The 288,358-nt window shown below is 31.7% G+C and overlaps 9 protein-coding genes and 1 long non-coding RNA gene across 17 annotated transcripts; 4 read left to right on the top strand and 6 right to left on the bottom strand.

The window, feature by feature from the left end:
- Window positions 1–10,474: 10,474 nt before the first annotated feature.
- On the bottom strand, window positions 10,475–11,817 carry LOC148232885 (uncharacterized). The gene is made up of 3 exons (XM_088190691.1): window positions 11,363–11,817; window positions 10,679–10,834; window positions 10,475–10,481 (listed from the first exon to the last, which is right to left on the bottom strand). The coding sequence occupies exons 1-3, from the start codon at window positions 11,815–11,817 to the stop codon at window positions 10,475–10,477; spliced, it is 618 nt and encodes a 205-aa protein (XP_088046817.1).
- A 2,878-nt stretch (window positions 11,818–14,695) lies between these two features.
- LOC148232884 (glutamate receptor ionotropic, delta-2-like) lies at window positions 14,696–16,564 on the bottom strand. Its single transcript, XM_088190690.1, has one exon. It carries the CDS (start codon window positions 16,562–16,564, stop codon window positions 14,696–14,698), a length of 1,869 nt encoding a protein of 622 aa, XP_088046816.1.
- Window positions 16,565–34,381: 17,817 nt separating this feature from the next.
- Window positions 34,382–35,643, bottom strand: Dhrs4 (Dehydrogenase/reductase 4). Its single transcript, XM_088189179.1, has 6 exons — window positions 35,477–35,643; window positions 35,244–35,421; window positions 35,102–35,179; window positions 34,897–35,043; window positions 34,695–34,829; window positions 34,382–34,636 (listed from the first exon to the last, which is right to left on the bottom strand). Exons 1-6 carry the CDS (start codon window positions 35,542–35,544, stop codon window positions 34,466–34,468), a joined length of 777 nt encoding a protein of 258 aa, XP_088045305.1. The 5' UTR covers window positions 35,545–35,643; the 3' UTR covers window positions 34,382–34,465.
- A 2,524-nt stretch (window positions 35,644–38,167) lies between these two features.
- Window positions 38,168–39,545, top strand: LOC148232882 (uncharacterized). Its single transcript, XM_088189178.1, has 4 exons — window positions 38,168–38,393; window positions 38,467–38,665; window positions 38,746–38,887; window positions 38,946–39,545. The coding sequence occupies exons 1-4, from the start codon at window positions 38,224–38,226 to the stop codon at window positions 39,389–39,391; spliced, it is 957 nt and encodes a 318-aa protein (XP_088045304.1). The 5' UTR covers window positions 38,168–38,223; the 3' UTR covers window positions 39,392–39,545.
- A 9,915-nt stretch (window positions 39,546–49,460) lies between these two features.
- Window positions 49,461–50,910, top strand: CkIIalpha (casein kinase II subunit alpha). The gene is made up of 3 exons (XM_088189205.1): window positions 49,461–50,425; window positions 50,485–50,633; window positions 50,705–50,910. Exons 1-3 carry the CDS (start codon window positions 49,614–49,616, stop codon window positions 50,782–50,784), a joined length of 1,041 nt encoding a protein of 346 aa, XP_088045331.1. The 5' UTR covers window positions 49,461–49,613; the 3' UTR covers window positions 50,785–50,910.
- Ctu2 (Cytosolic thiouridylase subunit 2) lies at window positions 50,898–57,111 on the bottom strand. Its single transcript, XM_088189202.1, has 4 exons — window positions 56,760–57,111; window positions 56,379–56,692; window positions 56,036–56,311; window positions 50,898–51,183 (listed from the first exon to the last, which is right to left on the bottom strand). The coding sequence occupies exons 1-4, from the start codon at window positions 57,097–57,099 to the stop codon at window positions 50,941–50,943; spliced, it is 1,173 nt and encodes a 390-aa protein (XP_088045328.1). The 5' UTR covers window positions 57,100–57,111; the 3' UTR covers window positions 50,898–50,940.
- Window positions 57,112–57,321: 210 nt separating this feature from the next.
- Window positions 57,322–62,231, top strand: LOC148232879 (putative elongation factor 1-delta). 2 transcript variants are annotated; one of them, XM_088189203.1, is made up of 7 exons: window positions 57,322–57,480; window positions 57,830–58,072; window positions 58,318–58,392; window positions 58,464–58,634; window positions 58,707–58,911; window positions 61,729–61,970; window positions 62,039–62,231. In XM_088189203.1, the coding sequence occupies exons 1-7, from the start codon at window positions 57,397–57,399 to the stop codon at window positions 62,075–62,077; spliced, it is 1,059 nt and encodes a 352-aa protein (XP_088045329.1). In that variant the 5' UTR covers window positions 57,322–57,396; the 3' UTR covers window positions 62,078–62,231. The 2 variants fall into 2 exon arrangements, with proteins under 2 accessions (XP_088045329.1, XP_088045330.1); XM_088189204.1 differs by lacking the exon at window positions 57,830–58,072.
- fs(1)N (female sterile (1) Nasrat) lies at window positions 62,157–72,101 on the bottom strand. 2 transcript variants are annotated; one of them, XM_088189200.1, is made up of 14 exons: window positions 72,045–72,101; window positions 71,465–71,693; window positions 71,229–71,403; window positions 70,989–71,144; window positions 69,402–69,521; window positions 69,195–69,329; window positions 68,953–69,125; window positions 68,710–68,897; window positions 66,894–67,312; window positions 65,910–66,823; window positions 65,575–65,832; window positions 64,536–65,509; window positions 62,914–64,477; window positions 62,157–62,556 (listed from the first exon to the last, which is right to left on the bottom strand). In XM_088189200.1, the coding sequence occupies exons 2-14, from the start codon at window positions 71,510–71,512 to the stop codon at window positions 62,263–62,265; spliced, it is 5,418 nt and encodes a 1,805-aa protein (XP_088045326.1). In that variant the 5' UTR covers window positions 71,513–71,693; window positions 72,045–72,101; the 3' UTR covers window positions 62,157–62,262. The 2 variants fall into 2 exon arrangements, with proteins under 2 accessions (XP_088045326.1, XP_088045327.1); XM_088189201.1 differs by lacking the exons at window positions 68,710–68,897; window positions 69,195–69,329; window positions 69,402–69,521; ... (2 more) ...; window positions 71,465–71,693; window positions 72,045–72,101 and having other exon boundaries at window positions 68,953–69,119.
- Window positions 72,102–98,779: 26,678 nt separating this feature from the next.
- Window positions 98,780–100,850, bottom strand: LOC148232877 (uncharacterized). The gene is made up of 2 exons (XR_015810534.1): window positions 100,080–100,850; window positions 98,780–99,819 (listed from the first exon to the last, which is right to left on the bottom strand). It is a non-coding gene; the product is annotated as an uncharacterized LOC148232877 (long non-coding RNA).
- Window positions 100,371–285,598, top strand: grh (grainy head). 6 transcript variants are annotated; one of them, XM_088190922.1, is made up of 14 exons: window positions 100,371–100,861; window positions 199,365–199,580; window positions 202,179–202,374; window positions 202,512–202,838; window positions 202,965–203,146; window positions 204,181–204,343; window positions 243,717–243,828; window positions 274,268–274,362; window positions 281,594–281,650; window positions 282,485–282,583; window positions 282,662–282,999; window positions 284,370–284,553; window positions 284,938–285,002; window positions 285,134–285,598. In XM_088190922.1, the coding sequence occupies exons 1-14, from the start codon at window positions 100,431–100,433 to the stop codon at window positions 285,267–285,269; spliced, it is 2,601 nt and encodes an 866-aa protein (XP_088047048.1). In that variant the 5' UTR covers window positions 100,371–100,430; the 3' UTR covers window positions 285,270–285,598. The 6 variants fall into 6 exon arrangements, with proteins under 6 accessions (XP_088047048.1, XP_088047050.1, XP_088047049.1 ...); XM_088190924.1 differs by lacking the exon at window positions 202,512–202,838; XM_088190923.1 differs by lacking the exon at window positions 284,938–285,002.
- Window positions 285,599–288,358: the final 2,760 nt, after the last annotated feature.

The following is a 288,358-nucleotide window of genomic DNA, read 5'->3' as shown; positions in this document are numbered from 1 at the left end:
TTCTGTTCTTGAGACCAAGTCCTATCCGCCCCCGAGTAAAATATTAATGAAGAAATTCCGAAAACTTTATTACATTTTCTGCAAGAAGTTATTATAAAGAACAGAAAAGGAAAGACGGGGCGTTTTAAAACGAAGTACACAGCTATAAGACTTCCATACGAAAACGGTCCTTTTCTTCGCAGTTATTAATAGGCCTATCTGTATTTCTTCATAGAAGAAATACAGATAGGCCAAACATCCATAAAGACTTTTGGATGTTTTGTCAAGTTTAGGTTTTTTCGCTTCATATAGTGATACTGTAAAATGTTAAATTTCAGCTGTTTATTACCCACAGCCTCGTAATCAACCATCAGAGTCAAGTGCCTTAGTACAGTATGCAGCGGATAATGCAGAAAAATATTTATACTCTTGATGGCTATAATACTGTTCATATAATGGGAATGATAAAAATAATAACTTCAAAATCTGAAGTTATATCCGATGACCGCATAAAGAAATTTACAACAAAACCAAGTGCAAAGGAGTTAGCAGCACTATCACATATACCCCTTCTAGTGTATGAAAATCATGTCGTACCCGGATTGAGCAAGAGATTCAAGCTCGAAATTTTAATGATGTAGAAGAACTAACCGAACAAATATTTAATGTAGTTGATTTTTTGTGGATGTACGGAAAGTGGAAAAATATCTCACCGTTGCCAGGGTGGAATGGATTTATTGAACAACTTACAAAAACAATGAGAACTTTGTATCTTCTCGGATTCTGTTTCTTACTTTTATTCATCATCCTGCGAGTAATATGGACACAATTTACAACACATTACAGTGTACTACAAACATTGCCAAGAAACATGAACAAAGAACATGCTTAATAACTTTTGATCAGCCGTTGTACATAATAGCACGTGAAATCGTAGCAGCTTCAGATGCTAACTCAGACTTGTCCAGAGTAGTTGTGAAACTAGGAGGCTTTCATATGCTTATGTCTTTTATTGGATGCATAGGGTATATAATGAATGGAAGCTGAATCAAGGAAGCTCTCAGTACAATTTATGCTTCGAATTCTGTCGACAAAATGTTGGATGGTCACGCTTTTGCAAGAAGTATCAGAGGCCATACGCTATTAATTTTTGCATTATCGATGATGATTTTTGAAGATATGGAGATTGAAAGTTATAATGCTTTAGATGGGTTCATTCAGCAGATAACAATTTGCGATGTTTCCTATGAAACTGTGGAAAAATGTGCAGGTAGCTCTGGCTCCGTATTTCACATAGCGTTATCCTATAAACGGATGCGCGCTTCCCACTCCCCGCGCTATATCTCGAAAACCATTAACCATACGAAGAAATAATTTATGACAAACTTGTAGAAAATTTTATTTTCTATAAGTTTTGTATAACATCTAATGACATGCAACGCAAAGGAGGCGAGATATTTGCAAAAAAACGATTTTTATGACCTTTGACCTTTAATATCTTGATTAGCAGACACGATATCTTATGAGACTTTTCACACTATCTTTAGAACGCCAAAAGAAAGGTCTTTGAAAAATTTCAGCTTGTTATCTTTCATTCCGAGGTTAAACCCTTATTTGACTGTACTAATAATGCAGCGCTCTTTTGACGCACGCTCTTTTGACCGGCTGCCTTATTTTACACATTAAAAGCACAATAAATTCCTTACATTACACATTATCATTTTTGTACAATAAAATTGTTGGTGAAAAACTTCGAATCAAACTTAAATATTTGTACAAAATAAGTAATTATTTTTTGCATTAGAATATTTCGTTTTCTTTCTCATTAGAAAGCTAGATGACTCAAGTACTAGCGTCCTAGACAAACGGAATTTCTAGGGCACTCGACGCTTTAGCAATTAGGAATTATTTCATAGAGCAGAAACTGATCGAGAAAGTCGAGAAGACGACTATTGCAACTCAATGCTCCTAAATAAATGACGCTAGGATGCTTTTCTCTTGAGGAACCAAGAATTTCTTGCCTCGCTGAAATTTCAAATGACGTAGCTGGATTCTAGGAAGCTACAAACTAGTGATAGACACAAAACGTGTATCGCCGATACAGTGATACACGGTGCATGTGTATAACGAAACCAAACTTCATCCACGCTTTACTTATTTAAGTACTAAATATTTATCTTTTTGTGAAAATCACTTGGCGGAAGTATTTCTGGTTAAGATGCTCCATCCTAAACTATATTAGTATAAATATACTAAAATGATTTATTGAGTGAGCTTTCAACGGTCATAATCCGGCCGCAAATACTAGTGCCTATACATATAATCGCATAGGCAGTCTTGTACCATGTCCGCGATACATACACTACGTACAGCACTCGCTAAAACCATGTGCATTATTCAGCCAGCAGGTGAGTGCTAAATTCATATCAGCCAATAACACGAACAAACGAGGCCATGACTCCCAATTCGCGTCCGATTCCGTATAGCCCCCTGTTCATTCCCTATCGCAATATTTATAAATTTGCCACTCAGCAAACAGATGCACACTATGCACTGGACTCGAGCAACAATGCAATAATGCTATCGGATATCTGACTCTCAGGGGATTTAGTGTCGCACGTCACGTGACGCTGATCACCTGATCTTTATTTCAAGCGGCACACTAAAAGCTTCCGTGTCCCAAAGATATATTATGTATCTAATACACGATTTATTATGATGACCGTATGCATATGCTGCGTCAATTTCACAAAAATATTATTGTAATAAAACAGTAAATAAAATCTAAACTCCGTGACTTATGAATTACGCCACTCATTTATATTTATTTTTATTGAATACAAAGAGAACGTCAAAAAAACGAGAAATTATATAAATATATTTTGCTGCGAATATGGAATAAGATAGTTTGATTATATATGCAGTGGTTTTATTTAAAAAAATATTTATCATTGAACTAGTGAAGTTCGCCATTAAAACATTGTGTCCACTCAACACCTATTTCGCTGCCAGTTCAATATCACTTGATTCCACTGCGTATATTTACAGAAAAAGTTTTCATTGCCTTTTATATATAAGTATAAGCGTATTATTGAATTTGTATAAATAATTGAGAATTCTAAAATAACCAAATACTAATATAAGAGCATTGGATTACGACTCTCTGAGTTCTCACTGAAAGTTATAGGTTGCTAAGAATATGTACAAAAAATACTGAAATGTATTTCTATGACAATCGCTATCTAGCTTTTATGATTTTTTCTTTTCTTCTTCTTATTTACAGTGTATTAATTTTGCTCACCGTGGCGCATTGGTGTCTTGTCAATTTCATGACTTAGACTACAATGCAAATAATTAGCAAGTATCAGCGATAGTTAATTTATCAAATCAAAACAATACAATTGTTAGAGCAAGTTTCAAAGCATTTAATTTTTGAGAATGAGAAATAAACAGGTCTTTTATATCAAATTTAAATTTAAATAATCGTAAAATTTAAGCACCAACGTGAGATTTAAATATTACGCTATTAAGTCATAAACATCAGCAGTTTAATTGTATCTTCTGTCATACCGACCGATAGAGCTTATAATAAAAGTAACAAGTGCATGATAAGTCATGATCTTTATCCTGCGGCATGAGCATGATTCGGTCATAAGTTTTAAGAGGATTTGCATCGCAATTTTTCAATTTGAACTACTGCTAAACAACACAAATGGTGATTCACAAACGCACAGTCAAACCCAAATTAGTAATTGCTCGTGGTAGTTTACGAGTGCGAGCCCTAAATGTTTCTCTGTATGGGCCATTTATATAAAATATTGGTACACAACGCTCAAATATAACTTCAACCGAGTTCTATAGCTAAGTTGTACAAACTCGAATTTAAGAGGATAATGACGAACTTTACCTATAATTAACATATGCAAATTAAACGTGACGATATCATTTGTTGCACAAAAATCAAATAATAATAAACAACGTTGTTTTAAAACAAAAAATAAAAAAACTTGACACGTCAAGTCAAGTCTTCTTTATTTGTCTTGGCAAATCAAGACAAATAAATAAGTGCTGCTCGATAACGGTACGCATCATAAGACTCCCTATCAATCTCGACGGTTTACCGTTACATTCTAATTAGAATCCACTGCTATTTGCCTCTCAGCCATACACCGTGGGGGTGTTACCCTGCGCTTCTAAAGAAATATTCACTATTTTATTTTTATTATATAATATAATAATGCTCTTTTCTCATAATAAATACAATATTTTATTACTTTTGGAAACAACAATAGTAGGAACACATTTAATAATGACTATAATGATTATATTTATTTAGAAGATCTTTGAAATTCTGCGCAAAATTAAAAAAATCAGAAACATAAGTAGCAAAATTATGGAATGAAGTTAGTGGTATTGTTAGGTAATCAAATTGATTCATTTATCAATTCAGAACTGATGCCGATCCCCTAGAAATAAAAGTATGAGGGGTGTCACACGCAACGAAGAAAAAGATAAAGCATGCTATTTCGTGTAACGGTACTTCGTCCAGTCGACATGAGAATCTTATGAAGCTAACAGTATACTCATAAAGAGGCGCCGCCATTCTGTAGCAGTTTATCTTAAGTATTTTGAATCTTGCTTAGCCAAAACGTATGCTTTAAACGACTCACTTTTATGTTTCAAAGTAAAATTTCGTATTAAGTTAAGACGAATATGGACACTTATTTATACTGAACGAGCAAGAATAAATAAAAATGAATAGAAAACTGGTATCTAATTTGTCTTTTGTTCCCTTTCTAGGCAGTTGTATTTTTTCAGCTTTGCAAATTTATCAGTTACAGGTAATTTAAAAATTATTTGTTAATATATTTACAAATAAATATTGACAGTCGATTTTCTAAACAATTATTTACCGAAGCAAACACGCCTGTCGATTTGCATACATTTGACTCGGGTGCCTAAATGATCGACATTGCGCCCGCGTGCCAACTTTGCTAACATCTGTCGACGCGTTGACCATACCCCGCTGAAACTGAATATTATGCAGATTAGACGTATAAATGCAATTTGAAAGTATAATTCGGCGAAAGAGCGCGAGAAAGTTCGCACGCACCGCGCTCGAAAATTGATAAAAATATTTTCCGTGTACGTGTTCAGAGTTTCAAGGCTGCTTCAATGTAAATATTTGCAGAGTTTCTTGATTTGCCAAATGACCTTAAGGCAATTAAATAGCCGTTTTACATAAAAACAAACAGCAGACGTAAGAGAGATTCTGTAGTAAATGGGTAATGCCGAAAGTCTTTAAATAATAAAAATAAAAAAAAACCGTCTTTCGATAACTGAAAATATAAAATCGAGCTTTTTTAAATGTATTATTTGTCATGTTTGAAAACAGAAGACGTACAGATTAAAGAGACGTCGAGTGACATAAACGTTCACGTGACACAAAGTTTGACCTGAAGGAATAACCTAATCTACGTGAAGTAGCTTTCGAAAGTCAAGGCTTTTATCTTTTCCACTCCCCGGGGATTTGGTCTCGTGAAAGAGTCCGGTAAATGGGGATGGCTTATTATATGTCAAGACAGACCGAATATGAACTTTTAAAAGCCAGTTTATAGACTACGTGCACTACATTTTTTTTCGCACACAATAAAAATATCTTATTTTGTCACGCGTAACTAACCATAAACGTGCGTTATAAAACGCTCGGTGGCGCGGCGCAGTGAGTGACAGACAGATAATAATAATAAATATTTTTCGATACATATAACTATGTTAATAACTGTATAAACAGTTTTACTATTGTTTCATAAAATAAGCTTAAATATGCATACAGTATATTATAATGCCATTCCATAAATATAATAATAATATTTTCCTATATAATTCTCGGCAATAAACTCTTTTAATATTTATTTCACAAAATAATAATATCAAAAATACATAATTTATTATTACCAATTATATTTACTTACCTTGAGATATAGATTCACTGATAATTTAATGGTTGCTTTTAAAGTACGCATGATTAATTATATGTAAAATATGTAGTAAAATTATTTTTCTCAATAATGCGCTTTTTCTGTTAAATATTGGTTTAAGTGCCGCAATAAAGGCAAGTCTTATATAGCTCATTTCTACCATTTTTTAGAAAATTTAAGCTTTAGTCGAGATATATATTTAAGTATTTGCTACTTTCCTTCCATTCAATGCTGTTTAAAGGATTGTTTGCGTGTTGTAAAAAATATTGGTTTATTTTACTCTTTTATTTTATAAAATTATTTAGTAAGTTTTGTACATACGTATTTTTTCTGTTTAGTTGTAGTTGGTTTAATACAGTTAGAACAAATTATGACGGCTCGTTAAGTCAGTATTTAAAAAAAATATCATGAATCTATAGAATTGATAGAAACGGGCCGAGAAAATTACCCTGCGAGACTCCAACTGAAACATAAAAAAGTTTTAGCAATAATAATCCTGTAATATTTTTATGTTTACTTATCATGATAGCCGGTTAAGATATTTGGCCGTTAAATGCATTTTGCAAAAATAAAATGATTTGTATATAATTTTTCTATCGAGAGATTATTTTAGCCGCTATAGTGCATTTTTTCTGTATATTTATCTAAGCTAATGAGACCGTAATTGATTCTCAATATTTTTTGCATAAATTTTGAAATTTTTTAGATTGAGAAAAATACTTAAATAATATTGACAGACTCAATATTTTAGATAAGAAGTGAAAGCCATTAAAAGAGGAAAGTTTTTCTATAAGATGGTATCTATTGTAATTTGTTAAGCTTTTTACACAATTAAGAATGTTTTGCAAGTTACTGTATTAATAGTCTAATTTTCAATCACTACATTGGCAATTTAACGAATCACGTGCGCCTTTTTTATGCGTTTGCGAGTGGGCTATAATTTTGTATTAGCGTTTAAGATATCGTAAAAGCACTATCTAGTATCTCAACCTTTTTCAAATTAGTATTCTATATGTTGTTTATGGTTTATAGCGGCGCTATATCAGACGTTTTATTATTAAAAAAAATTTTTACATATCATTTTTTATATCTAAACATTTTTTTTAAAAATCATGAAAATTGTATTTGCCATGATTAGCAATATAAGTGTTTTTTTATTCTTTTTTATGTTTAAATAAAATAAACATTTATCTGTGTCAAAAATCTTGTAAGATTTTTACATTTTCCCGTCGCAAATTGATTTTTTAATAAGCATTAACATACATATTCAAAGTCTAGGGACACGGCACACGCGTGTCTGCGTCCCGCAAGCGGTACCTGCAGACCTAACAGCTGTTAAGAAGTACGCCCGCATTTTTACGATCACCTTCCGGGCTTCCTCATATGATGGTGTATAACACCGGACTAAACACACTCGACTCCACTACGCTTCGATGTTTGGACTAAAACTTTACTTCAAATACTACTTTGCTCTATATACTTCTCCAACCACTTACGACACACCTCATATTTGAGCATCACCTCCAGAATATGCGCTAGAGAATAAATACCGATATCTTCTATCGAATATCTACTATCGAAGCTACTACTTTATTGACATAAATAATAGAGCTACAATATTAATTGAAAAATAAAATTAAATGATGTTTTATACTTTTTATTAAAAATAACTAGAGCTTAACTTTATCAGCAATAGAAAACCACTGTACATTCATATATAATAATACTATAGTTGCTGGTGAAGATTTTCAGCTTATAAATCATTACAGCGTAAATGGCCGTTAATCTGCAACCCTCGACCATCACAACAAACAAATCCGCTTAAGCAGGGCATTAAAATGCGTGGTTCGCGATCCAAATAGGATATAAAACCCATCAATAATAGCGATCGGATATTATTTATTTTTTACATAGAATATACCATTATAATAGTAATATTTTATTTTTAACCTCTCAAAAATAAGATACATATGGATGAGCATATATTGGATGTTTTGATAAGAACGATGAATTGTAGAAATTTTCAATAAATTTATAAATGAAATATATTTATAAAAAATTCGATACTCCCAATTAAAAAACCAAAATTATCTTAAGGTTTAATTAACGAAAATATAAATTGTATTAGTATAAACTACATTTTCTTGCTATGCAACATAAAATTTTATTAGATTTATAAATAGTAATTATTACTGAGAAACACATTATATATTATATCAGCACATTGAATTTTAGCATATTGAAACAGGCAGCTGATGAGAAAATCGGAAAATTTTCCTTCATACCATTATATTGTAATGTTTATTGTTAGTTCAGCAATTCTTAAGAAAAAGTATTTTTCTAATGGCATTTATCAAATAGACTGAAATCTTAATTTTTGCTTTTGCAGATCATTGCTGCTTAATATACCTACATGCATGCATTTTTTTATATTTAATATTTATATTAGCAAAACTTTAACTAATGCAAGTTAATGTCGTCTAGTCAAGTGCCTTTTATATTGTTTATATTAGTATAAATAATAATGGTTTATCTTGCATAATAATAACTAAAATATAACGAATAATAAATAAATACTAGCATTTATATTAAAAAATGTAATAGTATTATAAATTAAAGTTGTTTTATTTATGTATTCCTTGTATTACTGAAATATAAAACTATCAAAGCAATTATTCTGAATCAGTGAAACGTTTACTCTTAAAGTATATTACTGTTGTTTTTTAATACACAAATATATATATTTATTTTCCCAGAATTTGTAATAACGTCGAAGTTAATGGTCGGACTGCGCGCTGTCTGTATAATTATTTTAGATACACTGGTTTTTATTTTCGATATACATATAAGCGTGTATTTTAATATGGACACAGAGTGTACATAAAACAATATAAAGCAAAGCTTTTTTACTTTTTTTTTGCCCTTTCGCGTTCAGTTCGTTATTTTTCGTTTCATCGGCGCCCCATTGTATTGCGTCGGTCGTTGCGAACAAATAAAATGTGCGCGCATTGTAACGATATTGAAAACGGTTTGATTTCAATATGCATTGCCGTGTTATTCTACCGAATCCAAGCTCATTACGTATTCATTGGTTTTGAAGAGTAGACAAAGACAACGAACGTGTATCGGCCAATATACACGTCGAATTTCTAAAATATACGGAAAAAAGACTACTACAAATTTATTTTTCACGTAAAAAAAGCGTAGGAAACAAATAATATATAGGTTATAAAATAAAAAAATTAAAGTAGATATCTTATAGAATACTTTTCTCTCATGTTTTGGCCGCAGCTTATCTCAAGCCGCTAGTCTGGAACTTTGCTCTAAAAGACTTGCCGCTACTGCGACTCTTAGACCGATATTTAATAAAAAGAGCGCGTTAATAACGAAAGTATTTATGCAAATGTAAACCTAAAATTGCTATTTTATAGCTTCTGAAACAGCTATGTTTTAAGCTAAATTTACACAGAAAAAAATCGTGTATCGTTCACTTTTATTTCAGATATATTATATCTACACCCCTAAAATAATAATAATACAAATAAAATAAAACAACACTCTTATTATATAATATATAAAAAATATATGTTGAATTTACAACATTTTTTTATTATTGATTTCATGATTAAAAAAGCAATGTGGTGCTGTGACAACTTTACTGAAGCCGCAGGGGCGCAAAATGCACAAATCGATGAGTTCGCCAAATAAAAATGGCCGCCGATGGATTTATGGTGACGTTACGACAGATAAAACCGCAGCCGATTGATGTCGGTCGACCGGAAGTCGATCGGACGCCGGAAAACAGTTTTGTCCCAAACGAAACGCTTTAGCGGCCAGTAGGCCGATTACTGATTCCTAGGACTCTCAAATATTTATATATTATATAAAGTAATTTTCATTTAAATTAATTTCGACAATAGAAAAGTAATATATTTATTATTTATTTAGTGGTAGGAATAAAGTTTAAATTCAATAATAATAATATTTTCAAGCATTACTGATGACGACGATAGACGGCACGAGTATACCTTAACATGGAAAATAGTATCTATTGTGTTATGTGTAAATATAAAAATTTCTTTACATGAAGAAAACATATTTATTAATTTTAATAATTACATATACATATTATAATATTTAATTTATATATTAATATGTAAAATACAGCATATCACAAAATATTAATTTATAATTTTCAAAATGTAAGAGCAATTTACCTTTTAAATCGCTTAGTTAATATTTCTCCGATAAATACGAAGAACGATACAGTTAGTAGAAAACCAAGCAAATGAAACACTCCCACTATTTTGCTAAGTTTCATAGCTTCCGGAAGATGCGATTGCTTTATCGTATATCTTGGTATAATATCCGATGACCATTTGTAAACAAGCCCACTCTCAAAAATCCTCTTTAATATTGTCTGAAATCTAACCTCGAATGGAAAGTGACTCCAAATCATCAGCGTGGGCGAATAAACTTTAGCTGAATCATCACGAATGCAATATATGCTGGATCTATCTTCTGTTCTGTGTATGTGTTCATAATATCTCATATATCTATATGGAACAATAATAGCGAAATCTTGATCTTTTTTCATCCTCTCGATACATGCAGTAACTGGTGCACATTCTACATATTTATACTTGAACAACACATCCATTTTTTGTGATGATTGATCTATTCCTAACAAATGCACCTTATGGCCACCAAAACTGTACGTTTTGGATATATCTTTGAATGTTTTAATTTGCTTCTCAGATTTAGGATGAATGAGCGAACTTTGCGTTGAGCTTTGAAAGGTTACATTCAAAGAAATCGATACCATAAACCAGCAACTCAATAACAACATTACATAGCCGGCTTTAGGTTTGAATCTAGTCACAGATCCCAGTAGCATCGAAGCAACTATGAATAGATTCAGTAGGATGTTTATTTTTGAGAATCTCCTCTCGTTTATCTCGTAATAGTCTACAACAATACTTATAAAAATCGTAAATATAAATATGGTAATCCAGGCGTTTAATCTGTATACGTATACGAAGCTTTGCAAAAATCCCAAACGACCGGCTGTAGGCACACACCAAACCATAGATTCTTGGTAATCGTAGCTTAGCATATCAGCGTCATACTCATCATCTGTGAATAATTCCGGAACAATGTTTCCAGTGACGACGTCCACTTCTTCATGATTTAACATAAACTTTATACGAGTATAGTAAACCCCTTCTGAGTAATCGCCGAATATGTGTATCTTTAGAGTTGTATTCGTAACTTCTGCTATCAATTCCAGTAAGTTGATCTCAATGCCCTCTGATATTTTTCCACGCACAGGCTTTAGAACATAAGGCTCAGAAATTATTACTCCTGCTCTTATAGGACATCCCGTCAAATAATCTGTGTACCTCTTGCGATAAAACACTACTTCTTCAACCAAGCTTTTCTTGCAAGTGTCAACCAAATTTAAACTTTTTACGAGTGCACCGCAACTGTTGTTGGCGTAAGGAAACCAAGTATAAGAATAAATATCTTCTTTATCGATCGCGATTATGTAAACCTTAAATACTTTAATCTTACGCAAAATCTTCTGTATATTAATTAGCTCGTTCATTGGCTTCTTGTTCAAAATTATAAAAAATCTTGCTTCAGGATTCCATCCAGGGATCTGCTTCATATTATTGAGATCTTGATATAAATCCACAGTTTCTTCCAAAATCAATATATAAGCATGAGCTTTATCCGACTGTATTGGAATTGCTTCATCTTCTTCCTGAATTTCTATCGCATCTCGTGTCACAATTCTAACTCTCTTCGAATCGTTTAAATACTTCAGCAACATTTGCTGGAGCAAAGGCAGCATAGTAGAGATTTTAACAAAAACCGTATTATCAAACGAATTCTTCCTAATAGTAAAATATTTCAAGATTAACTTTATAATGCAATCTGCCACACTTCTTTGAGTTTCTTCAGCGTCTTCTTGTAATATTAATTCGTAATCCATTGCCCCAATAATTGCAATAAAGCAAATTATGACCAAAATGAACAACGACTTTCTCATTGTATTTGTTTCACAATCTGAATTATGTTTTTTCAGCCTTCAGTTTATATACAAAACCCTGCATTTTATTAATATTTAATAAAGCACACTTCAACTGATTGTAATCAGTCATTAAGTTTTAGTAAAATGGATAATGGTTAAAAAAATGCTAAAAAATATAACAATACATTTATTATTAAAATCGACATAAAAGCACTACGATACAAAATATTTTACTATGTAATAACCGTTATAAAATATTACACTATGAATCGATTAACATAGAAACATATCTATAAATCAGTACTATTATAAAATGTCAACTTCGATAGTCATCTAAAACAAATATAGGTTTATGGGGCCGTTTTAGTTTGTTTTTTAGCTAGTTCAAATAAAATTTATGCAACTTAACATACTTTGTCAGCTCTTAAACATCCTTTATTTAAAATAAATTGACTCCAATCTTATTTATAATATATTTTTATCGATTATACTAATGTATTTTTCATACTGTTAATAGCACGAAAATATTTCACATTTCAGTATTTTTTTAAAAATCAGAGATGTAAAACTTTTTCTACCACAGATCACATAAGCTATTTGCTATGCAGATGGTTACAGAAATTAAAATATTGCATCAAAAGTTTCACATGAAATTATTAATTAAAAAAATATATTTTATTTGAAAATAAAAAAAATTATCAGCGCAGTGAGAAAACTTAACCCTTTAAACGCCAGAGTCTTTATGATAAGTCACTTGACGTGTCAGTGTATTTTTCTAAAATAAATATAAAATACCTGGTTTATTATAAATGAAGCTAGTACAATAAGCTTTGATAATTAAAAAAACAACGTAAATAATTAGCTTACTTGTAAAAAAAATAATCAACAAGTGACTCACCGGCGAATCACTGGAGTTTAAGTGATATTTTTTAAAACACGATATTTTTAATATAAGAAGACGTGTTTTTTGACTGCGCAGCGAAATTTTAATAAATAGTTTTATTTAATAAATTAAGATTTATTGTATGAAAATTAGTTACACAAGATATATTAAAAGAAAAATGTAAAAAAAAATGGATTACTATTATACCTCAAATTGATTATTGTAGTTTTTGTCAGCGCAATAAACAACATATTCATACCACGTGTTTATACTTGAAAACAAAGGGTAAAACCCTTTGTTTTCAAGTATATTTTTTAAAACCTTACTAAATTACATATTCATCAGTTCATGTCACACAATAATAAAATGAAATACATAAAAAAATGTTTTATATAAAACAAAATTTCAAGAATATATAATATCAACAAATATTGTCGTTAGTGTTTATTAACTGTTAATATAAACAACGACATATAAATAAGTAATATCCAGGGGCTTAATTGCCGAGGCAACTTGCACTAAAACCGTTGGATCTTACTTTAACAAAAAAGTCTGTACCAAATCGTACATAACAGAAAATACTTGTTGGTAAATGAACACTATTTTGAATCTAACTAGCAAAAAGTCTAAAAATAAATGTGTTATACAAAAAGTCTGGTTCTACCCCAAATCATCTGCATTGGCAAATGAACTGAAAATCACATTGCATATTTCAGCTATTCTTTAGTGATATATAAGCTGATATAACTGTACTTAATCACTTCTGTATGGACTTTCACGAGAACTCTAGTCACGCTTTCCCACACATAATTTAAATACAAAAAAAGTGGAGAAAAAATGAATGGCTTATTTAGCTGCAATTCAAAACATTTGGTTTCCAAAAAATATTTTTTTAGTTCATGTATTAAAAAAATGCTAATTATTAATTTTATTAAAATTTTTAAAATCTTAATTCAGCAAATTATTACTAATATGTTGTCTGCCCTTATTACTAACATTTAGTAACACTACTACCACTACTTTTTGAAATAAACCTATATATAATTGCAGTCTTATTGGCTTTAGAGTGATACTAATATCATTTAAAATCTACACGACAAAACAATTTATTATTTTTATAAAAAACTTTATAAAATAAACATTAAATAATATAAAGTGCAAATGGTCCTAATTAATTGTGTTAGTTAATTTTAGTACAAGTAGGCGCAGGCCACGAGAAATATAAATTTAGGATCTGGCGGGGGTACTGTTAGTCAAAGAACTCGAAGTAGAAATTGTTTACTTTCGACATGATATTAAAAATGAAACTTGCTAAAAAAAACTTTTTGATTAAAGAGTGAAAAGCACTGGTAAAACGAATTCACAAACAACTGTTCGGACACACGCACCAGAATTCTCTTACAACATTTTATTACATCTAGACGCTATTATAAATGTGAAATAAATTAAAAAATGAGTATCACATGAACTTCTCTGAAAGGCAAAAAGAAGAAAGTTTTGAAGTATGTTCTGTGTTATTTTTCTTTTAAAGAATCATTTTCTCAAAGAACCAGCGATGATGAATGGATTTCCTATAAAAATCAGGACATTGGTTAGTCAAGAAAGGAGCTCCAAAGCCGAGTTTGCACCCGAAAAAATTATGGAGCAGTATGATCGTTTTTTTAAGCCAGGCGAGACTTAATACCATATTGTAGGAAAATTGAAACATGCCTATAAAAATAACCATTAATCATTTGATGTTGCTAAACCAACATGGAAAAATTTTGCTACAAATTAGGTGAATAATAATCGTAAATTTAACTTCATCATAAATAATTAATTCAAATATCCAAACTTATCAAACTTCTTCTTGTAAGTCTCGTTTACTTTATAAATTGTTAGCTCCATTAGTAGCACACAAAAGCACATTAAGTAACCCATCGATAAAAACAAGAAAGCACCTAGCATGTGCCCCATTCCGAGCGGAACCATGTCTTTACCGTCTGCGACTACACTGCTATGCAAAAAAACTTCGTTGTTCCACTTCCAAATCAATCCATTCTCCGTGACACTTCTAATGATGCCGTTGAATCTATTCAACATCGGAAACCACTTCCTTGCGAGAATCACGACTCCGTATTTATAAAGAATGTTCCCCTCCTGAAAGCAATACGTTCCCAGATTACCCTTGTTTAAGCTTAAATCTTGGTAGATGATCTGTCTCTTTGAAGCAGCTAATGCAAAGTTTTTATCAACACTCACACGCTTTACGCATTTTTTGAAAGATGTACACGGCTCAAATTTATCTCGTACGTACTGATTGACAAAATCACTTCCAGAAAAATATTTTTTCAAAGATGCCTTACCACCTACACCGAATTTAGCATTCACAATCTCAGAATCAGAATCAATTTGCTTTTCATACTTAGGATGGATCAAGAAACTTCTCAAGAAGCTTTGATATGACGTATTGATGTTGATACTGAACAACAACCAACTAAGGAGCAGTATCCTAAAAGCTGTTCCTTTAGGTTGAAACATACCACCCCATCCCAAAATTATTCCAAAAGTCATTAGAATTGATATAGTAGGCCATCTGGTCTGGTGCTTCCTCTCCTTAAGCATGAACCAATGCAAAAATATAGACATCAATATAATAGAAGCAAACGTCACTATCCAAGTAGACAATTTAAATATAGTAACAATATTGAACCAAGTAGCTGCTTTTTTAGCTTTAGGCACGCACCACGTAATTTCATCTTGCATATAAGTAGAAGAAGGATCGAACCACTTCCTTATCACTTTATCCACCCCCAAATTTCCAATAATGATATCAGCGTCTCCATTTCTCAATCTTTCGAATAAACCCGTGGCATTTCCATCTTCTTCAATATATCCCCAATCTTCAGACACATTCGACATCCTAACCACAAAGCTAATATTAGTCCTTCTTGATATTACTTTTAATATATTAATCTCAGTGCCAAGCAAGAATTCGTATCGATCATTATATTTAGAATCTTGAATCTTTTTTGTGGGTGGTAAAACATATGGTTCACTAATCACAGTATAAACAACCAAAGGACACAAATTCATGTTATTAGGTAAAAGTTCATCTGCTGCATGTTTTTGAACTAACTTATTATTTTGGCATATGTCCAATATATAAATAGAATCGCAAGGCCCTGCACAGTTTGTTTTACTATATGGTTTCCAGGTATAAGCGACTACTTCTTTGGTATCCGGAAAGTTAACTAGCACTATGGTCTTTAATAGTTTATAGTTTCTAAGTTCATTTATAATGCCTTTAACGAGATCTTCTAATTCATATTCAGGTTTGAGTTCTATGTAAATTACCGATTTTGCATGAGGATTCCACGTTGGTAATTTGTTAAGTTGCAAGATGTTTCGAAGAAGTTCTTCTTTATTCTCCAAGATCATCATGTAGTTTTTAGCCTTTTCGGGAAAGTGTGAAGCGTTCTTGTGTTTATAAAATGAGTCTTTCACCATCACGGAATATTTTTTACCACTATGAATCGTTTCTAGGAGTGTCTTCTGTGTTTCTGATAGGTAAGAATTTATGTTGATGATGACTATGCTTCCACTCATTGCTTTTTTATCAACAAAGTACTTTGCAGATAAATCTAACACGCATTGTGCTGTATTCTTATTATCATCTTCAGAATCAAGCAGACGAGAATACATGGTTTCGTTTTCGAATTGACATCGGTTTAATTGCACCATTGTCATAACTCCAACTATTGTTAAAAATATGATATTCATATTTTGCTGATCCAAATTCGACTGTACTAAGACCTGTCCAAAAGCTTTCTGTCCAGTAAATAAGTGTTAAGCATGCTTGATCACTGTCCATTACGGAGCTGAAAGGTAATGCATGTTTTATGAACAATTTTCTATCATAAAATCACAGTGGTGACACGTGATGTGATCATAAACTGATCTAAATATATTTAAGCACATTCAATACTTACTATATAAAAATGTAATAGTACTTCCTTTAACATCCGGATATATATATACTACTTTTATATTACAAAGATTTTTTTTATTAATTTTATGTATCACAAAAAAAAATATCTTCAGTACAAAACATAACTTGAATGAATTACAAATTGTAAAAAATAAGCAATGCATAAATTGAATTAATATAGCATGTTTTCATGAGCCGCCTTTGTGCATTGCGTCAAATGTAAATGCCTTCTTGCATTACGGATGAGATTTGATTCAAAGGTAATCTGTCATTGAAAGGTTACTAGAGCAAATGCATATTTTGCCAAGGTAGTTCTTCACATTTTCGTATGATTGGTTATAAAAAACAGATTATAGTGAAACCGTTATAAATTTGTATAAGCGTACGTGTTGTAATAAATCTAAATGTATACTAATATATTTTTTCACTTAATCCCTTAAGTGCAAGCACCAAACGAAGGTCGACGCGATGTGATTGAAAATGGTGCTCGAATCATTTTTTTACAGAATTTTATCTATTTATTAAAAAAACTTTAGTCTAAGATATTACTTAGATTCTTAAATTATTGCACTTTTTTTTCAGTAATTATTTAAATAAAAAATACGCTATGATTTAACCCTTTCCGCCCGTATGGTGCGTGAGACGCACCAGTACTTGGGTCTATATTACTCGTCAGGCGCGTCAGACGCACCATTTCAATTAATGAAATATAACGTCGATTTTTGGGTATTTCCTGTGCATGTTTTGAATGGCGTTTTTGCAGTGTTGTAGACAAGAGTTTCAAGAGTCATACCTTATCAAAAAAATATGATTTTTACCTGAATCAAGCCGGGGAGAGCTTATTTATCGGGATAAGTCGGGGTTTTTTTGATGACTAAATTTAACGGCAGATTTGCCGTAGCTTCTCCCAAAGGCAACAGTTGGCGATCGCCTTTCGGTTGACACGCGTCGGTGACGTTTTTATTACCTATTCTGTTTTCGACAGCGGCTCGGTTGTCCGTAATTTGTGTCTAAGTGAAACTATATATAGTGACTGATAATTTTGTTTAATTACTTATTTTGTTAATTTTTAAATATTATTGTGAAAAAATAGTGCTATGGCTAAATATAGTGATTGTGAAGATATGTTTTGTAATGATAGTGTATAATCGTATATTGGGCGACAGTCAAATGGGCGATTCAAAATGGGCGACAGACAAACGGGCGATGGTCTTTTGGGCGATACAATAATAATGCATTACAAATAAATGTGATGCAAATCATGATCTTATAATTAATTAAATAATTAACGTAATTAAATACATACGAAAATATAAGTAATATTTTGTAGAAAAGAATTAAAAGATGAAAACATTATTCAGTCTAAACAAAATAAATTATACCTACATAAGATATATGTATATGTATATTTACTTATCATTTGTGCATATTTAATCATAAAATTAATCACTTAAACACTTTGATTTTTTTATTCAAGAATTTAAGAAAGTTACTCGATATCATAAAACACTTAGGCTAAAGTCGGTAATTTTATTATAAATACCTACCAAAAAAATGTTTATAGTGGGACCTTACGCAAATTTTTTTTATGTTTTGAGCCTTGGAAACTACTGTGAGAACAAACTTTTGGAATTCCCAAAAATCGCATATTTTACAGTTATCTATTTTAAATTAGATAGGATTGTTATATATAAATATAATAACACAGAACTAGCGTTGATAAGTGTTTATCGTGGATTTCGCCCTTTACGCGATTTTTTTATATTTTGAGACTTTTAAATTACTGTGAGAACAATCTTTTGGAATTTCCAAAAATCGCATACTTTATCGTTATCTATTTTAAACTGGATAGGGTAGTTATATATAAATATAATAACCCAGAACTAGCGCTGATAAGTGCTTATCGCAGATTTTACCCTTTACGCGTTTTTTTTATATTTTGAGAATTATAAATTACTGTGAAAACAAACTTTTGGAATTTCCAATATAATTTTTCGTTTTAACCCATTATAGGACACATATTTTTGTTTTATTTACATTTTTTAAAAATGAATTAATATCTTATTTGTCGTTTTAGGCTGCAATATTCTAAATTAAGTCAACTTTATATTGAATGGTAAACTGACCTACCAATGTACGTTATCACGGGTGCTCTTGTAACATTAGGTTCATTATTAAAAAAAAAACATAGGAAAAATAAACCTTAATTTTGGTGGTATATACATGTACCACTTTGTTCAAAGTGTCCTATAAATAGTTAATGTATATTTTATTAATATTTACAATAAAGCAAAGCGTGCAAGTTTTTTTTAATTTCTGCCGCGCAATAAACCATCGCCCAATTGACCGTCGTCGTCGTATAAAATTACAAACAAATACATATTTACCATACAGCTATTCATTAATAAAAGTTTTGTCTATTTTTAATTAAGAAATATATAAAATAATATGACACTAACTGCAACGTTCCATTTGCCCTTCGATGGGGCGATGAGACTTTAGTTTATATAAATATAGATATCTTGTGGGTTTCTTTAATTATGGAAAAAACGTACAATTTGTAATTCTGCGAGCGATGTAAGCTGGCTTCGTTCGCAGGTAGATATATCTAAACCTAAAACCGAGCGGCATATTGTTATTTGTGTATATTTATGGTTTAAACATTTTTCGGTCCCATAAATATTTTAAAAAGGGTCGTCACCCTATTGTGTTAATTTATTGTTATGGATTGCCAACCAATGGTACTTGAGAGAGCAAAAAAAAATTAAAATGTAATTTAGAGAAATGCAAGTATTTGTTCTGATTTCTTCGTTTTTGATATTAGTTTATTCATAGTTATGCTCTACATATATAATTTTAATTTTTAAAAAGAATTTAACATTTTTCATTTTTCCCGAGCTGGCGACATACCTAGTACGAAAACGATTACGAGTGCAAAGGGTTAATTCATGACTTTTTAATCTAAATTCAATTAGTCATTTTCAAGGTTAATAACACAATTTATGTGTTAGTTATAACGGGATAATATTAAAGTAGCTATTTGAAAAAATGTAAGATACTTAAGTAAAATAAATTTTATGTTTAGAAAAGATACAATTAGTTTTGTGAATGTACCTGATCGTCTAATATCTTGAGATCAACTCCTGACCGTTTGCTGGTAAGTGTGTGACTCTTCACCTAATTCAAAGGCTAAAGTGAAATTAAATTGTAGTTTTTATTTATATCATACATATAATTTCATAGCCGTTTGGGAGAGATAAAAAGTTTCTGCGCTTGTCTTGGGAGTAAATTACATTTAAAGTAAAATTCCATTTATACACTTTGCTTACTAATGACTAACGGACAATACATTCACGTGCTAGAGTTGAGTCACAAAAATGAAGTCGTGTACGTCGCACGAAAATACGATTGTGTGTTGTTTTTGTTTCTACCTGAGCTGCAATAACGGTTATTATCGGGAAACTGCAGCGTATTATTTTAAAAAAATGCAAATAAAGGCATTGCAAAAATTAATAAAATATTTTTATTATATAGTGATACAAATTACATACATATAATAGGTATAAATTTACATACACAGAGAAAATATACATATTTAAAATACAATTAATTACATTTAAAAAATAAAAATTCAAAATAAAATCACGGTTAAGTTGGATATAAAAATACTAATCTTTTAAGTCATATATTTATGAAAATCTACACAAAAATATTAAACAAACAATTATAGCGTTTTTTTCAATTCGAGCACAAGACATTCATATATCTCAACGCAAATGAATTATGATTTAAACACATATTCCATATAATCCACACACGTGAGCAACGCTTTATAATCATTTGTTGTCACGCCAAAGTAAATATTATATATAGATCGCATTCAGTTGCCATTTGTTGACTCGAGTTTTAGAATTAAAACCTCAACCGAACACAGCTGTTAATATTTAATGCCACATTTAGAGAGACCCAAAAAATAACATTATGATAAAGTGCATCGATAAGAGTGTGAACAAAATTTCCGTGAACCAAATCTAAAATTGGATTGCAAAGATCCTGAGCTTAAATCCGTAATTTCCGCCTTTTAATAAAAGAAACACTGCCGAGATAAGCCTCGGAGGGAGCACCGGCTTTTCACGGGATTTACGAACCTCGGCATCAAGGGATTTACTTTATTTCAACGTATCGTTGGAAAAAAATACCAACTAAAAATCAGTATTGATTGCCTCGCGCGTAATCGGTGAGTGTGTTAGATTTATTAGAATATATGGTAATTTGCGAATTTTCAACAATGTGCTACCATAACATTCAAAAACCTAACATAAATGTTAAAATTTTAAGTAAACACTTAACCTCTAAAAAATTAAATAATCTACAATAAATTGTCCAATTGTATAGTAATTATAAATTAAAAGCTACAGTTAACTTTAAAAAACAGCAATGTCTTTTTTCACATATCATAACTGCGGAAATGGTAGTAAATTATACCGAACTTGCAATAATGTGCTAAAATAACTTCGACAACCTAACATAACTGCTATAAAATTAAATTTAAGCGAATTATAAACTAGCAGGTAACATAACCCCGTTAAATATACAAAACAACAATAAATTGTCACAGTTATATAATTTCAGAATAAATAAAAAAATCAATAATTTTAGTCATAAATTTAGAGTTGAAACTTTTATAAAACAATCAATGTATTTTTTAACATTTAAATTAGTCCACGTGAGCAATGTTACTGTGACCAGTTGTTCATTCACCATTTATATTGTATCTTTCATCGTATGAAAGTTTTACTACTTTTAATACCCTTCCTACGACCCTGCCTGTTTGTTTACAATTCATTTGACTCGACTTCAACAACAGTTAGGTGTTAAAGTAGTGCTAAAACATTGAAAAATCGATTTATTTATTATTTTGATGGCAATAATACTATGTTAAAAAACTTTTAATACTAAAAAAAAATATTTTTCTATTTAAATTTAATTAAATGAAATTTAATTAAAAAAATATTTAATTTATGATTGAAATGAAACCATTTATTTTTATTTTAGTTGTGTTTATATCTTTAAAATACTGTGAAAAAATAAAATAATCTGCAAATCGAGATTATTAATAATTTTTTTAATAAAAAAAATAAGTTCATTATCAAAATTAGATAAATTAATTCAGGTTTCACAAAATGTATGTTTCGTTAATCACTCAATTTTAAGAACTTCGTACATAGCATTGAACTTAAATTATATCTTAGGAAAATACATTCAAAACGTCGAATATTTTTTTCTCATTTTAACAAAAATACAGATCAAAGCAACTTATTAATCCTTATTTGACAGATGCTTACTTCAAACGGACGAAATTTACTTTGTTCCCCGGACGAGTCCGTCCTTGTTTGTGTTTCTTGACGTCTTTCATCCATTCCATCATCGTTCCGCGCCTTACCTGTTGGCGGATCATATCCAGTAAGCTGAAAGAAGTCTAAAACTAAGGAAATGAAACAAATTAATCAAAGAAACGCGTGTCGAAGTAATTGCTTCCGGTTTCCTTTCAATTCATAAAGTTTCACGGGTGATTTGAAATTTGATATTCGCTTGAAAGAAGATACAAATATTTTAATCTCGCTTACAAAACACCCACTGGTAAACAGTTTAATTTCTAGAGCTCGCTTACTAAAAAATCCTATCACATATTCTTATGTTTTTGATAGTTTTTACAATAGGTGTATTTAGATTGGTTTAGGATACCTTAGCTTACTCACTAAATATTTTCACAATTCATATATTTAAATTTAATTAAATTATGACCATCGTGCCCTTAAAAGTTACCCTTATGTGTCACGATGGTAAGATTACAATACAAAGTATAAATATAATACACAAAAAAACATAATTTAAGTATGATAAAAAAATGTACATAGCATAAAAAAACCATGACATATTTTAGTTAAATTATACAAAACGGACCAGCTCTTCGTAGCTGACATTAAGCACAAGTTTAATGCCAGCGTATTAAGGGGCCGGATGGTTACAGCCATAGGCGAGTCGGTTAGCATGGACGTCTTGGCTTAAAAGAAGACGCGATCGTGATTCTCGAAGACGTTTCGGAATTTCTTAAGAATAGTTTGATTATCGACAGAACCCTTCAGTAGTTTAAAAACATATTTAGTGACTTCCAAATTTCTATTAAAAATCAACGAATCGTATCCTAACGCTCCTAAAGAAAGGCGCTGGGAAACAAGAACGGATAATAATTCAATATCCTCTTATAAAGATAACTCAAGAACATTTTATTAGGGAGTATTTGGCTATTTAGCGATTTGAAATTATAAATCATAATTTAAGACTGCTGCGAAAGAATGAGTCAATAATATTCTCACAATAAAAACGAACCATTCGCGATCCTCACTACATTGGCATCCAGAATATTTCGTCTATCTTAACCATCGGCACAGCTTATTCGAACATTTCCATACATGGCCACTGTTCCGTAAATGCAGGAGTTCACTTTGGAGTCTTATTAAAATTCATCCCGGGCGAATACAGCAACAAACCTACGTCTAAGCTCCGTAGTTGCAGACTCAGTCTCCTGGCCAAGAGTCCCGAACCCGACTATTAATTTCATAATGAAGCTTACATAGCTTTTATTGCAGCGATTAAGTTTACGACGTCTCCACAGGAGCTTCCTAAAACCGTGACAAAGTTTATCCATCAAGTACGTGCCTAGTTAAGCGTGGAAGCTTTGAATACTTGGTTGTGTTTCCAAATTGCCGATAATATAATACCACTCTCTCTCCCTCTCTCTACATACAAACTAACATTAGTGATGTTAAGACAGCTAACTTTTGGTGCTCGTCTTGTTAGCATTGAGAATCGCTATCAGATGTAATTACGTCGTGTTTGATTAGAATAAATGATTTCAATCTGATATTTACTAATTTTAATAAAATTAATAAAAAATATAAAATAAAATAATACATGATTATTTTGAATCAACTTAACCTTTTATAAAACAAAGTTTTAGTAAACAAAGATTTTTAGAAAATTACAATCTAGTTTTTACATAGCTAATAAAAATATTTTGGTAACTTAAATTAATTATTTAAAATAAATGGCTCAGGTAAATGTGTATCACATGTCTTGTCTGCTCTGTCATTTGGCTTAAAAAAATTACGATTGTATCAATTTGTGTGATTTGGTTCTTCCGTTAGATCTCCCACATTAAGGAGATGAATGACTTCAGCATTCCATTCCATTCCTTTTTTCCATTCTCCTGCAGATCAAGAGAATTCAAAATCAACTGCACTCTCTTAAAGAGTTTCAAGTCATTCGCATATAATAAAAAAATTAAACAATTCATTGCTGTTTGTAAGTCATTAATGAATAATAGAAACCGCAATGAACCTAACATGGATCCTTGCGGTACTCTAGTTGAAGACTTACATCCATTAATAAATAAAAAAATTGGCTAAATTTATCTTTTTCGGAATTTAGCTTAGAATCAACTTTGCCATAAACGCAGAAATAAGTGTTTGTTTTGATTAAATATATGCAATTCCTTCGAATTTTTTTATTAAAATAATTATTCAAGTCTGTCAAATAGGCAAAGTCATTTTTAAAATCAATCAAGTTGTCTCATTATGCATCATCCTATTTTTTTAAGAACTTTAACAACGATCCAAGTAGATACATTTCTTTTGCTAACGAATATATGTATGAAACAACAAGCGATTAAATTCATCTTTGTCAATACAATTTTATCCAAATACTCTCGCATATAACAAATTGCTTTTAACCCTATGAACGGTATCGCCGTACATGTACGGCGGTTAATCTTTCACTGTTTTGGGGTACCGTAGAAGGTTATATACATACATATATCTGAATAAATAATGAATAAAAATAATATAATTATAAAATATTTTTTTTAATTTGATTTAATGTAAATGATTTTTATAGAAAATAATACCAATACATTAAAGAGAGACGTTAATGAACATATCAAAAGATATATTATATTAATTTTATAAAATAAAATACCCTCTGAATTGATATAAAAAAATTGCACAAAAACCGAAAAATATGTAACGAAATTTAATATTAGAAAAGTGTTAAAATAAATTATTATTACACACTAATACAAGTAATTAGTAAAATAAATTAAATCAATTAAACGTTTAGAAACACTGTTTTTTTGCTATAATTTACTATAAATGCAATATAAATAATAATAAATAAATAACAACAAGAAGAATTAGGAAAAAATACGTAAAATTAACTCGCCCATAAATTAACAAATGTGCTTAAATTAATTCGCTGCTCAAAGGGTTATTTGGTTGGTTTCTTGAATTATGTATATAATGTATTAACGACTTTTGGCAACTAAATGTTGATGAATGACACTGTGTACAGCTAATACATTCAGTATTCTGTAGCATGTTATCATCACTGGAGCATAAGTGGTTAATAGCAACTGATTATTTTTCTTGTTAAAAAAACTCATAATTCATTTAATATTAATTATTCTTTAGTATTAGTTTTATATTTTTAGCAAAAATTAACTTATGACATTTTTTACGTCTTATATAAATCACGCATATGCTTAAAGTAAGGCTTTATTAACTCAAGAAGTTGACTCATCAAGCTGTATAGAAATCTGAGATGTTTGTAAATACTCACACAATGAGTCATACATTTCTTGAGACATTTGCCGATGCAAGCCTGAATTTTTGATACACTCGCATACCAATATATGCAGGGAAAAATTTGTCGATGGAATGGACCGCTGATCGATTACACCTTGCAGTTTTGAGTTCATCTGAGAAAAAAAAATCACTGCAACTTTAATTTTATATTGCATAACAATAAATCAAGTATTAAAAGTTTTTGAATTTTTTTATCATCTCTATTTTCTTTTTAGCACTAGATCGTTTCAAAGTCCACAATTGCATCCAAACCTTCTACCGCCCCTCTGGACTACTCCACCGGTAATGAGGCTAAAAGGTAAATATATAGATCGTTGTAATTATTTAATTAAAATATTAAAACTTTTGATATAACTTATGTACTATTGTTTTATTTTTCTCTCTTTACAAGGCACTTTTGAAACTTGTTATTTTTACCATCCCTTAGTCAGCTACACGGCGATGCGATGGCTCGTTTGTTTTGTAACACCGTACTGCGCCATGCAAACCCTTACAATTCACGCCGCGGGACTGAGATATGAGATTCCATAATACCTTTCGTATGACCTAAGGGAAATGTTTTGAATAAATATTATCGCAAAAAGGAAATTTTTCATTTTCCGCCGCCTGGCAGTTATGTTTTTCGCTCTCACTCTACCTCCTCTTTGGTATAAATTTCTCCTCTGTGACTTTGGCCGCCCTTTTCTATCCGGCTCTTCCCCGTTTTCTCGAATTTTTATTCATTTCATCAATTTATGGTGCAGGTATAATATTTCAAGAATTTTTACCATGCGCCTAAGACAAATGTGAGTTTTTTCTTTGATCACCAGCAATAGCTACTTGATAGCAATATATACATAGAGGTGATCCATTTAGAATTTATACATTTTAAAAATTAACAATTAAATTTTTAACCAAAACACACGGACTCAAACATATGGTAGGAGTTGATAACCAGATACTGTGATATTACATATACAATATTTTTTATTTATTTTGTGTGAAATGGGCCGAAATATTTATTTTTATAGCCGGATGTGATACAAACGAAATACCTTAAAATGAGCATTGCCGCTTCAACGAGAACAAGCAAGACAATGAATATTCTTACGCGCATGTATTGCTTATCCCTCGCATTCACAAAAAGAATGCCGATGCACTATTAACTAACTGACTTTTTAAAAAATAAAAACGAACTACCAATCTTCTTCTTCTACATCATATTAAAGTGATACGAAACCAAAGCAAAAAAATATATAATTTGTTTGGATTAATATAGTAGCTTTTTGTACTACATAATTAGTCCTTTATGTTTATTTATCAAATATTCCGTCAAATTAGAAACAGAAATATTATCAATATTTTACAAATATTTGTGTTATGACTGAAATATTTTGCAGCTAACTTGCAAGAATTTAGGGACCTTTACCTCTATTTTATAAGCACTAATAAAGATATTATTATTATGATTTACTTAAAATCTTATACAGTGAAATCTCTTTTTATTGAAATTCCCAATATAACGAATCTCCAATTTGTACCCGAAAAACTTTCATATAAACTGTTTTCGTTGTAACGAAGATTGATCTCAGTATTACGAAATATTCTAATACAAATTTAAGAATGACATTACAACTTGAAATAATATTTCTCCGAATTCAATTTGTCCTTGAATTTGCGTGTGTCGGATGTGTTCACACGCGATATTCAAGGTGTTTCGCCGAGCCTCAAACTTTTTTATAAAACATTTCTTAACAAATTTTATTGTGTTCATTACAGTATTCTCAAAAATGGACAAACAGCAATCTTGCAATCTTATAAGTGGTTATTATGCTTCTGTAGTAATATGGTAATTAAAAATAAAAATAATATATCATCTTCCCTACATTCAATATAACGAAATTTTTTCTTCGGTCCCGTGAGCTTTGCTGATAAGATAAAATAGTATTAAAGCTTAATTTACTTTTAAAAAAATTAAATGATTAACAGATACCAGTTATATATTATTCAATGTTTAGTTAAAAGTATCTAATTTAGATAGAATATTGACTCAATTTAAATTATATACTTTAACTATACATTAAATAGTTAAAAGTATATAAGTTAATCAATATATATTTTTTAAATAAATTAAACTTTAATATAAAAAGTTGATATATAATCACTTATTATATTTGTAAATCACTTAATAAATTTTATTACCAATATTAAAAAGAAAAAACATGTAATTTTTTAGATGTGATTTAATTTAATGACTAAATACAAAATATATTTGTGCATAGATGTTAACAGTAAATATTATCAATGCATTAACCTATACACGTATACATTTTTTTAGAGTATTAAAAAATTCCGAGACATCCTTAAAAGAAAATTAAGGATACAGCGAAATTTCAATATCAGATTTTTCGGTTGGATAATACAACGAATATACGCATAGTATCTATATTACCCAAGGAGCAGTTGTGGTGCGCTAGGGGAAGTCATTACTTGAGCTGGTAGAATTATGCACAAATTTAAATTCTCGAAAAAGAAAGAAAAATATGACGGAAACACGTAGAAAATGGGACCACAATACCGTGAAATGTTAATCTCGCCACAGCACCCTCTTGGGGAAGCGTATTTTTTTAGGATCTTCGGAGCTAAGGCCCAATCCCGCAACGGAAACGTCTTCCGGATAAATAAGTATAATATAATTAGTGCATATCACTATGGTTGGTTTATATTAAACATATATTTACATAGTTTATACGAGAAATCTTAGTTCAAAGAAAGCATAATGAAAGCGAGTCGCAATCCTCAACTCTATAGGAACGACAATATAATAATAATAAATGTATTGTTTTAATGTATTGTAATACAAATGTCTTTGCCTGCTGTACAGCATGCCATGATTTCATTATTCCTATCCAGCCTGGCATCTTCGTCGTAAGTGTAGTAACTCCGTAGGCAGGGCTTTTATTTTTTATATTAGTAAATAATATATTAAGCACCATTATCAAGCTTTATTTTTAGCTCACAAGAACTGTGAAATAAAAAAGGTTTAAAAATCACTAATATAAACGATGATTGAGTGGTTTTGTCACTTTCATAGAATTTCTCTAAGGCCTGTCCCATAATGTGAATTCTCTGAAATTCAGAGTGATTTTTCTTTAATAGTTTTTGTATTCACCCTTATACGCATCGGTTATGTATGAGCATTTTTAAAGGTTCCTCGCTGACCACACGAAATTTTCGTACCACCGTACCCAAACATGATAGATTCGGCCGTTAGCGCCTATTTTCCACCCGCCGCCACCCAAAACAAAATGCGAGATCCTCTGTCCCTTGTTTTATTTATACCGGATATAAATATAAAACCGAACTCCTTTTGTTTTGCAGTGTCGGCGCAAAATGAGATATTTTTTTCGTCTTAAACTGCCCTATTTGTTTATTTATCGTTTATTTATTTAAGTAGTTGTTCGATGGCGTGAAAACTTAAACGCCCTTTTTTTCACGAGTAAGCAGACATACACATGAAAGAATGGTAGTAGCTAACAGTCCTATATGTTTATTACAATATTTTTACATATCCATTGGTTGATACATAAAATCACCTAAACATTTAAAATCTAATACTTATAGTCAGATATATAAATACATATTTAGATGTCCCTTATTGAAACTACTCTTAAGTTAATTTTCTGGTATGGGATATGTAGACGATTAAAGAGCAGTGGTGTAGCTATGGTGGGGCGGAGGGGGCGGGCCGCCCCGGGCGGCACTTGCTTGGGGGCGGCATATTCGCGATGAGATTGCCCAGTGTGGTTCTTAACCCTGAATGCACTAAAACATATATAAATCCACAAATAACAAGAGCTTAATAATAACCAATTTATTATTTTAAGAAATGCTGATTTTATGATTCGGCAAAAAATATATAGGGAGGGGGCGGCAATTTTAAGGATCGCCCTGGGCGGCACATGCCCTAGCTACGCCACTGTTAAAGAGATAAGAAAATTGCTACAAGGCAATGCGGTCTCAAAAGAAATCACATTCTTACCTTAAAATAAACAAATCATGATCACGGCTTACTGCCGTAAAATTATTAATAATTAACTAAAATAATTAAAATTATAATAATTAACTTTACTAAACCAAAATGATTTTATTTATTTTTTTTGGAGGAGATCTTTAAAAAAACACACTAACCGGTATTGCTGGCTGGTGATAGTGCAGGATTTTTACCCACTAAGATCCGCTTATCTAATTATAAGATCTTTTACCGCCTCTCAAAAATGTATATATACATAATTAGAATAATACACAAAATATAATAAAACAAAACAAAAAATCATAAAATATCAAAATTAAATGATACGTACTGGACCAGCTCCTCATAGCTAGCATTAAACAGTTCAATGTGTAATGCCAACGTATTAAGGAGCCGGATGGTCACAGTCATAGGCGAGTCGGCAAGTGCGGACGTCCTAGCCACAACGGACATCAAAAGAGGACGCGATCGTTATTCTGGAAGACGTTCCGGAACCTAAATTGTCCGGAACGGATTGTCGACAGCACCTTTCAGGAATTTGAAGAAATGCTTAGTGACATACCACTTTTTGCGAGAACTCAGCGAATCGTATCCCAACGCTCCTAAAAAAAAACGCTGGGATATAAACACACATATCGTTCATTCACTTTGGAATTCACTTCCGCTAATAAACTAAATCAAAAACTTCTATCCGTCATTCCCCACTTGGAACACATGGGATTTCGTTTAAAAACGCACCAAGTAAAGCATTGCCCGATCCTTAGAAGACAGCTGCTTCCCTCTTCACGTCAACCCTGATCCAGCTACTATGTCTGAGATCTATAGTTCAACCCGACCTTCAAAGACAGCTGAATTATATAAACTTAAATAGGTCTACAAGAACAACGCATATTTATATTCATTACACAAATTGTACGTCACTCAAAAAATAATACGTAATAATTTTTGCCTTTTATTAAAAAAATAATTAGCTGACAATAAGATCGTTGCAGTTTTATTGGCTTTCAACAATTCTTTGTGACTTTCTATATCTGACGCTTAAAAAATCGTTCCTGAGAAATTTTAACGTAATTTTTAAGTCCAAGAAAAAAACTATTGATAAAAAAGTCTCGCACTTGCTCTTCTTTTCGGCACCCAATGCATGCAAATTTCTAAATTTGTCAAATATTTTGCTAACCATTACATAAATAACAGTTTTGCACACCTGCATAAAAATTATCTATCGGGGAATGCTAATCCAAACATTGTAATTAAATGGTAATGAATTAAAGCCGCTGTTTATTTTTTCGTCAAAAAGAAACTGGTGCATGGTTAATTCTGCTACGTCACTCAGGACTTAAAAAATGGTGTGAAATGCCAACCTGAAACAAAAAGGATGTTATTTTTAATATATGTTCTTAGCGAACGTTCATTCTAACCACTTCCGACAATAACCGTAAATTACCGGTTTCACACCGGAGATAAATTACGCGAACCGTCGACGCATTAGGCCGTTATTGAATTTGTCGGTCGATTGACGATTCGTTCTGACGACAATGGCATGTCTTGTGTCAATTGTTGCGCTCGATTTGCCCCGCGGAACCGGAACAGACCTCCCCCGATCTTAGTGACTTAATCGCGCTTCAAAATCAATTTGCCCACCTCTCTATATCTCTCTCTCTTTCCCTCTCTCTGGCCAATTGGTCGAGTTTCACGCGAACCGGAAATTCCGGTTTTAATTCGGTCGTTTGTATTCAGCTTCCCGTACGTGAGAATCTAGAGAAACAGGGGTAGCTCTACCGGTGCCGGAAGCTGCGAGAAATCACTTCCGGTTTTCGGAACCGGCGAAGTTAACTGTCTAGATTTTTAATTGGAAAACGTCCCTCCCCTCTTTTCCACCCACCCGAACAGTTCGATCTTCTTTGTCTTACTTCGTCATAATAAGCTTAATCTGATAAACGGAGGATGCAGACAGTTGTTAAAGGCTACCCTCCGTAATGAGATTGTGGTGCGAAATTCAATTTTACGCTAAATTTGTTATCGCTTTGTAAAATATAATAAAAATGTTGTAGAATATGTCTCGACAACATTTTCACATTTTAAAACTGCTTAAAGGTTTTTCTGCTAATTTGTCTTCATACTTGATTTAAGCAAAACATATTCACATGTGTGCTATATAAAAATATTTTATTAGCAATTTAGTTTAATATATTTAACTTCACTCAAATAGGTATTACAGTCTTTATTAATTTTTATGTTTTATTAGATTAAGACTATCGTGACCTAATAGGTAACCCCAATGCATCACGTCAAAAAAATTAATTGTTAAATATTAAGGTATTAACTGGTATGACTGCAAAAATAAACTTAATTTAAAAACGAGATTTATTGTTTGGCCGCGTAGCACAATTTCTGTCGTTTATTTTATTTTTAAAAACTAATTTTGTTTCGTAGTGATTTTTTTAGGACTCAATATAATTGTTTATTTACTGCATTATTTAATTGGCTACGTTATATTATTCGAGAGCTGCTGGTTGCCGACACCTGTACTAAAAATGCCACGAATTTAATTACTAATTGAAAGTGTTCGAAGCGTTCGAGTGAATTAGTTAACTTTGAGCCGTTTCGTAGAGATTACGACAGTTAAGAGGTGGCATTAGGCTAATTGCAATTTTCACTCTCCCAAGACTCAATAATCGCTTAATGGCGTTTTACTTTATTTGCAAAAACGTTATTAAAAGTGTCCTCTTAAGCCTTTCAACTTTAGAGTAACTTTTTATCTTGAATATTTGACCACTATAAAAATATACATTAATAAAAAAATAAACATCAACAAATTGTTTTAAATATACCATATTTTGCTGTGGTTTATTTAAACATAGATTTGTAAAACATATTTCTTTACAAAAACGTCTCGTAAATGGAGTTAACACAATTTTGGATTATATGTTCTTTGTAACTAATCGATTTCTTAATTATTAGGAATTGTTTGTAACATTATTTAAATAAAATATATATTGCATTTTAAGTGATTATTATAAGGAATAATACTGGTCGATTTTTAAATATACAGTTTAACTGTTCAAATCACCTCTGTTTGAACAGTTAAACTTTATTTTACTTAACCGTTTTTTGTCTTTACTTTATTTAACCGTCATATGAAAAATTGTAGCTCTTTAATTAAAGTTTGTATGGCGGTCAGATGGATTTGATATAAACTTGTTTTAAAACAGAAAAAAATATTTTTTTAATTTTATTTCGATGCGGATTCTCATTCCCAACGTTTTTTACCAAGTACATTACTTTTATGGAAGATTTTATCCAACAAAGTTATTAATTTTTAAAATTTGGAATTATTTTGCAAAAAAGTGACATTTAACTTTTTAAGTCATTATTATAAGTACTAATGCAAGGTCGATTTTAAACACAGAAAGGTGTTGCTTGCACACAGACAAAAAAATTAAAGAGCCAGTTCTGTATATACATATAAAATTTGTATGTGTGAGAAATAAAAATAAAATAAATTAAAGCAATAATTATTTGAGTTGTATATTTACATCTTTATGTTATGCTGCGGCCCGCGTAACATAGCAAACATCTGTATTTGGCCCGGAGGTAAAAAAAGTTGGGTATGACTGCTCTAAGCCATGGATATGCACATTTAATAAAAAAATCATTTTCCTTACCCGTATTTCATTTAGCATTTCAATGAGAGCCTGACAAATATCAGGAACAATGTTGCTTATGGACTGATGAGATATTAATAATCCAGGACTGGTAAAAGTATCACTAGAAGCTAAAAAGCCTAAAGTGACCGCTAAACGATCTTTCACTGGAATAGCTTGTCTCATATTGCTATTTTTGGTCCAACTTTATTCAAAAGCTATGCAAAATCTTAGCTGACGTTCTACGAAAGTTTTCAAATTTCCCTGAAAGTTTTTTTAGTAAATCTAGTAACATATCCGAGCCATTGTACCTAAAATATTTAGTATATTAACATATAAAAAATATTATATTACCAAAATAGACAAGCTTCAGGTAATATATTATTATTAACTTACCATCCTCTGCTCTTATTCAAAAATAACATTTACCACCTCCTTGTACGACTTTTAGTACGTTTATTTTTTACAACTAATAATTTGCAACAGGACAACAATATCACCGTCGCTGCAGCAATTTCAACATCTGCATCTTTTTCCATTTTTACTTTTAAAAAAATATGTTCTACACGTTTGAATCAAATGGATCGAATAAAACATTCGCCCCACCGTGTAGTAGGATATTTGCCACAATGTTCATCGAGTCTTTTCGAGTTCAACATTCGAGTCAGGCGCTCGACGCTTCGTGTAGTACCGCTTTTACTTGAAAGCAATTTCAAATGCACATTCGTTCTACAAATGAAAATTAGCACTTAAAGTGTGCTCTTAAACAAATGCAGGGCTGTGAAGAAAGCTGAAGAAGAAAAAACCAACATCAAAAACAAAACAGCAATGAAACAGAAAAAAATTAATTATTCCATATCATTCAAGTCATGTGTCATTTTAATTGAATAAATGAATTGATATCGAACTGGAATTGTATTTATTTAATTCTCTAATTTAGCAATAGCGAAGCATTGCCGGGTCCGCTAGTACCTAATATTTAAAACTGTAAAATAACACAAGGTGAAATATACCACTGCACGTTCGAAGGTTCGGCGTCTCAGCAGTCCGGCGACGAATCACTCAGTACGATCGTTAATAGCAAGATAAAGGCTTAATTATGTTACGATTGAGAAGCCAGCGTCGCGTTTTTCAATCTCGCTTTTCATAAAATGAGAAAAAAAAACTCAGGACTAATATCAACATTGTTTAATATAATATTTAATAAAAATTCATATCATCCTGGTAAAAAAATAATATATAAAACAGTGGAATTGTTCAAAGCCTGGAGGGCATTCCTCCGGCGGCGACGATGGTCTCCCCGGTTATGTATCCACCGTCGTCGGACACCAGAAAAGCGACAGTGGCTGCCATCTCTTCCGGTTTGCCGAAGCGTCTCAACGGCACCGCACTCAAAATTGCCTCCTTCGCGCTGCTGTCGTTGGTCATCTAAAAAAAAGGTCTGTTACTTTTGGTACTTACGAGACGCTATTGGATCGTTTCTCACCGCGCTAGAAAAATTAGTGGGGACTATTCCGGGGGCGAGGCAGTTCACTCGAATGTTCTCAGGTCCCAAGTCAGCGCTGGCCGCCTTGGTCAGGCCCAGCAGGGCGGTCTTGCTCACAGAGTAAGCTCCCAGGAGCTGCCAAAGACCGACCGAAGCGTCAGAGAAGGGAGAAGCGTCAAAAGGATCACAGAAGAGCGCTCACCGGAATGGGCTGCAGCCCAGCGATGGACGACACGAACACTATGCTTCCGCCTCCTCTCTTGCGGAGCAGAGGGAGCGCTTCTTTGGCCAGCAAGTACGCGCATTTAACGTTGATGCCGAATATCTTATCCCAGGAGGACTCGTCGCACTGTAAACGAAACGGTTCTAGAGTTCCGCGAGGCTTAGGGAGTATTATTTAAAAATACCTCTAGCACAGGTCCAACCGCTGGATTGACTGCAGCGTTAGAGACAAGGATGTCGAGTCCGCCGAATTTGTCTTCCGCCTGAAAGCGACGATCGTAGATCAGCGAGCCAATAGACATTTTCAAACAAATTTCAGTTACGGACCAACTTGAAGAGGTTCTCTCTGTCCTTTTGATTCCCGACGTGACACACGGCGCCCTCCACCCGCAGTCCCTGCCGCTTCAACTTGTCGACGGCATTCAGCACGTTCTTCTCTTTGCGACTGCTGACGACTACCGAAGCGCCCTCCGAGGCCAAGCGCTCCGCGATAGAGTAGCCGATGCTGAAAACCCTCGAAAGTTATTTCCGATCGTTTTTCCAACAGAAAGAATACATACCCTTCGGTGGAAGCTGTGACGATGGCCACTTTGCCGACCAGCCGTTGCGCAATCGTCTTGGATAACATTTTCTCAGATGGCTAACGAATAAATAATCCTAATGTTATCGTGGTGGACTTTGACATCTGTCAGACCGTCGCTATGTCTTAACGGACCGAAAATTGACCATCAAATTTATATAAAAATGTACCTTTTGCAAATCATTTAACCTTTTCTTTACCGTGCTGTGTAATGCAACACATGCAAAAATAAGTGATTTTAAATCAGAATATATGTGAATATCGCTTTAGTTATTTTAAGTTTAAGTCAACATATAATGATAATTAAAATTTAATTCCTAAAAATATAAGAAATCAGCTTTAAATGGAGCCACACCAGGCCTTATTTTCTTTTTCGCCCTTGGGCAAAAGTTGGCCAGTCAGTAATCGTTTTTTAATATTATGATTTCACTAAGATTCATAGTATTTCATTAAATGACATGCATTTTTCTGGTCAAATTCCAGATAAGGGGGGAATACCCCACCTACCACATGTGACAATGTCCTGTTTAAAGTCCACGTCAAAAGTAATAAAATCGTGCCATCGCAGCTTAAACACTCGGTTGTCTAGCGTCCATATTAAGATTTTTATAACATTATTACGATTTAAAATACGTGAGAATCGAATGAAGCATATCTAAAGCAAATTTTGACCAGTAGGAGAGCGCAATAAACAATTTTCCCTTCTCAGAAGTCAAAAGCAATAAAATCGTTCCGTCGCCGTAGCAGTGGGAACGCTTGTTACCGAGCTTTCCCATTTCCGATTACTGAGGCATTCTCACTCCCATTTAATAAAAAAAAGGTTCATGCACATAGTCAGAATCATCTGAAGGCGAAGATAGAGAACGTGAGCTCCAAACATGCCCCGACTTCGATGTATAAACAGTTTCCTGCAAAATAATACATATTTGTCATATTTTTTTATCATAACAAAATTTTGACATCATACTTACATTATATGGATGTTTCGTGTTTTCATTACCTAATAAATATATATAAATAGGCTCCTTAATAAATATATATAAATAGGCTCCCGACAGTATTATTTTTCATAATTAATAAAATACATCAAATGTTCGATTGATAAAAAAAATCCGATGAAAACTTAAAATTTGTATGTTTTTTTTAGTTCAGAAACTGAAATTGGATCACTTTTATACAATTTGTAATATAGACACATGTAAAATATATCTGTTCGATGACGACACGTCAATTTATTGTATAGGTAATAATATTAAAGAAATTGTAGATAAATTAAATAACGAATTAGGTATAATAGAAAGATTGTCAAAAAATAATGTATATAAAGAAAATATATGTAGATAACTAACGTATTAAATATATGTAGATAAAAATAATGTATTTAATATAAATAAATAATAGGTAGATAACTGTGGCATGCGTTTTGGGGGAGGGAATAAAAATTATATTTTTAAATTTATTTTGTTTATTTTATAAACATATTATGTATTTATTTTTTGAAAATTAATTTTATTCGACGCTCCTTCCTACAAACGTCAGCAATAACCGCATCATACAATATATAGTCTTTATTTAATTTGTCAAAAAGTTTTTTTTCGAATGATATTTATGCAAGAGCTGACAATCTATTCTCATTTTTTTTAATAATGTGTCTGATTTGCTTAGAAAATACAATAATTCAACATAGTTGCCTTAATTTACGGTATTATTATTTTCAAAATGTCCTCGAAAAGAAAGTTCTTGTTCTTGTTCTCTTTAGATAAAAAGCAAATCACGTCAATTAATTTGGAAATAATATATCTGTTCGCAGTAATAGTGCGCATGTGCGACAAATTCCACTCGCGATGAGCATGGCGCACGTGTATCGACTACGCCCGCCCGCTCTTCAGCCGTTCTCTTGAGGGGAATGTGTGGCCGATTTTCTGAGCGTTTGCGTTTCATAATTACGTAAATTAAAAAAATGAATAAAAATAATGATAAAAATATTTAATTTTTAGAATCGTATTACAATTCCAAGGCATGCGCTGCATATACCGCATGCATGGTAGATAACTCCATTATATAAATAGTTGATATAATATGACATCACTTGCGAGGGAAGGCGTTTGCTCCCCTCCCCTTGAATGTGAAAATTCACATTTATGTATTTTTTTCCGAAATCCAAAATCCAAATCTGAATCTCTTACGACTCTGATCTCTCGTGTCCGGCATTTGAACTCTCTATAAATGAGCGCATCTAGTATCTCTCCGTTCTATTTTGGACGTACACAGGGCCGGCCCGAGGGGCAGGCAATACAGGCGATCGCCTGGGGCGCTAGATTTTGTGGGGCGCCGTGATACCAAATAAAGGCGCAATATTCACTTAAAATTATCAAACAATATTGTTAAGGAATATAATCTGATAAAAAATCACAACAAAAAATAAATTCTTAAATACCCACAATCGTAAAAAAGAGCATGTTGTTAAATATAATATATTATTTATTTAATTTGAATTATATTTTTGCGCTCAAGTATTAATAGGGGGGGGCGCCAATTTAGTTTTTTCCTGGGGCGCCAAATAGCCTAGGGCCGGCCCTGGACGTACATAGTCTTCAATGAATCGTATCTTAAAGGTCGATAAAATGTGGTCACCTTAGGTATCGGTATTAATACGCGGCGCCGCGCCGATAAGAGCGGCAGCGGCGGTCAGTGGCAACACTCGCGTTTACGAAAGTTTTCTGCGTGATGGCCAGCAACCCGAAAACGCCCCAGGGGGGGCCGCCGGGACCTCCCGGTAAGGGCGGGCCCGGTCCCAGCCGGCCCAACCAGTTCGTAAAGAAGCCGGGTCCGAAGCCCAAGCCCAAGCGCCAGCCGAGCGCTTCCATCTCCACGCCCGACCTCACCGGCCTGAGCTTGTGAGCCCTTTCTTTTCTTCGTTAACTTTTCTTTGTGTCGACGGGGATTCACAACTTTTGTTCGTGTCGATAGGGACCCCCTGAAGGGCGTCTACGAGACGCTCGACTGCCCGGTTTGCTTCGAGTTCATGAGCTCGCCCATCTTCCTGTGCCAGACGGGCCACAACCTGTGCGCGACGTGCAGGAAGTCCGTGCCCGATGGAAAATGTCCCCAGTGTCAGACGCCCATGACCGGTCAGAGGAACTTTGGCCTCGAGTCCGTCTCCCTCTCGGTGATCCTTCGCATCTCGTCTTTTGCCGGTTTCTACATACGTTTTCTACTCGCTTAACACCTCGCATATTATAATCACAGGTCAGCAAGATGTGCCCCAACGCCGGACACGGATGCAGCTTCGTCACCATCGAAGAGCGCATGAAGGCGCACTTCGAAGACTGCGACTACCGCCAGATCCTCTGTCCCTTCGGCAAGACTTCCGATACCTGCATGTGGAACGGTCCGTATTAAACTCGTTTAATTCAATTACTCTTATTTTACATTAACTCGGCTTTCAGGCGACAAAAAAAAGCTCCCCAACCACTTCGGAGAGGTTCACGGCAAGACGGCATACCTGCAGCCGGGAGAGCAGATTACTTTCGAGAACTTCGACCCGTTCGAAAGCGACTCGGACATGCGATTGGTCAAAATCGACAAAGACAAGCTCTTCTTGTACCGAGTCAAGATCGACCCGGCCAGAAGCCTGGCGTTCTGGACCGTGCAGTACGTGGGTTCAGAAAAGGAGGCCAACAAGTGGAAGTACCAGATCGACCTGTTCATGAACAAGAACCCCAAGAAGACTCTGTCCATGTCCGACGGCTGCCGCTCTGCCGACGTCTCGTCCGACTCAGTCTTCGACTCGGGCAACTGCGTCGCCGTGCCTCTGTTCGTGCTCAAGAACTTCGTCGACAAGAAGAAGCTAACGTTCAAGTTTTTCATCAGGCCTTTCTTCATACGGACTTAGACTCCAATGGGCGCAGGCCCGTTTTTACAATTAGGATTATAAAAGAGAACTAAATCATATATTTAAATATAAAATCTCCTTTTGATATATTTACTATTTTATGAATTCGACAATCAATTTTATACATGGACTTATTAATAAAATATTGCATTTTCAACTTGCTCTTATTATCATACTTATCTCGATTCAATACCATTTATCATATCAGGGCTTATCTTGTGAAACAATACTATCGTCTATATGATAATATGGAATTTTTCCTATTTTCATATAGACATTAAAATCTCATTTCAAAACATGTTTATTAATTTTAGATTATGCGATGACAGCTATTTATTAATTATTCTAATTTTAACTTTATAATATACACATATATTATTTTTGAAAATTTGTAAATATGGATTTATTCAACAGTTACCTAACTTTTTGAGATTTTAGGGCTTGTGTATCCATTCCTAACCATTTTTAGTGTTTCGTGGCATAGACATTACGTCGAGAAGATGGGGAGTTAAATCCGAGAGCTCCAGTATAAAAGCACTATAGTCTATTTATTTTCAAGAGTCAGTGCGCAAGAACATTGTTTAACGCGTAATCATAACATACTTTTAAATTTCTGCCCTGTGATTGGTCGTTCGCCGTAAGATCAATCGTTTCATTGAGAACGACCAATCACAGGGCAGAAATTTAAGAGCACATTTTGATTACGCGTTAAACAATGTTCTTGCGCACTGACTCTTGAAAATAAATAGACTATAGTATACATACACAGATACTCCCTCTCGTGAAGACACCTGAGAAATTTTCTTTAACGATAAGAAGTACTTTGCCTCGCTGACGCTTCATACCAAGTGTCGTATGAAACGCAGATCCCTAATAGTTTATTAAAGTGACTGTCATTCTGCATGATAAAACTCGAGCATTCTCGACGCCTCGCAGCTAACCTTAGCCAGATGGAGACGTGTAGGAAGTGATCTTTACAAAAATGAGTCATCAAGCATGATTTTTTTAAATATAATTTATGAAAAAAAGTATATGTCATTGTTCAAAACGTTGAACTCGACGTTTCGTATGAAGCAGCGAGTGACTAAATTTTTAATTTTCAATACACAGCATTAGTTCGCGAATTTTTAGCAAATTATACAAAAATTGTTAGCATTTTTTCTTCTTTGCACTGTATTGATGCTCAAAGGAATTTTGTCGATAATATCAGACACTAGATTAGGTATAAGTTTTCGCTAACTATGCAATTTTCCCGATTTAGCAATCAGTAACGAAATGTAATAAGCACGCAACCTGCTGTCGTTTTGCTTGAACATTTCTGCTAATGTCATCTATTTCAAATTGTCTCCTTCGAGCGCTTGAATTTATAATAAATACTTTTATTTTTTATCATCCCGGACTTATTTTAAATATAGTTCGCCACTTCTTTTGGTCAAACTTTATGTCAAATCAGACACATCAGTATTGTATCATTTATAGGTGAGTGAATAGAGCAACAGTCGATATCGACATTTTTTTCTTTAGTTCAATCATAATATTATCTGCAAAAAAATACATAGTTCGCTAATATTTTTTCGACTTCGGGGTTCAATAAAAAATTGAGAAAAACAAGGATCATAAATCTAATTAGCTGATTTTTGTCGATATTAAACAACAATTAACTTTTGCAGACATAAATTGTTAAAAGCTCGTTAACGTTGAAATTAAGGATACCTACTTTGGGAATTGCTGATAGTGATAGCATATTCTCACCAATAGAAACAAATTTCCTTAGGAATCTGAACTGAACTGAATGGTGAAAAACAATTATTATATATTAGAACAATTATATATAAGATGTCGAACTGGCGATTACGTTATTGTTTGAATTTATCTTATTAATTGTGTTTGTATAAAACTGTCGTTGTGGGCAGTGACATCCCTAGGCTATGTGCTGCCTATAAGCAGAGTTAAAAATAGCGCTTTTACTATTTTTCGAAGTAATATCATTTAAATTTAGAATATACTTTAAACACTATATAAATTTAACTTTTCTTTCTTTTATGTTTGCAAAATCATTGACAGTTTCCTGCAAACGAGCTCATATGCCATCTCAGTTTCGATAGATAAAATTGAAAGCCCTTTTCATCTTTCTTCGGTCATTCGTGATCTAAAATGGTTTTTAATGCTGTATAATTTTGAAAAATTTCAAAGATTGTTCAAAATTTCAAATTTTGGTCTATTTTTTTGCAATCTTATATCAATGCTTCAGGCGAAACATTTATTAAACCATTGATGGTATTCAAAAAAGGATCCATAATATTTCAGGTTATCAAATATAACTTCAATTACGTTGGTTGTCTTGTCTACTATACAATTGAAGAATTCAACTTCGAGTTCAACTACAGTTTTAGAACTTTCATTAGATCTAGTCCAAAATATTTACCTCAAGACAAAATAAACGGAACAAGAACTACAGGCAAATGTCAAATATTGCATATTGCAAAATAGTTTCTTTGCTTTTACACTATGTATTAAAAATATTATAGCTATCCTTACCGATATTACTATGGACTTCTGGTATAAAAGGGCTGAATAAAGTTTATTCAAACCGAATTTTGGTCAGTAAGAGAGCAACGTTCTCACTGCAACGGCAACGGCACGATTTTATTATTTTTGGCGTGGATTTTTGACTTATGAGGAGGGATAATTATGCTTCATTAAATTCTCATTTATTGTAAGTCGTAATTAGGGTTTGAGAAAATCCGAGTTTTTTGGACCCGACGGGTCTGGGTCTAAAAAACTTGGTATCAGGACAAATACCCCCTGGACATTTACCCCCCGGACAATAACCCCCCCGTCAAAACCCCCCTAATAATAATAAATGGTCATTATTTTAATAAAATAGTGTTTAATACGAATGGGCAGTATCAATAATTGGAGATTGGAATTTTAATTGGAACAAATGTGAAGATTTTTACACAGCAAAATTAGAAAAAATATCAAATATATTTGGTTTAAGACAATGTGTCAAAGAAAATACAAGGACTAATAATAGATCGAGCACATTAATAGATTTAGTATTTACCAACAACAAAAAAATTTATTGTGAAGTAAAATCAACTCCAAGAATAACTGACCATTCAATTGTATATATTTATATAGAAAAACATAATGAACTTAAGTTTAAAAAAACAAAAAAAATTGATATAATTAAAAAAATTAATTTTAATAAATTAAGATTAGAATTACAAAAATGTGACTGGAATGTAGATAATATGGATGTTAATAGGATATGGAACAAAATTTATAAGAATATAGTAGATTGTAAAACAAAAAGTCAATATAATTTTAAAAAGGAATATCGATACAACCCAAAACCGTGGTTTAATGATGATGTTAAAAATGCTATAAAGAAAAGAGATGAGTCATACAAAATTTTTCAAATATTAAAAACAGAACAAATAGAATATAAAGTCTTTAATGAAAAATGGAAAACATACACACAATGTAGAAATATGGCAGTCAAAGTATTAAGAATGGCTAAAAAGAAATGGTATGAAAAATTGATAGATGAAATACAAAATGATCCAAATAAGATGTGGAAATCAATAAAACAATTAATTAATCCAACTCAGAAAAACGACATAATAAAAATGGAAATTAATGGAAATATATATCAAGATCCTTATATAATGGCAGAAAAAATGAATACATATTACATTGAGAGCATAGAAGAAATTGTAAATTCAATACCAAGGATTAGTAATTTAGTACAATATAATAATAAAACAATAATTGTAAAATTTAGTAAATTTAAATCAGTATCATTAGATGAAATTCATAACATAATATGTAAATTTAAAAAAGGAACTAGTACTGATGAACTAGATATAAATATAATTAAAGAAACATGGGAAATAATAGGAACTAAATTAAATTATTTAATAAATAAAGCACTCTCCTTAGGAGAAATGCCTGAAAATTTAAAGATTGCTACTATTGTACCTATACCTAAAATAAAAAATAGTAAAAAAGTTGAAGAAATGAGACCAATCAACATGCTACCGTGTATAGAAAAAATAATAGAAGAAGTAGTAATCAAACAATTAAAGGAATTTATTACTTCTCAAAACATAATATGTGAACAACAATCGGGATTCAGAGAAAAGCATTCCACTGAAACTGCATTACAAGTAGTGATAAATGATTGGCTGTTGGCTAAGGATACAAACAAAATCATTGGAGCAGTTTTCTTGGATTTCAAGAGAGCCTTCGAAACAATAGACAGAGAAATAATGTTGAAGAAATTGGAGAGTATAGGTATAAGTGATATAGTTTTGAGATGGTTTAATAATTACTTATATAAAAGAAAACAAAAAGTTAAGATAAATAATGTATGTTCTGAAGAGAGGTTAGTGTATTATGGAGTACCACAAGGGTCTAAATTGGGACCATTGTTGTTTGTTTTATATATGAATGATATAGTTAATAACGTAAGAAAATGTAAAGTTCATCTATTTGCGGATGACACATTGATCTATTGCATGGGTGATAACATTGAAGAAGTTGTGAGTAATTTGAATGATGAATTAGGTGTGTTAGAGATATGGTTAAAGAATAATGTACTTAAATTAAATGAGAATAAAACTAAATGTATGTTTATTAATTATAAAAATGTGTTAGATGATAGTACCAAAATAGTAATAAATAACTCTAATATAGAAATAGTGGATAATATAAAATATTTAGGAGTAATTGTTGATACAAAATTAAACTTTAAAGAACATTGTAATTACATATTAAAAAAAATTAGTAGAAAAATAGGTTTATTATCTAGATTAAGAAATATATTAAGTATAAATACAAAAAAATTAATTTACAATAGTATAATATTGCCCCATTTTAATTATTGTGCAACACTATTAAATATGTTGAATAAATTAGATAAACAAATGTTGCAAAAATTACAAAATAGGGCAATGAGAGTAATCTTAAATAAAAATAGATTAACTAATTGTAAAAGTATGATTGATAGATTAGAATGGTTGAATGTTCAAGAAATATTGAGTATGAATGTTTTAGTATTTATATATAAGTTAGAAAATAATATGTTACCACACTATTTTAATAAGTATTTAATAAGAAATAAAGATGTACATAAATATAATACTAGAAATAGAGAAAATTTAAAGATAATTAAGTATAAGAAAACGAGTACGGCTAGGGGAATTATGTACGGAGGTTTTAATTTATATAATAGTCTTCCAAGAGAAATCCGAAACAGCAAAAATATAACGGGTTTTATAAATGGAATAAAAAAACACCTTCGTACATATAGAAATAAAATATTATAGTATTAAGTCTTTATTATTGTATATTTTTTCTTTCTGTTATGTATTTTTTATATATTTTATATATGTTTACTAAATTTGTTAGATGTAAAGATTAGCTATTAAGCTAAATAAATTAATAAAATAAAATAAATAAATAATAAATAATAATTTATTTCACTCAAGAAATACAGAATCTTTAAAATATTAATAAAACTAACATATTTACGAGAGAGAGAGAGAATAATTAATTATACATATATAAATTGTAATTTACGCTGAGAAGAAAGATTGTGGCCTTAAAAAAATAATATTTATCTTTCTTTAGGCAGATACATATTTATAATACAGTTAAACTTTGGTAATGGCGTTATTATATGTTTTATTAAGTTGTAATTACATATTAAAAAAAAATAGTAAATATGTATATTATCTAGAATGAGAAACATGTTAGGTATAAACACAAAAAAATACAATAGTATAATATTGGCCTATTTTAATTATTGTGCAACAATATTAGATATGTTAAATAAATTAGACAACAAATGTTGCAAAATAGGGCAATGAGAGTAGTCTTAAATAAAAATAGATTTACTAATTGTAAAAGTATGATTGATAGATTGGAATGGTTGAATGTTCAAGAAATATTGAATATGTTTTAGTATTTATATATAAGTTTGAAAATAATTTGTTACCAGAGTATTTTACCAAGTATTTAATAAGAAATAAAGATGTATATAAATTTAATACTAGAAATAGTGAAAATTTAAAGATATTTAGGTAAAATAAAACGAGTACGGCTAGGGGAATTATGTACGGAGGTGTTAATTTATATACTAGTATTCCAAAGACAATCCGCAAAAACAAAACTATAACGGGTTTCTTAGATGGAATAAAAAAACACTTTGGTACATTAAGAAATAAATTATAATATAAAGTATTTTTTTTATGTTTATTTTTATTTTCTGTTTATGTTATATATTATTCATATATATTAAGTTCAAATTTGTTTGATGTAAAGATTAGCTATTAACCTAAATAAATTATTAAAATAATAATAATAGAGCTACACGAAACGTGTTAATTAATATCTGTATTATCTTATATTATATTATGGAAGCCAATATAGATTTGTTATGGCCAAAACTGGTCGGCGCTGAAGTAGCACTGTTGTGACGGTTTTCGCTCTCTCGACCGGCAAGCCTGTAAGGGTTCGGACGCGTGCCGACGCGCGTCCGCGCCCCTTGTAATGTAAACACTGTAACCGTCAATAAATATATTACTGCAGCGGCTCAATCTGTGTCTCATTGCCACCAGCCATCATCACCGTCCCTAAAATATTATACGTGGCGGGGGTTAATTGTCGGGGGGTTATTTGCACGGGGGTAAATTGTCGGGGGGTTAATTGTCAGGGGGTTATTTGTACGTGGGGTTAATGTCCAGAGTGGTATTGACGGGATGTTATTGTCCGGGGGGTAAATGTCCAGGGGGTTAGTGTCCTAGAACCATTCAAATCTAATATGGGGATATATAAATTAAAGTGGGCCTCAGTGAAATGGGCCAATAAAAGAAAACTTTCTCACATGCGTTTATTGCATTTTAACGAATCGGTAGAATGTTTCGGGTCAGCCGTAAACGCATACGCGTTAATATAGTTTCCTCAAATTTTGTGAAAATGCTAGAAGATTCAATATCGATCGCGTCGCTGTCAGATATTCTCGATTATGTGTATACAGCGGAAATCTCTAAAGTTTTTACTACCAAACCTAATGTATAAGTCTAAAACTAACTTCAAGATATTATTTTTATAGAAACTAAATTGTCGTCGACGACAGAAAATTCGTAAAAAAAATACAGTATTTTCAAATCTGTTTTTAGTACTTGTTTAGAATTCGGCGCTATGCCCAGAAACCAATGGTTATGAACTCTCCGTTGCGTCACGTTACGTCTGGCTTTAACGGCTATGAAAACGGCCAACAACGTTTTACTACATAAATATGTTCTAAGATTTAAACAGGTTAAGTGCGAACGAGCGGCAGCGGGCGAGGGTTGTTCATAACAGCGAACACCGCAAATTAAATGAATGAATAATTCTATGCAACGAATCTAATTAAAAGAAGGATTATATAAATTGGCAACAAGATTTGCTTTAAATGTTCTGACCAACGCTGTCGTAAAGTATCGGTTTTCTTGTATTATTATTTATATATCTTATATTTTACCGAAATTCGCGTACCGTCGTCGATATTATCGAGCGACTTTTCAAATTTTCGGTTCGTTACATTTTTGGCGAAAGATGACGGGTGGCAATTAGGCACCGATTAACCCGCTGCAGTAGTATTTTATTTAAGAGTATTAATAGTTACACGTTATAATTAAGTATGTGAGCAGACGGTGCACAAGCCCGCCGAAGTTGCCAAGAGAAGAGGTCCGTCACGCCAGTGCTACCAGAGTGCCGTCAAATTTTGGCCATAATAAAATCTAAACAAAAATATATATCAATAGGCTCCCTACATATTATTTGAATCATTTGATTACAAAACGTTTGCCATCCAACAGTGAGTCGTGATTTTTTACTGAAGTATATCGAAACGGAATGTTTTATTTTTTTACCGCCCCGCCGATAAACTCTTACGTTTCTAGACTCGAGTTATATAATAGTATTATTGCTTATATATTTTTAAATTCTATAATTTAAATATAAATTAAATCATTTTTCCTTAGCTTAACGTGATATGAGTTTGCAGAACGATACGAACGTCCAAAAACGTATCGTTGTCGATTTGAGAATCGCGTCGCTGCCGAACGGGCCCATAAAATCCAGCCCCGCGACTTCGCATGCAGCGATCGGCTCGACTCTCGGCGAAGGCGCAGGCTGCCGCATAAAAAGTGGCCCTACGCCATGCACGTTATTTCAGCTTTTATCAAGGGGAAGCAAAAGTTGGCTAATCCGTAGTCGTTTTTTCAATATTATCATATAATTAAGATTCTTAGTATTTTATTAAATGACATGCATTTTTTTGGCCAAATTAAAGGGGTTCCCTGTTTATTGTGTTATATCAATATAATGACTTAACAATAAGCGAAATTCGAATGAAGCATATCTAAACCGAATTTTGAGCGAATTAACAATTATCCCTTCTCAGAAGTCAAAAATCAACAACAAAAATAATAAAATCGTGTCGGCGCTGTCCCACTGAAATGGCGCCGACACAATTATATTGCTTTTGACAATTTTGATAATTGTTTTTGTGCTCTCCTCTTGACCAAAATTCGGTTCAAATATATTTTGACCAATATTCTTATATCAGTTCGTAGTAACATTGATAGAGATAACTATTGTCTCGTATATTGCTCTAATATCCAAGAGCAATATACGAGATGCGACATCTGTCTGCACTTCTTCCACTTATTTTTCCCCTGAGAGATGGGTTGGCTTGATTTATATTTTCGCTTTGACCTAATGAAAGCTCTAAAACTATAATTCGTTGTAGAACTTTTATTAGGTTAGGTTTGGGTTTGAACAGCAAATGGACGATTCGCAATTGTCAAATTGAGTTTCATAGACATTTTAGAGCGGAGTATAATATCACTAGCGCATTTTAATCAGTTTAAATATATGTTCACTAGTAGAAATAGGGTGATATTTAACATAGAACGAATTGTTTGTGCATTTAAGTGAGGTCAGAAAAGGATTCGTTGCAGTGAGTTAAGGTAGAATTACATGATCGTGGCTCGGAATGTCGTAACGCATTAGAAATGTGTCGTGGCGTGGTGTGGCGCGTTGTGTCGTGTCGGCGATTGCTTGGTTCCGATCGCCGCCAGAGCAGCGGCGGTGGGGGTGATGTGGCGCGAATTGAAATAGAGATGGAATCTTTTCTCGCCGCTCTCTAGTTCTTTCACTAGGCAATAGAATTTGCTTCTACTTCCTCTTAACTTATTACCTGGATGAACCCAATGTATTTTCCTTTTCTTTTATTTTTAAAGTAATTTCAACATAAGCAGATGCATAAAACTTTCTTCAAAATTACTATCCGAGCCCAAATTATTTTAGGAGGTAGTTTTAACTGTACTACTGAGAACAATACAAAAAAATATTTTCGGGATAGGTTTGAGACTGCTTTTTTATATTTTCTTTGATAGATAACCCAAAAATTTGTGGCTTAGAATCAGGGACGTGATTTTAGCTTTTGGTCCTTTTTTTTAAATATTTCGATTTCATTAAGATTCATAATATTTCATTAGATGACATGCATTCAATGGGGGGTGGGCAAGAGACATTATCTGCCCACATTCAAATGACGTCCGAATCGATGCAAATCATCACATAAACAATGTAAGATTCATCGCCCTTTCGACGAGTATAAAATTTTTAGATCGTTACGTAAATAGTGTTTTTAACAGACAGGCGTAATAAATACGCTTTTTATTTAATCGTTGCAGTCGATTCGCGGCGATTTAGTTCGATCTAATATTAGCGAACGATCTATTCAGAGCCACTGCCCGTCGAGATGCGGCCGCTGGCGGCCGCGGGTTTAGCGCTGCTGCTCGTCGAGTATGGTTCGTTAGCGTCGACCCTTCGGATTAATCCTTCCGTTAGCTCCCAGAACTGCAAATTTTTTTTTAAAAATCGGTCTAAATAAATTGGCGAATAATAGCGACTCGATTGTAATCGAATATTAGGTATAAATAGTTAGCCCCTCCGTTAGCTCCTAGCGGACGGGCGGCTCGCGGACCTCGCGGGCGGCGGCCATCTTGTTCGCCGGCTCGCGCCTCGCGCCTCGGCAGCGGGCCGTCGTCCGTCGTCCGCCGTTCGCCGTCCGCCGTCCGCCGAGAGCGAAGCGGGGCATGAGCCGAGCGGGGTTCTGTTCGTGCGGGTGCGGTCGGTAACGAGGAGGCGCTTTGCAGTGATGGCGCTGCCGTCGAAGGCGCGCGTCTACTCCGACGTGAACTCGAACAAGCCGCGCGACTACTGGGACTACGAGAACTACGTGGTGAACTGGGGCAACCAGGATGACTACCAGCTGGTGCGCAAGCTGGGGCGCGGCAAGTACTCGGAAGTGTTCGAGGCCATCTCCGGCAACGAGCGCTGCGTCGTCAAGATCCTGAAGCCGGTGAAGAAGAAGAAGATCAAGCGCGAAATCAAGATTTTGGAGAACCTGACGGGCGGCACCAACATCATCACGCTGCAGGCGGTCGTCAAGGACCCCGTGTCGCGCACTCCGGCGCTCATCTTCGAACACGTCAACAACTCGGACTTTAAACACTTGTACCAGACGCTGTCGGACTACGACATCCGCTATTACCTGTACGAGCTGCTGAAGGCGCTCGACTACTGCCACTCGATGGGCATCATGCACCGCGACGTCAAGCCGCACAACGTGATGATCGACCACGAGAACCGCAAGCTGCGCCTCATCGACTGGGGCCTGGCCGAGTTCTACCACCCGGGCCAGGAGTACAACGTGCGCGTCGCCTCGCGCTACTTCAAGGGGCCCGAGCTGCTCGTCGACTACCAGATGTACGACTACTCGCTCGACATGTGGTCGCTCGGTTGCATGCTCGCCTCCATGATCTTCCGCAAGGAGCCCTTCTTTCACGGCCACGACAACTACGACCAGCTGGTGCGCATCACAAAGGTGCTCGGCACCGAGGAGCTCTTCGACTACCTCGACAAGTACCACATCGAGTTAGACCCGCGCTTCCACGAGCTGATGGGCCGGTAATTAATTTGCTTTTCCTATTATCGCTCTACTTGCTCACCTCTTTGCAACTCCACAGACACTCGCGAAAGCGCTGGGACAGGTTCGTCAACACTGACAACCACCACCTCATCACCGCCGAGGCGCTCGACTTTCTCGACCGCCTGCTGCGCTACGACCACTACGACCGCCTCACTGCGCACGAGGCCATGGAGCACCCGTATTTCTGTCAGTTGACTATCGTCGAATCGGCTCCTTCGCCAACCTGACCTAACCTAATACGATACCTTCTGTTACAGACCCAGTCAAGGTGCGCGCCGGCCTCTCCATCTCGCCGCCGCCCGGCAACGTCCAAGCGCCGCTGCCGTCGGCCGAGTAGTGTTGTTATTTTTTTAAGCGGACGTTTACAATATGTACATATATACATATGGACAAATCTCTCTTTCTTTCCCGACTAAAACTTTGTATTCCTCGATAAAATAAAAACGTATGTAATATAACAGTTTATGGTCTCGTTTTATTTATATTATTATCGTTACAAAAGAAAATCTTTAATCTTCTCCAACGCGCTCGTCCTGCTGCGTCTCTCCCGAGCTTCCGAGAGCACCGACGCTGGCAGTGAAGATACGTTCATCAGTCTGCACCTGTAGCAGAAAAACTCCAAAAGATCTCGTTCTTTGGCGCAATCGCACCGACCGCCGCAGCTCTGCGACACCTTTTCCGAGTATTCCACGGCTCCGACGGCGCTGCATTCACTCCGGACCGTCTCCAAATTTGACTGAAACCGACAACGCAAATATTTATTCATCAAATGTTTTCAAATCAGAGTTATTTCGTATCTTGGGAAACGTTCGACAGTAATACAAACATGCATTGTGACATTGTTGCTCATGTTCAAATAATTGTTTTTATGACAACGGTCAGATTTAATTTTAATTTTTTCGATTGAAAATATCTTGCTGAACAGCTCGATAAACTGAAATTCTATTAAAATAAAATCAAATTCGCTGACGATTGACAGCGAATTTGATTCTCGGAGTTTTTATACTGTTCAAACTCAATCCCACAATCAAGAAATACTAGCTTCGCTCTTGTACCGACATTCACACTGAATGGGTAGGTAGGTAGCTTCTATAGTTTTGAACGGGTGCGATTTAACTCTACAGTGTGGTTTTTTATTTAAAAAAAAATATATTTTAATCAGTGGGAATTATTACAGGAAAAATAATAAAAAAAATATTTTTATGTTTTATTAAAAGTTATGATTGATTTATATATGCATAGCGCTACATTATATTTTTCGCAAATTACATATGTCTGCTTTACAGGAAGGAAATTTACATTGCAATCGATTTTTGGTTTGCTTCTCTTCAAATCAATTTTTTCTTGTAAGCCCGATGGTCTTCCTTGTTTAACTGAAGAAGGGAATCCAATTGTGCACAAAGTGTGTGCTAATTTCAATCTAAAATCTGCTAATTTCATCGAATTATTTCCACCATTACATCTATGCATAAGAAACCATGAATTAATTATTGTAAAATCCAATAAATGGTAAAATAAACGCATTTTAATTTTATAACAGTCAATCATACTATCCAATAAACCAACCTCACCCGTTACGGCAGGGCAAGTTATTTTAATTTTTTTAAATTTTACCATAGTAATGTGATCTATACCCACAAATAGGAGCAATTTTGATCTGTCCAATAGACGTTACTTATCTGTACGCCTTCAAAATCTGTTATAAATTTTTCTGTTGTTCCCCTTTCAATTTTTTTCGTTTCAGATTCAATGGGCATTTTACAGGAAGGTATACGATTTCGCCTCACAGTTCCCAAAGAAAGAATACCATTATTTGCCAAACTTCTGATTGATGGCATAGATGTAAAATATAATTTATAGTTACAATGCTTCAGTATTTCTCTCGACAATCGCATAACAACGTTGCTGTTGCCTCCAATTTTTGGTTCGCCTGGAAAGCATTTTCAGGATTATTTTTCATCCCCGTATAGATTTCAAATTTGTAGCAAAATCCGGAAACTCTTGAATAGACGAATAATTTATATCCCATGTGTGGTTTTAATAGCAAATATTGCTTCAGGTGATGGTGAGATTTCGTAGCACATATTTGCCTATCTAAGGATAACATTTCTTCCATTGGAATGGAACCGTTAAAAAATATTTGAAATGGAATCTTTAATTGGCCTCAATTTATCTCTAATTTGTTTTCAGTACTTGTTAAAATGCAGATTTTTTCGAAATCTAAGTGAATATAACAATTCTGATGTATTTCATTAAATCTTTTCGAAAATTCGAGAGCTTTAGCAGGATTCTGTTGAACTCTGTATTTTATAGTTTCTTTTACAATTTTCTCCATTAATTTATTTCCGAAAAAATATTTTAAAAATTAATATGGATTTCTCATTGATTCTGGCAGTACAGTACTCCCTATAAATGTAGTTGATAGATTCGAAATACTATTTTTTTTTCCATAATAAATGTCTATCTTTAGAAGTGGTCAAATTATCTCCAATTTGTGAAGTAGAAGGTTCTTTTTCAAATTGAAAGGATTCTTCATATTCTATTTGTGAATTTTCAACGGGAGGCACCACAATTGCCATTTCTGAAATATCATTAGTTTCTAAATATTCACGAAATAATTTCGTTATCTTCCTCTTCGCTTTCTTCTTTTAATTCATCGCCGCTGCTATCAGGTATATTTTCAATTAGATCGAATCGGGTCATTTTTGTATTAAAAGGCATATAAAATAAATAATAAAAACTCAATTTAAAAAAAATTCAACTTATAACTAAAGAAAATATTTCATATTCACAATCGCACAGCAATGCATATATGCATCGTCAAGTATGTTAGATCACAACATAATAATAAAAGATAGATACTATAGCATATAAAAAAATGAACATACCTTTAAAGAAGCACTCGAAGTTATTCTTTTATAAAGCAGCACAAAATCGTCAGCAATGTTCACCCACCGAAAGTATACGGGCTACGAACTGTTTTGATTTTCAGAAATGAATCATAAGATAAACCGATGAATCATATTTAAATTAATCTGTATTCGTAGGATCAAACAAGTTTAGCAAAAAGTTATACGTAAAAATGCATAACGATTCAAATATGCACTGTAGGGATAAAAGGGAATTATTTTAAGATGCGTATATTTGAATTTAAATAAAAAATATTAGATTGAGCAACATTTTATTTATAGTGTGCATTCAAATAAATAAACCGTGCGTTAATGTCGGAAGCTAAGCAGCTTTGGACGGGTTATTATAATGCGACAAGTTATTGGTTAACTATAAAAAGTTTTTCATTTAATTGTTGGACAGATTAGGCGTGTCGGTCAGAGCAGTGAACATCCCATCAATAACTCTGCGACAAATCTATTTAAAAAGAGGATTAGGAACAAAATTATTGGAGTAGTTTTCTTGGATTACAAGAGAGCTTTCGAAACAATAACAAAAGTATAATGTTAAACAAATTAGTATAAGTGAAATGGTTTTAAGATGGTTTAATAATAATTTAAAAAGGTTAAAATAAATTCTGCTTATTACAAAGAGAAAATAATAAAATGGTGTTCCGCAGGGGTCTAAATTAGTACTGTTGTTGTTTATATTATATATTAATGATATAATAAATAATAATAAAAAATGTAAAATGCATCTGTTCGCAAACGATTTCTTAATTTATTGCATAGGTGATAGTGTTAAAGAAGTTGTAGAACCTTAAATGACGAATTAAGTATAATAGAAAGATAGTTAAAAAATAATGTATTGAAACTAAATGTATGTTTATTAATAATAAAGATATGTTATATAATAATATAAAATATTTAAAAGTAATTGTAGACATGAAATATTTTTTTAAGAAACGTTGCAATCACATAATCAAAAAAAAAGAAGATAAATAGGGATATAGGACAATAAATACAGAAAAAGTAATCTAAAATAGTATTATATTGCCCCAATTCAATAATTGTGTGACATTATATTATATGCTTAATAAAATAGATAAGACAATGTTACATAAATTACAAAATAGGACAATGAGAGTAGTTTTATCCACTTAATGCTCGTGCTCGTACCGACACGGGCGGCACTTTGCTTTATGATTCTTCTTGCAAATGTGCGATTTCTATATATAGAAACGAGTTAAGGTTACGTGGTCCATAAAGGCTCGGGCACACAGAGAGCGATCTGTCGCGGCGGGAAGCGATATCTGACCGCGGCGACAGGTGATCTGGTTGTATTATGCGATGTTGCATCAGTCAGACAGAGCTGATGCAACGTCGCATAATACAACCAGATCATCTGTCGCCGCAGTCAGATATCGCTTCCCGCTGCGACAGATCGCTCTCTGTGTGCCCGAGCCTTAAAAGTTTTGTATGCCGGCGATTAGGCGACATAAATCGTCAGTTTTATAAATGTCAATATTCTTTGTTATTTCTGTGAACTTTGAAAGTGAACTAATAATTATTTTTGTGCAATTTGTAATAACATATTTTTATAATATTTGATTTAGAAAAAGGGTCAGAAAAGACTCAATATTGTTGCTTCCAATGCGAAGTAGCATTATGCGCCGTACCGTGTTTTCAATAAATTTGTTATGGTCGTTTCCAATCTGTGATAATCTATTTATTATTATAAATATATTTTTTCTTAAAGTCATGCAGCATCATTGTTGAAAAGTGTGACACCTAATTTCATAACTGTTTGTCTAAATAATATATATTTATATTGTATTTTGTTAATTTTAAAATTCGTTTCTTACGATTTTTATAATAATTAATTAAAAAAGAGAAAAAAAACATATTTTCCAATTATACATAGATTATAAAAATGCAATAAAAAAAATCGGTTCGTTCTTGATAACTTATTGAAAAAAACCAGAGCATGAAGTGGTCAAATAAAAATAAATTTACTAGTTGTAGAAGAATGATTGAAAGATTGGACATTCGAGAAATATTGAAGATGAATGTTTCACTATTTATATATGTTAGAAAATAACACGTTGAAGTATTTAATAAGAAATAAAGATGTACATAGATTTAATTCTAGAAATAGATAATTTAAGGATAGTAGGTGCAAGAAAATGAGTACGACCAGGGGAATATTGTACGGAGGTGTAAATTTGTATAGTATTCCTAGGACAATTCGCAAAAATAAAAATGTAACGGGTTTCCTTAATTGAATAAAGTAACAAAGCATGACAAACATATTTTATATGTATGTTTTGATTATATTTGTTTATGGTTTAATAACATGTCGCATTATTGTCAACGACACCCACTGTGTCTCGTGTCATCGGCTACACTGACGGCACACTAGTGCACAGCTTATTTAGTTTAATGCACACTATAATTAAAATGTTGCTCAATTCAATATGTTTTATTGAACATAGATATATTTATTAAATGCTCAATTATTATTATTGTAATGCGCAAACAATTATTTTGAACAACGTTTACCTAAATGGATATTATGTTTTGGTTCAGTTATTTTGTTGTTCGACTGGACGCGTCAAAGCTTTGGAATCGGCGATTAAAATATTTTCTCATCGTTCTATTTTAGTAATACTGAAGTTAAATTCAGTCATCTTGACTCACCGAGCAGAGAACGCATTTTCGGTCCGGCTCGCGTTCGGTTTCGGTCTCCAGCTTGCTGCTGGTTTTCAAGACTGTGGAAACTGTAGCCGGAAAGTCGCGCTGCAGCTCTGAGACGAAGCTCCCGATGCGAGACTGCAGGTCTGCGAACCCGTCGCTCTCGAGGACCGTCTTCCGGCGGCCGATTTTTTTAGCGTCCGCGAACGCTTCCAACTCTTCCGAAGTGAAGTCCCGCATGGGCCTCAGAATCGTTATTTCGTCTCTGTCGTCCATGAAACCCTGCAATCGTATCAGAATTAGGCGAACGAGTTAATACGCGGCATCGGCGGGGGAAATCGAGACTTACGACGTCGCACCTCATGTGGGCTCCGCCGCCGAGCGAAACGTTGATCAGGGAGTCGGCGGCCAGATCGGCGGCCGCTTCCGCCGACAGAACGTAGGCGCAGCCGGATTCTCGTGCGATCCTCAACAGGAGCCTCCGCCTGAGATTTTTGAGGAAGTCGCGCTTGGAGGTGGAGTCTCGGACGGAGCTGACGATCTTTTCCAGCGAATCTCTCTCTTCTTTCGGAAGCGATTCGCGCAAGGGTACAATTCGGACCGGAAAAACGCACGACTCGACGGTCTTCCTTCGATCTGCCGAATCGCGACGCAAGGATCCTTCTGAAGTACGTATTATTATAAATATTAGGCGTTGAAAATAAGTATGTAATAAATAAAATATAGCGACCGTCGAGATGCACGACAACGGGGGTGAGTTTGAGTTTCTTATGAGACAAAGCGTCGTCTAGAGCCTCTCCGACCAGACGCAGCAGAACCTCGCAGTTAAGGTCTCCGGCGTGCGCCAACAGCGCCTTGGCCCCCGACCGGAGGCTCCTCTCCCTGCCGAAGTTGGCCCTGAACTTGTGCGCGAGGGCGGCGACGAAGCACGGCGTACAATAGCGATCTACGCGACGGAGGGTCACCGTCGCGTCATCGCCGCCGCACTTTCTACATTTGTCCGAGCACTCGCCCTCTTCGCTTTTCCCTACGAGGATTTGCTCGTCGTCCGATTCGTTCAGCGAACACATGTCGGCGAAAGTGACGTTTCGTTTTGACGTTTAGGGGTTAGCTCCTATACGGCGCTAACTCGTAGAAGGGCAAAAAAACAATTTAAATTAGTCGGATATTTTTTCTGCGCGACAATAAACATTTTGTCAATAAAATAGTTTCTGTTTGCTTCAAATGTTATTTGCGTCAATTCTTATCGATTTCGGTTTCGGTCATTTCGCTCGTTACTTCGGATCGTCCTCCTTCTCTCTCCCCGGTTCGGACTGCGCGGACGCGTGTCGCCCTTTCTGTCAGTCGCAGTCGAATCGGTCTATAAAATGGCAGCCCAAGACGCGTACTACTGGCAGAACAGCCTCGAATTCGCCGAAGCCGAGAAGACGCACCACCAGAACCTGGCCAAGGTATAACGAGTGACGCCGATAACCTCTCGACGCGACACCGAGGGATGTTCCGTTGTTCCGTTTTTCCGATTGTCAATCAAAATTTTCCGAACCGAGCCGGTTACTATTCGCTATTCGTTTTTCGAATATTTGCCTTCGCTTTGTAGCCAACGACCGATCACCCAAGTTAAGCAGCAGCAGCAGCGCTGGGATGGTGTCGTTGCCCATAATGCGACTAGCTAATAAGAAACGGATTGTACTTTTATTTTTCTCTTTTGTCATCATTCTTAACAAGTGAAAAAGATTAGTCGATTTTTTGTAAAAGTCGCGAACGTTACGTAAGGCGACTATCGAATCGAGTCGTTTTTAGAGTCGCCGCGGAGCCAAAGCTAAGCCGGAGGAACCCGAGAAGCCCGAGAAGAAGGAAGCGGAAGCGGAAAAGCCAAAAGCGCCGACCGAAGCCGAAAAAGCCAAATCGCAGACCGAAACGAAAAAGTCGAAAGCGAAAGGTGCGAAAAAAAATAAAGCGGCCGCCGTCGCCATCGCCGTCCAACAGACGATCCGAGAGACGGCGCCGGACGCCCCGGTCCGAGCCGCCCGAGACTCCGCTGAGGTACTTTTCAGTAGAAGAGTGTTTTTAGTGGCTTCTCTAGTACTTTATTTTTAATCGTTTTATTGCACTACTATTGTTTCGTTTTGTATTTTATTTTATTTAATTGCCAATATTGTATTTCGTTATTACTTATTTCGATTAAACTCGTTTCGTTTGGTATTTTATTATTTATTACCTTAATTATAATTGCTTTTTAACTCTACGTTGATTGTATTTATTATAATTTATAGTGGTTCCGTTTTCAGAAAGGAGGCGGACAGTGCTCGCTCGCCGACGAAGTCGCCAAAGCTAGAGAACACATTAAGAAGTCTTTAGAATGCGTGAGTGAATCGTCGCCTCGTTCCGCACCCTCACCCGCGACCGAATCTCACGGGAACGTTTTCGCTTTCAGATGGACATCGTCCTGGCCAACGCTCCGACCGTCGCCGACAAGACGGCGAGCAAGCTGGAGAGCGACTTGGAACAGCTGAAGCTGGCTTTCGCCGACTTGAAGGGCGTAGTCGTAGGTCTGCAAGCCGAAATCAAAGAATTGAAAAATTTCGGCATCGTACCTAGGATCGCAGTGAGAACTCGTTTTTTGTTAATATTTTAATTGTTATGCTTATTCGCATCGTTAATCGACTAATCGACGCAGATCTGTCCGATGAAATCTGAGCCGACTTCCTGCCCGCGTCCCATGGTCTGCCCAGCGAAACCGCCAGCGCAGCCCGCTCCTAAGCCGTCCAACGACGACGATGACGACGGAGTCGACCTGTTCGGTTCTGATTCCGAAGACGACGCGGAAGCCGCCAAAATTAGAGACGAACGTTTGGCCGCCTACGCTGCTAAAAAATCCAAAAGTACACCAGTTGCAATAATTTAACGTTTTAACACATTTAATACCATGTGCATAAATTTGTGCATTTCGCTGTTTCGACTTCATATAACAAAAACACACATTAAACTGCATATTTACTTAGCGCTTACTAATATTATATTAACTAAAAAATTATTATCAAAAATTACATAGGCCAAAACTCGGATAAAAAAAAGTATATTTATTCGTAATAGTAATATCAATCCGTAGTGTTAAAAATGTATTTAAATCATTTTTAACACTACGGTGATATTCACACGACATCCAACCGTGCAACTTTGACATTTTGTGTGAAATTTGCACAATATTCTTTCAATTACTGAAAAATACGATGAAAAACACACTCGCTTATAAACACTTATTCTATTTTAATTTAATATTTTATTATGTATGTTGTGGATTCATACTACAGAGTTTTAATTCTAGGATTGGTATCCCAGTATCCGAAAATGGTTTATTTTCAAACTATTGCCATAATTAATAATAAAGTTAACCATTTTTTAAATTCCGGAACTAGAACATTTTTCTATTTTCATAAGTGAGCGGAAGTTACGTATTTACGGTGATTTTTCTCCCGATATCGGTTTGTCTCCTCTGATGTCTGGAACGAATTATCACCAATGAACTGGCACACCTTTAAAATGGCTCAAACTTCCTGGAAGGTCATATTCTGAGATAAAATTCGAGTTCCTTTTTTATTACTTACGGCTTTCCAACATATTCGTTAATCCCTAATCTGAGGTTTGCCGCCAATACTTTTTAAATATTTCATTGTTATTGATATGATGCCTGAGAAACTGTTATCAAACGTGTAACAATGTATCGACATTTTTCGCTGTCAACAGTATCAATATTAAACAGTCCTGCAAATATCACCGTGTAAATCTGCATCGTTTTTATTTTTCAAATATGTATATTTGCTGACTAAACACAAATTTATTATTATATTGGTAAGCAATCCACAGTCTGAAATTTACTTGGTACCATTGTAAATATAAAAAACAAATCATTATGAAACTGTATTTTAATTTTCACAAATAAATCTGCCACACGGCTCCACTTTTAGGAATAACGCTTGGCATTCAATGTGTGCACCACTCATCACTTTCTTTGAATGCTCCATGATATTTCTCGTAAAGAATTTTTTTTAAAATAAATTGTTTAAATTAAATATGTCCGATTAATTCTCGTAAAAATATTTCTCATGGGGCGAGAAATGTCTCGATCACTTGTAACTATAATCATTAATCAGATGTTTGATTTATTAATATTTATCACATAACTATTATCACTAATCGTGTAAACATTATCAGTATTATCACTGATCACGTATATTATTACTGAAAATGTAAAAACAGTGAATTAAAAATCAAAACAGGGATAACTTCATGTACAAAAAATGCGGAGATATGTTTATCGAAAATCAGTCCATATCGTGATAGATAGTATAGTAAAGACGCTAAAATGGCTTCTAGATGAGTTCTTGAAACGAATGTAAAAAAGTTTTAGTTGCTTTATTTCCAAATTATATTTTGTTTTATTGTACCCGGTGCAAGGATAGACAATGGATTTGAGAATTGGAGACGGTGGTTAAAATGTATTCCATGTGAATGTTTTGGGCGACCTCGATAGCCAGCCGGATATTGATTGTAAATTTTTTTATGTGATTGTTGTTGATCTTATAGCTCGATTGTGTATATTGTTTTTTTTTTATATTGATAATAATTTTTTTTTATATTGAGTGTTTAGAAATTTGGGCCCTCGTGCTTTGCATGACTGCTATGAGTTAGCTGCACCACTGTTGCAATTGTAAAATATGGATTTCTAGTTTTCTCAAACACAACTGAGTCGAAAAACCCCGCCTTACCGTTAATATATAGCAATCTATTGTACATAAACATATATTGACATTTGTGATATATGTATATATTGATGTTAAATTTTTATATATATTGACATATACTTGATATGTCAATATATATTAAATTTTTATATATATTGACATATACAATATATGTACATATATTGATATTAAATGTCAATACTATTATATTAATTTAGTTATAAAAAAAATTTACAAGATGAAAACGGAAGCAAAAAATAATTCACTTAAATACCGAAAGGAGTGACTTCTCGCATTCTAAGAGTTCCACTCAGACTTCCACTTGATTCAGAATCATCAGCTTGCACCAATATTTCAATATTTTCTGTCGTCGTTTCTGTTATTGTCTTGGACTTTTTTTAGTGGAACCGTTGGTTGAGAAGAAACTGAAATTTTCTTTCATTTTTTAAATCTGGGGTTAAACTTTTACACTAAAAAATAAAGAAAATGAAAATAATCATGTCACATTTTTGTAAAAATGAAGAAATAAAATGTTCCGCAGATTGTCAATTGCTACACACTTGTATTCAGTAACAATTGCTTTTGAAACATTAAAAATATCGTAAATAAATATGCGGTTCCACTGCGTGACATGACTAAAAAGCTCTGCCTAGATTTGATATTAGAGTGAAAAGAATTAAAAAACCTACAGGAAAACGAAAATCAAGCTGACAAATTTCAAACTCACGTTTTGTGTTTGATCATTTTCCAAGAGAAAAATTCCTAATCTACCGTTTATTTGTCTAGCATGAATCCAGTTCGAAAGATGTCCGTAATGAAATATTTTTTTTCAAGCGTGACTTTTTTTTGTAAAACCTGCGAAAATTCTCGCTTGTGTCTTGCAGCGTTTTAAGATACTTGGTATCGTAATTTCTCTACATATTCGTGACGAAATCTCAAGTATCGGTTAAATTTCAGAACCTGCTTTGATCGCTAAGTCCAACATCATCTTGGACTGTAAGCCTTGGGACGACGAGACCGACATGAAGGCGATGGAAGACAAAGTGAGGACCGTAGTCAGCGACGGTCTTCTCTGGGGTGCGTCCAAGCTGGTCCCTCTCGCCTACGGAATCCGGAAACTGCAAATCTCCTGTGTCATCGAGGACGACAAAGTTTCCGTAGACTGGCTTCAAGAGGAGATCGAAAAGTTCGAAGATTTTGTGAGTATAAATTCTCATACTTGGCATCGCTGCAACATTGCGTTTCTAATTTCCCATCTCGATTTCAGGTGCAAAGCGTCGACATCGCCGCTTTTAATAAGGTCTAAAATCTAAACTGCCATAGGAGTATCCCATTTCAGTCTACCGCTCGACGACGTTCCAAATTTCCGTTATAAAAAAGTCATGTTCTGTAACATTGCCTTTATTTTTTAAACATCATTATAAAATAAACAAAAACAATAATAAAACGGAAGTACGACAGTTTTGAATTTTATTCCATAAACCTAACGACTCAGAATGGAAATAGCTCGATTCGATCGTCCGTTTCCGTAACCAATATCTTTCTTCCGGCGGTGGCAGCTGGAAACACGCGCGTCTCGCCGGATCTCAGAGTAGCCCTTTCCGTCGCCTCCTGCTCGAAGCACGCTCTCCATTCGTCGGCGAAGGATTTGTCCTCTTCCGTTCGAACGTCCGTCTTCGAGATGCTGTGCCTTAGAAAAACACCCGATGACAACTTCGCATATAGCACGCCTTCCATTCGAGCAGGTGCGCATATGGACTCCGCCGGGGGTAGGATACGAACGGCCTGTAACATTAAAAATAATCACTGAATTTACTCTATTTACTAGCATGTTATCATTCCCCCTCTTAAGTATTTTTTAAACATTGTCTATATTGTTCTTTTTTTGAATTACAAAGTTCATAAATAATTTTATACTACATAATATATCGCGGTTTCTAAAAAAATGAATGAAAATAATTTAATATAATATAAAAACTCAAATTGTCAATTAAGATAAATAAAACCCGGTCAACGCCGGAATAATCAGCTAGAATTTAATAGTAAATGTTATACAGCATTTTTTAAAGTTATGAAAAAAATATGGTCTTCATAGTTATAGTAAGTGTTATTTTTAAATCAAAATTAATCGAAAAGACTTACTTGCAAGTCGACGCCGTCGAACGTCCAAACGACTATCCCCGGCTCCTCAGAGCACCCGCAAGCGCCTGCTTCCGAACTCGCCGCCAGTCCATCTCCTAAGCTCTCCCAACGCGAAGGACAGCCGATCGGCACTGGTCCGACGATCGACCTCCACTCCCCGTCCGGAGCTCTTCTCCAAACCCGCCCGTGGCACTTTCGCTTGTCGTTTGCCACCAGGAAGACTTCTGAACCTAGTCGGAGACGACCGACGGGAGGAAACGCGGGAGAGATCTCTCGCATCCTCGTCTTTTCTCCGGCGATCCTCTCCGAGTCCGAGATCGCCCCCCTCTCTCGGTCCAGGAGTCGTTCGCGGCCCCTCGCTAGCCTCGCCAGATCCGAAGCTCCGCGGTTGTCCAAACCACCCTCACCGACGATGCCTCCTTCGAACGTCGCGTCTCCCGAGATCCTCCATTCGGCGGCGGACGACGCGCCCTTCGCCCACTCAGCCAAGTCCAGTCCCGAAATACCGCTTCGAGGCGCGCGCAGTTCTCCCTCGAGGCGGACATTTCCGCGAAAGTCGATCGACGCTGAGACGAAGTCTTCACCGTTGCCCGGCGCGAGCGCCGATCCTATCTTTCCTGCGGTGCGACCTCTGTGGACAGCCGCTCCCGCCTCCATCTCCAGCTCCCCTTCGACCGTCTGTTCGCCGTCTCTCTGCAGGCGAGCGGCGAACAGCTCCCCCAGATCGGCGACGCCTTCGACGGCAGCGGCGTCGACTGCTCCCTCCACGAACAGTGCATCGAACGCCATCGGACCGCGACGTTCGCGGCCGTCGTCTCTCTCGACGAAATCTCCCAGAGCCTCCGCTCGGACGTCGCCCGCGACCACGGCGTGCTCAAATTTCTTATCACCCGCGCCGTAGGAGCCTCCCTCTGTCGCAGTCCCCCACTCGTCCGGACTGCAGTCCAACACTCTTGAGCAAGAGAGATCGCCGGAGATCCGCAGCGCGCCTCCTTCGACAACTGGCGGCGACTCCCTCGCGAAAAACACGCTCGCCTCCGAGAAGTCTCCGTCCGCACGCGCTGCCTCCTCGATCTCTGCGACGTCGTATCCGCCAAAACGCTTCAGCACCCGCAGATCGCCGGCGATCAGGACGGGCGCCGAAAGTGAGACCGAGTCGACCCGTCCCTCCAGGCCGGCTTCCAGTCCTGCGACGTTCAGTCGATTCGCTCGGACCGCGTTCGGAAACCGCGCGTCTCCCTCTAGGTGACGAGAACCGTCGACGTTCCGCTTGACGTATGCAGCACCCTCTCGATTCAGCAGCCGTCTCGAGTCTACGCCTCCGTCTGCTCGCAGCTCCCCAGCAATTCGAACGTCTCCGTCAATGACTTGCTCTCCGCTCCGAGTCAACGCGTCCGCGGCGAGCGCGAACCTGGCGTTTCCGGTTGCGCCAAGACCTCGCAGGTACCTCTTCGTTCCGACAATTTCGACCGGTCCGCCATCCGCTCGCACCGCGTCTGAGACGAGCCGTTCTAGCCGGCCCCCCTCCGTGCGAATGTTCTCGACGACCGGCTCGTCAAAGAATCTGAAAAGACGTCCTATTTGTACTTAATGCGCTAAACCGCGATTCTCGCGTCGCTTACCTCATCAGACCGGAAAGGACATCGCTTCCTTTGACCGGCACAGCTCTCTCCGCTGCGCGCCTCAAGTCGACGCCATCGATCTCCGCGGCGAACAGCGCGCCCTTCGCTCTCAGCGTCGCGGCGTCTTCGACCGTCGCGACTCGCTCTTTGGTCTGAGTCGACCTGTAGGCGAGCTCGTTCAGCATCCCCTCCGAAGCTCCGTTCAGCAGTCCGAACGATGGCCTCTCGGCACGCGCTTCGCCCGCGACGCACGGCGCTCTCGCGGTCCTCGCCTCCGTTTTGCTCAGCCTGGACCCTTCAAAGCGGCGCAGGGCCTCGCCGAGCGGAGCGCCGTCGACTCTCAGGTCGCCGGCAACTTCCACTCGCCCCGCCCTCAGCTTTCCGAATCGAGGCGCCTCGAGCTCGAGGGGACGCGCGCTCCCGAGGTCCGGCAGGTTCTCCATCGACCAGTCGTTGCATCGGCGCTCGATCCGCAGCCGCGGCGTCGCCGCCGGAAGATCGGTCCGGTCGAACGTCACGTCCGACGCGAGCGCCCGATCCCCGGAGATCTTGACGGAGCGACCTGCCAAGTCGGCGACGTCGACCGCGTCGAACGTTCCGCCGACAGTCAGGTCCTCGAACGATATATCTCCGGCGAGAATGTCGTCCGAGACCGTCTGGTCGGCGTCGACGGAGAGGAAATCGGCGAACCGCCGTTCGTTGACGAAGCCGGACCTCACGCTCGCCCCGCTCTCCACCGCGACGCGTCCCTCGAACGCCTTCAGAGAGTCCACCCGCACCGGGTCGGCCGACCTCACTGCGACCCCGTCGAACAGCGCGCTCCACTCGGAACCGTTCACCTTTCCCAGAACGGCGGTAGTTCCGACCACGCGCAGCCGACGAAAGATCGCGTTTGACCGAACCGTTTTCGCTTCGGACAGATCGGGGTTGGACAGGAAGGCGTCGAGCTCCCTGCCGGCGATGTCGCCTCGAACCTGCGGATCGAAAAAAAACGTCAGCTCGAAGCGAAAGCGAACGTGTAAAAAAACGAGTCGCTCACGTTCACTCTCTCCGTCACTGTCAGATCGAAGAAGGTGAAGTTGTCGAGGTTCTGCGACGAAGACAGCGTGACGACGTCCTTCGGAAGCACTCCGGATACGGCCTCCTCGCAGTCGACTCTGTCGGCCCGCGCGCCCGTGAGGAATCTCTTGGGCGCCGCCACCGCGGCCGGAAGCGACTCTCTCGTTCGCAGGTACAGCTCGGGGAACTGCAGACTGTTCAGCGCGTCCAGCGTTAGTTCCTCGCTCGCTATTGTTTCCTGCGAACGAAAAACGTTGATGCATTACGAGGCAATTCAAAATATAATAAGTTTCAAATTGAGAAAAATAAGTAAACCCCATCCACGTCCAAGTCGGTCAGTTCGAAGTCTCCGTCGCGGAACACGGCGCTGCCGACGAACTCCTCCCAGGAGCGACCGTTGATTTCCTGAGAGTGTAGTTCGTCTGCCACCGTGAGCGAGTCCAGATTCATCTCTGTGCGACTCCGCGCGCTCTCGGCGTCCAGCCGGCGCTTCTCTCGCAGCGCTTCTGCGAAGCCTCTCTCGCTGAAGTCGAAGCCGTTGAGTGCGCTCTCCACGACCAGCGCTCCCTCGACGGAGGCGTCGTCGAAAAGCAGGGCGGCCGCGTTGGCGTTCTCGATGTCGGCGTCCGGCGCTCGCGAGATCACCGCGTCCTCAGACAGCCTGACGCCATTCACCGTGCCGTTTCCGATCAGGTTCGCGTCTTTGAACACGTGCACGTGCCCCTCCACGCGAAGATCACCATTGACCGCCGCAGGAGATCCTTCCGCGAGAGGCAGCGACGACCCTTCGAAGAGTTCCACTCGGACGTCCTCCACGTCGAACTCGTCCACGACGACCGCGCCTACTGCGAGTCCGTCGTCTCCCTCAGAGCGTCTCGCCGCTCCGTTCAGCGTTGCGTCGACGGAGAGGCCGTTGAGAGTTTCGACGGACGCCTCCTTCGCCGATGCGATTCCTCTCGTGATCAGTCTGCCGGAAGCGACGGCGACGCCGAAGGTCCTCGGAAGGACCTCGTCGCGCATCACGGCGCTCTCTAGGCGGCGGAGGACCCCTGCCAGAGCGTCGCGGCGGGCTTCCACGCCGGAGAGCAGAGATTCGAGGTCAGCGACGCGGTTGACGTCGCTCCAGTCTCTCCCGGCGACTCGGACCCGACCGCCATCGAGTAGCGCTTCTGCGACGTTGCCCCAGAGGCGCAGGTTCGGTGCTCGAATCTCCCTAATTCGGGCCACATCTACGAATATACGTTAAAACACTGCGGACTCCGCTCCCGACTGGCGCCGTTCGCGAGGAGCGCAACCAACCTGAGCCGGGATCGGTCGTCGTCAGAGCGTCCGCCCTCTCCAGAACGTCGCGCTCGCGGATCGCTCTCCGCAAAATGGTCTCCTCGGCCTTCAGGATGCGGTCTAGCTCCCCTTCGAGCGGGTCGGGCGCGTCGACTAACTGCGTCCTGACGACGAATGCGGTAGGCGCGTACTCCTCGCTGGCGGTCAGGATGCGAGGCGCGTCGTCCGGAGCTCGTAGTACTGCGGCGCCTTCGATACCCTTCTCGTCGTCGACGTCCAGCACGCACGAGAAGCCAAACATCTCCTCGCCGTGCGACCGGCAGGGCGAGTGCTCTACGGGAGAGAATTTCACACCGTCCCACCGCAGGGCCTCCAGCGCGCTGCTGGAGTGGCTGTAGTGGTCTAATTTGTGCTGGAACAGTAGCGCAGCTTCGTCCCTGAAAAACGCGTCCCGTTCAAATCGGAAAGTGTGCTTTATGCGTATCGAGGAACGCTGCGTGATGCGAAGCAATATATTGGAGGAAGTAGATGAAATTAATGTTTCATTAGGGACAAAAACAAATTAAAAATCTAAGAAAAATAATATGAAATTTAAAATTGTAGACATTTCTATGACAGCGTGTAAGTCTGTAAGGCCCTTCGTCCACCGACGCAACGCAACTGCAACCCATTTTTTTTATTTATGACAGTTGAATGAGAATTGCGTTGCACGTTCTTTGTCTACTGACGCAACTCTCTTGCGATGGTCACTCTATGGTTCCATAAGGGAACAGAACGTGATTTAATAGCGCATGGAAAAACAGAATATGATGAAACAGAACGTTCATTAAACATAACTGAAAAAACAGAACGCTGATAAAACAAAACGAAGAAAAAACAAAACATTAATAAAACAGAACAGTGAAAGAACAGAACATAAACGAGATTTGGGAATGACGCATATGCGTCTATTTGTCTATTCGAAATTGCATCAGAATTGATTATAGTAGTGATATATATATACCTATATATATCGGTGAAAATATATTTTGACTTCACTAGTGAAAATATAACTTCGCCAAAAAATACACTTTCACTGTAACATGTATACATCGCATGTGAATAAATAATGACAAGTAACTAAATGTACATACATATTATTACGTATAGAAAAGTTGAAATCATATAATTTTATCAACACCTGCCAGATAAATTATATTTTCCCTGGTAAAAATATATATCTACCAGTCAAGTGTATTCCAATATGAATTCACTAAAACGACATATTTAAAAAAATATTTTCGGAATAGATGCAATACTATTTATTTAGATTCTCTTTGACTTGGGAAGTTTTGGTTTAAATCAAGATTTAGAGAATTTCATTTTTTAGTATATTCAGAGATTTAAATTTAAAATAATATTTTATATAAACCTATGTTTTTTCACAGATAATATAAGTTAATTTTTTAATATAAATGTTACAATACTGTTCTGTTTTATCAACGTTCTGTTTCTTCATGTTCTGTTTTTTCATGCGCCGTTATATCACGTTCTGTTTTATCCGGTTACCTAATCTATATAAATATATAATAAAATTGAATTATACGATTATAGTGTATAATGAAAAATAGCAGGAGCGTCTGATTCGCACAAGCAACTGACAAGCCAGTCGTTTGTGAGTTGGTCGTTTACAGGTTGATTGAATGTTGCGTTGCAGTTGTACAGGTGGGCGAAACTGCAGTTAACAAGGGTCCGATTGTGAAGCTACTCTCGTCCAACGCTCACGCGACAATTTTTTGACTAAAGTCGCAGTCGCGTTGTACCGGTGAATGAAGGGCCACCGTCGTACCGCTACCTATAATATCCGAGCGGAACTGCCAGGAAGTACTCGACGTGGTTCACGTCGTAGTGATCTACGTTTTTCTCGACGAAGTCGCTGCCTCGAATCTCGTATATGACCGGGCTCTCTCCGCCGATCGCCAGGAAGCTGTTGGCGCCTGCGACGAAGGCGACGATGCTCTTGGCGTTCGCGCTGGCCACGTTCTGACGATACGTTACATTATTAGAAGTACAGTCACGACGAACAACACGTACTTACCTTAAATAGAGAATAGCGTCCGGACGATACATCAAACTTGTATATCGAAACGGTAGCGCGGTCTTCCAGAGATACCGCCAAGTAGCGACCCTCGTTTACTATCGTCGCTTTTTCGTAGCCGTCCAGCTTATCTTCGAACCACCAATTATTCCACAGGTCCATTCCGTATATAGCTGCAATGGCGTTAAAAATCGAGAGCAAGTCGAAATACGTCAGACTACGTGTTTAGTTTTTATACTCACACACGGCTCTGGACCTCTCTCCGGTCTGCTCGCGAGTCACTGCTGCCTTCCAGTTTCCTTTCATTCTGTAGACGCTCAGATGAAAGACGCGACCGTTAAGGTTCCACTCCCACAGTTTGTTCAGAGCGTTGCCGTCTGAAAAATTAAGCGGCGCGTTATTTGGTCACTTAATAATCACTGACGATTTTCGGGCACTCGGATAATTACCGTCGATTTGATGCCAGTCGACGATACCGTCTCTCGCAATCGCCAGCCCCGCGTGCGTCGCGGCTTCTTCTGCGTTCCACCATTCGAACAGACACGCGGACGACACTGTATGGCCCATATCTGAAAAATTAAAATGTCGAACCGAATTCCGAGAAAAAATACAACCATCCAATACAACCAATAAACTATTTTAGTCTGGAGCATTTAAAAATAAGTTACAAATATCAGACTATCGGGAACCACAGAATAAAGAATATATAGAAGCAGCGTTCGCTGTGAAAAGCGAACTCTGTCCAAATCGTAACTGTCCACTGTGTCAGTCAGCTTTGTCACGTCGTGTCGTGACAAGGCCGATTGATGCAGTGTGATATTTTTGTAATCTAGAGGAACAAAAGTAAATTTTCTTATCTGTCTACGCAGGTCAAATTGTTGTTTATGTATAAAAGGGAACAAAGCATATTACCTGGAACTAAAATTTACATTCCAAGAAAACGCGCCGAACAATAGAAGAAATTGTCGGACCGGCCAACTACCTGACGCTGCCTGTCAAGTGTTTTAAGCGATCGTGTCGTTCGTCTTGAGTTTGCTTGATGAATACGATGTGGTTCTATGTTCTGGTATTGGTTGTGTGTTGTTATAATTTTTGTTGAAGTATCAAGCTGAGTTTACATAATATTTTACTTAAATATGTTTTTTTAATTTAATCACGAGTATCATAAGAATTAATCATAGTTCTTTTCTGCATGAAAAAACGTATAAGTCTGTTTGAACTTGAGTTTTAGTATATTATATCGCAATACACCAACGCGTAATTGTGTTTTTCTGAAAGAATTAGTTGTAACTTATAGGAAATATTTAAATTTGCTTGCCCATATTTGCGACACTCAAACAAGTTTTCCTTAATTTCAGATGACTATCCAAATTTTGCGCTGAAATTTTTTCGACGTTTGGTTTGCTAACGACAAAGAATCAAAAACGGGTGCTTTGTTAAGTTATGTATTACAAGAATTTGGTGCCCTGTCTCTTTCAGAAGACAGATTAAAAGCTTAAAAGTTATAATCAGAAGTGCTTGCCAAAAAATTGAACAAAAATGGTTAAAGTCGGACAGACAAAGGGAACGCTTCTTTGTGGTTAAATGTATACATATCATTTCCTGATATTGCCACAGAAAGTATTGAAAGTATTTCACATCTTGGACCGAGTAGAAGAACCGGCAGACCACAAAAAGACTTTGAAAGTTGCAGCACCAAAACAAAAAGACAGTGAATTCAACACATCCTGTAAACATCGAGCGATGGTAGCTGAAGTATAGCTTCGTAAAGAAGGCAAAAGAGATTCAGCAGCAATTGTAAAATAACTTTGCCATTTTTCTCCCAGAATAATAATAAATAAACGAAAAAGCTTTTTTTAAGCCCAAGGGATAAACCGAAAATTTATGGGTTAAAATCTTTTTTCAGAGGAGGAGTAAAAGTTGGCCAGTCAATGGTCGTTTTTTTAATATTTAGATTTTATTAAGATTCATAAATTCGACCGGTCACTGCGATAATTTGAATACATTTTGCGAGAAAAATACAATAGTAAATGTACCGTAATGTTTCGTCGAAACGCCACTCGGAAGGTACTCTACTAATGTCAGTCCGCGTTCTCCGAGACCGACCGCCCGGTTCTTCAGACTGGTCCATTGCGAAATGCGTTCGTCCAGCTGCAAATCTTTATCGACGACCACTTCGACTATTTGAAGCTCTGAAAAATTACAAGTATTAGAAAAGCGTCTGAAAACTAAAAAGTCGTCATTATAAGAACAATACGGAGTAAACGATCGATCACCTTCTCGATTGTAAGAGCCAGTTTCGAATGTATAATGGTGCCACAGAGGCCTCTCCGCGTCGATCTTGAAGCTCTCCAGCTGGGCCAGAGTTTCTTTTATACTCCTGCATGATCCTCCAGCGTTCCCCGGAGAAGACTCGGTTTCGCGGGAAGTATTGTTTCGAAAGGCTTCCGGCTGAAGACGGATTCGGATATTTACGAGACGTTCAAGGAGAATACGGAAGGTTTGCACTCACGTGTTTGGCCTGCGCTATGACGATTGCGATTAGTAAAAGTCGCCACATGACTCCGAGATCCAAGAGTCGCACCTCTCCGCTCGGGCATTGAGGCGCGACTGACCCCGTGACATATTTTTGATCGCAACGAAGGGATTGAACGTGGGTAGTTTTCGATTGTTGCTGATATAGCCGACAAACCGATGGAAAATATTATTATAATAATTTTCATTTATGTCTCCTCCTCCGCCTGTAAATATAAGAAGGGTTAAAGTTTTTTTATTGTTAACTCTAATTTCATCTGAAACTGCTGTCACTTAATACACATGGTAGGCGACTATATTTAAAATATTGAAAACAATCGAAATTTGTGACAAGTTCAACAGATTTGAAGTATTTACATAATTTTATACTGTAAAATCTAAAAAAAAACAATTTTAATAGACACCGTTTTCTTAGAGAACACATAAAAAATATTAAAAGAAATTATCCAATGGCAAGTAGATAACCAAATTAAATGTTACGTATGAAAATTCAACTTTTGGTAATATAGCCAACATCAACGCCTTATCTCGATTTATACAAGACAATAAATTGGTACCTCTTCCAAAATGGCAAAATTATTTGAAACTATTTTGGTGACACCTGTATCCTCAGCTGACGCGAAACGTATAATAAATATTTTTATACGTTTGCACTCTAAAATGGATAAAAATATGTTTAAAAAATTCGGTTGGTCAAGGTCGGTTGAACGATCTAAACGTACTGTTTATTCATAAGGATTTTTTACACCTGTTCATATGAAACAAAGAAGAACAGATTCTATATTATAAAACAGAAAATACACGTGTCTGTCTATCTGCCTATCATAAGTACTCCCAAACGGTAAACAGTAATGATGTGACATTTGCACATGTCATTTTGGCTGTCATTTCTATGTCAACTATGTTATTTTCAACTTTTAAGTTAAAGGTTAAGCTAAACAGTGACGTGCTGACGACAGGTGTAGACAAAAAACTACAAATATTGTATATAGGTAAGTAATGATATAAATTTGAAATAACAGGATTAATAAAATTAATTATTATGAATAAATAATAATGAGTTTTGTAATTTTAAATATTAATTAAATTTATTTTTATATATAGGACACACTGACATCTATGGTCATAATTAAGAAGTAATTTAAATAAAGTGGTGAATAGCTAATATAATAAGAATCATAAGCTAAAACAATTTCTTTCCCTGACTATCGTTTATAAAAATATTAAACATTTTAAATTTAATATTTAAAATTACACAATAGTTTTAAAACAAGTTTAATCTCTTAATATGAATTATAAAATATTTGCTGACATCTTTTGCCATGGTAAATAATTAGTTTGACTAAATTGGTTTACAGCTAGAATAAATTAAATATTATTTTTATAATAATTTCTTTTTTTGTTGGTAGTATAAGCATAGGTTTATTTAATTTAAATAAATATTTGAAATAATACTAGAGTTATAAAACGAGTGCAATTTCTAAATATGTATGTTTAAGGATTTTCTGACATCTATTGCCATGTATAATAATTAATGAGACTAAATTGGTTTATGACTAGAGTAAATTAATTCTTGTATTTATATTAAATTCATTATTTCTCTGTCCTTTAAACGTGTCAATAGATATCAGTAAATATTTTATAAGACATTTTGTGAGATTAATCTTGTTTGTGAACTCTTGTGTAATTTAAAATATTTATTTAAATTCATTTAACAAATTTTTAACCGATAGATAAAACAAAATTAGTTTATTCTAGTTCTAAATCAATTTAAACAAATTAATTAATAAACAAGGCAATAGATGGTAGCAAATATTTAGAAATAAAACATATTTTTGAACTTTACTGTAATTTCAAATATGTTATTAACTTATTTTAACAAATATTTTGAAGAATTATAAAAGCAGTTTTAATTGAAATATATATTTAATATATATAATGCTGCTATTATCATTCTTGATAATAAATTTAATATAATCGGTTATAACTTAGATAACTAACATGGTTTTTTAAAATATATCTGTGTTCACACTGTAACAATGTAAAACGTTTACTGCTACAATGACAAGAAACATCTTTATTTTAAACACTTAAGCTATGTCTAAATATTAAATTATAATACAAAGGCATTTAGTATTATGATACGATATGATACATAGTTCATATTTAATTATTTTAAGTGACTATACGATTTACGAAATTGTAATATGAAGTGTTGTAAATAGCTTTTCAATACGAAGATTGAGTTTTATCGGAAAACAATAGCAATTTGGCAAAGGAACTACTTCCTCGGTTAAATTCCAGGAATGCGCAAGTCGAAGAATTCTCGTATATGTTAATCCCTATTTATAATAAATTGACGATCGCGTCGTTTTTTAGCGTTACGCTCGTATCGAATTCATATTTATGTGTCGTAATTATGCAAATGTGCGCACAATTTCTCGCGAATGCTCCTTCAGGTGTGCGCCGGAAGGAGACTCTTCGATCGTCCGATCTTCTGTTGGGACAAAATGGCATAATTGAAGATTAAACATTTCTATCCGCGTCTCGTGTGGACTTTTTATATTATAGGTTTCGGAGATCGTGCTAGCCCTTGCTCTCAGTCTATTACCATATCTATAAAACGCCATGTAACATTTCGAGTCGTAAAATTTTAAAACCGTCATAAAAATATTTTCGATTCGCTGTTTTTTAAAGGCAAATTAAGTTTTAATCAAGCGCGTGATATATTTTTATCGTCGCGTATGACGGTGATAGAAAATTCGCGCGTTGCATAAAAGCACAGCTTCGTAGTTTAAGTGGAGGAAATTGCTAGTCATAAAAGCGCATTAGCATAATCATCGTCGTCGACGTTAAACTGAATTTACATGGCGTTTGCTATTTGATTAGATTTAACCAGCCAAAGCTCCGTTAGAGCTGTTGCATCTAGTTACATTGTTGAAATTAATTTTATAATTTTATATACTGAGCTCGGCAATAAAACCTTAAAAGTATTGTAGTCATGTTATATTTTTATAATAGAAAAACAGTTATTATTTGCAGCCATTAGAAGGCGCAGTATTCGAGGGATGCAGGACTTCTGGCGCGGGCTTTCCGTAGCACAGATTTAATCTCCGGGGGCGTTGATTGGGAGTTGTAGCCTTCTGGGCAGAAACGTTATTTCAGCTTTTTCAGAAGGTTTGGGACAAAAGCAAAAGTTGACTGAATTTTTGAAATTGAATTTAAAAAAATCACGAGGTAGGTCAGGTTCTACATCATAACTATTTCAAAGCCTCGCTGAAATATAAGAGTACAATAGTAATTTGTAGTGCGATATTGGGGTCCAGCCGTACCCCTGTTCGGACATCGTGTAATTTTTCTAGTGCTTTTATTATTACCTAAAACCAAATATTACTGGTGTTGTATTTATAAAATAGAAACACTGATATTTCGATTTTAATTGTTTCATGTAGCAGAAAAGTATCATTTCTTCACATAGAAAATATTGTATATTTTTTATTTTTATCATCCATAAAATACTTAATATATATGCATTGCACGTAAGAACGTGCAATGCATATATAAAAAATAGAAACACAAAAGCAAAAATATAAAACATTAAAAACAGGAATAATGTTTATAAAAAAATCGATAGAACACATCAATTGAGTCAAAATCACTATAATAAATTCTAAACTACAATTTGACAATTGGATTCTGCATTCTTCGATTTAATAAATTTATTTTCACAATTGATTAATTTAATTAAAGATGAACAAATAGGAATAAGTATTTATTTTTGCCTGAACGCTATTTTCTTCATTTCCGAACTAATATATTCTGAATATGCATCAAATTTGAATCCAATCAGATTTTTCTTATATAAAGGTTGAGGAAAACATGTAGTATTATGACATGTTAGAATCTTATTAGATATGCACCGAAAATGAGATAAAATAGAACGTACGCTTTGCAAAAAAATATGACAGCATTAGATTTATATAATCGTGTGTATTTATATTTCTGCTCTCCCGAGGGACTGAACTGGTATATTATCTAATCCGATACATACTTATACATACGTATGTATATGTATGTTTTACTGCCTGCTGAGAGGAGGGGGAAGGGGACAAATTCCCGGGGCCCTTTCTCCTTGAGGGGCTCAAATCTGGAAAAAATCATAGCGAGAATATATTTATAGAAAAGTAAAAACCGACCTCAAATGTTGTTGTTTGAGATGTATGTACTGATGTATTTCAGGTATAAGTTCCTTCAGCCCTTTATATACATAAAATAAATAAGAGGAGCGGAACATTGCCTGCAAAAACGCCCACTTTCTAGGTAGTACTTTCACAATAAACATTATTATTCAAAGGGACAGATTGTAGTTTTTGACGCGGCTCCATTTGTGTTAAAATTTTTTTGTAAATTATTGCTTTTTGAACGTTTAAAAAATATAAGACATGAATAAATTAGTAACAGTAAATTTAGGTATTCGATCTGAAAATTCAGATCGAATACCTAAATTTACTGATTAATATTTAGCATTTAAATATATTTGTTTATATAATAAATACAAAATAATTAACGATTATGCGGATATTAAATTAATAGATTTTATTATTGTATATACTGTTTAGAATAAGCATTTTTAGTCTAATCCATTAAATTAAAAAAAAAAAATATATTTTCGAGCAACAAATAACTTCTATAGCTTAAACCGGTTTTTTTCTATCGATAGCAAAGTTTTTTATTTATTTATTATACATATATGATATTAATACTTCGATGACTTCATATTAAATAAGTTACGACACTAACCATTAGCTAATAAAAAGAGAAAAAATATAATATTAAGCTTTATAGATCGGAAATATAATTTAAAATAATCATTATCTTCTAGACCTTATATAAAATAAGAAAAATACTGAGCCCACATAAATCCACGACCTTCAAATTATAAGCAACGACTCTCACCCCTCTGTTTCAATGTGTTGCTTTTTTAAAATCACTATAGTTTTTTGTGCAGAATTTATATACGAGTATTTTTATTTTTATTTATTGATTAATGATATTTTATTATAAACCTCATTTGAGAAATTACACCTAAAATTGAAATCCTTGTGTTTGGCAAGCGTATTGAGAAGCCTATAAAATAGCTATAATATTTTTAAACAAGGATGAGAAGTATAAATACAAAAAAAGTATTATATTGCCCCACTTCAATTATTGTGAAAAATATTATATATTTTTAATAAATTAGTTTAAAGATGTTACAAAAATTACAAAATAGGGCAATGAGAGTAGTATAAAATAAAAATAGATTTAGTTGTATAATTATGATTGATAGATTGGAATGATTAAATGTTCAAAAAATATAGAAGATGAATGTTTTAGTATTTATGTCTTAAAACTAACTATTCAATTATTATATTTTTAATTTTTCTTCATGAATAACTCTATAAACCTTACACGGTTTGTAATATTTTGTAATAGTATTTTGCGAAAGAGAAAAAAAGTCTCGCGCGGCACTAGCATCGTGACCGTATCGAGCGACAAAATGCTCTCGCGGCATTAGAAAGGTTAAATAGCGTTATTATCAGCTATCATGAAAAAAATCAATTTTGTGCCGAATTTTGAAACTGGTCATGAAACGGTGCCCAGATTTAAAAGCCGATGATTGGATTTCACGAAAGGGTTATATTTTTTTAAAACAGTGTAATATCAAAGTACAGACTTACCAGATGATAGACTCGAAAAAAAACAGAATGACCGGTGTTATAAGGTGTTAATCGCGTCTATCAATATTTTGAAAAACAATAGAATAAACAAAAAAAATATTGTTTTTCCTTTAATTTAATGCGCATTGTTTTATTCGTTCAGTGTCTATCAAAATTTGAATCGTAACAGCTAAATTAAATACAAAGATTTTCTTTTGAGTAAGGCTCAAGGATGGATGCAGAATTCAGTGAAATCTATCGATTCTAAAGACATTTCATCAGTTTCTACTACATTTTGCTGTGCCCGTGTTGTCGATCCACCAGAAAGGCCTTTGGAAAAAGCTGATAAGCCATCAGCTAATAAAAATAACAAGTGAGAAGAAAATGTCGTGTTTGTTCTGCATATGGAATTAGGAAAGATACGGCATACACGTGCAGAAGTTGTGAAATTTCTGTTTTTATACCTATCAAAAAATGTGAATAGTGTGAATAAAAAAAGTGAAAATAATAAAAATAAATATAAATAGTGATATAGTGTGGTTTAAAAGTGTAGTGATAAAAATAAATGTGTCAGTGACAGTTGTAAGCAGAAAAAGGACGCCGAAAAATTTGGTGAGTGCAAATTATATTATATTATAAACGGATATTTTGTATAACTCGATTATACAAACAATTATAGTATTAAGTATTTAAACATACATATTATTAAATTATAAATAAATAGTTTGTAACCATTGCAACCATTTTAAATTTACACAAAATATTAGGAATGAAAAATACGTATTTTTTCATTAATGATTTTATTCCTCAGAGATTTTTTTGATTGCAATAATATTTTTTTTCAAATATTTTACAATAAACTAAGTAATACAAGAAAAATTTATCCGAATTGTTGCTTTTCCCCCCTGATTTCTTAATCTGTGAATCATTGCGGTTTTCCAAATGGTGAGGAAATTTCAAAATAACAAACACCCGGTAAAAATGCTCGTAAGTTAATGGATGATATTTTTTGGTAGTTCTTTGATTACTGTGATATTTAATTTATCTACATATACCGTAACGATTTTACTTTTTAATTTTGCAATAAAATACAGAATTTTAGATTGAAAAACTTTATTAATTGTCTCGATTTCTTTTTATTGGATTGGTTTTATGTTTACCTAGCCAGACAGTTTACCCTTCAAATTTATTTCTGTTCAAGAAGTGTATCATAAAATATTATTTTTATATGAAATAAATATTTATGATTCATACATTTCATAAAAAAAATTCACGTGCCCCAAAAAGGCGTCCCAAGACGTCTCTTTTTACAAAAATTTGAAGTAAAATTTATTTTATTTTTTATATGATAGTACTTAGAAATAGTATACTACCATCTCTGATTATCATATAGAGGCAAACTTAATGGTATCCCAGTATTTTTTTTTAATAAAAGAATGTCCTTGATTTTGCGAGTGCCAGGGGAATCAAACGCAACTTTTTTTTAAAATATTTTTTTTTATAATGCGTAAACCTACAATGAATAAATAATAAAAATGTTTTATTTTAGAATATTGATAAAAACCTATTAATTATATTAAAAACAAACAATAATGGTAGAAATTAAAAAAAGTTATACATCTTAAATCGTGTAATTATGCATTTAATTACTGACAGTGTCATCTAAAATCACGTTCCATCGAGACTTTTTAATACCTTAATTTCATCACCACAGGATAATTTTCTTTATTGTCTTCTGTCTGTATTTCTTCTCAAATTTTACAATATGATGCTTGACATTTTTGTATTTGTTTTTCTCTGTGGAACAATCGTATTGAATAAATTATTATATTTACATAGGTTAAAATGAAAAATTAACTAAGTTTAGAAAGAGTACGTATTATTTTAAATGCACTAAAATTTGAATGTTGGATATAAAGTGTCTTATATCATATATCTGAATATATTTAATGCTTCATTAATACTTTTTTAGATTTGTAATAGATATGTATTACATAATCAAATCATTTTATTATAAAAAATTAGAATGGTTAAAACCCCCTGAAAAGTGTATACATAATGTATTGAAAAACGTGTACATTGATTTGCTTGATCATATTTTTTCCATAGCTATACAAAAATAAATATCCCTGGAATTAATAGCGCGGTAGTATTTCGTCTGTCACAGAATACGTATAGCGTAGTCAAAAGACAAATAGTAACAAAAAGTACGTTATACGGGGGAACGCTATAGGAGGGACTTTTAATGTAGTATTCACCAAGTTTTTAAAATTATATTTACATATAATTCATCAGTACTGATTTATTTTTTTAATTCATAAATTATGTTGTGAATTTCTTTTAAAGATACTGATTCAAGTTCTTTAAATTTGACATATAATGTTTTATTATTGTATTGTACTAATTTATTAAACTAAGGTATTGAATACACAATCTCTTCTACACACTCAATGTAGTATGTATTCATTTATTTTAATCATTATATAAGGATTTTTAGATATATTTGCATCAATCTCGATATTTATTATTTTTATACATCTTATTCGGGCCAATTTATTTATTATTTCATCTAATGATTTTTCATACCATGGTTTTTATATTAACAAAATTAGAATACTGTTATGAAATCTTATTTGATAACTATTATTGCAACACTTTGTAATTATATTAGGGTATATTAGCAAACATCCTACTGCTTTCTGGCTAATCGTTCATAAATTATTAGTAAAATATATTGATATATTTATTGTTTAACAGTAATCAACCGTAATCGAATAGGGATACGACGATAGCTCGAAAAAAGTTACGACAACAAAACGAATGACCTTTGCGAAATATTGTTTATTACTAGGTACAAATTGACGGTAAGTGATCGCAATTAGATTAGGAATCAATTTTCACCAACTAGCGCCGTAGTCACATGTCGAAAGACCGTATAGTCACACGTGAGATGAGACCAAGGGGTTTGCTAATGGGTTCCGTTTCGAGTGCTCAGGCGTGGGTTCGAATCCCATCTTTTCGCTCACCCTTCGTATTTTGCCCCGACCCTTCGCGTTCAGTTCCTTTGTCTCGCCTTGTGTCCATCTCGTCATTATACCGTTTTTTATTCCGTAGCCTCGGGGTCACTCTTGTATTATTGTCACTCACAATGGACGATTTCTTTTTAATTTATTACTTTCCCCTTATTAAACTGTTCCTTTTACAAAACGTTGCCGGCTGGACTCTATTTATATAAAACGCGTACGTGTTTTAACACGTTTTTAATACAAAATGAGGAAAATGTAAATTACAGTAAGTCCTTGACTTACTTACTAAAAATTGCTTCAGTTGCTTTCTTGCTGTTCTCAGGCTTACATCATAACTTTGTTGCATATTTCTTCCAGATTTATATCCAGTTCATTAATCATTTCGACTAGATTTATAAATACATCGGTAGCTTCTTCCCACATTATTCATAAATATATTGAAATATCACTCCAGACATTACCCAGATTTTTAATAGCTTCATAAATGTCATACTCTTACAGAATTGCGTTAACGATTTGTTGTTCTGTCCATCAATAGCTCTAATTAAACGCGGTCCGTAGATTATACTTGAAAGTTACAAATATTCGTTATTTTCGACTAATATAATATCGAATATGCAGTTTGAATAATGAATCACAGAGCAATCGTACATTTTTTGCATCTTTAAAATAAAAAAAAAGTATTGAGACTATTTATTTTGATTAAAAAACTTATTTTATTTACGTAATTCCGCATTAGTAATAAATAACTAATTCTGCGGTTACAGTTTGTAATAAAAAATAATTATGTACTTGGTAGATAAAAGCTTTCAATTATTAATCAGTAAATAATCATTTTTATAATATTTAATATTTTATATTTCTTGAAGATTTTAATATATGTATATTATATAACATTTTTGACCCTATTACTTTTCTCTGTAGGATATTTTTAAATTATTAACTATTTTTTTTAATAGCAGCCATTTAAAAAAAAGATTTTATATTAAAAATATAGTTACATATTTATATAATTTAAACTATGGCAGTTATCGTGTCCTAAAATTTAATTTATATTTGGTAATGTAAATAGTTTTATTTATTATTTTATAGTTTTTTTTTGTAAAAATTCGATATTCAGTCTCTAGAAATATTAAAAGCCTTATTATAATATATTGTTACTGAGCGTTTTTATTACTTTTGACGTGAATTTTTGACTTCTGAGAAGTGATGATTGTTTTCTGCGCTCTCCTATTGGTCGAAATTTGGTTTAGATGTGCTGTTTAGATATAAAATATTTTGTGGAACAATATAAACAGTGAACAAGAAGTAATAAATTATCCATACAATTCTTTCATTAAAGACCCGTTGGAAACTAAAAATTTAATTTTAAATCCTTTGTTGTTTTTTCTATGATATGCGGTGAATAGGCACTGCAGCTGATTATTTCGTAGTTTGAGGTGTAAAAAATGGACGTGAGAATAATTGTCGTAAAGCGAGTGTCCGGCGAAATAATTTTGGCACACAGTACACCCGGCGTCGTGGGAACGCATCCCCCTTCGGCCATCGCCGGACAAACCCGTTCGCACCCCGTCCGCCCCATTGTCTACTGACCATCGGACAGTTGAAAAACTCGCCGAAACTCGTATGTCCAGTCTGGACACAATGCGAAGCGAAGGAATGGGTTTAATCGCCGTTCAAAGAGACTGACATGATAAGATGACCCCCGAACTGGACTTTCCGGATACTGCGGAATCGCCGTGAGAACGCAACGGACTTCTATTATATTTTTAGGAAATCCGGTTTTCGCTTCCCTTAAATAATAATGTGCGAAAACGACGCTCGTTTTGAAACAATTTCCTATAGTATTGTCATTGAAATTAAGACGGCTTCGCGCAATTAAAAATGGTAATTCGCGGCCAATAAAAGATTTACATTTTCGATTTCGAGTAGAAAACCCGTTTCGGTAATTGTTTAATAAATCACAGTCGAAGCGTGTGTGTAGTCCTTCGCTTTGCATATTATTAATGCGATACGACGGTTGATTAAATTAGCTAAGCATATTTATTCTCAAAATATAATACAAACGGACAGGATAATACTTTGAATATACAAGTAATAAAACGCATATTTCTATAACATGTTTTTTATTCATTTGTCAATTTCGTGGCTAAGAAAAATATCCGATATTTGAAAAAATAATATTTTTATTACAAACTCCAGACGTTATATTTTTTGTTTAGATTTTATCGTTTTTTTACAGTTTAAAGAAACATTGCTTTTCGCTGTATAAATTAATATACTATTTGCATATATTATTTCAAGAATTAAAATAATATAAATATTAATATGTAAAATTACACAATTGCTTTAAAATCTATCGTTAATCTTTCCCTACATCTATCGATTTTATTTTTGTAAATATTTTGTTGGGAGCGTGGAACTTATTTAAACATTAATTTACACTTTAGATTACGTACCTAATCATTTTAATAAGTTATACCACTACATTAATATTAATAAATAATTAAAAATATATTTTAAATAATAATTATTATTATTGTAGTGATGTAAATTATTATAATTATCAGATATTTATTAAATATATAAAAATTATGCAATAATGCAACCAATTAAATAGTCAGTTAATTTTAAACTAAGTTATGAATTAATATTATTGATTTTTGACAAATGATAATAGCCGACACGATTTTATTGCTTTTGACGTGAATTTTTGACTTCTGAGAAGTGATAATTATATTTGCGCCTTTGCGCATTTTCTTTGATCAGCCTTTTTATATCAGAAAACTATATTAATATCGGTAAGGATAACTATCATATTTTTATTTTTTTATATTTCAGTTTTTGCGCCCTCCTAATGACCAAAATTTGATTTGTATACACTGTGTCTAATATTTTATTCATTTATTTAGCTTAATATAGCTCATTTTTACACTAAACCAATTTTAACTAAACATACATACAATACAAAAAAAAATACTAAAATAATATATAAAATAAAAAAACGAGTAAATATTTATTATAGTTTATTTCTTAATGCACGAAGGTGTTTCTTTATTCCATTTAGGAAACCCGTTACAGTTTTATTTTTGCGGATTGTCCTAGGAATATTATTATACAAATTCAAACCTTCATACATAATTCCCCTGGCCGTACTCGTTTTCTTATACCAAACTATCCTTAAATTGCCTCTATTTATAGTATTAAATCTATGTGTATCTTTATTTATTATTAAATACTTATTAAAATACTCTGGTAACATATTATTTTCTAATTTATATATACATACTAAATTTAATTATTCCAATATATCAATTATACTTCTGCAACTAGTAAATATATTTTTGTTTAAAACTACTCTCATTGCCCTATTTTTTAATTTTTGCAACATTGTTTTATCTAATTTATTAAGCATATATATTATTGTTGCACAATAATTAAAATGAGGCAATATATTACTTTTGTAGATTATTTTTTCTGTGCTTATATTATACATATTTTTCATTTTGGTTACCCAACCTATTTTTCTACTTATTTTTTTTAATACTTCCTTAAAATTTATTTTTTTATAAATAATTACTCCTGAATATTTTACATTATCAACTATTTCTATAATATAGTTATCTATAAATATGTTTATATTATTATCTAACATATATTTATAATTAATAAACATGCATTTAGTTCAAGTACATTATTTTTTAACCATATTTCTATTATACTTAATTCATTATTTAAATTACTAACTATTTCTTTAACACTATCACCTATGCAGTATGTATCCTTGGCCAAAACCATTTAAAATTACTTGTAATATAGTCTTAGTGGAATGTTTTTCTCTGAATCTCGATTGTTGTTCTCATAGAATGTTTTGAGAAATAATGAAATTCTTTAATTGTTTGCTTACTATTATTTTATCACCTTTTATTGTATATACAAGGCAACACGTTAATTTGTCTAATATCCTCAACCTTTTTACTATTTTTTATTTTAGGTATAGGTATAATAGTAGCAATCTTAAAATAGCTTTTTATTTATGCTAGCTCTTATTGTTATTGTTATAATTATTCTAGCTCTATTTATGAGTCTAATCTAATCTAAAGCGATCGAGAAAAAATATAGTTAATAATAATCATATACTTTGATATAAAATAAGTTATTAAAAAGAGCTAAAAAATATGGTTTTAAGTGAGATTTGAACCCACGACTCTTAATTTATAGCTAGTGCCTCTCAACACTGCTCCATCTCACTTGTTGCTTCATGCATATCTAAAATGGATTTTGTTAAAATACTATTTATTTTTCTCAAGGATTCATTTTAACAATGTTTCTTAAAGACATACACCTCTCTAGTGAAAATTTAACTTGACAATGTTTTTTGTTCAAAAAATATTTAATATAAATTTCAAATATTTAATATAAATATTAATTATAAAAACCCTTTTTTATTTCATAAATAGCACTGTATTATTAGCAAAAAATATTTTTTTATAAAAGTAAAAGATTTTTTTTTCTTTGATATTAGTCAATTATATTTTTGAAAATCTTGTGAAGAATTTTGGATTTTTGCTTCATTTTATATTTTTTTTAAATTTTGAAAGTAATAAATAAAGTTGCTTTATTTTCAAACTTGCTATTTGAAATTTTAAAATTGCATAAGCTACATTAATATTTTGGCAAAGTTAAAAAAAATATGTGCACTTTGCTACGTTTACAAATTATTATTAAAGGAGAAATGGTCAATTCAGTTTGAGAATCTATGATGTAGATTGAAGATTATTTTTTCCTGTTTCTGTCTTGTTTTATTCAACATATTTCACATCTTAGACAATATACTTTTCTTGTTGATTATATAATTACGTTATACTGTTTCAATAATTTAATAAAAATAATTATGCACGACTATTTTTATAAATTGTCTAACATATCTTTATAATTATTAATCATTTTGCCCTGTATTTATTTTATTAGTAATTTTGTTTTATTTGAGTAAGTAATTCGATAATTTTAATAAATGGTCAGTATATTAGTGACAAGTTGTTATCAGTAATTATATTAAATGATCAGTTATTTATATTAAAAGACGGTTAAATTTTAACTCTTGCTCGAATGATACTATTCAACCTGCAGCAAATGCTTTATGTTTTTGTCAGTAATAAAAAATATTCATGTACTGGCATACATGAGAAGCTTTTATTATAAAATGATGGTTACGATTAAAATATTTGGTGACTAATACTTAAAAGAACTGAAAAAATCTTACGGATGAATACTTTGATATTTATTTAAATATATTGACATTTATAGATTGCTATTTGTGATTTGAAGTTTTTTTATTATAAAACTAATTAATTGATTTCAGTCTGGTGTTCCACAACTTACTTAGTAGTTGTATATTGTCTTTGTTGTGACACATGTCTTGTTTCAACGAAATACTTGCAATACATATATAAAAACATTACTTTTATTGCCAAAATCGGCAATTTAGATTGTATTGTCTTTTTTATTACACGGAAATACCGGTATTTTTCAATACAAATACCGTTATTTCAGTTATGCTAATTCTAAAATTTATTTTAGTAAATATAATTTTTCTACTTGGAATTTCTATATAAAATATAAGAGCGGAGGTGAAAACATATCATTTGTCAGCAGTGGCTTACTTAAAATAGTAAAAATATGCAAAAAATCCTTTTAGATGATTTAAATATGTTGTGATCGCAAAATACCGAATAATCGTTATATTTTAGCAAATGATTTTAATTATCTTAAGGTGGGATTTAAACACAAAAGTTTAATTAGGTACTTAGGTTTATCGAGTGTTTTTATTTATATAATAACGTAAATATATTATTTTATATTTAAACATAAAAAAGTATTTTTTTTTATGCATATCGTTTATATTTATTTATTTTTAATATTGTATTTTGTGTTCTGTTAACGTGCAACTATTGATAAAAACATACTTGCACTTATGAAGCTATAAAGTTTTTTGTTTACTTTTTGTTAGACAATTGTACATACTTGAGTATAATGAACTCGTATGATTATTTAATTTTCAACGTTTAATTGTCACTTTTGTATAGTGCTATTTTTTGCTATTAAATTTTAAATACGACATTAATATGAATAAATTATTGCATAACTGTGACTAAATTATTTATCGGTACAGAGTAAATTATATAAATAGCAACGCTGGTCTATTACATGATATATGAACGAATTAATGGAAAAAAATAAACCGGTCTCGCGTCAACGGAGAGTCAATTAACTAAAATTACAAGACAATTAATAAGTAATTCAGCGTTAAAATAATAATGTAACGAAATTAATGGACAAATAAATGCATCAGTTTCGTAATTGATTAATAGAAAAATAAAAAATACTAACAATGATATCTCGGTCGCTTTACGAACGAGTTCGCAGTCGAGTGATCTCGATCGTAATACCGGTTAAATGTTTGTTATTGTTGTAATTTACTATACAAATAAAGTAAGCTCGTTGAACTGTGAAAGAATCGCTTCAATCGTGTAAGACATTTTTTTTGTTACACTAATTATTATGAATAAATAATTGTGAAATATGTTTCGTAATTATTTAGATTTAGAAAACGTATATACCATATTTTATCGACACAACACTATCTTAACATATCTAAATGTTTATGATTAAAATCTTATATATATATATATATATATATTTTTAAAGTGTTGCGAGTACACTAGCAAAAAAAATTGTTGTAAAAATTTGCGCTGTCTGATCAAATGAGTTTGTATTTCAATAAACATGTAAAGCGGTAAATTTGTGACTAACGCCATGCTTAAATATCCAATTTCACAAACCAGATTTCAAAATAAATCCGTGAGGTATTGTATTGTGTGTATATAATATACATAATAGTTAATATTTCTATGGTTAAATTTGTATGCGATATTATATTACTAGCTGTTATATTTAGTATATGATACATTGAACCGATTTTGTTTAGATATGTTAAGATGTTCAATAAATAATTAAGAATTGTAGGGTGTCTTTGTGTTACGCGTTTAAAGTGCATAATTGTTATAAAGTTTAAGAACGATCGAAAGTCGTTAAAAGCGCTGAAAAAAGTTAACTGCCGCTCGTAAATTTGTAACATTCTCCTCTGCGGCACTAAACTTTCACTGCATCGGTAACTTTTTCGAGAGCTTACCGACTGGTTTGGTAAATTTGCTTCGTTTTGCTTAGTCACCCGAATACCAGTTTCATTGAAGAACTTAACTAGATTAGTATCAATGGGTATTTTTCTAGTGAATCGCGCGTATTGCGCAATATTACGAGACATCGAAAAACATTTTCGAATGATTTATCGCTATTATTAAATTGTTCATTTAAACTATAATTATCATAAGAGATAGTTTTACAAAAGCATAAACGCAATGAATACCGATGCAGAAGTTGCAGATTTAAAATTTGTAGAGAAAATTCTGCTTCACTATCATCATAATTTCAGTAAATCAAAATTTACATATTTTTTATGTAAAAAATAAATAGAAAGTCATAAGTCATATTCATTTTTGACTATTACATTTTTTCCACTTATGAATAAAATATATCATAAGAAATATCTGTTTTAACAACTAAGCATAATATTTATTGAAAATTGTAGTTCACTTTAATGTAAACATTCTTTATAAACTAATACAAAATATATTTCAAAATGTCTTCTATTTTTTGACTGCACACATTGATCTTCTGAATATTTTATAATAAAATATTAAACTATAAGTAACTATATTATATTGATTATAAAAGAGATTTATTTATTATGTTACATATAATATAGGGATTTCAATAATACCGGAATTTTCAATACCGGTATTACCGAGATTAAAAAGTCAATACCGGTATTACTGATATTGCCATTTTAATTATTTGATCAAAAAAATAATCCGAGTACCGCTCGCATGATTCACCATGTTTATTGATTAGCAAAACCAAAGTTTTCGAATACCCCGGAAACTATTGTTTCGATATATTTAATATTTTAATTACTAAATATTTTAATTGATCTTATAGGACTTATAAGAGTATTGGTTAAAGTATATTAGAACCAAATTTTGGTCAATAGGAGGGCGCAAAAACAATTATCAATTCTCAGAAGTCAAAAATTCACGTCAAAAGCAATAAAATCGTGTGTGTATTTTTATATTTTTTTCTCACATCAAGCAATCATATGCCATTACTGTTCTAATAATTTTTTAGTAAAATTATATTTTTATTGTTAAATATCGGTTTTGGAGCCGCAATGGCAGCAAGCAATTTGAATCTGATTTCTACGATATGTAGTAAATTTAATGCAGTCTTCTAGATTAATGGTTGTTTGCGTTAAAAAAAGAATAATGTAACTTTTACTTTGTCTTATTTTAATTTTACATATATTAAAACAATTATTCAAGTTTTGTAAAGATTGTTTAAATCTTCAAAACCAAGCAATTAAGAGCGTTAACTCTTCTGCAAGTCTCAAAATTGCTCGTATAGGGGTCCGATCGTACTGATACATCGCCTGTTTTGAAGCAAAAAACTGTTTTTTTTTTATATTTTATTTAGATGAAGTTTAGGCTTATAAACGTTTCATATATAGCAATCTTTTCGTTAAAATTTAAACCTACTGAGTTACGAGCGTTTAAGTTTTTAGACTTTTAGCCATTTTGCAAAAAAATGACACATTGGATTTTGCTAGAAAACATATACAGGATGCTTAAGAATTCTACACTGACACCAAAATTCAACTTTAAATCTATAAATAAGCTTATACTGACCTTAAATATATTGCAAGTAGGGATTCCAATCCCGGGATCCCGAATCCCGGGATCCCGGGATCCCGAACGATTTTCAATACCCGATGAGTCCCGGGATTATAAAACATAATCCCGATTTTTTCGGATTGGTTGATTTATCAAGCACAATCGAATTATTATTGACAACATCGTTATATTTCGTGTACAAACTTGCGCTAGTTGCACGTGTCATCTGTGAATCTTTGAGGCTGTGAGTCTGAACGTGCTTTTTCAGCAGCAGGCTGTTTAGGAACCAAAATCAGACCAAGGCTAAATGATAAAACACTTGATGCTTTGATGTTACTTCGTGAGTTTTATTCAAAATAATGTTTTCAATTAATTGTGTCTATGAATGTACATAGGTATGTGCATACATTGTCAAAGGTTCATTTTTTTTTTCTCAAATAAATATATAAGACCTTCCCTTTTTTATTTTTATTAAATTATTTTCTATTTTAAGTCCAAGACTAAAATTATATGTACTTTATACATTGTACGTTATAAAAAACAGATGTAAAAATATATTGTATTATTCATTTTAAATTATTTTTATCGATAAAATAACATGAAAATTATCCCGGGACTGGTCCCGGGATCCCGGGATCGACTAATTGCAATACCGAAATCCCGGGATCAAAATTTTGGCCCGGTATTGGAATCCCTAATTGCAAGTCTTATAAGCGTATGTATGGTGGGCCTAACCGTGTTTTGGAAAAAAAACTTTTTTTTTTAATTTTTAATTTTTTAAACGGTACTATATGGGTATTCAAAAGCTCTATTTTGTGTAAAAAATTCAAGTCAATATCTTTAAAAGGAACCAAATACTAGTTTTAATTATATGCCAAGTCGCATCAAAGCTCGTATGGGAGCCCGGTCAATTTACCATAAAACTTGTTTTTATGTAAATTGACGCAAAGTTAAATTGTAAATTGATTTCGCAAAGTTATAACACTTTTCATTTTTACATTGGCCGCCATTTTGTAAAAAAAATAATATTATTTTTCATACAGAATGTATAGGGAGTGTACAGTAGTTCTATACGATACTAAAAATTCAGTTTTAAGGGCATACAAATTAGTTACGTATGCTGTACATCTATAAAGAGGCATTTTAAAAATATGTACCTTGCGGAACTTCTGAAATTTTACGCGGTATTGAGAATGCATTATTTATCTAAACGATGTAACTGATTCGAACTTTTAGATATGAACGTATGGTTTATATAAGATAATCAGAGGCTTTATTAGTGTATAATTTATTGATTAATTCGTTGTGCTAAATGGCGTAGAATGCCTTTTCTATGTGTAGTATTAATACTCCTGTATTTTCCACCATGCTATTGCTCATTTAGTGGATGAGTCGTTAAATGCATTTCCCGAAAATAAAATTGTTTGTTTATAAATTTACTACAAATAGATTTTTTAGAGGGTGATAAGATTCAAATAATTTACTAAGCGAAAATAATAAGATAATATGCAAAGATAAAAGGACGGTAATTGATCAGAATGAGTTATTGCACTCTTTAATTAAGGTAAAAACACGCAATACTATGCAGTTTTATACAATACATATACTATTAAATAAAATTTGTTTTAGTAATATATCAATCTCCATTGTTAGGCCCTGTAATTTTTCTATTGAGATATCTAGCAATCACTACTATTAGCGTACAACTCAATTAGATCGCATGTTTTTCATTAAGGTAAGTCATTTATGTATATATATATATATATATATATATATATATATATATATATATATATATATATATATATATATATATATATATATATATATATATATATATATATATATATATATATATACATAATACTTACAAACACGAGCTATGGTAGTATTTATAATATAAATTTCTGATCTATCAAAATCCCATTTCCCTCAAATTCCATAGCAATTTTTTTTTTATTTATCAGAATACTGCGATTCATTGTATCAAACGCCTTCTTAAGAACGATGTATATTGCCGCTACATAATTTTAATTGAAAAGTGTTTTTTTCCAGTATTTGCATTCTTTAGGGGTCCGGACCCTTTTCAATTACCGCGCCGGTAACAATACGCACGGCAAACGATTTGTCGAGGATCGTTCAACAGGTGGCTAGTTTGTGTGCTTTTTTCTTCGGTGCTTATTAATTTCGAGGGCAAAGGGTGTATTCTACGCTCCTTTCGAATCGTTTACGTTTTAAGTAAGTAGTACAAAAAACATCGGTTTGCCATTTGCTTCGATTCGACCGCCCGCTCGGCAACTGACAGCTTCGATAAAAAAACATTAAAAATTCATTATCGGTATGTTCTACGATAAAAAAAACTGAATCGCTGTACGAAATCTGATACGCGAAACGCAGTTCCTGAAGGTATTTTAGCCGAGACGATCGACGAAAACGTTTCGCTCGACGTTAACGAATTGCTCTCGAGACATTCGACGAGTTGTTTTAATTTGCTTTAAATAACACACACTATACAAAAAATAACCATTAGGCTTAGTATATTTTGAAATAATATATTTTATTTAAAATAGTAATTAAAAACAAATATTAATAATACTAATTTTTTTAAATAAAAATATTTCACTAATTTAAGACAGTTTCATAAGCTATTTATCTACCATATTAACATTAGTTTCCTCTTTAAATCAATATTAAAATAACGACAGCATCTGTTTGTCGGGACATATTAATAGTCAAGAGTTTCTCATACTACAGTATATAGAAAATAAATAAATCAAATAAATAAACTGAAATTTAAGGCGGAATTTTTGCTAGATTCGATTATATAATATTATAAATAATTTTAACCTACACTTTTGTATTAGTTTAATTCGAATTATGCTTTTTATAAGTATTTATTAATTCATTAAAAAAAATAAAACCCCTTGAAATTTTTTTTATTAAAATAATATACTTTATTATTATTAAAAATTTTCTTTGTCGGAGCTACATTTTTAGAGAAAATAATGTAATATTATTACTAATTCGTGTATTATTTAAAAATATTAATTATTTATTGCAGACTTTACGCTGTAACATGACAGGCCCAATGCGTTACAATGGGTCAACAGTAAGTAATAAGTCTGGAATCACGATATTCATTCGTAAATTTGAGAAATCTAAGAAAATTTAATATGTAATGATGGATCAGAATTTTAATCGTATTATATTCAGAATTTCTGATTTATTAGAGATGATTAAAATTAAAAAACATATTTAAATATATAAGAGTTAAGTGAAATATTAGATCACAGTGTGAAAATAATAATTAAAAACATAATTAGCATGTACAAGTAAAAAATTATTCCTATTCTAATTGTATTTAAGTACTAATAGTAGTACTTAAATACAATTACTTTTATGAACTTTCAATTTGATATATTGTGTAAACTTACTTACGTTTTTTTTAATATTTTACCTTTGAAAAATTTTTCTGCTTCAACTTGAATCAATCGTAAAAATGAATTATAAATTAAAGATATTTTTATTATTCTTTTATAAAGTTCGCCTATATATTCAAGTCTATATAATTATTTTTTGGCCTTTCTAAGTAGTACAAATAAACAATATTTAGTATATTCCATCTTTTTTCAAAATATTTATTATTTAGTTCCGATTCTGAATTGATTATAATCGTGTTATTGCATTCCATCGCATTATTATAGTCTTGCGTTTTATTATTATTGTTTCATATTTTTACATAATAAAAATCCTTTGCTCTCAGATTGCTTAACAAGTTTTCAACCATTTTAATAACAATGGCTCAGTTTGATGTACTTGTATCTAGATTTTATCATTTCATACATTAACAAATGCCTTTTCGGTATTTAGATCCTTTATTGTTCCACTGCTTCTTTCGAAGCATTCCGGATAATGAATTATATCTGGAAACTCTCACTAATTCAATTCGTCATTTCCGCCTGATGAAATTAAATTAAATTTCTTTGTTCGTTGGAAAGTTCAGTTTCAGCAGAACCGGAAAATAATGTGCATAATCTATAAAACAATCATTTTATCTTTAATTTAGAAGTGCAAATCCAATGAAAAAATATACGTAAGGCGTGAATTATTACTGTGAAAAATGAATATTCTAAAAGAATTGTAATACATACATCAATTTTACATCCTTAAGCTTTTATTTGCCGAATTTTTGGATATGCTGTATATATGTATATAGTATGTATTTAATAAAATGTTGTATTGTGTATATATGTATATAATAAAAATTGTTATTTGACTCTGAATTATATATTCTACAGTCCATTCAAAATATAACTGATCTAATATTTTTTGGTAAAGTGGCGAAAACCAGAATAATTATAAAATTATTATTATTAAATTTGAGATAAACATGAAAAAAAAAGCTTTAGGTCTTTGTGAAAAATAATATTTTTTGGCATATGCTCGTAGTAAAAAAATATACTTCTTTCTACTTTCATGATTTTTCAAAATGGGTAATAGTAGTTACATTTTATGTCAAATTGTATTTTTGCAAATTATAAAAAGTTTTTTTATTATTATATATAAATGATCTTATTATGATTTGTACCATTTTCGGGAATATTTTAGAGCATCTTTAAGATTTGGATACATTTCTTGTAATTAATATTCAACAGAGACATTTATAATGTGTACTTTATTTATTTTATCTGGCAAGTGTTAGTAAAATTGTTTGATTTCAACTTTTCCATAATGTATATATTTACATACTAATCATTATTTATTTATATGCGATGAATAAATTTTACAGTGAAGCTATATTTTCACTAGTATAATCCAAATACATTTTTACCAGTAGATATATATTTCTATTAGCAAAAATATAATTTAACTGATAGGTGCTAGTGAAATTATATGCTGCTCTAAAATTTCTTTAAAATGCAATTTGACAGTTGCGAAATGATCACTTACTATCCAAATCCAAACCTAACATAATGAAAGTTCTAAAACTAATTATAGTTTTTGAACTTCCATTAGATTTATTCGTTTAGCCTAGTTTTGGGTTTCAACAGTGAATGGACGTTTTGAATCAGTCGAATTAAGTTTCATAGACATATAATTTAAACCTTTTAAAATATGTTTTTATTTAAAAAAAATTAGTCTTGCCACAACCCATGAATAAACGAGTTTGTAAAAACACATATAATTGCTTCTAAACAATAAAATATGCTAGTGATTTGTAGGCCATAAATTGTTTATGCGATCAATTTAAGCGGCGGTAAATTGCTGGCAGTGAATTGCGGGTTACAAATTTTCTTTAAATTCATTAAAAATTTGTAACACTAAAAAGAACAACAGTGGTTTGGTTAGTATTTTTATATTTAAGATATTTTCTCCTCTTGAATTTAGCCATAAAAATCATATATCCATAGTTTGTCTGTACTTCGATATTAGTGTTTTAAAAATATAATAAATAAATATATATATTTTTTATGAGAACGAGATTGGATTCATAGTCAATGTGAGGATACACGGCAGGACTTTAAATATTAATTCAAAATTAAGCACTTGAATAAATCTCGGACAAACTGCATGCTTCACAAAGCAGCTCATGTAAGCGGATATATAAAAAATATATATTAAACTAAAAAGAGATAAATACGCCTCGCTTTTATACTATTGTGAAGTGTGTTGGCGATAGTGATTCAAAGGGCTTTCGAACTTAATGTAGAAATTGCGGTTTTCCTCGACTAAAACCACAAGGAAAAAGCAAAATTATTTAGGAGTGATAAATTTATTTTTAAGTTTGCTTGTTTAGTTAAAGTTTACCGATTTAGATAAATAAATGCAAGGGCCACAAATCCACTCAATGATTCAAAGGACAAAGTGAAAGCATGAAAGAATTCTTCTATACCATTAGTGACCATTAAGGTGCAAGATTGCTTTCACATTGAAGAAGGCCATCTGGATTTTTTCCTAGTAAATAATTGTATAAAGACGAAAAATAAGACAAAAAGTGATTTTCGCTGGACCAATGGATTTATTTCGTGTATAAATGAAAATGAACAATTTCATCAGTAAGTTTTAGGTCGACATCTTCCTTGCTGAATTTCTTGCTTCGATAATTTCGAAGGAGTTGCTAGGAACTCCTCTTCTTAAATTGGTTTCGAGCGCATTTATATAGAAATAAAATATTTTATTCTAAACTTATCAGCTAAGGCAGAGGTCGGCAACATAATTTGGACGTGGAATATTTAGAAACCTTGAGAGTCGTAGACGGGTCACAAAATATTTTTTGCAATGATTTTTTTTAGATACATATTTATATAAATTCATTTTTTAATATAAAATAACAAAATTATTATTTTGACAAATTTTAATATAACTATATACAATCAATGATACATTTAGTGTTTTTGTATTTTTTTTACCAATTTAATAAAATCAATAATAAAATTAGCGTTAAAATAATTGTTAATCGGTAATTATCGTTCTATATTAATGTAACTCATTTTAGATAATGTCTATTTACAAATATATAGTTAACATTTCAGTAAAAACTTTTTCAGAGCAGGAAATATGGATATTGATAGATATAAATAGATTATCAAATTCTTTTAGGTACATTTATTTGAAAGAGTCTTTTATTATGACATTGGTTTGTAAGTAACTTATTTCTATCTGTAAATAATCAAGAACATTTTCAAAAGAGTAAGCGAATTGATTTTTATTGTGTGTTATTCCATAAACACATCTCGAAATCGTATTGAAACTTCGATTTGTAAAAATCCACAGCACTCTGAAAATTTACTTATTGAAAAAACTATGTTCTTTTCTTTTTATTTTATTAATTTATTTAGCTTAAGCTTAAGCTCAAGCTCTTTAAAATATTCTGTGATTATCTGTAAAAGATCCTGAAGTGACTCAATAACTAATCTGATTTCTGAATGCCTTTATAGTCTAGAACATGGTTCCAAAAATACAGTAATATCATTAATTTTAATTCATAATTTTTCTGCAAAATATTGTTAGGTTTAAGCCTAGCATTACCCTTTATATTAGCGTCAGGGTAAAAGTGACTGAAGGCAGCAATAATTACATTGTAACTTTCCAATATAGATTTTGTAGTTTTGCACGTGCTTCCCATCTAATGTTTGATACATATTTAGTCACTTTCGACTGTCAACGTGACTCACAAGGTATTTTAGACCGGTTGATGTTGGGATCGCTTTACCATTAAGAAAACCGGAGGACAAGTGTCTCTGTTTAGAGTGAAGGTAACATAGAGTGATTTGTTTTCATTGGCTTTGATTCTCCATTCCTGAGAGCTATGCTCTTGTCTTGGTTCAATGATCTTGCAAACTCTTTGCTGCTACTTTTGGCTTCACGTCTGATGTATCGTCTGTAAAAGTTGCTATTCTTGTATACTTTGCAGTTGGTAGGTCCGCTGTGAATAGCAGATACAGTACTGGTCCCAGAACACTTTTTTGTGGCACACCTGAAAAAATCGTGTACAAGTCCGTGGTAGAGTCTCTAAGCTTAACATGAAAGTGACGTTCGCTCAGATATGATTTAAGTATTAAAAATAAATTATGTTTTTATAGATTAGCCTTGTTCAAAAACAAGTGTGAGTCGCAAATTTTTGTGAAGTTCGTTTAACATTTTTGTATTTGTTGTTTAACCCTTTGGCTACCGAAATCCGATATATCGGCTTTCGCTACACTAGCGAGAACTGCCGGATCCGACGGCTCCGAAATCGTAGTATCCAATACATTTTCAACCGTCTGTAGGGTAATTGCTTCAGGGGTTTATAACATTTTTTCAAATATATGTTATAAATATATTATAATCATTATTTTTATACATATACACACACACACATATATATATATATATATATATATATATATATATATATATATATATATATATATATATATATATATATATATATATATATATATATATATATATATATATATATATATATATATATATATATATATATATATATATATATATATATATATATATATATATATATATATATATATATATTTATATTCAACAGTCTGTAGGGTATTTTTACTTAAACCATTATTTAAAAATATCATATATTATTAATTTACGAAAAGTTTTATTTACATTTTAAAAATAAATAACATATTATATACCATTGTTATTGATTCCTGGTCGGAGTTGGGCACAATACATACATACATACATACATACATATATATATACATATATATATACATATATATATACATATATATATACATATATATATATATATATATATATATATATATATATATATATATATATATATATATATTATATATATATATATATATATATATATATATAATATATATATATATATATATATATATATATATATATATATATATAATATATATATATATATATATATATATATATATATATATATATATATATATATATATATATATATATTTATATATATATATATTCAACAGTCTGTAGGGTATTTTTACTTAAACCATTATTTAAAAATATCATATTTTATTAATTTACGAAAAGTTTTATTTACATTTTAAAAATAAATAACATATTATATACCATTGTTATTGATTCCTGGTCGGAGTTGGGCCGCTCAGATCTCGTATTTTTTAATACGTCATGCGATAATGACTCTTATTACAGCGCAAATAAGAACTAAAATAACACACAATCGCATATTCATCATTAATTAGGTCAAGTTCACTGCAGACAGCGTCGCACGCCGCGACAGCATGTTTACAAACTAAAATACACATTTTGACTTTTTAATTATTTAATAAAAAGTCCCGGCAGTTCTGGAACATTTTTCCAAAAATGCCCGGCATCCAAAGGGTTAAGACGCAACGATTATGTATAAGTACAATAATTCGATCGCGGTTTTTTATTTTTAGTTATTTAATTTATATGCAAATCTGCAATGGATTCAATCTTAAGCAAATTCATTCCAAACATTATTAGCTATTGTATAGTTTTATATACAATAAATTCGATAAAATTATGTATTTAAAATGTTCCATCTTTTTTTCTGAATTAATTCAATCGCAGCTGATCTTAATTCTGATGATTTGAAAAAGCTGAAATGACGTCCCTGTTCAAAAAGTATGCAAAATAATAAATTAAGAAATTTTCTTTTGACGCCTTCACTGATCAGTAATTGTACAGCATTGTGTTATGCATATATACATAATTAAAAAAATTAACGATTATGAAAGTATTTAGTGATTAATTAAAATAATTATTACTTACCTGTAATTATTTTTTAGTTAAATAATATTTAAAGGCAATTAATTGATATCCTGCATTAATTGAATAAATAAATTAATATCGGTGAAAACAGAAAAAGGTTTTACAAATTTAATCGAAAATTCGATTACTTCACTCATTTTTATTCAATATTTATTTTCAAGGATAGTCCGATAATTTCTGGGACGTCATTTCAGTTTATTTTAATATAGAAATCTCCAAATAGTGATTAAAACAAAATAAATAATCTACAGTAGTATTACATTGCCCTATTTTAATTATTGTGCAACAATATTAGATATGCTTAATAAATTAGATAAAACCATGTTGAAAAAATTACAAAAAAAGTTGATTAATAAATTAGATAATACGATGTTGCGAAAATCAATAAATAGAATAAAGAAACACAAATTAAAATATCAGGTCTTTTTTTATTTTTTGTTTATGTTTATGTTTTGCAAAGGTGTTTTTTTATAGGTATAGAAATTTAAAATGTAATAAAACACATAAAAATCGTGGTATTGGCTTTATTGCAAATATAATTTTATGCCATTAGTGTTTAAATATTATTTCGGGCATATGGTTCGAATAAAGCACAATCTGGAAGTCACTTTTTCGAGCAGCTGGGGCCGTATATCGGCAATAACGCTGCGAATGTTGGCTTCCAAATCGTCCATCGTCTCTGTTTTATCTGCGTAGACTAGCGACTTCACATATACCCACAGAAAATAATCCAAAGGTGTTAAATCACACGACCTTGGAGGCCAATTCACAGATCCATTGCGCGAAATTATGCGCTAATCCAATGTTTCCTTCAATAGATTGATTGTGGCATTTTGCACCGTCTTGTTGAAGCCAAAGCTCTTTTACTTTAATGCCATTCAATACAATAATCATGGATCTATGGCGCTCTTTATTAATTGTAACGTTCAGGCCGGCATCATTTTTGAATAAATATTGATCAGTGATTCCAAAAGCCCATAAAGCACATCAAACAGTGACATTTTGTGTATGTAACAGCGTCTTGTGAAATTTCTTCACTTCAAATGCGGAAATTTTGATTGTTTACGTAGACATTCAAGCAAAAATGAGCCTCATCGCGGAATACAATTTAGTGGTGAAAATGAGCGGCAAGAGCAATCTCGATTTCGGCCCATTCACCAAATGGTCAAGCGGATCTTGTAAGCTCGTAAAGCAATATCTTTCCCCAAAATCTTCCATAAAGTGGATGGACACATCTCTAATTGCTGTGTACGATGGTGAATCGACTCATTCGGGTCCTCCTTAATACTACGCTCCACAGTAGAAACAATTTCTTTGATGCGCACTGTACGACGTCTCTGCGGATGCGTATTATCAATTAGAGTGTGTGTGGTGCAAAAACGATCCATGGTTTTTAAAATTACTTGGTTGGATGAACGTTTATGTTGACCGTAAAAACGCACGGTAAGTTTCGCGAACTGAACCACAATTTTCGAAATAAATTTGCACAATTTGCAAACGTTGTTCTGGCACAAGTCTATTTATAGTCACGTGTAAAATTGTCTGTCACTAGAAAAACACTCTTTATGTATGTTTCGTTGAAATTTGTTTAGTGTAAAAATTATCTATAGTAGCTAAATAAATAATAATAAATTTTCTGGTTAAATTCAAGGGGAGGGGAATGAGGCATTTGCCCCCCCCCCCTCTTCCAAAATGACGTCCTTGTAAGGCATAGTAGCATACAGTTTAGAAACCATTGTATTAAAGAACTTTATTTAATAATACCGAGAACTGCAAAAAATGTAATAAAATATAGGTAGAAAACTAACTCGAAAAAGGATTGCACGAAGAGTTGTTTCAGCGGTCTGAAGTGGAGGAGCGAATATTTTTTTATTAATAAAGCGCGGGAGGGGTGGAGAGTGGTAATATTTTCGATTATAATATTCGGTCGCTCCGATGAGAATGTGCAACGTCGCTCGGCGGCGAATTCCTCGGTCGCGCGTCCTTGTCGCTCTCGGTTCGGCGCTCGGCCGCTCGCTCGAGTCTCTGCGAAAAGCCAACACGCAAGACGGAAAAGGCTGCGCGGCGCGTGGTGGGGGCGCGCGCGGGCGGCTAGGGCCAGACGCCGGCGGCCGCGCGAACTGCGCGCATCTCCGCGCGCGCGAGATGCGACCGGAGTGATGGACGCAGAGAGGTCCTCGTCGCCGGGCTCCCCGCGCAGCCCGCGGCCCGTGCTCGCCACGATGACGCCGGTGCCCGTGCACGAGTTCGCCTATTGCCACAAGGTCGAGATGGACGAGGACGACGGTTATCCCGCGGACCAGCTGTACGCGGACCCGAAGGCGCAGCCGCAGGCCGTCATGTACCAGCACGAGCCGCTCGCCTACGACCCCATCGACGAGAAGGCGCCCATCGACCTCATCTACGAAGACGGCAAGCAGACCGTCATCTACACCACCACGCCGGACCAGAAGCGCGTCGAGATGATGAGCGCGCCGCTCGACGTCTCCGTCGTGGTGCAGCACGACCAACCGCAGCCCTCCGGCCCCACGGTCCTGGTCCTCGCCGACCACATGCTGGACGACGCCGGACAGTACATCGGCACCATCAGGTATTATCCGCTCTTCTACTCCCAAAAGACACGCCCATAGATAACAGCGCGGCCAATCGGCTTCGATCCGAGTCTCAGCCGCGCGGCTCGATGGAGGCGTACTCCCATATGCGACAAAAATTCTCACTACGCGGCTCGGTCGTATTGCACTTTTTTATTACTCATAATGATTAAATTAGACTAAAATGCCATTTTATAAAAGATACAATGTTTTTTTATCCCTTAAGATGCTATCTCGAATAAGTCAAACACGGTATATGTTTTTCAAATCAAATCGGTTGTATAGCAACAGGTGCGCTTTTATGAGAGGGGCTCCCCCATAAAAACACCATACAGGGTCACCGGGATAGCGTAGTCCGTAAGGTGCTATAAACAGTTTAAATGCCCATTGTCACTCCACATTGAACTAACGCATGTTATTATTTTATATTCACAATTTAAATATATATTTTTGCTACCTATACAAATATTTTTAGGCCTTTAAAAAGTCTATTAATTGATAAAATAATTATGCTGCTTATTATAATATTTAAAAATTTATTTAGCAAGTTTCTCCACACTAAACAAATTTTAATTAAACATACATATAATACATAACATAAACATAAATATAAAATAAAAAAATACTTAATATTATAATTAACAGTCATCTTCAATATTTCTTAAACATTCAACCATTCCAATTGTACATCTTTATTTCTTATTAAATACTTATTAAAATACTCTGGTATAGTAAAAGTCACACAAAAGTGCCGATTGCATTAGTGTGCGTCACAGGGTGATCTAAAAATGTTTACATTTTTTTTATTAATTTATTTATAACATATTATTTTATAACTTATATATAATTACTAAAACATTCATATTTAATATTTCTTGAACATTTAACCATTGCAATCTATCAATCATACCTTTACAACTAGTAATTCTATTTTTATTTCAGACTACTCTCATTGCCCTATTTTGTATTTTTTTAAGTTATACATTTAATACGTTTTATATTTTACTAGATTCAATTTATTCAAGTTATTAATACTTATGCATAAATTAAAATACTTTCGTGTATAAGGATGCATATGTTTAAATATAAACCGTGACGACTGAGAGTTGCCCGTGACATTGTTATTTCGCACTTGATAACCGCCTCAAACACAATGAACTTTGAAGAGCGCACTTGTCGAGTTAGCCGTTAATATTCCAAGCGCGTCACTAGTCATTAAATATTAATACGATTAATATTTTCTTACATATTAAATCTGACATCCAGTGGCGTAGCTACCTCATAGCAATCATGCAAAGCGCGAGAATTCAAATTTATAAACACTCATTATAAAAAAATAATTATTTTCAATATATAAATATCAAAAATTAAAACAGAAGATGAATATTTTTTTATACTACCTCATTGGGGGGGGGGGCAGGTGGCGACATTTGCCCTCCCCCTTCATTGAATTTGTCATTTAATTTTAATGAAATCGAAATTTAAAAAAATTACTACTAATTGGCCAATTTTTGCCCCCCCCCCCTCTTCTGACATAAGCTGAAATGCCAATATCACATATATATTTTTTTAAATATGTCATATCAGAATACGTTTATGAAATCATATCACAATATGAATATGTTTTGTACCAGTGAAAATATAATTTATCTGGCAGGTGCTAGTAAAATTATACGATTTCAACTTTCGTAGTAATATGTATATTTACATACAATGTATAAACATTAGCGTGAATGTGTATTTTCAGTTATTTTCATTAGCTAAGTCCAAATACAGTTTCACCAGTAGATAAACATATATATTTCTAATAGTGAAAATGTAATTTAACTTATAGGCGTAAGTGAAATTATATGCTACTCTAAAATGTTTATGAAACTCAATTTGACAGTTGCGAAACATACAGATGCTGTTCAAACCCAAACCTAATCTAACGAAAGTTCTAAAACTAATTATAGTTTTTGAACTTCCATTAGATTTAATCGTTTAGGCTAGGTTTGGGTTTGAACAGTGAAGACGTGACGGAAGTGACAGTTTCGCAACTGTCGAATGAAGTTTGATAAACTATTATATTATTTTAAAATAGGTTTTGAATTAAACAAATATTTTTTAATTTTTGTCACACCGTTAATCAATCAATGAATAAGAAAATTTGTATAAACGTCTATGAAACTCTATTTGACAGTTGCGAAACGTACATTTTCTGTTTAGATGTGCTTAATTCCAAGTAGTAATATTTTTTTGTATTTTTTTTTATATAAACGCTAGATAAGTGAGCGCTTTCATTGCGACGGCACGATTTTATTGCTTTTGACGTGAATTCCGCGCTTTTGAAGTTCATTTGAACGGAGTGTAAAAAAACCCGCAGAAATTTTAGCAAGCAAAAAATGTATCTTACCTTTATTAAAAAAATAAGAGATTCACGTTTTTCCAAATAAATTTACCTGAATTAATAAAAACGATTAATATTATTTAACATCAAATTTTAACTAAGGCAAATATGTAAAAAAATCTTTATTTTTTAATTGAAACTCTTAATATTTTGCTATAGTTTGTATTTAGTGCTATTTTTAAATGCTTCTTATTTGTTTTTTATGTGAATATGTACATGTAGTAAATCACATTTCCTCTTGTATTAAAAAATCATGTAATTTTTGCATGAGAGCTCTAACTTTCTAGCTACAGCATTGCTGACGGCACATTGTTTTGAATCGATAGCTAGTAAATTAGCTCAAATTCAAAGCTCAAGTTTTCTTGGATTTTCCTAATCTTACGTAGAAATACCACGATAACAAACTAAATAAAAATCGAGCTAGCTAAAAATCATATCTTGATATTTATCAATTGTAAGCTGTAATAATATTTGATAATTAGCATAATAAAATCACTGATTTCAGTCCGGTGTTCCACTACTTACTTAGTAGTTGTGTTTATTGTAACGCATGTCAGGTTGCACCGGAAGATTTACAATAAATAAATAAAAATATGCATTTCAATGATAAAATCAGTAATTTAGATTGTTCGCACTTGACAACCACCTCAAACACAATGCACTTTGAATGACTAGTCCATATGCATCACTAGTCGTTAAATAATAATACGATTAATATTTCTTAACATATATTATATATCTGACGTCATATTGTTTTGCATCGATAACTAGTATTTTAGCCATTGCTATTATTTTTATTTCTTTATATTCAACGTACATATTTAACTTCCTGGCAATAAATTCTTTCTGTGTGATATGGAATAGTGATTATTATATAATTTAAATTCGGGTCGATAATCAAAGCTCAAGTTTTCTTAGATTTTCTTAATCTTACAGATGAATACAGCGATAATAAACTAAATAAAAATCGAGGTAGGTTGTACATTGACATTTATAAATTGTGATCTGTAATAATTGTTTATTATTAACATAATAAAATCACTGGTTTCAGTCTGGTGCTCCATTACTTACTTAGTAGTTGTGTTTGTTAAAACGCGTCATTTTTTAACGGAAGATTTTTAATAAATAAATAAAAATATGTCTTTTAATGATAACATCGGTAATTTTAATTGTATTGTTTTATTTTACCAAACTGAAATACCGGAATTTATTTAATTATTTTTTTGTAGTACAAAAAATAGTAGCTGTTCAGTAAAACTAAATAATTTTATCTATCATACCTAGAACGCCTTTATAAAATAGTAATTAATTAACGCTAAACCCTTTTAAATTATATACATATATTGTGTTCACAAAATAAATAAAAAACGCGATATTTTGGCAAATGTTATAGTATCGAGCTGCTATTTGAAGGTCGACTGAAGTCGTGGGATTTGTACACAATGTAAACATATTTTTGCCATGAATTTTTTTACAAGTTTCGTTTATATTTTCATGTGTTTTTTATATTTATAGAACTATAATATTAAGTTAAAATTTAAAAAATTCCAAAATACTGGTATTGTACTAAATATTACGTCTTTGTAGAATAATATTAAATGTTTTTTTCTTGAATTGGATAATTTATATTATTATTTTTTATATAAATAGTAATTTATATTATTTTTTCATGCATTAATTTACATTTATAAAAATTAAAAAAATATATTATCACTGAAGAAAGGCAAACTTACCCATGTCAGTTTGAAATAATATTATTTATTACGAATCTGGCGATTTTGACTTGACAGATTTACCCAATGCGTTACGATGGTTGGGATTAAAACAGTTTTTTTTTTAATATTTCACGTATATACATATATATACAATACATCAAATAAAATAGTTGATCATATACGTACGTATCCATACACACTCTTTAGCATATTATTAAAGATGCAAAATAAAAAACAATTATGGTGCACACATAAAATATATGAGCACCATCCCACATAATTTTTCCTGCTCCTCATAGCTACCGCCGTAAACAAGCTCATTGAGAAGCTGGATGACTGGTGCAAATGGAGTGTTCTCGAGCACTGACGTACTGGCCGTGACGTTCAAGAATAAGGGACGTAATCGCGAATCTCTTGGGCACTGAAAGTCGCCATAAGAGAATTCACGCAACGTGCGTATAATTTTGAGTTTTGCGCTATTTTATTACTATTTTAACGCATTCTATCATAGATGTGTAATAATTTTTTGGTTAATTAAAAAAAATATGCCAGTCTTTGGCTAGCTTAAAACTTTTCAATATCAGATCGTGTAATATTTTTGTAATGTTTTAATCATAAGCTTCATTTTCTTAATTTTAAGTTAGGCAATACCCTTTCTATTTAAAAAAAACGATAATGTATGTGTTATGATTATTTTGAATTTTTATTTATTTTTTTATAAATGATCCTTTATTAAATAAATAAAAAATGACGTAAGTTTTTCGGACAATATGGCTCAAGTGGCTTAGGGTCTGAGAGGCTCGCGAGTCGATTCGGGCTCTCTCGAATTCAGAAAGACAACGAAGGGTTAATTTATCGCTCGCGGTCGGTCGTTCGACGGTTAAATCGAACCCGAGTCGGTCGCATACCGATCCCAAACTCTCGGCCGAGGCAGAGGGTAGAGAGCGATAAAAAAGTCGGAGGCAGAGAACGGTTTTAGAAATGTGCGTCATCGACGGAAACACACAAGGGTCACCGAGAGAGACCTCAGCGCGTATTTCGAAACTATACTTTGCGACACCTGTACACTGACAGAATATACGTACGTGCGTTGTTTACATTTTTTACAATTTATTTACCCAAATCTTCACGGCTCGTCTCGATTGCGACGATGACTCATCGCTTCTTTTTTTTTCTTAAATTTCTCCGTAGCGATTCGAATCGTTTTTTGCAGCTATTGTGCAGTTTGACAATGTTTACTCGATCACTTTTGATTTTCTACGCGAAACATTATTGCTCGTGACGAGTTTTATAGTTCAAGGATGCTCGGCTTCGTTATACGGAGCGCGTGTCATTTTATTACATACCGAAGCAAATCGTTCTAGGAGCGTTGGTATACAATTCATTGCATTGTATTCAATGAATACATTTTTTAAACTTTTTGAAATTTTCAGTTGCAGGCTTAGATTGTAGCGATTGCGTCCCTTATTCTTGCCGTCAGTGCTCTAGATCGCTTTTTCATGAGCTATCCAAGTTCTTAACGAGCTTGTATTCGAATATAGCTATGAGAAGCTGAAATTCTTTAAGGCGTGCGGCATATTAATTTTATTTTTTATTGTATTAGATTATGTGTGTATGTATATGAGTGCACGTTTGAACTGATGGTGTGTATAAAATATTGAATATATTTTTTTGTGTATGGCTATCATGACGCATTGGAAAAATCTGTATCGTCATGATGGACAGATTTATTTTGAATTAATATGTAAATCCAAACAGACTTGAGATTGAAAGATCGCATACAAATACTGCTACCATGAAAAAATTTTGCTATGACTATTGTCGCGTTATTCATTATGTTCTACTATTTGATATTCGAATAGTTAAAAATAATGAATACTTAGAAACTCTGCTTATCACTCCTCCCAATGGCTTATTGGTTTGTCAGTTTTCTTTCGCTCCTTTTTTTAGACTGTCACTTAGAATTAATCAGTAGGTATAAAATTTAAAATCTGCAATGATCGCATTTTTTTAACGTCAAAATAGTAATTTTGTTGTGAAATTTGCGCTTATACTTCTGGCTTGATAGAGGTTTGAATAAAACAATGGTTTTATTAATGCATGTGGGTATAATGTAAAATACTTTTAAAAAACTTTAATAATACGCTTGTAAAGAACGCATGATTTACTCTATGTATTGGAAATCGCAAGCTGTATGTTATCCTCTGGATGTCCTCATCGTTTGTCGCTTAGAGACTGAGAGAGTACGCGATCTGTGTCACTTCTCTTGGCACTACTACTATACCATCACAGAAATGAATATAAATATTGCTAGTATACTTTTATTTTGCTATTTAACTGGCACTTAAATCTTGCTTATCTATTTGAGATGTGCAGCATAATTTTTTTAATATTAAATATTATGTTTTAATATTTCTGTTGCATCTTTAATGATATGTAAAAGAGCGTGTGTATGGATACGTATGTTAGAGTTGATATATTGTATATGTATGTTTGAATGTATGTGAAATGAATAAATAACACTTGTTTGTATAATGGATATCATGACGCATTAGGAAAACCTGTCAAGTCATGGTTGATTTGTAATAAAAATAAAAGTAAATCAAATGAGTCGACTAAATATAATATAAAAATTGTATTTTTAAATGCAAACATTTTTGGATATATTTAACGTAGACCGTTTTTGCTACTTATACGAGTATATTTTATAATATTAATAATTAAAATATATAGGTAACATATATTTTTAATTTCCCTTCCTCTCATTACAATGTTTAAAAAGTATGTTACAATGGCGAGGAATTCGCTAGATGGGCTGCTTTTGAGTCATATACATGATGTATCATACATTTGGAATTTATTTAATAAATAACACTATCTAGGGCTAACTCCATAGGCAGTCGCCTGGGGCGCCAAAGAAAGCAAAGTAAATGTGTAATATTTCTTTAAAAAATTACAAACAATATTGCCAATAATACATGCAGCCTCGTGCACACAATCAAAGACCACCAATAATTAAAGAATTTTAGAAATCTTAGATTCGTTAAGCAGGGAATTCATTGAATGGATAGGGGGGGGGAAATTAACCCCTCCCCCATAAATTTGACCAGAAAAATGCATGCTATTTAGAGAAATCATAAATTATATTAAAAAGCAACCACTGAATGGGAAATTTTTGTTCCTCCCATAAAAAAATATGAAATGACGTTCCTGATACTAAGCCAAAAAATTTGGGTTATTCCTTTTTTTAATTTTTTTAAAAATCAATTGCGAATCTACCCAGAAAATATTTTTTTATATATGTCATTTTAGTGAAATCATATCGGAATACATTTTCACAAGTAAATATATATATTTTTTATTTTTTTTTGCTTTTTATTGCTTTTGACGTAGGTTTTAAATAGGGACTTTATTTGAGGGGGGGGGGGCTGTCACCCTCTTTGAATTTGGTGATAATAATGTACGCCATTTAATGAAATACTATAAATCTTAATGAAATCTAAATATTAAAAAATGACAACAAATGACGTACCTGTCGCTAAAAAGAGATTGCACTAAAATTTAATGTTGAAAAATATAATTTTTTTGCTATCCTTATAGTGGAGTGACCAAAGGATCATCTCATAGTAACCGTTTGATTTACTTTCTGCACTTCGTTCCTCTTCTATGCACACTTTGGTTAACTACTATTATATTCTTTGTTCTGTGGTTACCATACAGTTGTTTTCGCCGCTGTTTTTTGTCGTTGCTCCACTATTTTTTTATGTTTTAAATGCGTACATTTAATAAATAATTATTATAGATAATCAACTACCATGTAGTTAATTTGATTTACTATAAATTTTAAAATGATTATTTATGGTACAGTTGTTTTTGTGTATGATATTTGAGTGTCTATCATGTTTTAAAGGGGGAGCAACTTGGTTTTCGCCTGGGGCGTAAAATAAACTAAAGCCGGCCCTGATTGTATCCCCATAATAAACGCCTATAGTTGTCTCTTGCGGTTATAGCCTCGAGTTGTGATGAGTAGCATGTTGAAACCTGCGTAATTGCTTCTGTCGTTATAAAGTCAAATATGTAAGAAAATGGAATTAAGCGAGTAGTTAGTTCCGCGATAACAATATGTTTATTTTTTTCTGTGCAATGTTATGTTCACTCTTATAGATAATAAATATATATGAACGATAAAATAGTTTTTTGTAACTTATACTACTATTGCTATCGGCGGCTCGCCAGAGAGGTTATTTTTCAGTCTTAAGTCGTCGAGAAGGTTGCCGATGTGTCCACGTAAACACGAGTCATAGGTATCGAAACGACGGTCGTCGTTTTATTAACATTTAAACTTTGTAATTGGATAAAAATTTAAATCGACGGACGGTCGTTATGAATATTTTAGGCTTCGATTGCGCATATTATTAATTCTTCCGAAATTCTTTCCGAGTTTATTCGACAAAGCTATTTGTTTCGCAACTCGGTAGATTTCCATAAGACAATTAGCGACGACGAATTCCATTAGTAAACTTTTACCGATAGTGCGTTTGGTAACAGTGGCAATAAACGACGATATTCGTTCGAATCGAAGGCCGAAAATGGATCCAAAGTCCAAGCCCGCGAGGAAAAAGTGCGATTCGCAAGAATTGGAGGGTAGTCCTTCGGGGTCGCTAATTAAAATGCCTTCGCTATCTGGCGGTTTCCTCGTTACCGGTCGAACGCAACGCCGCAAGAATGCAGTATCGCGTTTTGCTCCTTATTTGGACATTTCCGAGGAGAGTCGCCTCTTCTCCTCGGCCAATAAATATCGAACCGAATCGATAAATCCGAGTGTACAGTAAAACTTTCAGTGCAATTCGGTCGGAAACTTTCTACGTCGTATCGTTTGTTTCGCAACCTTGCACTGTTTATGGCGACACGGACGCAAATTACTTTATTTAATTGTCGAAAACATAAACTTTCAATTTCACCAATAAACACGTGCAAATTAATCAAAAACAAATATAAGAGACTAACGATGGATATAACGACATGAATTGATACAGTAAATAAAGATGAAGATGCTCAATTTTATCTTTCACATTGTGCACTCTTTATGATGCACTAATCCTCAGCATAATAAAATCTGTCACCAAGTACTATTATAATATACCAAAAATATAAGCACTATTCGTTTTTATTTCCCATTGCTAATATTTTGGCAGCGCTAATATACGCTTTGTTGTCAACTCACAGAAGTGTTTATGTAATTAAATATTTTTAGAAATTGTTCAAAAGCATAGTTGATAACACTTTGGTGTTCGAGCAGCTCCAAATGTGGGCCCCAAAGGGCGGTCATAGTTCTCGGTCGCATCCACTGTTCTTGCCTGCAAAGCACTTGGCAAATCTTTTCTGGCAATGGCCGTCCGGCTGTTCAATACTGTGCATCGAGATATTTATATTTTCTCGTTCATTTCGTATGTGAAACTGCACACCTGTTAAAGTGATTTGTGTCTGTCCTTTTTTCATTTTTAATTATATGTGCGTGTGCGTATGTGTATATGTAAATATATATATACATATTTTGAAATTGTTATATATTTTATGCTTTCTTGTTCTTAATTTTAATATATAAATAGATATTGTCAGCTTTGATTAAAAATTAAAAACAATTAGGCAAATCTTCACGCTTGCACCACCTCACGTTTCAAAAATTTATCGTAAACAAAGCGTTTAATACCCGTTCCAATTATTTTTTGCTTTGTATCATGTAGCACTCTCTCATAAATAGTTTGAAGCTATAAAATTCAGACAAAAATGGTTCGTTCAGTTCTCAGCGTTGGCAGCATTTCTCGCAAAAAAATGTAAAAAATATAAAATATTACTTTCATCCTAATTATAATTTTCTAAATTGAAAATTTTTCTTTAAGCGGCTAAATAAACCATTATATTTTATCAAGTAAAAGTGCTGTTTGTATGTATAAAATTCATTAAAAATCACACCATGCAACATCATTTTTCTCAAATATTTATTAATTATATTCGTAGTTATTATCTTTAAAAGTTTTATAAAATAAATAGCTTTATTACTAAGCTTTGTCTAAGATAGATTCATTAAATTAATTTTAATTACCGTGTTATTATTACAAAATTATTTCAATTCTTAGCTTCATATAGTATTTTAAAATTGCAGTGGTGGTCAACACGTCGTTGTTCAGTTCAACTTTAAACTTATAAGTTGCAAATATCACGTCGCTACTATTTGCGAATGTTTTTTTAAATGTTTCTGTTTTATAGTATAAATGTATAGATGTAGTCATTATCTATATACTCTGAGGATAATTTAAATGAGCAATATGTAAAATAAAATGAACCTTCATAAAATATAATGTGACCTAAAACGAATAATATGTGCATTAAAATAAATAAGCTGTGTGGTTTTCGCAACACATATATTAGATTAAGCAACATTTTATTTATAGTGTGCACTAACATATTAACATATTAAAAAATGTGCATTAAATAAATATATTATTATTCAATAAAAAATATTACATTGAGCAATATGGTATCTACTAACAACACTAAAATGAATAATTTATGCATTAAAATATTAAAAAATGAGCATTAAAAAAAGTATTAAATTGCTCAATATTTTATTTTTATTGTTTATTAAACAAATAAAATTGTAGATTTAAAAATATTTATATTTCTTTATTCGATTTATGTTTGGGTTTGAACAGCAATTGGACGTTTCGCAATTGTTACAGTGAAGTTATATTTTTAATAGTATAAATATTATTTAATGCTCATTTTTAAATATTTTAATGCACAATTGTGAAGTACTCTTTGTTGTTTGAGAGAATTCAGTTAGAATTTCTAAGAAATCTTTTCAAGGTAAAGTACAGGTCGTATTTGTATCCTACTGCTTTTTTGCTAGGAACATTGGAATTCATTGTATTTTTATCGAAGCGTCTAATCAATGAAGCACTTATTGAAATTGATTAGGTGTGGTATCGAGAATCCGTATATGTACTTTCAGCTGCAAGCTTTAGAATTCCCTAGAGAGTCGCGATCGCGTCCCTTATACGTCAGCGCTCATGAACGCTCTTCTTGTACAAGCCATCCGGCTTCTCAACGCTCTTGCCAAACACACGGATGTTTTATTGCTCATGTATTTTATGTGTGCATCATAATTGTTATTTAATTTTTTTAATTCTTAATGGTATACTTTAACATTTCCTGTGAATATTTAATAACATGTGTACGGATACGTATACATATGTATGCGAGCGTATGTTAGAGTTGATGTATTGTTCGTTAGATTTGTAATAAAAAAATAGCATAAGCCGCATAACAAGAAACTTTTGTATTTAAAAAATGTTGCTAGGTTACGAGTAGTATTTTTTTTATTTACATTGATATAAAAAATATTCGAGCGGAGTGCCGACTCGCGATGGCTTTCTGTACCGAACCGCCGAACGCGGACAGGTACCAGACGCTCGAGTTTCGGTGAATTTGAGTATGGTGAACCGATATATGTGTATATATTTTTATAAGAAGGGTTAACCCTTCGCGGGCGGAGGCTGCGTCCCGGAAGAGCATTCGCCTTGACCTCGGAGTGTGCAAGGTGGCCGTCGCGACACATTCGTTCGTCAATTAGCGAGAAGGTCTTAGGTCGCGTAACGGCGCTTCTCGTGCACGTCACCGCGAGCCGACAATTCTGCGTTTTGTATCTGCCCACGCCCGTCTCTGCGAATAAAACGCAGCTTCCCTTCTCGCTTTTTTCCTCCGTACGCATCCTTAATTGCCTCTGCCTCTACATCTACCCCGCGTCTTCTCGATAGAAATTTACTCTACAGATTAATTATTTAATACATGATTACATATGTTTCGATAGTTTTAGTATGATTCACCAAAATCTATATTTTGTTTAATTATACAAAAGTTTAAATGTTGATGTGGGTAAATGAAAAAGGGTCACATAAGGCCAATAATACGCCGTGTGATTTTTCGTGGAATAATTCAAAATTTTATGGTTTTCTTAACGCCTAATATATTTTGAAAGCCAATCCTTTCTAAGAAACATATCGAGCCAAGAATAAAATAAATTTAAATCAGTTCTATGAGAACTGGAACGCTTCTCATTTCATTTGTCTCAGTCAAGTACATATTGTAAAAATAGCGTCAGAATATTAAATTTTGCATTGATTTTTTCAAAAAAATTTAAAAAATCGAATTTGATGTAAATAATATAATTATATTATAAATAAAAAAAATAATACTTATTCAGCCGCGCAGTGTGAATTTTTTTGGCATTGAGACTCTTAAGTATAATATAGACTTTTAGTTATTTAATAAATGTATCTACTTTCTTTGTTTTTAATAGTTTATTATTTATTGTAAGTTTTAAAAAAAAACTTTTTTTTTTGATAAATTTGTAAAATTCGAGCACCGGTTTTTTTAATTTTAAATACTAGAATGAATATTAAGCAATAAATGAAATATTTCATTATATTATTATTATCACTCTTTCTAATCATTACGACATTTAATTGAAAAATTACTAACAATACGCCGAATAGTAATAAAGAAAATAAAACATAATATCTACAATTTTTTCTTATTGATAACGCAAATATTTTTCGTCTTTGGGACTGATTTTATACTTGAATATCCCATCTATAATTACAACACCATCTTTATATTTATGAGTATTTGTAAAGCGCATATTGCAGTCATATGATTAAAAATACTTTTGTAATACTTTTGCTTCTGAATGATAATTCTAAATAGTTTATATTGGTTTTGTTTTTTAAGTCTTGATATATGATGCATAAATCTAAAAGTTCGCTGCTCTAAAATATCTATGAAACTCAGTTGAAAACAGTTGCGAAACGTCCATTTTCTGTTCAAAACCAAACCCAACCTAATGAAAAATCTAGAACTAATTTTAGTTTTAAAACTTTCATTAGTCCAAGTCCAAAATATTTATTTCTGTCGTCGAATCGAATCTCTTATTGCTCCATAGTTATTTTGTACCTTGATATTACACTGCTTAAAAAATATGATATCTATCCTTACCGATATTACTAAAGTCTTCTGATATAAGAAGGCTGATCAAAGAAAATTTAAATCGAATTTTAGTCAATAGGAGAGCGCAAATTTGCTTCATTTGATTGTAAGTCGTAATATTGATATAAAAAGTCCTAATATGAATATTTTATAAACGAGCGTTTCTTCTGCGACGGCACAATTTTATTGCTTTTGACGTGAATTTTACTTCTGAGAAGAGATAATTATTTTTTGCGTTCTTTTATTGCTCAAAATTTGGTTTAGATGTGCTTCATTCGATTCTTACTTATTGTAAGTTGTAATATTATTATAAAAAGACTCAATACGTACGCTAGATAAACGAAGTGTTTCCATTGTGACAGTGACATGGATTTTAAACAGAGTCATTTAGAAAGATGGGGCAACTTGAATTTAACCAGAAAAATGCATGTCATTTAATGAAATATTATGATCTAAATATTAAAAAAACGAAGTTTCTATAAAGGGATTGAACTAAAATTTAATGGTTTATTTTAAATGTTATTATAGCAAATAGGTAAATATTCTTTTAATTTTCCTTATAAATAGTAAAGCGAATGTCATATTTAATTAGCGACTAATAATAAACGACTCAGAGTTAATTGCTGCAATATGCATGGTAACCATATATTTAACTCTCTGCATATCGTCGCTCTTCTGTCCTCACTTTGGTTAGCTACTATTATATTCTTTGTTCTGTGGGTACCATACAGTTTTTTTTGCAGCTGATATCGGCGTTGATTCACTATTATTAGACAAAACTAATTTAGTCAAGTTGGGCTCGGTTAATTTGTTTAGGTTAGGTTTGCGTTTGAACAGCACAAAAATAACATTACAAAAAATTTCGGCCTAAGAAAAGTGTTGATGTTGGTTTAATCGATAACAAGGCTTCAAATAGGCATTGTTAATTATTTGTTCTCTTGCCCGTCTATTAAAATATGTAGAATTCTTTCTCCATTAACCTGTAAGATGTTGGTTTTCTTACACTACCCTCTGTAAGGCTAAGAGAAATATCTTTCTCTAATTGTTGCACCTATGATAAATTTTCAATTTCTTAAATGGATTCTAATGATTTAATGGAGTCGAAAGAGCCATAAAATAATCTGCGAATAATTTTTCCCCCCATTTTACATATCTCTGCTTTTGAAGTTTAAGTAAAGAAGTCATTTCGTTTTTGACTAGTAAAAGATTCTGGATTTTGCAAATATTTTAATAATGACATCAATATTTGGTTTCTTCGATTATATAAATTCTCTTGAAATTTCGAGCTTAGCTCAGAATTAATATTTTCCCATTATTTTACCAAAAAATTAAAGTCTCTACGTCTGTCAATTATAATCGTGAGACAATTTTCAATAAGAGCTGTTGCTACTTTACAAAAACAATGTCATTTTTTTGGATTATCGAAAAAAATAGCCTCAATTATTATACATTCTCCGATTCTCGTGCGTAATTTATTTTTATTGGAGCGAGCTCTTAGATCACCTAAGCAAAGATAAAGCCGCCGGCCGGTTAGAGAAACAAAAAATCGCAAAAAACTGTTTCGATTCGATCTTCCGAAAAAGTATGCATATTTTCAAACATCTTTAAATTATTTTTTAAGAAATTTTTGCTTTAAATTTTTTTTGAGAAATGAGAAATAATTCTCGAATTAAAACATTAAATATACATATTTACGTGCAAATATATTCCGATAGTAAAAATATATTTTCACTAGTAATACACATTTGCTTTAACATATAAATGTTCAAAAAGCTGCACTTGGTTATTATTGAGACAATTTACTTTATTTGTGTTGTTTTTAGTATAAAAAAATAGTGAAGGGATTATATTTTTTTTTAAGAAAAAATCTAAAATCACAATTTTTTATTGACTGATAAAAATATGGTCAATTGTAGGTTCTCCCTCTTCAGATTTCCACCTGCGGGGCGGGCGTCGAATGTAATTGACAGTGCGTGGTCATTTTTCTGTCACGAAACACGCCTTATCGGACGACCGAATCGAAATTGTAAAAGCCCGTATTTATGCCTTGACCCGCAAGAGAGAAATCGGAACACTTTTCGATCCTTAATTGCGATCTACATACGAAGAGCCACTCCTGACGAAAGCTCATTGTTCGCTTACTATGTTTTTGCCATTTTTCAATTAAAAATCGACATTTAATTGCGTCCACTGTGCAGTGCTTTTTTTTGCTTTTGCTCTTTCGCCGTATATGGCGAGCGATAAAGCTCAAGGAGACCCTTCGTCTGATGCGAGCTTTGACTTTTAACTTTATAAATAATTATATAGTGATGATTTCGATACTTTTTTGCAACCGTCACTGAAGACTAACTCCACGAGAATAGATTTTCTAGTAGCACATTATAAACCCATTAAATATGTAGTCTTTAGAGGCAGTTTGAAGTGAAAAATTATTAAATTGCTAATTTTTCAAATCGTATTTAATAAATTTAATATCGCTGGTTACTTCGAATGAAATTTTTTCAAAGTATTGGATGTTATGTTTGATTAAATGATTGTTAGATAAATTTTGATACAAGAAGAACCGATGATGTTCAAAGATGTGTGTCAGTTATACGTATGTACGAAGAAAAGCATTTAATCGAAATATTCCAACTATCATCGCTCGATAGAAATTCCTGGGTTTTACCAGAATATCGAAGAGGTGTCATTCATCTCTCTCCGCTCGTACGTTCGTGGCAAAAATAAGTAAAAATATTTAATGGACGTGAATCGGAACGAGATTTTCGTATCAAAAAGAACGGCAAAAGCGCGATTATATCTGGAGGGTTTCGCAAAGGTTCCGCCGAAGGGTTCGTTAATGTTTATTTTGCGTGTATCCCTTCGCGAAGAGGCCGAAGCGATCTGCTCGACTTTCCAGCATGATCGATAGTCCCTCGGACATCAGCCGCTTTCCAAAGAGCGAGAAAGCGTCAAAGTTTGTGCAGTGGTGGTGAAAGTGTATCGCCTCACCCCGGGTAGATACCTGTCGCTCTTTTTACGACCTCGTCGACAAAAAACGCTGCTATACCTGCGGTCGGCTCGATGAAATCGAAACGAGTTTGTCGGTGAATCAATTTCTCCAGTGCAGTGCGCTTTTCCGAAATAGAATCGACGATACCAGTTCGAGATCCGACCTCGACACGTTTTTCGCTCGACAGGGTCTAACCCGGCGATCGATCCCCATAACCGGATCGTCAATGTTATGTTACGTTTCCGCCATAAAGACAGTCAGCGCGCACTAAAACATATGCTAATCAGATATCTCAACACCGGCCGAATCGCTCAAATATCTTTGGTCAACGTTGCTAAAAACCGTTATTAAGAGTATCGTATAAATATTTATCTCCGATAAGGCTGTTCAGTTTAAAGAGTCAGATCCGGCCCGGCAAAACAATCAATTATCGCGCAGAATGTAAGATGGAAAGTGCGGCTCGTGAGCCGCATGTGGCCCGGACGAAGCTGCGAAACACACCATTTACTATATTTTTAAACGATTATTTTAATAATAAAAAATATGTTCTTGCTCGTCTCAAAAAATATAAAGCTATCGATAGTTATGTAGAAGAAGAAAGCAAAAAATGTGTTTTATGAAAATGCCTTAATTTTTGGGACTTCATGGACTTCATGGATGTAACATATCTGCCGGTCCAGTTGTCCTCATTTTCACACAGTGAGCTTTTTTAATATTTTTAATGCTATACATTTAATTTATTTTATGAAATGTTACAACTGAATAAATCGTCATACTTATTGAGTAAAAATAAAAGTTTTTAAAATATATATATAAAAAAACGAGATTGGCTTCCATTTGCATCCCCTTGAATTTGAACAGCAAAATGCATGTCATTTAATAAAATATAATCACCCCCCCCCCATTGAAAAAATTAAAATGACGTCTCTAATTTTTTGAAAAAAATCTATTCCAAAAATATTTTTTAAAACATGTCATTTCAGTGAAATTATACCAGAATACATTTTCACCGGTAAAAAAATTCCCTGCATGAAAAATCATCTTATCAACTCTGAAAAAAATCTGAATTAAAGCTTCTTAAGAGAGGCGAATATCATCCCGTCCATTACAATAGTGTCGATAATACTTAGTTTGTCTGCGAGTCACGATTGCGTCTTTCTTTCTCTACCATTACGGTTAGGATATCAGCGCTCGAGAACGTTCATTTTACATGTGCCTTGAGCTTGTCAAATACAATGTTTTTAGTAATAGAAACGAGGAGCTGGAGTAATTTATGTAAAATGGTGCACATGCTTTAGATATTTATTGATTTAAATAAACACTTTGTGCGTATTTTTAATTTGAATATATATTAGAGTATATGAACTACTTTTTATGACTAGAGACTTTAATCCTATTATTTGAATACCGAACATAATCGCCCGTTTTTTCACTAATCAGATTTTTTTTAATTTAACAAAATTAATTAAGAGTAACTATTCATAATTCTATAAATGTTTTTATTTTTAGAAAGGAAGTAGTTATTCTGTTATCTGATTTTTTAAACTAATATTTGAGTCACCGTTTCTTGTTAAGGGTTGAAGACCTTTTTCTCTTACCTATAGCGAAGACTAAAGTTCATAGAGTTATCTGTTTATTTAACGTTCTCTCCCGGGATATTGACACTTTTGTAATTAAATTTAATACTCTGGTAGACCGCTATGAACGCGAGTGTAGTTGGTGAGTTTTTGTTGCGCGTAATTACCTAAGTATATACATATGTATGAACATACATATACATACTTTATCATGAGCATATTAAAATATAAAGTTTTAAGAGTTCGGACTCGAGTGCGGTTACTTAATCGTTCGATACGTCCATTTTGGAAATAAACGGGCTCGAATTAACGGTGCCGGACTGTACCCCCGAAACGTAAATACGCCACTCGTATGATTTATTCATGGAAAACGCACCGGCGAACAACCTGCAATTTAAAACGCATCTGTAGCCGTCGCGGCAGGTACTGCGAAATCACCCACACATACGAAGCCGCTTTTTGCTTTAAATGGGTCATTTTTTATATAATCAAACGGCGCATTCCGTATGCAAATCGTTATTAAATCCGATAACTGTCATTACGGATCGTTTTTGCTTTTTCGATTTTTATTTTTTATCATCCAGCGGAGACCTTCGCTTCGGTCTCTCTCTCTCTCTCGCTCTCTCCTTCCCTCACTTTTATCTCGCTACATTTATCAGGGTCATGCGAGACGACGGATTAATTCTCTAACTATCTCCGCGCTGCGTTTTCCAAACGTCCAGTGAAACTCTCGATAGCCATCTCCGCTCGTACCCTATCCATCACTGTCTCCGAAGGTTGAGAAACGCAATTTTCTCAACTCGCTGCGAAAAATCTTCAAGGGCGTTTTAGAAACTCGACTAATTAATTTTAATATCCGCACAAGTGCGAGCGCTTCGATTCGGACGATGTTCGTCGTGAGTGTTTTTTCGACGTTGTTAATTATTTTTTCTTCTATTATTAGACCCGCGTCATATTCGCACTTAACGTCGAAACTGAAGAATCGCTACTATCGCGTATACTATTTTTTTTCGGCGACCTTGGGTAATTGACGATAAAACGAATCGAATTCATCGAGCGCCGCTCGAAAAATTTCAATCGATTATTTTTAATTCAACTCATTTTGTATCGAATACGTTTAAATATTAATATATGCTGCCGTTTGAAACGTTCTAGAATCAATTAGATAATATAATACCGATGTTTGAATATTCATCAAACCTTAAAATTAAAGAGGAACATAATAAAACTTTGAAGTTACGCTATTCAAATAATTTTAATAACAAATCGGCTAATTTTTTTAGGCTAGTATTGTATCAGTTAAAAAATCGATGTAAAGCGAATCTGATCGACGAAGAATATAAAAGCATATCTAACCGACACATATATATTTTTTATGTTATTATAAATCTGACCATCATGATTTGACAGGCTTCTCTAATGCATCATGATGGCCATTATACAAACGATACAATTAAACATTAAAATATTAAAAAATAGTTATGGTGCTCAACTAAAATAAGCACCATCGCTGAAAACATCCTTATGTTTGACCAGCTCGTTGAGAAAGCTGGATGGCTCGTGCAAAAAATCGTTCACGAGCGCTAACGGGGAGAATAATGGACGCGATCGTGACACTCTAGGGCACTCTAAAGCTCGCAGCTGACACTTACTATATAAACCACTAGGCAAATAAATATGTTGATATTTAAAATTTATTTTGAATTTTTGCAATAAAACTTTTATTAAAACTAGTGTCTGTAAATATCGCTAATTTTGTTAGCTAATTTATTTTTAAATGGTGGCTATAAAAAAATAAATAAAAAAGTCGTATCGTCGTTAAAAAAAAAATTATATTTAAAAATAATAATTTTTTTATTATATGTTTTTAAATTATTTAAATTATATCGTCATTAAACTTATTCTAAAAGTAGATCTTTTAATTATCTCGGCTAAGTTTTAATTGGCTTGACTTATCCAACATATTTTTTAAAATAGCGGCTATTTCGAACATAAAAAATGTAAATTCAATAAAAAAATCTTTTTTAAAAAATGTTTTAAAATAGAATTTTGATGAAAATATTATTTTTAATGTGTATCTTGACTATTTATGTAGCAAGGTAAAAAACGATGCTTAAAATAAATAAAATAAAAAGTAACTTTTTAGTTTTTTAAACTATTAACGTGAAACTGTGTCTTAAAATAGTTCTTGTAAAAATCTCAACTAAGTTTTCTAGTTAGTTTGATCCGCTATCTACCGGCTATTTAAAAAATAAGAAAATAGGGCAAAAATGTTTCAAAATATCAATAATTATTATTATATATATTTTGGTTTTGAGTATATGATATTTGCTGTAGTTTTATTGATATTATTTATATCTTAAGAATTTTTTTTAAAAATATTTCGATGAAGTTTATTAATAAATTTAATCCGCAATCTTATCTCAAAATGCCTACTAGCAAAAAATCTTTTGCCGGACGATATTTTTTTATTTATTTTATTATTTTATTTAGCTTAATAGCTAATCTTTACATCTAACAAATTTAGTAAACATATATAAAAAATATATAATAAATACATAACAGAAAGAAAAAATAAAAATATACAATAGTAAAGACTTAATATTATAATTTATTTCTATATGTACGAAGGTGTTTTTTTATTCCATTTATGAAACCCGTTATATTTTTGCTGTTTCGGATTCCTCTTGGAAGACTATTATATAAATCAAAACCTCCGTACATAATTCCCCTAGCCGTACTCGTTTTCTTATACTTAATTATCTTTAAATTTTCTCTATTTCTAGTATTATATTTATGTACATCTTTATTTCTTATTAAATACTTATTAAAATATTCTGGTAACATATTATTTTGTAACTTATATATAAATACTAAAACATTCATACTCAATATTTCTTGAACATTCAACCATTCTAATCTATCAATCATACTTTTACAATTAGTTAATCTATTTTTATTTAAGATTACTCTCATTGCCCTATTTTGTAATTTTTGCAACATTTGTTTATCTAATTTATTTAACATATTTAATAGTGTTGCACAATAATTAAAATGGGGCAATATTATGCTATTGTAAATTATTTTTTTTGTATTTATACTTAATATATTTCTTAATCTAGATAATAAACCTATTTTTCTACTAATTTTTTTTAATATGTAATTACAATGTTCTTTAAAATTTAATTTTGTATCAACAATTACTCCTAAATATTTTATATTATCCACTTTTTCTATACTAGAGTTATTTATTACTATTTTGGTACTACTATCTAACACATTTTTATAATTAATAAACATACATTTAGTTTTATTCTCATTTAATTTAAGTACATTATTCTTTAACCATATTTCTAATATACTTAATTCATTATTTAAATTATTTACAATTTCTTTAATGTTATCACCTATGCAATACATTAATGTGTCATCCGCAAATAGCTGAATTTTACATTTTTTCACGTTATTAACTATATCATTAATATACAAAACAAATAACAATGGTCCCAATTTAGACCCTTGTGGTACTCCATAAGACACTAATTTCTCTTCAGAATATACATTATTTATTTTAACTTTTTGTTTTCTTTTATATAAGTAATTATTAAACCATCTTAAAACTATATCACTTATACCTATACTCTTTAACATATATTATGTATGAAGTTGTAATGATTTTTGTTACTATAATAACTGTCGCAGTTTAAAACCAAGTTCTCTAAAAAATGGAGCTTATTAAGTTCGTTAACTAGTTTGATTCACCATTCTGTTTCAAAATGGCAGCTATTGAAATAAATTAAAAAATCGTAGCTCTGCTAAAAAAATATAAATGGCAACAATCTTTTATAATAGGTATTTCTATTAAAATAAATCTTTTTTCATTTACATAAATCTATCTAATTCTTGAGACCTTTGCCTCGCGGATTGTTTACTTTAGTTTAGTTTATTAGTTTTATTTGTACTGTTGCAAATAAAGATAATCGATATGAAGCAACCATTGTTATATAGGTATGTAATTACAGTGGTTTAATCGACTTGATTCAATAAAATATATAGCCATTATTTATTAACATAATAAATAAGTATTTATACTCGAGCGCTGAGTTTGATCTTTATTCATATAAATTTATTCGTAAAGTTAAGTTTCACAAAGTAATAAAATGCAACGTTTGAAGTATGCATATCGTTTTATATATTTATTTATTTTTTTTATAATTAAAATCTCAATTCATTACTATTGTACGATTGAGTTGCTATGATAATAATCTATCACAAATAAAATTATTGAGCTTCTGGATAATTTTATTTGAATCATAAATTTTTCAAGGAATTTTAAGAAAACCTGTCTTTCATATCTAATAGAGAACGCTTTAAAAATCCTTCGACTGCCTGGATATAATAAAAAATGCATACTCGCTCGCTGCAATAATGATTTTATTAGCTGCGGTTTACCCCGTTCGATCCGAAGTTTAAAAACAAAAGTGGCGCAAGAGCGACAATGACGAAAGCGCTGTTCGGTCATAAAGCGAAGGAGCCGATATAAATTGTCTCTCTTGCAATTATTGTCGATGAAAAAGCTGTCCCGCTGCGAGAGCACTGCGCAATTAAATGCGCTGTATTGATTATGCCTCCGCCATATTGGACACTTTCTTCGCGCACCATGAATAATGGATCGTATTATGTCACAATTGTTTATTTTTACTCGTCTTATACCCTCAATGCTTCTCATGTACCCCTCGATGACAACTCTCACTCAATACGCTTATAGATACGCAGATGACTCACACAATCGTTAAAAGCACATTAACGTACCACTTGCGGCTACTCTTAATGACGTTTGTCAATATGTCGAGTGAATTCTCCAATTTTTTCCCCAACTTACAAATAAAATCTGGGGAAAATCCCTATAAGTGCTATTTAGCATACATCGCCGTTATTTCTTCATGTGAATAATTTTGCTAATTTATTTCAGCTCTCATATCCGATTCATAATTCTCATATCTGATTCCTAATTCAGCATTTATACTATAACTTAATTTTAAATCAAAACTAAATTTATTTGCCACCTGTTTAATTGTATGTTGTAATTTTCCACAAATATATTCATGTTCATTGTTTCTAGTGGAACAGAAACGCGGTTTTCGTCCGCGTCATTCCTCGATCATAGTCAATATTTATTTAGACAAAGCTTGTTATCAACTTATTTATGAGAAGTTACTTAAGTGTTATATATTAAAAGTATTTTTTTTACAAATATGTATGATCTTTTAAAAATATTTTTAAAATTGTTATTTTTTCATTTAATTACCATGGATTGTTACAATGAAATAAAACACATTTTAAATAATTGCGAATGCTTAAATAAAAAATGTATTAATTTTTAGATGGCATAATTTAGTAAATGTTTTTTAAATTTATATTAGAACAGAGCAAAAAGCCTGTTACCTATTTTATAAACATGCAGGTATGTGACAAGCGACGACGGAGACACGATTTTATTGCTTTTGACGGGAATTTTTGACTTCTGAGAAGGGATAATTGTATTTTGCGCTCTCCTATTGGTCAATATTTGGTTTAGTGCTTCATATTCTTCTCACTTATAGTAAGTCGTAATATTGATATAAAAAGTCTTAAAATTAATGTTATATAAATGAGCGTTTTTGACATGAATTTTTGATTTTGAGAAGAGAAAATTATTTTTCGCGCTCTTTTATTAGTAAAAATTTGGTTTAGATGTGGTTCATTTGATTCTCACTTATTGTAAGTTGAAATATTGTTATAAAAATACTTAATATGAACGCTAAATAACCGAGCGTTTCCACTGTGACGGCGACGGCCCAATTTTATTGCTTTTGACGTGGATTTTAAACAGGAACGTCATTTAGAAAGGAGCAGCTTGAATTTAACCAGAAAAGTGCATGTCATTTATTGAAACAATATGAATTTTAATTAATAGTATAAATCTTATCTTAAGTCGCTAAAAAGCGGTTGTACTAAATTTTAATAGTGTATTTTAAATGCTAGTATAGCGAATATTGTTTTAGCTCTGCTAATAGTAAAGTGATATCATATTTAATTAGCGACTAATAATAAACAACTTTGGTTAGCTACTATTGTATTCTTTGTTCTGTGGTTACCATACAGTTGTTTTTGCCGCTGATTTCACCGTTCATTTACTATTATTAGGCAAACCTAATTTAGTCATGTTGGGTTTGGTTAATTTGTTTAGGGTTGCGTTTGAACAGCACAAAAATAATATAAAACATATTATACTTGAGATAACCATTTAAAAAACACATGCCATCTAAAAAATATTCAAACATGCTCGTTCTTATTTTTGTTAAAAAAATTCGGCCTTGAAAAAATGTTTGTGTTTTGTGCTTATGTTAGTTTAATCGACAACAAGCCTTTAAATAGGCACTGTTAATTATTTGTTCTCTTGCCCTTCGATTAAAATATTTAAATTTTTTCTATATTAATCCGTAAGGTGTTGGTTTTCATACACTATAAAATAAATTTCTTTCAATCTTACACTCTCTGAATTTATTTCTTCAATTTTTGCGCTAATGATATATTTATTTAAATGTTAAAATGCTTGTAATGAAGTTAATTAAGCCAGCGATTGTTGCTTTTGACGTAGATTTTTTACTTCTGAGAATGAATAATTGTTTTTTCCGCTGTCCTATTGGTCAAATTTCTGTTTAAATAAGTGGTCATATTGTTATAAAAAGTCTTAATATGAACACTAGATTACCGAACGTTTGTACTGTGAAGGCGACGGCACGATTTTATTGCTTTTGACGTGAATACTAAGAGAAGGAGGGCAGGTCGGGGCTATACCCATTTTCAGTCGTTTTCTGTAATAAAAAAGTTTAAAAATATTTACGGATTTCAATAAGTCAATTGCATTTAAATAGTTTATCGATGATGTTTATCGAAAATGACGCTGTTTAAACGCAAGATTATGAATGTAGCTTAAGTAAGATTATGACTTTAAAGCGAGAGAAGTTCCCCTTTAGTATATTTTTTACATTTTATCTATGTATTCTGAAAACTATTTATGTTGAATATATAATTAATACAATTTTTTTGAATTAACACTTTCATTGAAACGCGTTCAACATTAATAACGAGATATTTGTGATTAGAAGAGGTACTTTTTATATATACGTAATATGGAGATCTATAATAAATTTTGTGGCGCTTTTTTATTATTTGAAAAAGAGGACCTTTAAAATGTTGTGCCTGGAGCCTCCCAAGTGCATAATCCGGCACGGCATAATTAACGAGTGTGTGTATGTATGAAATGTTGAATGAAAAATATCAAGTCATAATGGTTAGATTTGTAATAAATAAATAAATAATCAGGAGTGGGAGAGAGGCTGGGAGCGATCCTCGATCTTCGGCGGCAGAGGCGCTCCGGGAGCCGGAGAAGGGTCATCAGTAGAGTTGGAATTTATCACAAAGATCTCGCTCCTCAGTAATGAGGCGTCCACTGTTGTCGCTCGGTGCTAAAAACTCAAACTAAGAAGTATCAAATCTTATACGAGACACCTGTCTAATATATTCTCGTGTCGGAGAATTAAAAATAATAAAATGGGCCAGGAAACGAATAAACATTCTTCAATTTGACATTTTTACTGCACCCGCCAGGGCCGGGGGTCTTTAACCTCGTCGCCCGCCACAGATTTGGTAGCTCTTAGATTTACGACTAGTATCGAGATTAAAATTATCGATGGCTGTAATTGAGCGATCGTCGCGTGCGAACGTTCGGGTAGCACCCGAAGGCCTTTCGCTTTGCGGAAAAATCGCCGAAGGTCCGCTTAAGTGCCTCGTTTTACTTCGGATCATTTAAATTAAAATTATGAAGCGCTTCGTTCGGAGCTAAGTTGAAAAACGCTTAAGGTTAGCCGTTCTCGCATTCTCGCCATGCCCTTTAATCGCAAAAACGCAAGTATTCGCAGTCGGACTCGGCGACGTCGACGAGAATAAAATCATCTTTTTTAAAGCTGAAGAATGTTTCCGTCGAGTTTCAACCGTAAGCGACGAAGCGCGGAAAAAAACGCTCATACAGAATCGAGCAGCCTATATCGATCGAGAAGATGGCGACACATGTAATATGCTGACGTTTTTCCAATTTCATTATCCATTCTTTACTGCGAAGGGGTATTTTAATCGCGAATTCGATTCGATACACATCGTCCTTAGAGTGTCGCTCTGTGGTTAAAACGCACACCAGGAAAGCAATTATCATATTTAATTAGCGACTAATAATAAACAACTCAGAGTTAATTGCTGCAATAATCGAGCAGTAGTCGATCATAGACCGACGGATATTTAATACGTAGTTATCGATAATCTGATGGCTTGTTTCAAAACACTTCTAAGAATCGTAAAGATTATTACTTTTTCATTTGAATGGGTTCGGTCACTGAGCTTCTTTCGATGAATTTGAATTTTTATCATGACAACGCGAACGAGAACGAGAGAGTCACTGAGCCTCGACTAATTCACGTAGGAAGAGTTTAGAGTCAAACGCGGAGCATAAATAAGCGCGAAACCCAGAGCAACTGCACTCTGTATATTTTTAGATTCTAGTTACATCGAGATATGTATCGTTATATTAACAATTATTTTATTTTAATATGCACGGTCTTACGTAATCTGGCCATCATGACGCATTGGGTTCCCCTGTCAGATTTAAAAACAATTGTAACATAAGTTAAATTGAATACTACATAATTTTCTTTAGAAAAATCCCATTCCTGTCATTATCTATTAGTTAAACATATAATAATTAAATAGTCACTTCTAGATCTTTATATAAATGTTATTTTTACTTTAAAATTTTCTTAATTAACAATTTATCTCAACAAAAAATTAAATTTCATGCCAAAACAATTAAAACTAGATCTTGTTCTCAAAAAACCGCTATATAACGTAAAAATAGTATTATATTTTTTTAATTTTTTTAAAAATATAAATACATTTTTGACATATTTATTTAAGTAACAGTTATTTTTAAACAATATGGCGGATCAGTGTAACTATCATACAATTATTTAGAAAAGTTTTAAAATTATCATGGTTATAAAAATAGTTGTTTCATATATTGTATGTAGGGATTCCAATCCCGGGATCCCGAATCCCGGGATCCCGAACGATTTTCAATACCCGATGAGTCCCAGGACTATAAAACATAATCCCGAATTTTTCGGATTGGTTGATTTATCAAGCACAATCGAATTATTATTGATAACATCGTTATATTTCGTGTACAAACTTGCGCGAGTTGCACGTGTCATCTGTGAATCTTTGAGGCTGTGATTCTGAACGTGCTTTTTCAGCAGCAGGCTGCTTAAGAACCAAAATCAGATGATGCTTTGATGTTACTTCGTGAGTTTTATTCAAAATAATGTTTTCAATTAATTGTGTCTATGAATGTATATAGGTATGTGCATACATTGTCAAAAGTTCATTTTTTTCTTCTCAAATAAATATATAAGATCTTCCCTTTTTTATTTTTACTATATTATTTTCTATTTTAAGTCCAAGACTAAAATTATACGTACTTTATACATTGTACGTTATAAAAAACAGATGTAAAAATATATTGTATTATTCATTTTAAATTATTTTTATCGATAAAATAACATGAAAATTATCCCGGGACTGGTCCCGGGATCCCGGGATCGACTAATTGCAATACCGAAATCCCGGGATCAAAAGTTTGGCCCGGGATTGGAATCCCTAATTGTATGTATTAAAAAAACTCTTGAATTTTTTTTAAGTCAAGTTTTATGGCAAAATAATAAAACTACATCAGTTGTCATGTTCTCAAAAACCGTTATATCACATAAAAATAATATTGTATTTTTTTTAAATTACTTAAATATAAAAACATTTTCTTAACGTATTTATTTAAGTAACCTTGCAATTTTATAAGTGTATCTATCAAACTTATTAAAATATTTATAAACAAAATTTTTCAGATTTTTTTGATACGATCTGATTAAAATTACGATGGTTACCCTAATTTAAAAAAAATATGTTTAGTATACATTTATACAACCGCCATTTTGAAACAATTTGACTGATTAGTCTGGCTAAAAACTTAGTTGAAATACTTAAGTCTATTTTTGAGTAAAATTTCAAGACAAACTATAATAATTAATTTCGGCATCTATAAAAGGTTTTTGACATAATTGAAGTATACTTTCTTAATAATAGCCATTTTAAAATAATATGGCAGATCCGCGTTTATTTAAAAAGTTTGATAAAAATCTGATTAAAAATTAGACAGTTAAAAACGTTATATCCCAAAAAATATAGAAAAATTAAAAAAAAATATTATAAATTTTTTATTTTTTTCTATAAAAATTAATTAAATTTTTTTTATGGTTGCCATTTTTAAATATTATGGTGAATTAAACTTGGCTTATAGATTAAATAAGCTTCACTATTCAGAGAAGTTGTTTTTAAAATACGGCAGTTATTATGGTAGCAAAAATTGTTATAGCCAGATATATACAATGTATTAAAAAAATCCGTTTGGCAAAGGCCGCAAGAATTAGGTTAATTTCTTTATATAGGTACATAAGTGTGTAATAAAAAAATATTATTATTTTAATCTGCAATTAAAACTCGTGGGTACAAAAACCGTTATATTCAAGATTCTTAAATGAATTTGTAAGAAAAACAAATTTTGTTATGAATGTTTTTTTTTGGGCACGATAACTATCGCAGTAAGAAACGTTTATTTTCTTTATGTCAGTGGTTTTCATAATCATTTACAAATTTGAAATTATATAGCGAACAATTTAAAGCACTTGACTATCGTTCTCGTAGGTGTAGTTGAATATAAAGTATAGAAAAAATTATTTGACAGCGCAGCGAAAAAATTATGGTTATTTTTATATTCATAGAAAATGTTAAAATTTTCTTTCAGATGTCATTTCGATTGTTCAATTTTTGGATGTTACCTAAATAAATTTACTAAGAGAAATGGCATTAGATCAAGAAAGCTCGCATAGACAGATTTAAGCTGAGACCCAATGAAACAGGCGACTGAGCTTTTCCTTTGGCGTATGAGCTTTTCCGGTGGGCGTCGAATTTTCTCCGTTTGGGATCGCTGTCACCAGATGTCTCTCGATGCGATCCACACTGAGAGCGGGGTCGACGACCTCGACCGCCGCCGCTGATGCTGGCTGCTCCTCCGAAGCCTACACGTGCCTTTTCACTGTGTGTACGTCGATACACATACTCGCTCGCTTGCGTTTCTCCCTCTCTCTCGCGATGCGTATGTGTGCGCGCACGCGGATACACATTTATTAAATTAATTCATTCGTCCGATGCGGACCTGGTGCACCGAGATTTTACACGCAGATAATCCCATTTTAGACATGACTCGAACGTCGCTATTTATTCTATTTGTGCCAGGGGCTGCCAACGCTTCGCGAGCGCTCGCTCCCTGCAGTTACATCATCGACAAAAATGAACAATTTTATTTAAAAATTTAGAAGTATTATTTTAATAAGAATCTTTATAAAAATTATCATTTATATATATAATATATAATACATAAACTTTTTTTATATTATTAGCTGTTATCAAAATATATCGCAATAAAATTGTTTTGCCAGTACGCAATAAGATATTTAAGAGGATATAAAAAATAAAGTATGCTTTCAGAATAAATAGTCTTCACGGCTGTTTGCATTTTAAAACAGAATAAATACGAAAAGTTAACACAAATAAGATGCATATCTGAGTTAAGCTTAAAAAATATTTGTTTTTGATTGTTTAGTGTAGAAGCACTTTTTCACAAATACTAGTGATAGTATTTCATTAAATGACATGCATTTTTCTGCCAATTCAAATTATGTACTTGACAAATACTTTAAGGTTATTGAATTCAGGTAGAAATGATCCATTCCATTCTCAACATTCGCATCATTTCACGAAGATTTAAAAATGAGTTTGAGGATAAGCATACTCCTCGTATAGTCTAATTTACGCAAACCAAATTTCTAAAGCTAAGATATAAAATATTTATTATTCTTAATTAAATTTTTTACTAAATAATTTTTAAATGTATTTAACAAAAAAATATTTTTATAAAAAGTTGTATTTAGTTTTTTATACATAAATTATTATGTACAGAAATTTCTTCAATATATTTTTATCAAAAGCTGGTACTTTAACTTTAAATAATAATTGGCTTGGCAGCGAAGAAATTGATGATATTTTTTATCTTAATTTAAATTAAAGTAAATATGTTTTTTTTTATTGAAAATCGTTCTTGAAACTCTTATCTATAATATTTTAAAACATAATGTAATATAGAAGTGTAGACATACTATGGAGCAATACGTGAGATAGGAAATCTGTCTGTACTTCTTCTTCCGCTTATTTTTCCCTCAGAGATAAGTTGACTTAGTTTGTATTTTGGACTTGAGCTAATAAAAATTCTAAAACTAAGAATTTTTATTTGATTAGGTTTGTGTTTGAACAGCAAATGGACGTTTCGCAGCTCTCATATTGAGTTTCATACATTTTAGAGGAGCATACTAACGCCTATCAGTAAAATTATATTTTCGCTGGTAGAAATATGTATATATCTATTTGTGGAAATGTATGTGGACTTCACTAGTGAATATATAACTTCACTGAAAAATATACACTCACTGCAACATTTATACATCAATGTAGATCATATGAAAAAGTGGTAATTATATCATTTTACTAGCATCTGCTAGATAAATTATATTTTTTCTGGTAACAATATATTTCTATATGATCTCACTGAAGTGACATATTTAAAAAAATATTTTCAGGATCATTTAGAGACTTTTTTAAAAGTATTTTTGGTTTGAATCAAGGGCATCATTTCAGTTTTTATAGGAGGGGGGGGGGGCAAAAGCTCGCCAGTGAGTGGCAGTTTTTTTCATAATTCGATTTTATTATTTCATTAAATGACATCTTAGTCGGCAAACTTTTCCGAAGAAAAAATTCAAATATTTACCTTACATAAATGAACAAACAATTCGTTTTATGGATCAAAGTATTTATTGTAATGCACATATTTATCAAAATACTTCTCTAATAGCACCTTAATAGAAACAACTATTTGCTCCATTCATATAGGTCGTTTTTTATTGTATGATATTATATAATAAAAATAATAAATTAGAATATTACGATCCTTTTCAATATATATTTGCTGTATTTAGTAAAAAAAAAATTTTTCTTCATAAAATTTAATAAGAAATAAAGATGTACATAAATATAATACTAGAAATAAAGAAAATTTAAAAATAATTAAGTATAAGAAAACGAGTACGGCTAGGGGAATTATGTACGGAGGTTTTAATTTATATAATAGTCTTCCAAGAGAAATCCGAAACAGCAAAAATATAACGGGTTTTATAAATGGAATAAAAAAACACCTTCGTACATATAGAAATAAAATATTATAATATTAAGTCTTTATTATTGTATATTTTTTCTTTCTGTTATGTATTTTTTATATATTTTTATATATGTTTACTAAATTTGTTAGATGTAAAGATTAGCTATTAAGCTAAATAAATTAATAAAATAAAATAAAATAAAATAAATAAAAACTGCATGTTACAATAATAAACACACACATTCCATTAGGAATATTCTATAATAAAATACTAAAATGTTAAAAAAACATTATTTCAAAATTATCAGCGGAATTGTGAGTGTGAAACAAACAGGAGTCTGGTTCAATTAAATCTTGTGATACAAGATTTAAAATTTCACGAATAGCCTATGACATAATTTATGGAAAGTTTTTTTTATTCTTACAAAGACATTTCAATATTGCCTAATTAAAAATTGGGTTAAGGTGTAAGTTCAGCGCTCCGGCATATATATTTTTTAGTAGTACACCACTGCCTCTATGCCCATCGCAATGATTATATGACATTGAAATTACACGTTGATAAAATGGAACTGACTCATCTCTATATATAGCTTTCGTTATTGCTGATAAATGTTATTTATATATTAATGTTTTTAATAAGCTGTTATATTGGCAGCATAATTAATTCGTTAAATTAAGCTGCCAGGTGAATTAATTTTCATACCGAATTTTTCTGAATTATTTTTAAAATTCAAATTATTTGCATTACGAAACATTATTGTAAGTAGTATATAGTGGATAGATCATAGATCATAAAAACTTTGCTAAATTAAATCGATATCGGCGGTTTGAGATCCGAACGAACGACTCAGCGCCTTCGTATGAGTGAATTCGAATTCGAGCTACGCAATAACGTATCATATTTCCGAGAAGCGGCCGTGACGCAACACATTTTTTGTCTATTCGAAAACAAATCATTTCCTTTACAACACACTCTGACAAGCCATTACTTTTCGATCCTTCCGCATATTCCGTTAATAGCGACAATAACCGTTGTATCTGCGCGCAGAATCTACAATAATGCATCCGAAGGTATGCGCGACTTCGCCCACGTGAAAATTACCGGCGAGGGAAAGTAGCCTTCCACTTGCTCTATCCGCTGCGTCCGAGCGCTGCGCAGGTCGAGGGAAAAAAGAGAAGCTGATTAAGATAAGTAAAGATGCGGCATAAAAAGAAACGAAAAAAACGCATCCATAAAAAGCCCCAGCGTCCGTTTGGTTTATTTGTTTCTCGGCAAGAGCCGATGGGTGTCCGTCCGTCCGCCAGGGCTGCCGCATTTCAAATATTTTCTTAAAATATTATAATATTATTGTTGATTTAGTACTTATAATACTGTCTTCGAGGCGTTTTTGGGCAACGCGAGTAGCGGGTGCACCGAGGCGGTAATTGGCGGCGATTTGCTTCAGTATATGTCGTTTAAAATAATGGAATTTAAGACATAATCTTTTTGTTATTTATTTAAAATATATATAGCATGACCTTAAAAGAAATAATATAAAATAAAACATAACGCATTATTACACTTATTCATAACACATACACGATATTTTTTGAGCACAGTAATATCAGTAGATCATTTCAAAACCATGAGCCACGTTAAAAATTTTATTATAGTATTTTAACCAAATGGTTGCCGAAATCCAAAATATTGGTTTTTGCTACATTAATGAGCATTGTCAGATCTGATGAGAAGGTTAAAAACGGCTCTATTTTTAAATGTATCTATGTATATATACCGTGGAGAAAAAGCGACATTGTAAAAATTATGTCACTGACGAAGTAGCGCATGATCTAGTATTCTCAAGGTTAAGAGCATTTGTGAATATCCATCAAGATCTATTAAATACGTTTGTTATTTATTATTATCGTTAATTTGTTGATAAGCATCAGTCATAATCCATATTCACCACAGATGGATTTCTTCACAATTTATCTCCAATTTTCATCTTCATCCTTAACAGAAAAACGGATTTAACAATTTTGTTCAGTCGATAATGCTTGTATTATCTATAATTTTTCATCGTCGATAGCACATTAAATCGTGGTAATGGCTATGGTATTGGCTGTATTGCAGATGCCATTAGTGTTTAAATATGATTTTGGACATATGGTTCGAATAAAGCGCAATATGGAAGTCCAGTTTTCGAGCAGCTAGGGTTGTATATCGGCAATAACGCGGCGAATGTTGGCTTCCAAGTCGTTCATCGTTTCTGGTTTATCGGCGTAGACTAGTCACTTCACATATCCCTGCAGAAAATAATCCAAAGGTTAAATCACACGATCTTGGAGGTCCATTACGTGAAATTATGTGCTCGTCGAATGTTTCCTTCAATACATTGATTGTGGCGCGCACATGTTGCTCCATCCTGTTAAAAACTAAGCTTACATCAACATATTATATGTTATTGAATAGTCTTTGATGTTTTACTACTAGTTCACACTTCACTATTTAGAGATTATTCATTATTTTTATCACACTGTAAAGCCAGGGACGTCATTTTAATTTGGCCAGAAAAATACATGTCATTTATATCGAAATGACTGGGCAAATTTTATCACACTCTCTCCCCTGCAAAAATCTGAAATAGATTCTAAGCCAGAAATCTAAAATCTATCTAAAAAATATTTTTTAAAATTAGCTATTTCAGTGAAATTATTTTGGTAGATATATATTTTTATCAATGAAAATATAATTTATCTGGCAGATGCTAGTACAATTACATGATTTGAACTTTTCCATACGTAGTAATATATACATTTACATGCAAAATATAAATATTAAAGTGTATATGTATTTTTCAGTTAAGTTATATTTTTACTAGTGAAATCCAAATATATTTTTGCCAGTATATAGTGTGTATTTCTATTAGCGAAAATATAATTTAATTAATAGGTGCTAGTGAAAATATATACAGCTCTAAAACGTAAAATGAAACTCAATTTGACAGTTGCGAAACGTATCTTTCATTCTGTGTTAGGAGAAATGGTGGTTTAAAAAAATATATTAATATCAAAATTCTTCTTTACCGATGATGAAAATTATGAAACACAATCACCGTTTTACAGCTATTATTTAATTATTTTAAATCTAGCGCTGGTTTTAGTTAAATTTAAAAACTCCTAAAGGTCGTTTTAAAGGTGAAAAAATATTTTTATTCGGGAGATTAGATATTCGTGTCAAAAGCACTGTTTACCGCGAAATAAATTGATTAAATTAACACGCGCGAACAAAGGTTTAATTTCCCTCTTCTCGGTTAATTAACACTACTATATAATATTTTTGAAGTTCGCGCCGCAATGCAGCGTTTTCGGACATAATTTGACGAATCGAACGCACACTCGAATTCGAAGGTCACGCGCGCTTCGAAGCGGACGTATAATAAAAAAGATAATTTACGACTCCGTCGGAGAGCGGAGAGCTTCGTTATAAAAGTTATCGCCGATAAAAGCTTGTTTGTTTTATTTCGGTCGGAGAGTGTCACCGAAGAACCGAAGCCCACGCGGACACCGTCCCAATTAAAAGCACTCTCAGACTTCGACGGACGAGAGATAACAGGCGAGTGACGTAGTCGATTTCCCGAACGAAAACCGGAAAATGACGCTTCCAGTTATGATGGCTCTAGATCGATTGTAAACATTTGATCGCGAAACCGGTAAGTCGCACACGCGAGAAACCCGTTCGGTACTCTACTACTGTACTCTACTGTTTTCTTGCTGCACTCCTACTCGGACTGCTACCGGCGGCGGACGTCTGCTTCCTAAATTTACATACCTCGCAATAATTTATTGCGAATGCTCCGATTCTTCTTCTATCGTCGATCACTCGGAGGTTTCTAAGTTCTTATGTAGAATATTGACGAGCTGCTCTTCTACGTCCCCTACCGTAGCGAGCCTCTAAGAATTAAAAGCGCGTCCTTCATTTATTTTCATTCTGCAATATCCATTTATCTTTTTCAAACATTAGTTGAAATTCAAAAAATAAATCAGAAACCAGACTCCACAAGCGGTCGCAAGGGGCGCCAAAAATAAAGATGTAACATTTCTTGCAAAAATTTTCAAACAATGTTACTAAAAAAATCAAAACTTGTGGTGAGCATTAAGGATTGTAATACCAGTAATACCGGTAGTGAAGCAAAAATTGCCCTTTGGTACTACCGGTATTACAAAATGAAATACTGGTAGCACCAAAAATATTTTTTTTAAATCCGTACATATTATTTAAATCTCTCCTTGTCTTAGAACTACGAAAACGTCAAAGATCATCATGCTTAAAAGCAAAAGCGTAAAAAAATGATACTTATTATAGGGATTAACCTAATAATTTTATACATTTTATTCCAATAGGGACGAAATATTAACCCACTATATATAAAAATAATCTCACCGGCCAATATTTCGGCGCAAATTTTTAAAATATAATTCATAATGTTAGATATTTTTTTATATGCGCGACGTGTCAACATAAATGGAATACATCTGCTTTATATCAGACAAGTCAAACGGTACCTAGCAGTTCCCAGTAATTCTGTCATGTAATAGAGAAATGACCGCGCCTTTTTTATGATAGGGATGACTGGCGAAGTTAAAACAATAACAGGTATTGCATACACGAAATTCTTTCTAGTTTCTACTATTTGCACATTTTTACCTAAATAGTTCATGGAATATGTTTCACTGAACATTGGTGTTAAATATTAGCAATAAGTCGCAATAATTATATTTAAATAAAAAACGGACTAGAAAAAAATACGCGAAATGTATGTTTTTTTTTTAAAACTAAAAACATTTTGGGGTATTATCATATTGTAATTCACATCACATGGTCCGTAAGGACACTAATAATATCGATCTTCACCCGAGTAGATAGTTCGAAGCAATAAAAAATATTTTATTGCACGTCAATAAAGTTTATTAATAAACATGGAAACTTGAGTTATCAAAGCTTTATTTAAAGATCTCAAATTTAAAACTGTTGCTGAATATCATCGAATACTTCAGACCCTCATCTTAACTTTAACAACCATGCGATTCATTAATGAAACGCAAAATAACAAGTTGGTGGCATTGATTAGTTTCGTAGAGACCCGCCGATTTATAACAATACAAAATAAACAGTAGAAGAAAAAAACAGCTGCACTTGACCTGTAGCTCATGACGTCACGACAAAACTGTTTGGCTTTTATATACATATATAGTGTATAGAGAATTTGTGTCTGTTTTTCCGAGTGCCTTTCTCGTTCGGTTCTAACCAAACTTTAGCCTATAAGAAATATCGATAAATATCTTTATATTCCTACGCTAATCAAAAAATCATAAATTTACGATACAACAGGAGTCCGATATGAACGATTCGACTCTCTAGTCGCATTATATAAGCCGGGTACGTATAAATTGGGCGTGTAGATATTTACGACGCTAGATTGCATATAAAATATAACAGTTTAACGTCGTCGGCGATTGCGTAACGGCGCGTTTATTTTAACTACTGTACATATTTCCTGATTTATATATTGAGACCTCGAATCGATTTAGAAATTTGTTTTAGAGTCGCAGTAATTTGCGTTCGCTCAAAGCTCGAGCTCTTCTCTTTCATTTACAATTCTAATAAATCGATTAGCGCCTACGAGATCCGAGGCGATCGGAATTTAACCTTTGACTTCCCTTTGCAGGTACACCGATGCTATTTTTTATTTCTCTCTTCGATAGATATTCATGTGAGTTAATCCGCGAGTCGGAGCGATTTCGAAACGTATCGATTGACACCGTGAAATGATTTTATTGGAAGGTTTAACGTCTAATCCTATCGATTTTGAAATCAAATTATAATCAGCGTCGATCTTATGTCGAATTACAATAGATTTTAACAATTTATTATATTGTATATATATACATAAACTTTTATTACATGTTTTTATTTTAATATACATATACTTCCTTATTAATGACTGTCTATTTTTGCTTTAAATGCGAATTGACGTATGATTTCCGAATGGACAGTTTGTAGAATACAATCGACCTTCATTCAATAGCTCGGCAAAACACTATTTGCTAAAATGACTAGTTTGTTATTTACTTCCCTAAAACAACACATAACACTATGCAACAAAATGTAAACGAAGATCACCGTTCCAGCAATAAAACACTAATTTAAATCACTCGTCCTTAAAATATTAATTGCTTTTTTTCTCTCCTGAGAGATGAGTAGTACTAATGGAAGATCTAAAACTATAATTTGATGAAGTTTGGGTCTGAATAGCAAATGGACGTTTTGCGACTGGAAAATTGTAGAGCAACATACATATAATTTTTAATAAATTATATTTTTGCTAGTAGAAATATATATTTATTTATTTATTTTGCTATATAGCTATTGTAATTTTTTTAATGCACTAATGTTATGTTTATTTAATTTACGATACCCGCTACATTTTTATTTTTGCGGATTGTCATTAGAATATTATTATAAAAATTCACACATTAATACATTATTCCCCTGGCCGTACTTCTGAAATGCATTTATTTTTTTAATATTTATTTATATTATATAAAAAATCTATATTTATTTATTTCATTAATTTATTTAGCTATATAGATAATTGTTTATAGATATTTTTATTTTTGTGGATTGGCCTAGGAATATTATTATGCAAATTCACACTTCCGTACATTATTCCCCTGGCCTTAACCTAACTATTCTGGTATTAAATCTTATAATATACTCTGGTAACATATTATTTTCTAAATTATATATAAATACTAAAATTTATGAACAATCAATCATTCCAATTTATCAATCATACTTCTACAACTATCAAATCTATTTTTATTTAAAACTTCTGTCATTGCTCTATTTTGTAATTTTCGCAACATAGTTTTATCTAATTTATTAAGCATATATAATATTGTTGCACAAAAATTATTTTTTAACTAATTTTTCTTAATAAGTAATTACAATGTTCGTTATAATTATTTTTTATCAATAATTACTCCTAAATATTTTATATTATCAACTATTTATATAATAGAGTTATCTATAAATATTTTTATATCGTTATATAACATATTTTTATGATTAATAAACATACATTTAGTTTTATACTCATTGTGCATTATTTTTTAAACATTTTTTTTATATAATAAATTTATTTAATATTATCAATTATTAACTTTATCATTAATATATAATATAAACAAATTATATATTAATGATATATAGAAAAATCTAGTTGAGTATGTAAATGTATATATTACTAATTAAGGAAAAGTTGAAATCATATAATTTTACTAGCACCTGACAGATAAATTATATCTTCACTGCTAAAATATATATTTACCGTTGAAAATGTATTTTGATATGATTTCATTGATATGACATATTTTTAATAATATTTTCGGGATAGATTTTTTTTTATTGTATATTAGCTTTTTCCAGTGGTGAGGGGAGGGGGACTTTTTGGCTAGTCAGTGGTCGTTGTATTTAATATTTTGATAGTATTAAATTAAATGATATGCATTTTTGTGGCCAAATTCAAGGGGGGGTAAATGCCCTCACCTGACCCCCCCCACATATAAATAAATTATAATGCTTAGATTTGAACGATGTGGCATATACATACCAAAGAATATATATTTATTTACATCTATCCTCTTTTGAACACGTTATAAAGCATCCTTTGAGTCAATCGATGGCTCATCTTAGAACTACCATACTTCACGCCTATTCCTTACAATCAGAGGCGCTTTAGAACTACCACGGAAATTATTTAACGAGTCTTCTCATCTTTAGTTTGCTCAGGTTTATGTAGTCGAAACCGAGTGCAAAAGGTTAGGCAGCGGCGTACGTGGGCGAGAAAGGCCGCTCGCGGTCACCGCGGGTTAAGAGTCGCTCTCCGGCTGCGGCCGTCGTTCTGGCCAAGGACACGAGCCACCTAGAGAGGAAGGACCTTGACTATCGGACTGCGTATACTATATATTAATACGAGCGAGAATGCCAATGTCGATGTGATATTGTTCATCTGAGGGATCGGGACTTTCGGGCAGACCGTCCGGCGACGACCTTGCCTTCGAGTGCCGCCCGTGGCCGACGGCGTGGGCGACCTCTCCGCTCTGCCGTAACGGCTTATCGCGATTTATGGCGGCGGGTTCGCGTCCCACGTTCGTTTTTACGCAGTTTCGCGTCTGCACCTCCGCACGCGAACCCTGGATCGATCCCGAACCGAGCGGGGTTTCGACGACTTACGCGCGAACTCGCGTTAGAACTTCCCACGCCCGTTCGATTACCATTTTCATACCACTAACCTGACATTACTGATCGAATTGTATATGTTCTAAAACATTTTTTATTTTTTTTTTCAGGTAAATACACCGGTAGTTGACACCTAGCTATTAATTGAGACGTCCAATACGTCCGCCATTTTTGGTCACATTGTCACGAGTCAGTACTGATTCGATGCGATAATACTTAACGAGGTAAGCATGTTTATATCCTTTTATGACCCCTATTATGTCAGTATTTGTACTTTGTAATTCTTTATGCGTTTTATTCTAATTGCCACATGCATAGTGTTGATTTTATTATTCGTTTTATATCATGCTATCGATAAACATAGTCAAGTACTACTATGTATTGTTATAGCATAATTTTATTATTTACGAATTATTAACTCTTGACAATTATATATCTATTATTAATGACACTCGAAGTCCTAATTTATGCTGCAGTTAATAATAGTCCAGTTAAATAAGGGTTTAACCTCGGAATGAAAGATAACAAGCTGAAATTTTGCACAGACCTTTGTTTTGGCGTTCTAAATATTAGGTAAAAAGTCTCAAAAGATATCGTGTCTGCTAATCAAGATATTAAAGGTCAAAGGTTATAAAAATCGTTTTATTGCAAATATCTCGCCTCTTTTGCGTCGCATGTCATTAAATGTTTAACAAAACTTATAGAAAATAAAATTTTCTACAAGTTTGTTATAATTTATTTCTTCGTATGGTTAATGGTTTTCGAGATATAGCGCGGGGAGTGGGAAGCGCGCATCCGTTTATAGGATAACGCTATGTAAACTACGGAGCCAGAGTTACCTGTACATTCTTCCACAGTTTCGTAGAAAACATCGCAAATTGTTATCTGCTGAATGAACCCATCTAAAGCATTATAACTTTCAATCTCCATATCTTCAAAAATCATCATCGATAATGCAAAAAATAATACGTATGGCCTCTGATACTTCTTGCAAAATCGGGACCATCCAACATTTTGTCGACAGAATTCGATGCATAAATTGTACTGAGAGCTTTCTTGATTCCGCTTCCATTCATTATATACCCTATGCATCCAATAAAAGACATAAGCATATGAAAGCCTCCTAGTTTCACAACTACTCTGGACAAGTCTGAGCTAGCATCTGAAGCTGCTACGATTTCACGTGCTTTTATGTACAACGGCTGATCAAAAGTTATTAAGCATGTTCTTTGTTCATGTTTCTTGGCAGTGTTTATAGCCCACTGTAATGTAGTGTAAATTGTGTCCATATTACTCACAGGATGATGAATAAAAGTAAGAAACAGAATCCGAAAAGTTACAAAGTTCTCATTGTTTATTGTAAGTTGTTCAATAAATCCATTCCACCCTGGCAACGGTGAGATATTTTTCCACTTTCCGTACTTCCACAACAAATCAACTACATTAAATATTTGTTCGGTTAGTTCTTCTACATCATTAAAATTTTGAACTTGAATCTCTTGCTCAATCCGGGTACGACATGATTTTCATACGCTAGAAGGGGTATATGTGATAGTGCTGCTAACTCCTTTGCACTTGGTTTTGTTGTAAATTTCTTTATGCGGTCATCAGATATAACTTCAGATTTTGGAGTTATTATTTTTATCATTCCCATTATATGAACAGTATTATAGCCATCAAGAGTATAAATATTTTTCTGCATTATCTGCTGCATACTGTACTAAGGCACTTGACTATGATGGTTGATTACAAGGCTGTGGGTGATAAATAGCTGAAATTTAACATTTTACAATATCACTATATGAAGCGAAAAAACCTAACCTGGACAAAACATCCAAAAGTCTTTTTGGATGTTTGGCCTATCTGTATTTTTTCTATGAAGAAATACAGATAGGCCTATTAATAACTGCGAAGAAAAGGACCGTTTTCGTATGGAAGTCATTATAGCTGTGTATTTCGTTTTAAAATGCCCCGTCTTTCCTTTTCTGTTCTTTATAATAACTTCTTGCAGAAAATTTAATAAAGTTTTTGGAATTTCTTCATTATTATTTTACTCGGGGGCGGATAAGACTTGGTCTCAACAACAGAAGTCGAATATCTTCTCTAATAATCGCCGCAGCAGCTTCCACTACGCGCAAGTGTTCTTCTTCCGAAGTGCCTTTTTTATTTTCATACCAAGCTATGGAGCATCGCGAAAAGAAAAAATAGGGAATGATCCAATCTTCGTTATAACTATAATATCAGTTAAATATTTTTCTCTTAATTTGGAAATGATCTTCTTATCATCTGGTACATACTCCGTAAGGACATCTCTCAACTCTTTCAATTTTTTCGCACAAATTTCTTGTCGAGCAATATTTCATTTTTAATTCCTAATAATACAATGAAGAAAGTAATAAAATTATGGTTCAAACGACTTGCCGAGACCACTTTTTTCACGATTGTTTACTTTTTCAAAGCTTATACCAAGTTAAGCAGGTAGAAATACTCGCTGGATTCTATAAACGGATGTACGCCTCCCACTCTTCGCTCTATATCTCAAAAACGGGAAATGATACAAAACAAATATTTTAACTAAACTTGTAGATAATTTTATGCTTTACAAGTTTTGTGAAGCATCTAATGACGTGCAACGCATAAAACGCGAGATATTTGCAAAAAAACAAATTTTGTGACCTTTGACCTTTGATATCTTGATTAGCAGACACGATATTTTATGAGACTTTTCACCCTGTCCTTAGAACATCAAAACGAAGGTCTGTGCAAAATTTCAGCTTGGTATCTTTCATTCCGAGGTTTAGCCTTTCTTTCGCCTTATTTGACTGGACTATAAAGCACTACACTAAAAGTCCACAAAGGAATTATAGTCGTTTACAGAATCGGTTATTCTGATTAAATATATTTCATAGGAACAGATGTACTTACACAATACTGTTATTCTGTAAGTAGTATTTTTTTTTTTTTGAAAAAAAGCTGTCCTCTTTAAATATAATTAAAACTCATACTGTTTCGTAAATGAATTCATTCAAGCAATAAAAAGCTTCTGAATTTCTAAGACTAATATTATCTCTTAAATCAAATATGGTTCTTATAATTTACTAATCATATGAAATTGCAATCCAGGATCAAATTAATGAAATAAAACTTAGCCTTTTTCTTATCTCAAATCTAAAATATGATCAATTTTAGATATTTGAATGTGATATAACGAACTTTAAGGACACGATAACTGCCATAGTTTTATTATGTCGACATTAGACTTTTTTTAAATGGACTTTATGAAAATCTTAGTTAAGTTCATGAATTAGCATGATCCGCTATCTTATTTTAAAATGGCGGTTATTCAAAAAAATCTTGATGATGTAAAAAATGTTTCAAAATATAAATTGAATTAAAATAAAATTTAAGAAATGTTTTTTTTTTACATATTTTTGTCATTTAATTGAGTTATAACAAAATTTAAAGACACGGTAAATACCATAGTTTAAATCAAATTTCGACACGCCATCTTGTTTTAAAATGGCGTTTAATCAAAAAATTAAATTACTTAAAGAAATCTTAATAGAAAAAGTTTAAAAGTAAAAATTTTAATATTTTTTTTTATTATTTAAATATTTTTCTTTTAAACATGTTACGAAATTGAGGACTCATTAACTGACATTGTTTATTATATCAACATGACTTGTTTTAAAAATAATAATAATACATTTTAACCAATTCTCGAGTATCAAAAGTCCATAGTATTATCGCTAAGGATAGCTATCATTCCTTTTTATTTAAGATTTAGCTGTTTGTTGTCATTTTTACAGTAGTAGCCACTTTTAAAAACTGTTTTTTTTTAAATATTATTACTCAAACCACATTATTTTATTAAAAATCATTTTGGTTAAAGGAGCAATATATACATATTCGTAGAAAAAAAATATTTTGAATTAAATTTATATAAAATAATGCACAATAATTCTTTCTTGGCTACCCCTGGATAGTACCTGTATAATATAAATATTTAGTTATTTTTTATGTCGATGTACATGTTGCGACGTCCATTGCGATTCCCGAAATAGTCGAGAACTATATATTTATCGAGTATCAGCGTACAGATTGGACACGCCCCTGTCGGCTGCAATTAAATTTTAGCATGTAATCGTACGCGCTGCGATGGCGCAACGTGTGTGAACGTTAACGAGAAAAAATATATCAATCATAAAGAGCTTTGTGTGCGTACGAAAATGCATTTTCATCGCCGACAATCAGAGGTGAACGTTTGAGAGGCGCCGGTCGGGTAAACGCGGTTCGGTCGATCGATTAAAAAAAACTATCTATCGTTTTTAATTGCACGTAATAGCTGCGGTGCGTCATCCGATCGTTATCTCAACGGTGCGAAGTAGACGAACTAATCTCGAGATTGCGCTAATAAATCTTGAAATGATTTGTCGTTGAAGTTTAAAAACGTTACTCAAACCCTGACTTACTATCAAACCTGGAATATCAGTTAGACGCTCTATATCCTTTTTTCATATCTCATTAGAAGTATCTACATGGTATATTGATCGTACAAAATACAAAGGTATGAATTTCACTGAAGCTCAATTGCAAATCATAATTCAAAACAAATTTGTATGAAAGGTTTTATAGGATGAAAGTATTGTATAAAGTTCTCTAGACATTTAAGTCGACAATACGTTTTGTGTATTCTTTCAAACTTGTATTACTTGAAAACAGATAAAAGATATAGAACCAAGTTAAAAACATGCTAACTACGAAGACAAATTTATTGTCCACTTCAAGTATATGTTAAATCATATAGTAAACAGGTTCTTGCCATTTATTTTTTACTATTGAAAGTTTCTTTGCAAGAAAAAAAAATTATTCTGTCTCACAAATTTAGTTCCAAGTCAACTTTTTTTATCGGAAAAATATATGTCATAATTTTATTGCAATAAATCTTTCCTTATTAATCAGTTGTTCAAATGCCTTAACATATCATTGAAAAGAAGGCGTTACTTTTGGTTTTAAAATTTGCTATAATTTTATTTTTAAATATATAAAACATACTATGTACTTTAAATAAAAAACATAAAATAAGTCAGTGCTACACGGGTTCTATCTTTAATATTTTGGAAAAGTCAAGAAATGGATTTTTAAATAATTGTATTAGTTGGTGATTAATATCTGATAGACTTGGGTTTAAATCAGACTAGTTTTAGATAGAGGTGGAGGGGGGGGGGATAAATCTCGCTTTGCGTTAAAACGGTATTATAAATTTTGCTCATGAGCCACCAGTGTTGGGATCAATTTAGCTGTCTTTAATTGTTTTTTAGACTATGATGTTTACAAACTGTAACTCTAGAATTTTATTCAAATAAAATTTATATTCTTATTTGATCTATGTATTTAAAAAGTGTGTAATAAACATAAAATAATGAGGAGGGGCAGTTTAACAGTTCATTTCCGTGCGCAAAATAACGCTCGGTAGCGAGCGTTCCCACTGCAACTGCGCCGAAATGATTTTATTGCCTTTGACGTGGATTTTTCACTTCTGAGAAGTGATAATTTTTGTTGCGCTCCCCTATTGGTCAAAATTCGGTTTAGTGCTTAACTTGAGTCTCACTTATTGTAAGTCGTAATATTTCTATAAATAGTTTTAATATAAATGTTACATAAACGAGCGTTTTCACTGCGACGGCACAATTTTATTGATTTTAACGTGATTTTTTTAACTTTTATGACAGTTTAGATATGCTTCATCCGATTCTCACTTATTGTAAGTAATAATATTGTTATAGAAAAATCTTAATATTGACGAAAACTTGGTTTTTAAGACAGGCTACTATCGTAAAAATCTGAAATCAAAATATGTTTTGTCAAAAAATTTTAATTTCACCTTTTGATGAAACATTTTAAATTTTGCGAAAATAGCAGAACGATGTGTTAGAAGATAGGAGACTCAAAAATCAGTTTTTTTTGTGACTACGAAAACTGCTGTAGTTTTATTTAGATTTAAGATTTTAAATTAAATATTTAATACTGCTTTGGAAAAATTTTAAATGGGAGACTTGGAAAATATTGTATTGCTAATGAAATTTAGTATTACTAATGAAATTTAGTATTTCAAAAACCTCAGCCACATTCCACGAATATATTTTTAAAATCCCGCAAAATTAGAGATTATATGTTAAAGAGCAAATTACCAAAAATTAGTGATATTTTAAGAAATGCTTTAAAATATTTTATTCTAGTGCTATTAAAGCACTAAGGCAAGAAATTTTATTATCGATTAATTAAAAATGTTAAATTATCAATTATAAATAGAGATGTTTAAATAGCATTAAATAAAAATTGAAAAACATAAAAGTCAAAGTTTAATTACTTCGATGATCTTTTGACTTAATTGCTCATGGGAATAATTAAATGAATAAAGGAAAATTGTAACTACGCCGACATAAAGAATCCATGAAATTGTGCAATCTCGCTTACAACTTTAAATGTGTTTTCTACGGTATAGATATATTTATTACATAAAATAGTTACGGTATTATTTCTTGCATTAAAACATAAAGCACTAAAATTGAATAAAACATTTTAATTGTAATAGTGAAATAAAACTATCCAGAAGTTAAGTTTTTGCTTAATTTTGGGGAGTAGAGGGCAATACTTACATTTAATTATTATTACCGAATCGTCTTAAAAAGTTTGGCTGTCTCTGGTATATTCTAATTAACATCGACGAGGCCTTGGAGACTCGAAAACACACAAACTAATGGCCCGCCGCTCGGTGATGTATTTTGTTTTTGTTCATATCTAATCTGCGTTATCATCTTAAATTATTCATTAGAGACGAATCGTATCTGTTTCGACGGTTGTATTATTACGAAAGGTTTATTCGGAAAAGACATACGGATTTATAAGAGCCGCTAACGTAAGGCACGCATAATTCTTATTTTACACTTGAATGGGCATTTAAGAGACGATTTATAGCCGTCGAACTCGCCGAGATAACTCCGACGCTGCGGGAATTCCGTATTTTCCTTGCCACAAATTGATTTCGTTTCCCGCCTGCCTGCGTACACTTTTTAACCTTATCTGACTGTTTTTTTCAACTTTGATTAATTCCACTTTAATTTATAAGCTTCATTTGTACGCGAGTGCGTCCGCTTCTCTTGCGTTCGATCGATAATGCATCCGCTACAATATCTAACTAAATTTAGATTTATTACAGAATCAAAAAATATGTATATGTGCGTTATAAACTATTATGTCATTGATTAAGTTTATACATCAGTAGTGCCTTTTAGCACATTTTTTTAACCATTTTTTTATATTATATACATATATTCGCTCGTTTTATTTTTTATTTTTCCGTAATTGAATATTTGTCAAACTGTTCGATAGGTTTTGTAGTAGAATATTTAGAATTTTTAAATTACTAAAAACACCAAAAACATATTTATTATAAAAATACAGTTTTTGTGTATTACAATCCCGTTTTCTTCGATGTACCGATGCACTTTTTATTTTGCGAAATTATTTTTTTATCTATATGTTTTTTATAATAACCGAAAAACCAAATAATCAATGAAAAACACTGTAATTGCCGAAATTTCAGAAATTACGCATATTTTAGAGTTATTATAGTGCAGCTGTGGACTTTCTCAATAGCTAGGATTACATTTTTTATTTGTCTTAATTCATACGAATATTTTTTAAATTACAAAAAATATGACAATTTGTAGTATTTTCTGTAGCAGGTAGAATAAAAATAATTAGATAATTTTTATTGGTAACATAAATATATACGTACTTATGAAATTATATTTATTATTTAAACAGTAATTTTCGAATATTTTTTTTCATTCCTTCAAATATTTTGTCGTTAACTATTCGATGTTTAAATAGTTGAAAATAATCAGGATATCAGTATTGAAAGCGTAATTTTTAGTACAGTAGTCGGAAAGCTTTTCAGTTGCAAAAACTACTATAAGGCTATGCCCAAAACATCTAATAGCTGACCAAAAGAAAAACTTTTTTATCGCAGAAATTCCTAAATTACTCATATTTCTGAGTTTATTTTATGCATTTAAAGACGTTCTAAATAGCTGATATTATTTTTTTATTATTTTTTAAATCAATACATTTAATGTTTAATTATTTTAACTTTATCTAGACTTTTTTTACATATATACCCACTTCTTAATTTTTATAAATTAAATAACTCAATGCATTTTGTAATTTTTATCTTTAATGTACTGTTGCATTATCTACTTAATTATTCTTTTTTTGGTTTTGCATAAAAAGCTATGCTTATAACGACTAATAAACGAAAATTAAAATAATAAAGAAAAAAAATACCTTTTAATTGCTGAAATTTCAGAAATTACTCATATTATTGAGCATCTTTGGACTCTCTCAATGGCTGATATTATATTTTTGTGTTTATTTTAAGTCTGTCGATTATGGTTATATCTCATCGAGCCTTTTTGGCAGAAGTTATAACTAAAATTAAGCTTTGGAACACCTTAATCATGCCTCACTATTTTATGTGTGTATGAATCTGTGTTTATTATTAAATTTGTATTTTTGTATTCTTCATAAATTTATGTATTTATTTCAATATTATTGCTTACTATTCGATATTTAAAAAAATAACCATGATATCAGTATTGAAAGCTTATTTTGTGGTACAGTAGTCGTAAAGATCATCGATTATGAAAGCTACTTTAAGGTCCGTAACAATGAATAGCTGACAAAAAAATAATAAAGGAAAAAAATATAGTTTAATTGCCGAAATTCTATAAATTACTCATTTCCAAATATCTGATACTGATTTTTTTATCTCTTTTAAATTAATACATTTTATGTACAATTTTAACTAAAACTGGATTTTTTTCATTAATGAAATATTTTTACTAAAATATTTTTAAATTATTGATTTTTCAAAAATTACTGACTCAGTCAGTCATTTTTTTCTTTATCTACACCTCAAATGTGCTCTTTTTGTTTTTAAAAATAATAAAAACCGACTTTTATTACCGAAATTTCAGAAATTACTCATAATGCTTTGCATTTATTTTTGTGTTTAATTTTAAGTCTGTCGATTATGGTTTTATGAATATATTTGGCAGCAGGTATAATATAAATTAAACTATAGAACAGGTAATTAATGCTACATATTTTTTTTAAATTAAACATATAATTATTGAGGTATGTAACATATAATTATATGTGTATGAATCTAAATTAATTATTAAATTTGTATTTTTTCCAATATTATCAGTTACTATTTGCTATTCAAATAGTTGAAAATAATGAATTTTTGACAACTTTTATTTTTATTGGCAACTCTATGGTTTATCAGTGAGCCAAAAATTTTATTCTGCTCCTTTTTTTAGACTGTCGCGTGTTCTAAAATTAAATAAGTATAAAATGTAAAATTTGCAATGATTACATATTTTTAAATATCGCAAACTTTTATAATATATATAGGATATTATATATGCTCATCTGGGCTATTCCAATAGTTTCCAATTTGACTTCACGGTCTATTGATTTTTTTTAGTTTAGCGCTTCTTATATTTTCCTCTACATATTCTATTCGTATTAACTGCAGCAGTGGTGCGCAAACTATTTTTATTTCCAACGCAATTTTTTCGCAACCTATGGATAGACGTAATTTTAAGTACATTTTTTTATGAGATTTGCGCTTATACTTCTGGTTTATTAAAGGTCTGAATAAAAACATAGTTTTATATAACAAAATAATGTGGGTATAATGTAAAATACATTAAAAAAAACTTTGATTATATAAAAAGTATATATAAATAACTCATTCTCTGGACACGTCTCACGTGATGATTATCTGGCAGTCGATAAGAGGCTGAGGGAGTACGCGATCTACGTCGCGTCGCTTAGCACTCCATTGTCGGCTATTGGGTCTGCCTTTACTTACTTCACAAAAATAAATATACATTTTCCGCTATTTGATGATCAAATATTTTTTAATTTTTGCCATCCCAAAAAAATATTCTAAAAGCTTTTAGATTGTTAATGTATTAAAGTGAACCACTGTAATTTGTATTTAAATAAAATGCAAATTTATATGTTATTCATGCCTTGTGAATAGTTCCCAAAAATAAAAGCTCAACTTTTATGCATTTAAACGTGTGTTAAAAATCATATAATACGTTCAAGGCAAATTGTCGAGTCTTAAACCAGTAAAAGTTTACCTTTAAAGCAATGTCCTTAATTAGAAACTCTTTTTCTTTTAGCTTATATTTGCACCTAGTGCGATAATAAGTTTTCGGTGGTGATTAATTCTCGAAGATAAACCTTAGCGCTAGCGGTATATAAATTTGCGACGTGCCGGTTTAATTATGCAAGCAACGCCGCATAGACGGGCGTCGTAGATAGAGAGAGGTAGGGTCCACCTGCCGAGATCTGACCTCAAGAGGCTGCGGGGTCGAGCGAGCCGAGAGGAATAGGTCACCCTGCGACGCCTTTCCGCGGACAGGTGTTTTCCACTCACATTTTTATCATCGGCTGCCGTAATTGCCTTCCGATGTACCTCGATTTACGACGGAATATCACCGTTCTCTTTCTCTCTCTATCTCTCGTCGATGCAAATTATCGACAGTTATTAAGTCGCGGCGTTTAAGCGCCATTATGAGACTCCGCCTAGCGAAAAATTTCATTATTAATATATGCGCGGAGAATATATCGCTACATGTCTACGTGACTAGACGTAAGGATATTCGGACGAACCGAATTCGGTCGTTAAGGCGGAACTCTCTCCACTCGCGAGAGTCTGCAAAAAGTCTACCTGCGGATGAATTATGCACCGGCGGCGAGCGTTTATTGCAGTCGTTACAGTTAAAAATTATATTTCGCGAGAAATATACGCGAGACCATTACCTCGGGCCTTTCGTCCCTCTTATATTTCAGCGTAATTCTTTTAAGGGTTTTAAACGCCATAAAAAGTTCTTCGTATACTTATTAGACTTGAAATTAGTTGAAAGTGTGTATGTTTATGTTAAAGTCGATATATTGGCGAATCATCGGCGAACGTTTACCATACGAGCAAATTAGATAATATTTTTTTATTGTTTTTTTTTAAAAAGTTTGTTACAATACTTAATAACTAAAAACAAGTTATTGGTCTATAACCATTGTATTATTCAGTCCGCCTCAACCTTTTCTTATACTCGCCAAGAAATTGTAATAAGCAAGAATTGCTCATTTTTAACCTTTACCGGATAAAAACTATTCGCTTATTAAATTTATTTAATCACAAAAATTAAGCATTAATTTATTTAGGGTATATCCTGTACCACTACTTAAAAAAACATATAAGAATACAATGTGAAAAGAACGAATGTTTCGCTCTATCATTGTAAATAGTATTTAGTTAATTGATTCACTATTGTAATTCATACAACACCAATGTTTCTCAACATACTTTTAATCAAACAGAATGTATTGTTGTTGTTTTATTACTTTGATATATGAAACACTATATATATAATATATATAAACGCTCGTTACCGAGCGTTATTTTACACGATTTTATTGCTTTTGACGTGAATTTTTGACTTCTGAGAAATGATAATTGTTTTTGCGCCCTCTTATTGACCAAAATTTGATTTGAATATACTTTGATCAGCCTTTTTATATTATAAATTTATAGTAATACTGGTGACAATGCGGACCATATTTTAAAAACAGTGCAATATCGAAGTACAGAATAACTATAAAGCCAGATACGAGATGTGACATGTCTGTATTTATTCTCCCGCTTATTTTCCCCTGAAATAAATATTTTAGACTTGAAAGCTATAATTAGTTTTTTGAAATTCCATTAAGTTAGGTTTGGGTTTGAACAACAAATATACGTTTCGCAACTGTCAAATTAACTTTCATAGAAATTTTAAAACAGTATATAATTTCACTAGCGCCTATCAGTTACATTAAATTTTGGCTAATAGAAATATATATCTACTGCTAAAAATGTATTCCGATATAATTTCACTGAAATGATAGGATTGATATTTTTGAGGGATAGACCGAAAATTTATTTTTTATATAATTAACCAAATGTAGTATTAAAATTCTAGATTGCCTATTTTCACATATTTTTTTAAAACAACTACATTACAATTTAAAAAAATATGTCTCATAATATAAAATTTATAATTGTAGCACAGTTTGTTATTGTCGTAAAGTAAATATTATTATAATTTATTGCTTTATACATATTATAAAAAACATGTTTGCTATTAGTGATCGCTTCCTATTTGAATATAGAATTGATTTTATTACATCCAATTTTGATTTACACATGAAAAGTTGAGTGGCACTTTAATAGATAATGATAATAAAGTGGATTTCGCTCATCAAATTTAAACTCGACTTTAATACGTCGATTTTTAAATGTATGTTTAAGTTAAGGGGTCAAGCATGTATTGTAAATTATATTTATTTATTTAAAATACATAAAAAAATGTTTACACAACAATTACATTACACTAGCTGTCGGTCCCTCACTATCGCGAGGTACCGCAGTGTGTGTGATTACCAGACGGTCAACTTTTTGGGTTTTAAATTTTATTTTGGATTCGTTCTGATTTATTATTAAGTATTAAATTTTTGACATTAGATATTTAGACTATATTCTAGCTTTTCCCAATATGGTGAATTATAAATGAAATAAAAAGGCAAATCTACATATTTTTATTGATATTCAGCTAATAATTTGAGTTAAAACCTTAAAAAAATTACTGACATTCCAATACTATATATATTTAGGTAAAAAAATTAAAAATGTTATTACATAAAATTATTAAAAAAAACTTTCTTTCACTCTTTTAAATACATTTACAAAGCACCTGGTTTTATTTACAATATGCAATATTAATAAAGTAATTAAATTAAAATACAATAACCTAACGTTACTTGTGTATTGTAATGAACTGTTTAATATTTTTAATTAATAAGATATATACATGTAATTATTTACTAGAAATTAAGAACCACTGAAGATAAAATATATGGGTCTATTCTAAAGCAATGTGTGCTTAAACATTTGCAGTAGTCTCAATTATATAATTAAATATAAAACAGTATTTATATTAAAATATAATTTTAGAGTCGCAATTGCGGTAAGCAGTTAAGTTCCAAATTCCGAAATAGGTCTAGTTTAAGCTTAGTAAAGATGTATATTTAAGTTTACGACGTACTTATATTTAATACATTTACCTTGTTCACTTTATATATAAGTGGTAAATACGAAGGTTTTATGCGAGTTGTTGCTAATTGTCGTGTTGACGATGTCTCACTAAAGTTGTATTAGTTGAAGACTTAATTCATGTAAAACCATTTCCTTTTCTACTATCGACGTTTCCGAAACTCAATATTATCTTCTTGTGCCAAAGTAGCAAAAGAGCTAGGATATACTTAATATTTAAGCACATTTTCGATAGTTTATCTTATTGAAAATATATTACGATTTGATTCTCTGCTATTGGGAAAGAAAGTAAAATATAAATAAACAATTAGATTAGTGAAATATATAGTTTTATACATATTTTAAATGCTGCCGAAATATTAAAATGTGATTGCGAAGAGGAAGTTTGTTTGATCTTGTCCTAAATATTTGTCTTCGATTTTCTGTTGAATTATTTTTAATTTGAATGCTCTGTACTTATTTTGTAATATATTTGCTTTGTAAATAGTCGGTAATGAAACAAATAATACTTGAACGATTTTATTATTGTTTTTATACACCTTAGTAATAAGTCACTGAGAGCAACAATGCAAAATTTGTAATCAGTTTTTAATTCAACTAAAATAACTTAATTAGAGAATTTTATACTTAATATGACCAACGTAGCTCGATTCGATCATCACGATATTCATCCGTGAGATTAAGAAAATCTATGAAAACTTAATCTGTGATGATCTATTGGAATTACAATTATATAATAATCATTAGTTCCATTCTCCCAGACACGATACAAATTGAAAAACACGAAGGTCTTTCAGGTATTTGTCTCCGACTATACCAATGGTGGATCGTGATGGTTTCGTATGTAAATCTGAAAGAACATGTATACGTAGATGTAAGGATGAAAATGAAAAGTCTATAGATATTTCTTTAGTAGAAACGCTTCGGGGAGTTGAAAATGTGTCGAGATGAAGAAAAGCAAAGGCAGTGCAATCGTAGATGGCGAATGTGGGTATGTGGCACAATGGATCGTGACTTTCCTGACGACCTCTAGAAGGTCGCTCGTCTAGAGCCCTAGACCAGTTCGGGCGCAGTCGTGGCCAATTACGCGGTGGACGCAGGCGGCTATTTCGGGCAATAAAAGTTCGGCCGATAATTAGCGGTTGTTGTCGTTCCGTCCGCCAGAGGTGCCCAACCGTTTTTTATCGGACCCCGCGGGCCGCCCGTTCCGAGGATCGATTAGCGTTACAGTTATGCGCAGCGCTTCCAAACTGTGGGGTAAACGATAGCACCGTTTATCGCCTCGTTGCGCTCTAACGACCGCCCAAATTACGCTATGTCATTTCGAATCGTATTGCGGTAGGTTTAGCTACCTTTCGATTCAAATTTTACTTTTTTCTTCTTTATATAATAATGTAAGTCTTATACTGCAATTCTCTAACCTTCTTAGTATGTTCGTTAAAAATTAATCGGCCCTCGCATCCTGCCGAACCTTTAAATCAAAGACGCGGAGTCGGAGGTAATTTTGGGTCAGATGCACAAAAAAATAACGGAGTCAGACTTTTTAATTAAAAAGCAGATTGATTTAAATTATAAGATATTTGCCGCAAAGATAAGATACAGTAGCAAATTATTACTGTATCTTGTCATTTACAGATATTTTTTTTTAAAACTATTTTTAATTTTTTTTTACATTTTTTGTAAATTTATGTTCTTTTTTAAAAGGCACGATAACTGACGTTTTTTAAATTAAATTCACATAAAACTGCAAATAGTTTGCTACCCAGTTTCAAAATGGCGCTTATTCAAAAAATTATAATTTTGTAACTCCGTTAAAGAGGTAAACTTATAAAAAACCTTTAGAAATATAAAGTAAATGTAAACGTTTAGAAATATAAACTAAAGAATGTGTTTTTATAAATAAATTAAAAATCTAGAGAAAAATCTTCTGTAAAATATAGTAAAATTTAATTCTTATTTACACACTTAATATCGACTTTATTATTTATACCATTTACTAAAATCGTACAAAAAAACTACACATTCTATCGGAAAACTAATAGTGCATAGCTTTATATTAATATTAGATAACTAAATCTTAGTGGTAAATCTAAGTTAATATTCTAGATATTTAATGCATGCAAAAATATGCAAAAATCTTTATTTTTATGTAGTCACTTTTATATAGAAAATTTGTTTTTAATCTACTTTTAAAATTAATTTGATACACTATTTTATATTAATCAATCAAATTTTATCCCTCAATATTATATTTAATTTAATTTTCAGTACTCCTGTTTACCAGAGTTGTAGAAATGCTTTAAAGTTACCCGATTCATAAAAAGGGTGGCAAGTATCGCATTGATCTGCTTTCAATACCTGCAATATTATTTGAAATTATATTACATAAATATATTTTTAATCAAGATGATTTCCGATAATCTCGATCCATTGTCACTAACCTAATTTTGTTTCGAGATCGCTGTACTCTAGTCTATACACAGACTTTGAAAAGGCGTTTGATAAAGTCAGTCGATTTACTTATCAAAAAATATCCGCTAATAATTTAGACTTTTCTAAACTTTTCTACTTGATCGATTGATTGCAGTTTGTCAAGTACGAAAACTCATTTTCAGAAAAATATATTGTCGATTTAATTGCTCAATAATGACGTAGAGGCTCATTTTTTTATTAAATGAAGACGATATGAACATTTTAAAGAGAGTGCAGTCGATTTCCGATTCCCTCGATTTCAATGCTATAATCGATTGCCTTTCAGCGTCATGAAAAGTCACACAATTTAATTTTCAAGGTCCTCGATGCCGGCGGAATACTCTTAATATATCTGCGGGTATATTCTAGACATGTCTGTATTTACTTAGGATTTTGGTGAGACTTTTAAAAAGCACAGAAGATCGATAAAGATGCTTGGTTTTATCTTGATAAATACGCGCTATTTCAGGAATACTTTAGTATGGCGCTGTTTCACATTGCTTTTACTTTGGGATATGTTTCATTGTCAACTTGTAGAAGTGTTTATATAATTGCTCAAAAGCATAGTTGAGTACCTTTATTATTTTATATTTATTGCGTTGAAATAAAAAATGTCGTATAGCGTTACTTTAAGAGTAAAAAAAAATGATAAAATAAAAGTTCGGGATCTTTACATGCCGCTGGAGATTTTTGTATTAAAACAATCGTTAAGATTAAGCACGATTGCGTAGTAAATTGTTTATTTATCATATTCCAGCGATGAATAATAATGAATAATAAACGGTATTTCGTGTGCGCATAATGGTAATTAACGTTGTTTGTACACAAAGGCATAAAACATTGATCGGTTTCAGCAATTTGCGATTGATCGTTGTCAGATCTGTCGGAGGTCGCTCTCGACAGATTATAAAGTAATGCGTTTAGGAATGCATCTGAGCTCATTATTTTAGTGGACCCCGAGTCCGATTTATCGGGAACGAAGTACCGACTACCGGAGAGTCGTCGACCTCTCGGACCGCCGTGTTATTTATCAAAGATGGACACAAAGGCAGGATTACGAGCGATAAATCCGAAGATTCGGGCCGGAAGCGTCGCTCGGTTAATTAACGGTTCGATTAAAACGAAGGCCTAAAAAATACGCACAAGGCCTTCGGCGATAGAGTACCGACAATGCAGCGCGAACTTCGACATGGAAATCATGTGTGCTAAGAGCGCTCGGCCATTATAGCCCCGGGAGATTAGAATTTAAATTATATAGTAGCTAAATGCGATCTACGAGCACCGGCCATGAATATATAAACAATTTAATAATAAACACACCGCCGCGCATACGCTGCCCGAAAAAAATATGGCCGTTTATGAAATCGTGCAATGATAAAAAAAAATTAACTTAACTACGGGTGGAAATCAACCTATAGCCTCTTGGGGCTTATTCGTATCGAAACAACGCATTTTTCTTAATCAATTTTGAATTAATTGAATCTCGAATGAATTATTCTCAAAAACATATATGAAGCGTCAGATTTTGAGAAGGCCTTCGACAAAGTTTGCCATATGTTATTAGTAGTGATTCTGAAATCTCGGATTTGTCAGTCTCGCGATTCGAGGCATGATCATTTTGAGATTTACCATTAATATTTTTAAACGGCTGCATATTTTTATACCGCTGCATAGAACAGGGTGGGTCCGTGCAAAAAATTATGAGTAATTTTAAAAAAGTTCTGTGATTGGAAAGTGGTCAATAGATTAAGGATTATAATTTTTTCAGTATCTGTCTGCAATGTTTTATTCATATTCGTTGGAATAATCAGAGTCTTTGTCAGTTTGATTTTTTTTTGGTACAATACTTCTATGTATTGCATGATTTATGCAAAATTCATTGTCAACTGGACTTTCACGTCTAAACTTTTTCAAATCAGTTATTGTTGTCACTATTTCGCTTATAAAAACAATTCCAAATTCACTCAAACGATTTTAGACAATTTTTCAAATCTCGAGAGAATCACATTTTTCTGTTTTTAAGTCTATGTTAAAATATGTTCTATTTCTTGAGCTCGTTTTTAACCCTTTGGATGCTACGGTATTTTAAAAAAAATATTTTTTACATACATTGCTACTTTCTATACATTATTATAAGTAGCAGCGATCTTTGCTAGCATTTATTTTATATGAAGACGAACAACTATAAATCGTTGCTTAGCATCTTAAGGGTTAAATATTTTATTTTTTTCATGAAAATTTAATAATAATTTTACTGAGTTCGATTGATTATTTGGCAATATAAATCCTTTTTGCGTAATATATTATTTATTAAAATCACTATTTGTAATCCCTCTTATAAAAAATCACCTTTAGCGCCTCTTTATCGAATGATAAAAAGGTGCCACACTTTTTTTTAGAGATTATCATATTACCTATGTATATAAAAAAAATATTTATCTCTATTTGCAGTTTATTCTAATTACAAATATCTCATTATTATAGTTAAAGGCGTTTTAATGAGAGCATTAATTATTTATTCAACAAATAAATAGGAAATACAATATCAATACCAGTAAAAATAATAACAAATAAAATGTAAAAATTTGGAATTAGGGGAACTTTTATCGCTTTTAATTTAGAGAATTTATCGATTATACTATATTCATAATCTAACGTTTGAACAACGTCATTTTTATAAATTATTTGAATGCAATTTACTTATCGAATTCCATAAATATTTTTAATACAGAAAACGACGATTCACCACTTACATTGCAAATGGGTACAGTCTAAAAGATCTTCTGAATAGTTTCTATGTTCAGAAATGCAGATTATAAATCTGAAATTAAAATTTTGGGTTAACAACATGGATTAGTGATGTTTTTCTCTTTTACTAACGCAATATAATGAACAACTTCTTCTTTAAAATATCTAACGTCAATGTCTTCTTTATATTTTGTCGATAGTTTATTCACACATTCGTTGAAATCAATGTCACTGATTTTAAAATTTAAAAAAAATATAAGTACATCATAAATAACCATATAAATGTTTATTACGATATTTTGATAAGCAGAAAAACATATTTAATTTTGTATTGCTTATCGAAACGAAATTTATTTTTTTATTTCAAATTTCATTGTAGCTTATATTTTAAAACTATAATTTTTTTTAAAAACTAGCAAAAAACTTATTATTATTATTATTACTATTTTTATTTTTGAACGTTCGTTACCGAGCGTACCCACTTCTGAATTTTTGACTTCTGAGATGTGATTATTGACCAAAATTCGGTTTAATAACATTTAAACCAATATTCTCATATTGAAAGTCCATAGTAATATCGGACAGAATAACTATCATATTTTTAAAACAGATATATAATATTCAAGTGCAGACTTTGACACGATTTTATTGCTTTTGACGTGAATTTTTGACTTCTGAGAAGGGATAATTGTTTTTTTATAATTGATCAAAATTTGCTTTGAATACATTTTATCCAATACTCTTACATCAGAAGTCCGTAGTAATACCGATAAGGATAGCTATCATTCCTTTTTATTTAATATCTAGCTCTTTGTTGACTTTTTTACGGTAGTAGCTACTCTTAAAAACGAAGTTATACATTTTTATTAAATATTAATATCAGTAAGGATAGCTATTGTATTTTTAAATAAATATAAATAAATAAATAAAATTATACTTCGTAATTAATATAAGCTTTTGGAAAAAATGTAGTTCACAATTACACGCCACTCGCCAGAGACCGATCGAGACAAAAAACTTGCTTGAAGTCAGGCGACGAACTATGTTGTGACGCATTGGGGTAATCTGTCTTGATTTAATTAAAATAAATAAAATAATATATTATTTTATATTAACAATTTACTTACTCATATCTTTATCCGAGTACATAAAATATAGTATTTTTATAATTTTGTTCTTATTTAAAAAAAAATATAAAGCATTTACCTCAATTTGGGCCTACCGACTATGTCGTTTTGCTTAAGATTTTTTTACGTACATTTTAATTTAATATTTTAATTGCTTAATCGCAATAAGTTAAATATCATTTGTGCTTCAAAATAGTATTATGGTATTTCAGTACAACTCTTATCGTCCGAGAAAAATACGGTCGTTTTATACTAAAATAATATTGTTATTATTTATCATGTTTGTCATTTTCTAATGCCAAAAGCTTATTTTATTAATATAAATTTATCTTCAATGTAATAGGTATTAAAATAAAGCGACTGTCAATAAAAGGCTTGACCAGTCTCGAGAGAAAACGCAATTAATAAACGCTCGAATAAATCTGTCCGATGCGAATAGGATATGGGCGTGTGAGATTTTCGCCGTCGACCCGAATCTGGCATTTCTCCGATGGACTCGGAAATTGGTTTGTAAATATCCACGAATATATCGAGCAGATAAATCATAGCGTAACTGCAAATATGCGCAGCGCTTAACCTTCGACACTATCTTCGCATCTTGTAACGGTCTTGTAACTGCGTTTCGACCGAAAGGATAATACGGGTGGAAGTAACCCTTTAAGCGAATGTGAACCTGCAGTTTTCTAACGCGTCGGTATCAGGTCTTTCCGGTTTTCCCGATGACCAAGACCGTGATTCCTCAATGAAGACGCCGCGTCGAATCCTATAATTATCCAATCCTGACCTCACGCAGTCGGCCATTGGCGAAAGCCGTCGCCCACGCGCGCACAATTCGTAACTAATGTAAATAACAGCTAAAACATTATACATTAATTATTATTATTATTATCTATATCAGCTAAATTGACTATTAAGATAAAATCCTATTTGAAATTATACAACATTGATAACGGGAGAAAGATTACATATATCTGCGTCTAGGCATATATAGATATTAATATGTATTTACTGAATTTGCAGTGTTGTTTTTTGGTATTTCACGATGTTTCGCTTAAATTATCTTTGTGGTATTATTCTTCTTGAGTAACAATGGTTTGCTTTTCTTGAGTTGCGAGCGAAAAATACGAATTAAACTTTATCGTTTTTCGCAGTTAATTGTTTTAAATATATTACCGAGGCGCAAATTTTATTGTTATATGTTTAATATCTATGCGCTCGTATCTATCTTATAAATTAAAATTTATATTATTTCCTTTAGCAGATTTATATTATGTACATAATTTATTATGGTTATTCGAATTAAAAGTCGTAAAAATTATAGTAACATAAATAATAAAATCGAGCAAGCTCGATACGTACGCTATAAAACACTATCCCTCGATTTACACGGATAAGAAAAACATTTTTTTGAAAAACAAACCAAACATATTTTGTTACACGCATGTAGCGATGTACGAACGCATGGCTTAATGGCTTACTCCTACTTATTGTACTTGAACTACATCTGGACCCTCTCCCACTGTCCATGCAGTGTGTCTTTTTAGAGTGCACGCGTGTCGCAGACTTGAAGATTTTTCTCGTCTATTCGATCATTTTATTAACACAAATTTTGTTTTATGCCTTGATTAACGCGATATTTCCTGGAACGTATTTACCGAGTAAATCGAGAGATAAGCGTAATTGATATTTATTTTTTACAATTTGAATATTTTTTTTATATTTGTGCGGTGGATTTCGTTTCTGGAGGGAAGCATTACAAAAAAATAAAAATAAATAAAAATTCCGTTTTAAACTAGGTGCTATTTTTAAAATTTTAGCAGAAAAACAAGATCATTATTTATGTATTTTTTAAAAATAGTTTTGAACTCTTTAATTATTTACTTAGTTTTTTTTTCGGGGATAACTTTTATTTTTTTTAATTTTTAGCATATGCTGTTTTATATGAACATTATTTTTTTTAAATGCACATTTTAAAAATCCAGATTTTTCTTATTCTTTTAAAATAGCGGGCATTCAAAATTTAATAAAAATCTCAACACCGTTAACAAATATCATAAAAATTGGACTAAAACGTTTTGATTTGTATGTCATTTTTGTGAGTTTTTTAAGACAAGATTAATGCCGTAGATTAACACATTAAATACCGAGTGTATAAATTTGTGCGTTTCGTCATAACAAAATCACTCGGTAAACTGCATATTTACCATAAAGTATTCATTTAATGCTTTAGCCAGAGATATTACTAATATTATATTAACTAAAATGGTTTAAAAAAATTAATATTCAAAATTTTAGAAGCTCAAAACATAGGTAAAAAGAAATCATTTCAAAGCAATTTTTTTCTATGAATATATTCCACATATTACACATTCGTAATAATGTAATCAGTTGCCATAAAATTGCAAATCACGATTTTTTAATTTTTCGGCAAAGCCAGACTAATCCTTAGTTTTATTCAAAATTTGGGCTATTCAAAAAATAAAAAAATTGTTAAAACAGTTCTTAAAATATAAATAAAAATTTTAAAAACGTTTTGGATTAGAAAATAAATTCAAAAAATGTTTTTTTAAACGTTTCATTTATGTAGGTTTTTCAAGACACAATAATTCTGTAATTTTATTCTTAATTTTTGATTAGTCCTAATTTTAAAATAACGACTGAGCAAAACTCAAACATGTTTTTTACACTTTTTGTCATTTACCTGGGTTTTTTGTAGATATGATAATTACCGTACTTTTTAATAATATTGAATAAAAACTTGTTTTAAAAATAGATTTCGTAAATATTTTAGCAAAGTTCATCTTGTTTTAAAATGGCGGCTATTCAGAATTTCAAAAAAATCGTAACGTTGCTATTAAAATTTCTATAGAAAAAAGCAAAAATGTTTTTAAATAGAAAATTAAATTTAAATACAAATTTAAGAAATGTTTATTTTTTTAGATATATTTTCATTTCGAGTTCTTAAAAGACGCGATTACTGCCATAGTTTTAACATATTGAAACTATGTGCATAATTATTTTACGTTTCGTCATTTCTTTATATAACAAAAGCACAGGTTAAACTGTTTATTTACCGTAAAGTATTCATTTAGCGCTTTAGCCAAAGATATTTATACTGGAATATTAACTAAAATAGTTAAAAAACACTATATCCAAAATTTCAGAAACGCAAAAAAATGCCTTTTTTAATGAATATATCGCACATATATATTCGTAATAATAAAATCAGTTAACATAAAATTGTAAATCGTGATTTTTTAAATTTCTCGGCTAAGCTTTGGCTAAACAAATCAAAAAAATTAGCCAGCCTTATTTCAAAATGGCAGCTATTTTACACTTTAAATGAAAAATTTTTTTTTTTTATTAATGGCATAGGATTAAGCGGAATTTGAGGACACCATAACTACAATAGTTTAATAATGTTTACATAAACTTATTTTAAAAATAGATCTAGTAAATATATTGCCTAAGTATGTTATTCATTTTAACGAGCAATATTTTTTTAGATAGCGACTATTAAAAAAATAAAAGTCTTTTGACTTTGTTAAAAAAATCTTTAAGGTGTAAAAAATTGCTTAAAAAAATATTTTTAAATTAAAAATACTAACTTCGCTAAAAAGTCCAAGAAAAAAAGTAAATAAGTCACATATGCTCCATAGTAAAATTTGCAACAATATAAAAATTAAAACAAAAAAACTTTTTTACATAAATTTACTCACATCATTTTTTACTTAAATGTATTTTTGCTGACTATTGTACAATTTATTAAGAGCAAAATACCAAAAACATTATTATACAATGAGTTTAAATTGTAGTGGTGGTCATAATTGTTTCCAAACTTTGCTGACCCTTGCTTTAAGTACTTTTGTTAAACGTTCCGCACAGTTTTAGAATAAAATATTTTCTCTATTATATCTTTACGTTTATCTCCATTTTAAAAAGCGCTGTTTTAGGTGTTATATTAGTCGTATTACGAGGACTTCTCAAATAATACTTATGACAGTCGTAATCGCTCCCACGCAATGGCGAAATGCTTGCGCAATTTTGGAGCGTCGACCTTTGAGAATCTGCGGTCGGTCGGTTATTACGATCGCACACGCAACCCTTTCGGTGGTCGACAGGTAGACAATTGCATCTACCTGCATGCTCGTATGTGCAATTGCGACCCTTCGCCTGACCCTGACCGATGACCCTCTCTAGCCGCGGGTCGCAAACCGGTCTCCCGAATGACACCGCTGCAGTCCTTCAAAATCTAGCGCATGGTTAACACCGCCGTTATCGCTATCACCGTTCGTGACAATTCGCGAGCCGTTACGCCGATTGCGGAGGTGAATCTGGACCGATTGCGGAGAGCGCAAACGGGAGAGCGAGGGATCAAAGGTTGGTATTTTTCACAAATTATCGTCGATCGTAACGGACGGTAGCGCGACGGTAAACGGACAACGAGGCGGTGTAGCCTTAGGTCGTTTAGAAATGCGAGACTTTCTAGTTTAGCTCGAATTTCGCGCTTTCGCGGCTCCAGCTGTTTTGGTTCCATTAGCGATTGTCCCGGCGGCTACCTGCCCGACCGTGTGAAGTCCGACGGGGAACCCTAGCCATTGTTCACCAGAGGGTGACACGCTCGCACATGACCTCTAATATTATAATTAAACACCACTAGGTCCTTTCTCGATCCGAAACAATCCTAGATTGCCCATTGGCTTCCAATATTCTTTAGCTAATGTGCGATTTTAAATGCGCCGCGAGGAGTCCTGTGACCTTTTGTTACATGGACACAATCCGAGAGCAGTAGTAATCGTATTGATTCTAATGTAATATTAAAGTGGACAGTTTACAGTTTAGAATAGAACACATTATATATTCGCAATAGAGTACAAATAATTAGAGAAAATTATCACAACCTCATATGTACGACACGATATACTTTCAGTGCATCTAAATTTAATTTTGATAATTAAATGCGATGGTAGTTGCGATTTTCATATACCTTTTGAATGTTCTAAATTATTTTTTGCGTAGTTAGTTATTAAGACCCTACTCAAAATTCTCGTAGACATCACTTTCTCTTCGATATAAATGTGTATTAAAAATAATAAATATATTAGCAAAGTTTATATTTTCGTACTATTTCAAAATAACTTTTGGTATATGTAGGTAAATATAGAAATAATGGATCTTGCTTAAGAAAGGTATGGGCGTTTGCCTTCCCGTGAATTTGGGCAGAAAAATGCATATTATTTAATGAAATAAATAAAAAAACAGACGCATGTTGCATATTGCTTCATAGTTTTTCTGCACTTCTATATTTCACTATGTTTTAAAATTTTGATTTTTCTTACCGATATTACTACGGACTTTTGATATGAGAGTATTGGTTAAAGTATATTCAAATCAAATTTTGGTCAATAGGAGTGCGCAACATCAATTATCACTTCTCAGAAGTCAAAAATTCACGTCAAAAGTAATAAAATCGAAAAGTGATAATTGTTTTTTGCGCTCTCCTTTTGGTCATAATTTGGTTTAGTGTTTCACTAGATTTACACGTTTTGTAAGTCGTAATATTAATATAAAAAGTCTTAAAATTAATGTTATACAAACGAACTTTTCTACTGCGACACTACAATTTTATTGCTTTTACCGTGAATTTTTGGCTTCTAAGAAGTGATGGTACACTATTGGTCAAAATTCAGTTTAGATATGTTTCATTCAATTCTCACTTATTGTGAGTCGTAATATTGTTATAAAATGATTTAATATAAATACCAGATAACCGAGCATTCTCACTGCAACGGTGACGGCACGATTTTATTGCTTTTGACGTGGATTTTTGACTTCTGAGAAGGGATAATTGTTTTTTTGACTATCCTATTGGTCTAAATTCGGTTTGGTGCTTCACTTGATTTACGCGTTTTGTAAGTCGTAATATTCATATAAAAAGTCTTAATATGAATGTTATATAAACGAACGTTTCCACTGCGACGGCGCGATTTTATTGCTTTTGACGTGAATTTTTGCCTTCTGAGAAAGGATAATTGTTTTTTGTCTTCTCCTGTTGGGCAAAATTCGGTTTAAATGTGCTTCATTCAATTCTCGACATTCATTCAGTTTAAATATGCTTTATTCGACTACTGAATAGCCAATTTATGCCCCCCCTGAAAAATCTATTTCGAAAATATTTTTTTAAATATGTGCATTATATTTTATTTACGAACTAATCTTATACTAGGCCGTGCAACACAAAATTTTGTCATTTTAATAAATTGTCTTTTTGGCCACGCTGAGCAATATTTTTATATATTAGTAAAATTCATTAATTTTTATACATATTTAATACAGATGTTGGCTCACCTTATTTAATTTAATTATATTGTTCAATTTATATTAAAAAAAACAGGGACGTCATTTGGTAGGTGTGGCGGGGGGGGGGGGTATTTTAAATAGAAAAATACATGTCATATAATGAAATTCCATGAATTTTAATGAAATAGAAATATTAAAAAAATTACCATTGACTGGCCAAATTTCTCTTCCCCTCAATGGAAAAACTGAAATGACGTCCTTGTATCTAAACTAAAAATACTTCGGATACCCCTTAAACAACATCTAAAAAAAAGTCATGAATGTATCGTTAAAATATTTTTTAATTTATGTCATTTCAGTAAAATCATATCGAAATACGTTTTCAATGGTAATGGAAATATAATTTCCAGTGGAAATATAATTTATCTGGTAGGTGCTAGTCAAATTATATGATTTCAACTGTTCCATACGTAGTAATAAGTACATTTACGTACTTATTATTATTTATGTACATTCGATGTATAAATATTACAGTGAATGTCAATTTTTAAATACAAATACATTTTCACCAGTAGATATAAATATATATAACAGCTTTATTTCTTATTAAAATACTCTAGTTACATTTTATTTTCTGAATTATATATAAATACTAAAACATTCATCTTCAATATTACTTGAATTTTGACAATAAATATCTATGTATGTTATTGTATTTGTAAATATCTATATACTTGTATAACAACCAGATATAAAAAAACGACTATTGACTATCCAACTTTTGCCCTTCCCCTGCAAAAAGTAAAAATGACATCCCTGGATTAAGCGCTGATTATTGTGAATACCAGGTAGCACCCGTTTGATACAGATCGTTAGATATCAGTAAAAAAGCTGTCCAAAGATTTGTGTTTTAATGCTGGTTCCCTGTTGAAACAAGGGGTGAAAATAGCGCTATAAAAGTATCACAATACATATAAATCTGTTCAATTTTAAACACTTAAAACTTCTATACCCATACAGCGAAACCCGCGGAATGAGTTTTGGGCTATTCACTTGAAGAGAAACCGCAGACGATATTTATCGATGATAAAGTTTACACGACTACGAGAAAAAATAAGGTTTTCGTTGCCAAAATTGCTCAACCGGCGATCCTCAACCGGCGACTCGTGTACATGGAGCAATTAATTTTTTCTCCATCGATACACTAAAAAGCAATTTACAAAGCTTCTAAAATATAACAGATATATTTCACACGTGTGACGTTTTAATCTGACGTATATTTCAGCTCAAAGTATTGAGAAAGCTTTTATGTTGCGCAACGCGTTTAAAATTTGGACACATGTCCGCATTTGGGTTATCTTAGTGTGTATAAGTATATAATATGAGCTTCGATCGCGACAAATCCTTACGCAAGCCGAGTGGAGCGACGCAACGCGGAAACGTCGCGTCTCGAGTTGCGTATTACGATTCTATAAATTTCGACGAAGGTACGTAAGTACGTAGGTACATACGTATGAAGTCGAATGGGTATAAATAATGTATCAGGTGGGGTTTTTGTTCGGACCGCGTCCATTGTCGAATTAAATTCCTCGCGGCGAACAATCGCAATTCTTTTGTACGGGCGGTAGGCAAAGTATAGTGTGATTAAAAGGAACTTATATTGTGTAATTACTTGACGGGGGTCAAACGAAACTTATTATCGACTCGTCGGGCGAAATAATTGCCGAGAATCTCAGCGTGGGGTCCCCGTGGAAATTAGTCCGCACAGCGCGCGTCCCGTCCCAGCGGAGACGAACGGTCACCGCACACTGCAATTTTCGCGACACCTGCAATTATCGACGGGAAAACCGCCGATCCGCCCCTGTGCTGTGTATTATTAACTCAGATTCGCAGACACCCCAATACAAGTTGACTTGATAGTATAACATATTACAGATACACAAGTCATTCGATCTAACCTTACTAGTAACTCATTGATCTAATACAAAAATCATATATAATTTAACGAGGGGTAATTAAAAATAAAGTATAAAATTTACAGAGCACTTTATATCAATAAATACTATTAGAGTGCCCTAGGGAGTCGCGATCGCATCCCTTATTCTTGACAGAATGTCAGCGCTTGAGAACGCTCCTCTTGCACGAACCATCCAGCTTTTCAACGAGCTATCCAAACACAAAGATGTTTTTGGATGACGCACATTTATTAACTGTTTTATTTTTTAATTTTATACTGACCATAGTGACGCATTAGGGAAAAATAAAAAATAAATAAAAATAAGATAAATATTCTCAATGACGTAAATAAAAGAATATTAAGAAAAAAATTTAGTAGTGATTATTAAAAATAGATTAACTAATTTTAAAAGTACATTTTGTTGATTGAAATATTAAAAAGTATGTTTCAGTATTTTTATACAAATTAGAAAATAATGTTAGTAAAGTACAAATAAATTAAGATTAACTAATATTAAAAATTAACCCATTGATTGCCAAAATCGGCTATTGCTACTTTGGGGAAAATTGTTAAATTTAACAAGTAAGTACATACATTTGTATCTTATTTATTTTTTATGATAATAAAACATGATTACAAGTATGGGCCTCCCATAGAACAGTGCAGTTAGCATGTTATTTTCTTGAATATATTCTAATAATTTTTTGGTGATTTTTCAGTATTGATTTGATTTGATTTGAAACCAGTTATCTATTAATTCGTAAAGGATTTTTTATTTTAATGAATCGGCTTTAAACAAAAAAATCTGGATTCAATATCAACATTAAAGCAAGAATCAGATATATGTTTAATGTAATTGCTTAAAAGAAAAATAATATTTTTTTCTAATATATATTTTGCGTTGATATATCAGATGCAAATGCAAAAGGCTAAATTTTTTTTTAATTGTTTGATAGTTATTATTTTTTAAGTGTTGAGGTAATTTTAAACATATGCTTTATTACATGTTATTTTTTTTTAAATTTAACCCTTGGATTGCCGTAATCTGATATGGCGAGAAATAACAGAACTTTACTATTAACATTATGATTCTTAAGAGTGAATTTATTTAAATGTTTAGCTTTGTTCATAGAATACGTAGATTATGTAGATATTTTTAATTCACTATACTCATCAAGGCATAGCTTTTTGAACTGATCTCATATATTTAAAAAAAATCTATATGTGCAAGAGGAAAGACTCGTTCATCGTTTTCTTAATTTTACTTATTGATACACAGCATATGTAGTCAAAAATACAATTATGGTAATAAGTTTGTCATAAAAATACGACACAACTGGATTTCAATTTTAGGGCATTAGGTTTAGATAAATTAGAAATTGCTCTTAAAACTTTTATCTACAACATTGCAGAAAATGCAATGAAAAATATATAAAATAATGTGATATTTCATAAATTTAAATTGTGCTTCTGAGGCATCATCCGAGCTGGAAAAGCTTTGGTTTTAGGGATATATCTATACCGTGGATGAAAAGCGACTTTGGGAAAGGATTATGGTCAGTATGAACGTCGAACGGATGAAGTAAAGTATGATATACTATTGTCAAGGTCGTGAATATTCATAAATAACTATCAAAAATTTAATCTTGATTATCATGTAAACATATCTTATGATATCCATTTACATTATTTTATTTAGACCTAGAGATATAATTGATATCTCTAGGTCTTTATTAATTACAATTTTATTATTTCCACGTCAACACTAGGGACGTCATTTGAGGGCATTTGCCCCCCTCCCCTTGTATTAGGCCAGAAAAATGAATGTCATTTAATTAAATACTATGAATCTTAATGAAACAGAAATATTAACAAAAGCTGAAATAACATCTCGAATCTATCCCGATTTTTTTTTAAATATGTCATTTAAGTGAAATCATATCAGAATATTTTTACCAGTGAATATATAATTTATCTGGCAAGTGCTAGAAAATTAAATGATCTCAAGTTTTCAATATGTATTAATATAATATATATTATATATTAACATACTTATCATTATTTATTTACATGCAATGTATAAATGTGTATTTTTCAGTGAAGTTATATTTTCACTAGAGTCCAAATACATTTTCCCCAGTAGATGTATACTTTAACTAGCGAAAATATAATTAAGCTGATAGCCGTTAAACTGTCAATGATACAAAATTTGACTTAACCTACTTATAATTTTAGAACTTTCATTAGTTCAAATCCAAAATATTCCTTGCAGGGAAAAATAAGCGAAAGAAGAAGTACAGACAGACATTTTGCATATTGCTCCATAGTTAGTCTGCACTTCAATAATATACTATGTTTTAAAAATATAATAGCTATCTTTACTGATATTACTATGGTCTACTAATATAAAAGTATTGGTTAAAATATATTCAAACCGAATTTTGGTCAATAAGAGGGCGCAAAAACAATTATTACTTCTCAGAAGTCAAAAATTCACGTCAAAAGTAATAAAATCGTGTTGGCGCCGTCGCAGTGGGAACGCTCGTTACCGAGCGTTCCCACTGCGACGGCGACGACACGACTTTATTGCTTTTGACGTGGATTTTTGGCTTCTGAGAAGTGATAATTGTATTTGCGCTCTCCTATTGGTCAAAATTCGGTTTAGTGTTTTATTTTATTCTCAGCAATTGAGGGTATTAATATTTATATAAAAAAAGACTTAATATGAATGTTATATAATCGAGCGTTTCGGCACGATTTTATAGCTTTTGACGTGAATTTTTAACTTCTAAGAAGAGTTAATTGTTTTTTGCGCTGTGGTATTGGTCAAAATTTTGCTTAGATCTGCTTCATTTATTTTAAGTCGTAATATTATTATAAAATGATTTACCATAAACAGCAGATAACCAAGCCTTCCCACTGCAACGGCGATGGCACGATTTTATTGATTTTGACATGAATTTTTGACTTCTGAGAATATTTTTTTTCTTTCTCCTCTTGGTTAAAATTAAGTATTCTTATTGTAAGTCGTAATATTTGTATAAAAAGTCATAATATGAATGTTACATAAACGAGCGTTTTCACTGCGACGGCACAATTTTATTGCTTTTGACATGAATGTTTGCCTTCTGAGAAGCTCTTTAGCGCTCTCCTGTTGATCAAAATTTGGTTAAGATGTTCTTCATTCAATTCAAGTATAAATATTGCTATAAAATGATTCATATTCCACTGCTAATTTTATTGTTTCTTAACATAATAATGCATGTCATACTATGAGTCTTTATAAAGTGGAAGTATTATAAAAAACGACCACTGACTGGCCATCTTTCGCCACCCCCCCTTTCCTGAATAAAGCTGATATGACGTTCTTGATTAAAAATAGGCAACCAATGGGTTAATAATAGTTACGGTTTAAGCGTAGCTAGGTGTTAAAAAATAGGGAATGTTATACGGAGCTGTGAGTTTAAATAATTATATTCTAAGGATAATCTGCAATATAATAATTGTAGAAATAGATAAATATCTTTGTGCAATAATTTATAACCCAAATTTAAATTTTGAATAAATAAATATTAAAATTTTGTAAAAAAAAGAATCAATTCTTACGATTTAGAAGAGGGAGTATAATAATGTATAAAGTTAATTATTACTAAGCTAAATAGGAGCTTTTGTAGCACTTTTTGGAAGATCTTCTGAAAGTTCTACTATTTCAGACAGTAAGACGATTTTTCATGATTAATGCATATGCGGTTCTTGGCGTGTCGCGCGTTGATCTCTTTCGAATCGTTTGCTTGAAGATGTTCAATAGCTTTCAATTTACAAAGTAACAATGTTTATGTCTGTATTTATATTTTTTAAATGATATTATTTATGATTTACAACTTCACATTTAATTATGAAATTGTTACCTACATTAAAAAAATCTTGAATTTCAGCTATCGTCTTATGTATATTTTTATATTCCAAAAAAATATTTCTCAATCATATAGGTTATAGGAGATGGTTTGTTATTATTTATTATAATATAAGTATTAAATATTTAATGTTTGTATTCAGACGGTTAATGGAATACATATTTTATTGCAAGTCAGGGTTCTACTGCATTAATTTTAATCGTTGTCGAGTATCATTGTTGGCGAGCACCCCAAGACTTTTCGACCGCATTATGCCGCGTTCACATCGACCGGTGGGAGTGCGGAAGGTGTGAACGCATTTTAAGGATTTATGTATAATTATAATTAAAAGCAACGCGAAATAATTGAGTTAATCCCCATTTTGATTTATGCTAGTTGCGAAACGGTCGGCCCCGCCCCTTCGCAATGATCGATGAGCATTAATCGACAGTCGTGGGTATTGACAAAGGGTATCAGTATTCACCTGTTGCTCGCTCTCCGATCTCGAAAGGTGTGCTGTTGAATCACTTATTTGGTAACATTTTTTTCGAATCGCCAGCGCCGAACAAGGCCATGCGAGTCTGCTTCTTTTTTCTCTCTTCTCTTCTCTTCTCTTCTCCGAGCCGCTTTATTTATACGCGCGCGTGTATACATGCACGTACGTATGCATACATAGGTACAAACGGCGCGGTTCTCGACAGAGGCGTACCGATCGCTCTGCCGCCCTTGGCGAACCGCATTTTTTAATACTTTATTTAATACATAACCTCACCTGTTAACCGCTCCGAGAAACGACTCATTTTCTGTACTATAACAAAGTTTATACTATTTATCTTGATAAAAAATATCAACACCTATTCGCAATAAATCAAAAATGTATCTTTAAAGCAACAAAAAAAAAAGCAAAACTGATCGATGCGCAGTTTAAATAATCATGTCCTATTTTTTGCTTTAATATTATTTTATATGTATGGTAATTTTTTCAATCAAATATGTTAAAAATCTTAATTATATCTTTATGGCTGATTATGACATGAGTCGTTAAAAAACTAAATCTAAATAATTGGTATATTGCCCTTTTTACATAAATTGACTTAAATACATAGTAGTCTCTAAAATAAAAATACATTATATTTAAGTTTTAGCTGTAATTGGCAAAAGTCTTCATAACCTAACTGTAAAGCTTACCTTTGATCCTTATTTTATTTATTGTTAATTTGAATTTGGTCAGAAAAATGCATGTCATTTAATATATGTTGTAATAATATTATAAATCTTAATAAAATAAAATTGATTGACTTGCCAAATTTGCTTTTCCCCTCCCCACTAAAAAAAGCGGAAATTACGTCCCTGATTATAAACCAAAAATCTCTAAAAAAAAATCTTAAAAAAACAGTCTTGAATCTATCCTAAGAATATTATTTTAAATACGTCATTTCAGTGAAGTCATATCACCGATTGATTTATATTTTTTTGTTCAAATGGTGAACACCCCATGAATAATTCTCTGCAAATAGTAATTTTTCGAAGATTTACCTTAGATAAATGCAAATAATTCGTCTCATGAAACAAAATATTTATTTATAAGCACATCTTTCAAAATAATTCACTGTTAAATAGCACCCTATTTCTATTAGTGAACATATTCATTTAACTGATAGGTGCTAGTGAAATTATATGGTGCTCTATAATGTCTATGGAATGCATTTTCCTAGTTGCGAAACGTTCATTTGCTGTTCAAACCCAAACCTAACCTAATAAAAGTTTTAAAACTTTCATTATGTCAAGTCCAAAATATTTCTCTCAGAGGAAAATAAGCGGATGAAGAAGCATAGACAGACGACGCAACTCGCATGTTGCTCCATGGTTAGTCTGTACTTAATAAAATATGATAGCTGTCCTTACCAATATTATTATAGGCGTGTTGGTGAATGTATAATCAAACCAAATTTGGTCAATAGGAGAGCAAAAAAAACAATTATCACTTCTCAGAAGTCAAAAATTCACGTCAAAAAAGCAATATTAAAAATTTTTAACGCAGGCTCTTCTGTTTTTTTAAATATATTTTTAAGTTCAGTTAGGGTTTACCTCTCGATGTTTTGCTGAAAAAGACTTTCAGCATTTTCCGAAGATATAATTTGCTGTAAATTTTATTATTTTTGCACAAAATTAATCTAATCTCCTTTAGATGCCGAAAGACATTTTCGGCGAAACGTAGAGAAAAAACCAACAACAATTCCCAAAAAGCTTATATTTTTATATTGCAAAATTTATTATCGATGGTAGTTAAATCTGATTATTAAATGTGATTTGTAAATTAAAATAATAACAATTTTCTTATATAGCTTAATATATTTATTGTATGAGCGCGGTATTTAAAAGCGCAGTCCTTGAAACGTCACAGTGACTCGGCGCGCTCTGCCGTCGTTGAAACTCTGGAGCGGGTTCCCTGTGTATATAGGCTAGTCCACTTTTTTGCGCGTATTTATTTATTTTTCCACAATAACTAATATTTTTACTTCCAATCCTAGCTCGAATCCATTATCACTAGTATATCGCAGAGGGAAGGGGCTTCTTAGAATCAAATATTAATTATTAATAAAAATTTTAATTCAAATACTTTAATCTCCTTGGCGTTATACATATCATAATAAAACATATTTTTTAGCGAGATTTTTGTTGCTCTCTAATAAAAATTAACATTAACTTATAATTATTTATTTATTTATATTTTTATTATAAATTTAACCATCACGAATCGACAGGTGTTCCTAATGCACAATAATTATATCATATTTTTTTTTTAAATATGGTGCACACTTAAAATATGTGAGTACCATGCAATATATTTTTTCCAGCTCCTCGTAGCTATCGACGAAAATATATTTGTGCTTAGCAAGCGCGTTGAAAAGTCGGATGGCTCGTGTAAGAGGAGCGTTTAATATTTCACATACATGATAAATACATACATATACAATACGACAACTTAAACATACGTTTCCTTACACAAACAGATATATTATTAAAATATTAAATTTAAACAAAAAAAAATTATTAAATATTAAAATAAAATTTTGGACATATAAAATATATGAGCATCATTTTACATAAATGTTTCCTGCTCTTTATAACTATCGCCGTAAGCATGTTTGTATTTGGCAAGCATAGCATTCGCATAAGAATAGCATTCTCAAGTGTTGATGTCCTGGCCGCGGTGGGTCAGAATAAGGGACGCGATCGCGACTTTCTAAGACACTCGAAAGCTTTCAGTTAAAAGGTGCTTTATTAAAAAAAAAACAATGAATTATATCTTAACGTTTTTAGTAAAAAAAAAACACTGTATATGACTCATTCAAATATCACTACGCGGCTGAAGCCGCGACTCTAAATAAATAGTATATACCACACAGCGAGAGCATACAGAACGGATGCGATTCACAGGTGTTATTGGTATACACTTTGTTAATATAATATTGATTTTCGTCGTCGCGCGCCACTGGTTCTCAACACCCGTTCGATTAAAATCGATCCCTGTTTTTTGGAGGTCAGGTACCTTAACCCATATTTATGGCGTTATCTGCCGTGATCGTGTGTAAGCGAGCAACGGATTTAATAGGGTTGTCGACCCTCCTTATACCCTATATCTATAAAATAAAACAACAAAAAAAAACAATCCTCTCACCTAGACACTCACCTACGTCTCTCTTCCGAAACGTGACGTTTGCTTTAAAATCGATTTCGAGTTTGACAGCCCTGGATTCGCTTGACCGCGCTCGTCTTTATGATATCTCATCTATACATATTGGATAATAGAATAGCATCCCTCGGGTTGCGTCAATATTATTGTTAGACGATGAGTCGCACAATGGCACAGTATAATGATGCATCGCAGCTTTCGCAATAGAGGGGTGCTAACATCTCCCCGAAAGGGTTGACTTCCCCTCTGTCTTGTTTTGACGTTTCAATGCGTGTCTCTCCTCACTTTTGCATCGCTACTTCCGATTCTTCTCTATTAAATTATTCACTTTTAGATTCGTTACATAATCGAAATATATTAATTAAGCGCTTTCAGATGCGGCAGAGGCAATAGCTTTAATTATGTATAATTTATGTCTATTTTGCGTTTTGCCGTTTAATTTATGGAAATTATAGTGGGTGGCTAATGGATTCAATTAGAATTTGAGTTATAATCGTATTTGAAAAAGTACCATAATCTGTTCTTAAAGGAGTATTTGGGTTCATCGTCGATTAACTTATTTCATTATCATTATTGTTTTTATTTTGTTACCGATAGATATCGACATTTAAAATATATTTTTTAAATCAAAATAACATTTTTATATAAGCAATGTTTCTCAAACGTTAATAAATTATAGACATAATACTATTTTCAACATAAATTGATTTCAAAATGTATAAACATGACTGTTAATGGGTTTGCCGATATAAATTATTATTTCAACGAATACGATAGGTTTTATTTTACAAAACAATTTTATTTTTCTAAGAAAATATTTTTATTCCGATGACCTCTCAGTAAGTAACGATGGAGGAAAACGACGTTAAAATTTTAGTGTTATGTAAATTTCTACGTATGAAAATCGTCGAATTTATCACCTCGATTTGTCGACACATCTCGAATCTGATCCCTGCTTATTTATAAGTTAATTGGGCATAGGCGATCGCGTGTGAATATTAACAAATCGAGCCATAAACTGGACAATCCCACAAATGTGTAGAATTTATTCGCTCTCAAACCTGTTTCATTTTTGTATAGTAAAAAGAGATAAAACCGAAGAGGCGATAAACGATACTGTCGAAAAGTAAAGAGGCACCTAGCGCCGAGTAGCGGAAGCTGCGAATCTCGCCGGATTCTTAGCAGAATCGATACGGTAATCTCGAGCGAATTCATTCACGAGAAGAGAATCCCAAACTAGTTTGCCCTTCCCTCGGCCTAGGGCACCCGTTCACAGCGGGGCGCCAATTTTCATTTCCAACTATTTAGAGTAAAAGTGGTGCACGCCAAAATCAAACTGGTTTTTGTTATTTTCGCTTAGGAATCCGTTTTTTATGTTGTTTATGAATCCATGCGATAACAAAGATATACTATTCAATCTTTAATCCGTAGAAATACTACCAAGAACTATATAAATATTTTTTAAATAATTTATAATATGTTATATACATATACTATATAATTAAGTATTTTATTTTTTTTATTGTCAATTATATTTTTGATGCAACTATCTTTAAATTATTTTTGTGATTATTTTACATCGTATTATTTATTTAGCTAATAGCTAATTATATCAACAATACATACATATACAATATAACATAAATTAAATAGGTCTTAATATACATAGACGTTTCTTTATTACATTAATAAAACTATGAGTAATGTATTGATCACGTGAACTACACCAGAATCATTACCATAGAATTTAATAGCGAACACTTACGACCTAGCTCAATTATTATCGAGCCAATTAGAACACATGTGAGATTAATTTTATTTAATATACTAGAAAAGCAATATTAAAAATTATTTGCTATAAAAATATATCAATTGCTGATATTTTTATACATCTAGTCCTAGAAACAAAAAGTTTGTGTATATTATATTAAATTATTCCTTTAATTTATAATTATTAAATAGATATACATTAACAGATATAACGTTGATTTTTTATTGCTTCATAGAAGAAAAGTTGATTAAAATTACTTTATCTATTACTATTTACTATTTGCGCAAAATATTTTCATTCAAACAGACGTTTTTTATTAGGAATTCTCATCAACGTAGTTGAATGGCAATTCTTTGTGGGATTTACACTTATGCTTCTGGCTCGTTAGAGGTCTGAATGAAAAACACTATTTTGAGAAATTATTTGCTTTATTTATGCATGCGGGTTTAATATAAATTACTTAAATTTTTCGAAGCTTGCAAATGCATGTTTTATTCTGTTTTGAAAATCGACTGAGAGAGTAGGCGATATTCGTCGCATCGCTTGGCACTACATTTGGAAGCTATTGGGTATCCTGTTTGCCATTGCTGATGTCACAGAAATAAATATATAAGTTTATTTCGCTTATATTTTTTAAAATAAATTTCTCTGCATTTTACAACCCCAAAAAATATTATCTCTTACTCATTTCTGTTGCTGCGCAGTCAGGGCTTTAAATCTGATTTAGATCTATAATGGTTAGCATTTATGTTATAAAATAGATAAAGAATTAAAATCATGTCATGATTATTATTTCTTTAGAAATTCACAAAAAATATATTAAACTACTACTACTGATTTAATTTATAAAGTATTGTAGTTATTGCGATTAATGACACCACTTAAAAGCCAGCGAGAGTCACTCGTTAAATTTTTTTAACATATTATTTTTGTAATACGCGTAAACAAATTATTTACAATTTTTTTTAATTATTAACGATTATTGTATTAATTTTTGGAAAATGGTATTGACACGTGAAGAAAAATAAATAATATGTTTAAAGGGTTACTACTATAAAAATAAAAACACTATTTCAAGCTGCGAGTTTTAGAGTCGCGATCGCGTCCCTTATTCTCTCCCATCGCGCCCAAGACCTCAGCGCTCGAGAACGCTCCTCTCTAATGAGCCACCCAGCTTCTTAATGAGCTTGCCGAATACAAAGAGGTTTTCGATGATTTTTATAATAAGCCAGAAACATTTACGTAGGATGATTGAGGTGCACAACATTTTGTATAAATATTTAATAACATGTCTCTAAAAAAGTGTATGGATACGTATGTTTGAGTTGATGTATTTGCTTCAAACAAGGATGTTTTCGACGATATCTGCGAGGAGCTGTAAAAAGCGGCGCTCATCTATTTAAGTGTGCACTACAATTGTTTTTTTTATATTTTTGTATAATATCCATCATAGCGTATTGGGGAAGCCTGTAATGATTGTCAGATTTATAATAAAAAAATAAATTATAATTTATATTTTTTAAATTACCCTTTAATTTAACCTAATATCGATTTCTTGAAAAATATTTTTTTGCCATTACTCATTAACTATTTTATGCGCCAAACATATCCATTTATTATCCACAAAGTTTAACTAAAGAAATGATTTGTTAATTAATAATTGATCATCGGGCTATTTAATACAAATATTTTTTTTACTTTATAATTATTTAAAAAATATTATTAGAAAGCCTTAAAAAAATTGTATAGATGGGCAAATAATAAATGTACATTTTTTACATACATAATAGATGGCGCATTTAATAGTAGTCTGGTGTCTGTTATTTTATTAATGTAATAAATCAGAATTATGTATTTTTCCTTGTACTTATCCAATTTATTTTATAAGGCTAATTTATCCATTGAAAATGCAATTAAAGATCATCGGGCTACTATTAAATGCGACATTATCTATCCATATAATTAATATTATATTTTAAACTTATTTTTAAAATATTATTAGAAAGCCTTAAAAACATTTATATATTGTTTATAATCATATAGAATACCATCTTTGTGACTTTGTTATTGGCTCTTATATTAATAGTGATATAAACGCATCATAAATTAATAATATTTATGTATGTATGTTTATTGAAAACAGAACTGTTTTTTTCCTTTGATATAATTATTTAATTGAAGATAAACCCAAAACCAGATTTATATTGCAATTCGATATTAACTTGAACTGTATTTCAATTTATTTACTCGTTCTAAATACATATCATGATTGCTTAGTGTTTTTTTTTCTGAATGAACAAAAAATATACTAAGCGTAAAAAAAACTAATCAGATATTATCTTTAAACCTTTCAATCATTTTTTTATTCTATTTTACAAAAAAAATATAAATATTTTGTACAGAGTATTGACGTTAAAGAACGCCATTTTAAATTGCTTTTAAACCCCAAATAAAAAAGTTAACATAACATGACATTTAGTAAATTAATTATGTGTAATGCCATTCGAGCGTTTAAATGTCATGTATCTTTTTTCTCGCTTATGATTGTTTTATTTTATTTATTTATATAATTTGAACATATTTTAAAGTAATTATTATTTTATCATAAAGCTAACGTTATGATGCTGTTTAATGCAAAAAAAATCTGCAGTGAGACTCCTGTGTATTATATATGAGATGTATCGTGTTTTATTTATGAATCGGATAATTCATAAAAAGAGCTCTAACAATAAAAAAAGCTTTAAATTCAAATGATGTTTGTTTAGCGTATGTAAGGGTGCAGGTAGCGAATGCAAAATATCTGCACACCTTTCGCATCTCGAGATCGACAATGGGATATCGGATGCGAGATTATGAATAGATCCGTCCCTGAGATGTGTTTGCAGTTGTGCGTGAAAACGTAGTGTGATTTTTTGTCCAGTCAGTCCGAGCGAGTTCTCGTCACGTGTTTATTAAGGTAAAAACGAATAGATAATATCTTAGGTGGAGGCAATAAGTCAGCGCCGATATCTGACGGTCTGATCTCGTCCGCTCGGCGGCTCTCGAAAATTAATCCGACCGTAATTTACCGACAACCTTTGACAAATCGAACGCCGAGACAAAAAACGCACTCTAGGCCTTATTCGGACTTTTTAATTAAATCCATTGTCGCGTGCGAAATTGAACTTAACGGTGAGGATGAGCTGCTAAAATTTCTCGTCTCGTCATCGTGTTCGAGATGAGCTATAAATTTAGAATGGGTGTGAGATTTTTTGATTGGTTTGCGATTTAATGTCCACCATAAAAACACGCGTGCCTTCTAATTTAAAAAAAAATCGTTCGAATGCAACCTTAGATATTTATTCATCTAAAGTGGCACATAGCTGTATCATTTTTCTTTTAATATGAGTGCTTCGGTGGTTTTAAAGTGCACAAATTCTTATATTGCTACCGAAGACTATATGTATTGTATCTATTTTTACGTGATAAAGAGAAAGAGAGAGTATCGGATGCAAGGTAAAGTACCTTCCTAATATTAAGTATTTAGAAAGCGATTCTTATTTTTGAATTCCGAATTCCACAGGATGAAACATATCTCAGGCAATCCATATCCAAATAGATATATCAGCACCGACAGTTCCTTTTTAATTTACAGAAAATTAATGTATAAATAATGAATTTAATTTTAATGTTGTAAAAAGTAAATATGTTATTTATTGTACATTAGAACACAAAAAAACTCATATGTTTTACAAACACCCTAGCATTGAGTAGAATTTAAAATACGTTGGGGTCCAGTCATCCCCCTATTCGGACAGCTTGTATTTTTTATAAGGGCTATAATACGATCAAATTGGGTTTGTTATTCTAAAAATATATCTATAATCAAGTCTTTTTGACAAAATTAAATTTAAACTGATTCATAACAAGAGCAAATTTATCGGGTAGATTTTGATATTATTTATTATTTTTTTATAAATGATATCTCTCATTATATTAATATCTTTAATATCGAATATGTACGGATTAGCTTGATTTTTATTGATCTTCACGATATTCATCCGTGAGAATATGTAAATCTAGTCTTTGACGATCGATCAGAATTATAATTATTTAATATTTCCTATTGCTAATTTCTTAGCCATGATACAATTTTAAAAACACTAGAGTTCATATGGGATTCGATCCCTGATCTTTAAGGTATTAGTCACAAACTATACCACTATTCCATCGTGCTGATCTTGACTATCACGTGAAGAAAACGTTTGATACATCGTTTTATATGTGAATTTAAAATTATTATATTTATAATTGCAATGGTTATTTTTTGCCATATAAGTATTATATAATACTCGAATATACGTTAAGAATTATTCTATAAGGCTAATTCTTAATTTTTTAATTGATCTTTAAAATGGATCTAAAAGTCTTTCGTTCCATTTGGTGATCTCTGTTTTTTCATTATTTATATTCATATAGTTCCACATGAGTGAGTAATAACTTATTTTGCGGTTACAATTTGATATATTAAAATTATAAATTTAGTTACACTTGAAATATTTATTATTAAATTTTAAAGTGCTCTAAGGAGTTGCGATTGCGGCCTTTATTCTTACCTGAGCCACCGTCAACGATCTTGTCAAGTAATGACGTTTTCAACGATTTATATATTTTTAAAAAATATATAATGTATTGTATGTATAATGGTCATAATGATGCATTAAGAAAACATGTCAATTCATGATATTTAAATTTGAAGTAAATAATAAAATTAACAAAAAAATATATTCTGTCATATTTATATATATATAAGTTTTGCATCTTTAAAGAAATAATGTATATATTTTTTTTAATATCTGCGCTAAATTAATTTTCATTCTTTTATAGAATATATTTTTTCGCCAAGCTACTATCAGAAAAGATAAGTAAATTAAATACAAAGTAATGTGTAAAATACCAAAAAAATCACTAGATGTTTAATATACAAAAAAATGCGTTGCGCGGCAGCAAAATTAAAAAAATGATAATAATATTTTTTTGCTGAGCCTCTGAATATTTTTTTCCGGTGGTAATTTGACGCAGATTGAGTTATGTTAATTACATAGTTATTACTATGAATATAATTCGCAAATAAGACGCTACTGTTCATCGTTGCATCAGAAAATATTGTTGCTCTCGCGTCGCCACGTCAGTGTTGCCAGAGTGCCGCTTAGCGCTTGGCCAAATAAATTGCCCCCCACAAGATTATAGTTCTCTTAAATTATTTTTGTAAAAAAGTGCATTTTCAAGACAATTTTTTTTATTTAAAATATCAAGCTAGCAGATTAAAATTTAAATATGGACAGCTACACTACTTCTGATTTAAATAAACATAATCCAAAAAATACAGTAGCGTTTATCTTGTCGAAAATGTATGCCTAATTAAAAACGTAAAAAAATCGGATCCGCCCCTGGTTTTGACTCGCGTTAGAAAGTCGTCAGATTAATTATCCATCCGCATCCTTGGACGGATCGTAAACATCGGATAGGCGTGGCCTCGCGACGACGCTAACGAATCGCGCTAATTAAAAAGAGAAGAGATGCTAAAATGTAAATTAAATCGTAATTAGATTAGCCCAAAGGCACAATCTCCTAGCTCATAAAACAAAATCGTTGAAAATGCCGTTACAACAGGTACATGTGTAACGAAATCAACGTCGGGCGCGAAAGCTGTGAAATCGCTTTTCTCGCCTGACGGACGCGAGAAAATTAACTTCTACCAAACTGCCACTTCGCCTATTACACCTCTAGCTTTATTCAATAAAGTGTTTACTAACGTTTGCCGTGTATCTTATATTACTTATTCTTGCTCTTCTTCGAGTGGCGTGTCTATGACTATTCAAGCATACAAATACCAGTACTACGGTATTAATAATCTAATATTTTTCATGTGTTGAACATGGATTTTTTTATTAAGTCGAAATGGTATTTTCGACATGTTTACTGTCTTTGTGCAACATTTCAAGAACGGAGGTTAAGAATATTTTATTAATTTGTGGATATGCAAATTTAAATAAATAGGTATCAGCGGCTAAGATAAGTATTGTATGATGTCAAGCTGTTATTTCAATTATAATGTATTTGTTTAGGCGTGTTAAAATCGCTTTCGAATAAAATTTGATATATCCATAAATTTTGAAAGCCCTACTTTCAACTAATTAAGCTACTGTTTTTTGTGTAATAAATACACCATTAAATACACCGTTATTCTTGATGTATCGGATTTTTACATTTCTACACATTCAAAAGAGATTCCTACTAACGACTTCTGCTCGTCCCTCGAATGAGTGAGTATTTTTGCGCCGTTGCGCAATAATTTTAAAGGCTCGGAAAGTTTCTCTCGACCGTTCGCATATCGAAACATTCCTTAGAGCGCCTAAATTGCTTACGTTTATTTTTGAGGCTGCGAGTGTACGTCGATAAACAGGCTATCTATATGCAAATAAGCGAGCGAGACGCGTTGATATAAATCACGCGCGTTATTGCCGCCGCGAGTCCTTTTTTCGCCTTTTCGCGATTATATTTACATAATTCGATCGCACCTTCTCCAACTATATAGCTGCGCGCACCGCGTAGGAATCCACCCTTTACAGGTAAAAAATCAACAGTCCCTGTGTAAACCGACGCGCACTGTGTCAACAGCCCTAAAAGCTTTTAGAAGCACTTTTTTCGATACCCAAACACACTTGCGAGCCTTTGACCCCACCGAAGGGTGTCTCGTCTGAGCCACTCTATGCTACCGTTTTTTATTTATATTTCACTACAAAACTTTTAAGCAATCGGTTTTATCTGTTTTATAGAATTTGTTCATTCAAGCCTAATTTATTATTTTTAAGACTGTGTGTTTTTGTAAAAGTATTTTATTTATATTTATTAGGTTAATTCATTAATATATTATTTTTAATCTATATCTATTTACTTGACTATTTATTTGACCAGTAGTTTGAAGATTAATTAAAACCATTGATATTTTACTTCTAAGTGAATCAATACTGTATAATATTCATAGGTAGATCTTTTAAGACATTAGTATACATATTACATAGAGAGATTTTTTATCGACTTTTGACCGGAGATGTCATTATTCTTTTTTGTAAATTACGATTATCCGAAAGACCCTTATGAGAAAGGATTGTTTAGAAAATCATAAAAATGTTTGTTCAAAATGCGACATATTTTTATGATTGAGATGTAATTTATTTATATTATTTATTGCACATTTAATAATAATCTTAGAATATAGCAATAATATTTATTTTCGAATGATTTATCTCATTTATGCTTATTTATTTCTACAGTAACATTATTTAAATTCGAGTTATAAATGTTTATGTAAATAATATATTAGAGAATAAAAAATGCGTAAATACTTCTGCATAAAACTTTTAGTTCCCAACAATTTAGCTTACATATGCGATTTTTTTTTTAATAAATTTTATTATACATATGTGTTTTAAAATTATGAAAGTACTTTTATTGATATTTAGTTGTTATAACAATAAAAAAATATTTTTATATTAATTTACATAAAAAAATAAAATATTAATCAAATTTGATGTAAAAAAACACGCGTCAACATATTTTAATTATATCGTCTAGTAAAACATATCTTAAGTTAGTAACAGAAAAAAATATCATTGCAATATTTTTAAATAAAAAATGATTTTAAAAAAAAAACTTCTTTCAAATTTAACACTAATACTATTTAAGTAAAAATGTATCTGAATGGAGATAAAAATATATGAATAAAGAATTTCGTGTACTTTTTAGGTATTGCACCTGCTATTGTTTTCACTTCGCCAGCCATCCCTATCATAAAAAATGCGATCATTTCTCTGTTGCGTAACATAATTACTATAAACTGCTAGGTACCGTTTGACTTAAATACCGCTTGACATAAATCATATGTATTCCTTTTATGTTGACACTTTGCGCATATACAAAAATATAATAATATCGAACAAAATAAAAAAATTACGCCTTATTTTTGCATACGTAGGATAGGCCGATATTTCGGCCTTCTTGGACTAAGAAATAATATTATTCTACTTTGATATCCTACTCCATTCAATGATTATTATTTTATTCTACGCTTTTGCTTTTATAAGCATAATCGATATTTTCGTAGTTTTAACCCATTTTTATTAAATAAGTTGTACGGATTAAAAAATTAATAGAAAAATATTTTCGGTAATTATTTCTGTTGTTATTTATTTATTATATTTTTATATTGCGCTTATATTAAATTATTGAAAAAAACAGTGATTCTCAGCGTTTTATTGCTTTGATTTATTTTAATACTTTTTTACATTAGTATGTTTTAATAATTTATGTTAACACTTATATTTTATAAATTTTTAACTCTATTTTAAAAAGTATGACAAGGAAACAGATCAAAAATGTTCTATATTATATATTAAAATAATATAAAAACACTTTTTTTACATACTTATATATAATTCGTGCGACTTTTGCCAGACAGTATTTAAATATGTCGATATGAAATTTGCTCTAAAAATAGATCAGTTCTTTAATAAGTATCATATTCATATTAAATATTAAAAAAAATCGTAACTTCGCTCAAAAAAGTATATAATGGACATTAAAATAATAAAAAAAACTTTTTTTATACAGTTTATAAACAGAAATCTACCTAATTATGCTGCCTTTACCAGACGGAATCTTAGGTGGATTTTTTTATGAATATTTATATTTTAACTTTTGTGTATATGTATCTTATTAATAAACTAGATTTTTCATATGTTTCTTAACCTTTTCGAGTCTTGTGATTTGTTTCAAAACCAATCGACAAATTTTATGTTAGGAATCAGAAACATAAGAAACATCAATTTAAATAGAACTTGTACACGATTTTTTTATAAATAAAATGATTTGATACATAGATTTTCGGAACACATTGTTCAAAATTTTTACCTTATAAACGCTAAATAAACTAAATATCAATCATCATCTACTAATTAAGATTAAAATAATAACAAATTTGATTAAAATAGTAGTCAATATTGTACTAAATTCACTGCATGATACGATGATTTGCATTATGTATGTTTTAATTTAAACAATAAGTTGTTTAAGTTAAAGTATATAAAATTAAAAATATCGTATCATGCAGTGACAACTCTTTTTTTTGATCAAATTTATTTTTATTCTAATCTATATTAGTTGCAATATCTGTATGATACATGACTATGCATCATTGCAACAGATTTGTGAAAGTCAAGTATACAGTTGATTATTTATGTTTCTTTAAGATTTTATTTATATTATATAGAAGCACGCCTTTATGTTTACCCTTCACAGCTTCCCAAAATATAGAGGTATAAGTAGTTGACCTAAAAGACAACTATTTGTGACTAATATTATCATAGTGGTAGTAGTTATTACTAAAAGAGCAAAACCGTGTATTTTAAAGACTACTTATGCCTGTCAGAACAATGGAGAAAAGAGTAAAAGAACGTCTGTTCATGTCGCTAATCACCGATTTGGACGGTTCTTCAGATTCATCTGTCGCTTCGACCGTTTTTTCTTATTCTAATCTGGAAAAAAGTAGACAGCTGCCCCCGAAGAAGAGCCGAGACACTTGTTTAATTTATATCATCACGCCAATTACTCCGGTGAATGTGTCGCTCGGGATAAGTTTTATTTATACGCGTTTGAATGCGAGCCTTTTATCTCGGGCTCCTTTTTACGAGAGTAGCTCGCAGCTATCCCTTTGTCTGTATCGCCGGAGCGTTTTTATTATCACGGTCTCCCCCCATTGTGCGAATTTATTTATTGCGTCCCACATTGCCATTCAAAGGATTCGTCTCCGCCGGAAGGAGAATTTGCACATCTCTCTCTCTCTCTCTCTTGGCCCACATTTGGCATTGTAGAAAGTGCCCTGCGCGAATAAATCTCGCATGCCTACGCCGCACCGGTCGAGTCGTGCCGAGATAAACGCAATAAATTCGATCGGGGATAACTAATGCGTCCGTCAATCATCTCGGAAAAAATGTCAAACTCGTCAACGGACCGTTACGATTAACCGTAACGGTCGCATTTCGACAAAATCGACCGCTGACCGATCCTCCCTCTCCATATAGAAAAGGACATACAGAAGCGATGACATCGCCACCCCGATAAATATATTAGCATATGCTTATTTTATCTCAAATGAGAATTTACCGCTTTACATGCTGATGATATCAAAATACAATTAGAATGTGAATGGGCGCCTCAGTATCGTTCTTTATGTGCGCATTTTTTTCTTCATACCTTACAATGTACGAAAACCGTTGCGTGAATAGTTTCGCATGTCAGAGTGGGGTCGTGGGGTTTGTTACTTTTATAACAGATAAAGAAACTCTTCAACGTGCGAAATGATCGGGCTTATCTTTTAAAAACATCTACAAATCTAAATTAATTCATATACATAAAATATATGTTTTAATCTTATTCGAAAGCAGTATGATCTGGCTGTTAATCAACAGCTTAATTTTTCAATCTGCCCTAGATTTAATTAAAATATAATGTTACTGCCACATTAGTTATTTTTTTATATAATAAAAAATAGTTCCGCCGACTTTGAAAGTCTGTTTAGCACTGCTGAATAACCGATACTTATCTCTCGCCTACGAAAATGAGCATTCCAAAGAACGTTTAATTAATCTGAGCCCTCTACTTCTTTTTTCCATAAATAATTTTATATTAACTGTAAGCTCTTGTATCGTATTTCATGCTCCGTTTTGCGCATGATCGACACAAAAGCGATTAGCGTTCGCAATAAATCAAAGGTTGGGCGCGCCTGGGCGAATGCCTCCATACGGGCTAAGATAATAAATAAGATTTTAATTAAACGTCGCCATATTGAATGGACACGCGGGCTCCCGCCGCGAACACCTTCCGGTTCGCGTACTTCATCATTTAATTCAATAAGCTTATTTACTTGCGGCTATTTTCAACGATCTCTAACTTATACGTATATCTATTAAGATTAAGCATCTAGTACAAAAATCCAAACCTAAAGTAACTTTTTAAATCATAAATAAGACCATCAAAAAGTCACAACGTTCAAACAGTTCTAGTTATGTTTTATTTACAATTAAATATTTTCTATTATTTAAAATTAAAAATAATATTGTATATAATAACTAGAAAATTTTCCCTTGCTTTTTATGGAATCTGAGGAATCTGAGCATAATAAAAGTGCATAACCAGCACGATAGACCAATGGTATAAATCGGTAACTCAACATTTGAAAGAACTGGGTTCAAATCCCATATGAACCTGAGTGTTTTTAATTTTTTGTCAACTCTTAGAGATCAGAAAAAGCGATTTTTATATAGTTATAATTCCATATGAATATCACAGATTAGTGTTACATAGATTTTCATAATCATACATACAAATATCGTGATGAATAAACACATACAATAATTGGAAACTGTAATAATAATTTATAATTAATAAAATAAATTTACAGACTTTGATTTCAGTCTGCTGTCTCATTACTTACTCAAAAATTTGCCGGTTGTAACGCATTATGCTGACGCTTGTCATGTTACATCAGTCATGTTAGTCCTATTTCTTCCTACTTTACGATCCAAAACTAGCCATTATTATATAAATATAATTCTGATCGAACATCACAGTTTAGGTTTTTCTTGATTTTACTTATCTCACAGATGAATAACGTAATAAATAAAAATAAAATTTATTTTTCTAGCACGCTCTTCGGTCAAATTTTGTTCGTTGACGATGTAACTAGCTCACGTCGGAGAGTTTATACACTCACTAGTTAAAGCATAAATTATCTAGAGAAAGTATACATGAAATGTAGCATTGAAATTTTTGATTAAAACTCATAGTTAGTGCATCCGTTGTCTACACTCATCAATTTGTTTATCATTACTTCGATTTATTTAATTAATAAGTATAAAAAATAATTTTTATAAATGATATGTTGCCCTATTGTCGTTGAAACCCAATTTGACAGTTGCGAAACGTCTATTTGTTATTTAAACACAAACCTAACATAAAAAGGTTCTAAAACTATAGTTAGTTTTAGAACTTTTTGGTTAGATTTGGGTTTGCACATTTTGGAATAGGTGATTTATCATCCTACAATTATTCATTGAAAAAAAGCATATTAAAGCATATTCGTAAAATTGTATTGTACATGTATAAATTTTGAAAAATATTAAAAAATGTTTTTAACTCAAATTTAAATAAGTGTGAGCATTTTTTTTATAAAAAGCACGAATAGAGCAGCACTTATCAATGAAATTATATTTTCACTAGTAGGAATATATGTATATCTAACTGTGAAAATGTATTCCGATATGAATTCACTGGAATACATGTGAAAATATATTTTCACCTATTAAATTATTGCTTTTAATCATTTGCTTAAATATCAGATTTCGGCAACTAACGAGTAAAAATAAAATAAAATTACATGTAATAGAAAAAAGCATATATTTTAAATGAACACAATATTGAAAAAATAATAACTATAAAACTCCCTCTTTTTTATTTTGCAAAATTTATTTTCTTATATTTACTATTTATAATAATCTAAAGCTGACAATAAAGCAGTAGGGCAAAAATAATTTGTAATGATGTTATGATTTTTTTATTTCGTTTTCATTTTTAATATGTCTAAAATAATTTATTATCGTATCCACTGCAAAAAATAATAATGAAAAACACATGAACAGCAACTAAATGAGTCTTTTTGGCAGCGGATATAGTAAAAATATTTTTAAATCTACATAACATTATTGCTGTTGTAATGCTCAAAAATGTATACCATTAATTAGCTTTTACTAGACTATCAGAGGCTTACATTGTAGTTAATTGGCGCTGTATTGAGTTGTCTGTTCTTTATAGGCATTTAATGTTACCGTTAAAAATCAAGTAAGATACAATGTAAGAATTGCAAAGTTTGCGTAGGTAGGTAGACGCAAGTTGGACGTAATTTCCGAATCGAAAGACCAATTTAAGGCCGGTCGTCACGTCTGTCGAATGCCAAAAGGCAGAAACGTCTCATTATAAGGACTGCTGAGACAATTCAGCTCGTTACGTCTCAGCCGAGGTGTTCATTAAGAATGCAGAACAGAGCAGAAAAGACACCAATTACGCTTCGATCATAATTGCACTCAGCCGTCCGTCATCTGTCAAAAATATTGTCAAAGCGATTTAATTGCAAAAAAGAGCGCAGAAATTTCACCGCAAATTGGTCCGAATACATAAATGCATTCAACCCTCCTCTCCCCTTCCCTTCCCTCGTCATGCCAAATAAGGGAAGCGTCATATTTTAAACGGCATCTAAGCTCTCTAACGGAGATCTTGTTGTATAGCCATATCACGATGCAAATCAGGCAGATCGGCTCGAGAGATATCTCACTCGCGATCTGTGTGAAATCAGATATTCTCAAAATGTGATTTTCTCCCTTCTTCCGCATCGTCTCTTCGCAATTATTCTTCAACTCTATCGACACTCTTTACTCTGTGATTTATTTGCATGCAAGCAAAAATCCAAGCAAAATAAATTCTATGCAAAATATTGAGCAAGGTCGCTAGCTCGCACTATCAAAGTCAATAGGAGTGAAATAGTTTTCGGGTGCTAATCGGTAAAAAAATATTAATTGCCAATATCAGCTTCTTAAAAGTGATATGATTATATATTTAGATATATAGTCATTTGGGGAAGCAGGTGTGGACATTTGCCCGTATTTAAATTTGGCCAGAGAAATGTATGCATCTGTGATTTGCAGTGTATTTAAAAAAAATGTGTAGCAGCTTAAAATAATTATGTCGTTAAAGATTTTTATTTTATTTATTAATTTTAAATTATATATTATTTAAAATTTGTGATTTTATTGCTTTTAAAAAAAATTCATGTCATTTAATGAAATACTATGAATCTTAATTTAGATTAAAATATTTAAAAAACGACCACTGAATGGTTAACTATTGCCCCCTTCTGGAAAAGGTTAAAATTACGTCCATGGCCCTGTTTTAACCGATTAAAAAATAATAAAAGTGAGGTTAAACGTAATTATTATCAGTCTGTTATACAGTAGCCTGCGAGATAAGTATCAGATAATGACCAAATTGTCGGTGCGCGATTAATTCGCTACTATTTACAGATACTGTATCAGCGCTTTCTTTAATTACCGAAAATTGGTTTCGACCATTAAAGGATCCCGAGAAAGCCTGAGAAACTGCGACCGCAAAAATTAATTTGCGCAATTTTTCGTGCGATCAAGGGCGAGCGATTGAGGTTAAACGCAGCGAGAATTACACATTTTGGGACTTTCGTACATATATCATATCGCATCCTCATAAGAGTGGCGCTCGATTAACGAGCGCTATTTATCACGGTTAGTTTTTTTTCGGTTAGTTTAACCGCGGGTTAAACTGTTCATTGTTGGGCGGCGGTTAATTTATGGCTGTGTTTGCTCGCGTTGCGTGACTCCGATATTAATCGAAAATTAAATCGGCTCGCGAAAAGAGCTTTTAAAGAGTCGTTCTATATATGGAAGCGTTCGACAAACAAACGGACACTTTCTAAGAGGCTAATTTAGCTTTCCGATTTATAGGGCGTCGGTTGCGTAAGTCGAATTTCGTGCCGTTCGGAAGCTTTTTCGTGAGCGACTTTTGATTGACGCGTCCGTAAATGGTTTCCGCGTCGTGACTGACTATCTTCGATTAGCCGCCTACGCCAAAATAAAATATATTCCGTAAAAGATAAGACGCTTTAGGAATGCGACAGTTTCTCCCTTTATCGCTTCATCTCGTTCTATGTTAATTTACGATTGACAAATATTTATTCTTATTTTTTTACCATCGATGTTCAAAAAACTGATTTACACTCTTACATCCGCCCATCAAAGGTACGCATACGCTTAAGCATCTATCAGAAATAAAATCTAACACAACGCAGAATCCAATCAACTTTTAAATTGTTATTTTTTAATTGAAATATCAATCAATGATGAAGGTTGAAGTTAGGTCACATTTTTGAGCGTTACGTTATATATAGCTACATATAAATACATACCATTTAAAAAAGGTATATAAAACTTAGTTTTAACCTTTTATATTTTTTTATATATCACATTTAACCTATTATAAATATACGCAGCACTCTACTAGTGACTTTTTGACTGTTCTTATTACTTTATTTTTGGAACGCGCATTAAGAATATTAATGTATTCTTTAGCAGTACAGCGAAATCAAAGTCAAGAGCGCTTTTATTTATTTATTATTTATCATGCTATTTTTTGACACCTTTAAACTCGACAAATATTTGTTTTTATGTATACGTATATTTTGTATATTATTAATCACATAATCTTAATCATTACAGTATTTATCCATGAGAATAGAAAAACTACGAAAATTTAAACAGAATTATATTTATACAATAATCATTTATTTCGATCTCGTATTCGAGATAATTAAAAAAATAATAGAGTTCATGTGAGATTAAAACCCAAGTCATCATCAATTTATATCACTGATTTATGGCGGTGCTTAGATCTAAAATACATTACAAAAAAGTAGTAACTCTTATAAAAATATATAAATCAGAATGCGATTGCACTTCTTAAAACGTTTATTAACGTTGTATGATAGTTAAGTCCAAAACCTCTACAAATACAATTTAAATCATACGTTATTATCAGAAAATAAAATAATAATCATATCGATACTCAAATCTTAATAAACATATTACGTTTATTTACACACCAAATATAATAGTAACAATAACTGTAATATAAAATAATTTAATAAAATAAACTTCTCTAGTTGTTCAAAATACTGATATAAAAATTCTCATTAAATTCACTGTAAATAAAAAATAGTTATAGAAATGTTTATTTGTAGAAGTATTATATATTTACACTATTTGTTGTTAAGTCATTGGATAAATACAAATACATGTTGAATTCGCATCATCGCTAACAACAAATTACGCAAAAATTTATACAATAATTAACACTATACCAGCCGATGATACAACATGTGTGCCATTGTGTTAATTACTATCCTATGTTACCTACATTATTAGCTTATGTCACAACCTGTTTATTAATTAATTATTTTTAACAGAATACAAAGATTTGAAATAAAAAAATATTCGAAATGTTTTTTTCAATTGTTAACAAAAAAATATTCGAATTGTTTTTTTTTCAGTTGTTTTTTCAATTATTTCCTGCGAAGTGTGCCCGTATTTGCGCGTCTTGTATAGTGTTAAAACTTGAATAACCACATCAATAACTGCAGTGTTGTCTAACTGAAGCTTAAGGTAAAATGTTTAAATTCCAATTTTTAAAAGATTTTCGGTCCATTTCTATATGGTAATCGTCAAAGTTCTTGGATTAAAAATCCCATAGCGAATTAATATTTGAAAAAATATATTAATATTTTCAGTGTTTTTACACATATCGTTACATCCTTCACGCCGTATGACCAATCACAGTACAGAAATTTAACAGGGATGTAATTTCAGCTTTTTCCAGGGGAGGCAAAAGTTGGCCAGTCAATAGTCGTGTTTTTAATATTTTGATTTCATTGAGATACATAGTATTTCATTAAATGCATGCATTTTTCTGCCTAAATTCAAAGAGGTCTGTGCTTAGAATCCACGTCAAAAGCAATTAAACCGTGCTGTCGCCGTCGCTGTAAAAAAGTTCAGTTATCTAGCGTTCATATTGACTTTTATAACAATATTACGATTTTTTTATAAAAATAAGTGAGAATCAAATGAAGCACTAAACCAAATTTTGACCAATAGGAGAGCGCAAAAAACAATTATCTCTTCTCAGAAGTAAAAAATTCACGTCAATAGCAATAAAATCGCGCCGGCGCCATTGCAGTGGGAAAGCTCGTTACCGAGCGTTCCCACTGCAACGGTGCCGACACGATTTTATTGCTTTTGACGTGAATTTTCGACTTCTGAGAAGTGATAATTGTTTTGCGCCCTCCTATTGACCAAAATTCGGTTTGAATACATTTTAACTAATACTCTCATACCAGAAGTTCATAGTAATATCCATAAGAATAGCTATCATATTTTTAAAACATAGTCTAATTAGAAGTGCAGATAAACTATGGAGAAATATGCGAATTGAGACGTCTGTTTTTAATTTTTTCCGCTTATTTTCCTCTGAGAGTTGAGTTGTCTTAGTTTATATTTTAGACTTGCACTAATGCAAGTTCTAAAATTGTAATTAGTTTTAGATGTTTCATTAAGTCAAGTTGGATTTGCTTAATTTATGTAGGTTAGGTTTGGGTTTGAACAGCAAATGTATGCTTCGCAACGGTAAAATTGAGTTTCAGAGAGTAGAACAGTATATAATTTCAGATAAATTATATTTTTACTAGTAGTAATATACACATATCTACTGGTAAAAATGTATTTGGACTTCAACTAGTGAAAATATATTTTCAATTGTATAAATATATATCTATCGGTGAAAATGTATTCTGATATAATTTCATTGAAATTATTTATTTTTAAAAATATTTTTTGGGATAGATTCGAAACTGTTTTTTTTTAATTTTCTTTGAGATATAACCTGAAAGTTTTTGGTTTAGAATCAAGGACGTAATTTTATTTTTTTCAAGTGATCGTTAATTTGATTTCATTAAAATTCTTTCAAAGGGGGGAGATGTCTTCCCCCCCCCTTCATGAAAAAAAATGTTTTTAATAATTCATATAAACAAAAGTCAATGTTCGTATGTATGTGCCCTATAGACTCAAAAACTACTGGACTGATTTTGCTGAAAATTTCACAGTTTGTTTTTATTAGTGCCAGTAGTGTTTAAAGAATAGTTTAAATGAAATCCTATATGCTGTTGTTTTTACAGTGTTGTCGCATTCAAACGCACTCGTGATAATTTTGACGTCATATCACATCGCTACTGTCGTATTTTAAATTAATATCACAAGGTCAATCGTTGCAACTATGTTGATTGAATTTATTGAATCTTATGCATGCTCTCGTGTAGAAAAATCAAGCGATTTGTTTTTATATGCGCTAAATTGAAAGATGAGCGGTATTAAAATTCCAACCGATACACAACAATGATTTTTTTCTTTACGGAATTTCAAGAATATCCCAGACGTCTGCCAAATCTTTGTCTGTCTTAAAATTAAATATTTGTAGTGTCGTAGTGATATTAAATGCCCTTTCAAGACTCCAACTGATTTTTTTCTCTGGAGATTTTTAATGACAGTCCAATTGAAATAAAATAATCAAGAACAAATAGCTGCTATTTCACTCGCAATGTGCTAGCAAGTTTCTACAAATTTAAAAAATGTTTGCAACGCGATGGTGTACACTTAGCTAATGTTATTTTTAAGATATAATTTTCGCGAATGTTTACTTTAAAATGAATTTTAATTAAAATCGATATGATTTTTAGTTTTTTTTAATAATTTATTCCAAAGCGTTTATGGCCCACCCGTATATTATATAAGATCTATATTTTATTAATATGGAGAAACATAGTTTATATTAAACCTTGTGAAATTTTATCATTAAGAATCGCGTAGATACTACACGATTTCACACCGCGAGAAGAATAGGAACACTTGCAGTATACAAACATACATCTGTGCTACTTTGTGTTTATTTTACTAGGACCTTCGGTGATTTGGTGCGCGTAGAAAGAATTTCAGTTGATACAGTTGCCGTTCGTGACTTTCTCCGCCGTAATAAGTAGCGAAGATCCCGATAAGGCGAGAGGAGGTCGTCGATGTTTGGCTGAAAGGTCAAGTGCTCGCGGAAAAAGCGGCCGCAGAGAACCGGTCCGGTAGCCCTGTTCTAATACATAATGTGAAAAAATGCCGCGTTACGAGATGCGGCGGCGGAAGGTCGCGTCCGAAATGATGAAAATAAACAAAGAATAGCACGTGGACGGACCGGTACTACAATAACTGGTTATAAACAAAACGGAACTGAGCGGTCAAAGGACGGAACGGGTTATACCGGATCCGCCCTTGCACCGACGCGCCGCATAGCGCATGCCACCCCCTGCCGAAACCTGAAAAACCCGAACTGCACCGCGACAGGTTGCTTTGGCAAATTCTAATGGAGCACGTGCGCCGAGCCGATAAAGGGTTAACGAACCGAGACTGGTTCCGAATCCGATTCCATATTTGTTTTCATCGCCCACAAAACTCTACCGATCTACGCTAATATGGATTGTTTTTGTTTATTTATATGAATGTTCAACGTTTCGTTTTGTTTCTATCTTACGGCTACATATTATTCACTTACATCATTATTATTATTATTATTATTATCAGCTCGGCATTCAATATTGTCGACTTCGCGCGAGAAAGGTTAACGGTCAAAGAAGCTGTCATGTCGCGTCAATCCGGAATCGATGAAAAGAACCCAAATCAATCGAATTGTCGCGCTCTTTGCCCATAATCGAACACTTGACCTTTACATTTCGCGTCCGAAATTGCAAAAAAATGACCTCTCAGCCCCTCAATGCAGCAGTTTTCAGCCGCCGAACAATGCCTTATTGAGAGCTCCATTGTGTAGCCGAAGCGACGTAGAAGGACATAAAAAAAATGGCAACATGTGTCGTTCATTGTTTGTAAATATAAGGGATGAATTATTTCTCTGGATATATTCCGTATTTAAATTTATCGACTTTTTGTAATTATTATCAAAAGCGGGGGACAATCGGCGCTCCTTCTCCGTGCCGCGTTTTTATACGACGATATTATATAAGCTCCATTGAGCGGAATCCCTCTCGGCTATAAAAAAGAGAAGGTTCTTTAGATACTTGTATACAAAAGAATATATTTTTACTTCGTTTATGATGAGTTTTTGGGGTTAAACACAATGCGGGAATCGTGTAGGACGGGTGATGCTCACAAAGACTCCAGAAGGTCCCACTCGACTCGAATTATATAACATAATATTAGAATCGTCGTAAATACTCGGATAGACTTCTGTTCAATGGGAATAAATTATCAATGTTAAATCGTAATCTATAGCACTGAAAAAATGCATGCGAAATATTTTAATAATTTATTTAGTTAACATAGATAATTTTTAAATTAAACAAATTTTTATTTTTATCGATTTGCTACGGACTTCTGATATGAGAGTATTGGTTTAAAGTTATTCAAACCGAATTTTATTCAGTAGGAGGGCGCAAAAACAATTATCACTTCTCAGAAGTCAAAAATTCATGTCAAAAGCAATAAAATCGTGTCGGTGCCGTCGCAGTGGGAACGCTCGTTTCCGTTATTAATATTTAATGTTACTTGAATTTCTAATATAAAACTTTTATCTGTATGATTTTTTTTAATGAATTATGTTTTTTTTAAATAGATTATGCTGGATTAGGCTTGCTAGCAAACTCAGCTAAGATATTTAGAAAATTTTATAAAAAGTTTATTGATGATAGGATTACAATTGCGAAATTTTCAAAACAATGTGGTTTTGGAGGTCTCTTGTTTATAGTCGATGGTACTTGAAATTGCACTGATTTTTTTCTGAAGTCGCGCTTTGAGTTTTTTTATTATTAGTTTTTTTTTTAAAAAAAATCACTGTGTCATATGTTTATGTCCTTAAAAACCTTAATATAGCAATGTTTATTTATTTTATTTAAATTTCTATTATAGCAAATTTTTGCTCTATTTAATTTTCTATGATTGGATTTTTTTTGTAGCCATATCATGAATCAGTCTAAAATAAAAAATACCCTTTATTGTGAGCTTTAAATTCAGATTATATATTACATTCAAAATGTGTGTTTATTAGAAGAATTATGCTGATTACAAAAAGTCATATTTTTAGAATAATAATTTCCATTCTAAAATTTTAATGTAGAGATCAAAACTCAACTTTACTGCGCAAAGCATAGCTTTTAAAATAAATAAAAATACATTCATAATATTAGCACCTATTTAAAAAACGAGTTAATGATACAGCTGACGCTAGCTTATAACTCAACATATTGTTGTATAATATAATAAATATACAAAATAAAAAATGTCATATCACAGTTAAATAATTTATAATCGTCACTCACCCGTTCTATTCTATGTTAGTATATCTCAATGAATATGGAGGATAGGAATATATTACTCTCTCAGACCGATCCAAAAGTTGCTATGGTTCGAGTGAGATTGTTGAGGTCATTCTAGTTTTAAAGCAGTTTTGCCACTGGGCGACTCACTTATGAATGAAACTAGTTTGGAGAATCTTCACCTTTAACTGGTAGAATGCAGAAACTACAGGCGTACTTGTTTTTTTTATCGAATCTACATATGGTCGTACTCCTGTTTGGATTTTATCCGTATCATTTTCACAGGCGCTTAATTCATTATCGCCGTAAAGAATCATTCAGATATTTCAGAGAATCCAGGTGGTCTTTTAATTTAATCCGCATAGATCTAAGCGTGTAATTTTCTCGCTTAACCGCCGTTTTGAGGTGTGAATCGCTAAACGACGGCAATTTTTCGCTAGCCGTACACGTATTCTCCTCGGTCCGTTAAAGCGCGATAATTGCCGCTGTTTGTTTTGAACGAGTCGCGTTTTTTGGTATGTGAGGCTAATGGTGCGAATCGAGGCGTGTAATCTACCTAGGCGTAATCGTGTCAATTTTTATGGCGTCTAATTGAATCGTTACTCTTACTTCAGACCTGTAATTTGGACCGTTTTTCCGACATATTAATTGCCCGCGCGGAATCGATAATATCACCTTATTTTTACTTTTACAATTATTTTTTAATAACGCGCCATTTTAAAATTTCTTATTACTAAAAAAATTGAAGACTGTTCTTTTATAATGTTTTTTTAACGCGCTTTATACGTTTCAGAAGACGCAGAGATCTACCCGAGAGAGTGATGCAGGCTGGCGAATGGAGAAGCAGCGGCGCCGACCACCCTCTACTGCTCGAGGGCAGCGGGGGCTCGGACCAGGCCTCTTCTGACGGCCCTCCGACGCTCCTCTACGACTACTACAAGCTGCCTCCCCTTCCGCCCACCCAGCAGATCATCACCACCAAGGACGCGAAATTCGCCGACATCTGGCCGTGAGTCTGCGCCCGACGATCTCCTCCGGATCGTCGGATACTAACTTTGCTCCTTTCAGCTACGTCTCTCCCGACTCTCACGCTAGATTTGTCTCACGCGTCGTTAACCCTCCGCAAGGGCGCGTCAAGAATAACAAATAATAAAAATTTAAATTAAATACTCGATAAATCACGCGCCCGGAGTTGTATGCGCGAAATCGGAGTATGCGACGGGTGCATACTAATCGCTCGCATGAATGCGGAAGGTTGTTAACAACCCGAATCGAGCAAATGGGGCATGAAAAGCTTCGATAGCTCCAGGGGCGATGCTCTTTTCGATATGCAAATGTGTATCTTTTCACCCCTCGCCTACGCGGTAGCTTCCTTTCGTCGAACTGAACAAGTGTTTCTAGCTTTCGAATCTCATATAAGATCGTTCTTGACAACAGGCAATTTTTTCTGATAATATAAGATATGGCAGATTATATATTACTAACATGTGCAATATAATCTGTTACATTTTATAATAACATGTTGGTTAAGTGGTTCTAAAGTAGTATTAAACAATAGGAAATATTGCAATAAAATTTTACTTAATTCTTATCTTCAATTTTTTTTTAAATATAATATAATAATAAAAACAGCTTCGCTTCTCTCTAAATTTGTTAAGCATATGTTATAAATCATGTGTAATTTTACGTTGGATTTACAATACAAATATCCGTAAATAAATGTAGTGAATTAGAACGCGCGATATAGTAAAAGAATCTATAGCTTCCTATATAATAAGAAATTGTTATCATATTGAGAAACATAACGATTCTTTCGAAAATAATGTGTTTTAATCAATCGGGCTATAGTGGGAGTATGGGAGATTGCTTATATACAGTGCCGTAGCTAGAGTAGTTTGCACCTGGGCCAAATCGATATTTGGCCCCTTTAGCTTATTTTATTTTTAATGTTATTGACATAAGTTTTCACTGCAGCAAAAATTGAACAGTAAATATAATAATTTTATCAAGATAAATCATTGATAAAAAATAATTAAAAACTATCAATTAAAGATTATTTTTTTCTGATTTCCTGATTCAAAATCATTTTTTTATAATGTTTCTTTTTTAATGCAAAGAAGGACCAAATTACTGAGATGACCTTATCTCGCTTTTTACTGGGAAGTGCGCCTGTCATTTTTTTTAATATTTAGATTTTAAACGGCAGGACTTTTAATGAGTCACATGTTATTACTCTTCACGCATCATATCTCTTTTAAAAAAATAATATAGAATATTAAGTTTACTGATAAATGAAGCTTGTACAATAATATTTAATATTAAAAAAAAAATGTAAGTAATTCGTTATTCGAATATTTTTTCCTTTGATTTTTTAGAGATTGACTGTATACTGAGAACAATTTATCCATAAACTTCTGAAAATTAAATCGCGCCGTTGCCGTCATCAGGACATCGTCGTCTATCTTTGTAGGTTTTCTACATCCAGGATTATTCTTTGACTTTTACGGGTATCTAATGAATCACCTTTTTACTAGCCCTTGTACAAAAATTACGTGGTTTTTTAATATGAGATGAAATGATTTATACTACATGTTTATACACATTCACATAATAAAGCAAATAAGAAGCATTTAAAATTAGCGCTGTAGACAATATTATATAAACAACTTAAAACCGATATAGATGAAAAATTTTTAGCAAAATATTCAGAGTTGCAAAAAAATTCTTGACACATTTATCTGATTTAAAATTTTGATACAAAATCAAAAATTTTTATATTTAAAAAAACTTGAAACTACTATTTTTTTAATTATAGTAAAACAATTTTTTTTCTCGCTACCATTTCTGTGGGCTTGACACCACGATTTTATTGCTTATGACGTAGATTTTAAGGACGTCATTTGGGAAGGAAGAGGACACGTAGGGGCATTCCCCCCCCCCCATTGATTTTATCCAAAAAAATGCATGTCATTTAATGAAATTCCATAAAACTTATTAAAATCGAAATATTAAAAAAACATCTTTGATTGACCAACCTGAAATGATGTCCCTGATTCTAAGCCAGAAATGTCAGGTTTTTCCTCAAAGAAAATGTAAAAATAATATCACGAAAATATTTTTTTAATATTCAGTAAAATAATATTGAAATATATTTTCACCGGTAGATATATATTTCTACTGGCGAAATTATATGATGTTCTAAATTGTCTCAATTTAGTATATTTGGTGTTCAAACCCTATGATTAGTTTTAGAACTTTCATTAAATCCAAAATACAAACTAAGCCAACTCAATATCTTTATAAGTAATAAACATACATTTAGTTATATTCTCATATAGTACTAGTTCGACGCATGGGGCAAACCTTAGAGAAAGAATCGTTGTTATGAATAGAAATATGAGCATATTGTAAATGCAACGTAATATTCCGCGCGCGAATGGAACTGCGTTCCCGTTTGCACGAACGCGATGCCGCTCGGTGAGGCGCTCGGCGCCGAATCGAAGGTCGCGTCGCGTACGAAGCGCACGAAGCGCGCGGAGAGAGCGGGAGAGTGGGGAGAGGCGTGTCGAAGCGAACGCTCGACCAATGAACGCGTTGCGCGCTGCAGGGGGAGGAGTTCCGGGGCGGAGCTGACGGCGGCCGAGCTGCAGGGGCTGCTGAGCGGCGGCAGCGAGGGCGCGGTGAAGCGCGAGCCGGAAGACCTGAGCCGCAAGGTGCCTCACGCGCACGACCGACCGACGCACGCGCACGCGCACAACCACCGCGCGCACTCCCCTGCCGGAGCTCACCGGGACCGCGACAAGGTGCGCTCAGTTTCCGCGAGGCGTCCGCGGGCGTCGCACGCGCGTTCTTTCCGTTTCGCGAGCGGCATGCGGCCCTAGCCGTGGCCGACCTGTGGACTCCGGCCTCGGGGGCCGGCCTGACCGACTGGATGTTGCAGGAGGGCCGCGCAGCCTCGCCGCAGCCGGACATGTACCAGGGCCAGATGTTCGCCGGCTCGGGCCAGACCTCTCCGGCGCAGGCCTACCAGGACCAGTACGCGCAGTACCGAGGACCCTCGTTCGCTGCGGAGCCCTACTACCGGGAGTACTTCGCCGAGGCGCAGCCTTACCAGCGCGCGCCGCAGCTCTACGAGGAGGCGCCGCAGGAGCGCTACGCCAGACCCTACGCCAAGGCCGCGGCCGGCCTGACAGTGGACCTGCCCTCTCCCGACAGCGGCATCGGCGCCGACGCCGTCACCCCCAGGGAGCAGCCCAGCGCCCACCAGGTGAGACCCGCCCGCGCGACACCCCAAGTGCGACGCCTCTCGGTCCGCCCCAGTTCGCCCCAGTGCGACCCGCACTGTAAATCCCGCAGCCCGCCCTTCGTTCACGCGACCCGCCCTTCGTTGCAGTCGTTCGAGTACGCGGAGCTGTGTCAGCAGGGTGCAGCGGGTGGCGCGGCCGTCGCGGGGGCCCTCGAGAGCGGAGGACTCGGCCCCCGCGCGCAGCCCAGCCCCGGATCGGCCGGCAGATCCAGACCCTGGCACGACTTCGGCCGCCAGAACGACGCCGACAAGATCCAGATACCCAAACTGTGAGTACCTACCACCGATCGCCGAACGGATCGACGGTGTCAGTGCAGACCGCAACGCAGTTCCGATTCGCCAAAAATAATTTAACAAAAACCGTCTACGGACACCGTCGATCTACCATACCTACAAATAAACTAATCGCTCTTTCCCTCGTTCGCACGCTCGCCCAGGAAGGAGTCGGGTAAGTCGAATTCGGCGACACGAAAAACCCATTAGCTAATCCTGATTGACACGGGCCCTTACATTAGTTAAAGTCCGGCGTAGGTGAGGAAACCGCAGATTTGCATCCGACTCGATTAATTCTCTCTCGCCGTTACCTGTCCCGCAGCTGCGACAGTCCAGTGGGCGTTTATTTAACGGTTCGACTTTAACTAACCCTCTTCCGGCAAACTCGATCACTCTCGATGCGGTGGGCGGGATTGCCGACGAACCGCCTTCCGGTGGCTGCGAATATCGATCGTTTAACGCACAATTCTAGATAAATCGGTAGGCGTAGGCGCGTCGAATGATCGTTCATTTTTTTTCTTTGATTTAGAATTGTTTTTCACGCCTTTCTAACTCAAAAAATACTAGTTAATATGTGTAGTAATTGATGTGCATCAAATACAAGAAAATAGTTTCGCCAAAAAAGATATTAAACAACCATATATTTAATCTCATGTCTTCGAAACTATCGCACGTATAGTTGGATTATTTCAAAGTCTTATTGTGAACGTTGTCGTGGAAACGTATATCGAAGAAAGTCGCGCCGGCTCGACCGGATCTCGATAGAAAAGGCGGCGTCGGAAGGAAGACGTCCGGGACCCGCGTTCGCGGGATCCGTCGCGGTTTTTTAAGACGAAAAACGACCTTGACCCATTTTCAAAGCGTCCGAAGAACCAGAAAAACCTGATCGACGATGACTGGCGCGACTCGGGCCGAAAGCCCGATCCTCCGATCTCGAAATTCCCGTTCGAAGAATAGTCGTTTGTTTACCTCTCGCTCGTTTTGTTTTTTCGCTAAAGCGAGTTTGGCTAATCGCTTCGCCCTTCGGCAGATACTCGCCGGTCGGATTCAAGTACCACCTGGAGAGCCCCATAAGCAGTTCGCAGAGAAAGGAGGACGACAGGATCACGTACATCAACAAAGGACAGTTCTACGGCATATCGCTCGAGTACGTGCACGATCCGGATCATCCCATCAAAAATCAAACAGTCAAGGTATGTGCCGCTTTTATCCCTAACTGATTGATTCTACGCTTATATATAATATTTGAATTAAATAGAAAACACATTTCGTAGTCTTTAGATTGGTATTTTTTTATTGAATCATAAAGTATATAGGATAGGATTATTCATGATTATTATTTATTTTTACTAACCCTAAACTCTCAGCTGTCAAATGACGGCAAATTCAAATCTTGCGTTAATTTTGGGACACCCTTTATATTTTATAGTTGATATAAGAAAACATGATTAGTTAGCTTGTTGAATATATACTATAAAATTGCACAATGATTTAAGATGTAACATTATTTTTTAATTTGGATAAAAATATTTATGATTTATTAGTATACATAATGATGCTAAGTATATTTAAAATTTATTTATTAAATTGATTGAAAACTAGGGTTTAAACACATTCTAAACTCTAACCATGGATTGTATTTTTTTGTGTTCGATTCAAAATAATCGATTTTCTACACTTTTGCTTTAAGAAAATACTTGTAAATAGTATTTAAACTAAATTTGTATGATGACTTATAATGCATTTTAAACTTATTTAAATTAAGTTTAAAATACATTATGCAGTTTTACTTTACAAAATTACTGTAAAAAATTGTTTAATGACAATTTTATCATTTATTATTATATTAATTATTTAAAAATATTAATTGCTTAAGGACATTCTAAACTCATATCATTGATTTTATTTTTTTATGTTCGCTTCAAAATAATCGAATTTTTACACTTTGGCTTCAATAAAATATATTAGTTTTCAACTCTATTTTAAGATTTATTATATTAATAAATGATATATGGTACATTTTAACCCCTTAAGAAATTGGTTTTAAGTACATTATAAACTCATAATATTGATTTTGATTTTTAGACTCGCTTCAAAATAATCGATTTTATACACTTTTGCTTTAAAATAATACAGTGAAAATTTTTTTAGTTGCTTGTATAATTCATTATTAAACATAATGTATTTTAAATTTATTAAAAACTAGGTTTTAGAAACATTCTAAGTTCATAACATTGATGTTATTTTTTTATGTTCGCTTCAAAACGATCAATTTTTAACAACTTTGCTTTAAAAAAATACTGTATAAAATGGTTCAATTGCAATTTTATCATTTATTGTTAAACATAATGATGCAAAATTTATTCTTAATTTAGTAAAAACTAGGGTTTAAACACATTCTGAATTCATAACATTAATTTTATATTTTTATGTTCGCTTCAAAATAATTGATTTTCTACACTTCTGCTTCAATAAAATACTCGTAAATAGCTTTTAACTGCATTTTTATGATTCATTATAATTAAAAAATGATATATATGTAGCACATTTTAAACTCATTACAAATTAGGGTTTATGGACATTAAAAACTCATAACATTAATTTTATTTTTTTAAATTTACTCCAAAATTTTTGACTTCCTACACTTTTATCCTACACAATAAATGTATTTAACTGGATTTTTATAATTTATTATATTCTTTATTGATGCATACTATATTTTTAATTTAATAAAAATATAGATTTGAGTATATTCTGAACTCAACTTAAAATAAATACATTCTAAATCCATAACATTAAAGTACATTATATTTTTTAACTTACTTCAAAATAATCGATTTTATACAATTTTACTATGACAAAAAAATATAAAATAATGTTACTTAGCATTTATTATAATTATATTTTGATACAGAGTATATTTTGATTTAATATTATGTTATAAATTCATTCTGAACCTTTTGAACAAATTATTCTGAAATCATGTTTAACCATATTTTTATGATTCACTATATTACATAATGATGCATAGTACATTTAAAATTTGTTTAATTTGGGTTTTAAATACATATTTAGCCAAAAAATATGTACAGTACATTTTAAATTTAATCAAAATTAGGGTTTAAGTATATTATGAGCTCATAACATTGATTTTATTTTTTTAAACTCACCAAATATTCGATTTTTTTACACTTTTATCGTTGCAAAATACTCGAAAATTGTGTTTAACTGCATTTTTATGATATATTATTATACATAATAAAAATGAGAGTTTTAAGTACATTCTGAACTCAACATAGATTTTATTTTTTTGGTCTTGCTTCAAAATATTTGATTTTCTACACTTTTACTTAAGCAAAATACTCTAAAATATGTTTAATTATTTTTTTATGATGCATTATATTACATAATAATGCAAATTACATCCTAAACTAAAAATATTGATATAACTATTCTTAGATTCGCTTTAAAATATTTTTGTAATTTTTTGATTAAATTTTTTTTAGTTATGAAAATCGTTAAAAATTCAATTTTTCAAAAACATAATTTTTTGTTAGCATATGCAATTTTATCGTTAAAGTCGTTCATATAATTAGAACTTTAATTTATATACATCATACATTTACTAATAATTTATAGCACTCTTTCTAATTTAAAATCCATAATTATAACCCAGAGCTCAAAAACTTCACTTTGATCTAATTGAAAAACATTTTTTAACAATATCATTATCATGGTTGCGATATTGATGATGCAATAAAAGTATTAGATATATAGATGATCGACCGACGACCGCGTAATCTTTGAATTTGTGACAACTCGAGCGGCTCCACCAAATCGTGTAATCGTGTCAGATCGTCAATATATACAGGCATTATACGACAGGCTTTAATCGATCATTAGAGTTGCATAAAGGATAAAAAAACTTTCTTAGGTATTGGGGACAATGCACGTTGCGGTGCATACGACAGCAAGCATGTACTACTAAAAAAGTATATCTTGTGTTGGATTTGGATTGACTTAACGTTAATTAAAAAAATATAGATGCGTGTGAATAACGGTATAGATGTCGAAAATATTGCTCCACTATTAAAGTAAGTAAGTTTAGTGTAGGGTCGGCTAATAAAAATATAGTTTAGGATGCTTTAACGAGATCTCGGGTGCGCAGGTGAGAGAGGATTTGGTCTAATAAACGGCCGCGGCAATTACTAGGAAACCGGTTGATATTCTGTACGTTTTTATTATTATTAGGGACGCGGGGAATAACGACGGAGCTCCGGGGTCACTGCGCATTAACAATTACGTTTAATTAAACGGAAAGTTTTAAGTTTATAAGTCGGAAGCGAGTGATGAATAATTCATGGCGGTCGCGAAAACGAACGTCTTAACCCTTCGCGAGCGATTTCTTTCTGGTGAAAAGGCGGTACATTTTCTAATGCGCGTAAACGCGTCGTAGAAATGTGGGAATACAAATCGATAATTGTTTATCGTCGATTAAGGCGGTCGCGAAACCAGATCGATAAAAATGTGACAGTCGCGGAGAAAGAAGTTTCTTCGAGTTAATTGCGGGCGCGAGCGTGTGTGCGCACTCGTTAGAAAAGCAAGGTTGCCACAGGCAATGTCAAGTTATGACGCCATTTTCGAAATCGGCAGTCCCTTAACGGCGTCGATCTGATCAAAGATAACGCTACAAATAGCACATGATATTTGTAAATAAATGCGAAATGCTGAAGCGCCCGAGGCGACTCTTTTTACTATCGTTATTCCACTTGATATATTTTAGTATTTGATTATATACGTTAAACATATGTTATTGATATTTTTACTTTACTTACATAATCTATTAGTAATATTAAACACATAAATATTAAGCAATTTACTTATCAAATAGTAACAAATTTCATTAATATTCAACCATTGTCTTCTAATTGTAATTCGATTTAATATGTACTCCCCTCCTAGCAATATTTTTTGTTACTTTACGTATTCATTACACATATGCTTACTTTATAGCTAATAGCTCTTATTCATATGCAGATACTTCGATGATTAATAAAACAATATTTATACAAATGTATGATTTATATCAGAATCCATGTATCTTCTTACGCTGTGTTTACTTCAGTTACACGTTACACCATAAAAACAGTATCTAATCGTTACAATACAATTATAAAAGATTATAAGCTGTTTTTGTAGTGTAATTGAAGTATCCACAGCGTAAAAAGATGCATGGATGCAGTCAAACTATAGAGCTTGATAACGAATTGGAATATAAAAAGTTTCTTTTTAATTTTTTAACAATAATTTTACCCATTGTTGCCCTTTATAGACTTAAGTTATTTACTGCATTATTCGAGGTATACAATTATTGTATTACTATTCCAGAAGCGTGTGTAAGCAACCGTACGAATCCACCCCTTTTTGAAAGGTCAAAACGGGCAATTAGATTGGTTCGTTAACGCTTTCGTGCGATTAAAATCCGAGTACAAAACGCACCTGTGTCACTTTGACATTTCGAAAGATGGCTATCTGATTAAGTTGGCAATCGGAGCATGCGCTTGAACTCCCCTGTTATTTTTTACAGTCGTACCACTCGACGTTGACGAATGTAATACGCGGCTAATGAATCGGTTAAGAGCGACTTCCTTTCGATAAATCATAAGATCGATAAACTTTTTACCCGCTCGTAATTAAATCGCTCCCCGGCGCCTAATTTATGTCCGATTCGGAGGCGATGTATCAATTCAGGGGTCGTCAACCCGAACGTATAAATAAAATCGTCGCTAGCGATTGCGACATCGCCGATGCATTTTATTACAAAATCGAATAATTTATTTTGAAAAGTATTAATTATGATTTAATGATACATGGTACAAAGTTAACTACGACTACATAATTACATTTTAAATAAAAGTTAGGAAATTTATGAATTGTAACGGAACAAATACTAATGTATTTACCATTGATTGCAAATTTATGGAACGACTAATGAGTGTGTAAAATATATCTAGTTTCGTATTTCGATTGAATGATTAAAAAGGTTTTTTAACTTAAAATAGAAATCTACTAGTGAAAATAATGTGTGAAGATAATAATATAATAACATTAGCAAATTAAAAAAAAAAATTTTCGCACCACAATTTTTAATTTATTTTATATTATAACGACCGCTTTTTTGATATTTTAAGATTAGTTTTAAAATTAGGTTTTTTATCTTATGTTTTAAATTGCCTGTTTTAAAGTGTAATTTGATTGCTTATCTAACTATTCGTAAGTAAAAGTTAAAAAAAATATTCTTAGATACACCAAATTATTCTTATAATAGCTCAGGTAGTAATTTTTTAAAATGTATTACTGCATTATCTACGGTTTAATTGTGTCCTTTTTTATTTTTTAAGCTGCTTTTTTTATCTTTGTTATATAAAACAGGCGTGGAAATTAAAATAATAACCGATAATATTTATTAAAAAAATATTTTCTTAATTGCCGAAATTCATGAAATTCCGAGTTATAATAGTGCATCGGTGGACTTTTTCTAGTGAATTTTATTATTTATTTATCTCTTTAAAAAATACAAATAATATTTAATTTAAAGTTTGTAAGTAGTTTTTTATAGTAATATTTATTCCAACACAGAAATATTAAAATTAAATGTTTATATAATTTAATATTTCTATGTTAAAATAGTATATTTAAATATAATCAGCACGCTGATTTAAAATTATGTATTATATATAATATATTTATGGCTCTATTATTTTAAAAATCATAATAAATAAATATATGTTGTGGTAAACACATAAACCAATAGAAAACACAGTTATGTAATATAATTTTTGTGTATTAAAACAACTCAGGTAGTCATTTTTTTCAATGTAGCGCTGCATTATTTACAGCTCAATAGCGTTTTTTCTATTTTTATATTATTTATTACAATTTTGGTAATTAAAATAAAAACCAGAAAACAAAATAATTATTTAAAAATCACTTTATAATTGCCGAAATTTCAGAAATTAGTCATATTTCTGCGTTAATATAGTGCAGCTGTGTACTTTTTTATATTTACAAATAATGTTTAATTTAAAGTCTGTAAGTAATATTTATTAGAGCGTATCGAATGTAGAATTTTTAGTAGCAGGTATATTTAAAAGTAATTTAAAACTAATTTAGATTATTACAAAAAAATACTTTTCATGGTTAACATATGAACCAATAAAAAACATAGTTATGTAATATTTTTTTATTTTTGTGTAAGCATTTTTATTTGATATACTTCTGCTTTATCTATAGCCCAATTGCATTATTTTAAATGTATCTTCTTATTTTGTAATTGCCGAAATTCCATAAATTACTCATATTTCCGAGTTAATATTGTGCAGCTGTGTACTTTTTCGATTGTTAGTGCTGATTTTTGTACTTTTTAAATCAATATTAATAATTTTAGGTGTATCATAAGTAATTTATTACGAAAATTTTTATTCGAGCATATCTAGTTGTATTATTTTTGTTAGCAAGTATAATAAAAAAAATAATTCGTACTGATTTTTAAGTATGAAACACTTGTATGTATTTATAAACTATAGTTTTTGATTCTTTATAACATTACAAATATACTCAAATTCGATATTCGAATTATTGAAAATAAGGAGTATTTGGAAATTGGTATAACATAATATCAGTATTAAAAGATGAAATATAGTGAGAGCTACTTTGAAACTATGCCTATAAAAAGCCATGGCCATAACGATTATTAACTGGCAAGCAAAATATTATATTTTTGCCGAAATTCCAGAAATTTCTCAAATTATGTGCTTCTATGAACTTTCCTAATGGTTAGTTGTGATTTTTTATATTTTTAATTACATATTTGTATATAAAAATTAACGAATATTTCAACACTAGTGTTTTTAATTTTTTATCAGATTATTATATATAATTATAATTATTTTAATTTCACGGATAAATATAGTCGAGCTGATTCATGCATTATAATTTATGGTGTCTTAATATTTACTTAATAGCTATTGATTGTGTTGACACTGTTACGCATTTGACTTAACACATGAAATGACTTAGAGATTCTTAGGAAATGTGTAAACTTTAAGTTTTCACTATATTTTTGAGCTAATTTTCAATGCGAATTCATTCCAGTAAGATTTTTTTGCTACGATTTCCCATTGGAATCCAATAAGAGTCTGTAGATAGATAAATAAAAATGAGGCAATAAATACTGTCGAGTAGAATGTTCGCGTCGGCCTTTTCTTCCATTTGTCAGCCTTTTGTAATTTAAAAGAACAACATACGACGGAGTGATCGATGCTTAATTGGTGAATGTCATGGGTAAGCCATAAAAATTGTCCAACGATTTTTTTACTCGAGATTGATGACTCATACGAGAGACTACGAAACCTTTACTTTGCCTTCTCTCAATCGACTTCCTACCGATCGCAGGAATGCGTTTCGCGAACTGCTTTCGTTATCGTTTCTCTAGTTTTCATCGAAACGATATTGTTCGTCAATCGCGCAATTATACAACAATTGCTACGTCCGCGATTCCGAGGAATTTACACTATTGCTTTTGCAACATAATATGTTATTTAATTTATGTGCGACGCTCGTTTGTTTTATAATATTTTTTTCTCATAATCGCTAGTGATTCTTCAGCGTAAACGTCTATTATATTCAAATCGCTTCGAGTATGACATTAATCAATTATATTTATGTATTTATTCTTTAGAAAATTATCAATCATTTATTATCGGCAATTGTATGATGACTAAAATTCGTGGCGCATTCAAAAGTTATTCGTATGGAAAAGAATCTTAATTTGTGTTATCTAAATAGTTTTTGCTCATAGCACTTAATCGCATAAATTATAGCTCTAATCCTTTGCAATATTTGAAAACATCAATATGTAAATTAATAAAATCTTGTCGATTTGCATATATTTAAAAATTATATTATGTTACGTAACGATATTTATTTATTAAAAAAATGAGTTAAAATCGTTTAATTAACACGCGAGCTTCGGAAAAAAATCTATAAATCAATAATTGTGAATCCGAATGCGAAAACGTTAAAATTCTGAGAACTCATCGCGCAATAAATTCGGCAATAAACGATAGATTTTTTATGTGATAAACTTACAAACAACATTCCCATGATTTATTGCCATTAAAAATGAATTCCAAATTCGATTAAAAAAATGAATCTTATACCTGCACGAAATCAATTACTGCGCGGAATTCTAACACCTTGACATTTGATCGCCGAAAAAGTTGACACAGCGTGCGAAAGAGACAATGTTTAGATAGGACCTGAAATTGATGATGCGTTTACCTTATGCAAATGGCGCAGCTTCGCAATTAAGACGTCGCCGTAAATATTCAACAGGCGTTAAAAACGCATCGAGCGCCGAACTTTTTGCACCCTTTAAATCCCAACTGCGACAAATCGAGATGGTATCTGCGTGTTTACTTTGCTCGGTGATCGAAAGGGATTCAATTAAACGAGAGACGTATGCAAATGCGAACGGGACCCATGGGGAGATGATTAATTTTTGCATGCGCTCGAGATTGATCGCCGGCAGATGTTATCCCGCGGAACCCTTCTAAAAAAGTCACGAAGCGTCACTTAAATCTTGATCGACAATAACGCTTATCTATCGCTCGTTCGGAAAAAAATAACTCGTATGCGCGTATGACATTTCACTAATGCTCGATCACGATTTCCTCACCGCGAGTTTTCCATGTGCGTCACGATCCGAGTGCGACCTTTGCTCGGTCCGAGCTTTCCAACTCTTTATCGCGTCGGCTTTGACTGACACAAAACAAGCGTTCGATCAATCAGAAAGCTCCACAAATTCAATCCTCTTATTACGACGCTCTATGTGTTTTACGAAACGCACATTAAAATAGAGAAGGTCTATCCATTCTATAAAAATCTTACTGCGTAACTGATAGCAACCTACAATTCGGTTACATGAAACCCAGCAATAAAACATTTTTTTTAATCTTACAGTTTCTTCATAAATATGCATTACATAAATGACATTATTGGTTTTATTATTGCGGTCCATTACAAATAAAACATTACTCATGTCAATCGTTACAAATACATTACAAAACAAAATTTCTAAACCCTTTACCCGAAACGTTGGCGTAAAATATTGTTAAATACGATTTTGAAACAACAAATAATCCACATATGTATTTTCTATTTTATAGTATAGATATCGAGATAATAACTATATGCAGTCGAGCTGAATTTAACATGTATACTATAAATATCACAATCAAGTTTTATAATACAGCTAATCAGGCGTAAATATATTTATTATAGTTTATATTCATTAACGTAGAGAAAAGGTGCATATCATTACGGTATTTTATGTATTTTACTCTACAAAAGTTATATCAAGCTCGTAATTATTCAAAACAGCCAATCATATGCCAGTTATAGTTTTATAACTTTCATTTGGTCAAGTCTAAAATATTTCTCTCAGGGGAAAATAAGTTGAAGTACAGGCAGATGTCGCAGCTCGCATTTTGCTCCATAGTTAGTCTGCGCTTCACACTGTTGCTTTTGAGTTGGTTTTTGACTTCTAAGAAGTGATAATTGTTTTTTTTGCGCTCTACTATTGGTCAAAATTTGGTTTAATGCTTCTTTCGATTCTCATATATTGCTTTAAAAAAATCGTAATATTGCTATAAAAAGTCACGATTGTATTGCTTTAGACGTGGATTATATACAGGGACCCATTTGAATTTAAAATACTAAATAAGAACTGAAAAAATCTGATTCGTTGTCTTTACAAAAAAATTAGGGTCACTGTGAAGGTAATCAATAGACAATCGCCAATTTTTTGAATTTCAAAGTGCAACATTTGGAAAGAATTATTTTAACTCAATATTCTTTGAGGAAGCTTTGCATTTGTATAACTAAAAAAACTGTATTTAATATATTATTATATATATTACATGTGCTATTAATAAAGAATTTAAATGTCAATCATAATCATTTTTTTTTCGTATATACGTAAATGTATAATTAATATTTTATTTGTATTTATGTAGGTGAAGGAATATATTATTTTATTAAAAGAAACATTTTACCTTAAATAACTATTTTACATTATCTATAATCAGAGTTGATTGAAAAACATTATACCATATGTGTAACGTTATATTATAGCAGTAAACTCAATATAAATTAAATTATATTAGGAATTAAAAAGATATGATAAAAAAAATTATGGAAAATGGGGTAGTAATGTCCTCTTCGCTCAGACTGGGTCAAAAATTATGATTTATACTTTAGCTTCTGATGAAAGATTAGTTGCGCTTTTGTGAATTATTAAGTGAGAAGACATTAAACGTCAATCAGGATTATTGTTATGGACCGATATGTTTAATTTATGGACGTTATTGAGGCTAGGGTTGTAAAAGCTAGTTTAATTTTGAAACAGTTGGTAATTGAGGCGCGAATGAGGAAAATGGGAAGCAGGTATTGAAAATGTGTTCGAATTGCGTCATAGGTGGTCAGCAGTGATTGCATAATGTAGGATCGCATAACAACATGGCACGCGATATGAAGTGCTCAGGAAGAAAACGGTAACGAGAGCCGGAGAGATGGACAGGTGAAAGAGGTGTCGATCGACAAACACGCGACCCACAGTTGCGCAACAAATCACTTGCGTTTGCGCAACTGCAACGAGTTTCGCGATCGACGGCGCTCTCTGGAACGATGCGTTTTCAGATCGACCCTTTCGGATCGGTTGCCACAGACTTAGTCATTTTTTTCATAGCTGATTTTTCACATCTCTGCTTAATTTAAAATTCTCTCCTGATTAATACACAGTGGCCTAAAAGATAATTTGTCCTTTCCATGAGAGATCGTGTCTATAAACTACCATTATCCTCGTTTGAGTGTGTGTTAATACGTTATCGTGTTTGTAAAGTATATATTTCCCTTTAGCCGTAACATTGAGTGGTGGCCGTGACACCTCCTTCCGCGCCCTTTCGCTCTAAATTTATGTTATGGTGACCGGACACTTTTTTATCGACTTTCGTGTCCTTACTAACAATGATGTATTTATTACGACGCGTTCGGAAATAAAAAAAGACAATAAGATCGTTTGCAATTTAAATGGGAGACGTATGCAGCTGGGAACGAACTTCGTAAGGAATGTGATTCGGTTTGTGTCAACCGCTTTTTTTACAACAAAAACCAAACTTCACTAAAACATATATTATTAAATTAGGTCCTTATAATAATTGATCATGATCAATTATCATACTTGTATATAATTGAGAAGATAATGTTCAGTCCTTTTTTAACTATATTTCTTTAGAAATAAACTTATTTCACAATGACTCTTTTCAAAGCAATATCATCGACTATCCTTAGAGACACCAAAAGTTTTTTTACCGAATATATATTCGTATTTAAACAAATCACAACAACGCAGGTAGTCAACTGCAGTATCTATAGCACATTATACGTTTTTGTTTTGCAAAATTTGTATTCTCATTTTTAAATATTCGTAGATTTTTAAAAATTATTTTTAAGTTCTAAAAACCGACCAATTTTAAAAATACATTTATCTTTGTGTATTTAACAACTCTGATAGTCATCCCCCCCCCTCGAATTTACTACTATCAACAGCCTAATTGTGCCTTTTTTTCAAAATTTATCTGCTTAACTTTATATTATTTATAGCATAGCTCTCCATAACGAGTATTAACAAAAAAACAAAATAACGTTATAAAATCATTTTGTAATTGCTGAAATTACAGAAATTACTCTTATTTCCGACTTAATATTGTGCAACTGTGGATTATTTTAATAACTATTTAATGAATATGAATTAAATTTGATTTTAAGATATTCTGAGGTATTTGAATTTACCGCTATCTACTAATTGTGCCTTTTTTTGCAAAATTTATCTTCTTAACTTAACACAGATCTTCATAAGAAATAATAGCAAATAAATATCGATTAAAAACCATTTTATACTTGCCGAAATTACAGAAATTAATCATATTTCTTACTTAATAAAAAAAATTAAAAAGACTTTTACAATTTAAGGGAAAATTAAAATAAAAATACAAGAAACAAACAAAAAACCTTAATAAATTTAATGATATTTTGAGTACATTTCATTGTTGTTTTTAGCCTCTAAATCAATATGTTTTTGTTGTAGTCACCGATACACGAGATTAGTGGATTAGTGTGAAATATTTTTATAATATTTTCTGGTGTTAAATTGATTGTTCTTTAATTGTTAGTATTTAAAATTAATATGCATTTTTTTAAGATCAGTATAAAAAGATGTATTATATATTATTTTTATAGCTTTGTTTTAAATGACTTGTAATTTAGCAAAAATAGTGGTATTACTCCACAGAAATTTATTTTTTTATAGTTAGCGCGCTTTTTCCATTAAATATTGGTTTAAGGGCCGCAATGGCAGCAAGCGCTTTAGAGCGATGTTCCAAAATATGTTTATTGAATTTAAGCTTAGAGTCCAGGTGTAAGCTCATGTATTTAACGCTTGTTTTCCATTTGACGTTATTGCCCTCTTCATTTAGGAGAGAGGTAGTGGCAAAGTTTATCTACGTTTTGTGAAAATAATTACTTCTGTTTTAATTCGATTGCTTTTAATTTTCCACCTCTCAAAAAATAAATTGGTAATATCTTAACTAAGTTCTTTTATCTAAATTCTGATCTTCTTTTAAAATAGCGTCTATTTCACACATTATAAAATTCGTTTCTTTGATATTGAAATAAAATAAAAATGTTGTTCTCAATCTTATATGAGTTTTTGAAAACACGATAACTGTTGTAGTTTTAATAATATTATAAACATATAAATTGTATTAAAAATATATCTTGCAAATATCTCAATTAAATATGTTTGCCAGTTTAATTTGCCATCTTGTTTCAAAATAGCGGCTAAATAAAACATAAAAAAATTGACAAAAATGAAAAAAGAGTATATGTAAATGATAATAAAATTAAGCACTGCTTGGAAAGGTGTTTACTACCGAACGCCACAAAAAGCATATTATAGATACTTTAAAAGCTATAAGTGATGTAATAAGTTGAGTAAATGTGACTCATCGAATACTATTAAGCTTTGTAATTATATAACAAACTGAGAAGCGATAAAATACAATAATTAACTACATATACTCGATAAGTTTTATGCACGATTCATTTAAAAGTATCCACTTTATAAATGCTGATTAAATTATGCTAGAAATATGTTCGAGCAATTTCTCACCCTTATGTTTGTATAATATTACTGAAGCTATCAATCAAAAAGATAACAAATCTAAAATTAAAACATTCAGTTAAACGAAAAAAATAGTGTCGCATAAAAAATGCATACCTAATTTTTATTTACGCTCGTCTTTTTAATCCAATTTGTTACGTTTCTTTCACCCCTCGATCTGACGACTCATTTTTTACATCGGAAATAACGTCTCATCCCTTTGTCGCGCAGATGACTCGATCTTTCGGCACCCGACAATGGCATAAATTAGCATTCGCATAACAGAAGCTCGAACCCGTTTTTATTTTGGCGACGATTTTCAATTAACCCTCGTTAAAAAAACGATCGCGGGAGGTCGCCGTGGGTCAAAATTTACGGTTTCGATGCGGCGGAGGCACAAAGAGGCCGACCCGCCGCTTACGTAATTACGTAACATAATAAATTGTGGATATATGTGGAGTGTAACGTGCGTGTTGGGCTTATAAATTGGAAAAGAATACGATTCCGTGTCGCGTTGCCCAACGACGACGCGGTCGAGGCGTCAGAGTCGAATCCCGAAAGTTCGGGATTGACCGCGTCGAATCCCGAACATTCGGGATTCGGTGTGAATACTTAGTATCGTATTCGTAACACATTATTGTTATTTATAAAATTTTATGTTTTAAACATATACCTAAAATAAGCTGAAAATTGCTCTTAATGTATTAGATTATATGCTTTTTTTAATGTAATAAGTTCATATTATGAATCCCAGAATGGCGATTTTAATCGGGAATCGAAGCGGCGAGGCACGCACGTCGGTGTTGTGTTTCTTTCTGTCGGATTTGCATATTAATAAGCGGCTTAATCTGGCGACACCGTTCCGAACATCCGTGAAATTGGAATTCGCCTCGTTCGATTTTCCCGGCTTCGAACGGAGCGGCTACCGCCTTTGCTTCTTGAGCCCTTAGGCTATAAAACTGTACGAAACCAAACGATACGATATAAAATAACATGTTTACGAAAAGAGCGTCATAATACATATTCCCTATCAGCGCAGATTGGTATAATACATTTTAGCTAAAAGCCAAATATTTAAATATTCGCGCAGATTAATTAATCAATAAGCATAAATATTTACTTAATTTATTTAAATTAGGCTTATATAATATCGGCATTTTATAGTTTAACCGCTGAATATAAAAAAAAACTATTAACAACTATTCGCATGATGAATTACATCTTATTTTACTTAGCGAGTAATATTTTTCTAACTGATTTCAACGCGTTTATTAAATTTGTTTTATGTGAGCGATTAACTTTACGACAACAATAAAAAGCACTAGTTGTAACTAACACGACTGTGATGAATTTCTCATAAATTTATCTCTTACGCGCTAACGATAAACGAGCACATTTTCGCTTTTAACTAAATGGTGCTGTGAGAACTCACTTAATGAATGTGTAAGTCGACGATTTATTTAACTGCTTGTGAGATTTTTTTATTGTTGTTATTTTCTTTCAGAAAAAAATATATGCTCTCTTTCGTGTTGTAAATTCGATCCGAAATTGCCAGATTATCTGACCGAAATTGACCGCAAATTTTTTGAAAAGCAATTTGCGGTTTACGCCTTTCTTGCGCGACATTTTTTAATAAAAAATGTCAGATGCAGGATTGGTGTTACCATTCAGGGTTGGATCAGTATTATAATTATAGAAAGTAGTACAAATTAACTTAATTTATTCATACTAAATAATTTCATTTAAATATGTATGAACTGCTCGAAAATAATTATTATTACATTTTATAAAAAAAACAACAACATATATATAAAGACGCAATTATACAATTAAATTCACTAAGCAAGAAACAAATTAAGAGCAATCAAACGAAAGTCTTCACACCTGCACCACTTCGCGTTTCAAAACTGAATTAATAGGCAAATCGTAAATAAATACAATGAGCGCCGTATATCAAATTTTTTCTTCATTAAGCATATTTATTTATTTATTTATGCGTCACGGTGACCGTTATAAAAAAAATGTATTGTAATATTTTACATACGAAATAAATGTCATTTTTTTATTTTAATGATTTAAAATATATAACCTTCTTATAATTCTCGGTCATTTTTTTATTCCATTATCATAAAATATTGGAGGCTTTAAATCAAAATATTCCGATAGCCCCCTTTTCACATCGTCTGTATTTTGATTTTTTTTTATATTTGGGAATTGCATTGATCGAAATAGAGCAAGATCTAGTTAATAAGGTGGATGAAATAAAACCTTCCAGCAAAGTTCCTTGATTTTATCAAATTCGTCTCATAATGAAGTGTATTGTTTTTTTTTATTTCCTTGAGCAAGCGATCCAGTTGATCATACTATAAGCCATGTTTAAGAGTTTCGTAATGCACAGTCACAATTTTACTTAAAACGCAAACTAACTTTTTTTACAATGATATACGTTTTGTCGTACAACATATATTTTTCATATGCGCTGACTTGTTCGTGTGACACCCAAACACATTGCCTCCAAGCCTTCCCAATCTTTTGAATGTGTCTATGCACTGTTGAATCTGGCTCGTTTAATTTCTTAGTTAGATGATGGATAATTTGCTTAGAATTTGCTTCCATTTCTGCAGCAAAGACATCATCGTCTATCTTTGCTGGTCTCTTTGATTTTTACGGCTATCTAATGAATCATGTTTTTTACTTGCCGTAGTCAGTATCAAAGCTAGAAATTTTGAACCTCATGCAAAAACTACATGATTTTTTTATGAGATGAAATGTTTATTACTACATGTTTAAGTATTTAAAATTATAACTAAAGACAAAATAATAATATTGATAAAATTTCGAACAAAAATATATATTTTCTTTATATATTTTTCTGATCTTTAATTTTTATTTATCGTTTTTATTAATTTAGGAAAAAACTTGAAATTACAATCAATTAATAAGGGTTAAATACATTTTTTGCTTGCTACGATTTCAAATTAATTTTTAATTAACTAATTAATTTTTTTTTTTTTAATTTATTTGGCGGAATTTACGTCAAAAGCAATAAAATCGTGCCATCGTAGTGGAAACGCTCGGTTATCTAGCGTTTATATTAAATCATTTAATAACAATATTATGACTAAGTGACAACCAAATGAAGCACATATAAACCAAATTTTGACCAACAGGAGAGCGCAAAAAACAATTATCACTTCTCAGAAGTCAAAAATCCACGTCAAAAGCAATAAAATCGTGTCGGCGCCGTAGCAGTGGGAACGCTCGTTACCGAGCGTTCCCACTGCAACGGCGCCGACACGATTTTATTGCTTTTGACGTGAATTTTTGACTTCTGAGAAGTGATAATTGTTTTTGCGCCCTCCTTTAGACCAAAATTCAGTTTGAATTAATTTTAGCCAATATTTTCATATCAAAAGCTAGGAGAGCTATCATTTTTTTTAAATTATAATATCCAAGTGCAGAAAATCTATGAAATAATCTACAAGATGCGACGTCTGTCTGTACTTCTTCCGCTTATTTTCTCCTGAGAGTTTATATTTTTGACTTGACCTAATCAAGTTCTTAAACTGTAATAGCTTTTAGAACTTTCTTTATATTAATTTGGGTTCGGTTAATTCGTATAGGTTTTTTTTGTGTATGAACAGCAAATAGATGTTTCGCAACTGTCAAATTAAGTTTCATAAACATTTTAGAGCAGCTTAGAATTTCACTAGCGTCTATTATTAAAATTATATTTTCGCTAGTAAAAATATATTCGGTTGTGATTTCACTGAAACACTGCTGAAAATATAACTTCATTGGTAGCACACATTCATTAAAACATACATATATCTCTCTCTATATACAATAAATAAGATTTTTTGGGGATACGATAACTTCCGTTTTTTTTTAATTTATGTTATAAATTGCTGCGCAATTAAATAGTTTAAAAAATCATAACCTTAGTAATTTATTTGAAATACGACTGTTATTTATATTATAAATATTTTTACAAAGCAAAAGTACAAAACATGATATTTTTTTAAATTTCATAAAAAAATCTGCTAATTATATGATTTTTTTATTTAATTTACCTGTGTCTTTTAAGTAGCATTTCAATACTTAGTAGTCACCCAAAAAATTAAATATATTTATAGTATATAATCAGTTGCCAAAATCTTCAATACTCTAAAGCAGCGATCGCCAACCTTATAAACTCAAATTGTTCTCGCGGACCGGGAATAAATATGACATTGTATTTTTTGCGGTAATGGAGGGGCTCACCCATTAATTATTGACAGCCTGGGGTTTTCTTAATGGACTTTTAACACCAATATGCCACAGTTTTATCATCAAAACATGTTTGGAACAACTGTTAAATATTTTGTTTTAAGTGTGAGATCTGACAACTTTATTTGATATTTTAATCGCTAATACTGAATATTGTTCAGAGCATTTAATTAACGCGCAAATTAATAGGGGAGATAATTGAAAAAGATTTTAATATATTTAAATTACTCTGCGGATCACCACAATTCTCTAACCGATCATATGTGATCCGCAGTTGGTGACCGCTGATTTAGAACATAATAACAGCTATAGTTTTATTTGTATTGCTATGAAATGTTTCTCAAAAATAGAGATCGTAAATATCTCAGCTAAATTCGTTAGCCAGCTTAATTATTCATTAAAATAGTGGTATTAAAAAATTCATAAATCTGTTAAAAAATTAGAGAGGTATAAAATGTAGCATCTAAGCATCTTCAGTATTAAAATCTAAAAAATATAACACTTATATTTCCGTATTCTATATTTTTCATTTTAGACTTTCTTACTGAATTGTCAATTTTTATGATATGTATTAGGTTGATTTATTTATTTCCAATCTAAGATCACTGTCAACAAAAAAAAATTAATCGAAACTTACAATCAATTCTACTTGGAGTAATTTTGAGTCTCGCATTTAAAGTGTCGTTTAAAGTTACAAAATAATTCAGAAAGTCGGAAGCTTTTATGATAATAATTTCGATAAAGAAAATGCTTCTGCAAAGAGCATTTAAAAAAAATCAAACTTTTGAGTCTTTTAGTAGTTAAAAATTATAATCACTGGTTTTAATGCAAATGTTATTATTATACTGTAGCATAAAGTAATTTTATGGTTATTACAGCGGCGTAATTATTATTAAACATCCTTTTATGGTTTTATTATTTTAATAATATGCAATAAGAGCATAAAAATATACTCTCAAACAACGGAGAAAATTGATTTTTATTTTTCAGTTTGTATTTATTTAATTATTGGCGCTTTTAGTCGATTTTTATACTAAAATAAACGGTGAGTGAGTAATAAAACGTTGAAATAACTCAACGCCGATCGCAAAACCGGAAAGGTCCGATCGATCATATCATAACAAATCATTAACATAGTCGCGTTATGTAATAATCGCGCAAACACACGCCGACAATAAAATATATTTTATTGCGCGTTAATCGATTTAAATAGGATGCTGTTGTGGATTTTCTCTATTTTAATTTATTCAAAGAGTATTTTTTGCGTCCGAGTGAAATCGTCAAAGGTCCGCGGCCGAATATGTAGATGTGAACGTAATATGATAATGCGCAAACGGTGTCACTTATCGGCCGCTCGCGATTAGACCCGAAACGAACATATAGAAGTAATTAGCGTCGCATCGAAAGAGATCGAATCGAACGGAGCAACGGTACTCTCTCGGCTTAATTAATTCGAGTTTTTGTACCGAGGCCGAGATCGAGTCCCGAGATATTCCGAGACAGTCTCGAGAAGAGTCGTTATTATGCGCTAGGCGTCAGGAGGAAACGTCACATCTCGACCGATACGGGGAATCGGACGACGCAAGAAACGGCTTGCACTTCCTTCGACAGATCGCATTAAACATTAATCACCATTTTTACATACACATCGAACGCTTTATTCATGAGCGCATTTTATACAATGTAGCTTTTTATATCCCCCACCACATCTGGCGAAAAACTTCGCATCGTTAAAATGCCTTCAAACGGCGGGGTCTAACTGTCGATTCACCATATATGAAAATATAATCTAACCTAACCATCGATTCGGCGAAAATATCTGATAAGAGGTAGAATAATCAGAAGCTTTGCAATGATTAGCTTTAAAACTTTAAGTTTTTTCAATAAAATGTATTTGAAATCATAATATATTTATGAGAAAGTCCGTTTTGGTGCATATCTTGACTTAAAAAATAAATTGAGCAGCAAAATTTACGATGGCAGAATTTTCAACAAATTATTTTAAATTGCATGTTATATGTATTTATTAAAAACATATCAGAGTCATGCAAAGCATGTGGGCCCAGCTTAACAGGGGTCCCAAATTTTTAAGCACTCAATATATTATTTTTTTATTATAAAAATACCAAAAGTTAAAACAATAATAGAATCCCATAAAAAAATACGATCAATGGCTAGCTATCGAAATGACGTTATTTATGAGGGGGTAGGTGTAAACATTTGCGCCCCCCCCCACCCCTTTGAATTTAATTTAATGAAATACTATGAACCTTAATGAAATCCTAATTAAAAATAAAATACTACTTATTAGCTCATATTGTCCCCCACCCTCCTGAAAATAGCTGAAATGACGTCCATGATTCTAAAGCAAAAAAAAAAATTTAAAAAACAGTCTTGAATCTATCCCAAATATATTTTATAAATATGTCGGTAAATTTTACCATTGAAAATTTACATACTCATTATTATTTATTTACATGCAATGTATTATATAAACATTACAGTAATTATATGTATAAACAGTGACGTCCAAATACTGTTTCACCAGTAAATATATATTTTTAATAGGGAACATACAATTAAACTAATAGGCGCAAGTGAAATTATATGCTACTTTCACTAGTTGAAGTCCAAATACATTTTTATAAGTAGATATATGTATATTACTACTAGTAAAAATATAATTTATCTGAAATTATGTACTGTTCTACTCTTTGAAACTCAATTTTACAGTTGTGAAGCATACATTTGCTGTTCAAACCCAAACCTAACCTACATAAATTAAGCAAACCCAATTTGACTTAATGAAACATCTAAAACTAATTACAATTTTAAAACTTTCATTAGTGCAAGTCTAAAATACAAACTAAGACAACTCAGCTCGCAGAGGAAAATAAGCGGAAAAAATTAAAAACAGACGTCTCAATTCGCATATTTCTCCATAGTTTATCTGTACTTCTAATTAGACTATGTTTTAAAAATATGATAGCTATTCTTATCGATATTACTATGAACTTCTGATATGAGAGTATTGGTTAAAATGTTGAATACATTTTAACCATATTACATTAGCCGTAGCAGAGGAAACGCTCGGTAACGAGCGTTCCCACTGCGACGGCACCGGCACGATTTTATTGTTATTGACGTGGATTTTTGACTTCTGATAAGGGATAATTGTTTTTTGCGCTCTCCTATTGGTCAAAATTCGGTTTAGTGCTTCATTTGATTCTCGCTTATTTTTATAAAAAATCGTAATATTTTTATAAAAAGTCAAATTCCAATTGGAATTTGTTCAATCAATTATACAAAAAAATTAGGGTCACTGTGAAGGTTATCAATAGACAATCGCCTAATTTTCAGTATAGCAAAGCGCAATATTTATAGATTTAGAAAGAATTATTTTAACCCAAAATACCTGAGGATTAGGGAGTGATAAATTTATGCATATTTCTAAAGTCTATAATGAGACGTCAAAGATGCTTGGTTTTATTATGCGGAACGCTTGTTACTTTACTAATTTATTGGGTTAGTTTGTAGCGTTTTCAAAAATAGCTCTATTTTCTGGAATCTTAGCGAAGCGAAATACTTATTGTTGTTAAGTGAGCTCGGATATATTGCACATAGAGAGATGTTATAGTGAATGTGTGCTACCACTGAAGTTATATTTTCACTATTGTTTCAGTGAAATTGTATTCGAATACATTTTTTATAAGCTAAAATAACGTCTCGGGTTATTCTTCAAAAAAATACATAAAAATAATCCTGAAAATATTTTAAAAAAATGTCATTTCAGTGAAATCATATTGGAATAAATTTTTACCGGTAGATATATATTTCTACTAGGAAAATATAGTTTAACTGATAAGCTCTAATGTACTTATATGCTTCTCTAAAATGTCTTTGAAAGTTAATTTAACTGTGTCTTGAAATACTCATTTGCTGTTCAAACCTACACTTAACCTTAACGAATTAACTAAACCCAACTATAGTTTTTGAACTTAGGTTATGGAACTTTTAATATATTAAGTTGGATTGTCGTTTCATGACAGTTTAGAGCAAGATATAATTTCACTAGCGCCTAACAGTTCAATTATATTTTTAAAGCATATTTGTATAAAGATGCATCACTTGTTAAAGCCAAAACGTTCTGAATGTACGTATAATTTTCGCAGTGAATAAATATAGTTACACTGATATTCACCAGTGAAATTATAAAGCAATTGCTTGATACATCTTAACTGTCCTAGTTAGTGAAATTATATTTATAGCAATTTAAATATAATTTCACTGAAAAATACACATTTATGTATTATGTAGTAAAGCATTTTGACTGATTTTTTCCATAAAAAAACATGCATATATTTACTGAATGTTTACGACGTTTCGCTAAAAAGTCTTTCAGCATCATTTGTTGATATATTTATTCTTGAATAGCACTATTTTTCTGTAATATATAGTAATTCTTATGAAATATAACTAAAATGTGTATTTTCTATACATTTATAATGTAATTTTTGTATAAAATAGTTTTCAATTTTTTTTCTGAAACAATCTCATAATTTATACAATTAAAGTTATTTTTTAATTTATAAACATATCCTTTCATAAAACAACTGACAATAAATAAATACAGTTTAAATTAAAAAACATCAATGTGCACTAATCATATACAAAGCATAAAAAAGTGATATTTTTATAGTAAAATTTTGATTATTTCTCATATAAACTGATTTTTATTTAAAATAAAAAAAATTATATAAGCACTCCATTAACTTATATATAGCGGGTTGTTGACATTTACATGGTAGTAGTCCTCATTGATATCATCCATAAACTCATGATATTTTTATATTTTACTTAAACGTTATTTCCAATGCTTCATAATTTCTGGCTGTTGCTTTCTTTATATACTTTTGAATTCATACAAGTTTGTCGATTGCCAACTGAGACCTTCTAGGGAATCGCATTTTGGCAACTTCTTTCTCGTTAGAAGGCCAAATTCTTTTCGACTATCCTCAAGAGGCTTCCGATTGAGTCTCTTCTCGTTTGCGTAGCCGGCTGTCAGTCTCGCATTGTCATGTCGGTCACGCTCCTTCGTGACAACTCTTTCACAGCTGATTGGTCGGCTCGGGCGGCCAATGGCGCAAACGCCATTGTCTCGTCCGTACGGATTCTACGTACTGCAGTGTGTGACCGCAATGACAATTCCGCCATAATGCATAATGGATTACAGTCGAACGTTTCCCGAGCATTGTTCCGAAGCGCCGGATCGGAATCGGCTACCGCGCGTCGTAATTCATAATTACAGACGCGACGATTGCCGCAGTGCAACGCGTGCCGACGCAACGATCGTAAACCGACCGAAGCGATTGACGGCCATTGTGCTCTTGTGCGAGTTATACGACCTGAAAATGAACAATAAATCGACTTTATTTGCCGGCTACTAATAAAAATCGGGTTTATCGTGCGTCAAACAAGTTACAATTTCATCGAGTGTGTTTAGCAACACCGTTGCGCGTGTTGCTTTCCGACAATTTCTTATCAACACAATACCTGACGTTCACAGGAGCTTGACTGTGAATTTTAGACTAATGTGGTAATAGATAGACGCACTTGAAGTGTAAAGCAAAAGAATAAGTGTCTCTTGCAAAGAAACAATGTCTCGTTATAGAGTAATATATTATTAGCCCATTGAACTCGAGATCGGTTTTGCAGATACATAGATAGATAGCCAACTCTGTCAAGTTGATTCTTCACTATCTTTACTATCAGTAAAAATTACAATTCTAAAATAAACATGTCACGGACTCGACAGAAGAGCAACTACATTATGCTGAAAGCGAAAGCAAAAATACAACATATCTAGATTTAAATTTTGGCGCATTTAATTAAAATAAATAGGGTAGTTTTTTGGTAAAACGTCATTCTTATAACACTTTTATCTACAACATAAAATTTCATAAATTAAAATGGCGCTCCTAAGGCATCATTTGAGCTGTACAAACGAAGTTCAAACACATTTTCACCAGTAGATATATATTACTACTAAAATATAATTTAACTGATACGCGCTAGTATAATTATATGCTACTCTAAAATATCTATTCAAAACGTCCATTTGCTGTTCAAACTGAAACCTAGTCTATTGAAAGTTCTAAATATAATTATGGTTTTAGATTTTTCATTCGGGCTAGTCATAAATATATTTCATTTCAAACCTTAAATAATTTACCAAAATCAACTAGGTATAATGGCAAATAAATTAAAATATATTTTTTTAATGAATTTTATTTTTTTTTTATTTTTTTTATTAATTTTTTTTTTTAATCAAGCTAACGAATTATTTACAATATTTTTTTTAATTATTAAAGATTATTGTACTAGCTTCATTTATCAGTAAACCAAGTATTTTTATTTTTTGTTTTTATAAATAGATACTGACGCGTTATTAAGTGACTCACTAAAAAGTCACTGGCTTTTAAAGGGTTAATCAAATAAAATTAAGTCAATAAATAATACATAACATTACATAATTGTAATTTTTGTGTTCCTTTTACTATGATTCTTATTTTTATTATGTATTCTTTAAAAATTTAATAATAACTATTTTAAGTGTACTTATTATATTTTTTTAAATGTATACGTACTATATTTATAATTTTAATTTATAAAATTGTAACCGTAAAATTAGTTATTTCTTACTCATGTGGAATTATATAAATATAAAAAAAAAAAAAAAAAAAGGTCGAATATACTAAGCCTCAAGGGAAAATAATTTTCCATAGCTCAATAGTTTTCCTAGAATTGTATGCATGCCATAATCAGGCACTTGAAAGTAATTTTTATTTTAAAATATTTTGCTGGAAAATCTCAAATAAAATCTTACATAAGCTAAACATTACCATAAAGTAATTCATTAATCTTATTCAATAAAATACAAAAATAAATTAGATTTATTGGGTTATGCTACATTTGATGGGTTCCACTAAATTTATCGCTCACAATTCACCGCCAGCAATTTACCACCACAATTAATCGCCGCGTTAATTGATTGCATACACAATTTATACCTTACAAATAAACTGCAGCTCATTATTTTACCACATATTCTACAAATATGTATCATTCTTCTCAATTATTTGATATAATTATACAACTTTTTATAAAGTCATGTAAAATTATCGAATTATATTTATATAAACAAGGCATTGAATCGAATTCTAATATTGTATATAAAACATTATTAATTTATTTAGTTACGCTATTGATTAAAGTAGTTAATGTATTGAATATGAGTTAGCTGTTATAACGTTAGATTTACTATAATTGCTCTCTGTAGAGTGTAAAGGTTAACTTTTCCCACTCGATCGCTGCGTTGACTAGGACAAATCCTGATATCGCCGATGGCGATAGAGGTTAACGGTCCTGCGACACGTAGGTTATATTATGTGTATGCATAAAATCGGAATTCATGGACATCGGCGTATCATTTCATAATTCAACGGTCATAATGCGAATGCGAAGTTGTCGTGGGATAAATTTCCTCATTGACGTTTTACCGCACGATAACGTTTCCGAGCGGAGTCCCGTCGAGTCGGAATTCCACCTTTTTCCAAGTCGGTGGGCGTACAGGCCCGGACTGGATCCGCCCAGCGCCCAGCTTCGCATCCTCACAATGGCATGCTATTTTTCGCCACACCGCACCGATGTATTCAAAGAGGATTTTTAATTGTGTAGGTTTGTCCATAGTCAATGTAAATTCTATAGATAGTACTAATTCACTATATTAGTCGATGCATAGCTCGGTTACATCAACACAGCTCCTTTAACCGGTAATGCATGTTTTTTTTATAAATTAATATAATAAAAAAATACGCGTACGAAGCAAAAGTAAGGTTTGAACCTAAAAAGCGTCCGCTTTTTGTACGCACACTAGCTGCGGTATATCGTGTTAGTGAAAGACCGACAGCTATTATTATAATATATATTATTATATAATATAATATCTATATTGTATTAAGATGATCTTCTATTGTCAAGTGTCGTGAATATTTGTGAATAATTTAGATAAGATTAAATACGGTCGTTTTTTATCGTCAGTTTTTCGTTGATGATCCATATTCACCACTCAAATAGATTTATTCACAATTTTTCTCCAATTTTCTTGTTGCTCTTCAACAGAAGAACGGAATTCACAATTGCCACAAGTGGCAACTTTTGGTGACTATGGATCACGACCGATGCTAATCGACGAAGAAACTGCGATAAAAATGACTACCGTATTTCATCGATTAAAAATACTATCTTGTACAGAAATTTTCGCTCGCACATTAGTCTAAAAAATATCATTAAGGCTTTCGCGATCATAACAGCCTCGGAGGTACGGAGGTATATGTAATGTGCGATAAGGCTTGCTCACAATGGGCACGCGAGCCTCGCTTACCCTATTAATCCGCACAATGCCGAAGAGATTTTATCTCTACGCTCTTAATGCCGACTTAATCTGTCGAAGATCTGGCGGCCCGCGGCCGATCTCCTATCTCAGATACGTACATATAATATACAAATTTCATACGTACACCTAACCGTTTTATTTTCAATTTCACTTATCTGCAGCTACTTCCGAAACGACATTAATTCGATAAAAAACGAGTCCCATTAATGCACTCGCATGCATTTTAACGTCATTATTATTATTACTGCTACACGGTTTTTTTGTATATTTATTTTATATCGTCGCGTAATTGAGCTTTAGGGCGATAATGCACTTTAGATAAGCGCTGTACACAATTAAAGTACAAATTTATCGCGTTAAATGCGTTCATTAAGCGTTTTATAAAACGTACTTACGAAAACACATATCGGAGTCGTTAAATACGACTTATCTAGGAATTGTGATTGTCTCGTGGAATGAGTACGATTAACAGTTCCGGCGTAGCATCGTAGCGTTCGTAGACTTCTCTTTAATTGTTTTATAATATTCCTGTTTCAGTTTTCAAACAAAACAGATCAAATTGGCTAACAAACATAGCTATTTTTTTTATTCGCGTAATTCCGCATGATTAAAAAATATTTTTTTAATACATTAAAATTATAAATTTATTAAGAATTTAATATATCACTGACCTCGCATTTATTATAAAAATCCCAGGAAGGTGATTTTAGGTCAAAGCATGGGAGCAATTCCAATGCATGTATCCAGCGTTGAAATCTTTGATTACAATCACTGAACTTCAAAGTCTAAATACAGCATCGAAATCGAAACAGATAAGCTCATATCCAGAATTTTTATACCCCATAACAATATTTATTATTAATATTTAAAAGAACAAATAAGTTAAATTAGAAGCATAGTTAAATAAAAAAAAAATAACAATTAAATAATGATATGTTATATGTATTATTTATTGACTTAAATTTCTTTGATTCAAATTGCATGAATTCTTAATAAAATATGTTTTTATTCCTTTGCAATTATTCCTAGTTGTTCGTAATTCCGCATGAGTAAGAAATATCTTATTCTGCATTTACAAGTTGATACATTCAAATTATAAATTTAATAAGTATTAATTTAGTAAAATATAATAAGTACACTTAAAATATTTATCAGTAAATTTTAAAGGAACAAATAAAAAAAATAATAAACATAGTAAATGAAACACAAAAATAAAAATTATATAATGATACGATATATGTATTATTTATTGCCTTAATTTTATTTGATTAAATTTGCTTGATTTCATTAAAAAATATGTTTTCATTTCTATGCAATTATTTCTAGTTGATTTTGGTTAATCATTAAAGGTTTTAAATGCAATTTATTTGTGACAAACTTTACAGAAAATGCTTTAGGGACGTGATCTAACTTCATAATTATGTAGCTGTTTGCTGAATTTAAATTATGTATTTATAATCGATTTTTTTTTTAATATTTTTTTGGTTACCATTAATAGTAAAATATTTGTTTTATATATATATATGTTTTTCATGTGAGTATTAAAAGGCATTTAACAATTTTTTCATAGCACCATTTTGAATAACCTGAAGTGAGGAACAAAATAATTTTATTAACTTTCGTAATTTTAGATAAAAATCATAATCTTTAGAAATTATCGCTTTCATCTAATATATTAATCATACATACAATTGTATATGACATTAAAATTTCTAATATAAAACATTTCTAATCCATTTTGTAACAATATTATATTTTCCGAACAGCCGCGATTTTAAAACAAAATGACGAATTAGATTAGCTTATAAACTTTTTTGAGATGTTTTTAAGATCATTTTTTCAGGCAAGTTTTATCGATTGTTAGATTAAATCTATGACAGTGTAGTAATAAAAAGTTTTTCTCTATTTTTATAATAAATTTATTTATTTTATATTATAAAATATTTTTACTTTCTTTACTTATTTTCTATGACTTTTAATTGAAGTGTTTTATAGTAGCTGTCATTTTGAAGCAAAATGGCAAAATATACAGGCTAATAAAAAGTTTTATAAAATTTTGAATCAAAGCAGTTATTGTGGTCAAAAAATAATTATATTCACCTATAACAAAAAATAAAAGAGGTTTTAGAGAGTTATATTTTGAAACAATAAGCAATCTTATAAATATCGCAACTTTGTTGAGATTTTTATAAGATCATATTTTAAAGCAATATATTTCTTTAAAACTATGGCAGTTTTCTTAGTTAAAAATATCTTATTGACAAGAAATAAAATTTAAATAATGCATTATATCCGTAGCTTAAATTATTTAGCATTTTATTATTTTTCGCTCGTTTCTCTAGTATTTTTTTGCAAGGTATGATTTTTAAATAAATTAACGACTACCATTTTGAAACATTATGGCGAATCTGAGATAAGATTTTCAATTAGTTGTTTATTTTTAATTAATGCCGTTCCTATTAAAAGTTTTATGGAACTTGAATTGAAACTACATAATTTACATAAAAAAAGTCTCAAATACTGTTATTCCCATATTTACATAGCATTTTTTATTTTCTCTCTAATATTTTTTTTACAAATTATGCTTTTTAAAAAATAAAATGATGACTGCCATTTTGAAACAAAATGGCGCATCTGGCTTACAAACTTAACCAAGATATTTAAAATATAATAGAAAATACAGTATTTATTTTGTCTACCAGAACCATTGTATTTATTTTATTTTTATCAAAATCTACTTAATATAATCAATATAAAAAAACATAATATGCATGAATTTAGTTGCAAGTAAAATATAAAATTAAATACAAATACATAAATATTAAAGAATAAATTGCTTCATTACAAATTTAATTACGTGTAATGAATAAATGTTATTTTCAATGTAGTTTAATGCTAAAAAAAAATTGTTCCATGAATTATTTAATAGTCATAAAATCTACAAATAAAGATTTTTTTAATCTAAGAAACAGATCTCAATCCTTTTCCACTATACATCTATTTTAAAATAATATATATAATATTATACGTCTGTAGAGCAATATGTTATTATATATTTAAATACAGTAATATTTCATGAGATGCTTTAATTTATAGTGGCATTTGTGTTACTTATTTTTTATGCGATATCTACTCTGTTTTAACACATTATAATTTTCTCGACATAAAAAAGTAGTGTTACATTTTGTAACAATATATAATAATTGACGGCTTCGCACCTTGTGATATAAAGTAAATCGCAATTTAACCCAAATCGGCGCAAAAAATATATAAAATTGCGTATAATTACGTCTGATATACGATTCGATAATGGGGTAACAACGCGTCGTTTTGCATTATAAATCAACACCGACGATTTTCGCCGCTCGAAGGGTTAAAAAATTTACGACGCTCGATCCGATAATTATAGCCGCGTATGTAGTTCAATATTCTCGGTGTCATGTCGCATGATGGATCGACGCGATAGTTCTACGAACCGTAAACATTCTACTCCGCGTCTATGCGATATCGCGTTATAATTTTTTAGAGAGAAGAGAGAAGAGAAAAAAAGACTAACGAGACACTTCCCGTCGCCGGATAATTATCTTTTACGTTCTGTACACGTAAAATCCGCGGCGCATGTTAATTATTGTGACGCGTACGGATTAAGGGCGAGTGCGCGCTGTGACCGTCGCGTCGCTTCGGCTCTGTCGCAACGTAGAGATTGGGACACATTTTTTGGTACTGGAGTGTAATATTTGATGGATCGAATGCTATATATGGTAACCTTAAATCTGTCTACGACGTAAAAAAAATGTAAAATATACATAATTATGGTGAGAAAATGACCGTTTAAAACATTTATTTAAACTTAATTTATATGTAGATTTAATTTTTTTTCTTAAGAGTCCCATTTTATTATTGCTTTCTTGTGATATAGATAATATTTTTATCAAAACATTGATTATGATCCGCAAAATTTAAGCTAAATTATATTAAAAAATCTTGTATTTTTTTTGCTTATATTTACATCGGAGGCTTAGTTCAGATTTTCCAAATACATAATTATTATAATATGATAGCAATAAAAAAATAATTACTATACGAATATTATTCGATCAAACTAAGCCGTAATCGATAAATTATAATAAGGATGCTACATATACAAACTTACTCATTAAATATGTGGAACAATAAATTTTCAACATATATTACTTTAGAACGCCTCATTAAGTACAGCGAGTTATATATGTAAATAGCTAACTACTTTCTCGACATATTATATATGACGAATAATCCTTTTCCAAGCTTTCTACGCATCGTATCGATAGGGCTTCTTCCGAAATATATTGAAAGCCGAAGATCTGTGAGAAAATAGATTTCTAAACGCTTGCCTAATGGATCGTCAATTAAAAAATGATCTCTTGCAATAATTTCATTAGGAATTGTCGCCGTTTTTTCCGATGAAAGCAGAATAGGTGTATATATATAGAGTGAAATCTGCCGTTGAAAAAGTAGAAATGTTTAATTGGCCTTTAATGCCTCGCAATCATCATACATAAAACAAATAAGCGATCGACGCATAAACAATAAAAGCGTCGCAATCATGTCGTAAAACTACGAATTAGTAAGATAATCGCGTTTTAAGACAAGACCGTAAAAACCTTTTCGGGTTAACGCTTTGCGGTTCAACTAATATATAATTAACATTCTTATCGTTATCTCGATGAATAATTAAATCGATTTTTTAAGTCGAATAATTTACGATTAAAGAAGCATTTTCATAGGTTTGAAACGTTGCCACATAAAATTCTATGTGGTAATATATTTTTACTGTTAAAAATATGCAAATTTTATTATGTTTTTTGTGTGAAGTCTAATATATGAATAACCTTTAACGGACAAAAATTTTTTCTTATTGAATCCACTGCGATACAATTTATTTAATCACAAAATTAAGGGACGTTATCATGTTTTTAATTTATATTAGTTTTACTGCTATAATATAACGTTATACATATGTTTTAACCTTTACCGAATGAAAACATTTTCATATTAAATCTACTGTGGTCCAATTATTCAATCACAAAAATTAAGTTTCTTATCTATTATTTATATAGTATTTATTTAGGGTACACTCTGTACCTGTTCCAGATGTTAGGACCACTACCTAAAAAAATCACCCAAGAATGCAATGTTAAAAGAACGAATGTTTTACTTTACTCTTGTAAATAGTATTTAGTTAATTGTTCACTATTGCCATTCATAAAACACTAATGGCTCTCAACATATTTTTAATCTCATGGAATTTATTGCTGTATTTTTTATTACTTTGATTTATGAAAAACTTAATATATTTATGTATATATATTAAAATTATTTACATATTTATATAATTTATGTTTTTTTATATTTGTCTATAGTATGATATTTCTCGAAGCGATCTTTCATATAAAAATATGATTTTGAATTACATTTTTAAACATAACTTTATTTTTCTTTCACTAGCTTTCTATGCATAATATGGAAATTTAAATAAAATAAAACAATAAATCGAATTTTGACCAATATGAGAGCGCAAAAAACAATTATCACTTCTCAGAAGCCAAAAATCCACGTCAAAAACAATAAAATCGTGTCGTCTCCGTCGCAGTGGGAACGCTCGTTACCGAGCGTTCCCACTGCTACGGCGCCGATACGATTTTATTGCTTTTGACGTGAATTTTTGACTTCTGAGAAGTGATAATTGTTTTTTCGCCCTCCTTTTGACCAAAATTCAATTTTAATATATTTTAACCAATACTCTCATATCATAAGTCCGTGTTTATATCGGTAAGAATAGAAAGCATATTTTAAAAATAGTGTAATATCATAGTGCAGACTAATTGAGGAGCAATATGTGAGATGCGACGTCTGTCTGTACTTCTTCTATTACTGTCTTAGAACTCTTATTAGGTTAGGTTTGGGTTTGACACCAAATGTACGTATCGCAACTGTCAAATAGAGTTTCAGAATATATTATCACAACATATCATTTAAGTAGCGCATCAGTTAAATAATATTTTTGCTAGTAAAAATATATATCTACTGGTGAAAATGTAACTTCACTAGTGATAATACACATTCACTGTAACATTTTTACATCGCATATGAATAAATTATGATTGGTATATAAATGTATATATTACTACATTTAAAAGTTAAAATTATTTAATTTTACCGTCACCTGCCAGATAAATTATACTTTCACTGGTAAATATATATATCTACCGATGTAAATGTATTCCAATTTAATTTCACTGAAATGATATATTTATAAAAATATTTTCGGGATAGATTTTTTTTATGGATAACCCGAGAACTTTTGATTTATAATCAGAGACGGCATTTCAGATTTTTCTGGGGGGGGGGAGGGGCAAATATTGGCTAATCTGTGGTCGTTTTTCTAGTACATATTTTGATTTAATTAAGATTCATAGTATTTCATTAAATGATGGATTTTTCTGGGCAAGTTCAAGGGGGGATGGGCAACTGGCCACCAATATCACGCGATTAAGTGCTGTTGGAGCACCTAAAACTCAGCATCCAATAAGTTAAAGCTGAAATACTACCCGAAATGTAAAAAAAAACATTTCATTTATATTATTTTCAAGGCATTTAAAATGGCTTCAAAAACAGAAAATATATTAGGCATGACATACATGTCTGGACTTCTAAAGGTCCGATGATTCCGATTATATTGATGCCTACGTAGTATTACTAAGTCTTCTATCATATAAATATCGCAGTTGTGATGTAGTATCAAAGAAGTAAAAGACGGTGTATATCACAAATAGAAACTCAAAAATTTCAATTGAAATCACTTCTATGGATCGCTAAGTGAAATGACATAAGATGTGTGGCGATTCATATCACCGATAATAATAATAATAATAATAACAAAAAATAGCTATGCAGCTTTATACATTAAATATCTGCGTAGCATGTTGTTAATGACTGCAAACAAGTCAACATTGTATTATGATATACAACAGTTTATTATTTTTTTATACACGCTCTTGTAAGGTTAAGTGAAAATAAGTAAAAAAAAACAAATTTGTCGAATACGTAGCAAATTATAGCTTTCGTATTTGCTCGCATTACGATGATTACAGCTTTGTGCGCAAATCTGACCCCCGGATAAAAAACGGTCTGTTCCACTTTCCGTTGTAAATGTATTTTAAAAAAATCTCGTAAGGGTTATTCTCGTAAACGGCATCCGTCAGCGTTTCGCTTGATTGACAGCCAAAACAGCGGTGAAAATTTTCGCAATCGTCGCAAAGTTTTGAGCCGGTTTAAGGTCGAAATTTGCATACTACATCGCTCCACTTCGCTTTTTTCTCTCTCTCTCTCTCTCGACCGCGCAGATAAATATCTTTCCAATTAAAAATTTCATAATTAATTAGCGTCCGATATACGTAGCTGTCATCTAGATAAGGCTCTCAAATTTCGCTGTGTCAAATTAAAGTAGTAATAATCTCGAGACACGCGACCTTCGGGCGACGTTTTCGGAAAACTTTTCAAAAGGACGCGGTGAAATTGAGTAAAATTACGCTCGAGTTAACGAACGAAAGTAAATTGTGTATCGATTACGGCCGATCTAGAATTATGTAAACATCGGTGGTTATAGCGTTTTGTAACGCTGGATATCGCGTTAACACTACTCTATTATAAATGTGTACGCGCCATTATCTCGAACAGTTTCTTGAATCGCAAACTTGCGAGATTATACTATAAATAGTATATCGCAGAGAAAAGAGTCACAACATAGCTATTTACATTATTTTAGTAGCTGATTTTGTGAACCATTCAATATTGTTGCTATTTGTGACATACACCGTCTTTTACTTCTTCGAAACTTCAACGCAACTATGATATATACATGCCAAAAGAGCTGGGGATTCAAAAACAGTTATTGCGGACATTTTGTTACTATGGATATGAAGTACCAAGAAATTTATATATACTATGGTTTATGGCATAATTACATAATTAATATACAATTTAGGTTTTTGTCAGTAAAAAAGTTATGGGGCAGTTATTTAAAAAATATACAATTTTTCTGTTTTTTAAGATATTTTTTTCAAGATAATGTGTTTTAGATTAAGTGGTTTTTATTGGGTTATTGAGTAGTAAAAGTATGAGAGATGGATTTGAAAAGTAGGATTATTTCTTATTCTTTGTGGTATTGATAGGAATCAAAGCATTCACACTGTGGCGGCAATGACGCGATATTTTTGCTTTTGCCGTGAATTTTTGACTTTGAAATTGATTTAAGTTTAATTACTTTGCGTTTCAATAACCCTCTTAATGTTAGAAATATACTCATTTAAGAGAGACTCATGACACGACTGGTTTCAAACCCACCTTTTTTGTTACATTTTTTGGTCATTTATGTGAGTTTTTAATGACTTGATAACACTTAGTACGTTCTTTTTTTTTTAAAAAAACTATACAAAAACAATGTTAGTGTTAAAAATAATTGTAAAGTAAAAGCGCTTTAAAAAAGATTTTATGTTAAAATTTAAATTTAAAAAAATATATGAGTGAGATGTGACGAAATTAGAGGAAACCATAGCTTTCAATATATCGACATAGAAATTGTTCTGAAATTATCTCTTATAAATATCTCAGCTTTTAATTTGCTGTATTGTTTCAAAATAACAATTACTCGTAAAAATATAATAAAAATATTACCTTGCTATAAAAAACTTTTAAAGAAAAAAGTTAGTATAATTCGTTATAAAACAAATATTAAATTTAAATACTAAATATTTTGATACATTTTTTTTACTATTTGCATGTGATATTAGGACTGCGACATATAACTTATTCTAAAATTAGCTCCTAATAATATATCAGCTAAGTTCTTTAATCAACCTAATCCACTATCTTGTTTTAAAATGGCAGCTACTCAAAAATATATAATAATAAAATCATAACTTTGGTAAAAAAAAGTATAAGTATAAAAAATGTTTTAAAATATATATTGAATTAAAATAAAAACTATTTTTTTTTAATTTTTCGTCATTTACGTAGGATGACAAAATTTTAAGACACGATAACTTTACTAATATTGACTAATTTTTTAGTCAATCAAATCCGATGTCTTGTTTTAGAAAAATGTAAAAAAATCATAACTTTTTAAAAAAACCTTAGAGAAAGAAGTAAAAATATTTAATTACTGTAATTAATACTCTAATTGTAAAAAATGATATTATAAATTTTATAGTTCTACTTTTATTATAAATACAATTTTTTTTTTATAACTACTATATTGTTTATATAATAAAAAAATATTAGCAATGTCAAAAAATTCATACAAGTTTTAAAATATATTATCGTATAAAACTAGATTAAACATTTGTTATACACATATTCATAATCATCTAACTTCTAACATATATGTCTTGCATTTGGGGGCTTACAAGTAAATTTTAATTCAAAATAGTGTTATGAAAATTTGTTAAATTTGTCTTTCGATTACACAAAGGATATATATATATATATGAAAACTAAAATTTTGCTTGTAACTATTCTACCAAAATATGAACTAATAATAGTAACCCAAAAAATCGACTATAAATACCAAATTTAAATTTAGAAAACAGCTACAAAATTATGAAATTTAATGTGTCGATAATTTACAAGCCCTGTGTTGCATTTTCTGTGTAGTTTGGCACAAATTCTTTTAATTTTATTGCATTTAAAACCTTTCGTGATTTGCCAAAATCAACTACTAGGAATAATGGCAAAGAAATTAAAAAATATTTTTTTAATGAATTTATGCAATTTTATTAAAATAAAATTAAGTTAATAAATAATACATATATAAATGTTATTCTTGTTTTCATAACATGCATCTTATTTTGAAATTTAATAACAAATATTTTAAATGTAAATTTTATAAAATTTGTAATTTTAATGTATAAAATTGTAACCGCAGAATAAGTTATTTCTTACATATGCGGAATTACGTAAATATATAAGTAAATAATATAGAACTTCTGTAGTTTAAATAATATCGACGCTATCTTGTTACGAAATGGCGGCTATTTAAAAAAATTAAAAAATCATAACTTCAATAAATATATAATACATTAAAAAAAATATTTTTATAAAATAGTAAACAACATAAAAAAAATAGTAAGTACGCCTAAAAATACTAGTGAAAAAAATAAATATGTTTAAATGTTTTATTATAATATAATAAATAATAAAATGAATAGAAAATAGGTTATACACATATACATAAAATTGTTCAAATGCCTTAAAAATATTTGTTTATGTAGTAAAATAATAAAATCAGCAGAGTTCGATAGTGAGATAGCAATTATTCATGTACATGGAAATGTAGAATATCCTTAGGCTATTCGCTATGTAAAAGCCTCGACTCTACTCTTCTTAGTTAGTCATAAAACGATCCGTCATCCGTTAAGCATCCATAAACCTACAATCCACTTTACATTAAATAGAAACACCTGCCGTATACTATTGCGCAAAAGATCAGATGAACACTTTCATAGATTTATGAGTCAGGATTTCCTCCATGAAACTCATAGAATCATAAGATAGGTCTCCGTTGCCTGTTTTCGTTAACGTTTGTCGCTTAATTAGGATGAGGAATTTTACACTGTAAAGACATTTCGCTCGTTTCCGTTCGCACACGTCAAGAATGCACCGAAGGCTGCTCACGATTTTGCTTTAATTGCACTGCACTTTTTCTCCCGTCCTTCTCTTCTCCAGCTTCATTACGTTAATCTCATTATTGATATGACGTAAACGAAAATTGCATCTCGGAGGCATTGCGTGGTATTAATCGCCAGTGTTTATCATGCCGTGTTGTTGTTCAATACGACAATGTGTTGCGAAAAAAATACAGCTTACAATGTGCATACAAATAATGCCGTGAAGAAAAATAATTAAAATTATTCATTTTTAAATACAAAAAATGTAATACGTATAAGCGTCTTATTTAATCATTAACCTTGAAAGCTAAAAGCTTGATTTTTTAATTTCTTAAAATGTATAATTTGAAGAAAAGGCTTCAATATTATAAAAAAAACATTATGAAAAAATAACCGATTTTGATTTATTCTTAGCGAATTCCATGTATTGGATATGTCATTGGAATTTTTTCCAGAATGTGCAGACCTTCTGTTGCTAATGTACCGTTGCAATAGTTGCACTTGTCTTTAATGCTATTAGCAAATAATGTTTATTTAAATTATTTAAAAAAATAACAACAAGGTTGTTTTTATAATACTTGAACTACACATAACGGAAGAAATAAAAAATATTGTTTTTACAATTAGTGAGATTAAGTGTGGAATGTGGATTTTATTATATATGTTTTCTATGAAAACTGATATCTTTTTCAATATCGATTTATATAAAATCAAAATATCTGGATTATTCACTCTTCCTCTTGCACCTTTGATATTCATAATAGCAAGTCCTTGTATTTTGCAACGTCTTCAATAACTCTTCTGGCAAGTACATATATTACATATATCGTAGTTGCGAATAAATATCGAAGAAGTAAAAGACGGTGTATATCACAAATAGCAACAAACGCTGACTCAAATGTTTAAATTAAAAATAGCTGTTTTTGATTATATACAATTAAATTACTATTCAATGTCAACTATAAATAAATAAATAAAATACTAATGTTCGTTCATTCCATAAATTTATTTATTAAACAATATTGATTTTCATATTTTTATTTAAATTAAAAATATAAAAGCTTCAAGTTTTATTGAATAATTAAATAAATTAATAAACATACATTTTCTTCTTGATTTTGATTTTTTACTACATGTTTTTCTTATATATATATATTTAAGAAATACTACATATTGTTGAAGGACTCATGACGCAACTTTAAAAAACGATAAATATTGCGTGACTACAAAAAAATTTTAATTCTAGGAAAAAATTTCACCATATAATGCTAAAAGATATTTTCGTGAAAATTCCGTAAATAAATACTTATATACATATATTATATATAAGAGATTTTTGAAGATACGTCAATTACTCATATTGACATAATTTTTTTTCTAAAAAATAGCTCTTATAAATATTCCTAAGTCAACATAATCCGTTTACTTGTTTTAAAATAGCAGCTTTTAAAAAAATAAAAATCGTAACTATGTTAAAAATATTTTAGAATAAAAATGTTTATAAATAAAAATCTTTTAAAAAAGATTTACAATTTAAAAAATTAAATATGATATTATTTGCGTAGGATATCTCAAAAAATTTGAGGACACTATATGTATCATAATTTTAAGGTCCATTAAACTTATTTTAAAAATATATTTCGGTTTGATCTGCTATCTTGTTGCAAAATGGCTATTCAAAAATTCAATTCAATATTTTTTTTAACAATATGGGTCAATTTGTGTTCATGTAAATTATAATAAAATTAATAAACGAACGTCAAAAATTTTAAAATAAGAAAATATGCATTATTAATTTATTTTAAATTTTCATTTTCGCATAATTCATATAATATTTACATTAAAAGAATGTCTTATTTAATTTAATCAGTGAATGATCTTTGTCTGGTAAATGTTCAAAAAAGTTGGCTAACCGTAATTCCTAGAGTCGGTCATAAAACTTTTATTATCAAACAATGTTTTCTGAGTAGTAAATGGAAATCTCTCTTTTTTCTTATTATCTGAACTCAATGTAGATGTGAATTTAGCTTATTAGAACCATTTTTTTTAAATTGCAGTTGTTATAAACCATTTGAAAATATTAAAATAAATTTAATATCAAAAATAAAAATATTTAATGAGAATTTTTGATAAGTGAGAAATTTTGCATTTTTCTTCTATGTATATGGGATATAACAGTTTTTGAGGAGATTTTAGGTGGCATAGTTTTAATCAGATCTTCCTGAAACGATTTTTAATATCACGGCTAACTTTGTTAGCTACCCTTAAAATAATAAAAATATATGCCAAAAATAAAATTACTTCACGAAAACATTTTTTTTATAATAGTAATTGAACTAATAATAATGTTTTTGCTGTTTTTTATTAAACTTTAGCAAGCATCAAAATGTTTAATAAATATTTATTAACACCGTCAAAAATTTTGTTTTCATTTTAAAAAAAAATACGTATAACATTATACGTCATTAAGAAACATGCAATTTTAAGATTAAATATCGACATTCGAAGCTCCTTAGGCATATTTTCGGTCTGAATTTCGTGAATTTGGCCTCTGAGGTTGTAAAGAATTTTTGGTTAATTATTATTCAAGCGGCGTAAGCACAGCTTCCAATCACGCATGCTGTAGGTGGTACCTTAATAGCCAACGATGAATACATTAAGCGACCCCCGCCACTTTTAACTAGCGCTACATAAAAAAAAACAAATAGATAAATAATCTAATAAAACAAATATCTGGCGAGTATTGGTTAACATGAAATCGCGTATAATTACATACATAAGATCGATTCGTATTGAATTTTAATCAAACTCTTATTATACCCTTGTATTAATTTAATTATGTATATTTTTTCTAGAGCGTAGTCATGTTGATGTTCAGAGAAGAAAAATCACCAGAGGACGAAATAAAAGCGTGGCAGTTTTGGCACGGGAGACAGCATTCTGTGAAACAGCGCATCTTGGACGCAGGTTAGTTTTTCCAAAATCTCACTAACGAGCGTTTAACGTTCGAAGCCCAGTTAGTCGATTTACGTAATCGATATCAATTAAGCGTTTACGGCGCACCATTAAAACTATTTATAATATTATACAGTAAAATCTGTAATCGTGTGACGTGTGCTTTATGCTAATTGCGCACAGTTTCCACTCTCGACTCCGCAATATTCATAAATTATTTTATTTTATATTATAAACGCACAATATCTATCCCTCGATCTTAATTAACTTGGCTTTAATATCCGGCGTTATCTAATTCGTATTTATAAAATAAATAAATGCACTCCTGTGCGAATTTTATTGCTATTTTTTAATTGAATTATTCGGCTCGTACGAAATCGTGATATATTGATTTATCTATTATTTTTAATTAGTACGTACACTCGAAACCAATTATCTTTGATAGGTTTTCATATTTTTTTAAACGGTTTTAATTGAAATTTTGTTTATTGTATCGAATCAAATTCAACCTAAGGTTAACTAAAATAATCTACGATGTTTAAATATACGTTCAAGTAACTTGAACTTAAAAAAAAATTTTAACCTATCTTGAGCTTCCTGCAAATAAGAATTTAAATTCGCGCAACTTTAAAAGTATGCTTTTATTTATTATTAAAGCAGTAGTCACACTTCATGTATAAGTTTAAGCGAAGGTATTGCGGATAAGTAATCGCTGGAATTAATCACTGAAATTATATAAATTTTCACTGTTGCTCCGCTGGAACTAAACATCGACGATTTACATGCAAATTGGAAAATTCCTCCGCGAGCACAACCAAACACCACCGATTACCACTGGCGCATAAATAATGTCAACGCACACATACTCTCTCGCAACGTATGCAAATCGTTTTCCGCGTCCACTCGACCAATTACGCGAGATTAAAATCTAGTAAATTATCAAAAGTGTCTCCTTGAGTGATGCGATTTCCCATAAATCCCGAGGCGCAATTTTGTCAAATTAAATAACGGGGTCCAATTTGTCAGGCCTCGGGGCGAAACGCCAAATTGCGACCTCTCGCGTGACATTAAATGTTATCAGGCGAAGGTCAACGTAATTCGATGGCTTCTGAGGTCACATATGGATCGATTAGACCTTTCGAAAATCTCGCTCCATAACCGATTAAAACTTATTCAATTTATGTTGTAATAAAGTTAGATTTCATCTTTACACCTTTGACTGTAAATAATTCTGTACATAAATTCCCATAAAACTTTAATGTTTGAATTATGCAATAAAATTAAAACCTAATTAAATTACACACATAATTCAAAGTATCTAAAGTTTTAATCAACTTTAACCTAGCCAAGTTTAATAGCTTAAGTTTGAATACACGAAATGACATTAATGTTTATTTAAATAAATCACGTCACTCAACTATGGTTTAAATCCATGAAAACCACTTGCATATAATCCAAAGTATGCTTTTACTAGTTGTTTACTTGCATAATTGCTTATTATAAAATAAACTTTAAATACGAATATTATTGATAAACGATTGACTGTAATTATAATTAAGCACAAAGGTTTATCTTTTACAAAAAAATCGTACGGTCCGCTGATGTACACTTAGTATACACTAAAAATGTAAAATAATTATTATACAGCCAAAATAGAAACGTTTCACTATTCCAAAGTTTTAATAAACGTCATAATTCTTAATTATTATTAAATTAATATTTTAATATAAAAAAAAAATGAGATTTTTGCACCATTTTTAATACAAATATGGCTCATAAAATCCATATTTATCAAGCAATAATCCGTACAGTGCAAAAATTGACGCATTCTGGTGATGTACACTTGGTGTACATTAAAAAAAAAAAAATATTAGTGATTTAAAAATGTTAAAATACGAGAAATATTACGAAATAGCCAAATATAGCCAAAATAGAACGCTTATCCAAACTTTGAATTAACAGCATAATTTATAATTAAATTTAAAAAAAAAAAAAATTTAAACAATATTATTATATAATGAATAATATAACTGATAATTTAGCACAATATCTATCGATCAATAGTCCTTACAGTACATAAAAACGTTGCACTCCGGTGATGTATACTTAGTGTACATTGAAAAAAATGTGTAAAAATGAATGATTTAAATTTAATTTCGAAATATATTGATATAGCCAAAAATAGAAACGTAGCACTTATCTAAAGTTTTATTAAATGTCATAATTTATAATTAAAATCAATTTTATATTTTATTATTTAAAAACAATTTTTTAACTAAACATAAAAACATTATTGATAAACGAATAACCTAACTGATAATTTAACACAAATAGCGCTCATAAAATTAACATTTAATAAAAAATAATCCTTACTGTGCAAAACATGACGCACTCCGGTGATGTAAACTTAGTGTACATTAAAAAAGTAGTGATTTAAAAATGTAAAAATACGAGCAATATTACGAAATATAATGATATATTCAAATTTCAAACGTTACACTTATTTATAGTTTTAATAAACGTCATAATTTCTAATTTAAATAAAATTTATATTTTAATTTTAAAAAATGAGATTGTACACCATATTTAGATATATAATACATATATTATCATAATAAAATGATATGTTCACTCAGTATACATCACAGTAAATAAAAATTTAATTAAATTGCAATATAAATGCTACGTTAACATAGGGTTTAACTTAATTCAGTCAATTCTCTAGTTCAACATCATAGTTTTCATTTATCAGATTAAAATTAAACTTTTTTCTAAAGAATAGACTTTCTTAAATATATTTTTTAAGATTTTCTAAATTCAAAATTGTGTTATTATTGGTTTTATTAAAAATAAATTTATCAGGTAAGAGATTTTTTATGTTTAACCAAAACTATTTTAGATGACAAAATCATTTATTGCCTTTCACGAATCTCGTCTTAATGTGATACATTAAATGTCTTTATATAATATACCAAGAACGGAGGTTGTAAAGTATCTTAGCAGAAAAAACATATCGTGTGTTTTTCTTTAGAAAGTAAATAACAATGGCTTGTATTGGAACGTGATAAAAATATTCCAATACCGCAATTCTATTAATGAATTTATCTGAATTACCGGTATTTAAAGCTCTAAACCGCAACTATAGTTTAAAGTTCTAATCCAAGCTCCCTACAAAGTCCGCTACCGCCGTAAAAGTCGCTTACGAGCTCGTTTAATAATTTAATTAACCCTTTGCACTCGGCACCCGCGCGACTTTTACGACTTCCCGCGCAGGGCAACCAAGCGTATTATTTTTTGCTGCGGTCGATTTGTATTCAGGATACGATTCGCGCATAGAATGGGCTCTGTGGCCATACAGGGCTGGCATGAGAAAAATTCCCTTTGTCGAGTGCGTGGCATTGGAAATTAACGAGAGCGGCCGTTTAACGTAATGACACTTTATTGTCCGCTGGAAAAAGAGCGGCCGCATTTCGTCACGTTACTGCTACTCCGAGCCTCGCAAAAAGTCAGAGCCGGCTTCCGACAATAATCGAGATTCGCGGAATTAGCATATTAATCGATTCCTCGCGGGCTGTGTAATTTATATAAGCTTAATCGCATACAACATCTCCCGTTTCGATCCGTGCCGAAGCCATGACGTCATTCGAAAAATACCGGATTAACATTTTGCCTTCGTCTGTGTATAGATACATTTAAAACGCATCATTTCTGAATTCTTTCAAATAAAATAGTCTAATAATTTTGCAAATAGCGTAAATAAAAACGCCAAATTTATTTTGTCGGTCGCTCACTGTCGCGAAGTACCGCAGCTAATATGTAAAATTAATTTTATATTAGTTATTAATTATGGTAGACGATTTACTATGTAAAAGAAGCTCTTAAATATCAGGCATTATACAATATAGTTATTTCCCAATTACATTCAACGACGATTATAATAAACGATGAATATTTTATGATAGTTTTAGTACCTATAGTGGTTTTTATCTGAACGTAGAAATTATTATGGAATTATATTTTATGCCTTCAAGCGATAGTGCGATTTGTTTGAATGTGAGAATACACAAAATAAAATAGCTAGGAAAATTTTATGTAAGGTTTTTAATCAGCGATCAAAAACAAGGATTAATATTCATGATGCAAAGTATGCACTGGCGCAGGTAATGATAGAAAAATAATTTATTTTTTTGCATCTGTTGGTAATTAGGATAACATTTATGAACGTCATTGATTCATAAGTTACTTAATTAATAAATAATATGACCTACAGAATAGATAGAAAAGTGTTCTCAGACAGCATTGTAGTATAAGTCGTTGATTATTGACCTGAAGTTTGAATCTCATACATTATTATTTTAAAATTTCTATCGTGCCTGGGAGAAAAAAAATAGTGATAATTATTAAAATATAATTCCGGTCATTTCGATTTATCTAATCTCACGGAAGAATATCATGATAATTAATTAAAAATAAAACTACCTCGTACATATTAGATGTTAATATTTTTTAATAAAAAACTAATTTAGCGCATAAAGAATATCTTAGTGGTATATGTTTTAAAAACAAAAACTTAAAAAATATGTGCTATAGAAAAGGTTAAAATGACTTTAAAAAAAACATTAATTACTTAACTGACTTGGGAAATTAAAACGGTATTTTATAAATTTTTGTAAAAAAATTAAAATAAAAATAAAATATAAATGCTTAGAATTTTATATGTAATTTAATTTAATAGAACACTTTTTAATTTATTTTTATTAATATTGCATAATTTTATTTTTTATTAAAATTCAACTGTATTTATTGGATTGCAAAATTTATTTTTAACTTTCGTTCAATATGTTAAATTGCTTATTTAATTAAGTTATGATTTATTTGTACAAAAAGTTAATAACTTCGTGACATTGAGTCTGTAATTAATTTTTCTTTTGCTTAACAATTTTATACATTTGTTTTAAAATCTTAATAGTGAGTAATATGGCACAATTTTTTATTTTTCTTGATCTAAATCCATTCTGAAACTTTCATAAGCTGAAATATTATTGAAACATTATATTCATTTTTCTACTACTTTAATACTACTTCAATATAGAAATATTTAAGCATATATAGTATTTTACTTAAAAAATATAATATTCAATAAGTTAATAATTATAATATGCAGTGAAAAAAAACGATGAAACGATAAATTAATCACATTAATGATTTATTTACAAAACTCAATATATCTTTGGATATAAAGTGCAATAAAAAAAGCTACAAAATTAATTTTCTAATCGTGGAATTTCATATACATATTAGTTGAAAAAACAAAATTTCGTTTGTCGGTCCCTCACTATCATGAGGTACCGCAGCTAGTCTTTCATAATTATTTTTAGATATTCCAATATTTTCTAAAAAAAAAACGTTTACATTAACTACTAATTATCATGTGTTTTCAATAGCAGAAACAATAATGAAATCGTTCAGAAGCAATTTTCATGAATTATTTTGATTATTTAAAATAATTTTATTTCGAATATTTCTTATAGAGATTCTAATGATGTCGAATATTTGCAAGATCTATTTACTATATGTATTTAAATGTAATATATAAAAAATACTGATCATATAAATAAATAATATTGGATAATTGGCGTTTTTAAATGTAGTTCTTAAACGTATTTATGGGTTATCGTAAAATACGTTATACATAAATACCATCATTTAATGAAATCATGATTTATGAATGCAAAAGGTTAATGTTTTCTTGCCATCGAGACTGTTATTATAAATAAATTAATTTTGTTTACGCTTAGCGATAATTTTATAATCATAAAAATGAGATACAATAACTCATAACGACGTGCGATGATAATAAAATACATTTCAATAAATGATATTTCATCGAATGTAACTAAACGCAGTCACGTAATATAACCGATGTTGTTTATGTTAAATTTAATAAATAAAAAACTTCCGCGAATATCGACGAGGGGTCAACGTTGGTCAACCTCGAGATTGGATAATTGCGCACAGATGCTGTGTAATTACGAGACATAAAGTCGAATCGATCCAACATAGAGTTATCAAACCGCAATTTTGACCTTTGCCGAGTTATTATTAAATTCATTAAGGTAAACGCGCAGTAAAAAGAAGAGAGTTTCTCTGCGGCTTCGTCTGCAATCCTACACCGCCCATTGTGTGCTTCATAGTGCCGTCCTCGGTTTCGGGTTACGATTTCGCTCCTGTGAAAAGTACACAGGGCCGGATTCACGCCCACGCTGTCCAACCGCAAAAAATACCAGCGGTTTTGTCGATCGAACGAGATTCAGCTCTTATTAAGCTACTTTTAAACGCCCAATAATTTTATTTTAATGATACAATACTTCACATAACACTATTTTTTATTGCATGAATATATAAATATCAATATTTTACATGCGTGAAATGATATCAAACTTAAGGCTCATTTTTTTATTACTAGAAATATTTTATTTAATATTTTGTTTAAGGTTTGTTACTATATATTAATATCTAATTCATTAAAAAGGAACAAGCGCTTAAAAGTAGCCCAATTTTTTTGTTAACAAATCAAAATTTTCAATGGAAATATGTTTTTGTTGTTTACATCATTTAAATTTGCGAAATCACAAATATAAATCTATGAAAATTGATTTATCAAGCGCCTTTATATCCGATGTGTATTATGCACCTAATGAATTACCTCTTGCCCACGTAATTTGTGTTAAACAGATCGAATTTCATCATTTTACAATTTAATAACGATCGTGGGACGCTGAACGTCATACTGCTTATTATTTTGTCAGTGCGATTTAATTCGGGTTATATATCAAATGTCTGCGGTGTTGTGATATCGGTCAGATTTAAAGGAGAGTAGGCGACGTACGATACAAAAAAGTGTATCGGAACGTTTCGGCCACTTGATATTTTAGTCTCGGGTTGAAACCGTAGACGAGCCTTCCTCAGTCGAGTGAACTCGAGAGTACGCATACCTACATTTAACAATGTGACATGTATTAAATGCGACGGTGAAAGTCGACGTGACCTCACCCGCGTCTATCGAAATTTGGTTAATCATTGTCCGGAGGCGGCCTCCGCTCGTTACTGACGCATATATCACTCTGACGCTGCTTTATTATTATGAATTACGATAACAATAACCACAAAATGCTCACCGCGAACGAGAGAGAGAAGGAGCATCGAGAAAAATCGATCGGGTTTCGCGCCACCCCGCGCGTTTCGATCTTTTCGACGCACGCGAACTAAAACGCGATTACCGATTAATTACTACTTTGAGAAACCCCTATGGCTTTCTAATGATTTATTAGTATGAAAAATAGCTTAATTAGAATCTAACATAACGTAGGCATAAACATATGTAGTATTAATAATTGAGATTAGACTTGAACGCAATAAATTTATTTTATATACTCAATAAATATGTTTTTAAATAATGCAAATAACACATCTAAACCCTTATATTATTTAAAATCACATTACATATTTAAACCTAAGTTAGATTAAATTGTATAAATGCCATATTTAGACACCTAAAAGTCACTTTTTATGTAAAATCGCGCGTTGAATCTGGAAATAAATTTAAAAAATATGAAAATAGAACAATTTTCAAGATATGTATTGCTAAATATTTGTATTTTTATTCTGAAAAAATGTGTATGCAATAAAGTCATGTTTTACGAGATATGTATTGCTGAATTTCCGTATTTTTCATTTAAAAAAAATGTATTTACTTAATTGTAAATATCTCTGATTGCAAAGTTATCTAAATTTAATTAAAGTTAATTAAATTTTATATCAAACTTTTTTACAACACTTTTCAATCAGATTATTTGTTTAGGCATGATTGATGATTTTTAGCAAAATTTAAGAAAAAAATTTGATTGTACTGTGAATTATATAAAGAATTTTTTTTATATACTAAAGATAAAGCACAATTTATTAGAAAGAAATTAAGCAGATGTTAATCAAAATAAATTAGAAAATAGAGAAGCTATAAATATTAAAGTTAAAATACAGAAATTTAATTATTATCTATTTTCATGATTATCTACAGAATGAAAAATACGGAATTTTAGCGATATCTCAAAAACTTTTTTAATTTTTTAATTTTTTGTCAGATTCAGCGCTTTTTTTTAATTATAAAATAACTCAAATGTCATGATTACTGTGAGTATTATTACTTTGTTTTAATTTTATGTCCTTTAAGATCACTAAACTGTTAATTACGAGAAATCGTAACCAGCTAATTAAACTTATTTTTATAAATTAAATAAATATTTAAACATAACATAAAATATTTTAGATGCATTTTTATCAGCAGTATTAAATTGGTTTATGTTTAATTTGATTAGTTAAATGATTCAAATGCATGTTTGTGCATTTCAATTTATGTTTACAGATATAAGACACATTTAAACCGAGATTGATTTATATAAATGTCATATTATGACTTTCTAGAGATATATTAGTAATTAAAAATAATAACATAAGCTAAATATTAATCAATTTAAACGTCACTTAAGTTATGTTAAGTGTATGTATTAAACTAAAACTGTATTAAAGTAATCTATTTTAATTTTATATTACATTTTATTTAGTTAACTCAGCTTTTTAAATTGAATAACTGTTTAAACATAATTGGATATATTTTCCTGAGCCGTATTATATTAAGACCCTTTACAGATTAAATGATTTTAATTCATTTATGTTCATGAACCTAAGCTTAGGTTAGATAAACAGAAAAAAGATATAAACATAGGTTAGATCAAATTGTATGTATGACATTTTTTTATTATTATTTAAAGTTACTACACAATAGTTTTTTTTTTAGTGATTCGATAGTAATTAAAAAATCTAATATTTTTTCAACCTTACTTTGGTTAACTTTCGTATTAAACCAAATCTGGAGTCTCAGCGTCAAATATTATCGGTTCTTCAATGCATATAAATGTTATTTTCAATTAATTTATCTGTTAGGTTTAAATACACTAAATAGATATAAACGTGACCGATTAATAAAACTTAATTTTTAAAATCAGATACATATATAAACATATCTTTAGATGTATTTTTTATAATGTGTTATATTTTATTTAAAAAGTCTTTTTAGTGATTAAATGATTAAAATATACTTTTGTACATATAAATCAAAGATTAAATTTCCAAATATGTGGTACTGATGTTAGAATTTTATATATGCTATAAAATACACTTAAAAGTAATAACACACAGATCTATTTATTTCATTAGCTGTATAAAAAATCACACCTTAAGATTATGTATTAAACTTAAACTGAAATCTTAGCAAAAAATATTATCGTTAAAGTCTTTATAAGATATGATTCGATCCAAATCGATCTTTGGTTTAAATTCAATAAATATATTAAACGATAAAGATTTATTTTTATGAGCTTTATTTTTATTTAAGTCATTTCATATGTTAAATTATTTAGATACATTCTTGTACATATAAACCTAAGATAAGCTTTACAAATATGAGATACATTCTAATAAAAATGTAACTGGTTTCCTAATGGAATAAAATATATTAAGAAATAAATTATAACAGTTAGTATTTTTTATTTTATGTTTATATTGTGATTTATATGCATGATTAGTTAAAATTTGTTTAGTGTAAAAATTAGCTAAATAAATTAAAAAATAAAGTCAAATTAAGCGCAACGACTGCCTAGCAGTCATCCGAGTGCAACCCAATCATCGAGAATACTCATGTAAAACTGTTTTGCAATTATAAAAATAAATGAACACATTTTGCTTAGTAAAATCACTTCACTCACAACTGTATCAAATATTGCATACTCCAAATCTTATAATCAAAACAAATATTTACGTATTCTTTCTGAAGAATCGCCTTCTGATTTATTTATGTATCTAAATATAACAATAATGTTTCTTCTGATTGCTAATAGCGAATAAAATAAAGTAGAAAAGTTCACCTCAGGTAGGTTCGTTCGTGCGTGTCTACGAAGGCGCGCCCACGCTTTGAGAAGCCTAGAGCTCCCGGTTGTAGGCAGGCATTGTCAGTCCCCCGGAGCAAATCCGCCGACTCGAAAGCAATAATCAATCTCGGACGGGTGTCAGCTCAACATTATTGCCCCGTCCGATTGGTTTGTCACGCGCGCAATACAATACAATACAATACCACACCGCGATTCAATTATTATTATGCTCCTTTTTTACCAAAACAAACAACGCACCGATCGAATAAATTAACTTTCTCTTTGTTGCCAACCTTATCGATACCGGCTTCTGTCCGTCCGCTACTTATACCACTGCCACCAATTAAATTGTATCAATCTAGTTTCTTTTTTTTTATCTAGGAATGTTTCTGACGCTACTGCTGCTCTTTATTACATCTGTACTTAATTGCTCGAGTTGACATCGAGAATGTTTCACTTTTTTTTAACACCGCTACAAAGTCTACATAATAATAATGTCGAAGCGTTTGATTTAGTATAGCTAATCTAGCATAATTGACTTTAATGTATTTGTTACTCGACTAATTGACATTTGACTAAAACATAATTAATTAATACATGAGATCGACTGTTTTTGCCTCGTTCAATCACATCAATTAGAGTAAAATAAAAATCGATTATATTAAAAAAAAAATTGGATGAAGCAATAAATTAATATATTTGTGGCAAAATACAGTGAAATTTAAACAGAACCCGTTTAAATTCATAAGACATATTTAATTACATACTTCGAGCGGTAATTTGTAAGTCAGATAAGTACTTAAACCGACGATGGGCTGTACTGTGAATATTAATTAATTATTATTTACCACCGATTCGATTCAAACATACAAAAGTTATTCGATTCGGTTTCTGTGCTTATTTTTTTAATAAAAATACTCGAGCCCCTGAAGGCGATTATGCGTGTAAAATTCCGCGAGTCCATTAAGGATGCCATTACATATAAAATTATTATATCTAAAGCTGTAAATTTGCATCGGAATCAAGCGGCTGAGTCGCATTAAAGATAAGGGAGCCGAACGCCATAAAATCCAAAACCGATCCGAGACTCTGACTCTAAATTGATTTCGCTTAATCTCTCCGATTGAGCAATTACATACTTACACACATTGAATATTACCCAATGACGCATTGGCGAAAACTATCATGACGGTCGTAAATCTTGGACACTTTCGAAAGAAACTGTTCGTTTCATTATTTATTAAAAAATTAAACGTTACACAATAATTTAACACTTTGCGCACTTTAGTTAGGCGATGGAAGTATAGAGACTAAATTAACTTGACATTGTGCAATATTACTATGATTGCAATAAATAAAATTTCAAGTTTGATTGTCACATTAATTAAGACTAAACTCAATTTGAGTATAAACATATTTATTTTATTACTTTATTTAGATATTAGTGTTTGTTTATATACTAAAAAAACATAAACAGAATATAAAAAAGACAATATTATAATTTATTTCTGAATACAATATGGTGTTTCTTTATTCCATTTGGGAAATTCGCCACATTTTTATTTTTGCGGATTGTCCTATGAACATAATTATACGAATTCCTACCTCCATATATTATTCCCCTAGCCGAACTCGTTTTCTTATACCTAGCTATACTTAAATTATCTCTACTTCTAGATTTAAATCTAATGTACATATTAATTTCTTATTTATATCTTATCTTATACCCATTCCAATATATCAATCATACTTCTACAACTAGTAAATATATTTTTATTTGAAACTACTCTCATTGCCCTAATTTGAAATTTTTCCAAGATCGTTTTACCTAATTTATTAAGCATATAAAATATTGTTGCACAATAATTAAAATGGGGCAATATAATTTTATTGTAGATTATTTTTTTATGTTTATACTATTATATTTCTTATCCATAAAATCATTTTATAATCTTGGATTTAAATGTACAAATATGTATTTAAATGATTTAACATATGAAGGGACATATCAGAGACGTATAAGAAAATGAGTACGGCCAAGGGAACTATGTACGGAGGTGTGAATTTGTAAAATAATATACTTAGAACAATCTACAAAAATAAAACTGTAGCGTGTTTCCTAAATGAAATAAAGAAACACTTTCGTGCATTAAGAAATAAATTAAAATATTAAGTTCTTTTTATTTTCTGTTTATATTTATGTATAATTAAAATTAGGGTAGTGTAAAAATTAGCTACATTAGCCAAGTAAATTAATACAATAAATAAAATAATAAACCTATGAAGGGACATATAAAATTTAATATAGCATATCTTAACCAAATTTTGACCAATAGGAGAGCGCAAAAAACAATTATTCTTTCTCAGAACTCAAAAATTCACGTCAAAAACAATAAAATTGTGTCTGTTTTGACGTGAATTTTTGCCTTCTGAGAAGTGATAATTGTTATTGCGCCCGCCTATTGACCAAAATTTGATTTAAAAACATTTTAACCTATACTCTCATATATCAATAAGGATAGCTATAATATTTTTAAAACATAGTGTAATATTGAAATGCAGACGAACTATGGAGCAATTTGTGAGATGTGACATCTGTCTGTACTTCTTTGGCTTTTTTTCACCTCAGAAAAATATTTTGGACATATTTTTACACGATGTACATATTTTTTGACTATTTTATTAATATGTAATTATAATGCTCCTTAAAATTTATATTAATATATAACATATTAATATATAACTATTTTTATATTAGTATATAACATATTTTTATAATTATTAAACACACATTTAATTTTATTCTCATAGTTTAAGTACAGTATTTTTATTCTTATTCCTATTATACTTAATTCATTATTTAAATTATCTACAACTTCTGTAACATTATCACCTATGTAATATATTGAAGTGTTGTGCACAAATAGATGTATTTTACATTTTTTTGTAGTATTAATTATATCATCAACACATAATATAAACAGCAATTGTCCCAATTTAGACCCTGAGGTACACCGTAAGATATTATTTTTTACTTTGGAATACTTGTAATTTATATAAACTTAATTAAAGCATCTTAAAACTATTTTACTTATACTGATATTCTCTGATTTCTTTAACATTATTATTCTATCAAATGTTTCGAAAGCTCTCTTGAAATCCAATAACTCTGCTACAATGATTTTATTTGCATCCTTGGCTAACAACCAATCATTTATTACTGCAGTCTCAGTATAATACTTTTATCTGAATCCCGATCGTTGTTTTCATAGAATGTTTTGAGAAATAATCAAATCCTTTAATTCTTGGATTACTTCTTCTTCCATCACCTTTTTTATACAAGACAATATGTTAATTGCTCTCATCCTTTTTTACAATTTTTTATTTTAAGTATAGTTATAATATAAGCAATCCTTTAATTATCATATATTTCTTCTTCATAAAGTGCTTTATTTACTAAATAATATAATTTATTTCTTATTTTTTCCCAAGTTTCATTAATTATATTTACATCTGATTCATCAGTACTGATTCCTTTTTTTAATTTACATATTATGCTAGGAATTTATTCTGAAGATACTGATTTAAATTCACTTTTTCATTAATCATTTTAATCCAAATTGTTTTGGCTTATTCACTATAGAAAGTCCTCGGTCCTCCGATTAATGGCAATGATTCAGAATATAATCAGACTCCTTACTTCTGCCTACTCTCTATTTTTTCTCAAGGGTTTACATGTAAAAACAAATAAATTGAGAATTATGTAAAAATTGACCGTCTTTTCCAGTCATCGTTTATCTGATCAGTGTTGATGATTCAGAGCAAATCTATTTTTTCTCATGATTTGTATCAGAATAAGAAAATGAAATAAGTTGCAAATAAATATAATTTAAAACAGATAATGTTCAATCTGCTTTTTATGTATATTGGTCCAAAAAGTGTTCATGGTGGTCCTAGAATGTAACTAAGAAGAATTTACTTAAATAAAATAATATAATTTATTAATTTATTTTTCATATCTTCAGTTGTAACTTGTCAGGCGTAAGCCCAATGCGTTACAACTAGGTAATTCTGAATATATATTTAAATCAGAAGAAAGAGACGAAATAGCGTGCAAATTAATATAATTTATAACTAATGGTTGTGATGAGTAGATTATATTTTTCTTGTGCTCCTAAAGTGTAATTTAGCAGAACGGAATGAAGTGCAAATTATTACAATTTAAAGTAAATGACATTCAGATTAATTTATTGAGTTTTTGTAAGTTGATCTTCAAGGTCCTAAAGTGCAACTTATTAAAAAAAATGGAACAGATGGCATTTTTTTATAAATCTATAGTACATATACAAAAATGTATTTAAATTAGTGTAATGTATTCAAATGGTGTAAGTCTGAATGTAGTGAATATATAGAAGCATTAAGCATATATTATTATTTTGGTAAGTTTTATGTTTTTTGCAATATAGTGAATATATATTAATTTTTTACGTTTATAAAACAATGTTAAAATCTGTCCACTAGATAATAATGTTTTAATTTAAAGAAACAACATGGACTTATAGATTTATACATAGATGTAAAAATAATAAATAAATAAAAATAACCAAACTTTTGAATCACGTTATTAATCAAACTTAATGTGTTATAAATAGATCAAGGTGATTTAATTATTATTAATTTAAATCTTGAAACCAAGAATCTTAACTATGAAATATCGGAATTTGAACCGTTCTATTTTAATCATTAAAATATTTATTTGTGGATACAATTTAGTTTAAAAACATATTTTTATATGTTAATACTTCCTTGATTTTCATCATACATGCGTAAAATAATAGAGAAAGTTATAATTAAATAGTACACGCATATTTTTATTTACAGCCAATATAAACATAACTATGGAAAGCAATGTTTCCATGGTGTAATAAATAATTGTCATAGTGTAAACTATGTTTTAATTGTGGCTTAGGGTAAAACGCAGTACTACGACGTATAAATAGTTGAAAGGGAGTATAAATAGTGAAGTAACAATGTCCATTATAAACGCGACCTTGTTATGCTCGTGTCATGTCACTGTCAATTACTCTAGCGTAACTTTCTGTCTCGCGTCCGACTAAAAGTGACACTATCAACTAATTTTAAAATAGAATCGAATAAATCTAGGAAAGCCCCGAAGCTGTAGCGCATACTTTTGATACTTAAGAATTTAATGAAATACTATAAAGCATTTTTTTATATATAATCTGTCTTATTCTCACTTCTTAAAAGTAGCAAAATCGTGCCGTCTTTGTAAGAATGATCAGTTAGGTGCGGCTGCGACGAAGCGCTATCTATATTTGTATCTATATCATAAAACAAAATAATGTGACCATTGTTACACAAATATGTTAAGCTACCGGTAAAGTTTTATCTGCGCCCCGGTTAAAAATAGTTAGGCGAGCGCTCGGCCGGGCCCAATTATGATAATGGCTTTCGCAATCGCGGATTCGATTGTTTCGCTAAATTATAAGGTTGGCTGATATCGATAAATCACGGTCGCCCGTGGGCGCCTTTTACACAAACTAGCGCCCGGCCCCCTCTCCCCTCCCCCCGCAAGCCGCACGGCAATTATGCAAACTCAACACCCAGAAATTATGTATTAATTGGCTACTTTGCGCACTTAATTAACGCCTTCTCTGACGAAGTGCGTGCGAATGATGTTTATTCGAACATTTTCACGCCTTTGGAAACATTAATAATATGCTTATTTTGAGAGCGATTGGACTATATTCTAGCACTGGTGACTATCTACTGACTTCTTGCGTGAATATTGTGAATTTCTACGTACATATAATAGTGTTTCTAATTTTATTTTGCCTTTCAGCGTATTTATTTTATGGCTTTTCTTTCATTAGCACGATAGATTCAATATCTATCGTGCTAATGAAATGTGTGAGAGTGAACGCGCCTAGCGCGTTCACTCTCACACAGAAGAGATGCTGATTTATAATTTAATAATTAGTAATAAAAATTAACGTGCATGTAACTTTTTCTCATTTAACATAATTTTGGTCTTGGACATTGTTTTTTTTTTGTAAATCTTCCGTTGCTTAATAATTAACAACGAAGTAAACACAATCAACAACTATTAAGTATTGAGACATCAGAAATCATAGTCTGTAAATATTTGACATTTATTTTATTAATTTTCAACTATTATTAATTGTTATTTTTTTAAATTATTATAAAAATCCAGAAAAACTCAAATCTGTGATGATCGATCGGAATTATATTTATATAATAATCACTAATTTAGATATCCATGACACGATATACAATAAATTGAAAATTCGAACCTAGGTCTTTCAAGTATTAACCACCAACTTATACTACTGGTTAATTTCTGGCTATTGAAAGTCTGCAAATGTTCAAATGTTTTATTAAGCTAAACCATTGTCGTTTAATTATTGTTGAATTTAATTTTTATTAAGTTTGAACTTTTTTATAAATAAACACTAATCCGATCCTCAAAATATGAAATAAATTTAAAAAAACAGTAGTCTACTGTATTTTTATTTATTTGAAGTTTGGAAGATTTTTTATATAAAAGTTTAAAAATAAATTTAACAACTATTAGAGATCTTCTAAATGACATATTTGAACATATGCAGACTATCAATAGCCATAAATTAACCAGTCCTTATAGGATTTGAACCTATGTCGTTCAGGTATTAATAACCGTCTTATACCACAAATATATCATGTTAGTAACACTGCAGATGTGTCTATAAATATCAATACGCACCTAGATAATTATTTCATTTAAATGATTACATAAACGTTAGTAATGAATGTATTAACACTTTACAGTCCGATGACTCAAATATGCGTCATTGTAAAAAGATTGTCAAGAGCTGCTTTTGCGATATTCAATACAATTGAGATGGGCCTTTTTTCTAACACTGTTTCCTGGTCGTGAAAGCAATCTTCCATCGAAGCAATCTTAAATTTAGAGTGACTACTTACAAGTTTAGCTTCATAAAATTTAATTTTGTATTATATACCATTTTTAAATTTTCAATATTTTCACAAAAATCTTATTTTTGTGGCACAAATTTATGTGCAGTGTAACTATTATTATCGGGCAGATCATACATATTTATTATTTCAATGGGTAATAAATATTAGTTAAAAAATAAGATACATTATTAAAGTGCTGCCAAAGCAAATATATATATATATATTATATTTGTTTTAGAAAAAAAAAATTTTTCTCAAACATACATATGTTTATTATATAGCACATCAATTTATAGATTATAATCATAAGAAATTCGGCAATTAAGGGGCTAAATTTTTTTTTCTTATGTATGCCATAATATTTTTAAATTTTCAATATTTCCACAAAAATCTTATCTTTGTGGCAAAAATATGTATGTACAGTGTGATTATTATTATTGAGCAGTTCATTCATTTTTACAGCGCTAAATTAAATTTGTTTTGGAAAAAATAACTTTCTTCTCAAACTACTACATATTTTTTTATTTTTATATAAAAAAATCGGCAATTAAAGGGTTAAATTTTTTTTGTATTATATGCCATAATATTTTCACAAAAATCTTATCTTTGTGGCAAAAATATTTATGTACAGTGTGACTATTATTATTGAGCAGATCATAAATATAAGTTGAAGCTTATTTATACTTGGTCCATCCAAGATGTTGTGTTGGAAATAGGGGTGCGTGTACGCATGCATGCATACATACACAGTTTTCCGCGAATTTGTTTACACCGATAGGAGAACGTTACAAATACTAAATCAGGGCTGTTTTAAGGGTAGGGTGACCATACGTTGGAAATTGAATTCAAAATTAAATTGTGTTTTATTTTTATTATAAATTATTGTCATGTTGTGGTATTTTGTAATCAATAAAACAATTCCTGTAATATTATATTGGTATTTTTAAAAATATTATATTGGACAGATGTTCAACCTGGAGAGTGATACCACAACTGCTCTCATGTTTTTGAGTTAAATATGCATATAAATAAGCAAAATAAGTACACGTTCCTCAAGATATTATATTAAAAAAGTAAAAATTAATTGCACTTGTAATTTATCATGGTCACTCTATTATATTTTCTCACCAATACTGTGACGATGAGCGTTCATATCTTGGACGGACTGTACTTTTATGTACTATCTTTACGATTTAAATATATTTAAAAATAAAAAAATAGTTCTTATAGTTTGGAATATGACATTAACCATCATTTTTGTACAAATGCACCGTTGCGAAAGACAAATTGAAATTCAATTAGCTATATGTAACAAGAGCGCGTTGAGTAACTGAAAATGTCAACAGGTGAGACAATACTCCGAGTGGGCTTTGCATTGTGACTGGAAATAGCTTAAGTTATTGGTTTGTCAGTTCCGATGCCATTAGTCTGCTCCAAGGTATGTTTGGAACATTCGATAAAAACATTACGCGGAATTCGACTGTCCGTTTTAAAGTTCAGAATGTAAATAGCATTTTTATGACTCGAGCGGTTCGATTAAATCGCTACCGCTCGTTCGTTTTTACGACTCGAATTAACATCGATTTTTGTCCATTGCAATCCTAAGACAATGTATCATTTTTTGTTGACAAAAGACAATGGCGCGCGATCTGACCTCGAGCTATTATCTCAATTTATGATTTATTCAATATTCTGCAATGCCTATCAATTATCTCGCTATCCGGGTGAGCTTTGTGTTAGCTAGCATTTTTAACGGCTATACATCGTTCCTATTATTCAAGTCCAAATATGATAACAATAGATCAAACTAGCGGTGTGATTAGTATTTTTTTTTAATTATGATGAAATATAAACAAAGTACTCAATATTATTATGTATGTTTGGGGTACCGGCAAACAGTCAAAAGTATATATATAGACATTCCTAATAAAATAATATTACTGTACGAGACTAACAAAGAGCTATGAATGATATATCAGAATATAGGAATACCTATGTGTGATACAATAAAACATTTTATATGATTGGATTAATTCCTAAGAGAAAAAGTGTAAATAATTGTAGAGGCTGACCTTATTTATTTACAAAATGTCTGCGGTCTAACCGCATATACATATGTAGATACAATAAAGCCATTATCGTTAATAAAACGATAAAAAATATTTGTAATCGAGCACTTTTCTATTCAGAAAACAGAGCTTGGATAATGTTGACAGTCGACGGGAGGATAGGGTCAGCGAGACAGGCTTCCGTCGGCTCGGAGGCAGTGGCAATTTGGAGCATTCAGATGGCTATTATGCAGATGGCAGGCAGACGATGTCCAGCAGCATTTCCGACGATTAGCCACAGACCTAAGTGCAGCGCGTGCAAATCACAATTACATTAAATTGCTCCTCCTGCGGTCTCTGTATTTTATTTATTCGCTAACTAAATCGATCATACGTACCTATGTATCTCATTTCAATTTTATAACGTTATTAGAATAAGTCATTTTAAATGTATTTATGGATATAAAATAATAATTTTAATATGATAATATATTTCTTTAGTCATTAATCGATTCATATTTATTATTTTACAATGAGTAAGAATTACGCAAGGGATATTTTTAATGTTCTTCCAAGGTTTCAATATGCTTCCGCTAAAAGCTAAGCATCAACATGTTGTGTTTATATAGTTGTAAATCCCGCAAGGTCTTGACATACTTTAAAATAGAGCATAAAGGACATGTGCATTTTATCTCTCTCTCTATTCCGCATACGTGTGTAAATAATGTTATTAAAATATTTATATATTTGTATAGCTTGAAACGAACTCAAATGAGTGAAAGTAGTTATATAATAGTTTAAAAACTATGAAAGCCTAAACTGCATAGAAACATATATGTGAATATTAGCCGCAGAGACATTGTCTTCTAAATATATGCGTTCGCAAATGTTTCTCAATTATTTTGTATGTAATTTTCTATTAATTTTAATTAAGCAACTTTAGTATTAAAACAACAATCTTTTTCTATGTGTCGTGTAATGCTTGTTTAGATTCAATTGGGAATAGATATTCCCAATTTTTTCTTTCTTTTTTTAATTACTGACATGTTGCAATTTATGACTCATAATATACATTGTATGCAGTCTTGAAATATTTGCACAAATGTGGATAAGTTTCAGAGACTTCATTTAGGAAGATGAAGGCATATGAGAATTATTTAATGAAATACTATAAATCTTTAATCTTTTCTCAAAACTAATTGACAAGTCTGATTTAAAATTGAAATTTTAACAAAATATTTTTATATTTAGAATCAGAAGCATAAGAAACATTAATTTAATTAGAAATACTACTAGTTTTAAACATTTTTTTTATAAATATTAATAAAATTTTTGCCCCCCCCCCCCTCCTCACCAGGAAAACTCTGAAATTATATTCATGATTCTACACCAAAAGTATCAGGTTATCCCTCAAAGAAAATCTTTAAAAAAACAGTCTCAAATCTATCCCGAAAATATTTTTTTAAATGTGTCATTTCAGTGAAATCATATCGCAATACGTTTTCACCGGTAAATATATATTTTTATCAGTAAAAATATAATGTAATGTTATATGTTTGGAACTTTTGCATACATTTACATACTTATCAATTTTTATTTACATGCGATTATATATATGTCACAGTGAATGTTAATTTTTTGGTGAAGTCCGAATACATTTTCACCAGTAGATATATATTTCTACTAGAGAAAAATGCTTTTACTGATGCTGCTCTAAAATGTCTATGAAACGCAATTTGACAGTAGCGAAACATCCGTTTGCTGTTGAAACCCAAACCTAACCCAATGAAAGTTCTAAAACTTTTAGTCCAAAATATTTATGCACTTCTATATTAAAAAATATTATAGCTATCTTATAAAAATATGATATAAGAATATTAGTCAAAGTATATTCAAACCGAATTTTGGTCAATAGGAGTGCTTAAAAACAATTGTCACTTCTCTGAAGTAAAAAATTCACGTCAAAAGCAATAAAATCGTGTCATCCTCATCGCAGTGGGAAAGCCTGGCTTTAGATGTGCTGCATTAGATTCTCACTTACTGTTAGTCGTAACATTGTTATATAAAGTCTTAATATGAATGCTAGATAACGGAGCGTTTTTAGGTCAAAAACGACGGCACGATTTTATTGCTTTTGACGTGGTTTCTCAACCTTGATTTCGGGTAGAAAAATGCATGTCATTAAATGAAATGCTAAATAAAAGCTGAAATGATGCGTTATCTTTATAAAAAAATCTAAGGTCATTGTGAAGGTAGTCAATAGTCAATCGCCTACTTTTTAGCATTGCAAAATAAAACATTTATTCAGTTAGAAGGAATTATGTTAACACAAAATACTTTCATGATTTATGCATATCGTTAAACTCTACGATAAGACATTGAATGTGCTTGTTTTTTTATGTAAAACGCTTGTTACTTTAACAATTTATTGCGTTAGTTCATAGCGTCTTCTAAGTTGCCTCCATTTTATAGAATCTATGTGAAATGCAGTATTCTTTTAATTTTTTTAGATAGAGTCATCTATCTATAATTAGATTAAAAAAAAACTTATGTATTTAAAGTAAACTATTACATTAAGGTTGCTTTTTATATTTAATAAGGATGGAAATAAAAATGTGTTTATTCTTATCTCTGATGACGTCACGTGTTTTCTGGCCTTGTATTTAGTAGGAATTTAGCAAAAAATTGAAAAAAATAAAATTAATTTAATATGTCATAATCAATTGGGCAAATTTTTGATTGGATTGATACTAATTACATTAAATTATGTATTGTGGATGAGTGATAAATATAATAAATTATATTACTTTTGATCTTACTTATATTATTCAGGCAAAAAGGTACGCTCACTTAAAAAAATTGCTTCATTAGTAATCTTTTATATTTTTATGACAGTCATTACGAGTCATAATTTGAATTTTTGACATATCTGCTTGTATAATTAGGTTTTAATTTTGGTTTACATGTTTTCACAACACGCACAAGGAAACTGTTTTGCTCTATAGGCAATAAACATACATAATAAAAATAGAGATCAACGGTCGGGTAGAAACGAGTATCTCGAGGTGCGTTTAATTCGCCGCCGTTGCGGTATTCGATATCTTAATATCATACTTTATGCGTTGTTTATTGCCGTTGGATCGAGGGGGAAAAAAGGAAATTAGTATTGTCGCGAGAGGAAAAATAGAGACGAGCGTAAAAGTAGCATGGATAAGGGCAAATTACCGTTGTGTGCTTTTCTGCCACTCCTTTGCTCGAATCTCATGAGGGCGATCGAGGAATTTACCGTAAATGTTTCGCGAAACGGCATTAACATTGCAACGCGAATCGAAGCCTCTCCGCTATGTCCTGCTCGTATTCTATCTCTCTCTCCGATTATGTGTACGTGCATGAAATTGTTTATAATCTAGCCATTATGCGCAATATGAGATTTCCAATGGAGCTTTTCAACGGACGATTTCGAAAATCATTTTATAATATTATTCCGCCTGCGGAATAAATCAAACAACGCAGTGTACGCGGGACACAACAATGCTAAGGATAGCGATCTCGAGTCGATAATACCTACGTTTATAAAAGGCGAAAGCGTAAAGGATACCGCCGATAATTTTTTCGTGCTAATTCCGAATCGAATGTGTCAAAAATCTAATATAATAATAATTTAAAAAGCTTACCATATTTAATTATTACTGAAAATATATTGAGCTATAACTTAATTTGGAATAAATTGCTCTTGTCTGAGTGTTCGATACACGTTTTCGAACTCTGTAATTGTCGTTTTCGGCACCGGTGTCGGTATAATGGAGTAGTATAGTATAAGTTAAGATAAGCTTATTATCGCACGCGGCTCCAGCTTACAGTTTAATTATAGTCCGTTTTCTTTGTTTCGTCGTAAATTGGCAATGAAGATAGCGAATTTCTTCAACGAGATCTCAAGACAGCTTCCGATCAATTATATGCAAATCGATAAAAAATATACATTCTTAACGTAATACGCGACAATCTTAATTACCGGCGCTCCATTTAAATGTTACGTTTATCAAGAAAATACAACCTTTCCAACATTCCGATCTTACTGAGTAATTTCGCATTTAACACCTAGCGTTCAATTTCAATTATGATAAATGCGAAATTAAGGCAAATTTATATATAAAGCAAAAAAGTGTGAACGCGCTTTTAGATTGATTTAAAAATAATATAAATCAAATTCGCATTAACTTCGAAATATCTTTAGTCAATATTGCGTTTATTTATCGGCAATAAATTACATTATTATTAAAATTTATGTCATCTGCAATAAATCAAGATTAATCTCTATCGAATACCATGAAAATGAACGTCGATTTTATGTTACGCGCTTTTGACAGTAATACCGACGCGAAATGAAAGGCACTTTTCAAGGAAAATGATATCGAATCAAAGGTCAAGATTGTAATTAATCCCTTATGAATTTTAAACTACGTTGACATACAAAGACCATTCTGATTTCTCAGTCCGTTTAAAGTGTACGCTATTTTTAACCTTTTTCGGTCAATGAAAAGATTTATTAGTGTAAATATACGCTACTTTTGAGTGCATCTTTTATTTATTTGTATGAGCTGAAGTAGCTCATTAATAGAGAAATTGTTTTTAATTAAACATCACAATGTTCATCCGTGAGATTAGGAAAATCTGGGATAAACTAATCTGTGAGGATCGATCGCATTATAATTATATAATATTCACTAATTCTGATCTCCCAGACACGATAGAAATTATAAAAAAAAAACACAAAGATCCATATGGGATTTTTACTTTTATACCACACGTCTGTCATGCTGTTAAAAAAATTTAATACATTAAATAAATAAGTTAAAAATAAAAACTGCTTAATAAAAGCTATTTACTTTACGTTTATGTAATTGTATAGATTGCAATTTTTTTTTAAAAGTAGTTATTTTATGTTAAGTGAAAGAGATTTCTACTTCCAACGCGTTAAATCTAATTTATTAACCCTTCGATTGCCGAAACTTTTAAGTTGTTCATCTCATTCATTTTTAGACATATTAATAAAAAAGAATGTTCAGTAAAAGCCGCAAGAATTCCACTATAAAATAGAGCTTAACTTTATTATTTTTTCAAGTGAGTTAAAAAAACATTTAGTAGTGTAATTTTTTTACAAAATTAGGATTTTTTAATTTTTTTAATAGTCTCAATTTTAAAACAAGATAGCGGTTAACTAAAAAACTATTTTTAAAACATGTTTTATGTTTATATGATTAAAACTACAACAGTAGTCGTGTCTTAAAATTCGTTATATCTCACATTAATAACAATTTTAATTTAATCTAAATTTTAAAATGATTTTATGCTAAAAATTTTTTTTTATTACAAAGATTTTTTAACAGAGCTATGAATTTTGTACTGTTTTGAGTAACCATAAATTTGAAACAAATGGCGAATCAAACTAATTTAGCCGAAAAATATACATATTATACAAGTTATATTTTTTAGTTTTTTTCAAGTTTCGTCATTATATCAAAACTACGAAAATTACCGTGTATTCAAAAACCCACATAAGTGAACTAAAAATGTGAAATATTTCATCTTATTGCAAGTTATACTTTTAAACTTTACAAAAACAATATTAAAAAAATCTTTTTAAATTAACAAAAAAGAAAATAGTCCTAAATCGATTCCCATGCGTAATTTCTTCTTATCGGAGCGGGTTCTTAGATCACCAAAACAAAGATAAAACCGCCGGCCGGTTAGATTAGTAGAAAACTCGCAAAAAATTGTTGGTTATGCGAATACTGTCGATTTTCCGAGAAAGTGTGCATATTTTCACATCTGGCACAAACATCTTCGGAAAAGTTTCTTATCTGAGTGTCATCTTTTATTACCTAAGCAAAAATAATGTGAGTTTGAGCGATAAAAATTTGTAAACAATTTTTTGTCATTCCTAGACGCCTATTAAAACTTTAAAACGCCTTTATTTATGCATTATATAAAGGGCAGTGGTTGTAAACCTTTTAAAAATATTCGTACAAATTTAATTTTATATAATAAAAAAATTCTTGATTTGACATTTTTCTCGAAAATAAAACACTAATTACTACGTATGGAAAAGATGAAAGCATAATTTTATTAGCACCTGCCAGATAAATTATATTTTCACTGATAAAAATATATATCTACCAGTGAAAATGTATTCCAATATGACTTCACTGAAATGACATATTTTAAAAAATATTTTAGGGATAGATTCGAGTTTTTTTTTCATGGTTAATCCGAGAATTTCTGGTTTAGAATCAGGGTCGTCATTTCTGCTTTTTTTAATATTCATATTTTTTAGATTCATAGTATTTAATTATATGAAAGCATTTTTCTGGCCAAATTTAAGGGGGGGGGGGGAAATGTCCCAATCTGCCCCCTTCAAATGACGTCCCTGTTTGTTTTAATCGTTGGTAAGTAACTGGTGTAACGGTTTTGCCGTTGTAAGGTCGGCCGCCGCATAAGTAATCCAATTGCGTCCTTGGTTTAATGGCGGCCATTAATCGTCGGGCGATAATGCCACTTGTCGTAAATCATCGCCAGAGCGGCTTCCGAGGATCTCTCCTACCGCAAAACGTTATAGGTAAGGGCGAGATAAGCGAAAGACGTTTCCTGTCCGTCCGAGAGACGAGAGTTAAAATTCGAGTCTCTCGCACGATTCGATACGCCTTTTCAATTTATTCACGCGCATTACGGCGGATAGGTGGTTAAGCGCGATAAGATTAATTTAAATTACCTACCAGCGAATCGAACAGATATACATCGTTACAACATTTTAGACAGATTATAATACTTGACGTTTCCTACTTGATGCGAATGAGCGAAAATTATCGTTCTCGTGCTTAATACCTTTCACAAATATCACTTTAATTTAATTTATAGTCATTTATTTGCGACAATTCGCTCTAATTCATATATAGTGCTTAAATTTGTTTTAAAAAATTGCGCATTTTACAGTTACCAGCTCCTCGTAGTAACGGCCGAAAACATTTTTGTGTGTGGCAAGCTCATCTGATGATAAATTTTAACATTAATAATACCTGTTCTTTTATTATAAATTTTTATTATTTCAATCCATTTTAAAAATATTTATTAAACCCTTATTTAGGAATTGCACTTGATCTTTATATCTGTGTACGTTTGTTTTTAAGAATGTCATTTAATGACTTTTAACTCCCTCTGAAAAAATCTGCAATGACATCCCTGAATTCAAACGTACACAGATATGTGTCAAGTTCAATTCTTCCTACATCCAATTTGCCTAAGCATCTTAAAGAAATAATGTAAAAGTCAATTTTTGCATACGGATGAAAATATGTTTATGTAATATATATTATTAGGTTAAGCCGCCAGTTAAGTGCTGTGTTATAATACTTTGAAACGAACCACCCATGATTTAATAAATTAAATTATTATAGTTAGCTCAGAAATAACCACGGGTGATCTCAATATATATATAAATCATGACGACGCTAATTTTCCTAGATTAGTTATGCATAATCATTTAACATAATTTAATAGTATTTTATTCATAATTTGCTATAAAAAAACGCATCGATTAAATGCAGTTAAACGCCCGAGGTAATACGCTGCGCATTTTATGAAATAAAACGTTCAATTGACGATTTAATCTCGAGGCAATCGATATTCAAAGTTAATCGCTCGGCGTATGAATAAATTTTTAACAATTAAAATAACCGAGTGTGTGTTTGCAAAAGCGACAAACGTCGAATTACACACTCGTATAATTAAATCAAACGCATTACGGACGAAATTGCTCAGCATTAAGCGGCGGCCAACCGTTTAAGTGTAATTTGCGGTTTAAAGCGTCTGGTTGCAAAAAAACGACGATAAACATTACATCTGTTTTTTTGCGTTATAAACACATTTTAACGCTTAGGAAATTCAGCAAATGTTTGCTATGTATAACACCGTGTTAAACGCGCCTCATTTTTTATCGTTGTTATTCTATCGACGATTTGAATCAGTGGTGTATTTACTTATATTTTTATTATAATTTATACATATGTAGAAATGCAGAATAAAATGTTGTTAAAACACTTTTTTAAATAGTGTCTGAAACAATTTTTTAAATATATTTTTTTTTATTACATGACAGATTTTCTCAATGCTGCATGATGGCCTTTATACAATTAAATATTAAAATAATAATAAATAAAAAAATACAGTTATGTTGCACCAGCTTCTCATAGCTATCGCCGAAAATATTCTAAAGCTTAGCAAACTCATTGAGTAGCTAAATGGCTCGTGCAAGAGGACTGTCATGGCCGCACGGTTTAGAATACGGGACGCGATCGCGACTCTATAAAACTCCTAAAGCATTGACAAATTATCGACACGGCCCATTAAAAACTTTAAAAAGTGCTTCATTGCGTAGATACTCATATCAAAAAGGCACTAGAATACAAATTAGGATATAATCAGTACTCATCAATTTTATAAAAATGTACTTTAATCATTTTTTCAGATGTGAAACGTTGATAAAATAAAATATATTAAAGAGAGGAGATAAGTCGTCACAAAAAATTTTTTTTAATGCATTGCGAAAAATTTTCCTCATCTTGTCATGTTTTAAACATCTTATTTCAATGCATATTTGGTCACATAGCTTAATATATATATTAAAACTACTATTATATAAAATAAAATGTGGTCGTACAATTATTTTACTCAGAATCTTATATTTCATGTTAATGTTAAATATATATTATACATACATATGTATTAATAAATAAACAATATCAATTATTAATAAATAAACAATATCAGTTATTTTAAAATATTACCAGAGAGAAAGCGCTACGAGCTTAAAAATTTGCTTTTTATGCTCGAAATTTCGCGCTTGCTTTTTTATTGGTGTAGCTCACATCTCGAATATTTTTGTTTATAGCTATTTTAGTCATTTAAACCCAGCCTAGTCGAATTCAGTATGCTTTTAAAACCTAACCTAACTTAATATATTGATATTGAAAAAGAGTTGAACCATTTCAACCAAATAAAACATAAAAAAAACATTTTATGCATATCAGCAATTATTAGAAAATATTTCAATTAATATACAATAATATATTAAAAAGAATCGAAAATTACAATTTAAATAATGTTAAAAAAAAAGTACGAAGTTGTTTTAATTACTTCTGTTGCCGAAATGACGCATTTAGTTGCTGTTAATATAAGCTTTATTGTGATGTATTGCAGCAACTACGATTCGGAATGCTTAAATAATTAAACATTATTCGTATTGATTTAAAATAGATAATAAAATCAATACCAGCCATTTATAAAGTCCACAGCTGCATAATATTAACTCGGAAACATGACTAATTTATGGAATTTCAGCAATTATAAGTTGTTTTTTTATTACTTTTTATGTAACTACTTTAATGTCGGTGTTAAGCTGTTATCAATAACATAAAATAAAAAGATAATTTTCACAAAATTTAAAAATTGCACAATAAATACAAGCTATTTATACTCAAGTAGTACATCGAGGGGGGGGGGATTACGACTCGGAAATATGAGTTATTTATGGAATTTTAGCAATTATATTTTTTTATTACTTTTTATGTGACTGCTTTATTGCCGGCTGGTATCAATAACATAAAAATAAAAAGATACATTTTACAAATTTAAAAAATCACAATAAGTATAATACAATTTATTTATAATCTAGCGGTACACCGAAGGGGGGAATGACTACCCACATTGATAAAAATACACAATATATGACATATTTTAGAGTTAAAATATTGATAACACCTTAGTGATCGCCTCCCTTATTCTTACCGTTGTGGCCAGGACGTCAGCGCTTGAGAACGCTTCTCTTGCACTAGTCATATAGCTTCTCAATGACCTTGCCAAACACAAGGATGTCTTCGAAAACATACAAAACTCGTCGACGATAGTTATGATGACCTGGAAAAAAATATGAAGGATGGTGCTCATATATTTTATATGTGCCATATCTATTTTTTTAAATGTTTAATTGTATAATGGTCATTGTGACGCATTGGTCAAACCTATCAAATCACGATGTTCAGATTTGTAATAAAAAAATAGGTATATGACAGATTTTTTGGGCCATTTGCATAAAAAAAGGTTTTGTCGTTTAATTTTATGTATAAAAATAAGTAAATTTTTAATATTGGGGGGTCTAGCCGTCTGTTTGAACAGTGTGTATTTTTTTCTGTCCTCGACCACTAAGAAATATTTTTTTAATAAGATTTATTGTAAGATAAGGAACAAATAATATTAAAAATCAAATAATATATTAGATATATTTAACATATGCTTATGATAATTAAAAAAAATATGTTGCAGATGAAAAAAAATGTTTTTTACCTAAAAACTAAACTCTTATCTGTATTGTGGACACGTATAATATATACCTAAATTTTAAAATACATATTTCTTACTTGATAAAATTGATAAAAAAATTTGAGAAAAATAGTAATTAAGTTTTAAGTAAAATTTAATACTCCAGGGACAATGATTTCACTTTGATTCTCAAAAAATCTATTAGAAAAAATTTAACTTTAATTTAATTTAACATCTTTCCTTTGCAATGAGATACATTGATTTGAGATAAAAATAATCTGAAAAATAAATTATAGCTTGTTTTGTACTCTCACAAAAGTTTTGAATGGCTTAGATATTTTTTACATATAAAATTTCCATTTGTCATAAGGTACATAAGATGCAGCAAATATTAATTAACCCTTTAATTGCCAAGTCTTTTCAGTTTACTATACAAATATCGATTTGTTGCATATTAAAAATGTATATATAAATGTTATTTTCTCCTAAAACAAATATCTTACAGCCTAATAAAAATGTATTTGATTAGTTTTTCAATAATCAGAAAAAAAATAGAAAATAGTATTCATTGCTAGTTCACCACAAAATAATTTAAGGAGTTAAGAACTTCGTTTTTGAGTGCCACATTATTATCACAAAAAAACTTTTTAACTAATTATGGATTAGTATTAATTAATATCATATTGAAACTCGTTTTTGATGGGCGGATGCTTCTCTTATCATTCGTTTGCATTCGTATTCAGAATTTTCTCAATTTTTTTTTAATTAGATACAAAGCTGAAAGCCAAGTTATTTATTTCGTTGTATTATAATACAAGATACGCCACTGGAATGACATATAGAGAGACTACGAAAACATATCCTCGAGTCGATCGATATTTATGCGATTTTCAAACACGAAACTAATCAGCTCCCGGTGATGTTTTTTCTCTCGTTATTTATCTACTGTATTCTCTCGAATCACGAAGCTATAAAAATTCTTCCCCGCCCATCGATGTGTGCGTGCGTGTGACGTAAGGTGTTTAATTGTGTATTTTGTTTCGGTTGCAGATACGAAGAACAGCGTCGGCTTGGTCGGGTGTATAGAGGAAGTGGCTCATAACGCGATCGCCGTCTACTGGAACCCCCTGGAGAGCTCCGCCAAGGTAAGGATACCGCATAAATTATACCGAGCGCAAAAGGTTAATCGCCTCTCGTGTGCGCACTTTTTTCTCCAATTTATTTCTACAAATATTTGAATACATTTACATATTTTAGCAGTTTTCGATCAAAATTATCGCGTCATTATGCCAATAATGGATTTTTTTTCTAAATCCATACATTAAGAAAAATATAAATATTGAATATATTTTTATTATAATAATAGAAAAAATACTGATTGGGCAATTAATAGTAGCCTAATAAAACAATTCACAAAAAAACAATCAATATAATAAAAACACTGTAAAATATATCATTTCGTGTTATGTCTACATATATTATCTTAGAAAAAATATGGTAATTCACATGATCGCTAAATCAAGTATTTTTAGAAATCGACTATCACCACCAGACCGTAAAATAACCCTTAGTGAAAAAAATATATTTTTATTTTGATGACGATAATCTAACGTAGTTTTAAAACTATCTTCATGGAACTTTAATAAAATATATATGTATACGCCTTTAGAAAGTGACATTTACTTGACGGATATCTCCGAAGTTGAATTGTGTAATGGGAATATTATAGCCTAAGGTGCTTCTGGTGATATATTGTTTCCTGTGACCGTTTCATACCAAAGAAATATTCATTCAATGTACCGGAGAATCCTTGCGTGTTATTTATAGAGGAACCCTTTAGTTCTAGTCGTAATGAGAGCCTTTGTGTGATCGCACTATTGTCTAATTTATCCTTATTGTTAAATAATCACTTTTGATCAGAGTAATAACGCGAGTTTCAAGAATAAGATCCCCTACATATTTTTTTATTAGCCGCCATTTTCAAATAATATAGAGACAGACTATACTTCGTTTCATTTAACAGAGTAGCTTTGAGGCTTATCTATATATGTATACATATACGTTCCAACTACTTCATTGTTTTCTGACACTCGCAGCGCACGGACGTCTTCAAATTGTTATCACTATACATATGTAAGTGATAACGATTGATAATTTATTGATTTTTATTGCTTATAACTTTCACTATTTCAACATAAAAAATATTTGTTTAAAATATAGAAGGAAGTAATGATAAGTATATCGAACATATCCCCGTATTTTGTACTGTAGCAAATTGTTGGGGAAAACAACCAAAGTTTTCATCTCTTTTTCACTTATGAATAATGACGAAATAGATAGACCTCAAAGTGACTCTATTAAAATAAACGGAGTATAGAGCTACTTTTATGACAATTTTAAAGATAGTTTTATTGAAATTTCGGTAGTTATCATGTCCTCAAGTTTTGTTATATTCCACAAATATAATGATAGAAAGTATTTTTTAAATTTAAATTAATTTTTATTTTAATATATTTTTTAATTTTTATTTTTACTATACGATTTTTTTAAACAAAGTTACGATTTTTTAATATTTTAAATAGCTACCATTTTAAAACAATATGGCGGATCAAACTGACTAATGATATATTTAGAAGAGCTATTTTAAAACAGATTTCAAGACGATTTGAATAAAACTATAAAATGTAAAAAAATATGATTTTTATTTATATTTTTAAACGTTTTTATTCTCTTCACTTTTTACTCAATTTTTTTTTTTGCAAAAGTATTAACTGCTATCATTTTGAAACAATATCAGGCTTCAAAACAATATTAAAAATAAAATATGTACAAAAAATCAATCGTATGGCCATAAATTCGTTATGTTTTAATCGAATTTCCATAAAACTTTAGTGGAAAATTGAGCTTATAAACATCTTAATTATTGTTAGGCTTCTTGATCCACCATCCTATTTTAAAATGGCAAAAATATATTGAAAAAAGTAGAGAGATATACTATAATATTAAACATATTTTTAACATATATTTATTGAGCATGTAAAAATAGCCCTAATGTTTATTAAAACTTTCTCAAAAATAATCACATTTCTTCTATAGCGAATAAGGTCAAAGGGTTTTTTAATGCATTCAATTATATTTTTCTCTCATATAGAATTTAATAGCAACCGTATTTTTAATAGTGCTAATTATTTTGGAATTTGATTCAGTTACTAAGCCGCGAATTAAACCCAAGTCATAATTTCACTTAGACCTAGAACCATAGTTAGATTAATTAATAGATCCGAGTTCGCCACCTGAAGATAAGAGTGACGCCTCTCGCTGTACTGTTTCGAATGAGACAAAAGCGAAATCGCACTTGATAATATAGTAGGGGCATAGGTAATAGTATGTATCGCTAATAACGTCCGCGTTTCTAGGTAATGAGGTGTTGCCAGGGCCGGATGTGGGCACTTAGATGCGAACGCGCTCTTTCCGATTCTTTCGGACGAATTGATTAGTTCGTTTTAATTGCCCGCACTTTGGGCACCGCTGGACGCGCTTCCGTGAGCTTCGCTCGTAAACTTTAACGGCCGCAAAGTATATAGTCTAAAGTCAAAAACGAGACCTTTCCCACTCTTAATTTAATTAACAATTTGGACGTTTCATTGCTTAATCGCAATCGTGCTTTTTTATTATTGGAAATTCCGTAGTTTTTTTTCATTCCCTCAAGTATACAATTTGGGATGTCAACACTTGTGATATTCAATTATTATCTTTTGTAGATAGACCTTTTATAATATCAGGATATCCTTCACGTACGAAATTCACGCCAAACATTTGAAACAATGACGTCTATCAGAAGCGACATATCCAAAGTTGTAATCGACGAAATGACCACAGCTAGTAGATGAAAATTCTCGAGTGGACGCGATTAATAGTCGATATGCATCCAGAACGAGGACGCAACCTCTGCTCTCTGATACGAAACGCACTTTCGAATTTATACGCAGCGCACGAAGTCATCGTCTTCCCCTCGTTCCTTCCATTATGGACGTTTATGGGTAAACATGGGGATATTTCATTAAGATAAGGTTGCCACACACGCGTAACCGAAATTTAGTAGCCCTGCTCGTCTGAGTTTAGGTTAAAGACGCGGCCTTCGCACATATATCAAACTTTATCTGCAGATACCATCTGTATGCTTCCTCGGCGAGTTCGTTTTTTATTACTATTTTTCTCATTGTTAGAATCATCGCTAGCACGTAGTAGCTGTTTACAAATATTATTCATAATAAATGTAATAAACTATCCAATCTTAAAGGATCTCACTTTTCATTTAAATTTAACATTCCTGTTATGATATAGATTGCACTATATAATCATTAACTTCAATAAAAGGCATTTTCAAATAGATCGTTTCATACTATTATTACTGTTATCAATCTATCCTCTTCCACTTTCACTGTCAAAGTCAGCGAGATGGCTCGAATGTCTATATTGTCGTTCCCCTTCTTTGATTGACATCTCTTAATGGACGCAATAAATTGGGAAGGCGTGGAACCACTGTCGTTAAAATGGCACGGCGATCGTCGCGCATTAGCCGCAAACGATCGCATTATCTAATAGTGAGTCGGAGGACGCCGGGCACGTCCGAGCAATTTTCTCCGGAGACGACCACCTGCCCTTCTCTCCGGTAGCTCCGTCTGTCGCCCGGGGGCTCCTGAAGCTGTGATTAGCCCGTCCGAGCGTAACTGCGCCCGCAATCGCCCACGCGAGCTTCCAAGCCAAATCACCCACGAATTACCGCGACAAACACCCTCCAGATACCATCTATGGCTTTACTGGCGCCTTTCTTCGGTTACATTGAATTAAAGCATAATAGCGATATTGACCTTTCTACTGAGGACTGGTTACTGTAGAAGTTTTCGCAGCTGGCTGCAGAACTTCCACCACAAATTGTAGATGAAGATAGCAATATATAGAGCAGGTCCTTGATAATGTTGATATATGTATGAATACAATAAAGAAGAATACTTAATCCTATCACAATTAGTTACATATTATGTTCAGACGGGCGCTTTTTATTATACAGAATTCTAGCAATCTTAATTCATAAGTAATGTCGAAATCGTTAGACTTGAGCATTTTAAATTTCTAAATATGCGCAATGATTATACCAAGGAGACGCAGACCCTCGGCGACGCAGAATTGGGACACGTTTTTAAGTAATCAATTTTTTGAAGGACGTAGTGGCGCTGGGTCTTGATTGACTTTCTAGTGGTATAGTTTTAAGATATAAGTATAGAAACGCTACTCTCCTTTATGGTAATGAGCCCTTGTGTCTTTCTTTTCGGAACCAACAAGCCAAGGGCAAAGCCCCGGCGTTGAGCCCAAGATAGAAAGCTCTCATTTTGGTACGTGGCCGTGACTTTAAAACATTATCTGGCATCTGGCGAAAAAAAGTCACATTATTTAATGAAAGTTTTTTTTATCTCGTTCTGAGAAGCAGTTTAACGTTACAAATAGTAGTGGCACAATTCAATTGCAATTGAAATAAAGTAAAAAAGGTTAAAAAAATATATAATAGATATAAAAATATTATATTAATAAAAATAAAAATCTATCTTATATCTTATGCCCTTTGCGCGATGAAATTTTTAACTTAAAAAAAAAACATATTTTAGACAACTCTACCTAAAATATGTTCACCCCATCTAATGTACTGCCTCAAACTCCTCCTCTTTTATACATTTTTTTTATTTTAATCAAGCTCTTTCATTTAAAATTAATTAAATATGCTTAATTGAAAATTAGAATTACACCATGTGTCGTATGTGTAACAACATTACAATATTTCACAATCGCGCGTGGATTGTAAATGTGTTAATCGAATACACAGCGTTATAAATAATTAAATTCACATCAAATATGAATAATTAACGTGCTACTTATAGATCGATCATTTTTCCAAGTAATAAAATTAACGTGTTCCATGACACGTCAATTATTTTCGCCTAGAATACAAGATGATGAATTCATTAATTAAAAAAAAAACATTTTCCGAGGTCGCCGAAGGGTTATTATAAAAAATATGTACACACACTTCGGTGTTGACATTTAATAAAGATGGCCGAACGGTCGAGCGTTACGGCCGACTGTCGCCTGACATTTAAAAACAATGGACGCAATTAGCTGGATAAAAATCTGTATTTATTCGTTTATTATGCGACAATTAGCAGATTCGTATATTATGGTCGATAATCGGCGGCATTGTGGCCAAATTGATATTTGACATTTAGCGCGACAGGGGTCACCTCGATCGCTTTATCTTTAATTATGAATTCGATTATTTTTTGCTACCGCGCATGCGCAATGGGTGATTTGAAACATAGGCGTAGTGTTTTTTTTTATTATTTTATAATATTTATTTCGCATACATTATTATTATTAGAGAAATTGACTGTATTTACATATAAATCGCGGTATGTTTATTTATGCATACAACATGTGTCCGTATATTATTATTATTAGTCAGGTACGCGGCGAAGAAACTCTCGCAATTAGTTCGAAAAGGAAACTCTCTTTTCACTTGTGAAATATGAGCGGAAACTGGATATAATTGCAAAATGACTAACATCGAAGCAGTAATGACGATGCTTAAGGATCGTGTAAAACTTAATAAGGAAAGCTGCAATTTTATTTATTAATAAAAAATATTTTCGTCGAGAGGATAAATCGATTTATACGTATCATTATTTTTTATCTACAATTTATAGTTTTACAAAACTATTTAATTGTATTTGAACATCACTAGTTAAAACATAACTTCACTGTAAATAAATAATGCTAAGTATGTAAATATTATGTACATCACTACGTATGGAAAAGTTAAATTAATCATATAATTTTACTAGCACGTGCCAGATAAATTATATTTTCATTTGTGAAAATATATATTTACCCGTGAAATTGTATTCCGATATGATTTTACTGAAATGACATATTTTAAATAATATTTTCTGGATAAATTCCAGATTGTTTTTTTTAGGATTTTCTTTGAGTGATAACTCGAGAATTTCTGAATCTCAATCAGAGACGTCATTTTAGCTTTTTACAGGGGAGGTAAAATTTGGCCAGTCAATGGTCGTATTTTTAATATTTCGATTTTATTGAGATTCATAGTATTTCATGGATTCATGGTTTAATTTATTTAAAGCTATCAAAAATATAATCCGTTTTATTATTTATTTACTAAGAATAAAATTAACTTTGATGAGCGAATTTGGAGCAATCCATCGAGCGTCTTCACACCTGCACCACTTCTGCGAATGGAATTTATAAAAAAACAGTTCGTTGATTGTTGCACAAACGAAAATTTAAAATATATAACAGATGTAAATATGATTTTAATTTAAAAATATTATGTTTTAAAAATATAGGTATGATACACTTACATTTCTTCACAAATTATTCGTTTCTTCGTTTGCGTAATAATTTTGTCACCATAAAAGAAAAGTTTTTATATAAGCGTTAAATGACGTTTATTATTTTAATGCGGAAGCGCATTTTCTCAAATAAGTTGTAATATTCAGATAGAAATGATCCGTTCCATTTATAACGTGTGCAGCATTTCACAAACATGTATAAAAAACTTTTATATATGGTAGAAATGCAGCTCTTAAATATAAAAAGACGAATTATGTCTCTAATTATATTTAAATATTATTTCATTGAGTGTAAAAAGAGTTTTCACGAATGAAAGAAAAAAATCAATTGCTTAAATAGTGTATATCTATAACACTCGTTAGTTATTCATTATATTTTAATTTATTTTATTCATCCTGTTACTACAAATTTATTTTAATACTTGGCTATATTCGATATTTAAAGTTTTTTGTTCTTACGTATTGCAGTAGCACGTAATCGGTCATCAGCACGTCGCTGTTCAACTCAACTTTCAATTTTTATCTTAAAAGTTGAAAGTTGAAAATAGCATAATTGACCTAGAAATAGCAGTCAGAATGACATGTGCAAATGTCACGTCGCTACTGTTCACCGTTTGAGAGGAGGTCTTGTAACAGACAGACAGAGATATACATTTTCCGTTTTATAGTACAGATATCTATGTTACAATCGGTGCTTTATCAAAAACGTATCCTTGCGATCGTACAGACGCAATGAATAGATTACTTCTGTATTTTAAAATATCTGATCGCAGACGTTGGTCATCGGTCTAAACGAGAGCAGATTTTTATCCCGCACGATTTCTAAACGTCAAAATGTCATACGCTAAATGTTAATTCCGAGCATTAAAATATAAAGGGATTGAACGCGCGAGGAACGATCGCGTGTCGCGTTCCAGTCATATCGTGACTAATGCGTTTTTTCTTCTTCCAGATCAACGTGGCAGTCCAGTGTCTCAGTACGGACTTTAGCAGTCAGAAAGGAGTCAAGGTGAGAGCGTTTTAATATTTCCACATATCTTGTCAAGCGATCGCGAATGCATTATGTTTTTTCCTTTTGGTTTCGTTTATTTATTTCGCTTCGGTTCGATCGCGTGCTGCGAGAAAGAGACTCGTCTACCCGCGTCGCCCATTATCTTTAATTATAATACTTATTACAATGAGATCGAACGTGTAAAAATATACTCACTTACTTAAAACTACGGTCGTCCTTAACCTGCGAACCTCATATTCATAATCTGACCATGATCTGCCGTCGCACAATCCGACGGTAGATCTTTCGACTTGTATGATTTGTCTTTGCAATTAAATTCAAGGGAATGTCGAATTACTCAACTCTAGTCTGAATAGTTCGACTGATCTTTCAATGTTATTACTCCTCTTTTCATTAAAAAAGCACCTTGATTTTAGAGGTAGTCAATTTTAATTTAAAACTAACATAACCTAATCTAGAAGTGAATATATTTTTTTAAACTAAACTAGTGGTTAAGTAGCGCTCGTATTTTTTATAAAAATATTTTCGGGATAGATTCGTTTTTTGAAGCATAACCAGAGCATTTCTGGTTTAGAGTCAAGGACATAATTTTAGTTTTTAACTAGGAGGAGGGACAAAAGTTCACCAGGCAGTGGTCGTTTTTTTAATATTTAGATCTCATTAAGATTCATAGTATTTCATCATATTAAGATTCATAGCTCCATTCTTAACGTTCGCATCATTTCACAAAATATAATTATAAAAACTCACGTTTTAAGCTACAAGTAAAGTTAATATTTATTTATCAATATTCAAATGTATAAGTACTAACGTTTTACGTATAATTTCCAGGGACTCCCACTACACCTACAAATAGACACGTTCGAAGATCCCAGAGACCCCACAGTATTCCATCGGGGCTATTGCCAAATCAAAGTGTTCTGCGATAAGGTGAGTTTATACATAGTTTGTTATGATGGCATTTATTCTATACGGAGATTTGATCTTAAATTTGAACGTAAATTGCAGGGCGCTGAGAGAAAAACAAGAGACGAAGAGAGACGTGCCGCGAAGCGCAAGATGACTGCGACGGGACGGAAGAAGTTGGATGAGCTATACCATCCTGTGGTGGAGCGCAGCGAGTTCTACAGCATGAGCGACCTGAACAAACCTCCTGTGCTGTTCACCCCCGCAGAAGATTTAGACAAAATCGCGGGAATGGAACTGCAAGGATTCTACGGACACGACGACGGATCGCTCCAGGGAGATTCCCACCTCAAGGGCGCCTCCCCCTTCCTGTTGCACGCGGCGAAGCCCGCGACGCCCACCTTGAAGTTCCACAATCATTTCCCACCGGATGCGCCTAGGTGAGAGAATAGGGCCCAGTTAAACTGGTCTGTCCGGAGCTAGCCGCAAAAAGTCACAAAAAACACATTTAAATTAACACGATATCATATTTAAAAAGCTGTGGTGGCAGACGGTGCATGAGTTCTGATATAAAATATCATTATTCGCATTGTCAAGCTGCTATTTATATTATTTTCAGTGACTTGCTCACTACAGCCGTTTTACAAAAAAAAATCCACCGTTTTGCCACAAAAATATGTTATATTTTAACTAGTATAAATATAATTTCATTAAAATATATCAAACAATTGATTTATAATATGCGAAGATAGTTATTTTGGCCTTAATAGATGATATTTCGCCCTAAGACTATATTTTGAAAATATAATTCAATTGATAGGCGCTAGTAAAATTGTATACTGCTCTAAATTGTCATTAAAACTCAATTTAATAGTTGCGAAACGTCCATTTGCTGTTCAAACCAAACCTAACAAAAAATAAACTATTGTTAGCTTTAGAACTTTCGTTGTGTCAAATTGGGTTCGGGTTATGTTTGGGTTTGAGCAGCAAAAAAATATTAAAAAATATAGAAAAGACTAACATAAAAAATGCATATGCTAAAAATTAACTAACTACAGTAAAATATCACATTTTCATCTTCATATTTATAATTTAGAGCTCAAAATAAAATAAAGTATGAACCTTAGCTAATTACAAACAATGCATTAAACCATGTTTTTTGCTTAAAAAAACTGATACAAAACAGATATTTAACATTTTAAAAATTATTTTTATTTTTAAAATATACTAATAATATTTTTAAATCTTTACATTATTCTCTGGAAACTGCATCAACAGAAATATGAATTTTTAAATCAGTGGAATAGTGTCCATTTTGAAATAAAATGTTGCATCAGACTGGCTAACAAACTTAGCCAAGATATTATAATATATAAGACCGATTTTTTATACAAGTTTAGTTGAAATCTGATTTAAATTACAGGAGTTATCTAATTCACAAAAACCGATGTATTTCAAATATAATAAATTTATATAAATAAACAGTTTGAGGTTTCTTAATTATATTTGTTTTTAAAACAATATATTAATGGGTAAAAACTAATAGTACAGCTGAAATCAACATATAATTTGACATATCTTATCTTTGTGGCAAAAATCTTTGATACAATCCGTTCTACAAAACGCATTAACATATATTAATTTTATTGAGTTAAAATCTATTTTTTATATGTTTGATACATATTTAAATTATATCATCTTCACGCGCCCGCAGGCTGGAACGGAGTGTCTGTGACTGTACATGACTCCAGACAGACCAGAATTGCGTTAATATCGCTGGAGGAGAGTGGTCAATCAATGTTTTAAATAGTTCCGCTTTCGGTTTCAGCGACAAGAAGGAGCCCGACGGAGAAGTTTTTGCTCCCGTGAAACGCGCCAGGACGTGTTCGCCCCCCCTCAGCGAGAGAGTGATGCTGTACGTGCGCCAAGACAGCGAAGACGTGTACACGCCCTTGCACGTGGTGCCCCCGACCACGCAGGGCCTCCTGCACGCGGTGAGCTCCCCCGTTCCTTATCGTCAGAACGACTATCCGGTACCTCGTTGCGCGCGAGACGTCTTGGATTTGTTTAGAAAATGCTAAATAACAATGTGGTGCTTACATAACATTATATATACGTACTATACATATTTATTATATATATATATTATACCTATATGCGCACGGCACGTAACAAGCATGTTTGTCATTAACAAAAATTGTGTTATACCCGTCATCACATTAGTCGAAGGCAGTACTTCTTTTCAAATCTAAGCTGAAACTAAGAAAGACAGAATCTCACGCATCCGGAGCGCTCTATTATACGATACGATAGATAAAAAGAAAAGCAAACTTAGCGTCGGCGTAGTTTTGTAACGTTCTGTTTTCCTTATTTTGCAGATTGAGAATAAGTACAAAATACCCACTTCGGCCATTAATAACCTTTATCGCAAAAACAACAAAGGGTAAGTAGGACTCATGGTTTAATATCCTCACCTCTACTAACATTATTAACTTACGTAGCGTTTATGGGCTTTCGCTTCTCTCGGTCTCTCTATCGCTCCCTCCCGTTTCAACTCCGACTTTATCGTTTCAGGATTACGGCCAAAATTGATGACGACATGCTGGCGTACTACTGCAACGAGGACCTGTTCCTGCTGGAGGTCAGGCAGGTGCCCACCGTCGACGAGGAGCTGTACGACGTCACGTTCGTCGAGCTGCTAGAGCGCTAACTTAGATTTCTGTAAACGCTTAGATGTTATTTATTAATGTAATTATACACGCAGAGCGGTCGCACGCTTCACTTTGTTCTTCGAAAGCTAACGTTAACATCTAGCGACCGCTGCGTATCTGTCGGTTCGCTGCGCGAGTCTCGTCATTCTTCAGAATCTCTGAGTTTCATCACTTCTCACTACTACTTTGGTTTTCTTCGCTATAGTTATCTATACTCTTTTGTACAGTTTATCTTTAACACTATTTAACATCATATAAAACGTTTTATAAAAAGTATATTTATAAGCTGCATATTCTTTAAAATACAACTTTTAGTTTAAAAAAGAAACAGTAAAGATTCACTATACAAGCTACGGAAGTGTCGCTTCCGTTGCTCGGTAAACGTTTACTATAGAACCATTGGAAGCGCCGCTTCCTCCGTTCCTTTCAAATGAATGTATAAAACGTTTTATATAAAATAACTTTATAAATCAACGCATCGTGGTTGATTTAGTATAAGCAAATATTATTTTATATATTTACTATAGAAACTGTAAAAATGTTAGCTTGCTTTCAACAAAAAAAATGAATTAAAATTTTCCTTATTAAATCACTAAACCGACCACCTTGCGAGTATGAAGGATCAGCTCAAAAAAGCAGTGTCACAATTGATCTTAAGCTTAAATATAGCCATTATAAAGGATATGCTTAAAACTATATAGTGATGGGATTCGTGCGGCGACCTAATATACATATACACATGATAATATATTATACGCATCCAATATTGTGCGTACGTACGTTCGTTTGTTAAGTAGTCGGTAGAAGCTAGAAGATTAGTGCAGTGTAAAACGTAACGGAGAGCAAGTAAACGTAACGTAATAAGCGATACTCGATCTCAGAGTGTGTATCTTATGAGCGAATTCTAAATTTTGTGAATAACTCTCTACGTAATAAATATATATTGTGCAAGAATATATAAATACATATATGTGTCTTTAAGAAATTGTGCCTTGTTTTCATTAATCGTATTTATAAATAAATATATGTGATATATGTTAAAAACACGTTCGCTTTATATGTCGTCGCGTTCTCTTTACGTTATATATTATAAAAGTCATTACGTATATTGTAACGAAACAAACGTAGCCTCGTAGAAGACTTTTTTAAATTATTTGTTTTTATAACGTTCAAGTTATTGAAAAGGCTCAAATTTTTAAAACTTAGTTGTACGATTATAATATAAAAATTATGAATAAATTATATACTATATATATATTTTTATATGTATGTATACGCGAGCTCGATTATATCTATAAGAGTTTCTATGAGAAGCGAGTTAGAGCGCGTCGCGTTGAAATTATTTTTGTATCTCGAATAAAGTTTATCTATTTCATAAAAGATTAATAAATAATTATAAAATAAAAAAATGTGACATATATACATATAAATATATATTTAAAAAATTGAATATTGTTAGTGTAGTGCGTTAGTTAACGGAATATATTACAAATTATAAATATATAGATATTTTTATACGAAACTGCCATATTATTGTTAATACCCAGCTAATTTGTAAGAGTATTGTTTGTAATCCATATATCGAGTGAAAATGGACACATTTGATGGTACCTGACGTATGCGCTTTATAAATCTTATTCCGACAATGGGTTAGATTCAGAACATGCAATATCACTTGATCTTAGTTTACGTTCGAAGCGTATGTTAAATTATTATCGCTATATATTATGTTTTATGTTTTTTTTATTATATATTGTGATTGATATAAATCAACTTTGGACTGTTATTCGTGTCATATATGTGTCAAATGTGTAAATTTTGTTTGTTTGTTTGTTTCTATTATTACTCGGTTCCGATGCGCAATGTTGACTATTGAAAAAGTGTTTTGTCGTATTATTACGTTTGCAATATTAATTCATCCCGAACCCATAAGGTGGAGGCATTTAAATAGTGACTCTAGTTGTTAAGATTTTATATCAGAGGTACTACGTACGTAGTGAAAATCTTTGTAGCCATTAAATTAGCTGTATCTACTTATAAGGTTTTTTCTTACGATTATATAATTTCTATATCAAAGTTTATATTTTACGAACCGAATCATATTCAGATAAATAAATCGTTTTCTCCAGAAGCATAAACAGTATCTTTTTTTATCACTCGCGAACCACCGCAGAAAAAAGTCAGATTGTATTTTACGAATGTACGATAATCTGTGATCGAAATTTGTGTCATTGAAAAATATCATGTTACGTAATAATTATTTTTCATGTAATGCTTTGCAATTTTTAATAAATAAAATATTTGCATAAGTATATTCGTGGCGTTTTTATTACAAATTTAATCAAACATATTCAAATAGTGAAGCAGTGATAAATCACTATATTATATGTATCTTTTTACTTTCAGCAAATCGGCGGAACAGCGAGATCTTATTTTTATCAACATTTAACATCAAATTATGATACATATTATCCCTTTAGCGCGCAAAATAATTATTTTGGAATTAAGGGTTGAATAATTACTTTATAAAACTCTTATTATATATAAAAAGTAATTTTGATAAAAAAAAATTTGTTTTGAAATTTCGAAATTTCTGTCGGTTGATATATCGACCATTGACCACTTAGATTCATATTTTTAAAATATATTTATTATGTAATAAATGAACAAATAGTGGCACAAAAATATAATTTATTGTTTGAAATATATTACATACAAACATATAAAGAAATAATATTAAAAAATAATTCCTTGAGATTGTTGTAATGTTTGAATTTAATTTTTGATTTTATCGTTTTTTGGCCAATAGCGACAACTTCGCGTCATATGGTCGATATATCAAAGAAAGAGCTTCCTCGACGACGTATTTTGATGCTAAGGATGATTTTATTATGGATAGGTATTGAATTATAGACCGTAATGTCGTCGGTCGATATATCGACCGATTTCGGCTTTTGCGCGCTAAAGGGTTTTAAAGTAGCATTTTATAAAGGGTACACAAAAATAAAGGAAAGGTTTGTGGGGGGGGGGGCAATTTGTATATTTATTTCAATATGTCCAAAAGTTGGCGGCACTCTGGTAACACTGA

Source organism: Plectrocnemia conspersa, unplaced genomic scaffold (assembly GCF_051122295.1).
Source record: "Plectrocnemia conspersa isolate PC_06_02 unplaced genomic scaffold, ASM5112229v1 ptg000008l, whole genome shotgun sequence".
Classification (NCBI taxonomy): domain Eukaryota; kingdom Metazoa; phylum Arthropoda; class Insecta; order Trichoptera; family Polycentropodidae; genus Plectrocnemia; species Plectrocnemia conspersa.
The sequence above is the reverse complement of the archived record's forward strand: the minus strand, read 5'-3'. Positions and strand labels throughout refer to the sequence as shown.

What these genes read in the sequence shown, in the direction of transcription:
- LOC148232879 (XM_088189203.1), top strand. Translation starts at nt 57,397, where the DNA reads ATGGCAGCCCAAGACGCGTACTACTGGCAGAACAGCCTCGAATTCGCC. An exon ending in TTAAGAAGTCTTTAGAATGC is followed by an intron (nt 58,393 to 58,463) that starts GTGAGTGAATCG and finishes TTTCGCTTTCAG; the next exon opens with ATGGACATCGTCCTGGCCAA. An exon ending in TCGAAAAGTTCGAAGATTTT is followed by an intron (nt 61,971 to 62,038) that starts GTGAGTATAAAT and finishes TCTCGATTTCAG; the next exon opens with GTGCAAAGCGTCGACATCGC.
- Dhrs4 (XM_088189179.1), bottom strand. Translation starts at nt 35,544, where the DNA reads ATGTTATCCAAGACGATTGCGCAACGGCTGGTCGGCAAAGTGGCCATC. An exon ending in GTCACAGCTTCCACCGAAGG is followed by an intron (nt 35,422 to 35,476) that starts GTATGTATTCTT and finishes GAGGGTTTTCAG; the next exon opens with CATCGGCTACTCTATCGCGG. An exon ending in CGGTTGGACCTGTGCTAGAG is followed by an intron (nt 35,044 to 35,101) that starts GTATTTTTAAAT and finishes TTTCGTTTACAG; the next exon opens with TGCGACGAGTCCTCCTGGGA.
- CkIIalpha (XM_088189205.1), top strand. Translation starts at nt 49,614, where the DNA reads ATGGCGCTGCCGTCGAAGGCGCGCGTCTACTCCGACGTGAACTCGAAC. An exon ending in TTCCACGAGCTGATGGGCCG is followed by an intron (nt 50,426 to 50,484) that starts GTAATTAATTTG and finishes GCAACTCCACAG; the next exon opens with ACACTCGCGAAAGCGCTGGG. An exon ending in CATGGAGCACCCGTATTTCT is followed by an intron (nt 50,634 to 50,704) that starts GTCAGTTGACTA and finishes CTTCTGTTACAG; the next exon opens with ACCCAGTCAAGGTGCGCGCC.
- grh (XM_088190922.1), top strand. Translation starts at nt 100,431, where the DNA reads ATGGACGCAGAGAGGTCCTCGTCGCCGGGCTCCCCGCGCAGCCCGCGG. An exon ending in AAATTCGCCGACATCTGGCC is followed by an intron (nt 199,581 to 202,178) that starts GTGAGTCTGCGC and finishes TGCGCGCTGCAG; the next exon opens with GGGGAGGAGTTCCGGGGCGG. An exon ending in AGCAGCCCAGCGCCCACCAG is followed by an intron (nt 202,839 to 202,964) that starts GTGAGACCCGCC and finishes CCTTCGTTGCAG; the next exon opens with TCGTTCGAGTACGCGGAGCT.
- LOC148232885 (XM_088190691.1), bottom strand. Translation starts at nt 11,817, where the DNA reads ATGCTGCCTTTGCTCCAGCAAATGTTGCTGAAGTATTTAAACGATTCG. An exon ending in GTAGTGTTTTATCGCAAGAG is followed by an intron (nt 10,835 to 11,362) that starts GTACACAGATTA and finishes ATCTGTGACTAG; the next exon opens with ATTCAAACCTAAAGCCGGCT.
- LOC148232884 (XM_088190690.1), bottom strand. Translation starts at nt 16,564, where the DNA reads ATGTATTCTCGTCTGCTTGATTCTGAAGATGATAATAAGAATACAGCA.
- Ctu2 (XM_088189202.1), bottom strand. Translation starts at nt 57,099, where the DNA reads ATGTGTTCGCTGAACGAATCGGACGACGAGCAAATCCTCGTAGGGAAA. An exon ending in CCCACATGAGGTGCGACGTC is followed by an intron (nt 56,312 to 56,378) that starts GTAAGTCTCGAT and finishes ATACGATTGCAG; the next exon opens with GGTTTCATGGACGACAGAGA. An exon ending in GAAAATGCGTTCTCTGCTCG is followed by an intron (nt 51,184 to 56,035) that starts GTGAGTCAAGAT and finishes TGTCGGTTTCAG; the next exon opens with TCAAATTTGGAGACGGTCCG.
- LOC148232882 (XM_088189178.1), top strand. Translation starts at nt 38,224, where the DNA reads ATGGCCAGCAACCCGAAAACGCCCCAGGGGGGGCCGCCGGGACCTCCC. An exon ending in TCGAGTCCGTCTCCCTCTCG is followed by an intron (nt 38,666 to 38,745) that starts GTGATCCTTCGC and finishes TTATAATCACAG; the next exon opens with GTCAGCAAGATGTGCCCCAA. An exon ending in CGATACCTGCATGTGGAACG is followed by an intron (nt 38,888 to 38,945) that starts GTCCGTATTAAA and finishes CTCGGCTTTCAG; the next exon opens with GCGACAAAAAAAAGCTCCCC.